Genomic DNA, 271,297 nt, shown 5'->3' on the forward strand with positions numbered 1-271,297 from the left:
TTGCATTCTATTAATACAGATTAGTTATTAGTTATAAATTTTGAGATATTACGTGAATTATATTTATAAAAAAAATATTAGTTTTTATTGAACCTTAACCTGATTTTAGTAAAAAATATGATATGTTTATTTAATTTAAATATAATTAATTAATATTTTTCAACTTTTAAAGAAAATTCTACATATCATTGTCATTATTTTTTAAAAAAAAACTTGCCTAAAATATAAATCACATAATATATGTTTTCTTCCCTTTAATCATTACAACGCAAATAAATACTATAAACGATTTTTTAATACACTTTTTTTTTATCGTTAAAATATATTAAAATTTTATTGTTATATTAATGTACATTCTCAAACATAAATCATTTAAATCAATCGGATTATGAGCCACGAAATAATATTCACAATGTTCTAATTTTTAATCTTGTTATCACCATTATAATTCCTACTAATAGAAAAGAATAAGTCCCTCACACATTAAGAAACTTTCTTTCGTGAAAAAGTACATATTGATACGCTAATAAACTTGCTTTGTGGGAGGAGTATCCACTTTGATGCATTTTTTTATATAAATTATACTTTTCATTTTTCTATTTTAATCAATTCACAAATTGAGTTTCTCTATTTTAAAATACAAAATTTTAATCATACTATTAATTTAATATTTATTAATAGTTAAATTTTGATGTTCAGTAACTTATCATCACTTAAATAATGTAATATGTAAAGATAAAAAACTAAAAAATAACATACAATAAAAATTAGTTCTATATATTTTAATAAATAATTGATATTTATTTTATTAATAAATATCATTTATATTTTTTTTATCTCTAAATATTATATTTAAAATACCACATCACTTAAATAAAAATAAACATTAAAATTTAATAACTAATAGAAGTCAATTTAAGGAGAGAAAAATAATTCAAAATCTTACTTCTTGACAAGTTTTTAGCAAACATTCAAAATTAAAAATGAATGAGAAATATAACAAAATAATTATAAAGTTTAGATTTTGATAAAGAAAAATAAAATCAATATAATTCTTTAATAACTAATCTTTTAATTTTTTCTTAACAAATAAAAATGAAATCCTATTTTAGTTAGAAAATGTACGACCACCACTAAAATAATTGACATGTATGAATTAAAAGACAAAATAATAAATATTAAATTATAAATAAAATAATTAATGATTAAAATTAAAATTTTATTATAAAATTCCTCTTATTGAATTATTATATTGTTCCAATTATAATCACTACAACCACCATAAACCACACTATCATTGTCACCATGTTGTGACAACAATAGTGGTGTCAGCCGATGAAAATAATGTATAATGACACAACACTAATAATAGTAGCAACATTGTCGCCAAAATCACCACCACCACTATTATTATTAACACTACCATCATCTACACAACTACCATTATTATCATTACTTACATCATTATCACCATGACTAACATTACTATCACCATGTAGTGACGACGACAATAATAATAATAGGGATGAAAATTGCTTGTCTCACACTCCATTTCTTGTTCCACCAATAAAATCTTATCACATCAGTTAAAAATGCATGTCTTTTACGTGCCTCTTTTTATTCCCTATTTTATTTCCATATCCCTCTTTTGCCGCGTTACAAAAGGCATGCCAGATCCCATCATCTTGTACCCAACCATTGTATTTGAGACACAGATGTGGTAGTTATGACCAATTATAGAAATGGCACTACCAATAATGATTGGTGGTGATAATAATTGACAACAAAAATACTAATAACATACGAGACAAACTCATAATTAAATTTTAATCTTAACTATTTCATATTTTTATCTATAATTTAAAGATTTCTCTCAACTCGGACGATCGGCTTGGTGGAGAATTTACTCGGTGAAATAGAGAAAATGTATATAAATAAGACATGCCGGGCGAAATAAAAACATATTTTTTTAAAAAGAAAAAATTAATGTCCCTGTATAGAAATTAAAATATTTAAATTTTTATTTTTTATAATTTCACTTATTCTAATATGAATTATTTGGTGAAATTTTATTAGTGTTTTCTTTTAAAATTATTAAAATATTTTTATTTATATTTTAAGCCTCAAAATTTTAAAATTAATAAGTGTCCTTTAACTTGAATAAAAAATTTTAATGATGCTCTTAATATTTTAATTTTTCAAAATTAAAATACAAACTTAATTGGTATTTGAATTTTTTATTTTTATTTTCTAAATTTTTAAAATATAACTTTGACATTATCAATTTAGAAAGTCTTTTACATTGTCATGATTTTTAACAAACTATAAAATCTTCACAAAAATAATTAAAAAGAATAAACAGTTGTCTTTGTTTCTTTTAGTTTATCGCTAAATAAAAACATGTTTTAGGTCCGTTGATAGAAATCCTATAAAATCAAATTTAAAATTATTTTTGTTTGTAAATAGAAGAATAGCTATTTTTATTTTTCATGAATAAAAGATAATAAAGATAATCAACCCAAAATCGACGGAAAAATATGAAGATATTACAAATGAGAAAGAGTGATTTCTGGACAATGTTAGAAATATAATTTAAAATGTTTATAATCTCATATGCATCATATGTCGATTAAAGTATCCCTATATAAAGGCAACAAATATGTTTAATGTTTATCATGTGCCGATCAAACTTCTTGTTAAATAAGAGCTACATAAACTTTTAAATTCAGGGACATGGAGAACTTTTTAGGATTCATATACCCCACATGTTCTCGTGATGAATAAAAAACTCATATCAATTAAACAACCACATTTTTCCGACATCAGGTAATAGATAACCTTAAAAAGTTTATAATCTCACATGCATCATATGCCGATCAAAGTATCCATACATAAAGGCAACCAAGACGTTTAATGTTTATCATAGACCAATCAAACTACTCATTAAATAAGGGGAACATAAATTTTTAAATTCAGGGACATTGACAACTTTTTAGGATTCATATACCCCACATGTTCTCGTGATGAATAAATGTTCATATCAATTAAACAACCACATTTTTCGACATCAGGTAAGAGATAAACTTAAAAATTTATAATCTCATATGCATCATATGTCGATGTAAGTATCCATACATAAAGGCAACCAAGATGTTTAAGGTTATCATAGACTGATCAATCTACTCATCAAATAAGGGTTACATAAATTTTTAAATTCAGGGACATGGACAACTTTTTAGCATTCATATACCCCACACGTTCTCCTGATGAACAAAAAAACTAATCAAACAACCACATTTTTTGACATCAGGTAAGAGATAACCTTAAAAAGTTTATAATCTTATATGCATCATATGTCGATCAAAGTATCCATACATAAAGGCAACCAATATGTTTAATGTTTATCATGTCCCGTTAAAACTACTCATTAAATCAGGGCTACAATAATTTTTAAATTCAGGGACATGAACAAGTTTTTAGGATTCATATACACCACACGTTCTCTTGATGAATAAAAAAATCATATTAATTAAACAACCACATTTTTCGACATCAGGTAAGAGATAACCATAAAAAGTTTATAATCTCATATGCATCATATGTCGACCAAAGTATCCATACATAAAGGCAACCAATATGTTTAATGTTTATCATGTGCCGATCAAACTACTCGTTAAATAAGGGCAACATAAATTTTTAAATTCAGGGACATGGACAACTTGTCAGGATTCATATACCCCAAATGTTCTCATGATGAATAAAAAACTCATCAATTAAACAACCACATTTTTCGACATCAGGTAAGGGATAACCTTGAAAATTTTATAATCTCATATGCATCATATGTCGATCAAAGTATCCATATAAAGGCAACCAATATGTTTAATGTTTATCATGTGCCGATCAAACTACTCGTTAAATAAGGGCAACATAAATTTTTAAATTCAAGGACATGGACAACTTGTCAGGATTCATATACCCCAAATGTTCTCGTGATGAATAAAAAACTCATCAATTAAACAATCACATTTTTCGACATCAGGTAAGAGATAACCTTAAAAAGTTTATAATCTCATATGCATCATATGCCGATCAAAGTATCCATACATAAAGGAAACCAAGATGTTTAAGGTTTATCATAGACTGATCAATCTACTCATTAAATAAGAGTTACATAAATTCTTAAATTTAGGGACATGGGCAACTTTTTAGGATTCATATACCCCACATGTTCTCGTGATGAACAAAAAACTCATCAATTAAACAACCACAATTTTCGACATCAGGTAAGAGATAACATTAGAAAGTTTATAATCTTATATGCATCATATGTCGATCAAAGTATCCATACATAAAGGCAACCAATATGTTTAATGTTTATCATGTGCCGTTAAAACTACTCATTAAATAAGGGCTACAATAATTTTTAAATTCAGGGACATAAACAACTTTTTAAGATTCATATACCCCACACGTTCTCTTGATGAATAAAAAAATCATATCAATTAAACAACCACATTTTTTGACATCAGGTAAGAGATAACCATAAAAAGTTTATAATCTCATATGCATCATATGTCGATCAAAGTATCCATACATAAAGGCAACCAATATGTTTAACGTTTATCATGTGCTGATCAAACTACTCGTTAAATAAGGGTAACATAAATTTTTAAATTCAGGGACATGGACAACTTGTCATGATTCATATACCCCAAATGTTCTCGTGATGAATAAAAAACTCATCAATTAAACAACCACGTTTTCGACATCAGGTAAGGGATAACCTTGAAAAGTTTATAATCTCATATGCATATGTCGATCAAAGTATCCATATAAAGGCAACCAATATGTTTAATTTTTATCATGTGCCGATCAAACTACTCGTTAAATAAGGGCAACATAAATTTTTAAATTCAGGGAGATGGACAACTTGTCAGGATTCATATACCCCAAATGTTCTCGTGATGAATAAAAAAACTCATCAATTAAACAACCACATTTTTCGACATCAGGTAATAGATAACCTTAAAAAGTTTATAATCTCATACGCATCATATGTCGATCAAAGTAAACATACATAAAGGAAACCAAGATGTTTAAGGTTTATCATAGACTAATCAATCTACTCATTAAATAAGGGCTACATAAATTCTTAAATTTAGGGACATGGACAACTTTTTAAGATTCATATACCCCACATGTTCTCGTGATGAGCAAAAAACACATCAATTAAACAACCACAATTTTCGACATCAGGTAAGAGATAATCTTAAAAAGTTTATAATCTCATATGCATCATATGTCGATTAAAGTATCCATACATAAAGGCAATCAAGATGTTTTGATGTTTATCATGTGCCGATCAAACTACTCATTAAATAAGGGCTACATAAATTTTTAAATTCAGGAACATGGAAAAATTCTTAGGACTCATATACCCCACATGTTCGCGTGATGAGTAAAAAACTCATCAATTAAACAACCACATTTTTCCACATCAGGTCAGAGATAACCTTAAAAAGTTTATAATCTCATATGCATCATATGTCGATCACAGTATCCATATAAAGGCAACCAACATGTTTAGTGTTTATCATGTGCCGATCAAACTACTCGTTAGATAAGGGTAACATAAATTTTTAAATTCAAGGACATGGACAACTTGTCAGGATTCATATACCCCAAATGTTCTCGTGATGAATAAAAAACTCATCAATTAAACAACCACATTTTTCGACATCAGGTAAGAGATAACCTTAAAAAGTTTATAATCTCATATGCATCATATGTCGATCAAAGTATCCATACATAAAGAAAACCAAGATATTTAAGGTTTATCATTAACTGATCAATCTACTCATTAAATAAGGGCTACATAAATTTTTAAATTTAGGGACATGGGAAACCTTTTAGGATTCATATACCCCACATGATCTCGTGATGAACAAAAAACTCATCAATTAAACAACCACATTTTTCGACATCAGGTAAGAGATAACCTTAAAAAGTTTATAATCTCATATGCATCATATGTCGACCAAAGTATCCATACATAAAGGCAATCAAGATGTTTAATGTTTATCATGTGCCGATCAAACTACTCATTAAATAAGGGCTACATAAATTTTTAAATTCAGGAACATGGAAAAATTCTTAGGATTCATATACCCCACATGTTCGCGTGATGAGTAAAAAACTCATCAATTAAACAACCACATTTTTCCTCATCAGGTCAGAGATAACCTTAAAAAGTTTATAATCTCATATGCATCTTATGTCGATCAAAGTATCCATACATAAAGGCAACCAAGATGTTTATAATTCTGGAATAAGGATAACTTTTTAGGGTTCACATTCCCAACCAAGTTTTTTTCTGAATTGAAGGACAATAACAACATTGAAATGTTCAAGTTGGCAAAATTTTTCTTTTAGTGGGTAAAAATTTATATCATTAAGGCAATGAAAACAATATTATACCATCTAAGTAAAATTGATCAAGGATTGACTCAAACATTCTAATTCAACTAAGGGTCATTAATAGTTAACAATAGCAAAATATCGCATTCTCAAAATTCAAAAATAGTAGCACCCACAAAAATAAACACGAACGCAAATATGACCACACACAAACAACCACACAGAGGGAGTGTCCAAGATACAACCACAAATAGATAAAGACACAAACAGACACACAAACAAACACAATTTGAAATAAAGCACACATACAAAAATGAGGACAAACATAGAGACAAAGATAAATCACACAAGGACAAATGAGCAAAACCTTAGGTTGTCTTATACGATGGTGTCTTATAGGCTAATTTGTTTCAAATAAATAATTAATTCAACTACTAAATTAACTTAATTCATTTTAGCAATCAACATATTTCATGCTTAGTATAGTTTATGGATTGACTTATCATTTTTATTTTATTTTTATTAAAAAATATACAAGTTAAGATGAATTTATATAAAAAGAAACATAAGTAATATATTAACCCATATCATTGTTCTAAAAAATTAATATTTTAGCAAAACTTAAAATAACCACATTTTCTATAAAATTATGATAAACACACCGATTAACAAAGAATATTCAATAACAAAAACTTAACCTTACCCAATCTTTGAAATATCATAAGTTATTTTATATTTGATTGTACTTATTGTACTTATTGTCAAGATGCAAGATCACACCCCAAGTCCCAACCCCTGAAATACTATATCTATATCTCACTTATAATTGGTTTTTCCTTTAGTCATGAGTAATGCAATCCTTTCTCTTTTAATTAAGTATTGTAATTGTACTAGATTTATTATTTATAAATATACTCATATCTCATATACAATTTGTTTCTCTTATAGTCAAGACTACACTATAAATATATAATAAAAAGACATATTGAATAAAGGATTTTGGACTATACGGAAAAGTCAACAAAGAAATCATACCTGTCTAGACTCTCAGAACCTCCTAAACCAACAATTAAATTGGAAGAACAGTGACCTCTGGATGATGTCTGAAATACACTTAAAAATGCTTAATTTAAGATGTATAAAATTATTATCCAACCATTTATTTGAGGTTTGCACAGGAAACAATCTGAACTAAATCTGAAAATAAAAAATAGAATACATTGCACATCATCAAAACACGTGCAACTTACTTTTTTTCAAAAAGGCTAAAAGAAATGAGCGTACCTGATCATAGAATATTTTATGGTTTAGTGTAACCCGAAGATGCTTCTCAAGAATATCTTGAACAACAAATTTCTCACCCTCATTTTGTAGCTTTTCTGCCAAAAGATAATAGCTATGTTTCGCCAAATCTCCATATGAGTTGCCAAATCTCTGGTAACAATCAGCCTCATTAAAACAAGTCTTTAGGTGTTATAAATCCATGTTTACCAGAAAATAATTTTTCTGTGTGTGCAACTGAAGAGAATAGCAAGTTGGTAATGTTACTATTAGAGATTAATGATTAATGAATGAGATTTTTTTGATAGCAATAGAGAGCGGTTTATAATTTAAGTAAATGTCATTGTTTATATCGAGGAAAATGATTATATATATATATATATATATATATTTGTTTGTGTATGTGTGTATGAATATATAGATTACACAAACAAGTGACATTATATATGTAACTTAATAAAAATTTCTCATGCCCAAAGAAATTTATTTGACAAGATAAATACAAGTTAATGGACCTACTGATATCATCATGCCATCTTTAAACTTGAGAGGGAATAGACCAAATAATAACACTTGCATAGTATTTGGTTAGAGGGGAGGGGAGAGAAATGTCAACAACATACATTGCATTGCGAGGAAGGGAAGACCATGATCAAATGATGCAACATCAATAAGATGGCTGCTCGAAATTCCTGAATATTGTCAACAGAAAATTCAAAATTAAAAAAGGAAAGAAAAATTTAAAAAAATGAGAAGTAGAAAAATACATGGGAAACTATTAAATATTGGCAAAAATATTTCAATATCTAAAATAATTGACCACTTAACTAGTTAAGATGCTCAACAAGTTGTTACTTACAACCAAGAACCGAGTTGATTAACCACTTAAGTGGTTAAGAGTCTAAGTTAACCAAAACAAAGAATATCTTGATCAAGAATTCTGTCTGAAATTTTACCAGAAACAAACATAAAGGAATACAAAAAATTAAATCTTGAAAACTAGAACCTGTCTTTCATGGCTAAATTGTTTCAAAAAAAAATTTATAATCTCATGTTGATCAATTAAAGCCCAATCACTAATATATAGACACATAATAGAAATACAGACAAAGCGCACACAAACATATAGGCATGAAACATACAAGAAAACAACAAGTCCCAGACACACCCACTCAGAGGGAGGGAAAGAGATATTAAAGATCTTATACTACTACTAGTCTCATAGACAATTGAAAAGGATTAGTAATGCAAGTGAAAAGTCACTAACATGGATAGGCACTAACACTTGTGATAAATTAGAAAAGTTGTGACCATTGAACAAAAAATAAAACTATATAAATTGACCTCAAAAGATTTATGAAACCAATACAAGAAAGAGATAGCATCAAGATTCGTGATTTTGCATTTCAAAAGTCTTACCTCTGAATGAAGCTCTTGCATTATTTCATACATGCTAAATAGTACATAAAAAATTTATGGGGATCTATTGCTTTTGCCAATTGTTTCTCCAAAACTGAGTAGCATTGAGACAATGTTTGTAGTCACCTTCGCAAAACACTGTTCACTACGTGAATCAAAGCCTTAAAATATTAGATCACAAACTTTTCTCTCGCCAGAAAAACAGTTCATGTATAATTAAATATTTGGAAAAATTAATAACACAATGACGAGAAAAAACATAACACCAATCCTACAATCATCTTACCGCTATGCGCATGAAATTAATCCAGTTTCCAATTTTGGGTTTCAAAATCCCCCATTGCAGCTTTTGAACATCATCTTGCTAGAGTCTCTCAACACCAAGCTTTTGGAAGCTCTTTTCCAATACAATTGAGCGGGTATCCCTACATAATTATAATAAAAATGCAATAGTAATGTTAATCATTGTTAGAAATGCGTATCACAAGAAAATTTTAGAGCACTATACCTAGGGGTGTCAAAACCATGTTGTATATTAAGCCACCACTGCAAAGTCTACAGAATTATGTTTCTCTAATGCAGTCCAATTTATTTTCAAGACCCACAAGCTCTTGACATGAATTAAACTGCATTATTAGAAGATGTTAGCAGTAACAAATAAAATTTTCACAATGCATGGGAAAAAGGAAGCACACATTCAACTATTACATAGGAAGCTGTTTTGGTTTAGCATTAAAGAATATATCATTTTCTTGAAAGATTGACCATCAATGGTTACTTGGTTTACGCAGGCTAATGAACTTTTTGTCAAGCATGCCAAAAGATGAACAACATATAAAGTATAAAAATACATACCTGTAAGATGATAATGACTGCTTAAACTCATCTTCTTCTTACTGCCAAAAAACTGAATGTTGCTTCTCAACTTATCAATTGCTTCAAGATAGTTTTCCAAGTCTTCACATGGCTTTTGTCGCTGCCCCTATAATAGATCAATGATAATAAATAAAAATGTAAAAACATTTATTCCATATATCTTATAAAAAAATGGAGAAAAGACATTTAGTTGTCATCTTGTAAATCAATTTTTTTAATTACAAGAGCATGAAGAAAATTTAAAGAGCTATCCATAACATATTACTATCCATAACATATTACGAAATTGCTTCCTTATTCTTTTGCATTTAAAAATAAATAAATATCTCTCATCACAAACACAATTACAAGCCACAATTCACATTTGTTAAAATTAAAAAAAGAAAAATCAACTCAAACAAAGACATTTGTTTCATTCTACCACTCCACGCACACATACTGATTACATCACTTTAATTTCTACCTTCCATTGTCACAAGGTAACCAAATTGAGAAATAGATAGAAAAACCTTAGCAAGTAACAAAGACAAACAAAAATTAGAAAGAAATGAAACGAGAAATTGATTTGAAAAGTAGAAAAGCAAAAACAATTCGTAACATTACTTTAATTCTACCTTCCATAAACACCACGTCACCAAAGTGAGGAATCGTAATATCCATTTCCATCAGTTGTTGCACCACACTAAAAGAACATCAAAACAAAAAGAAAAACCTAGTGCAAAACAAAGACAAAAAAGAATTAAAAAAAAATGAAACAAGAATAAAAAAGAAATCATACAAGAAATTGACATGAAATGCAAAGAAGCAAATGCAGTACTTTAATTTCTACCTTCTACTGGTACAATGTCACCGGCATGAGGAACCATAATATCCATATCCACTAGTTGTTGCACCTCACAAAAAGAACATCAAAACAACAAGAAAAATTCCAATACATAAAATCGCTTTTTGGATAGGGAAAAATGTTATGTATGTAAGCCAATTAGGCATAAAAAGAAAAGGAAGGAATAAAAGGGAACTTACACAAAGCTTGGTCTTGATCAAGTCTATGGGGAAAGTTGTGGTCTCAGCCACCATAGCTGAGAGTGATATAAGAAAAAAATTTGTGAGAGCAGTATCAACTCCTCCATGTTGATAGCCATTTCACAGGTGCATTCAAGAAAGACTTAACTCACCACAAGGCTGTTCAAGGAAACTAGGAACCACTGAAAGTTATGTGCCAAATGATATCTTTTGGCTGCAATAATCTCTTCAAATTGAGAAGTCTAACACTGATCAAAAACCCAACTGCCAACAAATTTTATTAGGAATATAGAGTTTATATACCTAATTCTTATTTGTCAAGTTTGTATGCTCTTGAATGAACAAAATATAAAAATAATACCATCTCTTTTTATGTTGATGAATAAAAAATATTATCTCCCTGAATTAAGGGACAATTATAACATACAAATTGAGTAAAGATAATTCATGGACATCTAAAACAACACTGCTGCTTGGCAAGAAATGCACACATAAACATAAACACAAGGACATCGATAAAGATACACACATATAGAACACATACACAAAGCAAACACAAACAGAGACAATGAACACACACAAACACAATCACAAAGAATGAGAGATACACACTCATAAAGACACGACTCACCTCCCATAAATGAGATAGAAGTGGTAGGACAATCGACTTTGAATAAGAATTGCCTAGAAAGCATGCCAAAAAATTCAGCATTATAGGAAGGGAATGGTACAATACCTACTTTTTCTCTTTGTTGAATACTTGCAAGGTCTTCGCTGCCAACATCATCAAGACCTAGCCTGTTATTTAAATAAAAGTTACTTGTCACACTTCTACCATTAGATGAATCATTGGACTAGATAGTGAAGACTTACTTGGGAAAGAAGGAAAATGTAATTGCTTCATCAACAATTAAATTGGAAGAAGAGTGACTTCTGAACAATGTCAAAACACAGATAAAAAATTTAATTAAGATTAATTTATTAACCTTCTTCAACTATTTATTTGCGGTATTGCACAGGAAATATTATGAACTAAATCTGAAGAAAAAAAAATTTCCAACATAATGCCCGAGAACTCAGTCCCAAAAATAAAAAATTATCATACACAGCACATCATCAAAATAAGTACAAAAGACTTCTTTTCAAAAACACTAAAAGAGAGGACCATACCTGATCATATGTCTTCCTAAATTCTTTTTGGCACTTTGATCTGTGACTACATATGGATGTTGCACCCTTTCTAATAGTGTGAGGTCAAGTTTGAAAGCATTTATGAGTAAATTATTGAAATGGTTAAAATTCAGAGTCAAAACAATAATAAAGTTTCAAAACAATCAATTTAATTAGATTATCTACTTAACCAAAAATCAAAGTGAAAAGTAGTAACGAATGTAATAAAAAAGGAACATAGTCAAGCAAAATCAAACAACCTTGTTGATTGGGGAGAAGCACACATATAAACATAGACACAAAGAAAAAGATAGAGATATAAGATAGAGATACACCAATAGAACACATACACGAAGACAAATACAAACACAACGCACACACACAAACATAGACACAAAGAAAACGAACACAAACACAAAGACGGAGAGAAACACACAAAGATGTATATAAAGACGCCAAACACAAAGGTAAACATAGACACAGAGCACGCACACAAACACAAATAGAGGCAAAGTGCACACAAACATAAACCCAAATGCACATATAGAGAAAGGCATGACATCACACAAGCACACATCAACTAAGTCACAGATAGACCCACATAGAAGGAGTGATAGAGATACAAACACATAAATAAAGGACATAAACAAAAAAACACATCTAAATACTTCAGACTCAGATAAATCACACAAAGACAAAGATAGGCATACACACATAGAGACAGCAACAAAAACACAATACATGCAAATAGACATAGACACAAACATAAACACCAAGAACACATATAAAATTGAGACAAGCATAGAGCACACACACAAACACCAATACAAGGCATAGATATGCAACCACTTTTTTCGACATCAAGGTTAGCAACATCCTTAAAAGGTTTTAAACTCCTATGTTTACCATATGATGATCAAACTACTCATTAAATAAGGGGTACATAAATTTTTAAATTCAGAGACATGGACAACTTTTTAGGATTCATATACCTCACATGTTATCGAGATGAATAAAAAAATCAAACCAATTATATCACCACATTTTTCGACATCAGGTAAGAGATAACCTTAAAAAGTTTATAATCTCATGCATCATATATCGATCAAAGTATCCATACACAAAGGCAACCAAGATATTTAATGTTTATCATGTGCCGATCAAACTACTCATTAAATAAGGGTTACATAAAATTTTTAAATTCAGGGACATAGACAACTTTTTAGGATTCAAATACCCCACATGTTCTCGAGATGAATAAAAAACTCATCAATTAAACAACCACATTTTTCGACATCAGGTAAGGGATAACCTTAAAAAGTTTATAATCTCATGCATCATATGTGGATCAAAGTATCCATACATAAAGGCAACCAAGATGGTTAAGGTTTATCATAAACTGATCAAACTACTCATTAAATAAGGGCTACAAAAATTTTTAAATTCAGGGACATAGACAACATTTTAGGATTCATATACCCCACATGTTCTCGTGATGAATAAAAAACTCATCAATTATATCACCACATTTTTCGACATCAGGTAAGAGATAACCTTAAAAAGTTTATAATCTCATGCATCATATGTCGATCAAAGTATCCACACATAAAGGCAACCAAGATATTTAATGTTTATCACGTGCCGATCAAACTACTCATTAAATAAGGGCTACATAAAATTTTTAAATTCAGGGACATGGACAACTTTTTAGGATTCAAATACCACACATGTTTTCGAGATGAATAAAAAACTCATATCAATTAAATAACCACATTTTTCGACATCAGGTAAGAGATAACGTTAAAAGGTTTATAATCTCATGCATCATATGTCGATCAAAGTATCCATACATAAAGGCAACCAGGATGTTTAAGGTTTTTCACAGACTGATCAAACTACTCATAAAATAAGGGCTACATAAACTTTTAAATTCAAGGACATGGATAACTTTTTAGGATTCATATACCCCACATGTTCTCGTGATGAATAAAAAACTCATCAATTAAACAACCACATTTTTCAACATCAAGTAAGAGATAACCTTAAAAAGTTTATAATCTCATATGCATCATATGTCGATCAAAGTATCCATACATAAAGGCAACCAAGATGTTCATTGTTTATGATGTGCAGATCAAATTACTCATTAAATAAGAGCTAGATAAATTTTTAAATTCAAGGACATGGACAACTTTTTAGGATTCAAATACCCCACATGTTCTCGAGATGAATAAAAAAATCATATCAATTAAACAACCACATTTTTCGACATCAGGTGAGAGATAACCTTAAAAAGGTTATAATCTCATATACATCATATGTCTATCAAAGTATCCATACATAAAGGCAACCAAGATATTTAATGTTTATCATCTGCCGATCCAACTACTCATTAAATAAGGGCTGTAACGACCCGGCTGGTCACTACACACTACACAGTACACCTGAAAACCGGACAGAAAGGAACAAGTGTATATATATAGTGTATAGAATATACATATATACATGACCCAAGTCTGACTAGATTCAAATGTACAAAATACATCAATCGCCACTACACCTAGTAGCTAAAACACCAAAACATCCACAAGAATTAAGCTCTATCTGCCAGCTGCAGACCTGCCGTAAGCCACCAACCTATCCCTGCTCTGCTCCCATGCGTAGTATGATCATCACAGTCCAAACCACATGGAAACAACAAGGGTAAGCTAGTGAAAAGAAACAACATACAAATATATAATTTAAGAATAGTAAACAGCTACCGCTATCAGAACATCAATTAGCAATAACAACCGTAAACAACAGTACACATCGATAAATAGTAGTAAACACACAATGCGTCGTCAAGCATATCAACTCAGAGATATCCTACCACAGCTCAGCCTTACGGCCTACAACAGCTCCTATCAACGTGGAGCACAGCACCGACTTAGCGGCTACAACAGCACCGACTTAGCGGCTATAACAGCACCACAATAGTGGCTAACAGCACCGACATAGTGGCTATAACAGCACCACAATAGTGGCTAAACACAACATACAACTCAACAATAAACAGCACAACAAAACAGCTCACAGCACAGCACAACACAACAAAATCAGCATACAGCACAACTAAGTAGTATTCAACACAGCTTACTACTCACAACTCGGCTCATCATTCTAGAGCACAACCATATTATAAATCAGCATTTAAAATCATCAATAACAGCCCAGCTCAGCATAGCGAGATACATCTATTACAGCTTAACATCATTTTTCAGCATTTACATCTAGTCAGTACAACATATTTATCAATTACATCTCAACTCAGCAATTACAACATAATTCAACAACTATCAGCATATAATTCAGCTCGACTCAAACAATAAAGTTTAGCATTAGCATCACATATCACAACTCAACGTTACATCATTAACAACATACCGCACAACACAACTTTTCATCACACGGCATTGGCAGCATTAATCAGCATAAACAACATTCAGCACAACTCAGCTTAATAGCACAGCGTATCGTCTTACAACACTTCTAAGCATCTTACAGCAATATACACCTAACACAGCTCAACATCCTCAAACAGCAATTTCAGCTAGTCATCACATCATATTCCTCAATTTCGGCTTAGTTCAGCATAAAACAATATTATCAGCAATTCAGCATATAACTTCACATCCTCATACGCGCCCGGCGCACTCATGGTCGCGCCTGGTGTGGCACAACCAGAGGGCTCCAGGGGCCATCACGCCCAGCGCAAGAGTGCTCGCGCCCGGCAAGACTTAGTCAGAGAGTCCAAGGCTCTCTCGCGCCTGGCGCAATACCCGATTGCGCCCAGCGTAGGCCAGGCAGAGACCTCCCTTGGTCTCGCGCCCAGCGTAAACCAAATTGCGCCCAGCGCCCTCGAGGCAGAGACTCCCAAGGAGTCTCACGCCCAGCGCGACAAGGGCCGTGCTCAGCGCAGCACATCAATATCATCATTCAGCTCAATAATCATTCATCATTAACAGCTTAAAACAACATGATCAACACATAATACGACCCAACCATCTTGTTTACAACTCATCTATCTTGTCAAATTACTCACCCAAACAACAAGAGTACAACTAAGCACCTAAACAACTTTCAACTTAACCAAATCACTGAAAGTGAAATGACAGCCTTCACATAAAACAGCGCATCAGGAGTTATACTACTCCTACCATACTCATCCTCATCTCATATGAAAGATAAGAAGATTTCTTACAACTCTCATGAATACACCAAGTCCTAATTCCTTCATCTACCTTGTTAAAAATTCTAAAAACTGCAACCGCTATAAGTAATGCTGGCAGCTTGACCCCTCTTCACTAAAACAACCATATCTGGAGTTATAAAACTCCTTTTTGGGTGATTCCAGCGCCATTGGAAAGATAACATCCAAGGCTACAACTTTGATGAAGACTATAAGGTCAAATTCTGAAAATCAAAGGCGCGCCAGGCTCATTAAAATCGAGCCCGGTGCAATTCTCAACCAGAGACCTACAGAGGTCTATTGCGCTCGGTGTGGTTCTCCATGCGCCCGGCACGATTCACCCAGAGATTTCCCATTTCAAACCGCGCCAAGCGCTAAGAACTGCGCCCGGCGCAAATTCAAACAGTAACTCTCTCCAGTTCAGAAAATTTCATCAAACATACACAAATCAAGTCATCCAACACATGCAATCCAACCAAGATACCACATTTTCATCCAGGAGTTCAAAGATAACATCTTTTCACACATGCATCCACAAATCAAATAAAAACCAAGAATTTTCTCAAAACCCCAAAGTCCCCAAAACTCAATATTTCACCCAATCAGTCAAGAATCCGACAATCTTTAACAACCCAATGAGTTCTCAAACCCATTTCAACCAAAACGCAGCAAGAAAACTAACTTCCCTTACCTCGGGCAAGGATTCCGAGCTTTCGGGAAGGAGAAATAGAGAAGAGAGTTGAAGAAGAGCTTGATCAACCGAAAGAGAAGAAGAGAAGGCTCCAAATACTCAGCTAGATGTCCACGATTACTCCGCATTACTACCTAGAGTCAACAGCAAGGAGAAGAACAAGAGAGTGAGTGAGAGTCTTAGAGTGGAGAGGAAGAAAGTGAGAAAGAAAGCCACGGGTCTCACAAGGGCTATATAAAATTTTTAAATTCAGGGATATAGACAACTTTTTAGGATTCAAATACCCCACATATTCTCGAGATGAATAAAAAACTCATCAATTAAACAACCACATTATTCGACATCAGGTAAGAGATAACCTTAAAAAGTTTATAATCTCATGCATCATATGTCGATCAAAGTATCCATACATAAAGGCAACCAAGATGTTTAAGGTTTATCATAGACTGATCAAACTACTCATTAAATAAGGGCTACATAAATTTTTAAATTCAGGGATATGGACAACTTTTTAGGATTCATATACCCCACATGTTCTCGTGATGAATAAAAAACTCATCAATTAAACAACCACATTTTTCGACATCAGGTAAGAGATAATCGTAAAATGTTTATAATCTCATGCATCATATGTTGATCAAAGTATCTATACATAAAGGCAACCAAGATGTTTAAGATTTATCATAAACTGATCAAACTACTCATTAAATAAGGGTTACATAAATTTTTAAATTCAGGGATATGGACAACTTTTTAGGATTCATATACCCCACATGTTCTCGCGATGAATAAAAAACTCATCAATTAAACAACCACATTTTTCGACATCAGGTAAGAGATAATCGTAAAATGTTTATAATCTCATGCATCATATGTAGATCAAAGTATCCATACATAAAGGCAACCAAGATGTTTAAGATTTATCATAAACTGATCAAACTACTCATTAAATAAGGGCTACATAAATTTTTAAATTCAGGGATATGGACAACTTTTTAGCATTCATTTACCCCACATGTTCTCGTGATGAATAAAAAACTCATCAATTAAACAACCACATTTTTCAACATCTGGTAAGAGATAACCTTAAAAAGTTTATAATCTCATGCATCATATGTCGATCAAAGTATCCATACATAAAGGCAACCAAGATGTTTAAGGTTTATCATAGACTGATCATACTACTCATAAAATAAGGGCTACATAAACTTTTAAATTCAGGAACATGCACAACTTTTTAGGATTCATATACCCCACGTGTTCTCGTGATGAATGAAAAACTCATCAATTAAACAACCACATTGTTCGACATCAGGTAACAGATAACCTTAAAAAGTTTATAATCTCATGTGCATCATATGTCAATCAATGTATCAATACATAAAGGCAACCAAAATGTTAATTGTTTATGATGTGCCGATCAAACTACTCATTAAATAAGGGCTACATAAATTTTTAAATTCAAGGACATGGACAACTTTTTAGATTCAAATACCCCACATGTTCTCGAGATGAATAAAAAAATCATATCAATTAAACAACCACATTTTTCGACATCAGGTGAGAGATAACCTTAAAAAAGTTATAATCTCATATGCATCATATGTCTATCAAAGTATCCATACATAAAGGCAACCAAGATATTTAATGTTTATCATCTGCCGATCAAACTACTCATTAAATAAGGGCTATTTAAAATTTTTAAATTCAGGGATATAGACAACTTTTTAGGATTCAAATACTCCACATGTTCTCGAGTTGAATAAAAAACTCATCAATTAAACAACCACATTGTTCGACATCAGGTAAGAGATAACCTTAAAAAGTTTATAATCTCATGCATCATATGTCGATCAAAGTATCCATACATAAAGGCAACCAAGATGTTTAAGGTTTATCATAGACTGATCAAACTACTCATTAAATAAGGGCTACATAAATTTTTAAATTCAGGGATATGGACAACTTTTTAGGATTCATATACCCCACATGTTCTCGAGATGAATAAAAAACTCATGAATTAAAAAACCATATTTTTCGACATCAAGTAAGAGATAACCTTAAAAAGTTTATAATTTCATGCATCATATGTCGTTCAAAGTATCCATACATAAAGACAACCAAGATGTGTAAGATTTATCATAGACTGATCAAACTACTCATAAAATAAGGGCTACCTAAACTTTTCAATTCAGGGACATGGACAACTTTTTAGAATTCATATACCCCACATGTTCTCGTGATGAATAAAATACTCATCAATTAAACAACCACTTTTGTTGACATCAGGTAAGAGATAACTTTAAAAGTTTATAATCTCATATACATATGTCGATCAAAGTATCCATACATAAAGGCAACCAAGATGTTAATTGTTTATGATGTGCTGATCAAATTACTCATTAAATAAGGGCTACATAAAATTTTAAATTCAAGGTCATGAACAACTTTTTAGGATTTAAATACCCCACATGTTCTCGAGATGAATAAAAAACTCATATCAATTAAACAATCACGTTTTTTGACATCAGGTGAGAGATAACCTTAAAAAAGTTATAATCTCATATAAATCATATGTCGATCAAAGTATCCATACATAAAGGCAACCAAGATATTTAATGTTTATTATCTGCCGATCAAACTACTCATTAAATAAGGGCTACATAAAAATTTTAAATTTAGAGACATGGACAACTTTTTAAGATTCAAATACCCCACATGTTCTCGAGATGAATAAAAAACTCATATCAATTAAACAACCACATTTTGTGACATCAGGTAAGAGATAACCTTAAAAAGTTTATAATATCATGCATCATATGTCAATCAAAGTATCCATACATAAAGGCAACCAAGATGTGTAAGGTTTATCATATGCTGATCAAACTACTCATAAAATAAAGGCTACATAAACTTTTAAATTCAGGGACATGGACAACTTTTTAAGATTCATATTCCCCACATGTTCTCGTGATGAATAAAAAACTCATCAATTAAACAACCACTTTTGTCGACATCAGGTAAGAGATAACCTGAAAAAGTTTATAATCTCATATGCATCATATGTCGATCAAAGTATCCATACATAAAGGCAACCAAGATGTTTAATGTTTATTATGTGTCAATCAAACTACTTATTAAAAAATGGCTACATAAATTTTTAAATTCAAGGACATTGACAAGTTTTTAGGATTCAAATACCCCACATGTTCTCGAGATGAATAAAAAACTCATCAATTAAACAACCACGTTTTTCGACATCAAGTGAGAGATAAACTTAAAAAGGTTATAATCTCATATGCATCATATGTCGATCAAAGTATCCATACATAAAGGCAACCAAGATATTTAATGTTTATCATGTGCCTATCAAACTACTCATTAAATAAGGGCTACATAAAATTTTTAAATTCAGGGACATGGACAACTTTTTAAAATTCATATACCCCACATGTTCTCGTGATGAATAAAAAACTCATTAATTAAACAAGCTCATTTTTCGACATCAGGCAAGAGATAATCTTAAAAAGTTTATAATCTCATATGCATCATATGTCGATCAAAGTATCCATACATAAAGGCAACCAAGATGTTTAATGTTTATTATGTGTCGATCAAACTACTCATTAAAAAAGGGCTACATAAATTTTTAAATTCAAGGACATTGACAAGTTTTTAGGATTCAAATACCCAACATGTTCTCGAGATGAATAAAAAATTCATATCAATTAAATTAAAGAGGCATGAAATTAGTGAAACCCGAATCCTTCTCACGAGCATATATGCAGCTCAATTCACTCTTTTCTAATAAAAGAAGAAATGAGAAGGAATATAGCACAAATAAGGATAAGATATTCCTATAAAAATGAGAGATTTTAAGAAGGCAAAAAAAAAAACCATTGAACCTGCCATCAGACAGTTAAACTAGTCAAGCAAAATACCAATAACTAATAGGAAACAATAATATATAATTGAGAACAGATTGGGTTCATCTCAACTCTGAAAGCTTGTCTGAAGGGAAGAGGATGAACAAGTCATTGAAAAGACCATTGCAACCATTATATGCTTATCCGATGTGGGATCTTAACACACAAACCTCAAGCAAACTAGACACCTCAAGGCTAAGTTAGCAAGATTGGAAATTTGTAAAAGTGATTAATAGTATAAGTGAATATACATACACATGCAATGCACAAGTACAAAATGTAGTTTGTAATAAACAATGCACAAGTACATTGCTTCCTTATACTCTAGCAATTAAAAATAAATGAATACCACTATCACAGACACAATCACAAACCACAATTCACATTTGTAAAAACATTAAAAAAAAAATCAACTAATTTTTCAACCTGTTCTGAATATGCTATATTCCAAATTCCTATATGAAATTTGATGCCAGAATATTATACCAATTCCTTGTTACATGCAATTGCCCTCAAGACTGCTAAAATTTCAGTCATATAATTGCAAACTTGTAACCGCGGCAGAAATACATTTGCCTTCTAGACAAATAAAGATCAGATCAGATAAAGAATTTTAAGAAAACTGAACATCAGATCTACAATAAAGATCCTGAAAAAAATTACCCACACACATATTAGAGAAGAGTACAACATTATCCTTCTTACAAAGGGAATGAAAACTGAACTTTAAGAAACAGTTTCTCTTAAATATAAATAAATAAAATAGAAGAATGGGATTGCACAATTCCCTCTTAGACATCATCATTTTATAATAAGGAAAATAAAACTCAAGTTCAAATAGTTGGAAATATTTGATTGGCTCAAGACAGATCTAATCATTCATTATTTTCTAGTTCTACCCTATATCCTAACTAAGACACAACATTTGGTATTTCGGGTTCATCAATAAAAATTAATTCTTTCCTTTAGATTCTAAACCAACTCTATCAATAAGATATCCCTTCAATAAAACTACAAAAGAAACACCTAGAAACTAAGTGACCAAACATGTAACATGGCATGTCAATCTCTCAGCATATCTAACAAAGAAATGCACTAAAATGTCCACGAGCAGAATAAATCAGAACTGTAAAATAAATTTTAAAAATCTTAACATCTAAGGTATGATAATAAATAATGACTAACAAATTTGTCATATCATCAATGAACACGGCAAAAAATGTTAGAAGATATGACTACGAAATTGGGATCAGACAACACTGAATTTACCCAAACACTGAACTTACTCAAAAAAATACCTCACATAGTTAATCACAGAGTGTTTCAAAGGATGGACAGTTCCATATGTTATGGCAGTATTTGTAGCATCTTTCTCGATTGTCACTTCAAATTCTTCAAAGGTCTCGTGAGCTCTTTGTGCAAGATGGTTTGTCAAACTAGTTGCAGCTTCTTTTATTCCATAGCAAGCTTTGCCTTTAAGAAGAGTTTCAATCTGCAAAATTTAAGGAAATTGTTTATTGCAAGATTATAATACTATGCAAAATGCCTTGTTCTTGTTTTATGAACGAAACAAAACAACTATCCAAACCTAATATGTATCATGATAGTAAACTATATAACATCTAGTGTGGTGACTAGTGTAAAGTGTAAACCTCTATCAATAAGTTGAAAGTAAAACACTGAGGCAGATGACACAAACACAGGCCCATTCTAATGACAGAATTATAATGCCTTAATTGAAATAAACACACTGTGGCACCTATTAGAGGTTTTTTTTTATATATATATATATTTACTAAACAGTTTTTCTCTTGAATTCTATAAATAATTTAAAAGTGGCAATAGTATGGTTCCAAACTTTTACTTAAGACTTGTAAAGAAAAAAATGTCCGTATATAAGAAATATCAAGAGTGTAGTCCCCTTTCATGGTAGTCACAATTTATCAAAGACAACCATAATAATAATGTTAAAACATAACAAGACCAAAGAATTGGAGTTCAGTGATCCAGACAAATTTCATGATTTTATGATAGAGCATTCTTTCTTAAAAGAATAATAATTAAATTAAAGGCCTTTTAATACTAGTAGTCTCATAGACAACTCAAAAGGAAACTACAAATAAATTAGTAATGCAAGTGAAAAGTCACTGACATGTATAGGCACTAAAACTTTTACGTGATAAATAAGAAAAGTCATGACCACTGAATATAAAATAAAACTTTACAAATTGACCTCTTAATATTTAGGAAACCAATACACAAAATAGATAGCATCAAGATTCGTGATTTTGCATTTCAGAGGGAGGGAGAGAGATACAAACACATAGAGATAAGACACATACAAACTTGTATCCAAAAACAGGCAGATAAAGCACACATACACAAATAAAGGCAAACACGGAGACCAAGATAAATCACACAAAGACAAAGACAAGGCATAGGCATAGATAGACACCAGCACAAACACATCACATGTAAAGAGACACACAGACAAACATAAACAGCAAGCATACACATAAACAAAGAGATGAAGACATAGCATACACAAACACAAATACAAGGCATAGATATGCACACACAAAGACATACAAGCAGGCACACTCATAAACATACAAAGACAAAGACAAACACACAGAACACACAAAGATAGAGCATAGACATAAACAAAAGAGATAGGGCACAGACTTACATACTTTAAAGATAATCAGAAAGAAAAAAGTGAGAAAGAATACAAAACATATCATGCTCTAGAGTCACAAACAACATGCACACATACATTTCAAAAACAATCAATGACAAAAAGGTGTAAAAGAAATAAAGAATGGGTTACAATTTGTTAGTACAACTAATAATGGGCTACTATCACAAAGACCAAAACCAAAAGCTTAGCTTATGAAAATCATGATCCAGCAGAAAAAAAAAATCAATTGGTGGGAAATTGAGCTTCTGCCGCAAGGAATATCAAAGTTACCAACAATTTTAAATATGTTTCAAATCATAAACCAGTTGTAAACTATAATCAATTTTAAAACTAAATTTTAATTATAATAGTTTTAAAAACAAGTTTGAAACGATAATCAAGTTAAAACTGATTTAAATTATAGACATTTTATCCCTCTTTTTACCTTGTTAACATTAAATGTAAGTATGCTGGTATAGTTATACCCACAGATAATACATTCACAGAACATAATATAAAATAATTATCATTATATATAAGAAATGAAAGAAATTGGAATAATAAATATGAACAAAACCTTAGGCAGTCTTGTAGGATGGCATCTTGCAATGCCACGGCTGCTTCGTCCTCTCGCATCTCTTCGACATGAAAAAAAGATTTTTGGATTCTTGCATCTGATTGAAATAAAGCGGAAAAACACAAAGTGAAGATAAAAACCGACTTCTCTAAAAAAAATACTTCAACAATGAAAATAAAAAATAAATAAAGAAAAAAAATATTTGAAATATGATTTTACCATATATTCCCAATTACACCAAAAGCTAGGAAGAGTGTATTTTATAAATGTGGTTAAAAAGCAACTCAACAAAGAAAAAATAAATAAGACATTCAAGAATTTCAACAAGAACGGCTTTTCTTGAATTTTGAGGAAAAAAAGAAATTTTCAATTTCAATCAAGAAGGGGTGCAGAATTGAATTGTTGAACAATGTTTTCTTAACTTTCCTTTGGCAGCCTTGGCAGAGGAAGAAGACAATGACTACAAGGGTCGTAGAGACAGAAGCGTTTACCTAACATAGGGGAGATTCTACTAGTACTTTTGCATGTCCTTTGGCTTCTTGAGTTTCGCTCTTGAACTATGAAGAGAGAAGAAGCAGAGGGCAGAGGACGCCACACAAGAGACCTCGGAAACAGATAGGAAAGCCTAAGAAAGCAGAGAGACAGTTAAGTGTTTTAGACAAGTGAATCCATTATATCGAAAGAGACTGCCAAAAAAGCCCACAACCATAAAAGTTCATGGATGAAAAAATTCATAAAGTCAAAAAGCCCACTAAACCGTATACGCTAGGGTAAGTCCATGGGCTAATTTTTTTAAATAAATAATAAATTCAACTATTAAAAATTAACTTAATTCATTTTAGTAATCAACTTACTTCACCCTTAGTTCATTATATGGACTAACTTATCATTTTTATTTTATTTTTATTAAAATATATAATTTAAGATAAATTCAATTTAAAAAAGAAGTAATATTTTAATCAATATTAATATTTTAATAAATCAATATTTCAACAAAAATTAAGATAACTACATTTTTTATAAAATTTTGATCAACACACCAATTAACAAAGAATAATCAATAACAAAAAACTTAATCTTACCCAATCTTTGACGATATCAAAAGTTATTTTATATTTGATTGCACTTGTTATACTTGTCATCAAGATGCAAAATCACACCCAAGTCCCAACACCTGAAAAACTACATAAACATGATCATCGCTAAGGCAATACACATTATTATGCTAACAAAATAAAAAATCCACAATTCAAAGAGAATTAAAAGAACTATGCATACAGCAGATTTGTATCCTTCTCCATCATTCTTCTTTCCATTCACTCTATCTCTAAAAATCATTTATCCACTTTTTGTTTTCTTTTGCTTTTTTGTACCAGAGAGGGCTCCAGAGTGAATCAAGTTTACCACCAAATAACACTCCTAAAAGCAGAATACCAATAACTAATGGGAAACAATATTATAATTGAGAACAGATTGGGTTCATCTCAACTCTGAAAGCTTGTCTGAAGGGAAGAGGATGACACAAGTCATTAAAAAGACCATCACAACCATTATATGCTTAACTGATGTGGGATCTTAACACAAACCTCAACCTGACTAGACACCTCAAGCCTAAGTTAGCAAGATTGGAAATTTGTAAATGTGATTAATAGTATAAGAACTGAATATACATACACATGCAATGCACAAGTACAAAATGTAGTTTGTAATAAACAATGCACAAGTATATTGCTTCCTTATACTCTAGCAATTAAAAATAAATAAATACCACTCATCACAGACAAAAAATCAACTAATTTTTCAACCTATTATGAGTATGCTATATTCAAAATTCCTATATGAAATTTGATGCCAGAATATTACACCAATTCCTTGTTACATGCAATTGCCCTCAAGACTGCTAAAATTTCAGTTATATAATTACAAACTTGTACCCGTGGCAGAAATACATTTGCCTTCTAGACTATATCAACTCAGTTGACTTTAACCCACATTCAACATCAATCCAACACTGGCACAGCTTCAACCTTTATATGTTGAAAAATGCAAAACTTCTGGAAACAAACTTCCAAACAAACCCTAAAAACTAAGGCAGAAAATTAAACGAACTATACAGAATCATTCACCATCTTATCACACAAAAAACCAACGATAACTCCTTTTTAGCTACCAAATAAAACCTGGTGAATTACAACAAGTGAGAGTGAGAAAAGAAACCAAACCACAGTAAAGGCATTAACCAATAACCACCAAATACCATCATGCTAAATTTAAAATACACATATCTTAAGTTATCAACAATTATTTTACCACTTTGTTTCACACATCTTTTTTCCTTCAAAAAATTCACCCAACATTCGGTCTAGATCTTTTGGTGTGTATTTGATGCACTTGTGAGGATTCTTTACACTCCCCACTAGAGGTCAATGACATACCAGGTTCCCAATTATGCACTTATTGCAAAATAGTAATAGATCATACAAAAACCACAAGGCATCAAAGGCAAAGATAAGCATATGTATTTCTGTTTCAAAGGCACCATTTCACATTCATGGATGCTAACCCACTACATAATAAATAGGAATGACATAAATTAAAATGAGAACCCACCAAAAATGTTTAACAAACGATCTATAGGCTGGCAACAAGATTTCAGCAACTGCAAGCCTGAGACTCCCAATTTGGTGTAAAGAACTGGGATTGTTTCCGATGGAGTTCCTCAAACATAACATCAAACCTGATAACATAATACATGTAGATGTGTCAAAACTAGTAAAGAAATTACTCATAAAAAAGCAATTGAAAGGCTATCTGTCTTTAACAATTTCTCTTGAAGCACCGCTACTGCTTCCAGTTCCACCATCACAGCCACCAGTACAACTACCACCACCTGATGAGCTAAGGCCCTGAATAGATAAGCACTGAAGAATCTTCCATGAAAAGAAACCAAATTAAAAAAAAAAAACAATAACAAATATTAATGTTAAGAAGAAATAGACTATTCGCATGAAACCAAACATAAGAAAAATTAAATCAATCTACTGGAATGCCTTTATAATAAAAAACAAAAGGGTAAAATATGTTTTTGTTCCTATTCCTAAGAAAATTTTTCAAGTTTGGCTTTGGCCCATCTAAAATTTTGTCCAATTTTAGTCCCACAAAATTGGAAATACACTTATTTATCTTCAAATTAGTTTAAATAAAGTCTTAAAACCATGTTTAAGCCCTACTTAAGTATTTGGAGGACTAAAGGTGATGAATTTTTAAATTTGGGGACTGGAATAGGACAAAAAAAACTTGAGGCGAAAAGCTAAGTTCGATAATTTTAGAGGGACTAAACATATTTTATCATTATCCAAGTGACATCCAAGAAAGCTGCAAGACATGTAATAATCAGTAAGGTCACTAGAACAAGACATTTGCCAAGTATTTCTTTTGTATTGATTTGCATGCTGCTGAACAATCCTCCCATATCATTGTACCCAGTCATCCCCTGGCAAATCCTTGGCATCAGACCTAGAATAGAAGAGGGTTCAGACGAAAAAAGACTTTAAACCACCAAAACATGCAATAAAATTGGGATTTAAAGAAATTCATAATCAAAAATGTCAAAAACATACATCCGAACCGATCTGACAATATAATGAATATTGTTCCTGAGAAAAAGGATGTGTCAATGCAGGGTCTTTATACTGCTTTAATTTTCCATCCAAATTTGTTTGCAAAGCTTCCATTATGCACACTGTTACAGATCCCAGCGAAGAATAATAATAAAAAAAATAGAAATATGATTTACCAATTACACAAAAGTTAGAAAGAATGTATTTTCTAAATGTGGTCAAAAAGATACTGAACAAAGAAAAAAATAAAATACACATTCAAGAATTTCAACAAGAACGACTTTTCTTGAGTTTTGAGGAAAAAAAAAACAATTCCAACTATAGAAACATCAAATAGCTTTTCAATTTCAATCAAGAAGCAGTGCAGCACTGAATTCTTGAACAATGTTTTTGGCAGAGAAGGAGTTTTGGCCGCCCTGGTAGTGCAAGGAGAAAATGACCACAACAGTCGCAGAGACAAAAGCGTTTACCTTGAAGAAGCGGAGAACAAAGGACGGAACGGAAGAGAACCCAGAAACTGATAGGAAAGCTTAAAAGCAGACAGATCAGTTATTGAGTCATGTGAATCCGGTTTACCACCAAACAGCACTCCTGAAAGTGAAATGCAATCAATATCCCTATCAAATACATTACAAAAAGAAAAATACCCGATTTTGAAAACAAGAACACGCAAGTTCAAGAAAGAACCAGCCGGTCTTGAAAACAAGAACATGAAAGTTCAAGAAAGAACTTGAACACAGACACAGGAATCAAAAGCAGAGTCTGAATTGCAGAAACAGAAGAAAAGGGGAAGAAGAGTCTAGACATTTAACCGAATATGAGGCATTGGCGTGTGGCAGTGCGAAGAAACAGAGAGACTCTAGACACTGGAAACGAATGAAGAGTGAGAGAAGAGAGTGACTCTTGACGGTGGAAATGAGAGAAGAAAGTGACACGAAACATTTATACAGAGAGACAGAAGAAACGGTAAACATTTATACAGAGAGACAGAAGAAACGGTCACGCGACACGGTGGAGAATTAGTGCTGTGAAAGAGAGAAAATGTATGTTTATAAATAAGACATGCCGGGTAGAATAAAGAAATATTTTTTTAAAAATAAAAAAGTAATGTCTCTGTATAGACATTAAAATATTAAAATATTTATTTTTATAATTTTATTTATTCTAAATGAATTATTTGGTGAAATTTTATTAATAAATTTTATTTGAAAATATTAAATATTTATTTAGTAATATTTTAATTCTCAAAATTTTTAAAATTAATAAATGTTCATCAACATGAATAAAAATAAAATATTTTTATGAATTCCTAATATTTTAATTTTTAAAAATAAAATACAAACTTAATTAGAATTTGAATCTTTCTTTTTAATTTTTGATTTTTTATCCTCTAAATTTTAAAAATATAACTTTGAAGCTACCAATTTAAAAAATTTCACTTAGTTTTGTTAAATTGTTTATGTTATACTTCTATTCAATATTCTCATTTTCAATTTATAATTTAGCACAATATATAATCTTTTATATTAATATTTTTTAAAAAAATAAATAATAATTAATTAAAAAGGACAAATAGTTATTTTTGTTTCTTTTTATTTTATCATTAAATTAAAAAATTTAAAACATATTTTAGTTATGTTCATGAAAATCGTATAAAATTAAATTTAAAATTAATTTTCGTTTGTAAATAGAAGAATACCTATTTTTATTTTTCATGAATAAAAGATGATAAAGCAACCCAAAATCGATGGAAAAATATGAAAATATTACAAATGAAAAAGAATGACCTCAATGTCTGAAATACAATTATAAATGCTTGATGTAAATTGTTTAAATTATTCTTCAACTACTTATGTAAGGTTTAGATAAGATTCAATCTGAACTAAATCTAAAAATAAAAAAAGTAGAATATATTGTACATCGTCAAAACACATTCAACTTCTTTTCAAAAAGGCTAAAACAAAAGATAATACATGATCATACAATACTTTATTATAAAATTTAAACCAAATATGTTTTTCAAGAACATCTTGATCAACAAACTTCTCATCCTCATTCCGTAGGATAATAGCCATCTTTGGAAATAACATTATATATGTAACTTATTGGAAATTTCTAATGCCCAAAGAATTTTATTTGAAAAGATAAATACAACTTAATACACCTAACGATATCATCATGTCATCATTAAACTTGAGAGGAGAATAGAGCAAAGGATAACACTTACATAGTATTTGGAATAGACCACAGGATAACACTTGCATAGCATTTGGTTACAGGCTTTGAGAATCTTAAATATTCAATGTGAGAATGCTGTATTAATGACCACGAGCTCTTTTGCCTTTGAACCAGAAGATCAAAACTGCGTAACTCCATTTATAAGTCATTTTTTCCGTTCTGCAATGTGCAATCCTGATCTTCTCATTTATATTTGTGGTTTATAGTCTAGGACAGTAATTGCCTAATAAAAACTGATTTATTTTATTCCTCTACTATTTAAAGTTTGTTATTATAAAAGATGAATAAGTTATTCATTGTGTTTATTTGTTTTCTTTTAAAAACTAGGTGGGGTAGATGTCTTGGAATTAAAGATAGAATCCTTCAAAGAAGGTTGTAATGATACATGGGTAAGAAATCAAGGAAGGATATGCCCACATCTTGAGGATCAACCTTTACCTCCACCTAGGAAGCAGAGAAGATTGACAGACACAGTGCTCACTAAAAGTCCTTGCCAGGCAAGACATTGTAATTACTATACTATTTTTTAGCATTTCAGCTCTTGTGAGTATTAGTTTGAATATATGTTATGATAGGCTGTTTAACATTTTTTAGTTGGCCTATGATTGGTGCGTGTGGTGCATTAAAATGGTCCCTTCATAAATTTGAGTAAAATGGGGAAAAATGTTTTACCTGATGCATGAGGCTTTACTAATGTATTTGGTTCAGTTTTTCGGTAGTACAGATACCAATAGGAACACGAATATGATATAATACAGCTAGCAGAATACAACTATTTAAAAGTACATGGCCAGCATTGATATAACAGAATTATCCATATCATATTAAGTCATTGCTTCCTAAATCTTTCACAAATACAATAAATTTGTAAATACCACTCATCCCAAACATAGTCGCAAATCACAATTCTCACTTGTAAAATTTAAAAATAACAAAGAAAAATCAATTAAAATAAAGACATTTGTCTACATCACTCTACACACACTCACCGATTATATAACCATTAACAACACATCATTTAATTTCCACCTCGATTATATAACCATTAACAACACATCATTTAATTTCCACCTCCTATCGACACAAGGTCACCAGAGCGAGGAAAACATCCATTTCCACAGGTATTTAAAAGTACATGCCCAACATTGATATAACAGAATTATCCATATCATATTATGTCATTGTTTCCTAAATCTTTAGGAAATAAAATAAATTTGTAAATATCATTCATCCCAAACATAGACGCAAATCACAATTCTCACTTGTAAAATTTAAAAAGGAAAAATCAATTAAAACAAAGACATTTATTTACATCACTCCAGCCACTCACCGATTACATCATCATTAACAACCCATCATTTAATTTCTACCTCCTATTGACGCAAGGTCACCAGAGCAAGGAACTGTAACATCCATTTCCCCAGGTTACTGCATCACACAAAAAGAACATCAAAACATACAAAGAAAAACCCTGGTGAGTAACCAAAACAAACAAGAAAATAAAAAAAATGAAATAATAATAGAAAGAAATGAAACAAGAAATTGCAAAGCAAAATCCAAATTCTAGAGACAAAAGAAAAGGAAAAAGAAGAATGATGACATTTAACGGAAGAGGAGACATTCATGCGTGCAGTTGCTATTGAAGAAATGGTGAGACTCTTAATAGTATAAAACCTCTGAACGAATGATGTGAAAGCAGACACACATGAAATAATTATAAATAGAGAGAAAGAAGGGTTGGAGACAATTATAATTTCTTGTGATTATTTTTATTCTTATAACTTTGTGTATTCTAATCTGCAATGGTGCAGTGGCTTTTACCTTCACAATCACAATCCTCTTCGAAAAAACTCAACACAAGCTTTCAAACACTACATGAGCACAGCATCAAGGCTGTTCCTCCTCCCATAATGCAGGTCTGGATCCATTGAGGCTTTGGAATAAATTAGTATAAACTAAAACAATATTAACTATTTTGAATTACAACATAAACCCTATCATGAGACTAGCTAGAGATTTAAAAGAGCATAACAAATGCAAATAAAATAAAATAAAAAAAGGACATTATTTTAGCATTAAAATAACCTTGGTTGCAACAAACTCACTGTCTCAAGCTTTCGCTTGTGCCTGTTCTTTAGATCAATTGCATTGATCTATCACCTAAAATTAAACAACAAATATACAACAAATTAGGATCATTATATATATATATATATAATATCACAAGCAAAATTGATAATGGAATTTTACATGAAGATAAGCATGCAACTTAAGTAACCTATTTCACTACTATTTAGAATAATACTACAGCAACAAACACAAAACCTGATACATGAAGAAAGAAAGAAACCCCTTCAAAACAAGAGTATGTCTTCAAAATTCTTTTTTGCACTTTAATCTGTGACTACATACACCCTTTCTAATAATGAGAGTTCAACTTTGAAAGATTTTCTGAGTGGATTACTGAAATGTTCAAAATTGAAATCCTCCTTATTCACAGGACCAAAGCTTCAACCTCAAGATAAATATGGAACCCATAAACAACCAAGCAACAAATTCAATATAGAAAGAAGATACACAAAGTTACAAAGAAAGAAAGAAAAATAAAACATATACTAAAACCCAAAGGTATTTTCTTTTCACCATCACTACCTACACCTCCTTTTTCGTTTTTCTTATCTATGCTCTTCATTTTATTTATCTTCCTACTCTCATCAAGGGGCAACATGTGAAGATCACGTCAAAAAGAAATGGACCACGGTATACCATTTGATTCACTTGTTCAATTAGAACTCGTCTAAAGTGAGTTATAAAGAACTGAAATATAATTTAAATCCCTCTTTAAAAATATACAGGGTCTCGAGTTTAAAAACCCATCCGAACTTGGAACAGAATCAACTGATAGTTAAACATGAAATCATGCTGAGTGTAGACCAATGAACTACATGACAGATTAGTCCATGATAATGTTGAAAAGTATTAGTTTTATAAAATAAAAGCTTGCCACTTTGATTTGCATGGAATATTGTACAAATTTTTAGCATTTTTCAGCTTGAAAAAAACTTCAAACCAAGTAGGCATCCCAAAGGATATTAAACCACTCCTTCAAGCCAATATTATAAAAGGCCAATAAAGGACTCAATCCTGTGTCAACGCCATCGAGATAAATTGTGTTTCATCCACAACATCGAGTGAACAAGCCAAGCTCTGATGCCACATATGAGAAATCAGTTAGATATTTTCCATCAACCTCCTCTGCCACCAATATTATACCTTACTTTATAAAGGTACACTTTTGCAAAGATTCAATATGGATATAGGAGAAAAGTTCTCCATCTTGTATGAATATATCAACTACAGATATTTTCCATCAACCTCCTCTGCCACCAATGCATCACTGCTCCCATAAATTCAAAAAAAGAAGATGCAGAAAATGTTGAGCAGAAACTTTAATGTGAACATTAAATCCAAAAAATATTATTGTGATGCACAAACACAGGTAGAGATAGAGCATAACTCACATACTTTAAAAATAATCAGAAAAGAAAAAATGTGTGCAAGAATACAAAAGATATCAAGTTTTCACTGATAGTGACAGTGACCCCCACAATTTTAACTTTTCATGGTCAAGGTCAATAGACGACATCTATAGCATATAGATTCCATTTAGGTTCAATAACCCTAAAAAAAATAGCATAACATCTCTTTTTCAAAATTCATCTCATAGTGACACCCAAATTTAATAAGGTATCTAGAATTTATATACCATATTTTTGTTCAACACGTTTGAGCATTCTTGAACAAACAACAACTAGACAAAAACATTCCATTTTCTCATGCTTAAAAAAATTCATTTGTTAGTCGAATTTGGGAGCAACTATATTGTACCATCTAACTAAAAATGATCATGGATCGACTCAAACATTCTAATTCAGCTTAGGGTCATTAACAATTAATAATAGCGAAACATCCCTTTCTCAAAATTCAATTTTATAGTAGCACCCACAAACATAAACAGAAACGCATATATAGACATAGAGGCATGACCACACACACAAGCAAACATGCACAAAAGTCACAGAAACACCCACGCAGAGAGTGAGAAAGATACAAGCACAAATTAGGGGTGTTCAAATTGCTAAACTAAACTAAACTAGAAGAAAACTAAACTAAACTATAATAAATAGTTCACTAAACTAAATTGAACTAGAATAAATATTGACTAAACTAAACTAAACTATTATATAGATTAGTGCACTATAGTTCTAGGAGTTTGAACTAAACTATAATATTAATTAAATTAAACTATTATTAATTATAAATTAAACTATTATTAATTATAAATTAAATTATTATTAATTATAAACTAAATTGAACTATATTAAAAAATAAATTTAAAATCAACATTTTTAAATTGAGCTACCAAATCATTGATATTAATTATAAATTAAATTTAAAACAATTTGAAATGCAAAACAAGTATTACATTGATAAAAGTCCTCATGATAGATCTTTCATTCATATTTTTTTTGAAAATCAATCAAATCTTAGTCTTTCAAATTTCCTCTAGAGAATTTCCTTTGATCATGTTGGTTACAATCTTGCATGTACAGTCCAAGGCTTCTTGATATTGAAATAGTTTGTAACCTAAAAAAAAATTATCACATTAATATGCAATATAGATTTAACTTGCTAAATAAATAGAGCACTATATGTTAGCTTCAAATAATTTTTTGCTAATAAATGCCTTTTCTACCACCTTCATGCAACTGTGTCTGGTACTTTTTTGTGTTATAACTTCCAAACACAAATCAAATAATTAATTTTTTCTTCATCATTTCTCTCCAATATATGATGGCAGGCAGTATTCTATGGCGGCACTTTATATTAATATTGATTAAAAAATAACATCCAAAAAAAATATAAGAAGCAAATCCTACTGAGATATGATATTTGGACCCAGCAAAGATAACGTGCAACAATGATTTTACTTCATTTTCTAATGTATCTCTCAGTTTCCTTTCTCAAAAAAGCAAAAAACAAAAATGCATCTCCCAATTTCAATCAATCTGCTAACTACTACTGTATAATTATTAGTTAGTGAGGCCAGGGTGTAAATGTGATTGAATTAATGTAAAGGATTTGAATTTAATTCATCAAACATTTGATAAAATTTATTTACTTTATTAAATAAATGAATTTAATAAATTTTATTTTTAATTTAATTCAATGTTACGTTAAATTCAAATTTTGTAAACCTGAAATTAATTTTTTTTATAAACAACAAATATTTTTCTACCGCTAAATTTTTTCATACTCTAAATCATACTTGTCCAAAAACAGAGTAGATAATGCCTGTTTTTGACTTTATTATTAACCCTGCTACTACACAATCACCCCTAAAAAATGCACCTTAATCAGCCTAAAGCTCCATACTTGAGTATGTCTTCACTTAAATTTCCAAATATTGCTAATTTAATTTCACATACAATACAACCAGTAACCACAAGTTTCTCTACTGTTAAAAGGCTCAATGAAGGTTTAACTGTATTTGTTTAGTTGATGAGAAGCTCTTGAAGTATCACAACTATCCCTCCCTCAAATCATTAATACACTCTCTAGACCCAACAAAATAACTTAAACTCCCCAACACCTCCCCCCTTTATACTACTGCACTAACTCAATCTGGTTAGACAAAGTTGCTTAGTAGAAAGACCTGATTCTTAATATATTGTGATTTAAACTTTCACAAATTTAATCAAAGTTAAACACAGCATCAAGTTCTACAAAGCAATCTAGGATGACCATAAGCAACGTTGGCCTTATCTATACCCTCAATTTTCCATCAACCATTAGCTGCAACATATTCCAGTGTAAATGTAACCTTGTCTAGTAGATACTGTCTCAACATTATACATATTCATCAGTGAGCAAAACAATTTCTTTCCCTGATGTTGCATTAGAGAAACCATCTGTCTACAACTATTGAGAATTGCTTCAAACATTTACAATTTCTAACACAACCCAAAAGGCAGAAATGAAAGAATAAGAATCTAGAGCACACAGGAAAGCTAATGAGAGAAGAATGAACTGTAGCATGTGCAAGCCCTTCGCCTGCAGCTTTTAACTTCTCCGGGTTAACATGGATAGCATACCGTTCATGACGCAATTCATTTCTATGAATGTGTTTGATGCTAGTTTATGAATGTGACCCTTTACTTCTAAACTAGACCATTGGATCACTCATAATGCAGGGAATTGAAGTCTAGCAAATTGCCTACAAATTATCAAACACATGGAGTGCAAGCAACAAAAATATTTCTTTACTTATACAACTCAAACCCAAATTGAACAGAAACACCCAATAGTTCAGTCAAAGTCAAATAACCCAGTAAAAGTGAAAAGTGAAGAGGAATTCGAGGACCCACCTGCGAGTTTGTCACACAATCAAGGGTGAAGAATGAAGAAGAATCGAAAGAAGTGAAGAAGAATCAGAAGAAGTGAAGAACCATCCTTGAGAAGTGAAGATTGAAGCAAAATTGGAAGACCCACCTACGTCTCCGCGAGTCCGATCGGCGAACGTTGTAGTCTGGTAACTCTCCGTGAATGTGTTTGGATTTAGTTTTCCGTGAATGTGTTTGGATTCAGTGCTTAGGATTTAGTATTCTTAATTTTAATAGTTTAACTTTATAAAGTACACTAAAAATAATAGTTTGGTTTAAATTATTAAAAAATAATTTAGTTTATTTTAATTTAGTTTAGTTATTTAAAAAGTTTAGTATTAAATAATTTTGTGGACACCCCCTAGATGCAGCTTATTTACACCATCCATCCTTGCAGACATGAGATAGAGATAGAGATAGAGGATAGACATACACACGAGATAGAGCACAAACTCACATACTTTGAAGGGAATGGTACAGTAGCTACTTTTCCTCTATGTTGAATACTTGCTAGGTCTTCGTTGCTTATTTCATCAAGATCTGTCCATTTATTTAAATCAAAGTTTCTTGTCACACTTCCACTGTTAGATGACCCATTAACTGGACATTGAAGACTTACTTGGTAAAGAAGGAATATGCAGTTGCTTCATCAACTTTAAATTAAGATCAAGTTCCACATTTATACTATCATGTGATCAAGATTTTAATAAACTACGCAAATCACCATCCTCAAAATTCCTTTCATCTGCCACATTTAAGTCAAAATCTAATGGAGGGAAACTTTGTTCGATACAAGTGACATGAACAAAAGGAATATCATTAGTAGTTGACCTTATTTGATACCATTAAAGCAGGTGACTTTTATAAATATCTACTTAGTTCTCCAAAATTGGTGAATCCTTTTAAACTAGTATACCCGTACATATTGCCTTCTCCACAGTGTTTTGTTTCCCATTATCCATGCCAATGTTGCACAAACCAATGCATGAAGTAAAGCCAACAAAATTCAACAGACTTATCACCTTCATTAGGCCTATTTCCATCACCAATTTTTCCCTTATGGACATGCTGCAGCTAATTCACCTAACACAAGCAAACTCAGATTGTACAAACCAACCAAGACAACCTATTTTGTCATCACCATTACCAAGATGAATAAGTTGTACCTTCACTGTGTAAAAGGTCAAACTTTTAAGATGTTAGGAAGTCAACACAATGACAAAATGCAGTGACAACTTTGGTCCTCCCAATTAGGTAACGATCCAACAAAGTCACAGACACACCCCACACAGAGTGAGTGAGATTCAAACATAGAGAGATAAAGCCAAAAAAAAAAAGCACTCATCTAAACACAAAGACAAGGATAAAGCACATACAGAAAAAGACAAACACAGAGAGAAAAATAAAGCACACCAAGACAATGAGAGACATACATAGAGAGAGAGACAAGCACAAACACATCACATGCAAAGAGACAAACATAAACACCGAGCACACACATAGAGACACAAATACACAAAGCCATATAAACACACACAAACAAAGACAAAGACACCAAGCACACATATAAATAGAACATAGCCATACACACAGAGATAGAGCCCAAACTCGCACACTTTAAAAGGAAGGAATAAAAGGGAACTTACACAAAGCTTGGTCTTGATCAAGTCTATGGGGAAAGTTGTGGTCTCCGCCACCATAGCTAAGAGTGATGTTCGAAAAACATTTGTGAGAGCAGTATCAACTCCTCCATGTTGATAGCCATTTCATCGGTGCATTCAAGAAAGACTTAACTCACCACAAGACTGTTCAAGGAAACTAGGAACCACTGAAAGTTATGTGCCAAATGATATCTTTTGGCTGCAATAATCTCTTCAAATTGAGAAGTCTAACACCGATCAAAAACCGAACTGCCAACAAATTTTATTAGGAATATAGAGTTTATATACCTAATTCTTATTTGACAAGTTTTTATGCTCTTGAATGAACAAAAATATAAAAAAAAAAATACCATCTCTTTTTATGTTGATGAATAAAAAATATTATCTCCTTGAATTAAGGGACAATTATAACATACAAATTGAGTAAAGATAATTCATGGACATCTAAAACAACACTGCTAATTGGCAAGGAATGCACACATAAACATAAACACAAGGACATTGATAGAGATACACACATAGAACACATACACAAAGCAAACACAAACATAGAGACAATGAACACACACAAACACAAGCACAAAGAATGAGAGATACACAAATAGAGACACGACTCACCTCCCATAAATGAGATAGAAGTGGCAGGACAATCAACGTTGAATAAGAATTGCTTGGAAACCATGCCAAAAAATTCAACATTATGGGATGGGAATGGTACAATACCTACTTTTCCTCTTTGTTGAATACTTGCAAGGTCTTCACTGCCAACATCATCAAGACCTAGCCTGTTATTTAAATAAAAGTTACTTGTCACACTTCTACCATTAGATGACTCATTGGACTAGATAGTGAAGACTTACTTGGTAAAGAAGGAATATGCAATTGCTTCATCAACAATTAAATTGGAAGAAAAGTGACTTCTGAACAATGTCAAAACACAGATAAAAAATTAAATTAAGATTAATTTATTAACCTTCTTCAACTATTTATTTGCGGTATTGCACAGGAGATATTATGAACTAAATCTGAAAAAGAAAAATTATTTCCAACATAATGCCCAAGAACTCAGTCCCAAAAATAAAAAATTATCATACACAACACATCATCAAAATAAGTACAAAAGACTTCTTTTCAAAAATACTAAAAGAGAGGACCATACCTGATCATATGTTTTCCCAAATTCTTTTTGGCACTTTGATCTGTGACTACATATGGATGTTGCACCCTTTCTAATAGTGTGAGGTCATGTTTGAAAGCATTTATGAGTGAATTATTGAAATGGTTAAAATTCAGAGTCAAAACAATAATAAAGTTTCAAAACAAACAATTTAATTAGATTATCTACTTAACCAAAAATCAAAGTGAAAAGTAGTAACGAATGTAGTATAAAAAGGAACATAGTCAAGCAAAATCAAACAACCTTGTTGATTGGGGAGAAGCACACATATAAACATAGACACAAGGACAAAGATAGAGATACACCTATATAACACATACACGAAGACAAATATAGATACAACGCACACACACAAACATAGACACAAAGACAAAGAACACAAACACAAACACCAAGACGGAGAGAAACACACAAAGTTAAACATAGACATAGAGCACGCACACAGACACAAATAGAGGCAAAGTGCACACAAACATAAACACAAATGCACATATACACAAAGGCATAACCACACATGAGCACACACCAACAAAGTCATAGACACACCCACATAGAAAGAGTGAGAGAGATACAAACACATAGATAAAGGACACAAACAAAAAAACACATCTAAATACTGAGACACCGATAAATCACACAAAGACAAAGATAGGCATACACACAGAGAGACATAAACAAAAACACATTACATGCAAATAGACACAGAGACAAACAAAAATACCAAGCACACATATAAAATTGAGACAAGTATAGAGCACATAGACAAACACCAATACAAGGCATACATATGCAACCACTTTTTTCGACATCAGGGTTAGGAACATCCTTAAAAGGTTTTATACTCCTATGTTTATCACATGTCGATCAAACTACTCATTACATAAGGGCTACATATATTTTTAAATTCAGGGACATAGACAACTTTTTAAGATTCAAATACCTCACATGTTATCGTGATGAATAAAAAACTCATATCAATTAAACAACCACATTTTTCAACATCAAGTAAGAGCTAACCTTAAAAAGTTTTCAATCTCATATGCATCATATGTCGATCAAAGTATCCGTACATAAAAGCAACCAAGATGTTTAAGGCTTATCATAGACTGATCAAACTACTCATTAAATAAGGGCTACATAAATTTTTAAGTTCAAGGAGATCGACAACATTTTAGGATTCATATACCCCACATGTTCTCGTGATGAATAAAAAAATCATATCAATTAAACAATCACATTTTTTGACATCAGATAAGAGATAACCTTAAAAAGTTTATAATCTCATATGCATCTTATGTCGATCAAAGTATCCATACATAAAGGTAACCAATATGTTTAATGTTTATCATGTGCCGATCAAACTACTCGTTAAATAAGGCCAACATAAATTTTTAAATTCAGGGACATGGACAAGTTGTCAGGATTCATATACCCCAAATGTTCTCGTGATGAATAAAAATCTCATCAATTAAACAACCACATTTTTTGACATCAGGTCAGAGATAACCTTAAAAAGTTTATAATCTCATATGCATCATATGTCAATCAAAGTATCCATACATAAAGATAACCAAGATGTTTAAGGTTTATGATAGACTAATTAAACTACTCATTAAATAAGGGCTACATAAATTTTTAAATTCAGGGACATTGACAACTTTTTAGGATTCATATACCTCACATGTTCTCGTCATGAACAAAAAACTCATCAATTAAGCAACCACATTTTTCGACATCAGGTAAGAGATAACCTTAAAATGTTTATCATCTCATATGCATCATATGTCGATTAAAGTATCCATACATAAAGGCAACAAATATATTTAATGTTTATCATTTGCTGATCAAACTTCTCGTTAAATAAGGGCTACGTAAACTTTTAAATTCAGGGACATGGAGAACTTTTTAGGATTCATATACCCCACATGTTCTCGTGATGAATAAAAAACAAATATCAATTAAACAACCACATTTTTCCGACATCAGGTAAGAGATAACCTTAAAAAGTTTATAATCTCACATGCATCATATGCCGATCAAAGTATCCATACATAAAAGCAACCAAGACGTTTAATGTTTATCATAGACTAATCAAACTACTCATTAAATAAGGGGTACATAAATTTTTAAAATCAAGGACATTGACAACTTTTTAGGATTCATATAGCCCACATGTTCTCGTGATGAATAAAAACTCATATCAATTAAACAACCACATTTTTCGACATCAAGTAAGAAATAACCTTAAAAAGTTTATACTCTCATATGCATCATATGTCGATCAAAGTATCCATACATAAAGGCAACCAAGATGTTTAAGGTTATCATAGACAGATCAATCTACCCATTAAATAAAGGTTACATAAATTTTTAAATTCAGGGACATGTGCAACTTTTTAGGATACATATATCCCACATGTTCTCGTGATGAACAAAAAATTAATCAATTAAACAACCACATTTTTCAACATCAGGTAAGAGATAACCTTAAAAAGTTTATAATCTCATATGCATCATATGTCGATCAAAGTATCCATACATAAAGGCAACCAATATGTTTAATGTTTATCATGTGCCGTTAAAACTACTCATTAAATAAGGGCTACAATAATTTTTAAATTCAGGGACATGAACAACTTTTTAGTATTCATATACTCCACATGTTCTCTTGAAGAATAAAAAAATCATATCAATTAAACAACCACATTTTTCGACATCAGGTAAGAGATAACCTTAAAAAGTTTATAATCTCATATGCATCATATGTCAATCAAAGTATCCATACATATAGGCAACCAATATGTTTAATGTTTATCATGTGCCAATCAAACTACTCATTAAATAAGGGCAATAGAAATTTTTAAATTTAGGGTCATGGATAACTTGTCAGGATTCATATACCCCAAATGTTCTCGTGATGAATAAAAAACCCATTAATTAAACAACCACATTTTTTGACACCAAGTCAGAGATAACCTTAAAAAGTTTATAATCTCATATGCATCATATGCCGATCAAAGTTTCCATACATAAAGGCAACCAAGATATTTAATGTTTATTATGTGCCGATCAAACTACTCATTAAGTAAGGGCTACATAAATTTTCAAATTCAGGGACATAGACAACTTTTTAGGATGCTTATACCCCACATGTTCTCGTGATGAATAAAAAACTCATCAATTATACAACCACATTTTTCGACATCAGGTAAGGGATAACCTTCAAAAGTTTATAATCTCATATGCATTATATGTGGATCAAAGTATCCATACATAAAGACAACCAAGATATTTAATGTTTATCATGTGCTGATCAAACTACTCATTAATAAGGGCTACATAAATTTTTAAATTCAGGGACATGGACAACTTTTTAGGATTCATATACCCCACATTTTTCGTGATGAATAAAAAACTCATTAATTAAACAACCACATTTTTCAACATCAGGTAAGAGATAACCTTAAAATGTTTATAATCTCGTATGCATCATATGTCGATCAAAGTATCCATATAAAGGCAACCAATATGTTTAATGTTTATCATTTGCCGATCAAACAACTCGTTAAATAAGGGCAACATAAATTTTTAAATTCAAGGACATGGTCAACTTATCAGGATTGATATACCCCAAATGTTCTCGTGATGAATAAAAAACTCATCAATTAAACAACCACATTTTTTGACATCAAGTAAGAGATAACCTTAAAAAGTTTATAATCTCATATGCATCATATGTCGATCAAAGTATCCATACATAAAGGAAAATATGATGTTTAAGGTTTATCATAGACAGATCAATCTACTCATTAAATAAGGGTTATATAAATTTTTTAAATTTAGGGACATGGACAACTTTTTAGGATTCATATACCTCACATGTTCTCGTGATGAACAAAAAACTAATCAACTAAACAATCACATTTTTCGACATCAGGTAAGAGATAACCTTAAAAAGTTTATAATCTCGTATGCATCATATGTCGATCAAAGTATCCATACATTAAGGCAACCAATATTTTAATGTTTATCAGGCGCCGTTAAAACTACTCAATAAATAAGGGCTACAATAATTTTAAAATTTAGGGACAGGAACAACTTTTTAGGATTCATATACCCCACATGTTCTCTTGATGAATAAAAAACTCATATCAATTAAACAACCACATTTTTCGACATCAGGTAAGAGATAACCTTAAAATGTTTATAATCTCATATGCATCATATGTCGATCAAAGTATCCATACATAAAGGCAACCAATATGTTTAATGTTTATCATGTGCCGATCAAACTACTCGTTAAATAAGGGCAACATAAATTTTTAAATTCAGGGACATGGACAACTTGTCAGGATTCATATACCCCACATGTTCTCGTAATGAACAAAAAACTAATCAACTAAACAATCACATTTTTCGACATCAGGTAAGAGATAACCTTAAAAAGTTTATAATCTCGTATGCATCATATGTCGATCAAAGTATCCATACATTAAGGCAACCAATATTTTAATGTTTATCAGGCGCCGTTAAAACTACTCAATAAATAAGGGCTACAATAATTTTAAAATTTAGGGACAGGAACAACTTTTTAGGATTCATATACCCCACATGTTCTCTTGATGAATAAAAAACTCATCAATTAAACAACCACATTTTTCGACATCAAGAAAGAGATAACCGTAAAAAGTTTATAATCTCATATGCATCATATGTCGATCAAAGTATCCATACATAAAGGAAACCTTGATGTTTAAGGTTTATCATAGACTGATCAATCTACTCATTAAATAAGGGTTACATAAATTTTTAAGTTTAGGGACATGGGCAACTTTTTAGGATTCATATACCCCACATGTTCTCATGATGAACAAAAAACTCATCAATTAAACAACCACATTTTTCGACATCGGGTAAGAGATAACCTTTAAATGTTTATAATCTCATATGCATCATATGTCGATCAAAGTATTCATATAAAGGCAACCAATATGTTTAATATTTATCATGTTCCGATCAAACTACTCGTTAAATAAGGGCAATATAAATTTTTAAATTCAGGGACATGGATAACTTGTCAGGATTCATATACCCCAAATGTTCTCGTGATGAATAAAAAACTCGTCAATTAAACAACCACATTTTTCGACATCAGGTAAGAGATAACCTTAAAAAGTTTATAATCTCATATGCATCATATGTCGATCAAAGTATCCATACATAAAGGCAATCAAGATGTTTAATGTTTATCATGTGCCGATCAAACTACTCATTAAATAAAGGCTACATAAATTTTTAAATTCAGGGACATGGACAAATTCTTAGGATTCATATACCCCACATGTTCGCGTGATGAGTAAAAGACTCATCAATTAAACAACCACATTTTTCCACATCAGGTCAGAGATAACCTTAAAAAGTTTATAATCTCATATGTATCATATGTCGATCAAAGTATCCATACATAAAGGAAACCAAGATGTTTAGAATACTGGAATAGGGATAACTTTTTAGGGTTCACATACCCAACCAAGTTTTTCTGAATTGAGGGACAATAACAACATTGAAATGTTCAAGTTGGCAAAATTTTTCTTTTAGTGGGTAAAAATTTATATCATTAAGGCAATGACAACAGTATCATTACATCTAAGTAAAATTGATCAAGGATTGACTCAAACATTCTAATTCAACTAAGGGTCATTAACAGTTAACAATAGAAAAATATCGCATTCTCAAAATTCAAATTTATAGTAGCACCCACAAAAATAAACACGAACGTAAATATGACCACACACAAAAAAGTCACACAAACAACCACAGAGAGGGAGTGACAAAGATACAACCACAAATAGATAAGGACACAAACAGACACACAAACAAACACAATTTGAAATAAAGCACACATACAAAAATGAGGACAAACATAGAGACAAAGATAAATCACACAAGGACAAATGAGCAAAAGCTTAGGCTGTCTTATACGATGGTGTCTTATAGGCTAATTTGTTTCAAATAAATAATTAATTCAACTACTAAATTAACTTATTTCATTTTAGCAATTAACATATTTCTTGCTTAGTATAGTTTATGGACTAACTTATCATTTTTATTTTATTTTTATTAAAAAATATACAAGTTAAGATGAATTTATATAAAAAGAAACATAAGTAATATATTAACCCATATTATTGTTCTAAAAAATTAATATTTTAGCAAAACTTAAGATAACCACATTTTCTATAAAATTATGATAAACACACCGATTAACAAAGAATAATCAATAACAAAAACTTAACCTTACCCAATCTTTGAGATATCAAAAGTTATTTTATATTTGATTGCACTTATTGTACTTATTGTCAAGATGCAAGATCACACCCCAAGTCCCAACCCCTGAAATACTATATCTATATCTCACTTATAATTGGTTTTTCCTTTAATCATGAGTAATGCAATCCTTTCTCTTTTAATTAAGTATTGTAATTGTACTAGATTTATTATTTATAAATATACTCACATCTCATCTACAATTTGTTTCTCTTATAGTCAAGACTACACTATGAATATATAATAAAAAGACATATTGAATAAAGGATTTTGGACTATACAGAAAAGACAACAAAGAAATCATACCTGTCTAGACTCTCTGAACCTCCTAAACCAACAATTAAATTGGAAGAACAGTGACCTCTGGATGATGTCTGAAATACACTTAAAAATGCTTAATTTAAGATGTATAAAATTATTATCCAACCATTTATTTGAGGTTTGCACAGCAAACAATCTGAACTAAATTTGAAAATAAAAAATAGAATACATTGCACATCATCAAAACACATGCAACTTACTTCTTTTCAAAAAGGCTAAAAGAAATGAGCGTACCTGATCATAGAATATTTTATGGTTTAGTGTAACCCGAAGATGCTTCTCAAGAATATCTTGAACAACAAACTTCTCACCCTCATTTTGTAGCTTTTCTGCCAAAAGATAATAGCTATGTTTCGCCAAGTCTCCATATGAGTTACCAAATCTCTGTAACAATCAGCCTCATTAAAACAAGTCTTTAGGTGTTATAAATCCATGTTTACCAGAAAATAATTTTTCTATGTGTGCAATTGAAGAGAGTAGCATGTTGGTAATGTTACTATTAGAGATTAATGATTAGTGAATGAGATTTTTTTGATAGCAATAGAGAGCGGTTTATAATTTAAGTAAATGTCATTGTTTATATCGAGGAAAATGATTTTATATATATATATATATTTGTTTGTGTGTGTGTATGAATATATAGATTACACAAACAAGTGACATTATATATGTAACTTGATAAAAATTTCTCATGCCCAAAGAAATTTATTTGACAAGATAAATAAAAGTTAATGGACGTACCGATATCATCATGCCATCTTTAAACTTGAGAGGGAATAGACCAAATAATAACACTTGCATAGTATTTGGTTAGAGGGGAGGGGAGAGAAATGTCAACAACATACATTGCATTGCGACGAAGGGAAGACTATGATCAAATGATGCAACATCAATAAGATGGCTGCTCGAAATTCCTGAATATTGTCAATAGAAAATTCAAAATTAAAAAAGGAAAGAAAAATTTAAAAAAATGAGAAGTAGAAAAATACAGGGGAAACTATTAAATATTGGCAAAAATATTTCAATATCTAAAATAATTGACCACTTAACTAGTTTAGATGCTCAACAAGTTGTTACTTACAACCAAGAAACGAGTTGATTAACCACTTAAGTGGGTAAGAGTTTAAGTTAACCAAAACAAAGAATATCTTGATCAAGAATTCTGCCTGAAATTTTACCAGAAACAAACATAAAGAATACATAAAATTAAATCTTGAAAACTAGAACCTGTCTTTCATGGCTAAATTGTTTCAAAAAAAATTATAATCTCATGTTGATCAATTAAAGCCAATCACTAATATATAGACATATAACAGAAATACAGACAAAGCGCACAGAAACATATAGGCATGAAACATACAAGAAAACAACAAGTCCCAGACACACCCACTCAGAGGGAGGGAAAGAGATATTAAAGATCTTTTACTACTACTAGTCTCATAGACAATTGAAAAGGATTAGTAATGCAAGTGAAAAGTCACTAACATGGATAGGCACTAACACTTGTGTGATAAATTAGAAAAGTTGTGACCATTGAACAGAAAATAAAACTATATAAATTGACCTCAAAAGATTTATGAAACCAATACAAGAAAGAGATAGCATCAAGATTCTTGATTTTTCATTTCAAAAGTCTTACCTCTGAATGAAGCTCTTGCATTATTTCATACATGCTAAATAATACATAAAAAATTTATGGGGATCTATTGCTTTTGCCAATTGTTTCTCCAAAACTGAGTAGCATTGAGACAATGTTTGTAGTCACCTTCGCAAAACACTGTTCACTACGTGAATCAAAGCCTTAAAATATCAGATCACAAACTTTTCTCTCGCCAGCAAAAAAGTTCATGTATAATTAAATATGTGGAAAAATTAATAACACAATGACGAGAAAAAACATAGCACCAATCCTACAATCATCTTACCACTATGCGCATGAAATTAATCCAGTTTCCAATTTTGGCTTTCAAAATCCCCTATTGCAGCTTTTGAACATCATCTTGCTAGAGTCTCTCAACACCAAGCTTTTGGAAACTCTTTTCCAATACAATTGAGCGGGTATCCCTACATAATTATAATAAAAATGCAATAGTAATGTTAATCATTGTTAGAAATGCGTATCACAAGCAAATTTTAGAGCACTATACCTAGGGGTGTCAAAACCATGTTGTATATTAAGCCACCACTGCAAAGTCTACAAAATTATGTTTCTCTAATGCAGTCCAATTTATTTTCAAGACCCACAAGCTCTTGACATGAATTAAACTGCATTATTAGAAGATGTTAGCAGTAACAAATAAAATTTTCACAATGCAGGGGAAAAAAGAAGCACACATTCAACTATTACATAGGAAGCTGTTTTGGTTTAGCATTAAAGAATATATCATTTTCTTGAAAGATTAACCATCAACGGTTACTTGGTTTACGCAGACTAATGAACTTTTTGTCAAGCATGCCAAAAACATGAACAACATAAAGTATAAAAATACATACCTGTAAGATGATAATGACTGCTTAAACTCATCTTCTTCTTACTGCCAAAAAACTAAATGTTGCTTCTCAACTTATCAATTGCTTCAAGATAGTTTTCCAAGTCTTCACATGGCTTTTGCCGCTGCCCGTATAATAGATCAATGATAATAAAAAAAATGTAAAAACATTTATTCCATATATCTTATAAAAAGAAATGGAGAAAAGACATTTAGTAGTCATCTTGTAAATCAATTTTTTTAATTACAAAAGCATGAAGAGAATTTAAAGAGTTATCCATAACATATTACTACCCATAACATATTACGACATTGCTTCCTTATTATTTTGCATTTAAAAATAAATAAATATCTCTCATCACAAACACAATTGCAAGCCACAATTCACATTTGTTAAAATTAAAAAAAAGAAAAATCAACTCAAATAAAGACATTTGTTTCATTTTACCACTCCACGCACACATACCGATTAAATCACTTTAATTTCTACCTTCCATTGGCACAAGGTGACCAAATTGAGAAATAGATAGAAAAACCTTAGCAAGTAACAAAGACAAACAAAAATTAGAAAGAAATGAAACGAGAAATTGATTTGAAAAGTAGATAAGCAAAAACAATTCGTAACATCACTTTAATTCTACCTTCCATAAACACAACGTCACCAAAGTGAGGAATCGTAATATCCATTTCCATTAGTTGTTGCACCACACTAAAATAACATCAAAACAAAATGAAAAACCTAGTACAAAACAAAGACAAAAAAGAATTAAAAAAAATGAAACAAGAATAAAAAAGAAATCATGCAAGAAATTGACATGAAATGCATAGAAGCAAATGCAGTTCATAACATCACTTTAATTTCTACCTTCCACTGGTACAATGTCACCAGCATGAGGAACCATAATATCCATATCCACTAGTTGTTGCACCTCACAAAAAGAACATCAAATCAACAAGAAAAATTCCAATACATAAAATCGCTTTTTGGATGAGGGAAAAATGTTATGTATGTGAGCCAATTAGGCATAAAAAGAAAAGGAAGGAATAAAAGGGAACTTACACAAAGCTTGGTCTTGATCAAGTCTATGGGGAAAGTTGTGGTCTCAGCCACCATAGCTAAGAGTGATATAAGAAAAACATTTGTGAGAGCAGTATCAACTCCTCCATGTTGATAGCCATTTCACAGGTGCATTCAAGAAAGACTTAACTCACCACAAGGCTGTTCAAGGAAACCAAGAACCACTGAAAGTTATGTGCCAAATGATATCTTTTGGCTACAATAATCTCTTCAAATTGTGAAGTCTAACACCGATCAAAAACCCAACTGCCAACAAATTTTATTAGGAATATAGAGTTTATATACCTAATTCTTATTTGTCAAGTTTGTATGCTCTTGAATGAACAAAATATAAAAATAATACCATCTCTTTTTATGTTGATTAAAAAATATTCTCTCCCTGAATTAAGGGACAATTATAACATACAAATTGAGTAAAGATAATTCATGGACATCTAAAACAACACTGCTGATTGGCAAGAAATGTACACATAAACATAAACACAAGGACATCGATAGAGATACACACATATAGAACACATACACAAAGAAAACACAAACATAAAGACAATGAACACACACAAACACAATCACAAAGAATGAGAGATACACACTCATAAAGACACGACTCACCTCCCATAAATGGGATAGAAGTGGTAGGACAATCGACTTTGAATAAGAATTGCCTGGAAAGCATGCCAAAAAATTCAGCATTATAGGAAGGGAATGGTACAATACCTACTTTTTCTCTTTGTTGAATACTTGCAAGGTCTTCACTGCCAACATCATCAAGACCTAGCCTGTTATTTAAATAAAAGTTACTTGTCACACTTCTACCATTAGATGACTCATTGGACTAGATAGTGAAGACTTACTTTGTAAAGAAGGAATATGCAATTGCTTCATCAACAATTAAATTGGAAGAAGAGTGACTTCTGAACAATGTCAAAACACAGATAAAAAATTTAATTAAGATTAATTTATTAACCTTCTTCAACTATTTATTTGCGGTATTGCACAGGAAATATTATGAACTAAATCTGAAAAAAAAATTATTTCCAACATAATGCCCAAGAACTCAGTCCCAAAAATAAAAAATTATCATACACAACATATCATCAAAATAAGTACAAAAGACTTCTTTTCAAAAACACTAAAAGAGAGGACCATACCTGATGATATGTCTTCCTAAATTCTTTTTGGCACTTTGATCTGTGACTACATATGGATGTTGCACCCTTTCTAATAGTGTGAGGTCAAGTTTGAAAGTATTTATGAGTAAATTATTGAAATGGTTAAAATTCAGAGTCAAAACAATAATAGTTTCAAAACAAACAATTTAATTAGATTATCTACTTAACCAAAAATCAAAGTGAAAAGTAGTAATGAATGTAGTAAAAAAGGAACATAGTCAAACAAAATCAAACAACCTTGTTGATTGGGGAGAAGCACACATAAACATAGACACAAAGAAAAAGATAGAGATATAAGATATAGATACACCAATAGAACACATACACGAAGACAAATACAGACACAACGCGCACACACAAACATAGAAACAAAGAAAAGAACACAAACACAAAGACGGAGACAAACACAAAGACGGAGAGAAACACACAAAGATGTATTCAAAGACACCAAACACAAAGATAAACATAGATATAGAGCACGCACACAGACACAAATAGAGGCAAAGTGCACAGAAATATAAACCCAAATGCACATATAGAGAAAGGCATCACATCACACAAGCACATACCAACTAAGTCACAGACAGACCCACATAGAAAGAGTGATAGAGATACAAACACATAAACAAAGGACATAAACAAAAAAACACATCTAAATACTTGAGACACAGATAAATCACACAAAGACAAAGATAGGCATACACACATAGAGACAACAACAAAAACACAATACATGCAAATAGACACAGAGACAAACATAAACAGCAAGCACACATAAAATTGAGACAACCATAGAGCACACACACAAATACCAATACAAGGCATAGATATGCAACCACTTTTTTCGACATCAAGGTTAGGAACATAAATTTTAAAGTTTATCATAGACTGATCAAACTACTCATTAAATAAGGGGTACATAAATTTTTAAATTCAGGGACATGGACAACTTTTTAGGATTCATATACCTCACATGTTCTCGTGATGAATAAAAAACTCAAATCAATTATATCACCACATTTTTCGACATCAGGTAAGAGATAAACTTAAAAAATTTATAATCTCATGCATCATATGTCGATCAAAGTATCCATACCAAAGGCAACCAAGATATTTAATGTTTATCATGTGCCGATCAAACAATTCATTAAATAAAGGTTACATAAAATTTTTAAATTCAGGGACATGGACTTTTTAGGATTCAAATACCCTAAATGTTCTCGAGATGAATAAAAAACTCATATCAATTAAGCAACCACATTTTTCAACATCAGGTAAGGGATAACCTTAAAAAGTTTATAATCTCATGCATCATATGTCGATCAAAGTATCCATACATAAAGGCAACCAAGATGTTTAAAGTTTATCATAGACTGATCAAACAACTCATTAAATAACGGCTACATAAATTTTTAAATTCAGGGACATGGACAACTTTTTAGGATTCATATACCCAATATGTTCTCGTGATAATTAAAAATCTCCTCAATTATATCACCACATTTTTCGACATCAGGTAAGAGATAACCTTAAAAAGTTTATAATCTCATGCATCATATATCGATCAAAGTATCCATACATAAAGGCAACCAAGATATTTAATGTTTATCATCTGCCGATCAAACTACTCATTGAATAAGGGTTACATAAAATTTTTAAATTCAGGGACATGGACAACTTTTTAAGATTCAAATACCCCACATGTTCTCGAGATGAATAAAAAACTCATCAATTAAATAGCCACATTTTTCAACAACAGGTAAGAGATAACCTTAAAGATTTATAATCTCAAGCATCATATGTCGATCAAAGTATCCATATATAAAGGCAACCAAAATGTTTAAGGTTTATCATAGACTGATCAAACTACTCATAAAATAAGGGCTACATAAACTTTTAAATTCAGGGACATGGACAACATTTTAGGATTCATATACCACACATGTTCTCGTGATGAATAAAAAACTCATCAATTAAATAACCACATTTTTCAACATCAGGTAAGAGATAACCTTAAAAAGTTTATAATCTCATATGCATCATATGTCAATCAAAGTATCCATACATAAAGGCAACCAAGATATTAATTATTTATGATGTGCCGATCAAATTACTCAATAAATACGAGTTACATAAATTTTTAAATTCAAAGACATTGACAGCTTTTTAGGATTCAAATACCCCACATGTTCTCGAGATGAATAAAAAACTCATATCAATTAAACAACCACATTTTCGACATCAGGTGAGATATAACCTTAAAAGGGTTATAATCACATATGCATCATATGTCGATTAAAGTATCCATTCATAAAGGCAACCAAGATATTTAATGTTTATCATGACCCGATCAAACTACTCATTAAATAAGGGCTACATAAAAATTTTAAATTCAGGGACATCGACAACTTTTTAAGATTCAAATGCCCCACATGTTCTCGAGATGAAAAAAAAACTCATATCAATTAAACAACCATATTTTTCGACATCAGGTGAGAGATAACCTTAAAAAGGTTATAATCTCATATGCATCATATGTCGATCAAAGTATCCATACATAAAGACAAACAAGATAATTAATGTTTATCATGTGCCGATCAAACTACTCGTTAAATAAGAGTTACATAAAATTTTTAAATTCAGGGACATGGACAACTTTTTAAGATTCAAATACCCCACATGTTTTCAAGATGAATAAAAAACTCATATCAATTAAACAACCACATTTTTCGACATCAGGTAAGAGATATCCTTAATAAGTGTATAATCTCATGCATCATATGTCGATCAAAGTATCCATACATAAAGGCAACCAAGATGTTTAAGGTTTGTCATAGATTGATCAAACTACTCATAAAATAAGGGCTACATAAACTTTTAAATTCAGGGACATGGACAAATTTTTAGAATTCATATACCCCACATGTTCTCGTGATGAATAAAAAACTCATCAATTAAACAACATTTTTCGACATCAGGTAAGAGATAACCTTAAAAAGTATATAATCTCATATGCATCATATGTCGATCAAAGTATCCATACATAAAAGCAACCAAGATGTTAATTATTTATGATGTACCGATCAAATTACTCATTAAATAAGGTTTACATAAATTTTTAAATTCAAGGACATGAACAACTTTTTAGGATTCAAATACCTCACATGTTCTCGAGATGAATAAAAAACTCATATCAATTAAACAACCACATTTTTCGACATCAGGAAAGAGATAACCTTAAAAAGGTTATAATCTCATATACATCATATGTCGATCAAAGTATCCATTTATAAAGACAACCAAGATATTTAATGTTTATCAAATGCCGATCAAACTACTCATTAAATAAGGATTACATAAAATTTTTAAATTCAGGGACATGGATAACTTTTTAGAATTTAAATACCCCACATGTTCTCGAGATGAATAAAAAACTCATATCAATTAAACAACCACATTTTTTGATATCAGATAAGAGATAACCGTAAAAAGTTTAGAATCTCAGGCATCATATGTCGATCAAAGTATCCACACATAAAGACAACCAAGATATTTAAGGTTTATCATAGACCGATCAAACTACTCATAAAATAAGGGCTACAGAAATTTTTAAATTCAAGGATATGAACAACTTTTTAGGATTCATATACCCCACATGTTCTCGTGATGAATAAAAAATTCAACAATTAAACAACCACATTTTTCGACATCAGGTAAGAAATAACCTTAAAAATTTCATAATCTCATGCATCATATGTCGATCAAAGTATCCATACATAAAGACAACCAAGATGTTTAAGGTTTATTATAGACTGATCAAACTACTCATAAAATAAGGGCTATATAAACTTTTAAATTCAGGGACATGGACAACTTTTTAGGATTCATATACTCCACATGTTCTCGTGATGAATAAAAAACTCATCAATTAAACAACCACATTTTTCGACATCAGGTAAGAGATAACCTTAAAAAGTTTATAATCTCATATGCATCATATGTCGATCAAATAGGTCGATCAAATTATCCATACGTAAAGGCAACCAAGATGTTAATTATTTATGATGTGCCGATAAGGCTACATAAATTTTTAAATTCAATGGATAACTTTCTAGGATTCAAATACCCCACATGTTCTCGAGATGAATAAAAAATTCATCAATTAAACAACCACATTTTTTGACATCAGGTGAAAGATAACCTTAAAATGGTTATAATCTCATGCATCATTTGTCGATCAAAGTATCCATACATAAAGGCAACCAAGATATTTAATGTTTATCATCTGCCAATCAAACTACTCATTAAATAAGGGCTACATAAAATTTTTAAATTCAGGAATATGGACAACTTTTTAGGATTTAAATACCACACATGTTAAATACCACACATGTTCTCGAGATGAATAAAAAACTCATCAATTAAACAACCACATTTTTCGACATCAGGTAAGAGATAACCTTAAAAAGTTTATAATCTCATATACATCATATGTCGATCAAAATATCCATACATAAAGGCAACCAAGATGTTAATTGTTTATGATGTGCCGATCAAATTACTCATTAAATAAGGGCTACATAAATTTTTGAATTCAAGCAAATGGACAACTTTTTAAGTTTCAAATACCCCACATATTCTCGAGATGAATAAAAAACTCATATCAATTAAACCACCACATTTTTTGACATCAGGTGAGAGATAACCTTAAAAAGGTTATAATCTCATATGAAATTTGATGCCAGAATATTAAACCAATTCCTTGTTACATGTAAAACTACAAAAGAAACACCTAGAAACTAAGTGACCAAACTTGTAACATGGCATGTCAATCTCTCAGCATATCTAACAAAGAAATGCACTAAAATGTCCATGAGCAGAATAAATCAGAACTGTAAAATAAATTTTAAAAATCTTAACATCTAAGGTATGATAATAAATAATGACTAACAAATTTGTCATATCATCAATGAACACGGCAAAAAATGTTAGAAGATATGACTATGAAATTGGGATCAGACAACACTGAATTTACCCAAACACTGAACTTACTCAAAAAATACCACACATAGTTAATCACAGAGTGTTTCAAAGGATGGACAGTTCCATATGTTACTGCAGTCTTTGTAGACTCTTTCTCGATTGCCACTTCAAATTCTTCAAAGGTCTCGTGAGCTCTTTGTGCAAGATGGTTTGTCAAACTAGTTGCAGCTTCTTTTATTCCAGAGCAAGCTTTGCCTTTAAGAAGAGTTTCAATCTGCAAAATTTAAGGAAATTGTTTATTGCAAGATTATAATACTATGCAAAATGCCTTGTTCTTGTTTTATGAACGAAACAAAACAACTACCCAAACCTAATATGTATATGATAGTAAACTATATAACATAGTGTGGTGACTAGTGTAAAGTGTAAACCTCTATCAATAAGTTGAAAGTAAAACAGTGGCAGATGACACTAACACAGGCCCATTCTAATGATAGAATTATAATGCCTTAATTGAAATAAACACTAACACAGGCCCATTCTAATGATAGAATTATAATGCCTTAATTGAAATAAACACACTGTGGCACCTATTAGAGGTTTTTTTTTTTTATATATATATTTACTAAACAGTTTTTCTCTTGAATTCTATAAATAATTTAAAAGTGGCAATAGCATGGTTCCAAACTTTTACTTAAGACTTGTAAAGAAAAAAATGTCCGTATATAAGAAATATCAAGAGTGTAGTCCCCTTTCATGGTAGTCACAATTTATCAAAGACAACCATAATAATAATGTTAAAACATAAGCCAGAGTACAAGACCAAAGAATTGGAGTTCAGTGATCGAGACAAATTTCATGACTTTATGATAGAGCATTCTTTCTTAAAAGAATAATAATTAAATTAAAGGCCTTTTACTACTAGTAGTCTCATAGACAACTCAAAAGGAAACTACAAATAAATTAGTAATGCAAGTGAAAAGTCACTGACATGTATAGGCACTAAAACTTTTACGTGATAAATAAGAAAAGTCATGACCACTGAATATAAAATAAAACTTTACAAATTGACCTCTTAATATTTAGGAAACCAATACACAAAATAGATAGCATCAAGATTCGTGATTTTGCATTTCAGAGGGAGGGAGAGAGATACAAACACATAGAGATAAGACACATACAAACTTGTATCCAAAAACAGGCAGATAAAGCACACATACACAAATAAAGGCAAACACGGAGACCAAGATAAATCACACAAAGACAAAGACAAGGCATAGGCATAGATAGACACCAGCACAAACACATCACGTGCAAAGAGACACACAGACAAACATACAGCAAGCATACACATAAACAAAGAGATGAAGACATAGCATACACAAACACAAATACAAGGCATAGATATGCACACACAAAGACATACAAGCAGGCACACTCATAAACATACAAAGACAAAGACAAACACACAGAACACACAAAGATAGAGCATAGACATAAACAAAAGAGATAGGGCACAGACTTACATACTTTAAAGATAATCAGAAAGAAAAAAGTGAGAAAGAATACAAAACATATCAACCTCTAGAGTCACAAACAACATGCACACATACACTTCAAAAACAATCAATGACAAAAAGGTGTAAAAGAAATAAAGAATGGGTTACAATTTGTTAGTACAACTAATAATGGGCTACTATCACAAAGACCAAAACCGAAAGCTTAGCTTATGAAAATCATGATCCAGCAGGAAAAAAAAATCAATTGGTGGGAAATTGAGCTTCTGCCGCAAGGAATATCAAAGTTACCAACAATTTTAAATATGTTTCAAATCATAAACCAGTTGTAAACTATAATCAATTTTAAAACTAAATTTTAATTATAATAGTTTTAAAAACAAGTTTGAAACGATAATCAAGTTAAAACTGATTTAAATTATAGACATTTTATCCCTCTTTTTACCTTGTTAATGTTAACATTAAATGTAAGTATGCTGGTATAGTTATACCCACAGATAATACATTCACAGAACATAATATAAAATAATTATCATTATATATAAGAAATGAAAGAAATTGGAATAATAAATATGAACAAAACCTTAGGCAGTCTTGTAGGATGGCATCTTGCAATGCCACGGCTGCTTCTTCCTCTCGCATCTCTTCGACATGACAAAAAGATTTTTGGATTCTTGCATCTGATTGAAATAAAGCAGAAAAACACAAAGTGAAGATAAAAACCGACTTCTCTAAAAAAAATACTTCAACAATGAAAATAAAAAATAAATAAAGAAAAAAAATATTTGAAATATGATTTTACCATATTTTCCCAATTACACCAAAAGCTAGGAAGAGTGTATTTTATAAATGTGGTTAAAAAGCAACTCAACAAAGAAAAAATAAATAAGACATTCAAGAATTTCAACAAGAACGGCTTTTCTTGAATTTTGAGGAAAAAAAGAAATTACAACTTTAGAAACATCGAATAGCTTTTCAATTTCAATCAAGAAGGGGTGCAGAATTGAATTGTTGAACAATGTTTTCTTAACTTTCCTTTGGCAGCCTTGGCAGAGGAAGAAGAAAATGACAACAAGGGTCGTAGAGACAGAAGCGTTTACCTAACATAGGGGAGATTCTACTAGTACTTTTGCATGTCCTTTGGCTTCTTGAGTTTCGCTCTTGAACTATGAAGAGAGAAGAAGCAGAGGGCAGAGGACGCTACACAAGAGAACTCGGAAACAGATAGGAAAGCCTAAGAAAGCAGAAAGACAGTTAAGTGTTTTAGACAAGTGATTCCATTATATCGAAAGAGACTGCCAAAAAAGCCCACAACCTTAAAATAAAAGTTCATGGATGAAAAAATTCATAAAGTCAAAAAGCCCACTAGGGTAAGTCCATGGGCTAATTTTTTTAAATAAATAATAAATTCAACTGTTAAAAATTAACTTAATTCACCCTTAGTTCATTATATGGACTAACTTATCATTTTTATTTTATTTTTATTAATATATATAATTTAAGATAAATTCAATTTAAAAAAGAAGTAATATTTTAATCAATATTAATATTTTAAAAAATCAATATTTCAACAAAAATTAAGATAACTACATTTTTTATAAAATTATGATCAACACACCAATTAACAAAGAATAATCAATAACAAAAAACTTAATCTTACCCAATCTTTGACGATATCAAAAGTTATTTTATATTTGATTGCACTTGTTATACTTGTTGTCAAGATGCAAAATCACACCCAAGTCCCAACACTTGAAAAACTACATAAACATGATCATCGCTAAGGCAATACACATTATGCTAACAAAATAAAAAATCCAAGAACTCTGCATACAGCAGATTTGTATCCTTCTCCATCATTCTTCTTTCCATTCACTCTATCTCTAAAAATCATTTATCCACTTTTCGTTTTCTTTTGCTTTTTTGTACCAGAGAGGGCTCCAGAGTGAATCCAGTTTACCACCAAATAACACTCCTAAAAGCGAAATAACGGGCATACAAATGCAGGCAAAACATTAGTGATCAAGTTGATATTAACCTTTGTCACATATGACCACATCATCTTTTTTTCTTATATGCAATCAATATCCCTGTCAAAATCATTAAATAAAAGAAAAACACCCAGGTCTTGAAAACAAGAAAATGCAAGTTCAAGAAAGAACCAAGACACAAACAGAGGAATCAAAAACAGCAATAAGGACAGCAAAGGAGTCTAGTCTCATTGCACTCCAAACAGAAGAAAACAAGAATCAGAAAAATTGAACAAGAATCGAGTTCGATTCAAAACCAGAGAAGCAAAAGCAATCCACAATCGTCTCTGAATTGAAGAGAAAAAAAAAAAAGAAAAAAAAAAAGAAACACAAAAGACATAGAAGGCATTGGATGTGGAGACATAAAGAAATTTCAGATTACAAAGAAAGAAAAGAGAAGGAAAAAAAAGGGCAAAAAAATTTGAACAGAAGTGATTAGGGGAGACAGGAACTCAGAGTGAGACAAATAAAGATCAAAAGAATATGAATAAGATTGGAGTGTGAGATTATAAATAAGCTGTCTCTGCCTTAAATTAAAAATTTCAAATAAAAAACATTTATGCCTAGTCTAATGTAGTTTACCTAATATCAATTATAAACATAGAAAGACAAAAAAAACATTAATTATACAATATGCTGTTAAAAAAATATTAGTTATATATAAGATTTTTATAATAATTTTGTTAAAAAGTTATACTCTAAAACAAGGATTGTGATCTGAATAAGAGAATTAATGTAACAACTCCTTGGGTTTTCAGTTCGACAATATCGGTTTCTTTTTTTTTTTTGTTGAGAAATGTGACCGGTAATCAAGAGTGTTACACGCAACAACATCAACCTCAATTATACATCAAGCATTCACCCAAAAACCTCTAGCAGCATCATAGAAGTCAGCAAGAGGCATGAAATTAGTGAAACCCCAATCAACTCTCACAAACTTTGAACTGATGCTATGATTTTGCAATATGCAACTCAATTAACTCTTTTATAATAAAAGAAGAAAAGAGAAGAAATACAACACAAATAAGGATAAATATTCCTTAAAGAATGAGAGATTTTAAGGAGGCAAAAAAAAAAAAAAACCTACCATTCAACCTGCCATCAGACAGCTAAACTACAATCAAGCAAAATGTCAATAACTAATGGGAAACTATTAAAATTGAGAACAGATTGGGTTCATCTCAACTCTGAAAGCTTGTCTGAAGGGAAAAGGATAACTCAAGTCATTAAAAAGACCATTGCAACCATTATATGCCTAAATAAAAAACACCCAGTCTTGAAAACAAGAACACACAAGTTCAAGAAAGAACCAGGACACAGACAGAGGAATCAAAAACAGCAATAAGGACAACAAAGGAGTCCAATCTCATTGCACTCCAAACATAAGAAAATAAGAATTAGAGATATTGGAAAAAGACTCGAGTTCAACTCAAAATCAAAATCAGAGAAGCGAAAGCATTCCACAATCATCTCTGAATTGAAGAGAAAACAAAAGAAAAGAAACACAAAAGACATAGGAGGCATTGGGTGCGGAGAAATAAAGAAATTTCAGATTACAAAGAAAAGAAAAGAAAAAAAGAAAACAAATTTGAACAGAAGTGAGAGGGGGAGACAAGCATTTAGAGAGGCAGACAAATAAAGCTCGAAAAAATATAAATAAATTGGAGTGAGTGAGATTATAAATAAGCTCGCCTCTGCCGATAAAAGACATTTATTCCTAGTCTAATCTAGTTTACCTAATTATCAATTATAAACAAAGAAAAAAAGCCAACATTAATTATACAATATGAATTTTTAAAAAAAAATAGCTATGTTGTATATCTTTATAATAATTTTGTTAAAAAGTTATATTCTAAGACAAGGATTGTGATAGTGTCTGAATAAGAGAATTCATGTAACAAGTAGTTGGTTTTTCAGTCTTACAATATCAGTTTCTTTTTTCGAGAAATGTGACCAGAAATAAAGAGTGTTACATGCAGCAACATCAACCTCAATTATACATCTATCATTCACCCATAAACCTCTAATAGGATCATCATAGAAGTCACCAAGAGGCATGAAATTGGTGAAACCCCAATCATTCTCACGAGCATTGAACTGATGCTATGATTCTGCAATATACAACTCAATTCACTCTTTTCTAATAAAAGAAGAAATGAGAAGGAATATAGCACAAATAAGGATAAGATATTCCTTAAAAAATGAGAGATTTTACGAAGGCAAAAAAAAAAAAAATCATTCAACCTGCCATCAGACAGTTAAACTAGTAAAGCAGAATACCAATAACTAATGGGAAACAATATTATAATTGAGAACAGATTGGGTTCATCTCAACTCTGAAAGCTTTGTCGGAAGGGAAGAGGATGACACAAGTCATTAAAAAGACCATCGCAACCATTATATGCTTAACCGATGTGGGATCTTAACACAAACCTCAACCTGACTAGACACCTCAAGCCTAAGTTAGCAAGATTGGAAATTTGTAAATGTGATTAATAGTATAAGAACTGAATATACATACACATGCAATGCACAAGTACAAAATGTAGTTTGTAATAAACAATGCACAAGTATATTGCTTCCTTATACTCTAGCAATTAAAAATAAATAAATACCACTCATCACAGACAAAAAATCAACTAATTTTTCAACCTATTATGAGTATGCTATATTCAAAATTCCTATATGAAATTTGATGCCAGAATATTACACCAATTCCTTGTTACATGCAATTGCTCTCAAGACTGCTAAAATTTCAGTTATATAATTACAAACTTGTACCCGTGGCAGAAATACATTTGCCTTCTAGACTATATCAACTCAGTTGACTTTAACCCACATTCAACATCAATCCAACACTGGCACAGCTTCAACCTTTATATGTTGAAAAATGCAAAACTTCTATAAACAAACTTCCAAACAAACCCTAAAAACTAAGGCAGAAAATCAAACGAACTATACAGAATCATTCACCATCTTATCACACAAAAAACCAACGATAACTCCTTTTTAGCTACCAAATAAAACCTGGTGAATTACAACAAGTGAGAGTGAGAAAAGAAACCAAACCACAGTAAAGGCATTAACCAATAACCACCAAATACCATCATGCTAAATTTAAAATACACATATCTTAAGTTATCAGCAATTATTTTACCCCTTTGTTTCACACATCTTTTTTTCTTCAAAAAATTCACCCAACATTCGGTCTAGATCTTTTGGTGTGTATTTGATGCACTTGTGAGGATTCTTTCCACTCCCCACTAGAGGTCAATGACATACTAGGTTCCCAATTATGCACTTATTGCAAAAAATAGTAATAGATCATACAAAAACCACAAGGCATCAAAGGCAAAGATAAGCATATGTATTTCTGTTACAAAGGCACCATTTCACATTCATGTATGCTAACCCACTACATAATAAATAGGAATGACATAAATTAAAATGAGAACCCACCAAAAATGTTTAACAAATGATCTATAGGCTGGCAACAAGATTTCAGCAACTGCAAGCCTGAGACTCCCAGTTTGGTGTAAAGAACTGGGATTGTTTCCGATGGAGTTCCTCAAACATACATCAAACCTGATAACATAATACATGTAGATGTGTCAAATCTAGTAAAGAAATTACTCATAAAAAAGCAATTGAAAGGCTATCTGTCTTTAACAATTTCTCTTGAAGCACCGCTACTGCTTCCAGTTCCACCATCACAGCCACCAGTACAACTACCGCCACCTGAGGAGCTAAGGCGCTGAATAGATAAGCACTGAAGAATCTGCCATGAAAAGAAACCAAATTAAAAAAAAAAAACAACAACTTTAACAAATATTAATGTTAAGAAGAAATAGAGCATTCGCATGAAACCAAACATAAGAATGTATTTTCTAAATGTGGTCAAAAAGATACTGAACAAAGAAAAAAATAAAATACACATTCAAGAATTTTAACAAGAACGAATTTTCTTGAGTTTTGAGGGGAAAAAAACAATTACAACTATAGAAACATCAAATAGCTTTTCAATTTCAATCAAGAAGCAGTGCAGCACTGAATTCTTGAACAATGTTTTTGGCAAAGAAGGAGTTTTGACCGCCCTGGTAGTGCAAGGAGAAAATGACCACAAGAGTCGCAGAGACAAAAGCGTTTACCTTAAAGAAGCGGAGAACAAAGGACGGAACGGAAGAGAACCCAGAAACTGATAGGAAAGCTTAAAAGCAGATCAGTTATTGAGTCATGTGAATCCAGTTTACCACCAAACAGCACTCCTGAAAGTGAAATAATGGGCACACAAAACATTAGTGATCGAGTGGATATTAACCTATGTCACATATGACCACATCACCTTTTCCCTTAAATGCAATCAATATCCCTATCAAATACATTACAAAAAGAAAAATACCCGATTTTGAAAACAAGAACACGCCAGTTCAAGAAACAACCAGCCGGTCTTGAAAACAAGAACATGCAAGTTCAAGAAAGAACTTGAACACAGACACAGGAATGAAAAGCAGAGTCTGAATTGCAGAAACAGAAGAAAAGGGAAAGAACAGTCTAGACATCTAACCGAAGATGAGGCATTGGCGTGTGGCAGTGCGAAGAAACAGAGAGACTCTAGACAGTGGAAACGAATGAAGAGTGAGAGAAGAGAGTGACTCTTGAGGGTGGAAATGAGAGAAGAAAGTGACACGAAACATTTATATAGAGAGACAGAAGAAACGGTCACGCGACACGGTAGAGAATTAGTGCTGTGAAAGAGAGAAAATGTATGTTTATAAATAAGACATGCGCGGGTAGAATAAAGAAATATTTTTTTAAAAATAAAAAAGTAATGTCTCTGTACAGACATTAAAATATTAAAATATTTATTTTTATAATTTTATTTATTCTAAATGAATTATTTGGTGAAATTTTATTTGAAAATATTAAAATATTTATTTAGTAATATTTTAATTCTCAAAATTTTTAAAATTAATAAATTTTCATCAACATGAATAAAAATAAAATATTTTTATGAATTCCTAATATTTTAATTTTTAAAAATAAAATACAAACTTAATTAGAATTTGAATCTTTCATTTTAATTTTTGATTTTTTATCCTCTAAATTTTAAAAATATAACTTTGAAACTACCAATTTAAAAAATTTCACTTAGTTTTGTTAAATTGTTTATGTTATACTTCTATTCAATATTCTCATTTTCAATTTATAATTTAGCACAATATACAATCTTTTATATTATCATTTTTTAAAAAAAATAAAATAAATAATAATTAATTAAAAAGGACAAATAGTTATTTTTGTTTCTTTTTATTTTATCACTAAATTAAAAAATTAAAAACATGTTTTAGTTATGTTCATGAAAATCGTATAAAATCAAATTTAAAATTAATTTTCGTTTGTAAATAGAAGAATACTTATTTTTATTTTCCATGAATAAAAGATAATAAAGCAACCCAAAATCGATGAAAAAATATGAAAATATTACAAATGAAAAAGAGTGACCTCAATGTCTGAAATACAATTATAAATGTTTGATGTAAATTGTTTAAATTATTCTTCAACTACTTATGTGAAGTTTAGATAGGATTCAATCTGAACTAAATCTAAAAATAAAATAAAAAAATAGAATATATTGTATATCATCAAAACACATTCAACTTCTTTAAAAAAGGCTAAAACAAAAGATAATACATGATCATACAATAATTTATTATAAAATTTAAACCAAATATGTTTTTCAAGAACATCTTGATCAACAAACTTCTCATCCTCATTCCATAGGATAATAGTCATCTTTGAAAATAACATTATATATGTAACTTATTGGAAATTTCTCATGCCCAAAGAATTTTATTTGAAAAGATAAATACAACTTAATATATCTAACGATATCATCATGTCATCATTAAACTTGAGAGGAGAATAGAGCAAATGATAACACTTACATAATATTTGTAATAGACCACAAGATAACACTTGCATAGCATTTGGTTAAAGGCTTTGAGAATCTTAAATATTCAATGTGAGAATGTTGTATTAATTACCACGAGCTCTTTTGCCTTTGAGCCAGAAGATCAAAACTGCGTAACTCCATTTATAAGTCATTTTTTCCGTTCTGCAATGTGCAATCCTGATCTTCTCATTTATATTTGTGGTTTATAGTCTAGGATAGTAATTGCCTAATAAAAACTGATTTATTTTATTCCTCTACTATTTAAAGTTTGTTATTATAAAAGATGAATAAGTTATTCATTGTGTTTATTTGTTTTCTTTTAAAAACTAGGTGGGGAAGATGACTTGGAATTAAAGATAGAATCCTTCAAAGAAGGTTGTAATGATACATGGGTAAGAAATCAAGGAAGGATGTGCCCACATCTTGAGGATCAACCTTTACCTCCACCTAGGAAGCAAAGAAGATTGACAGACACAGTGCTCACTAAAAGTCCTTGACAGGCAAGACATTGTAATTACTATACTATTTTTTAACATTTCAGCTCTCGTGAGTATTAGTTTGAATATATGTTATGATAGGCTGTTTAACATTTTTAGTTGGCCTATGATTGGTGCGTGTGGTGCATTAAAATGGTCCCTTCATAAATTTGAGTAAAATGGGGAAAAATGTTTTACCTGATGCATGAGGCTTTACTAATGTATTTGGTTCACGAATATGATATAATACAGCTAGTAGAATACAGCTATTTAAAAGTACATGGCGACCATTGATATAACAGAATTATCCATATCATATTAAGTCATTGCTTCCTAAATCTTTCACAAATACAATAAATTTGTAAATACCACTCATCCCAAACAAGGTCGCAAATCACAATTCTCACTTGTAAAATTTAAAAATAACAGAAAAATCAATTAAAATAAAGACATTTGTCTACATCACTCTACACACACTCACCGATTATATAACCATTAACAACACATCATTTAATTTCCAACTCGATTATATAACCATTAACAACACATCATTTAATTTCCACCTCCTATCGACACAAGGTCACCAGAGCGAGGAAAACATCCATTTCCACAGGTATTTAAAAGTACATGCCCAACATTGATATAACAGAATTATCCATATCATATTATGTCATTGTTTCCTAAATCTTTAGGAAATAAAATAAATTTGTAAATACCATTCATCCCAAACATAGTCGTAAATCACAATTCTCACTTGTAAAATTAAAAAAGGAAAAATCAATTAAAACAAAGACATTTATTTGCATCACTCCAGCCCGATTACATCATCATTAACAACCCATCATTTAATTTCTACCTCCTATTGACGCAAGGTCACCAGAGCAAGGAACTGATCCATTTCCACATGTTACTGCATCACACAAAAAGAACATCAAAACATACAAAGAAAAAACCTGGTGAGTAACCAAAACAAACAAGAAAATAAAAAAATGAAATAATAATAGAAAGAAATGAAACAAGAAATGGCAAAGCAAAATCTAAATTCTAGAGACAAAAGAAAACGAAAAAGAAGAATGATGACATTTAACGGAAGAGGAGACATTCATGCGTGCAGTTGCTATTGAAGAAATGGTGAGACTCTAGTATAAAACCTCTGAACGAATGATGTGAAAGCAGACACACATGAAACAATTATAAATAGAGAGAAAGAAGGGTTGGGGACAATTATAATTTCTTGTGATTATTTTTATTCTTATAACTTTGTGTATTCTAATCTGCAATGGTGCAGTGGCTTTTACCTTCACAATCACAATCCTCTTCGAAAAAACTCAACACAAGCTTTCAAACACTACATGAGCACAGCATCAAGGCTGTTCCTCCTCCCATAATTCAGGTCTGGATCCATTGAGGCTTTGGAATAAATTAGTATAAACTAAAACAATATTAACTATTTTGAATTACAACATAACCCTATCATGAGACTAGCTAGAGATTTAAAAGAGCATAACAAATGCAAATAAAATAAAATAAAATAAGGACATTATTTTAGCATTAAAATAACCTTGGTTGCAACAAACTCACTGTCTCAAGCTTTCGCTTGTGCATGTTCTTTAGATCAATTGCATTGATCTATCACCTAAAATTAAACAACAAATATACAACAAATTAGGATCATTATATATATATATATATATATAATATCACAAGCAAAATTGATAATGGAATTTTACATGAAGATAAGCATGCAACTTAAGTAACCTTTTTCACTACTATTTAGAATAATACTACAGCAACAAACACAAAACCTGATACTTGAAGAAAGAAAGAAACCCCTTCAAAACAAGAGTATGTCTTCAAAATTCTTTTTGACACTTTAATCTGTGACTACATACACCCTTTCTAATAATGAGAGTTCAACTTTGAAAGATTTTCTGAGTGGATTACTGAAATGTTCAAAATTGAAATCCTCCTTATTCACATGACCAAAGCTTCAACCTCAAGACAAATATGGAACCCATAAACAACCAGGCAACAAAATCAATATAGAAAGAAGATACACAAAATTACAAAGAATGAAAGAAAAATAAAACATATACTAAAACCCAAAGGTATTTTCTTTTCACCATCACTACCTACACCTCCTTTTTCGTTTTTCTTATCTATGCTCTTCATTTTATTTATCTTCCTACTCTCATCAAGGGGCAACATGTGAAGATCACGTCAAAAAGAAATGGACCACGGTATACCATTTGATTCACTTGTTCAATGTAGAACTCGTCTAAAGTGAGTTATAAAGAACTGAAATATAATTTAAATCCCTCTTTAAATTCAATTATATAGTAGCACCCACAAACATAAAACACAAATGCATTTATAGACATAGAGGCATGACCACACGCACAAGCAAACTCCCACAAAAGTCACAGAAACACCCACGCAGAGGGAGTGAGAGAGATGCAAGCACAGATAGATAAAGACACAAACAGACACAAAAACAAACAGTGACAAATAAAGCACACATACACAAATAAAGACAAACATAGAGACAACCCTAAATCAGACAAGGACAAATGAGCAAAACCTTAGACAGTCTTATACGATGGTAATGCCACTGCATCTTCTCGCGTCTGTTCCATATGACAAATAGATTTTCGGATTCTTGCATCCGATTGAAATAATGAGAAAAAACACAGAAGATAAAAGCCACTTCTCTAAAAGGAACTACTTCAACAACAAAATAATAAAAATATAAAGAAAAAAATCAAAATATGATTTACCAATTACACAAAAGTTAGAAAGAATGTAATTTCTAAATGTGGTTAAAATGCAACTGAACAAAGAAAAAAATAAAATACACATTCAAGAATTTCAACAAGAACGTCTTTTCTTGAGTTTTGAGGAAAGAAAACAATTACAACTATCGAAACATCGAATAGCTTTTCAATTTCAATCAAGAAGGAGTGCAGCATTGAATTGTTGAAAAATGTTTTCTTGACTTTCCTATGGCAGCCTTGGTAGTGCAAGGAGAAAATGACCACAAGGGTCCCAGAGACACAAGTGTTTCCCTTGCATAAGAGAGGTTATACTTTTATTTGTGCGTGTTCTTCAACTTCTGTAGTTATTCCGTTCTTGAAGAAGCGGAGAACAGAGGATGCAACTGAAGAGAACCCAGAAACTCTGACGAGTAACAAAAATCAAAGAAAAGCATATCCACGGGTTGCTGCACCACACAAAAAGAACAATCAAAGAAAAACTCACAAATAACAAAGACTCTTCGAAACAAAGACTTTTAAAAGCAGTCTGAATTGCAGAACCAGAAGAAAAGGAAAAGATGAGTCTTCACATCTAACCAACGTGTGGCAGTGCTATCGAAGAAACAGAAACTCTTCGAAACAGAGACTCAAGAGAGACTGACATTGGAAACGAATGAAGAGTGAGAGAAGAGAGTGACTCTTGACAAGGAAAACGAATGAAGAGTGAGAAGAGAGTGACAACATTTATATATAAAGAGCAAAGGGACGGAAAGCGGAATAAAAAAATAATTTTTTTAAAATAAAAATGTAATGTCCCTGTATAGATATTAAAATATTAACATTTATTTTTATAATTTTACTTATTCTAATATGAATTATTTGGTGAAATTTTTAACATTTATATTTTAAGTCTCAAATTTTTAAAATTAATAAGTATTCTTTAACTTAATAAAAATAAAATATTTTAATGATGCTCTTAATATTTCAATTTATTAAAATTCAAATTCAAATTTAATTGGAATTTAAATATTTTATTTTTATTTTTTATTTTTTTATTTTCTAAAATTTAAAAATATAACTTTGACGTTTCAATTTAGAAAGTTTCACTTTATTTTGTTAAATTGATTATGTTATGATTTTATTCAATATTTTTATTTTCGATTTATACTTTAGCACAACATATAATCTTTTACATTGTCATCATTTTTAACAAAAAATAAAAACTTCACAAAAATAATTAAAAGGATAAAAAGTTGTTTTTGATTCGTTTATTTTATTTAGGGATAAAAACATATTTTAGGTAGGTTGATGGAAATTCTATAAAATCAAATTTAAAATTAATTTTTGTTTGTAAATAGAAGAATACCTATTTTTATTTTCCATAAATAAAAGATAATAAAGATAACTGACTTCTGGACAATGTCTGAATTACAATTAAAAATGCTTAATGTATTGAATTATTCTTCAACTATTTATCCAAGGTTTGCACAGAAAATAACTTGAACTAAATCTGAAAATAAAAAGTAGAATATATTACACATCATCAAAACACATACAACTTACTTCTTTTCAAAAAGGCTAAAAGAAAAAATCGTACCTGATTATACAATACTTTATTATTTAGTAAGTTTAAACCAGAGATGCTTTTTAAGAACATCTTGATCAACAAACTTCTCATCCTCATTCCGTAGCCCTTCTGTCAAAAGATAATAGTCATCTTTGGCCAAATCTGCTTATGAATTACCAAATCTCCAACAACAATCAATCTAGCAAAACAACTCTTTAGGTGTTAAAATCTATATTTACCAAAAAATACTCTTACTCTATGTGTGCAACCGAAGAGAGTAGTGTGTTGGTAATGTTACTATTAGTAATTAATGATTAGCGAATAATATTTTTTTTTCCAACTTTAGTGAAGGGATTATAATTTAAATAAATGTGATTGTTTATACTTTATATCAAGGAAAATGATAATTATATATATATATATACACACATTTGTGTGTGTGAATATACAAATTACACAAACAAATAAATTATATATGTAACTTATTGAATATTTCTCATGTCCAAAGGAATTTATTTGAAAAGATAAATACAACTTAATAGACCTAACAATATCATCATATCATCATTAAACTTGAGAGGGAAATAGAGCATAAGATAACACTTGCATAGTATTTGGTTAGAGGCTTATGAGAATCTTAAATATTCAATGTGATAATGCTGTATTAAGTCATTTTTTCAATTCTGCAATATGCAATCATAATCTTTTCATTTATACTTATGGTTTATAGTCTGGGACAATAATTGACTAATAAAAAATGATTTATTTTATTTCTCTACTAATTTAAATTTTGTTATTATAAAAGATCAATAAACTATTCATTTTATTTTTTTGTTTTCTTGAAAAAAGTAGGCGGGAAAGATGACTTGGAATTAAATATAGAATCCATCAAAGGCTGTTGCGATACATGGGTGAGAAATCAAGGAAGGATGTTTCCACATCTTGAGGATCAACTTTTACCTCCACCTAGGAAGCAGAGAAGATTGAAGATTGACAGACGCAACGCTCACTAAAACTCCTTGCAAGGCAAGACATTGTAATTACTATACTATTTTTTAACATTTCAGCTATTGTGAGTATGATTAGTTTGAATATATGTTATGATAGGTCGTTTAACATTTTTTAGTTGGTCTATGACTGGTGTGTGTGGTGCATTAAAATGGTCGCTTCATATATTTGAGTAAAATGGGGAAAAATGTTTTACCTGATACATGATGCTTTATTAATTTATTTGGTTGTGTACAAGAAATCCTATGAATGTGCTAGTTTTTTGGTATTACTGATACCAATAGGAACACAAATAGGATATAATACAGCTAGAAGAATATAGCTAACTAAAAGAAGTACATGGCCAGCATTGATATAACAGAATTATTCATCATATTATGTCATTGCTTCCTAAATCTTTATCAAATAAAAAAAAATTGAAAATAACACTCATCCCAAACATAGTCGCAAATCACAATTATCACTTGTAAAATTAAAAAAAAAATCAATTAAAACAAAGACATTTGTTTACATCACTCCACACACTCACCGATTACATCACCATTAACAACCCATCATATAATATCTACCTCCTATCGACACAAGGTCACCGGAACAAGGAACTGTAACATCCATTTGCACCTGCTGCTGCACCACACAAAATGAACATCAAAACATATAAAGAAAAACTCTGGTGATTGACCAAAACAAACAAGAAAATAAACAAAAAATGAAACAATAATAACAAGAAATGAAACAAGAAATTGCAAAGCAGAATCTAACTTGTAGAGACGAAACAAATGGAGAAGTATAATGATGACATTTATCGGAAGAGGAGACATTCATGCGTACAGTTGCTATTGAAGAAATAGAGAGACTCTTGATAGTGTCAAAACCTGAACAAATGATGTGAAAGCAGAAGACACACATAGACACACATGAAACAATTATAAATAGAGAAAGTTGAAGAAATAGAGACTCTTGATAGTATCAAAACCTGAACAAATGATGTGAAAGCAGAAGACACACATGAAACAATTATAAATAGAGAAAGAAGAGTTGGAGACGGTGATCAAGGAAAATGCTAGCACGATAGAAGCAACTTTAAATTTGTTAAATGCAAAAGGGAAAACGTAAAAGACTTGTTTTGTTGAAGAATTTCTTTTGATTATTAGTAATTTAACACTATTAAATGTTTTGTTCATAAAATTTGGTAAAAATTGCAACTTAAGTAACCATCTATTCAAAGTTTTAAATATTAAAATATTTTTTATTCTTATAACTTTCTTTATTCTAATCTGGATTATTTGGTGAAATTATATTAATAATTGCTATTTAAAAAGAATACAAATATTTTTTTTTAATTAAATTCTCAAACTTTATAAAAATTAATAAATGTTCATTAAGAGGAATAAAAATAAGATATTTTTATGATGTTCCTAATAATTTAATTTTTAAAAAATAAAATAAAAACTAAATTAGAATTTAAATATCCTATTTCAGTTTATTTTTAATTTTTTATCCTCTAAATTTTAAAAATATAACTTTGGTATAACAAGTTTAAAAGGTTTCACTTTGTTTTGTTAAGAGTATTTCTGTTATGTTTCTATTCAATGTTCTCACTTTTAAAAATTGCATAAGTTCTGAGATTCATGCAGTAGACAATAGAGTTTTAAAATACTTGCCATAAAATGATTCTTCTCTTGTTGATTTATAATCAAAAATTGATGCATTCGATATATAATATGGTGACCTTCAAACAACTGCCGTATGGTGCCTTCAGTACCTGATACAAAAGAAAATCTATACACAAAACTCTCCTAAACAACACACATGTACAAAAATACAAGCATAAAAAAATGTAACATCACTGTTGGCAGTTTACCATAAAAGACAATGTACCTTCATTTTATCTTCTAACTTTTCACAAAGACCATTTTACCTTTATTATATGCCTAACCCATGTTAACACATAAACCTCAACCTAACTGGACACCTCAAGGCTGATATCTGCAAGATTGGAGATTTGTAAATGTGATTAATAGCATAAGAACTAAATAAACATAAACATGCAATGCCCAGGTACAAAATGTAGTTTGTTACAATCGATGGGATATTATTCCAACTCTTGAACAGAAGAAACTCAATTTATATCCAATCAGAATTTAGATCTCAGAACTATAATCTGATCTTATAACATGTACAGAAAATCAATTAAAAACAAAACTAGAGTTATTTTAAGAGCAGATAATAATAAATAAATAAATAAACCACTAAAGTCTCTACAAATTATAATTTGTTGCCTAAATGTAGACATATATAACAGAACTTTTATTCAGGAATTCTGATTCCATTAAAATACAGTAAATACATCACAACATTCTCACTCAAAAAATCTGCAGGTCCACATGCAAAGAATGAAAGAATCTTGAAATTCTAACTAGCTATTTCACCAATTAAACAACTCAACATTCAATCTAATGAAAAAATCTTGAAAAAATAATTACCCACTTTGTTAATCCAACAAGTCCATACAAAGTAGAGAAATAATCTTAAAAGTTTAAAATCAAATTACTCGCTTGATCAATAAGTCCACCCACATGACAGAAAACAATTTTGAGCTACTTAACAACATGCAATATCACACCCCACCCCAACCCAAGTCCCGACACTTAAAACACAACATGCAAGAACTCGAAGAGAGTTAAAAGAGCTATCCATAACATATCATGACAATATGACATTACTTCCTTGTTCTTTAGCAATTAAAAATAAATAAATACCTCTCATCAGACACAATCGCAAACCACAGTTCACATTTGTAAGAATTAAAAAAAGAAATATCAACTACCTTTTCAACCAGTAATGAGTATGCTATATTAAACATCCAAAGGAAAACTGTCTTTCATTAATATTTCACATGCAGTGAAAAATATGATATTATACCCAAAATAAAAATAATAATTAAATTTATAAATAAATGCTTATTAACTATTATTAGTGAAAAAGATAAAAGAGAATATCAATCAAGAAATTCCTTTTATTAATAGTATTATAGATATAAATATAGATTGATAAACATTAAGACCGGGCAAAACTTTGGCTAGTTTCGTCAACCAATCATTTTGGCACAAGTATTCCTATTCCAAGACAATTTGAGGAGTTTACACTCTTATATGGCTGTGGCTTCGAGAAATATAAATTAAAAAATCCTAAATGAAATTTTATGCCAGAATATTACACCAATTCCTTGTTACATGCAGTTGCCCTCAAGACTGCTAAAATCACAAACTAGTACCCGTGGCAGAAATACATTTCCCTTCAATACTATATATCAATTCCATTGACTTTAACCTATATTCAACATCAATCCAACACTGGCATAGCTTCAACCTTTATACATTGAAAAATGCAAAACTTCTATAAACGAGTTTCCAAACACACCCTAACAACTCAAGCAGCAAATCAAGCAAACTATACAAAATCATTCACCATCTTATCACACAAAAAACAAACTATAACTCCTTTTCAGCTACCAAATACAACCTGGTGAATTAGAACAAGTGAGATTGAGAAAAGAAACCAATGCAAAATAAAGGCATTAACCAATAACCGCCAAATACCATCACGCTAAATTTAAAATAGAACTATCTTAAGTTATCAGCAATTATTTTACCGCTTTGTTTCACTCATCTTTTTTCCTTCAAAAAATTTAACCAACATATGGTCTAGATCTTCTGTTGTGTATTTGATGTATTTCTGAGGATTCTTACCAGTCTCCACAAGAGGCCTGCGACACAGTAGGTTCCCAATTATGCACTTATTGCAAGGTACTAATAAATCATACAAAAACCACAAGGCATCAAAAGCAAACATAAGTAAATGTATTTTTGTTTCGAAGGGGAAAAAGACATCATTTCATATTCATGGATACAATTATTCCCCCACATATTAAATAGGAATGACATAAATTAAAATGAGAACCCACCCAAAACGATTGACAAACGATCTATAGGCTACCAACAAGACTTCAGCAACTGCAGGCCTGAGAGACACTAGCAGATGGATGTCAGAAGCTGTCCACTAAGATTATCTCTAATGGAGTTCCTCAAACATAACATTAAATTTCTTAAACCTGATAACACATTACATGTAGACGTGTCAAAACAAGTAAAGACATTACTCATAAAGAAGCAACTGAAAGGCTACCTGTCCTTAATGAAGCACCACTACTGCTTCCAGTTCCACCATCGCCGCCACCAGTATCACTCCTGCCACCTGATGGGCAAAGGCCCTGAATAGATAAGCACTGATGAATCTGCCGTGAAAAGAATAAAAATTAAAAAAAAAATAGACAACTTTAACAAATATTAACGTTTATAAGAAATAGAGCGTTCGCATCAAACAAAACATCAAGAAAAAACAAATCAATCTACTAGAACACCTTCATTATCAAAAACAAACGGGTAAAATCAGTTTTTGTTCCTATTCCCTCCAAAAAATTTCAAGTTCAGTTTTAGTCCTTCTAAAATTATCTTATTTTAGTCCCTGAAATTTTGGAATGCACAGTTTTTTTATCTTCAAAGTAGTTTAAATAGCTACTTAAAACCATTTTTGAGCATTACCAATGTACTTGGAGGAATAAAGTGATGCATTTCTAAATTTAGGGGACTGAAATAGGACGAAAAAATAATTAAAGAGAATAAAAGCGAATTTTGATCAATTTAGAGGGGCTAAACATATTTTACCATTATCCAAGTGACATCTAAGAAAGCTGTAAGACATGCACTAGAACAAGACCTTTGCCCAAGCATTTCTATTTTATTGATTTGCATGCTGCTGAACAACTCTCCTATGTCGTTGGCTTCAGACCTTGGCTTCAGTTATCCCCTAGCAAATCCTTGGCCTCAGACCAAGAACAGAAAAGGGTGAAGAGGAAAAAAGGCTTTCAAACACCAAAACATGTAAAAAAAATTGTGATTTAAAGAAATTCATAACCAAAATATATTTTGATAATTTTAAAGGGGCTAAACATGTTTTATTATTATCCAACTGACATCTAAGAAAGCTGCAAGACATGTAATGGTCAGCAAGGTCACTAGAACAAGACCTTTTCTTTTTTATTGATTTGCATGCTACTGAACAATCCTCCTATGTCGTTGGCTTCAGACCTTGGCTTCAGTCATCCCCAGGCAAATCCTTGGCCTCAGACCTAGAACAGAAGAGGGTTAAGAGGAAAAAAGACTTTCAACAACCAAAATATGCAAAAAAAAAAATTGTGATTTAAAGAAATTCATAACCAAAATATGTCGAATACATACCTCAAACCCCATCTTACAATATAATAAATATTGTTCATGAGAAAAACATGTGTTAATGCAGGGTCTTTATACTGCTCTGATTTTCCATCTAAATTGGTTTGCAAAGCATGCATTATTCACACAGTTACATATGCTAGCTGTGAAGAATCATCACCACTTTCAAATTCCAGAAAACGTTGCTTCAAGGTGGATTGATAGCTGCAAAGTTTATAGAATTTTGATCAGGTCAAATATGTGAACATCAGATCTACGATAAAGATCCTGAAAAAAATTACCCACACACATCAGAGAAGAGTATAGCATTATCCTTCTTACAAAAGTAATGAAAATTGAACTTTAAGAAACGGTTTCTCATAAATATAAAAAAATAAAATAGAATAATGGGATTGCTCAATTCCCTCATAGACATCATCATTTTATAATATGGAAAATAAAATTCAAGTTCAAAGAGTTGAAAATATTTGATTGGCTCAAGACAGACCTAATCACTCATTATTTTCTAGTTATACCCTATATCCTAAGGCTGCTACCACAATGGCACAACATTTGGTATTTCAGGTTCATCAATAAAAATTAATTCTTTCCTTTAGATTTTGAACCAATTCTATCAATAAGATATCCTTTCAATAAAACTACAAAAGAAACACCTAGAAACTAAGTGACCAAACATGTAACATGGCTCGTCAATCTCTCAGCAAATCTAACAAAGGAATGCACTAAAATGTCCATGAGCAGAATAAATCAGAACTGTAAAATAAATTTTAAAAATTTTGACATGTAAGGAATGATAATAAATAATGACCAACAAATTTGTCATCTCATCAATGAACATGGCAAAAAAGGTTAGAAGATATGGCTACGAAATTGGGATCAGACAACACAGAATTTACTCAAACACTGAACTTACTCAAAAAAAAATACATCACATAGTTAATCAGAGTGTGTCAAAGGATGGACAGTTCCATCTGTAACTGCAGTCTTTGTAGAATCTTTCTCGATTGTCACTTCAAATTCTTCAAAGGTCTCCTGGGCTCTTTGTGCAAGATGTTTTGTCAAACTAGTTGCAGCCTCTTTTATTCCAAAGCAAGCTTTGCCTTTAAGAAGAGTTTCAATCTGTATAATTTAAGGAAATTGTTCATTGCAAGATTATAACACTACTGCAAAATGACTTGTTCTTGTTTTATGAATGAAAGAAAACAACTACCCAAACCTAATATGTATCATGATAGTCAACTATATAACATCTAGTGTGGTGACTAGTGTAAAGTGTAAACCTCTATCAATAAGAAGTTGAAAGTAAACACTATGGCAGACGACACTAACACAGGCCCATTCTAATGACAGAATTATAATGCCTTAATTGAAATAAACTGGCTTCAATAAATGAGATGAAGCACCTATCAGAGGTTTTTTTTATATTTACTAAACAGTTTTTCTCTTGAATGCTATAAATAATTTAAAAGTGGCAATAGTATGATTCCAAACTTTTATGTAAGACTTTTAAAGAAAAAATGTCCGTATACATGAAATAACAAGAGTGTAGTCCCCTTTCATGGTAGTCACAATTTATCAAAAACAACCATAATAATGTTAAAACATAAGTCAGAGTACAAGACCAAAAACTTGGAGTTCGGTGATCGAGACAAATTTCATGATTTTATGATAGAGCATTCTATCTTAAAAGAATAATAATTAAATTAAAGGCCTTTTACTACTAGTAGTCTCATAGACAACTGAAAAGGAAACTACAAATAAATTAGTAATGCAAGTGAAAAGTCACTGACATGTATAGGCACTAAAACTTTTATCTGATAAATAAGAAAAGTCATGACCACTGAACATAAAATAAAACTTTACAAATTGACCTCTTAAGATTTATGAAACCAATACACAATAGAGATAGCATCAAGATTCATGATTTTGCATTTCAAAAGTCATACCTCTGAATGAAGCTCTTCATTATTTCATACACAATACATGTAGACGTGTCAAAACAAGTAAAGACATTACTCATAAAGAAGCAACTGAAAGGCTACCTGTCCTTAATGAAGCACCACTACTGCTTCCAGTTCCACCATTGACGCCACCAGTACCACTCCCAACACCTGATGAGCTAAGGCCCTGAATAGATAAGCAATGAAGAATCTGCCGAGAAAAGAATCAGAATTAAAAAAAATACACAAGTTTAACAAATATTAATGTTAAAACTATAAATAGAGCATTTCCATGAAACCAAACATCAGGAAAAATTAAACCAATCTAATAGAACACATTTATTATCAAAAAAAAAAAGGGTAAAATATGTTTTTGTTCCTATTCCTTCAAAAACATTTCTAGTCTAAAATTTTGTCCTATTTTAGTACCACAAATTTGGAAATGCAGTTTTTTATATCTTAAAAGTAGTTTAAATAGCATCTTAAAACAATTTTTAAGCGCTACCTAAGTACTTGGAGGACTAAAATTGATGAATTTTTAAATTTGGTGACTGGAATAGAACAAAAAAGAATCCAGACTAAAAGGAAATTTCGATAATTTTAGAGGGAATAAATATATGTTATCATTATCCAAGTGACCAGCGCTACCTAAGTACTTGGAGAACTAAAAGTGATAAATTTTTAAATTTGGCGACTGGAATAGAACAAAAAATAATCAAGACTAAAAGGAAATTTCGATAATTTTAGAAGGACTAAATATATATTATCATTATCCAAGTGACATAAAAGAAAGCTGCAACGAAATAATCAGTAAGGTCACTAGAAAAAGACTTTGCCCAAGTATTTCTTTTGTATTGATTTGAATGCTGCTGAACAATCCTCCCATGTCATTTGTACCCAGTCATACCTAAGCAAAACCTTGTCTTCAGACCTAGAATAGAAGAGAGTTCAGACGAAAAAAGACTTTGAACCACCAAAACATGCAATAAAATTGGGATTTAAAGAAATTGATAATCAAAAATGTCGAAAACATACCTCCAAACTAATCTGACAACATAATGAACATTGTTCATGAGAAAAAGATATGTCAATGCAGGGTCTTTATACTGCTTTGATCTTCTATCTAAATTTGTTTGCAAAGCTTCCATTATGTGCACTGTTACAGATCCTAGCAATGAAGAATCATCAACACTTTCAAATTCCTCAAAGAGTTGCTTCAAGGTGGATTGGAAGCTGCAAACTTTAAAGAATTCCGATCAGGTCAAATATGTGAAAAGTACACAAGCTTGAGCATTATCCTTCCTACAAACGAAAAGGAAACTGAACTTTAAGAAATAGTTTCACTTAAATATAAAAAATTAAATAGAAGCATGGTATTGTACAATTCCCTCAGACATCATCATTTTATAATAAAGGAGATAAAACTCAAGTTCAAATAGTTGGAAATCAATTCTTTTTAACTAGCACGAAGAGAGAGTTAAAACTATCCAAAACAAATTACGCGGTCATTTCCTTATTCTTTAGGAATTAAAACAAATCAATATCCTTCATCACAAACACAATCACAATCCACAATTCACGTTTGTAAAAAAAAAAAAAATCTGCTAAAATAAGGACATTTTATCAATCCACCACTCCACGCACACACTCACCAATAACATCACCATTACATGACTTTAATTTTTACCTTCATCGGCACATGGTCACTAGAGTGAGGAACAAAGAGAAAAACCCTAGCAAGCAACAAAGACAATCAAGAATTAAAAAAAAAAAAGAAACGAGAAATTGATTTGAAAAGTAGAGAAGCACAAACAGTTGATAACATCACTTTACTTTCTACCTTCTATCTGCACAACATCACCAGAAAGAAAAACCCTTGCCAATAACAAAGACAAACATGAATGAGAAACAAATGAAACAAGAATCTGAAATAAATGATACAAGAAATTGATTTGAAAGATAGAGAAGAAGCTGTGCATAACATCACTTTAATTTTTACCTTTTAAAGAAGGTCACCAGCGAGGAACGGTAAAATTCATGTCCACCGGTTTCTGCACCACACAACAAGAACAAGAATTAAAGAAATACTATCACGAATAACAAAAACAAAAAAGAACAAACAAGAACAAAAAAAACAGAGTCTGCAAGTGTTATCGAAGAAAGACTCTTGAAGAGAGATTCTTGGCAATGGAAATGAGAGAAGAGACTCTTCGAAGAGAAACTCTTACACGGGAAACGAATGAAGAGTAAGAGAAGAGAGTGACTCTTGAGAATGGAAATGATAACATCACTTTCCTTTCTACCTTCCATCTGCACAACGTCACCAGAAAGAAAAATCCTTGCCAATAACAAAGACAAACATGAATGAGAAATAAATGAAACAAGAATCTGAAATAAATGATACAAAAAATTGATTTGAAAGACAGAGAAGAACCGGTGCATAACATCACTTTAATTTCTACCTTTTAAAGAAGGTCACCAGCGAAGAACGGTAAAGTTCATGTCCACCGATTTCTGCAGCACACAAAAGGAACAAAAATCAAAGAAAAACTCTGACTAGTAACAAAGACAAACAAGAACAAGAAAAAAGAGTATGTAGAAACAGAAGAAAAGGGAAAGAAGAGTCTAGAAGACAAGTGCTATGGAAGAAAGACTCTTGAAGAGAGACTCTTGACACCGGAAACGAATGAAGAGTAAGAGAAGAGAGTGACTCTTCGAAGAGAAACTCTTACACCGGAAATGAATGAAGAGTAAGTGAAGAGAGTGACTCTTGAGAATGGAAATGAGAGAAGAGAGTCATATAATTATAAAGTGAGAGGAGAGAGTGACACATCACTTCCATCTGCACAACGTAATCAGATTGAGGAACTGTAATACCCATATCCACCGGTTTTTGCACCGCACAGAAAGAAAATGAGTAAGAGAAGAGAGTGACTCCTAAGAGTGATTCAGAAGAGAGTCAGACATATAGAGTCAAAGGAGAGAGTGACACAACATTTATATAGAGAGAAGAGACGTCACGACGCATTAAAGAATTTAAAGAATTTCACTTTTTTTAAAATTATTTATGTTATATTTCTATTAAATATTCTAATTTTCAATTTATAATTTATAATGATATATAATCTTTTATATTATCATGTTTTAAAATAAATAAATCTTCACAAAATTAATTAAAAAGGAAAAATAGGTTTTTTTATTTTTTTTATTTATCATTAAATAAAATAAGTAAAAAAAAAAACATAGAACACAAACATAGACACAAAGATAAAGAACACAAACACACAGAATACAAACACAAACACAAGACGGAGAGAAACACACAAAGATATATACAAACACACTAAACACAAAGTTAAACATAGACATAGAGCACGCACACAGACACAAATAGAGGCAAAGTGCACACAAACATAAACACAAATGCACATATACACAAAGGCATGACCACACATGAGCACACACCAACAAAGTCATAGACAGACCCACATAGAAAGAGCGAGAGAGATACAAACACATAGATAAAGGACACAAACAAAAAAACACATCTAAATACTGAGACACCGATAAATCACACAAAGGCAAAGATAGGCATACACACAGAGAGACATAAACAAAAACACATTACATGCAAATAGACACAGAGACAAACATAAATACCAAGCACACATATAAAACTGAGACAAGTATAGAGCACACAGACAAACACCACTACAAGGCATAGATATGCAACCACTTTTTTCGACATCAGGGTTAGGAACATCCTTAAAAGGTTTTATACTCCTATGTTTATCACATGCCGATCAAACTACTCATTACATAAGGGCTACATATATTTTTAAATTCAGGGACATAGACAACTTTTTAAGATTCATGTACCCCACATGTTATCGTGATGAATAAAAAACTCATATCAATTAAACAACCACATTTTTCAACATTAGGTAAGAGCTAACCTTAAAAAGTTTTCAATCTCATATGTATCATATGTCGATCAAAGTATCCGTACATAAAAGCAACCAAGATGTTTAAGGTTTATCATAGACTGATCAAACTACTCATTAAATAAGAGTTACATAAATTTTTCAATTCAGGGATATCGACAACTTTTTAAGATTCATATACCTCACACGTTCTCGTGATGAATAAAACACTCATATCAATTAAACAATCACATTTTTCGACATCAGGTAAAAGATAACCTTAAAAAGTTTATAATCTCATATGTATCATATGTCGATCAAAGTATCCATACATAAAGGCAACTAATATGTATAATGTTTATCATGTGACGATCAAACTACTCGTTAAATAAGGGCAACATAAATTTTTTAATTCAGGGACATGGACAACTTCTCAAGATTCATATACCCCAAATGTTCTCGTGATGAATAAAAAACTCATCAATTAAACAACCACATTTTTTAACACCAGGTCAGAGATAACCTTAAAAAGTTTATAATCTCATATGCATCATATGTCGATCAAAGTGTCCATACATAAAGGCAACCAAGATATTTAATGTTTATCATGTAGCGATCAAACTACTCATTAAATAAGGGCTACATAAATTTTTAAATTCAGGGACATAGACAACGTTTTAGGATTCATATACCTCACATGTTCTCGTGATGAATAACAACTCAAATCAATTAAACAACCACATTTTTCGACATCAGGTAAGAGATAACCTTAAAAAGTTTATAATTTCATATACATCATATGTCGATCAAAGTATCCATACATAAAGGTAACCAAGATGTTTAAGGTTTATGATAGACTGATTAAACTACTCATTAAATAAGGGCTACATAAATTTTTAAATTCAGGGACATTGACAACTTTTTAGGATTCAAATACTCCACATGTTCTCGTGATGAACAAAAAACTCATCAATTAAGTAACCACATTTTTCGACATCAGGTAAGAGATAACCTTAAAATGTTTATAATCTCATATGCATCATATGTCGATTAAAGTATCCCTACATAAAGGCAACAAATATGTTTAATGTATATCATGTGCCGATCAAACTTCTCGTTAAATAAGAGCTACATAAACTTTTAAATTCAGAGACATGGAGAACTATTTAGGATTCATATACCCCACATGTTCTCGTGATGAATAAAAAAACTCATATCAATTAAACAACCACATTTTTCTGACATCAAGTAAGAGATAACCTTAAAAATTTTATAATCTCACATGCATCATATGCCGATCAAAGTATCCATACATAAAGGCAACCAAGACGTTTAATGTTTGTCATAGACCAATCAAACTACTCATTAAATAAGGGGTACATAAATTTTTAAATTCAGGGACATTGACAACTTTTTAGGATTCATATACCCCACATGTTCTCGTGATGAATAAATGCTCATATCAATTAAACAACCACATTTTTCGACATCAGGTAAGAGATAAACTTAAAAATTTATAATCTCATATGCATCATATGTCGATGTAAGTATCCATACATAAAGGCAACCAAGATGTTTAAGGTTCTCATAGACTGATCAATCTACTCATTAAATAAGGGTTACATAAATTTTTAAATTCAGGGACATGGGCAACTTTTTAGTATTCATATACCCCACATGTTCTCCTGATGAACAGAAAACTAATCAATTAAACAACTACATTTTTCGCAATCAGGTAAGAGATAACCTTAAAAAGTTTATAATCTTATATGCATCATATGTCGATCAAATTATCCATACATAAAGGCAACCAATATGTTTAATGTTTATCATGTGCCGTTAAAACTACTCATTAAATAAAGGCTACAATAATTTTTAAATTCAGGGACATGAACAAGTTTTTAAGATTCATATACACCACACGTTCTCTTATGAATAAAAAAATCATATTAATTAAACAACCACATTTTTCGACATCAGGTCAGAGATAACCATAAAAAGTTTATAATCTCATATGCATCATATGTCGATCAAAGTATCCATACATAAAGGCAACCAATATGTTTAATGTTTATCATGTGCCGATCAAACTACTCGTTAAATAAGGGCAACAGAAATTTTTAAATTCAGGGACATGGACAACTTGTCAGGATTCATATACCCCAAATGTTCTCATGATGAATAAAAAAATCCGTCAATTAAACAACCACATTTTTCGACATCAGGTAAGAGATAACCTTGAAAAGTTTATAATCTCATATGCATCATATGTCGATCAAAGTATCCATATAAACGCAACCATGTTTAATGTTTATCATGTGCCGATCAAACTACTCTTTAAATAAGGGCAACATAAATTTTTAAATTCAGGGACATGGACAACTTGTCAGGATTCATATACCCCAAATGTTCTCATGATGAATAAAAAACTCATCAATTAAAGAACCACATTTTTCGACATCAGGTAAGAGATAACCTTAAAAAGTTTATAATCTCATATGCATCACATGTCGATCAAAGTATCCATACATAAAGGAAACCAAGATGTTTAAGGTTTATCATAGACTAATCAATCTACTCATTAAATAAGGGCTACATAAATTCTTAAATTTAGGGACATGGGCAACTTTTTAGGATTCATATACCCCACATGTTCTCGTGATGAACAAAAAACTCATCAATTAAACAACTACAATTTCTGACATCAGGTAAGAGATAACCTTAGAAAGTTTATAATCTTATATGCATCATATGTCGATCAAAGTATCCATACATAAAGGCAACCAATATGATTAATGTTTATCATGTGCCGTTAAAACTACTCATTAAATAAGGGCTACAATAATTTTTAAATTTAGGGACATAAACAACTTTTCAGGATTCATATACCCCACACGTTCTCTTGATGAATAAAAAAATCATATCAATTAAACAACCACGTTTCTCGACATCAGGTAAGAGATAACCATAAAAAGTTTATAATCTCATATGCATCATATGTCGATCAAAGTATCCATACATAAAGACAACCAATATGTTTAATGTTTATCATATGCCAATCAAACTACTCGTTAAATAAGGGCAACATAAAATTTTAAATTCAGGGACATGGACAACTTGTCAGGATTCATATACCCCAAATGTTCTCGTGATGAATAAAAAACTCATCAATTAAACAACCACATTTTTCGACATCAGGTAAGGGATAACCTTGAAAAGTTTATAATCTCATATGCATCATATGTCAATCAAAGTATCCATATAAAGGCAACCAATATGTTTAATTTTTATCATGTGCCGATCAAACTACTCGTTAAATAAGGGCAACATAAATTTTTAAATTCAGGGAGATGGACAACTTGTCAGGATTCATATACCCCAAATGTTCTCGTGATGAATAAAAAAACTCATCAATTAAACAACCACATTTTTCGACATCAGGTAATAGATAACCTTAAAAAGTTTATAATCTCATACTCATCATATGTCGATCAAAGTATCCATACATAAAGGAAACCAAGATGTTTAAGGTTTATCATAGACTAATCAATCTACTCATTATATAAGGGCTACATAAATTCTTAAATTTAGGGACATGGGCAACTTTTTAGAATTCATATACCCCACATGTTCTCGTGATGAACAAAAAACTCATCAATTAAACAACCATAATTTCCGACATCAAGTAAGAGATAACCTTAAAAAGTTTATAATCTCATATGCATCATATGTCGATCAAAGTATCCATACATAAAGGCAACCAATATGTTTAATGTTTATCATGTGTCGTTAAAACTACTCATTAAATAAGGGCTACAATAATTTTTAAATTCAGGAACATGAAAAACTTTTTAGAATTCATATACCCCAAATGTACTCTTGATGAATAAAATAATCATATCAATTAAACAACCACATTTTTCCACATCAAGTCAGAGATAACCTTAAAAAGTTTATAATCTCATATGCATCATATGTCGATCAAAGTATCCATACATAAAGGCAACCAAGATGTTTAGAATTCTGGAATAGGGATAACTTTTTAGGGTTCACATACCCAACCAAGTTTTTCTGAATTGAAGGACAATAACAACATTGAAATGTTCAAGTTGGCAAAATTTTTCTTTTAGTGGGTAAAAATTTATATCATTAAGGCAATGACAACAATATCATACCATCTAAGTAAAAGTGATCAAGGATTGACTCAAACATTCTTATTCAACTACGGGTCATTAACAGTTAACAATAGCAAAATATCGCATTCTCAAAATTCAAAAATAGTATCACCCACAAAAATAAACACGAACGCAAATATGACCACACACAAAAAAGTCACACAAACAACCACACAGAGGGAGTGTCCAAGATACAACCACAAATAGATAAAGACACAAACAGACACACAAACAAACACAATTTGAAATAAAACACACATACAAAAATGAGGACAAACATAGAGACAAAGATAAATCACACAAGGACAAATGAGTAAAACCTTAGGTTGTCTTATACGATGGTGTCTTATAGGCTAATTTGTTTCAAATAAATAATTAATTCAACTACTAAATTAACTTAATTCATTTTAGCAATCAACATATTTCATGCTTAGTATAGTTTATGGACTAACTTATCATTTTTATTTTATTTTTATTAAAAAATATACAAGTTAAGATGAATTTATATAAAAAGAAACATAAGTAATATATTAACCCATATTATTGTTCTAAAAAATTAATATTTTAGCAAAACTTAAGATAACCACATTTTCTATAAAATTATGATAAACACACCGATTAACAAAGAATAATCAATAACAAAAACTTAACCTTCCCAATCTTTGAGATATCAAAAGTTATTTTATATTTGATTGCACTTATTGTACATATTGTCAAGATGCAAGATCACACCCCAAGTCCCAACCCCTGAAATACTATATCTATATCTCACTTATAATTGGTTTTTCCTTTAGTCATGAGTAATGCAATCCTTTCTCTTTTAATTAAGTATTGTAATTGTACTAGATTTATTATTTATAAATATACTCATATCTCATATACAATTTGTTTCTCTTATAGTCAAGACTACACTATAAATATATAATAAAAAGACATATTGAATAAAGGATTTTGGACTATACGGAAAAGTCAACAATGAAATCATACCTGTCTAGACTCTCTAAACCTCCTAAACCAACAATTAAATTGGAAGAACAGTGACCTCTGGATAATGTCTGAAATACACTTAAAAATGTTTAATTTAAGATGTATAAAATTATTATCCAACCATTTATTTGAGGTTTGCACAGGAAACAATCTGAACTAAATTTGAAAATAAAAAATAGAATACATTGCACATCATCAAAACACGTGCAACTTACTTCTTTTCAAAAAGGCTAAAAGAAATGAGCGTACATGATCATAGAATATTTTATGGTTTAGTGTAACCCGAAGATGCTTCTCAAGAATATCTTGAACAACAAATTTCTCACCCTCATTTTGTAGCTTTTCTGCCAAAAGATAATAGCTATGTTTCGCCAAATCTCCATATGAGTTGCCAAATCTCTGGTAACAATCAACTTCATTAAAACAAGTCTTTAGGTGTTATAAATCCATGTTTACCAGAAAATAATTTCTGTGTGTGCAACTGAAGAGAATAGCAAGTTGGTAATGTTACTATTAGAGATTAATGATTAGTGAATGAGATTTTTTGATAGCAATAGAGACCGGTTTATAATTTAAGTCAATGTCATTGTTTATATCGAGGAAAATGATTATATATATATATTTGTTTGTGTATGTGTGTATGATTATATAGATTACACAAACAAGTGACATTATATATGTAACTTAATAAAAATTTCTCATGCCCAAAGAAATTTATTTGACAAGATAAATACAAGTTAATGGACCTACTGATATCATCATGCCATCTTTACACATGAGAGGGAATAAACCAAATAATAACACTTGCATAGTATTTGGTTAGAGGGGAGGGGAGAGAAATGTCAACAACATACATTGCATTGCGAGGAAGGGAAGACCATGATCAAATGATGCAACATCAATAAGATGGCTGCTCGAAATTCCTGAATATTGTCAACAGAAAATTCAAAATTAAAAAAGGAAAGAAAAATTTAAAAAAAATGAGAAGTAGAAAAATACACGGGAAACTATTAAATATTGGCAAAAATATTTCAATATCTAAAATAATTGACCACTTAACTAGTTAATATGCTCAACAAGTTGTTACTTACAACCAAGAACCGAGTTGATTAACCACTTAAGTGGTTAAGAGTCTAAGTTAACCGAAACAAAGAATATTTTGATCAAGAAATCTGCCTAAAATTTTACCAGAAACAAACATAAAGGAATACAAAAAATTAAATCTTGAAAACTAGAAGCTGTCTTTCATGGCTAAATTGTTTCAAAAAAAAATTATAATCTCATGTTGATCAATTAAAGCCCAATCACTAATATATAGACACATAATAGAAATACAGACAAAGCGCACACAAACATATAGGCATGAAACATACAAGAAAACAACAAGTCCCAGACACACCCACTTAGAGGGAGGGAAAGAGATATTAAAGATCTTTTACTACTACTAGTCTCATAGACAATTGAAAAGGATTAGTAATGCAAGTGAAAAGTCACTAACATGGATAGGCACTAACACTTGTGATAAATTAGAAAAGTTGTGACCATTGAACAGAAAATAAAACTATATAAATTGACCTCAAAAGATTTATGAAACCAATACAAGAAAGAGATAGCATCAAGATTCATGATTTTGCATTTCAAAAGTCTTACCTCTGAATGAAGCTCTTGCATTATTTCATACATGCTAAATAGTACATAAAAAATTTATGGGGATCTATTGCTTTTGCCAATTGTTTCTCCAAAACTGAGTAGCATTGAGACAATGTTTGTAGTCAGTCACCTTCGCAAAACACTGTTCACTACGTGAATCAAAGCCTTAAAATATCATATCACAAACTTTTCTCTCGCCAGCAAAACAGTTCATGTATAATTAAATATTTGGAAAATTAATAACACAATGACGAGAAAAAACATAACACCAATCCTACAATCATCTTACCGCTATGCGCATGAAATTAATCCAGTTTCCAATTTTGGCTTTCAAAATCCCCCATTGCAGCTTTTGAACATCATCTTGCTAGAGTCTCTCAACACCAAGCTTTTGGAAGCTCTTTTCCAATACAATTGAGCGGGTATCCCTACATAATTATAATAAAAATGCAATAGTAATGTTAATCATTGTTAGAAATGCGTATCACAAGCAAATTTTAAAGCACTATACCTAGGGGTGTCAAAACCATGTTGTATATTAAGCCACCACTACAAAGTCTACAGAATTATGTTTCTCTAATGCAGTCCAATTTATTTTCAAGACCCACAAGCTCTTGACATGAATTAAACTGCATTATTAGAAGATGTTAGCAGTAACAAATAAAATTTTCACAATGCAGGGGAAAAAGGAAGCACACATTCAACTATTACATAGGAAGTTGTTTTGGTTTAGCATTAAAGAATATATCATTTTCTTGAAAGATTGACCATCAACGGTTACTTGGTTTATGCAGGCTAATGAACTTTTTGTCAAGCATGCCAAAAGATGAACAACATATAAAGTATAAAAATACATACATGTAAGATGATAATGACTGCTTAAACTCATTTTCTTCTTACTGCCAAAAAACTGAATGTTGCTTCTCAACTTATCAATTGCTTCAAGATAGTTTTCCAAGTCTTCACATGGCTTTTGCCGCTGCCCCTATAATAGATCAATGATAATAAAAAAAAATGTAAAAACATTTATTCCTTATATCTTATAAAAAAATGGAGAAAAGACATTTAGTTGTCATCTTGTAAATCAATTTTTTTAATTACAAGAGCATGAAGAAAATTTAAAGAGCTATCCATAACATATTACTATCCATAACATATTACGAAATTGCTTCCTTATTCTTTTGCATTTAAAAATAAATAAATATCTCTCATCACAAACACAATTACAAGCCACAATTCACATTTTTTAAAATTAAAAAAAGAAAAATCAACTCAAACAAAGACATTTGTTTCATTCTACCACTCCACGCACACATACTGATTACATCACTTTAATTTCTACCTTCCATTGACACAAGGTAACCAAATTGAGAAATAGATAGAAAAACCTTAGCAAATAACAAAGACAAACAAAAATTAGAAAGAAATGAAACGAGAAATTGATTTGAAAAGTAGAGAAGCAAAAACAATTCGTAACTACTTTAATTCTACCTTCCATAAACACCACGTCACCAAAGTGAGGAATCGTAATATCCATTTCCATCAGTTGTTGCACCATACTAAAAGAACATCAAAACAAAAAGAAAAACCTAGTGCAAAACAAAGACAAAAAAGAATTAAAAAAAATGAAACAAGAATAAAAAAGAAATCATACAAGAAATTGACATGAAATGCAAAGAAGCAAATGCAGTACTTTAATTTCTACCTTCTACTAGTACAATGTCACCGGCATGAGGAACCATAATATCCATATCCACTAGTTGTTGCACCTCACAAAAAGAACATCAAAACAACAAGAAAAATTCCAATACATAAAATAGCTTTTTGGATGAGGGAAAAATGTTATGTATCTAAGCCAATTAGGCATAAAAAGAAAAGGAAGGCATAAAAGGGAACTTACACAAAGCTTGGTCTTGATCAAGTCTATGGGGAAAGTTGTGGTCTCAGCCACCATAGCTGAGAGTGATATAAGAAAAACATTTGTGAGAGCAGTATCAACTCCTCCATGTTGATAGCCATTTCACAGGTGCATTCAAGAAAGACTTAACTCACCCCAAGGTTGTTCAAGGAAACTAGGAACCACTGAAAGTTATGTGCCAAATGATATCTTTTGGCTGCAATAGTCTCTTCAAATTGAGAAGTCTAACACCGATCAAAAACCGAACTGCCAACAAATTTTATTAGGAATATAGAGTTTATATACCTAATTCTTATTTGTCAAGTTTGTATGCTCTTGAATGAACAAAATATAAAAATAATACCATATCTTTTTATGTTGATGAATAAAAAATATTATCTCCCTGAATTAAGGGACAATTATAACATACAAATTGAGTAAAGATAATTCATGGACATCTAAAACAACACTGCTGCTTGGCAAGAAATGCACACATAAACATAAACACAAGGACATCGATAGAGATACACACATATAGAACACATACACAAAGCAAACACAATCAGAGACAATGAACACACACAAACACAATCACAAAGAATGAGAGATACACACTCATAGAGACACGACTCACCTCCCATAAATGAGATAGAAGTGGTAGGACAATCGACTTTGAATAAGAATTGCCTGGAAAGCATGCCAAAAAATTCAGCATTATAAGAAGGGAATGGTACAATACCTACTTTTTCTCTTTGTTGAATACTTACAAGGTCTTCACTGCCAACATCATCAAGACCTAGCCTGTTATTTAAATAAAAGTTACTTGTCACACTTCTACCATTAGATGACTCATTGGACTAGATAGTGAAGACTTACTTGGAAAAGAAGGAATATGTAATTGCTTCATCAACAATTAAACTGGAAGAAGAGTGACTTCTGAACAATGTCAAAACACAGATAAAAAATTTAATTAAGATTAATTTATTAACCTTCTTCAACTATTTATTTGCGGTATTGCACAGGAAATATTATGAACTAAATCTGGAAAAAAATTATTTCCAACATAATGCCCAAGAACTCAGTCCCAAAAATAAAAAATTATCATACACAGCACATCATCAAAATAAGTACAAAAGACTTCTTTTCAAAAACACTAAAAGAGAGGACCATACCTGATCATATGTCTTCCTAAATTCTTTTTGGCACTTTGATTTGTGACTACGTACGGATGTTGCACCCTTTCTAATAGTGTGAGGTCAAGTTTGAAAGCATTTATGAGTAAATTATTGAAATGGTTAAAATTCAGAGTCAAAACAATAATAAAGTTTCAAAACAATCAATTTAATTAGATTATCTACTTAACCAAAAATCAAAGTGAAAAGTAGTAATGAATGTAGTAAAAAAGGAACATAGTCAAGCAAGATCAAACAACCTTGTTGATTGGGGAGAAGCACACATATAAACATAGACACAAAGAAAAAGATAGAGATATAAGATAGAGATACACCAATAGAACACATACACGAAGATAAATACAGACACAACATACACACACAAACATAGACACAAAGAAAAAGAACACAAACACAAAGACAGAGAGAAACACACAAAGATGTATATAAAGACGCCAAACACAAAGGTAAACATAGACACAGAGCACGCACACAGACACAAATAGAGGAAAAGTGCACACAAACATAAACCCAAATGCACATATAGAGAAAGGCATGACATCACACAAGCACACACCAACTAAGTCACAGACAGACCCACATAGAAAGAGTGATAGAGATACAAACACATAGATAAAGGACATAAACAAAAAAACACATCTAAATACTTCAGACTCAGATAAATCACACAAAGACAAAGATAAGCATACACACATAGAGACAGCAACAAAAACACAATACATGCAAATAGACACAGAGACAAACATAAACACCAAGCACACATATAAAACTGAGACAAGCATAGAGCACACACACAAACACCAATACAAGGCATAGATATGCAACCACTTTTTTCGACATCAAGGTTAGCAACATCCTTAAAAGGTTTTATACTCCTTTGTTTATCATATGATGATCAAACTACTCATTAAATAAGGGGTACATAAATTTTTAAATTCAGAGACATGGACAAATTTTTAGGATTCATATACCTCACATGTTCTCGAGATGAATAAAAAACTCAAATCAATTATATAACCACATCTTTCGACATCAGGTAAGAGATAACCTTAAAAAGTTTAAAATCTCATGCATCATATGTCGATCAAAGTATCCATACACAAAGGCAACCAAGATATTTAATGTTTATCATGTGCCAATAAAACTATTCATTAAATAAGGGTTACATAAAATTTTTAAATTCAAGGACATAGACAACTTTTTAGGATTCAAATACCCCACATGTGCTCGAGATGAATAAAAAACTCATATCAATTAAACAACCACATTTTTCGACATCAGGTAAGGGATAACCTTAAAAAGTTTATAATCTCATGCATCATATGTGGATCAAAGTATCCATACATAAAGGCAACCAAGATGTTTAAGGTTTATCATAGACTGATCAAACTACTCATTAAATAAAGTCTCCAAAATTTTTAAATTCAGGGACATAGACAAAATTTTAGGATTCATATACCCCACATGTTCTCGTGATGAATAAAAAACTCATCAATTATATCACCACATTTTTCGACATCAGGTAAGAGATAACCTTAAAAAGTTTATAATCTCATGCATCATATGTCGATCAAAGTATCCATACATAATGGCAACCAAGATATTTAATGTTTATCACGTGCCGATCAAACTACACATTAAATAAGGACTACATAAAAATTTTAAATTCAGGGACATGGGCAACTTTTTAGGATTCAAATACCACACATGTTTTCGAGATGAATAAAAAAATCATATCAATTAAATAACCACATTTTTCGACATCAGGTAAGAGATAACCTTAAAAGGTTTATAATCTCATGCATCATATGTCGATCACAGTATCCATACATAAAGGCAACTAAGATGTGTAAGATTTATCATAGACTGATCAAACTACTCATAAAATAAGGGCTACATAAACTTTTAAATTCAGGGACATGGATAACTTTTTAGGATTCATATACCCCACATGTTCTCGGGATGAATAAAAAACTCATCAATTAAACAACCACATTTTTCAACATCAGGTAAGAGATAACCTTAAAAAGATTATAATCTCAAATGCATCATATGTCGATCAAAGTATCCATACATAAAGGCAACCAAGATGTTAATTGTTTATGATGTGCTGATCAAATTACTCATTAAATAAGAGCTAGATAAATTTTTAAATTCAAGGACATGGACAACTTTTTAGGATTCAAATACCCCACATGTTCTCGAGATGAATAAAAAACTCATATCAATTAAACAACCACATTTTTCAACATCAGGTGAGAGATAACCTTAGAAAGGTTATAATCCCATATGCATCATATCTCGATCAAAGTATCCATACATAAAGGCAACCAAGATATTTAATGTTTATCATCTGCCGATCAAACTACTCATTAAATAAGGGCTATATAAAATTTTAAATTCAGGGATATAGACAACTTTTTAGGATTCAAATACCCCACATGTTCTCGAGATAAATAAAAAACTCATCAATTAAACAACCACATTATTCGACATCAGGTAAGAGATAACCTTAAAAAGTTTATAATCTCATGCATCATATGTCGATCAAAGTATCCATACATAAAGGCAACCAAGATGTTTAGGGTTTATCATAGATGATCAAACTACTCATTAAATAAGGGCTACATAAATTTTTAAATTCAGGGATATGGACAACTTTTTAGGATTCATATACATCACAAGTTCTCGTGATGAATAAAAAATTTATCAATTAAACAACCACATTTTTCAACATCAGGTAAGAGATAACCGTAAAATGTTTATAATCTAATGCATCATATGTCGATCATAGTATCCATACATAAAGGCAACCAAGATGTTTAAGATTTATCATAGACTGATCAAACTACTCATCAAATAAGGGCTACAGAAATTTTTAAATTCAGGGATATGGACAACTTTTTAGGATTCATATACCCCACATATTCTCGTGATGAATAAAAAACTAATCAATTAAACAACAATGTTTTTCGACATAAGGTAAGAGATAACCTTAAAAAGTTTATAATCTCATGCATCATATGTCGATCAAAGTATCCATACATAAAGGCAACCAAGATGTTTAAGGTTTATCATAAACAGATCATACTACTCATAAAATAAGGGCTACATAAACTTTTAAATTCAGGAACATGGACAACTTTTTAGGATTCATATACCCCACATGTTCTCGTGATGAATGAAAAACTCATCAATTAAACAATCATATTTTTCGACGTCAGGTAAGAGATAACCTTAAAAAGTTTATAATCTCATATGCATCATATGTCAATCAATGTATCAATACATAAAGGCAACCAAGATGTTAATTGTTTATGATGTACCGATCAAATTACTCATTAAATAAGGGCTACATAAATTTTTAAATTCAAGGACATGGACAACTTTTTAGGATTCAAATACCCCACATGTTCTCGAGATGAATAAAAAATTCATATCAATTAAACAACCACATTTTTCGACATCAGGTGAGAGATAACCTTAAAAAAGTTATAATCTCATATGCATCACATGTCGATCAAAGTATCCATACATAAATGCAACCAAGATATTTAATGTTTATCATCTGCCGATCAAACTACTAATTAAATAAGGGTTACCGAAAATTTTTAAATTCAGGGACAAGGACAACTTTTTAGGATTCAAATACCCCACATGTTCTCGACATGAATAAAAAACTCATATCAATTAAACAACCACATTTTTCGACATCAGGTAAGAGATATCCTTAAAAAGTTTATAATCTCATGCATCATATGTCGATCAAAGTATCCATACATAAAGGCAACCAAGATGTGTAAGATTTATCATAGACTGATCAAACTACTCATAAAATAAGGGCTACATAAACTTTTCAATTCAGGGACATGGATAACTTTTTAGAATTTATATATCCCACATGTTCTCGTGATGAATAAAAAACTCATCAATTAAACAATCACTTTTGTCGACATCAGGTAAGAGATAACTTTAAAAGTTTATAATCTCATATGCATCATATGTCGATCAAAGTATCCATACATAAAGGCAACCAAGATGTTAATTGTTTATGATGTACTGATCAAATTACTCATTAAATAAGGGCTACATAAAGTTTTAAATTCAAGGACATGGACAACTTTTTAGGATTCAAATAACCCACATGTTCTCGAGATGAATAAAAAACTCATCAATTAAACAACCACGTTTTTCGATATCAGGTGAGAGATAACCTTAAAAAGGTTATAATCTCATAGGCATCATATGTCGATCAAAGTATCCATACATAAAGGCAACCAAGATATTTAATGTTTATCATCTGCCGATCAAACTACTCATTAAATAAGGGCTACATAAAAATTTTAAATTCAGGGACATGGACAACTTTTTAAGATTCAAATACCCCACATGTTCTCGAGATGAATAAAAAACTCATATCAATTAAACAACCACATTTTTCGACATCAGGTAAGGGTTAACCATAAAAAGTTTATAATCTCATGCATCATATGTGGATCAAAGTATCCATACATAAAGGCAACCAAGATGTTTAAGGTTTATCATAGACTGATCAAACTACTCATTAAATAAGGGCTACAAAAAATTTTAAATTCAGGGACATAGACAAAATTTTAGGATTCATATACCCCACATGTTCTCGTGATGAATAAAAAACTCATCAATTATATCACCACATTTTTCGACATCAGGTAAGAGATAACCTTAAAAAGTTTATAATCTCATGCATCATATGTCGATCAAAGTATCCATACATAAAAGCAACCAAGATATTTAATGTTTATCACGTGCCGATCAAACTACACATTAAATAAGGACTACATAAAATTTTTAAATTCAAGGACATGGATAACTTCTTAGGATTCAAATACCACACATGTTTTCGAGATGAATAAAAAACTCATATCAATTAAATAACCACATTTTTCGACATCAGGTACGAGATAACCTTAAAAGGTTTATAATCTCATACATCATATGTCGATCACAGTATCCATACATAAAGGCAACCAGGATGTTTAAGGTTTTTCACAGACTGGTCAAACTACTCATAAAATAAGGACTACATAAACTTTTAAATTCAGGGACATGGATAACTTTTTAGGATTCATATACCCCACATGTTCTCGTGATGAAAAAAAAACTCATCAATTAAACAACCACATTTTTCAACATCAGGTAAAAGATAACCTTAAAAAGATTATAATCTCAAATGCATCATATGTCGATCAAAGTATACACACATAAAGGCAACCAAGATGTTAATTGTTTATGATGTGCTGATCAAATTACTCATTAAATAAGAGCTAGATAAATTTTTAAATTCAAGGACATGGACAACTTTTTAGGATTCAAATACCCCACATGTTCTCGAGATGAATAAAAAACTTATATCAATTAAACAACCACATTTTTCGACATCAGGTAAGAGATAGCCTTAAAAAGGTTATAATCCCATATGCATCATATGTCGATTAAAGTATTCATACATAAAGGCAATCAAGATATTTAATGTTTATCATCTGCCGATCAAACTACTCATTAAATAAGGGCTATATAAAATTTTTAAATTCAGGGATATAGACGACTTTTTAGGATTCAAATACCCCACATGTTCTCGAGATGAATAAAAAACTCATCAATTCAACAATCACATTATTCGACATCAGGTAAGAGATAACCTTAAAAAGTTTATAATCTCATGCATCATATGTCGATCAAAGTATCCATACATAAAGGCAACCAAGATGTTTAAGGTTTATCATAGACTGATCAAACTACTCATTAAATAAGGACTACATAAATTTTTAAATTCAGGGATATGGACAACTTTTTAGGATTCATATACACCACATGTTCTCGTGATGAATAAAAAACTTATCATTTAAACAACCACATTTTTGAACATCAGGTAAGAGATAACCGTAAAATGTTTATAATCTCATGCATCATATGTCGATCAATGTATCCAGATATAAAGGCAACCAAGATGTTTAAGATTTATCATAGACTGATCAAACTACTCATTAAATAAGGGCTACAGAAATTTTTAAATTCAGGGATATGGACAACTTTTTAGGATTCATATACCCCACATATTCTCGTGATGAATAAAAAACTCATCAATTAAACAACCACGTTTTTCGACATCAGGTAAGAGATAACCTTAAAAAGTTTATAATCTCATGCATCATATGTCGATCAAAATATCCATACATAAAGGAAACCAAGATGTTTAAGGTTTATCATAAACTGATCATACTACTCATAAAATAAGGGCTACATAAACTTTTAAATTCAGGAACATGGACAACTTTTTAGGATTCATATACCCCACATGTTCTCGTGATGAATGAAAAACTCATCAATTAAACAACCACATTTTTTGACATCAGGTAAGAGATAACCTTAAAAAGTTTATAATCTCTTATGCATCATATGTCAATCAATGTATCAATACATAAAGGCAACCAAGATGTTAATTGTTTATGATGTGCCGATCAAATTATTCATTAAATAAGGGTTACATAAATTTTTAAATTCAAGGAACTGGACAACTTTTTAGGATTCAAATACTCCACATGTTCTCGAGATGAATAAAAAATTCATATCAATTAAACAACCACATTTTTCGACATCAGGTGAGAGATAACCTTAAAAAAGTTATAATCTCATATGCATCATATGTCGATCAAAGTATCCATACGTAAATGCCCAAGATATTTAATGTTTATCATCTGCCGATCAAACTACTAATTAAATAAGGGCTAAGAAAATTTTTAAATTCAAGGACAAGGACAACTTTTTATGATTCAAATACCCCACATGTTCTCGAGATGAATAAAAAACTCATCAATTAAACAACCACATTTTTCGACATCAGGTAAGAGATAACCTTAAAAAGTTTATAATCTTATGCATCATATGTCGATCAAAGTATCCATACATAAAGGCAACCAAGATGTGTAAGATTTATCATAGACTGATCAAACTACTCATAAAATAAGGGCTACATAAACTTTTCAATTCAGGGACATGGACAACTTTTTAGAATTTATATATCCCACATGTTCTCGTGATGAATAAAAAACTCATCAATTAAACAACCACTTTTGTCGACATCAGGTAAGAGATAACTTTAAAACTTTATAATCTCATATGCATCATATGTCGATCAAAGTATCCATACATAAAGGCAACCAAGATGTTAATTGTTTATGATGTACTGATCAAATTACTCATTAAATAAGGGCTACATAAAGTTTTAAATTCAAGGACATGGATAACTTTTTAGGATTCAAATAACCCACATGTTCTCGAGATGAATAAAAAACTCATATCAATTAAACAACCACGCTTTTCGACATCAGGTGAGAGATAACCTTAAAAAGGTTATAATCTCATATGCATCATATGTCGATCAAAGTATCCATACATAAAGGCAACCAAGATATTTAATGTTTATCATCTGCCGATCAAACTACTCATTAAATAAGGGTTACATAAAAATTTTAAATTCAGGGACATTGACAACTTTTTAAGATTCAAATACCTCACATGTTCTCGAGATGAATAAAAAACTCATATCAATTAAACAACCACATTTTTCGACATCAGGTAAGGGATAACCTTAAAAAGTTTATAATCTCATGCATCATATGTGGATCAAAGTATCCATACATAAAGGCAACAAAGATGTTTAAGGTTTATCATAGGCTGATCAAACTACTCATTAAATAAGGGCTACAAAAAATTTTAAATTCAGGGACATTGACAACTTTTTAAGATTTATATACCTCACATGTTCTCGTGATGAATAAAAAACTCATTAATTAAACAACCATTTTTGTCGACATCAGGTAAGAGATAACCTGAAAAAGTTTATAATCTCATATGCATCATATGTCGATCAAAGTATCCATACATAAAGGCAACCAAGATGTGTAAGATTTATCATAGACTGATCAAACTACTCATAAAATAAGGGCTACATAAACTTTTCAATTCAGGGACATGGACAACTTTTTAGAATTTATATATCCCACATGTTCTCGTGATGAATAAAAAACTCATCAATTAAACAACCACTTTTGTCGACATCAAGTAAGAGATAACTTTAAAAGTTTATAATCTCATATGCATCATATGTCGATCAAAATATCCATACATAAAGGCAACCAAGATGTTAATTGTTTATGATGTACTGATCAAATTACTCATTAAATAAGGGCTACATAAACTTTTAAATTCAAGGACATGGATAACTTTTTAGGATTCAAATAACCCACATGTTCTCGAGATGAATAAAAAACTCATATCAATTAAACAACCACGCTTTTCGACATCAGGTGAGAGATAACCTTAAAAAGGTTATAATCTCATATGCATCATATGTCGATCAAAGTATCCATACATAAAGGCAACCAAGATATTTAATGTTTATCATCTGCCGATCAAACTACTCATTAAATAAGGGTTACATAAAAATTTTAAATTCAGGGACATTGACAACTTTTTAAGATTCAAATACCTCACATGTTCTCGAGATGAATAAAAAACTCATATCAATTAAACAACCACATTTTTCGACATCAGGTAAGGGATAACCTTAAAAAGTTTATAATCTCATGCATCATATGTGGATCAAAGTATCCATACATAAAGGCAACCAAGATGTTTAAGGTTTATCATAGGCTGATCAAACTACTCATTAAATAAGGGCTACAAAAAATTTTAAATTCAGGGACATGGACAACTTTTTAAGATTCATATACCCCACATGTTCTCGTGATGAATAAAAAACTCATCAATTAAACAACCATTTTTGTCGACATCAGGTAAGAGATAACCTGAAAAAGTTTATAATCTCATATGCATCATATGTCGATCAAAGTATCCATACATAAAGGCAACCAAGATGTTAATTGTTTATGATGTGCCGATCAAACTACTCATTAAATAAGGGTTACATAAAATTTTTAAATTCAGGGACATAGACAACTTTTTAGGATTCAAATACCCCACATGTTCTCGATATGAATAAAAAACTCATCAATTAAACAACCACGTTTTTCGACATCAGGTGAGAGATAACCTTAAAAAGGTTATAATCTCATATGCATCATATGTCGATCAAAGTATCCATACATAAAGGCAACCAAGATATTTAATGTTTATCATGTGCCGATCAAACTATTCATTAAATAAAGGCTACATAAAAGTTTTAAATTTTTAAATTCAGGGACATGGGCAACTTTTTAGGATTCATATACCCCACATGTTCTCGTGATGAATAAAAAACTCATCAATTAAACAAGCACATTTTTCGACATCAGGCAAGAGATAATCTTAAAACGTTTATAATCTCATGCATCATATGTCGATCAAAGTATCCATACATAAAGGCAACAAAGATGTTTAAGGTTTATCATAGGCTGATCAAACTACTCATTAAATAAGGGCTACAAAAAATTTTAAATTCAGGGACATTGACAACTTTTTAAGATTTATATACCTCACATGTTCTCGTGATGAATAAAAAACTCATTAATTAAACAACCATTTTTGTCGACATCAGGTAAGAGATAACCTGAAAAAGTTTATAATCTCATATGCATCATATGTCGATCAAAGTATCCATACATAAAGGCAACCAAGATGTGTAAGATTTATCATAGACTGATCAAACTACTCATAAAATAAGGGCTACATAAACTTTTCAATTCAGGGACATGGACAACTTTTTAGAATTTATATATCCCACATGTTCTCGTGATGAATAAAAAACTCATCAATTAAACAACCACTTTTGTCGACATCAAGTAAGAGATAACTTTAAAAGTTTATAATCTCATATGCATCATATGTCGATCAAAATATCCATACATAAAGGCAACCAAGATGTTAATTGTTTATGATGTACTGATCAAATTACTCATTAAATAAGGGCTACATAAACTTTTAAATTCAAGGACATGGATAACTTTTTAGGATTCAAATAACCCACATGTTCTCGAGATGAATAAAAAACTCATATCAATTAAACAACCACGCTTTTCGACATCAGGTGAGAGATAACCTTAAAAAGGTTATAATCTCATATGCATCATATGTCGATCAAAGTATCCATACATAAAGGCAACCAAGATATTTAATGTTTATCATCTGCCGATCAAACTACTCATTAAATAAGGGTTACATAAAAATTTTAAATTCAGGGACATTGACAACTTTTTAAGATTCAAATACCTCACATGTTCTCGAGATGAATAAAAAACTCATATCAATTAAACAACCACATTTTTCGACATCAGGTAAGGGATAACCTTAAAAAGTTTATAATCTCATGCATCATATGTGGATCAAAGTATCCATACATAAAGGCAACCAAGATGTTTAAGGTTTATCATAGGCTGATCAAACTACTCATTAAATAAGGGCTACAAAAAATTTTAAATTCAGGGACATGGACAACTTTTTAAGATTCATATACCCCACATGTTCTCGTGATGAATAAAAAACTCATCAATTAAACAACCATTTTTGTCGACATCAGGTAAGAGATAACCTGAAAAAGTTTATAATCTCATATGCATCATATGTCGATCAAAGTATCCATACATAAAGGCAACCAAGATGTTAATTGTTTATGATGTGCCGATCAAACTACTCATTAAATAAGGGTTACATAAAATTTTTAAATTCAGGGACATAGACAACTTTTTAGGATTCAAATACCCCACATGTTCTCGATATGAATAAAAAACTCATCAATTAAACAACCACGTTTTTCGACATCAGGTGAGAGATAACCTTAAAAAGGTTAATAATCTCATATGCATCATATGTCGATCAAAGTATCCATACATAAAGGCAACCAAGATATTTAATGTTTATCATGTGCCGATCAAACTATTCATTAAATAAAGGCTACATAAAAGTTTTAAATTTTTAAATTCAGGGACATGGGCAACTTTTTAGGATTCATATACCCCACATGTTCTCGTGATGAATAAAAAACTCATCAATTAAACAAGCACATTTTTCGACATCAGGCAAGAGATAATCTTAAAACGTTTATAATCTCATGCATCATATGTCGATCAAAGTATCCATACATAAAGGCAACCAAGATGTTCAATGTTTATCACGTGTCAATCAAACTACTCATTAAATAAGGACTACATGAATTTTTAAATTCAAGGACATTGACAAGTTTTTAGGATTCAAATACCCAACATGTTCTCGAGATGAATAAAAAATTTATATCAATTAAATTAAAGAGGCATGAAATTAGTGAAAACCCAATCCTTCTCACGAGCATATATGCAGCTCAATTCACTATTTTCTAATAAAAGAAGAAATGAGAAGGAATATAGCACAAATAAGGATAAGATATTCCTTTAAAAATGAGAGATTTTAAGAAGGCAAAAAAAAAAACCATTGAACCTGAGTTAAACTAGTCAAGCAAAATACCAATAACTAATAGGAAACAATAATATATAATTGAGAACAGATTGGGTTCATCTCAGCTCGGAAAGCTTGTCTGAAGGGAAGAGGATGAACAAGTCATTGAAAAGACCATTGCAACCATTATATGCTTATCCGATGTGGGATCTTAACACACAAACCTCAAGCAGACTAGACACCTCAAGGCTAAGTTAGCAAGATTGGAAATTTGTAAAAGTGATTAATAGTATAAGAAGTGAATATACATACACATGCAATGCACAAGTACAAAATGTAGTTTGTAATAAACAATGCACAAGTACATTGCTTCCTTATACTCTAGCAATTAAAAATAAATAAATACCACTATCACAGACACAATCACAAACCACAATTCACATTTGTAAAAACAAAAAAAAAAAAATCAACTAATTTTTCAACCTGTTCTGAATATGCTATATTCCAAATTCCTATATGAAATTTGATGTCAGAATATTATACCAATTCCTTGTTACATGCAATTGCCCTCAAGACGGCTAAAATTTCAGTCATATAATTGCAAACTTGTACCCGCGGCAGAAATACATTTGCCTTCTAGACAAATAAAGATCAGATCAGATAAAGAATTTTAAGAAAACTGAACATCAGATCTACAATAAAGATCGTGAAAAAAATTACCCACACACATATTAGAGAAGAGTACAGCATTATCCTTCTTACAAAGGGAATGAAAACTGAACTTTAAGAAATAGTTTCTCTTAAATATAAATAAATAAAATAGAAGAATGGGATTGCACAATTCCCTCTTAGACATCATCATTTTATAATAAGGAAAATAAAACTCAAGTTCAAATAGTTGGAAATATTTGATTGGCTCAAGACAGATCTAATCATTCATTATTTTCTAGTTCTACCCTATATCCTAACTAAGCCACAACATTTGGTATTTCGGGTTCATCAATAAAAATTAATTCTTTCCTTTAGATTCTAAACCAACTCTATCAATAAGATATCCCTTCAATAAAACTACAAAAGAAACACCTAGAAACTAAGTGACCAAACATGTAACATGGCATGTCAATCTCTCAGCATATCTAACAAAGAAATGCACTAAAATGTCCATGAGCAGAATAAATTAGAACTGTAAAATAAATTTTAAAAATCTTAACATCTAAGGTATGATAATAAATAATGACTAACAAATTTGTCATATCATCAATGAACACGGCAAAAAATGTTAGAAGATATGACTACAAAATTGGGATCAGACAACACTGAATTTACCCAAACACTGAACTTACTCAAAAAAATACCTCACATAGTTAATCAAGGAGTGTTTCAAAGGATGGACAGTTCCATATGTTACTGCAGCATTTGTAGCATCTTTCTCGATTGCCACTTCAAATTCTTCAAAGGTCTCGTGAGCTCTTTGTGCAAGATGGTTTGTCAAACTAGTTGCAGCTTCTTTTATTCCATAGCAAGCTTTGCCTTTAAGAAGAGTTTCAATCTGCAAAATTTAAGGAAATTGTTTATTGCAAGATTATAATACTATGAAAAATGCCTTGTTCTTGTTTTATGAACGAAACAAAACAACTATCCAAACCTAATATGTATCATGATAGTAAACTATATAACATCTAGTGTGGTGACTAGTGTAAAGTGTAAACCTCTATAAATAAGTTGAAAGTAAAACACTGAGGCAGATGACACTAACACAGGCCCATTCTAATGACAGAATTATAATGCCTTAATTGAAATAAACACACTGTGGCACCTATTAGAGGTTTTTTTTTTATATATATATATTTACTAAACAGTTTTTCTCTTGAATTCTATAAATAATTTAAAAGTGGCAATAGTATGGTTCCAAACTTTTACTTAAGACATGTAAAGAAAAAAATGTCCGTATATAAGAAATATCAAGAGTGTAGTCCCCTTTCATGGTAGTCACAATTTATCAAAGACAACCATAATAATAATGTTAAAACATAACAAGACCAAAGAATTGGAGTTCAGTGATCCAGACAAATTTCATGATTTTATGATAGAGCATTCTTTCTTAAAAGAATAATAATTAAATTAAAGGCCTTTTAATACTAGTAGTCTCATAGACAACTCAAAAGGAAACTACAAATAAATTAGTAATGCAAGTGAAAAGTCACTGACATGTATAGGCACTAAAACTTTTTCGTGATAAATAAGAAAAGTCATGACCACTGAATATAAAATAAAACTTTACAAATTGACCTCTTAATATTTAGGAAACCAATACACAAAATAGATAACATCAAGATTCGTGATTTTGCATTTCAGAGGGAGGGAGAGAGATACAAACACATAGAGATAAAGACACATACAAACTTGTATCCAAAAACAGGCAGATAAAGCACACATACACAAATAAAGGCAAACACGGAGACCAAGATAAATCACACAAAGACAAAGACAAGGCATAGGCATAGATAGACACCAGCACAAACACATCACATGTAAAGAGACACACAGACAAACATAAACAGCAAGCATACACATAAACAAAGAGATGAACACATAGCATACACAAACACAAATACAAGGCATAGATATGCACACACAAAGACATACAAGCAGGCACACTCATAAACATACAAAGACAAAGACAAACACACAGAACACACAAAGATAGAGCTAGACATAAACAAAAGAGATAGGGCACAGACTTGCATACTTTAAAGATAACCAGAAAGAAAAAAGTGAGAAAGAATACAAAACATATCATGCTCTAGAGTCACAAACAACATGCACACATACATTTCAAAAACAATCAATGACAAAAAGGTGTAAAAGAAATAAAGAATGGGTTACAATTTGTTAGTACAACTAATAATGGGCTACTATCACAAAGACCAAAACCGAAAGCTTAGCTTATGAAAATCATGATCCAGCAGGAAAAAAAAATCAATTGGTGGGAAATTGAGCTTCTGCCGCAAGGAATATCAAAGTTACCAACAATTTTAAATATGTTTCAAATCATAAACCAGTTGTAAACTATAATCAATTTTAAAACTAAATTTTAATTATAATAGTTTTAAAAACAAGTTTGAAACGATAATCAAGTTAAAACTGATTTAAATTATAGACATTTTATCCCTCTTTTTACCTTGTTAACATTAAATGTAAGTATGCTGGTATAGTTATACCCACAGATAATACATTCACAGAACATAATATAAAATAATTATCATTATATATAAGAAATGAAAGAAATTGGAATAATAAATATGAACAAAACCTTAGGCAGTCTTGTAGGATGGCATCTTGCAATGCCACGGCTGCTTCGTCCTCTCGCATCTCTTCGACATGAAAAAAAGATTTTTGGATTCTTGCATCTGATTGAAATAAAGCGGAAAAACACAAAGTGAAGATAAAAACCGACTTCTCTAAAAAAAATACTTCAACAATGAAAATAAAAAATAAATAAAGAAAAAAAATATTTGAAATATGATTTTACCATATTTTCCCAATTACACCAAAAGCTAGGAAGAGTGTATTTTATAAATGTGGTTAAAAAGCAACTCAACAAAGAAAAAATAAATAAGACATTCAAGAATTTCAACAAGAACGGCTTTTCTTGAATTTTGAGGAAAAAAAGAAATTTTCAATTTCAATCAAGAAGGGGTGCAGAATTGAATTGTTGAACAATGTTTTCTTAACTTTCCTTTGGCAGCCTTGGCAGAGGAAGAAGACAATGACTACAAGGGTTGTAGAGACAGAAGCTTTTACCTAACATAGGGGAGATTCTACTAGTACTTTTGCATGTCCTTTGGCTTCTTGAGTTTCGCTCTTGAACTATGAAGAGAGAAGAAGCAGAGGGCAGAGGACGCTACACAAGAGAACTCGGAAACAGATAGGAAAGCCTAAGAAAGCAGAGAGACAGTTAAGTGTTTTAGACAAGTGAATCCATTATATCGAAAGAGACTGCCAAAAAAGCCCACAACCATAAAAGTTCATGGATGAAAAAATTCATAAAGTCAAAAAGCCCACTAAACCGTAAAGGCTAGGGTAAGTCCATGGGCTAAATTTTTTAAATAAATAATAAATTCAACTATTAAAAATTAACTTAATTCATTTTAGTAATCAACTTACTTCACCCTTAGTTCATTATATGGACTAACTTATCATTTTTATTTTATTTTTATTAAAATATATAATTTAAGATAAATTCAATTTAAAAAAGAAGTAATATTTTAATCAATATTAATATTTTAAAAAATCAATATTTCAACAAAAATTAAGATAACTACATTTTTTATAAAATTATGATCAACACACCAATTAACAAAGAATAATCAATAACAAAAAACTTAATCTTACCCAATCTTTGACGATATCAAAAGTTATTTTATATTTGATTGCACTTGTTATACTTGTCATCAAGATGCAAAATCACACCCAAGTCCCAACACCTGAAAAACTACATAAACATGATCATCGCTAAGGCAATACACATTATTATGCTAACAAAATAAAAAATCCATAATTCAAAGAGAATTAAAAGAACTATGCATACAGCAGATTTGTATCCTTCTCCATCATTCTTCTTTCCATTCACTCTATCTCTAAAAATCATTTATCCACTTTTTGTTTTCTTTTGCTTTTTTGTACCAGAGAGGGCTCCAGAGTGAATCCAGTTTACCACCAAATAACACTCCTAAAAGCAGAATACCAATAACTAATGGGAAAATATTATAATTGAGAACAGATTGGGTTCATCTCAACTCTGAAAGCTTGTCTGAAGGGAAGAGGATGACACAAGTCATTAAAAAGACCATCACAACCATTATATGCTTAACTGAGGTGGGATCTTAACACAAACCTCAACCTGACTAGACACCTCTCAAGCCTAAGTTAGCAAGATTGGAAATTTGTAAATGTGATTAATAGTATAAGAACTGAATATACATACACATGCAATGCACAAGTACAAAATGTAGTTTGTAATAAACAATGCACAAGTATATTGCTTCCTTATACTCTAGCAATTAAAAATAAATAAATACCACTCATCAAAGACAAAAAATCAACCAATTTTTCAACCTATTATGAGTATGCTATATTCAAAATTCCTATATGAAATTTGATGCCAGAATATTACACCAATTCCTTCTTACATGCAATTGCCCTCAAGACTGCTAAAATTTCAGTTATATAATTACAAACTTGTACCCGTGGCAGAAATACATTTGCCTTCTAGACTATATCAACTCAGTTGACTTTAACCCACATTCAACATCAATCCAACACTGGCACAGCTTCAACCTTTATATGTTGAAAAATGCAAAACTTCTGTAAACAAACTTCCAAACAAACCCTAAAAACTAAGGCAGAAAATCAAACGAACTATACAGAATCATTCACCATCTTATCACACAAAAAACCAACGATAACTCCTTTTTAGCTACCAAATAAAACCTGGTGAATTACAACAAGTGAGAGTGAGAAAAGAAACCAAACCACAGTAAAGGCATTAACCAATAACCACCAAATACCATCATGCTAAATTTAAAATACACATATCTTAAGTTATCAACAATTATTTTACCACTTTGTTTCACACATCTTTTTTCCTTCAAAAAGTTCACCCAACATTCGGTCTAGATCTTTTGGTGTGTATTTGATGCACTTGTGAGGATTCTTTCCACTCCCCACTAGAGGTCAATGACATACCAGGTTCCCAATTATGCACTTATTGCAAAATAGTAATAGATCATACAAAAACCACAAGGCATCAAAGGCAAAGATAAGCATATGTATTTCTGTTTCAAAGGCACCATTTCACATTCATGGATGCTAACCCACTACATAATAAATAGGAATGACATAAATTAAAATGAGAACCCACCAAAAATGTTTAACAAACGATCTATAGGCTGGCAACAAGATTTCAGCAACTGCAAGCCTGAGAGTCCCAATTTGGTGTAAAGAACTGGGATTGTTTCCGATGGAGTTCCTCAAACATAACATCAAACCTGATAACATAATACATGTAGATGTGTCAAAACTAGTAAAGAAATTACTCATAAAAAAGCAATTGAAAGGCTATCTGTCTTTAACAATTTCTCTTGAAGCACCGCTACTGCTTCCAGTTCCACCATCTGATGAGCTAAGGCCCTGAATAGATAAGCACTGAAGAATCTTCCATGAAAAGAAACCAAATTAAAAAAAAAAACAACTTTAACAAATATTAATGTTAAGAAGAAATAGACTATTCGCATGAAACCAAACATAAGAAAAATTAAATCAATCTACTGGAATGCCTTTATAATAAAAAACAAAAGGGTAAAATATGTTTTTGTTCCTATTCCTAAGAAAATTTTTCAAGTTTGGCTTTGGCCCATCTAAAATTTTGTCAATTTTAGTCCCACAAAATTGGAAATACACTTATTTATCTTCAAATTAGTTTAAATAAAGTCTTAAAACCATGTTTAAGCCCTACTTAAGTATTTGGAGGACTAAAGGTGATGAATTTTTAAATTTGGGGTCTGGAATAGGACAAAAAAAACTTGAGACTAAAAGCTAAGTTCGATAATTTTAGAGGGACTAAACATATTTTATCATTATCCAAGTGACATCCAAGAAAGCTGCAAGACATGTAATAATCAGTAAGGTCACTAGAACAAGACATTTGCCCAAGTATTTCTTTTGTATTGATTTGCATGCTGCTGAACAATCCTCCCATGTCATTGTACCAGTCATCCCCTAGCAAATCCTTGGCATCAGACCTAGAATAGAAGAGGGTTCAGACGAAAAAAGACTTTAAACCACCAAAACATGCAATAAAATTGGGATTTAAAGAAATTCATAACCAAAAATGTCGAAAACATACATCCGAACCGATCTGACAATATAATGAATATTGTTCCTGAGAAAAAGGATATGTCAATGCAGGGTCTTAATACCGCTTTGATTTTCCATCCAAATTTGTTTGCAAAGCTTCCATTATGCACACTGTTACAGATCCCAGGAGTGAAGAATAATAATAAAAAAAAATAGAAATATGATTTACCAATTACACAAAAGTTAGAAAGAATGTATTTTCTAAATGTGGTCAAAAAGATACTGAACAAAGAAAAAAATAAAATACACATTCAAGAATTTCAACAAGAACGACTTTTCTTGAGTTTTGAGGGAAAAAAAACAATTACAACTATAGAAACATCAAATAGCTTTTCAATTTCAATCAAGAAGCAGTGCAGCACTGAATTCTTGAACAATGTTTTTGGCAAAGAAGGAGTTTTGGCCGCCCTGTTAGTGCAAGGAGAAAATGACCACAAGAGTCGCAGAGACAAAAGCGTTTACCTTGAAGAAGCGGAGAACAAAGGACGGAACGGAAGAGAACCCAGAAACTGATAGGAAAGCTTAAAAGCAGACAGATCAGTTATTGAGTCATGTGAATCCAGTTTGCCACCAAACAGCACTCCTGAAAGTGAAATAATGGGCACACAAAACATTAGTGATCGAGTGGATATTAACCTATGTCACATATGACCACATCATCTTTTCCCTTAAATGCAATCAATATCCCTATCAAATACATTACAAAAAGAAAAATACCCGATTTTGAAAACAAGAACACGCAAGTTCAAGAAAGAACCAGCCGGTCTTGAAAACAAGAACATGAAAGTTCAAGAAAGAACTTGAACACAGACACAGGAATCAAAAGCAGAGTCTGAATTGCAGAAACAGAAGAAAAGGGAAAGAAGAGTCTAGACATTTAACCGAATATGAGGCATTGGCGTGTGGCAGTGCGAAGAAACAGAGAGACTCTAGACACTGGAAACGAATGAAGAGTGAGAGAAGAGAGTGACTCTTGACGGTGGAAATGAGAAAAGAAAGTGACACGAAACATTTATACAGAGAGACAGAAGAAACGGTCACGCGACACGGTGGAGAATTAGTGCTGTGAAAGAGAGAAAATGTATGTTTATAAATAAGACATGCCGGGTAGAATAAAGAAATATTTTTTTAAAAATAAAAAAGTAATGTCTCTGTATAGACATTAAAATATTAAAATATTTATTTTTATAATTTTATTTATTCTAAATGAATTATTTGGTGAAATTTTATTAATAAATTTTATTTAAAAATATTAAATATTTATTTAGTAATATTTTAATTCTCAAAATTTTTAAAATTAATAAATGTTCATCAACATGAATAAAAATAAAATATTTTTATGAATTCCTAATATTTTAATTTTTAAAAATAAAATACAAACTTAATTAGAATTTGAATCTTTCATTTTAATTTTTGATTTTTTATCCTCTAAATTTTAAAAATATAACTTTGAAACTACCAATTTAAAAAATTTCACTTAGTTTTGTTAAATTGTTTATGTTATACTTCTATTCAATATTCTGATTTTCAATTTATAATTTAGCACAATATATAATCTTTTATATTATCATTTTTTTTAAAAAAAATAAATAATAATTAATTAAAAAGGAAAAATAGTTATTTTTGTTTCTTTTTATTTTATCACTAAATTAAAAAATTAAAAACATGTTTTAGTTATGTTCATAAAAATCGTATAAAATTAAATTTAAAATTAATTTTCGTTTGTAAATAGAAGAATACCTATTTTTATTTTCCATGAATAAAAGATGATAAAGCAACCCAAAATCGATGGAAAAATATGAAAATATTACAAATAAAAAAGAGTGACCTCAATGTCTGAAATACAATTACAAATGCTTGATGTAAATTGTTTAAATTATTCTTCAACTACTTATGTGAGGTTTAGATAGGATTCAATCTGAACTAAATCTAAAAATAAAAAAGTAGAATATATTGTACATCGTCAAAACACATTCAACTTCTTTTCAAAAAGGCTAAAACAAAAGATAATACATGATCATACAATACTTTATTATAAAATTTAAACCAAATATGTTTTTCAAGAACATCTTGATCAACAAACTTCTCATCCTCGTTCCGTAGGATAATAGCCATCTTTGGAAATAACATTATATATGTAACTTATTGGAAATTTCTCATGCCCAAAAAATTTTATTTGAAAAGATAAATACAACTTAATACACCTAAAGATATCATGTCATCATTAAACTTGAGAGGAAAATAGAGCAAAGGATAACACTTGCATAGTATTTGGAATAGACCACAGGATAACACTTGCATAGCATTTGGTTATAGGCTTTGAGAATCTTAAATATTCAATGTGAGAATGCTGTATTAATGACCACGAGCTCTTTTGCCTTTGAGCCAGAAGATCAAAACTGCGTAACTCCATTTATAAGTCATTTTTTCCGTTCTGCAATGTGCAATCCTGATCTTCTCATTTATATTTGTGGTTTATAGTCTAGGACAGTAATTGCCTAATAAAAACTGATTTATTTTATTCCTCTACTATTTAAAGTTTGTTATTATAAAAGATGAATAAGTTATTCATTGTGTTTATTTGTTTTCTTTTAAAAACTAGGTGGGGAAGATGTCTTGGAATCAAAGATAGAATCCTTCAAAGAAGGTTGTAATGATACATGGGTAAGAAATCAAGGAAGGATATGCCCACATCTTGAGGATCAACCTTTACCTCCAGCTAGGAAGCAGAGAAGATTGACAGACACAGTGCTCACTAAAAGTCCTTAGGCAAGACATTGTAATTACTATACTATTTTTTAGCATTTCAGCTCTTGTGAGTATTAGTTTGAATATATGTTATAATAGGCTGTTTAACATTTTTTAGTTGGCCTATGATTGGTGCGTGTGGTGCATTAAAATGGTCCCTTCATAAATTTGAGTAAAATGGGGAAAAATGTTTTACCTGATGCATGAAGCTTTACTAATGTATTTGGTTCAGTTTTTCGGTAGTACAGATACCAATAGGAACACGAATATGATATAATACAGCTAGCAGAATACAACTATTTAAAAGTACATGGCCAGCATTGATATAACAAAATTATCCATATCATATTAAGTCATTGCTTCCTAAATCTTTCACAAATACAATAAATTTGTAAATACCACTCATCCCAAACAGTCGCAAATCACAATTCTCACTTGTAAAATTTAAAAATAAAAAAGAGAAATCAATTAAAATAAAGACATTTGTCTACATCACTCTACACACACTCACCGATTATATAACCATTAACGACACATCATTTAATTTCCACCTCCTATCGACACAAGGTCACCAGAGTGAGGAACTGTAACATCCATTTCCACAGGTATTTAAAAGTACATGCCCAACATTGATATAACAGAATTATCCATATCATATTATGTCATTGTTTCCTAAATCTTTAGGAAATAAAATAAATTTGTAAATACCATTCATCCCAAACATAGTCGCAAATCACAAATCTCACTTGTAAAATTAAAAAAGGAAAAATCAATTAAAACAAAGACATTTATTTACATCACTCCAGCCACTCACCGATTACATCATCATTAACAACCCATCATTTAATTTCTACCTCCTATTGACGCAAGGTCACACCAGAACAAGGAACTGTAACATCCATTTCCACAGGTTACTGCATCACACAAAAAGAACATCAAAACATACAAAGAAAAACCCTGGTGAGTAACCAAAACAAACAAGAAAATAAAAAAAAAAAATGAAATAATAATAGAAAGAAATGAAACAAGAAATTGCAAAGCAAAATCTAAATTCTAGAGACAAAAGAAAAGGAAAAAGAAGAATGATGACATTTAACGGAAGAGGAGACATTCATGCGTGCAGTTGCTATTGAAGAAATGGTGAGACTCTTAATAGTATAAAACCTCTGAACGAATGATGTGAAAACAGACACACATGAAATAATTATAAATAGAGAGAAAGAAGGGTTGGAGACAATTATAATTTCTTGTGATTATTTTTATTCTTATAACTTTGTGTATTCTAATCTGCAATGGTGCAGTGGCTTTTACCTTCACAATCACAATCCTCTTCGAAAAAACTCAACACAAGCTTTCAAACACTACATGAGCACAGCATCAAGGCTGTTCCTCCTCCCATAATGCAGGTCTGGATCCATTGAGGCTTTGGAATAAATTAGTATAAACTAAAACAATATTAACTATTTTGAATTACAACATAAACCCTATCATGAGACTAGCTAGAGATTTAAAAGAGCATAACAAATGCAAATAAAATAAAATAAAAAAAGGACATTAGTTTAGCATTAAAATAACCTTGGTTACAACAAACTCACTGTCTCAAGCTTTCGCTTGTGCCTGTTCTTTAGATCAATTGCATTGATCTATCACCTAAAATTAAACAACAAATATACAACAAATTAGGATCATTATATATATATATATATATATATATAATATCACAAGCAAAATTGATAATGGAATTTTACATGAAGATAAGCATGCAACTTAAGTAACCTATTTCACTACTATTTAGAATAATACTACAGCAACAAACACAAAACCTGATACATGAAGAAAGAAAGAAACCCCTTCAAAACAAGAGTATGTCTTCAAAATTCTTTTTTGCACTTTAATCTGTGACTACATACACCCTTTCTAATAATGAGAGTTCAACTTTGAAAGATTTTCTGAGTGGATTACTGAAATGTTCAAAATTGAAATCCTCCTTATTCACAGGACCAAAGCTTCAACCTCAAGATAAATATGGAACCCATAAACAACCAAGCAACAAATTCAATATAGAAAGAAGATACACAAAATTACAAAGAAAGAAAGAAAAATAAAACATATACTAAAACCCAAAGGTATTTTCTTTTCACCTACACCTCCTTTTTCGTTTTTCTTATCTATGCTCTTCATTTTATTTATCTTCCTACTCTCATCAAGGGGCAACATGTGAAGATCACGTCAAAAAGAAATGGACCACGGTATACCATTTGATTCACTTGTTCAATTAGAACTCGTCTAAAGTGAGTTATAAAGAACTGAAATATAATTTAAATCCCTCTTTAAAAATATACAGGGTCTGATTTTAAAAACCCATCCGAACTTGTAACAGAATCAACTGATAGTTAAACATGAAATCATGCTGAGTGTAGACCAATGAACTACATGACAGATTAGTCCATGATAATGTTGAAAAGTATTAGTTTTATAAAATAAAAGCTTGCCACTTTGATTTGCATGGAATATTGTACAAATTTTTAGCATTTTTCAGCTTGAAAAAAACTTCAAACCAAGTAGGCATCCCAAAGGATATTAAACCACTCCTTCAAGCCAATATTATAAAAGGCCAATAAAGGACTCAATCCTGTGTCAACGCCATCGAGATAAATTGTGTTTCATCCACAACATCGAGTGAACAAGCCAAGCTCTGATGCCACATATGAGAAATCAGTTAGATATTTTCCATCAACCTCCTCTGCCACCAATATTATACCTTACTTTATAAAGGTACACTTTTGCAAAGATTCAATATGGATATAGGAGAAAAGTTCTCCATCTTGTATGAATATATCAACTACAGATATTTTCCATCAACCTCCTCTGCCACCAATGCATCACTGCTCCCATAAATTCAAAAAAAGAAGATGCAGAAAATGTTGAGCAGAAACTTTAATGTGAACATTAAATCCAAAAATATTATTGTGATGCACAAACACAGGTAGAGATAGAGCATAACTCACATACTTTAAAAATAATCAGAAAAGAAAAAATGTGTGCAAGAATACAAAAGATATCAAGTTTTCACTGATAGTGACAGTGACCCCCACAATTTTAACTTTTCATGGTCAAGGTCAATAGATGACATCTATAGCATATAGACTCCATTTAGGTTCAATAACCCTAAAAAAAATAGCATAACATCTCTTTTTCAAAATTCATCTCATAGTGACACCCAAATTTAATAAGGTATCTAGAATTTATATACCATATTTTTGTTCAACACGTTTGAGCATTCTTGAACAAACAACAACTAGACAAAAACATTCCATTTTCTCATGCTTAAAAAAATTCATTTGTTAGTCGAATTTGGGAGCAACTATATTGTACCATCTAACTAAAAATGATCATGGATCGACTCAAACATTCTAATTCAGCTTAGGGTCATTAACAATTAATAATAGCGAAACATCCCTTTCTCAAAATTCAATTTTATAGTAGCACCCACAAACATAAACAGAAACGCATATATAGACATAGAGGCATGACCACACACACAAGCAAACATGCACAAAAGTCACAGAAACACCCACGCAGAGAGTGAGAAAGATACAAGCACAAATAGATAAAGACACAACCTAAGCAGACAGTTCAGTTATTCCGCTCTTGAACTTTTAATTCTGGGGTTCTTTGACTTCTTTAGTTATTCTGCTCTTAAACTTTGAAGACAGAAGAAGCGGAGATTAGAGTAGGCAACTGAAGAGAACTCAGAAACTGATAGGAAAGCTTAAAAAGCAGACAGTTCAGTTATTGAGACATGTGAATCCATTATATCAAAAGAAACCATAACCTAAAAAGTCCATTGATGAAAAAATTCATAATATGAAAAAGGCCCCAAATCCCTACAAAAAAGTGAAATAATTTTTTCAAATAAATAATAAATTTAACTATAAAAAAAATATCTTAATTCATTTTAGAAATCAACATACTTCATGCTCAGTTCATTTTATGGACTAACTTATCATTTTTATTTTATTTTTATTAAAAAATATATAAATTAAGATAAATTTATTTTTTTAAAAAAAGTAATATTATAATCCATATTATTGTTTTAAAAAAATAATATTTTAGCAAAAATTAAGATAACCACATTTTTTATAAAATTAGGATAAACACACCAATTGACAAAGAATAATCAATAACAAAAACTTAACCTTACCCAATCTTTGAGGATATCAAAAGTTATTTTATATTTGATTGCAATTATTGTACTTTTTGTCAAGATGCAAGATCACACCCCAAGAGTCCCAACACCTGGAATACTACATAAACATGATCATTGCTTAGGCAATACACATTATGCTAACAAAATAAAAAATCCACGATTCAATGAAAATTGAAAGAACTATTCATACAACGGATATGTATCCTTTCCATCATTCTTCTTTTCATTCACTTTATCTCTAAAAATCATTTTATCCACTTTTTGTTTTCTTTTGCATTTTTGTACCGGAGAGGGCTCTAGAGTCAATCCGATTCACCACCAAACAGCACTCCTAAAAGTGAAATAATGGACACACAAATGCACCCAAAACATTAGTGATCCAGTTGATATTAACCTATGTCACATATGACCACATCATCTTTTTTCTTATATGCAATCAATATCCCTATCAATTACATTAAAAAAAGAAAAACACCCGGTATTGAAAACAAGAAAACGCAAGTTCAAGAAAGACGCAGGACACAGACACTGGAATCAAAAACAACAATAAGGACAGCAAAGGAGTCCAGTCTCATTGCACTCCAAACAGAAGAAAATAAGAATCAGACATATTGAAAAAAGAATCAAGTTCAATTCAAAATCAAAGAAACAAAAGCATTCCACAATCGTCCTTGAATTGAAGAGACAAGAAAAGAAAAGAAACACAAAAGACATAGGAGGCATTGGGTGTGGAGAAATAAAGAAATTTCAGATTACAAAGAAAAGAAAAAGAAAAAGAAAACAAATGAATTTGAACAGAAGTGAGAGGGGGAGACAGACACTCAATGAGGCAGACAAATAAAGCTCGAAAAATATAAATAAGATTGGAGTGAGTGAGATTATAAATAAGCTCGCCTCTGCCTTAAATTAAAAATTAAAAATAAAAAACATTTATGCCTAGTGTTATCTAGTTTACCTAATATCAATTATAAACAGAAAAAAAAAAAAGAAGCTAAGATTAATTATACAATATGCATTTAAAAAATGCAATAGTTATATTATAATGATTTTATAATAATTTTGTTAAAAGTTGTATTATAAAATAAGGATTGTGATAATGTCTGAATAAGAGAATTCATGTAACAATTCCTTGACTTTTCAGTCCGACAATATTAGTTTCTGTTTTCGAGAAATGTGACATAGAGCAACATCAACCTCAATTATACATCTATCATCTAAAAACCCTTTATCCACTTTTTGCTTTCTTAAGCTTCTTTTTTTTTTTTTGTATTGGAGAGGGTTCCAGAGTAAATCCAGTTTACCACCAAACAGCACTCTTGAAAGTGAAATAATGGGCACTCAAGAAAGAACCAGCCGGTCTTGAAAACAAGAACACGCAAGTTCAAGAAAGAACCAGAACACAGACACGGGAATCAAAAGCACAGTCTGAATCGCAGAAAAAGAAGAAAAGAGAAAAAAGAGTCTAGACATCTAACCGAAGATGAGTCATTGGCGTGTGGCAGTGCTATCGAAGAAACAGAGAGACTCCAGACACTGGAAACGAATGAAGAGTGAGAGAAGAGAGTGACTCTTGACAGTGGAAAAGAGAGAAGGGAGTTGCATTTACGGTAAGAGAATAGAATGACACAACATTTATATAGAGACAGAAGAAATGGTCACGCGACGAGGTGGAGAAATCGTTCTGTGAAAGAGAGAAAATGTATGTATATAAATAAGACATGCCATGCAGAATAAAGAAATATTTTTTAAAATAAAAAAGTAATGTCTTTGCATAGACATTAAAATATTAAAAAAAAATATTTTTATAATTTTATTTATTCTAAATGAATTATTTGGTGATATTTGTTAATAAATTTTATTTTATATATTAAAATATTTATTTATTTATATTTTGTTTCTCAAATGTTTTAAAATTAATAAATGTTCACTAACATGGATAAAAATAAAATATTTTTATTATGTTCCTAATATTTTAATTTTTAAAAATAAAATAAAAACTTAATTAGAATTTGAATCTTTCATTTTGATTTTTGATTTTTTATCCTCTAAATATTAAAAATATAACTTTGAAAAGATTTCACTTAGTTTTGTTAAATTGGTTATGTTATATTCTATTCAATATTCTCATTTTTTATTTATAATTTAGTACAATATATAATCTTTTATATTCTCATTTTTTAAAATAAATAAATAAAATTAATTAAAAACAAAACGACAAATAGTTATTTTTGTTTCATTTTATTTTATCACTAAATAAAAAATACTTAATGTAAGATGTATTAAATTATTATTCAACTATTTATTTGAGGGTTTGCACATGAAACAATTGGAACTAAATATGAAAATAAAAAATAGAATATATTCGCATCATCAAAACTCATACAACTTTTCGAAAAGGCGAAATTAAAATATACAATACTTTATTGTTTAGTTTAAATCAAAGGTATTTTTCAAGAACATCTTGATCAACAAAAAAGATAAATTCATTTTAAAAAAGAAATAATATTTTAACCAATACTAATGTTTTAAAAAAATTATATTTAACAAAAATACGATAACTACATATTCTATAAAATCATGATCAACACACTAATTAACAAAGAATAATAACAAAAGCTTAACATTACCCAATCTTTGAGGATATCAAAAGTTATTTTATATTTGAATGCACTTATTGTACTTCTTGTCGAGATGCAAAATCATACCCCAAGTCCCACCACCTGAAATGTTATATAAACATGATCATTGCTTAGGCAATACACATCATGCTAAGAAAGTAAAAAATCCACGATTCAAAGAGAATTAAAAGAACTATTCATACAACAGATTTGTATCCTTTCCATCATTCTTCTTTTCATTCACTTTATCTCTAAAAATCATTTTATCCACTTATTGTTTTCTTTTGCGTTGTTGTACCGGGAGGGCTCCAGAGTCAATCCGGTTAACCACCAAACAGCACTCCTGAAAGTGAAATAATGGGCCCACAAATGCACCCAAAACATTAGTGATTCAGTTGATATTAACCTATGTCACATATGACCAATCATCTTTTTTCTTATATGCAATCAATATCCCTATCAAATACATTAAAAATAAAAAATAAAAAATACCCGGTCTTGAAAACAAGAAAACACAAGTTCAAGAAAGAACCAGAACATAGACAGATGAATCAAAAATAGAAATAAGGACAGCAAAGCAGTCCAGTCTCAATGCACTCCAAACAGAAGAAAAGTAGAATCAGAGATATTGAAAAAAGAATCGAGTTCAATTCAAAATCAGAGAAGCAAAAGCATTCAACAATCGTCCTTGAATTGAAGAGACAAAAGAAAAGAAAAGAAACACATAAGGCATTGGAGGCATTGGGTGTGGAGAAATAAAGAAATTTCAGATTACATAGAAAAGAAAAAAGAAAAAAAAAGCAAACGAATTTGAACAGAAGTGAGAGGGGGAGACAGGCACTCAGTGAGGCAGAAAAATAAAGCCAAAAAAATATAAATAAGATTGGAGTGAGTGAGATTATAAATAAGCTTGCCTCTTCCTTAAATTAAAAATTAAAAATTAAAAACATTTATGCCTAGTCTTATCTAGTTTACCTAATATCAAATTATAAACAGAGAAAAAAAGCCAACATTAATTATACAATATGCATTTAAAAAAAACAAGCAGTTATTTTATAATGATTTTGTTAAAAAGTTGTATTCTAAAATAAGGATTGTGATAATGTCTGAATAAGAGAATTCATTGAACAACTCCTTGACTTTTTAGTCCGACAATATCAGTTTCTTTTTTCGAGAAATGTGACATACATGAAGATAAGCATGCAACTTAAGTAACCTATTTCACTACTATTTAGAATAATACTACAGCAACAAACACAAAACCTGATACTTGAAGAAAGAAAAAAACCCCTTCAAAACAAGAGTATGTGTCTTCAAAATTCTTTTTGGCACTTTAATATATGACTACATACACCCTTTCTAATAATGAGAGTTCAACTTTGAAAGATTTTCTGAGTGGATTACTGAAATGTTCAAAATTGAAATCCTCCTTATTCACAGGTCCAAAGCTTCAACCTCAAGACAAATATGGAACCCATAAACAACCAGGCAACAAATTCAATATAGAAAGAAGATACACAAAATTACAAAGAAAGAAAGAAAAATAAAACATATACTAAAATCCAAAGGTATTTTCTTTTCACCATCACTACCTACACCTCCTTTTTCGTTTTTCTTATCTATGCTCTTCATTTTATTTATCTTCCTACTCTCATCAAGGGGCAACATGTGAAGATCACGTCAAAAAGAAATGAACCATGGTATACCATTTGATTCACTTGTTCAATGTAGAACTCGTCTAAACTGAGTTATAAAGAACTGAAATATAATTTAAATCCCTCTTTAAAAATATACAGGGTCTCAATTTTAAAAACCCATCCTAACTTGGAACAGAATCAACTGATAGTTATACATGAAATCAAGCTCAGTGTAGACCAATGAACTACATGACAGATTAGTGCATGATAATGTTGAAAAATATTAGTTATCTAAAATAAAAGCATACCACTTTGATTTCGTGGAATATTGTACAATTTTTTTCAATTTAAAAACAACTGCAAACCAAAGAGGGAACCCAAAGGATATTAAACCACTCCTTGAAGCCAGAATTATAAAAGGTCAATAAGGGACTCAATCCTATTCCTATGTCAACCCCATCGAGACAAATAGTATTTCATCCACACCATCAAGTAGACAACCCAAGCTCTGATGCCACATAACAAATGAGAAATTAGTTCAATTAATTAAAACAAGTTATGCAGAAATATTAATTGGTACCTTGAAATATATCACTACATTCCCAGTTGCATCTTGCTTTACAAAGGTACACATTTGCAAAGATTCAATTAGGATATAAGAGAAAAGTTCTCCATCTTGTTTGAATATATCAACTACAGATGTTTCCCAACAACCTCCACTGTCACCAATGCATCGCCGCTCCCATAAATTCAAAAAAAAAAAAAAAAGATGCACAAAATGTTTGGCAGAAACTTTAATGTGAGCATCAAATCCAAAAATTTAATTGTGATACACAAACACAGGTAAAGATAGAGCATAACTCCAATACTTTAAAAATAATCAAAAAGAAAAACTGTGTGCAAGAATACAAAAGATATCAAGTTTTCAATGATAGTGGCCCCCACAATTTGAACTTTTCATGGTCAAGGTCAATCAAAGACATCTATAACATAAAGATTCCATTTAGATTCAATAAGGCTAAAAAATAGCATAACATCTCTTTTTCAAAATACATGTCATAGTGACACCCAAATTGAATCAGGTAACTAGAATTTATATACCCAATTTTCGTTCAACAAGTTGGGGCATTCTTGAACAAACAACAACTAGACAAAAACATCACATTTTCCGATGCTTAAAAAATTCATTTGTTAGTCAAATTTAGGGGCAACTATATCGTACCATCTAAGTAAAAATTGATCAAGGATCGACTCAAACATTCTAATTCAGCTAAGGGTCATTAACATTTAATAACAGCAAAACATCCCTTTCTCGAAATTCAATTATATAGTAGCACCCACAAACATAAACACGAATGCATTTATAGACATAGAGGCATGACCACACACACAAGCAAACTCCCACAAAAGTCACAGAAACACCCACGCAGAGGGAGTGAGAGAGATGCAAGCACAGATAGATAAAGACACAAACAGACACAAAAACAAACAGTGACAAATAAAGCACACATACAAAAATAAGGACAAACATAGAGACAACCCTAAATCAGACAAGGACAAATGAGCAAAACCTTAGGCAGTCTTATACGATGGTGACTTGTAATGCCACTGCTTCTTCCCACGTCTGTTCCATATGACAAATAGATTTTCGGATTCTTGCATCCGATTGAAATAATGGGAAAAAACACAGAAGATAAAAGCCACTTTTCTAAGAGGAACTACTTCAACAACAAAATAATAAAAATATAAAGAAAAAAATCAAAATATGATTTACCAATTACACAAAAGTTAGAAAGAATGTAATTTCTAAATGTGGTTAAAATGAACAAAGAAAAAAATAAAATACACATTCAAGAATTTCAACAAGAACGGCTTTTCTTGAGTTTTGAGGAAAGAAAACAATTACAACTATCAAAACATCGAATAGCTTTTCAATTTCAATCAAGAAGGAGTGCAGCATTGAATTGTTGAACAATGTTTTCTTGACTAGTTGACTTTCCTATGGCAGCCTTGGTAGTGCAAGGAGAAAATGACCACAAGGGTCCCAGAGACACAAGTGTTTACCTTGCATAAGAGAGATTATATTTGTATTTGTGCGTGTTCTTCAACTTCTGTAGTTGTTCCGTTCTTGAAGAGAACCCAGAAACTCTGACGAGTAACAAAAATCAAAGAAAAGCATATCCACGGGTTGCTGCACCACACAAAAAGAACAACAATCAAAGAAAAACTCACAAATAACAAAGACTCTTCGAAACAAAGACTTTGAAAAGCAGAGTCTGAATTGCAGAACCAGAAGAAAAGGAAAAGATGAGTCTTCACATCTAACCAACGTGTGGCAGTGCTATCAAAGAAACAGAAACTCTTCGAAACAGAGACTCTTGAAGAGAGACTCGTAACACTGGAAACGAATGAAGAGTGAGAGAAGAGAGTGACTCTTGACAAGGAAAACCAATGAAGAGTGAGAGAAGAGAGTGACAAAATTTATATATAAAGAGCAAAGGGACGGAAAGCGAAATAAAAAAAGAATTTTTTTTAAAATAAAAATGTAATGTCCCTGTATAGATATTAAAATATTAACATTTATTTTTATAATTTTACTTATTCTAATATGAATTATTTGGTGAAATTTTATTAGTGTTTTCTTTGAAAATATTAAATTATTTTATTTATTTATATTTTAAGTCTCAAATTTTTAAAATTAATAAGTATTCTTTAACTTGAATAAAAATAAAATATTTTAATTATGCTCTTAATATTTTAATTTTTTAAAATTAAAATACAAATTTAATTGGAATTTGAATATTTTATTTTTATTTTTTATTTTTAAAATTTTAAAAATATAACTTTGACGTTTCAATTTAGAAAGTTTCACTTTATTTTTTTAAATTGATTATGTTATGATTCTATTCAATGTTTTTATTTTCGTTTTATACTTTAGCACAACATATAATCTTTTATTTAGCACAACATATAATCTTTTACATTGTCATCATTTTTAACAAAAAATAAAAATTTCACAGAAATAATTAAAAGGATAAAAAGTTGTTTTTGATTCGTTTATTTTATCCCTAAATAAAAACATATTTTAGGTACGTTGATGGAAATTCTATAAAATCAAATTTAAAATTAATTTTCGTTTGTAAATAGAAGAATACTTATTTTTATTTTCCATGAATAAAAGATAATAAAGATAACTGACTTCTGGACAATGTCTGAATTACAATTAAAAATGCTTAATGTATTGAATTATTCTTCAACTATTTATCCAAGGTTTGCACAGAAAATAACCTGAACTAAATATGAAAATAATAAAATAGAATATATTACACATCATCAAAACACATACAACTTACTTATTTTCAAAAAGGCTAAAAGAAAAAACCATACCTGATTATACAATACTTTATTATTTAGTAAGTTTAAACCAAAGATGCTTTTTGAGAACATCTTAATCAACAAACTTCTCATCCTCATTTCGTAGCCCTTCTGTCAAAAGATAATAGCCATCTTTGGCCAAATCTGCTTATGAATTACCAAATCTCCGACAACAATCAATCCAGCAAAACAAGTCTTTAGGTGTTAATATCTATATTTACCAAAAAATACTTACTCTATGTGTGCAACCGAAGAGAGTAGTGTGTTGGTAATGTTACTATTAGTAATTAATGATTAGCGAATGGTATTTTTTTTTCCAGCTTTAGTGAACGGATTATAATTTAAATAAATGTGATTGTTTATTTTAAAGAAAATGATAATTATATATATATATATATACACACACACATTTGTGTGTGTGAATATACAAATTATACAAACAAATAAATTATATATGTAACTTACTAAAAATTTCTCATGTCCAAAGAAATTTATTTGAAAAGATAAATACAACTTAATAGACCTAACGATATAGAGCACAGGATAACACTTACATAGTATTTGGAATAGAGCACAAAATAACACTTGCATAGTATTTGGTTAGAGGCTTATGAGAATCTTAAATATTCAATGTGAGAATGCAGTATTAAGTCATTTTTTCAATTATGCAATATGCAATGATCTTTTCATTTATACGTCTGGGACAATAATTGACGAATAAAATTTTTTTATTTTATTTCTCTACTAATTTAAATTTTGTTATTATAAAAGATCAATAAACTATTCATTTTGTTTTTTTGTTTTCTTGAAAAAAGTAGGCAGGAAAGATGACTTGGAATTAAATATAGAATCCATCAAAGGCTGTAGTGATACATGGGTGAGAAATCAAGGAAGGATGTTTCCACATCTTGAGGATCAACTTTTACCTCCACCTAGGAAGCAGAGAAGATTGAAGATTAACAGACGCAGTGCTCACTAAAACTCCTTGCAAGGCAAGACATTGTAATTAGTATACTATTTTTTAACATTTCAGCTATTGTGAGTATGATTAGTTTGAATACATGTTATGATAGGCTGTTTAACATTTTTTAGTTGGTATATGACTGGTGTGTGTGGTGCATTAAAATGGTCGCTTCATATATTTGAGTAAAATGGGGAAAAATGTTTTACCTAATACATGATGCTTTATTAATTTATTTGGTTCTGTATACAAGAAATCCTATGAATGTGCTAGTTTTTTTGGTATTACTGATACCAATAGGAACACAAATAGGATATAATACAGCTAGAAGAATACAGCTAACTAAAAGAAGTACATGGCCAGCATTGATATAACAGAATTATTCATCATATTATGTCATTGCTTCCTAAATCTTTAGCAAATAAAAAAAATTGAAAATAACACTCATCCGAAACATAGTCACAAATCACAATTATCACTTGTAAAATTTAAAAAAAAAATCAATTAAAACAAAGACATTTGTTTACATCACTCCACACACTCACCGATTACATCACCATTAACAACCCATCATATAATATCTACCTCCTATCAACACAAGGTCACCAGAGCAAGGAACTGTAACATCCATTTGCACCTGCTGCTGCACCACACAAAATGAACATCAAAACATATAAAGAAAAACCCTGCTGATTAACCAAAACAAACAAGAAAATAAACAAAAAAATAAAACAATAATAAAAAGAAATGAAACAAGAAATTGCAAAGCAGAATCTAAATTGTAGAGACGAAACAAAAGGAAAAGTAGAATGATGACATTTATCGGAAGAGGAGACATTCATGCGTGTAGTTGCTATTGAAGAAATAGAGAGAGTATCAAAACCTGAACAAATGATGTGAAAGCAAAAGACACACATGAAACAATTATAAATAGAGAAAGAAGGGTTGGAGACGGTGATCAAGGAAAATGCTCGCGCGATAGAAGCAACTTTAAATTTGTTAAATGCAAAAGGGAAAACGTAAAAGACTTGTTTTGTTGAAGAATTTCTTTTGATTATTAGTAATTTAACACTATTAAATGTTTTGTTCATAAATTTGGTAAAAATTGCAACATAAGAAACCATCTATTCAAAGTTTTAAATATTAAAATATTTTTTATTCTTATAACTTTCTTTATTCTAATCTGGATTATTTGGTGAAATTTTATTAATAATTGCTATTTAAGAAGAATACAAATTTTTTTTATAATTAAATTCTCAAACTTTATAAAAATTAATAAATGTTCCTTAAGAGGAATAAAAATAAGATATTTTTATGATGTTCCTAATAATTTAATTTTTAAAAAATAAAATAAAAACTAAATTAGAATTTAAATATCCTATTTTAGTTTATTTTTAATTTTTTATCCTCTAAATTTTAAAAATATAACTTTGGTATAACAAGTTTAAAAGGTTTCACTTTGTTTTGTTAAGAGTATTTCTGTTATGTTTCTATTCAATGTTCTCACTTTTAAAAATTGCATAAGTTCTGAGATTCATGCGGTAGACAATAGAGTTCTAAAATACTTGCCATAAAATGATTCTTCTCTTTTTGATTTATAATCAAAAATTGATGCATTGGATATATAGTATGGTGACCTTCAAACAACAGTTTACCATAAAAAAACAATGTACCTTCATTTTATCTTCTAACTTTTCACAAAGACCATTTTACCTTCATTATATGCCTAACCTATGTGGGATGTTAACACATAAACCTCAACCTAACTGGACACCTCAAGGCTGATATCTGCAAGATTGGAGATTTGTAAATGTGATTAATAGCATAAGAACTAAATATACATAAACATGCAATCCCCAGGTACAAAATGTAGTTTGTAACAATCGATGAGATATTATTCCAACTCTTGAACAGAACAAACTCAATTTATATCCAATCAGAATTTAGATCTCAGAACTATAATCTGATCTTATAACATGTACAGAAAATCAATTAAAAACAAAACTAGATTTATTTCAAGAGCAGAGAATAATAAAAAATAAATAAATAAATAAACCACTAAAGTCTCTACAAATTATAATTTGTTGCCTAAATGTAGACATATATAACAGAACTTTTATTTAGGAATTCTGATTCCATTAAAATACAGTAAATACATCACAACATTCTCACTCAAAATCTGCAGGTCCACATGCAAAGAATGAAAGAATCTTGAAATTCTAACTAGCTATTTCACCAATTAAACAACTCAACATTCAATCTAATGAAAAAATCTTGAAAAAATTACCCACTTTGTCAATCCAACAAGTCCATACTCCATACAAAGTAGAGAAATAATCTTAAAAGTTTAAAATCAAATTACTCGCTTGATCAATCAAGTCCACCACCCACATGACAGAAAACAATTTTGAGCTACTTAACAACATGCAAGACCACACCCCACCCCAACCCAAGTCCCGACACTTAAAACACAACATGCAAGAACACGAAGAGAGTTAAAAGAGCTATCCATAACATATCATGACAATATGACATTACTTCCTTGTTCTTTAGCAATTAAAAATAAATAAATACCTCTCATCAGACACAATCGCAAACCACAGTTCACATTTGTAAGAATTAAAAAAAGAAATATCAACTACCTTTTCAACCAGTAATGAGTATGCTATATTAAACATCCAAAGGAAAACTGTCTTTCAATAATATTGCACATGCAGTGAAAAATATGATATTTATACCCAAAATAAAAATAATAATTCAATTTATAAATAAATGCTTATAAATGCTTGGATACAATTTATTAATGCTTATTAACTATTATTACTGAAAAAGATAAAAGAGAATATAAATTAAGAAATTCCTTTTATTAATAGTATTATAGATATAAATATAGATTGATAAACATTAAGACCAGGCAAAACTTTGGCTAGTTTCGTCAACCAATCATTTTGGCACAAGTATTCCTATTCTAAGACAATTTGACGAGTTTACACTCTTATATGGCTGTGGCTTCCAGAAATATAAATTAAAAAATCCTAAATGAAATTTGATGCCAGAATATTACACCAATTCCTTGTTACATGCAGTTGCCCTCAAGACTGCTAAAATCACAAACTAGTACCCGTGGCAGAAATACATTTCCCTTCAAGACTATATCAATTCCATTGACTTTAACCTACATTCAACATCAATCCAACACTGGCATAACTTCAACCTTTATACATTGAAAAATGCAAAACTTCTGTAAACGAGTTTAAACACACCCTAACAACTCAAGCAGCAAATCAAGCAAACTATACAAAACCATTCACCATCTTATCACACAAAAAACAAACTATAACTCCTTTTCAGCTACCAAATACAACCTGATGAATTAGAACAAGTGAGAGAGAGAAAAGAAACCAATGCAAAATAGAGGCATTAACCAATAACCGCCAAATACCATCATGCTAAATTTAAAATAGACCTATCTTAAGTTATCAGCAATTATTTTACCGCTTTGTTTCACTCATCTTTTTTCCTTCAAAAAATTTAACCAACATATGGTCTAGATATTCTATTGTGTATTTGATGTATTTCTGAGGATTCTTACCTGTCTCCACAAGAAGCCTGCGACACAGTAGGTTCCCAATTATGCACTTATTGCAAGGTACTAATAAATCATACAAAAACCACAAGGCATCAAAAGCAAACATAAGTAAATGTATTTTTGTTTCGAAGGGGAAAAAGACATCATTTCATATTCATGGATACAATTATTCCCCCACATATTAAATAGGAATGACAAATTAAAATGAGAACCCACCCAAAACGATTGACAAACGATCTATAGGCTACCAACAAGACTTCAGCAACTGCAGGCCTGAGAGACACTAGCAGATGGATGTCAGGAGCTGTCCACTGAGATTATCTCTAACGGAGTTCCTCAAACATAACATTCAATTTCTTAAACCTGAAAACACATTACATGTAGACGTGTCAAAACAAGTAAAGACATTACTCATAAAGAAGCAACTGAAAGGCTACCTGTCCTTAATGAAGAACCACTACTGCTTCCAGTTCCACCATCGCCGCCACCAGTATCACTCCTTCCACCTGATGGGCAAAGGCCCTGAATAGATAATCACTGATGAATCTGTCGAGAAAAGAATCAAAATTAAAAAAAAAAAAAAAAAAAAAAATAGACGACTTTAACACATATTAACGTTTAGAAGAAATAGATCATTTGCATCAAACCAAACATCAGGAAAAAAACAAATCAATCTACTAGAACACCTTCATTATCAAAAACAAACGGGTAAAATAAGTTTTTGTTCCTATTCCCTCCAAAAATTTTCTAGTTCAGTTTAAGTCCTTCTAAAATTATCTTATTTTAGTCCCTGAAATTTTGGAATGCAGAGTTTTTTTATCTTCAAACTAGTTTAAATAGCTACTTAAAACCATTTTTGAGCATTACCAATGTACTTGGAGGACTAAAAGTGATGCATTTCTAAATTTGGGGGACTGAAATAGGACGAAAAAATAATTAAAGAGACTAAAAGCGAATTTTGATCAATTTAGAGGGGCTAAACATATTTTACCATTATCCAAGTGACATCTAAGAAAGCTGTAAGACATGCACTAGAACAAGACCTTTGCCCAAGCATTTCTTTTTTATTGATTTGCATGCTGCTGAACAACTCTCCTATGTCGTTGGCTTCAGACCTTGGCTTCAGTTATCCCCTAGCAAATCCTTGGCCTCAGACCAAGAACAGAAGAGGGTGAAGAGGAAAAAAGACTTTCAAACACCAAAACATGTAAAAAAAATTGTGATTTAAAGAAATTCATAACCAAAATATATTTTGATAATTTTAGAGGGGCTAAACATATTTTACTATTATCCAAGTGACATCTAAGAAAGCTACAAGACATGTAATGGCACGTCAATCTCTCAGCAAATCTAACAAAGAAATGCACTAAAATGTCCATGAGCAGAATAAATCAGAACTGTAAAATAAATTTTAAAAATTTTGACATTTAAGGAATGATAATAAATAATGACCAACAAATTTGTCATCTCATCAATGTACACGGCAAAAAAAGGTTAGAAGATATGGCTACGAAATTGGGATCAGACAACACTGAATTTACTCAAACACTGAACTTACTCAAAAAAAAAAAATACCTCACATAGTTGATCACAGTGTGTCAAAGGATGGACAGTTCCATCTGTAACTGCAGTCTTTGTAGCATCTTTCTCGATTGTCACTTCAAATTCTTCAAAGGTCTCCTGGGCTCTTTGTGCAAGATGTTTTGTCAAACTAGTTGCAGCTTCTTTTATTCCAAAGCAAGCTTTGCCTTTAAGAAGAGTTTCAATCTGCAAAATTTAAGCAAATTGTTCATTGCAAGATTATAACACTACTGCAAAATGACTTGTTCTTGTTTTATGAATGAAACAAAACAACTACCCAAACCTAATATGTATCGTGATAGTCAACTATATAACATCTAGTGTGGTGACTAGTGTAAGGTGTAAACCTCTATCAATAAGAAGTTGAAAGTAAACACTGTGGCAGATGACACTAATGACAGAATTATAATGCCTTAATTGAAATAAACTGGCTTCAATAAATGAGATGAAGCACCTATCAGAGGTTTTTTTTATATTTACTAAACAGTTTTTCTCTTGAATGCTATAAATAATTTAAAAGTGGCAATAGTATGATTCCAAACTTTTATGTAAGACTTTTAAAGAAAAAATGTCCAATACATGAAATATCAAGAGTGTAGTCCCCTTTCATGGTAGTCACAATTTATCAAAGACAACCATAATAATGTTAAAACATAAGCCAGAGTACAAGACCAAAAACTTGGAGTTCGATGATCGAGACAAATTTCATGATTTTATTATAGAGCATTCTATCTTAAAAGAATAATAATTAAATTAAAGGCCTTTTACTACTAGTAGTCTCATAGACAACTGAAAAGGAAACTACAAATAAATTAGTAACACAAGTGAAAAGTCACTAACATGTATAGGCACTAAAACTTTTATTTTATGTGATAAATAAGAAAAGTCATGACCACTGAACATAAAATAAAACTTTACAAGTTGACCTCTTAAGATTTACGAAACCAATACACAATAGAGATAGCATCAAGATTCATGATTTTGCATTTCAAAAGCCATACCTCTGAATGAAGCTCTTCATTATTTCATACACAATACATGTAGACGTGTCAAAACAAGTAAAGACATTACTCATAAAGAAGCAACTGAAAGGCTACCTGTCCTTAATGAAGCACCACTACTGCTTCCAGTTCCACCATTGCCGCCACCAGTACCACTCCCAACACCTGATGAGCTAAGGCCCTGAATAGATAAGCAATGAAGAATCTGCCGAGAAAAGAATCAGAATTAAAAAAATACACAACTTTAAAAAATATTAATGTTAAAAATAAATAGAGCATTTCCATGAAACCAAACATCAGGAAAAATTAAACCAATCTAATAGAACATATTTATTATAAAAAAAAGAGGGTAAAATATGTTTTTGTTCCTATTCCTTCAAAAACATTTCTAGTTCAGTTTTAGTACTTCTAAAATTTTGTCCTATTTTAGTACCACAAATTTGGAAATGCAGTTTTTTATATCTTAAAAGTAGTTTAAATAGCATCTTAAAACAATTTTTAAGCGCTACCCAAGTACTTGGAGGACTAAAATTGATGAATTTTTAAATTTGGTGACTGGAATAGAACAAAAAAGAATCCAGACTAAAAGGAAATTTCGATAATTTTAGAGGGACTAAATATATGTTATCATTATCCAAGTGACCAGCGCTACCTAAGTACTTGGAGAACTAAAAGTGATAAATTTTTAAATTTGGCGACTGGAATAGAACAAAAAAAAAATCAAGACTAAAAGGAAATTTCGATAATTTTAGAGGGACTAAATATATGTTATCATTATCCAAGTGACATAAAAGAAAGCTGCAACGTAATAATCAGTAAGGTCACTAGAACAAGACTTTGCCCAAGTATTTCTTTTGTATTGATTTGAATGCTGCTGAACAATCCTCCCATGTCATTTGTACCCAGTCATACCTAAGCACAACCTTGTCTTCAGACCTAGAATAGAAGAGAGTTCAGACGAAAAAAGACTTTGAACCACCAAAACATGCAATAAAATTGGGATTTAAAGAAATTGATAATCAAAAATGTCGAAAACATGCCTCCAAACTAATCTGACAACATAATGAACATTGTTCATGAGAAAAAGATATGTCAATGCAGGGTCTTTATACTGCTTTGATCTTCTTCTAAATTTGTTTGCAAAGCTTCCATTATGTGCACTGTTACAGATCCTAGCAATGAAGAATCATCAACACTTTCAAATTCCTCAAAGAGTTGCTTCAAGGTCGATTGGAAGCTGCAAACTTTAAAGAATTCCGATCAGGTCAAATATGTGAAAAGTACACAAGCTTGAGCATTATCCTTCCTACAAACGAAATGAAAACTGAACTTTAAGAAATAGTTTCACTTAAATATAAAAAATTAAATAGAAGCATGGTATTGTACAATTCCCTCAGACATCATCATTTTATAATAAGGGAGATAAAACTCAAGTTCAAATAGTTGGAAATCAATTCTTTTTAACTAGCACGAAGAGAGAGTTAAAACTATCCAAAACAAATTACGAAGAGAGAGTTAAAACTATCCAAAACAAATTACGCCGTCATTTCCTTATTCTTTAGGAATTAAAACAAATCAATATCCTTCATCACAAACACAATCACAATCCACAATTCACGTTTGTAAAAAAAAAAAAAAAATCTGCTAAAATAAGGACATTTTATCAATCCACCACTCCACGCACACACTCACCAATAACATCACCATTACATGACTTTAATTTTTACCTTCATCGGCACATGGTCACTAGAGTGAGGAACAAAGAGAAAAACCCTAGCAAGCAACAAAGACAATCAAGAATTAAAAAAAAAAAGAAACGAGAAATTGATTTGAAAAGTAGAGAAGCACAAACAGTTGATAACATCACTTTACTTTCTACCTTCCATCTGCACAACATCACCAGAAAGAAAAACCCTTGCCAATAACAAAGACAAACATGAATGAGAAACAAATGAAACAAGAATCTGAAATAAATGATACAAGAAATTGATTTGAAAGATAGAGAAGAAGCTGTGCATAACATCACTTTAATTTTTACCTTTTAAAGAAGGTCACCAGCGAGGAACGGTAAAATTCATGTCCACCGGTTTCTGCACCACACAAAAAGAACAAGAATTAAAGAAATACTATCACGAATAACAAAAACAAAAAAGAACAAACAAGAACAAAAAAAAAAGAAAATGAATGAAGAGTAAGTGAAGAGAGTGACTCTTGAGAATGGAAATGAGAGAAGAGAGTCATATAATTATAAAGTGAGAGGAGAGAGTGACACATCACTTCCATCTGCACAACGTCATCAGATTGAAGAACTGTAATACCCATATCCACCGGTTTTTGCACCGCACAGAAAGAAAATGAGTGATTCAGAAGAGAGTCAGTCATATAGAGTTAAAGGAGAGAGTGACACAACATTTATATTGAGAGAAGAGACGTCACGACGCATTAAAGAATTTAAAGAATTTCACTTTTTTTTAAATTATTTATGTTATATTTCTATTAAATATTCTAATTATCAATTTATAATTTATAATGATATATAATCTTTTATATTATCATATTTTAAAATAAATAAATCTTCACAAAATTAATTAAAAAGGAAAAATAGATTTTTTTATTTTTTTATTTATCATTAAATAAAATAAGTAAAAAAAAACATAGAACACAAACATAAACACAAAGACAAAGAACACAAACACACAGAATACAAACACACAGAATACAAACACAAACACCAAAACGGAGAGAAACACACAAAGATATATACAAACACACTAAACACAAAGTTAAACATAGACATAGAGCACGCACACAGACACAAATAGAGGCAAAGTGCACACAAACATAAACACAAATGCACATATACACAAAGGCATGACCACACATGAGCACACACCAACAAAGTCATAGACAGACCCACATAGAAAGAGTGATAGAGATACAAACACATAGATAAAGGACACAAACAAAAAAACACATATAAATACTGAGACACTGATAAATCACACAGAGACAAAGATAGGCATACACATAGAGAGACATAAACAAAAACACATTACATGCAAATAGACACAGAGACAAACATAAAAACCAAGCACACATATAAAACTGAGACAAGTATAGAGCACACAGACAAACACCACTACAAGGCATAGATATGCAACCACTTTTTTCAACATTAGGGTTAGGAACATCCTTAAAAGGTTTTATACTCCTATGTTTATCACATGCCAATCAAACTACTCATTACATAAGGGCTACATATATTTTTAAATTCAGGGACATAGACAACTTTTTAAGATTCATATACCCCACATGTTATCGTGATGAATAAAAAACTCATATAAATTAAACAACCACATTTTTCAAAATCAGGTAAGAGCTAACCTTAAAAAGTTTTCAATCTCATATGTATCATATGTCGATCAAAGTATCCGTACATAAAAGCAACCAAGATGTTTAAGGTTTATCATAGACTGATCAAACTACTCATTAAATAAGAGTTACATAAATTTTTCAATTCAGGGACATCGACAACTTTTTAAGATTCATATACCCCACACGTTCTCGTGATGAATAAAACACTCATATCAATTAAACAATCACATTTTTCGACATCAGGTAAGAGATAACCTTAAAAAGTTTATAATCTCATATGCATCATATGTCGATCAAAGTATTCATACATAAAGGCAACTAATATGTTTATTGTTTATCATGTGCCGATCAAACTACTCGTTAAATAAGGGCAGCATAAATTTTTAAATTCAGGGACATGGACAACTTGTCAAGATTCATATACCCCAAATGTTCTCGTGATGAATAAAAAACTCATCAATTAAACAACCACATTTTTTAACATCAGGTCAGAGTAACCTTAAAAAGTTTATGATGGAAATCTAATCCCCAAGGATCCCTTTGGAAGAGGTAAGACCAAGAAGGGTGAAGGATAATCTAAGGAGTCTCCATTGTACATACTTGTATAGTTAATTTCTTGTACCTTGTATATAGTAGATACTTGTATAGGTGTATTTTTGCCTTTGTATTTGAGAGGCACTTTATTTCCTTTTAGTAACTATTGTATATTGTTTCTAGGGTAGGTTACTTGGGCACTTTGACTTCATTTAACCTAACCAAGAAATACACTCTTTTCTTAGTTTTCTAGTAGTAGGATTGGGAGTGGCATTAGCAAGCTAGAGAGTGCCATTAGCAAGTTAGAGAGTGTTACTAGCAATTTAGCCAAAAGGTGGTCCTAGGCTAAAATTTACATATTGGACTCATTTTACTCCTAATTTTTCATAGATTTGATTTAGCTAGGTTCCATTCACATTGGATGAACCTAACTAAACCAAATTATCAATTTCAAAACCGGTTGGAGTAAATTAAGTCCAAAGAGCCACCAACCTAGATGTGTTCACACTTGGCCGAATAGCTTGGTGCTTCTCAAGCTTGGAAGCTTGAAGCACAAGCTTCTCCTTAGCTAGCTTACCAAGCAAGCTAAGTGAGAAGCTTGCACTTCAAGCCTCTTGACCTTGGACGGATTAGCTAGACCTTACCATGGTTCCTAGTGAACCATGGTTAAGGCTAGCTTGCTCTCTAAGCTTCCTACTCCTATATTTTCGTTTTTCCTTCATTGTAAAACACTTTTGGATGTATTGAGATTTCATTTCTGAAATATTGTTCAGATTTCTCTCTTCTAAAAGTCCCTAAACCTCTTTGATATTCATCCAATTCTCTTATCCCTTCACTAAAAGAGTGTGGCGAGAATTGAAGAGGCTTATCTCTTCATCAAGGAGTAGCGCCTCTTGGGAGAGTTCTCCACCAAACCTTGGTGGTTCTAAGGCCTCCTACTCCATAGGAGACCTTAGCCAAGCTTAGAAAGGATCAAGGAGCCGAAGATCTAGGGAGGAACTTGAAGAGGATTCACATCAATCCGGATTCTCCAAACAAGTTTCCATCAGTTTATAATCTCATATGCATCATATATCGATCAAAGTGTCCATACATAAAGGCAACCAAGATATTTAATGTTTATCATGTGCCGATCAAACTACTCATTAAATAAGGGCTACATAAATTTTTAAATTCAGGGACATAGACAACTTTTTAGGATTCATATACCCCACATGTTCTCGTGATGAATTACAACTCATATCAATTAAACAACCACATTTTTCGACATCAGGTAAGAGATAACCTTAAAAAGTTTATAATTTCATATACATCATATGTCGATCAAAGTATCCATACATAAAGGTAACCAAGATGTTTAAGGTTTATGATAGACTGATTAAACTACTCATTAAATAAGGGCTACATAAATTTTTAAATTCAGGGACATTGACAACTTTTTAGGATTCAAATACTCCACATGTTCTCGTGATGAACAAAAAACTCATTAATTAAGCAACCACATTTTTGGACATCAGGTAAGAGATAACCTTAAAATGTTTATAATCTCATATGCATCATATGTCGATTAAAGTATCCCTACATAAAGGCAACAAATATGTTTAATGTTTATCATGTGCCGATCAATCTTCTCGTTAAATAAGAGCTACATAAACTTTTAAATTCAGGGTCATGGAGAACTATTTAGGATTCATATACCCCACATGTTCTCGTGATGAATAAAAAACTCATGTCAATTAAACAACCACATTTTTCTGACATCAGGTAAGAGATAACCTTAAAAAGTTTATAATCTCACATGCATCATATGCCGATCAAAGTATCCATACATAAAGGCAACCAAGACGTTTAATGTTTGTCATAGACCAATCAAACTACTCATTAAATAAGGGGTACATAAATTTTTAAATTCAGGGACATTGACAACTTTTTAAGATTCATATACCCCACATGTTCTCGTGATGAATAAATGCTCATATCAATTAAACAACCACATTTTTCGACATCAGGTAAGAGATAAACTTAAAAATTTATAATCTCATATGCATCATATGTCGATGTAAGTATCCATACATAAAGGCAACCAAGATGTTTAAGGTTCTCATAGACTGATCAATCTACTCATTAAATAAGGGTTACATAAATTTTTAAATTCAGGGACATGGGCAACTTTTTAGCATTCATATAGCCCACATGTTCTCCTGATGAACCAAAACCTAATTAATTAAACAACCACATTTTTCGATATCAGGTAAGAGATAACCTTAAAAAGTTTATAATCTTATATGCATCATATGTCGATCAAAGTATCCATACATAAAGGCAACCAATATGTTTAATGTTTATCATGTGTCGTTAAAACTACTCATTAAATAAGGGCTACAATAATTTTTAAATTCAGGGACATGAACAAGGTTTTAGGATTCATATACACCACACGTTCTCTTGATGAATAAAAAAATCATATTAATTAAACAACCACATTTTTCGACATCAGGTAAGAGATAAGCTTGAAAAGTTTATAATCTCATATGCATCATATGTCGATCAAAGTATTCATATAAAGGCAACCAATATGTTTAATGTTTATCATGTGCCGATCAAACTACTAGTTAAATAAGGGCAACATAAATTTTTAAATTCAGGGACATGGACAACTTGTCAGGATTCATATACCCCAAATGTTCTCGTGATGAATAAAAAACTCATCAATTAAACAACCACATTTTTCGACATCAGGTAAGAGATAACCTTAAAAAGTTTATAATCTCATATGCATCACATGTCGATCAAAGTATCCATACATAAAGGAAACCAAAATGTTTAAGGTTTATCATAGACTAATCAATCTACTCATTAAATAAGGGCTACATAAATTCCTAAATTTAGGGACATGGGCAACTTTTTAGGATTCATATACCCCACATGTTCTCGGGATGAATAAAAAAATCATATCAATTAAACAACCACATTTTTCGACATCAGGTAAGAGATAACCTTAAAAAGTTTATAATCTCATATGCATCATATGTCGATCAAAGTATCCATACATAAAGGCAACCAATATGTTTAATGTTTATCATGTGCCGATCAAAATACTCGTTAAATAAGGGCAACATAAACTTTTAAATTCAGGGACATGGATAACTTGTCAGGATTAATATACCCCAAATATTCTCGTGATGAATAAAATACACCTCAATTAAACAGCCCCTATTTTTGACATCAAGTCAGAGATAACCTTAAAAAGTTTATAATATCATAGGCATCATATGTCGATATACATAAAGGCAACCAAGATATTTAATATTTATCATGTGCCGATCAAACTACTCATTAAATAAGGGCTACATAAATTTTTAAATTCAGGGACATGGACAATTTTTTAGGATTCATATACCCCACATGTTCTCGCAATTAATAAAAAACTTATCAATTAAACAACCACATTTTTCGACATCAGGTTAGAGATAACCTTAAAATGTTTATAATCTGATATGCAGCATATGTCGATCAAAGTATCCATATAAAGGCAACCAATATGTTTAATGTTTATCATGTGGCGATCAAACTACTCGTTAAATAAGGGCAACATAAATTTTTAAATTCAGGGACATGGACAACTTGTCAGGATTCATATATCACAAATGTTCTCGTGATGAATAAAAAACTCACCAATTAAACAACCACATTTTTTCGATATCAGGTAAGGAATAACCTTGAAAAGTTTATAATCTCATATGTATCATATTTCGTTCAACGTATCCATATAAAGGCAACAATATGTTTAATGTTTATCATGTGCCGATCAAACTACTAGTTAAATAAGGGCAACATAAATTTTTAAATTCAAGCACATGGACAACTTGTCAAGATTCATATACCCCAAATGTTCTCGTGATGAACAAAAAAATCATCAATTAAACAACCACATTTTTCGACATCAGGTAAGAGATAACCTTAAAAAGTTTATAATCTCATATGCATCATATGTCGATCAAAGTATCCATACATAAAGGAGACCAAGATGTTTAAGGTTTATCATAGACTGATCAATCTACTCATTAAATAAGGGCTACTTAAATTTTTAAATTTAGGGACATGGGCAACTTTTTAGGATTCATATACCCCACAAGTTCTCGTGATGAACAACAAAGTCATCAATTAAACAACACATTTTTCGACATCAGGTAAGAGATAACCTTAAAAAGTTTATAATCTCATATGCATCATATGTCGATCGAAGTATCCATACATAAAGGCAACTAATTTATTTAATGTTTATCATGTGCCGTTAAAACTACTCATTAAATAAGGGCTACAATAATTTTTAAATTCAGGGACATGAACAACTTTTAGGATTCATATACCCCACATGTTCTCTTGATGAATAAAAAAATCATATCAATTAAACAACCACATTTTTCGTCATCAGGTAAGAGATAACTTTAAAAAGTTTATAATCTCATATGCATCATATGTCGATCAAAGTATCCATACATAAAGGCAACCAATATGTTTAATGTTTATCATGTGCCGATCAAACTACGCGTTAAATAAGGGCAATATAAATTTTTAAATTCAGGGACATGGATAAGTTGTCAGGATTAATATACCCCAAATGTTCTCGTGATGAAGAAAAAACTCGTCAATTAAACAACCACATTTTTTGACATCAAGTCAGAGATAACCTTAAAAAGTTTATAATATCATATGCATCATATGTCGATCAAAGTGTCCATACATAAAGGCAACCAAGATATTAAATGTTTAGCATGTGCCGATCAAACTACTCATTAAATAAGGGCTACATAAATTTTTAAATTCAGGGACATGGACAACTTTTTAAGACTCATATACCCCACATGTTCTCGTGATGAATAAAAAAATCATCAATTAAACAACCACATTTTTCGACATCAGGTAAGAGATAACCTTAAAAAGTTTATAATCTCATATGCATCATATGTCGATCAAAGTGTCCATACATAAAGGCAACCAAGATATTAAATGTTTAGCATGTGCCGATCAAGCTACTCATTAAATAAGAGCTACATAAATTTTTAAATTCAGGGACATGGACAACTTTTTATGATTCATATACCCCACATGTTCTCGTGATGAATAAAAAAATCGTCAATTAAACAACCACATTTTTCGCCATCAGGTAAGTGATAACCATAAAATGTTTATAATCTCATATGCATCATATGTCGATCAAAGTATCCATATAAAGGCAACCAATATGTTTAATGTTTATCATGTGGCGATCAAACTACTCGTTAAATAAAGGCAACATAAATTTTTAAATTCAAGGACATGGACAACTTGTCAGGATTCATATATCACAAATGTTCTCGTGATGAATAAAAAATTAATCAATTAAACAACCACATTTTTTCGATATCAGGTAAGGGATAACCTTGAAAAGCTTATAATCTCATATGTATCATATGTCGTTCAAAGTATCCATATAAAGGCAACAATATGTTTAATGTTTATCATGGGCCGATCAAACTACTCGTTAAATAAGGGCAATATAAATTTTTAAATTCAAGCACATGGACAACTTTTTATGATTCATATACCCCACATGTTCTCGTGATGAATAAAAAAATCATCAATTAAACAACCACATTTTTCGACATCAGGTAAGAGATAACCTTAAAAAGTTTATAATCTCATATGCATCATATGTCGATCAAGGTGTCCATACATAAAGGCAACCAAGATATTTAATGTTTATCATGTGCCGATCAAACTACTCATTAAATAAGGGCTACATAAATTTTTTAATTTAGGGACATTGACAACTTTTTAGGATTCATATATCCCACATGTTCTCGTGATGAATAAAAAACTCATCAATTAAACAATCACATTTTTCGACATCAGGTAAGGGATAACCTTGAAAAGTTTATAATCTCATATGCATCATATGTGGATCAAAGTATCAATACATAAAGGCAACCAAGATATTTAATGTTTATCATGTACCGATCAAACTACTCATTAAATAAGGGTTACATAAATTTTTTAAATTCAGGGACATAGACAACTTTTTAGGATTCATATACCCCACATGTTCTCGTGATGAATAAAAAACTCATCAATTAAACAACCACATTTATCGACATCAGGTAAGAGATAACCTTAAGATGTTTATAATCTCATATGCATCATATGTCGATCAAAGTATCCATATAAAGGCAACCAACATGTTTAGTGTTTATCATGTGCCGATCAAACTACTCGTTTGATAAGGGCAACATAAATTTTTAAATTCAAGGACATGGACAACTTGTCAGGATTCATATACCTCAAATGTTCTCGTAATGAATAAAAAACTCATCAATTAAACAACCACATTTTTCGACATCAGGTAAGAGATATCCTTAAAAAGTTTATAATCTCATATGCATCATATGTCGATCAAAGTATCCATACATAAAGGAAACCAAGATGTTTAAGGTTTATCATAGACTAATCAATCTACTTATTGAATAAGGGCTACATAAATTTTTAAATTTAGGGACATGGGAAACCTTTTAGGATTCATATACCCCACATGTTCTCGTGATGAACAAAAAACTCATCAATTAAACAACCACATTTTTCGACATCATGTAATAGATAACCTTAAAAAGTTTATAATCTCATATGCATCATATGACGACCAAAGTATCCATACATAAAGGCAATCAAGACGTTTAATGTTTATCATGTGTTGATCAAACTACTCATTAAATAAGAGCTACATAAATTTTTAAATTCAGGAACATGGAAAAATTCTTAGGATTCATATACCCCACATATTCGCGTGATGAGTAAAAAACTCATCAATTAAACAACCACATTTTTCCATATCAGGTCAGAGATAACCTTAAAAAGTTTATAATCTCATATGCATCATATGTCGATCAAGGTTTCCATACATAAAGGCAACCAAGATATTTAGAATTCTGGAATAGGGATAACTTTTTAGGGTTCACATACCCAACCAAGTTTTTCTGAATTGAAGGACAATAACAACATTGAAATGTTCAAGTTGGCAACATTTTTCTTTTACTCGGTAAAAATTTATATCATTAAGGCACTGACAACAATATCATACTATCTAAGTAAAATTGATCAAGGATTGACTCAAACATTCTTATTCAACTAAGGGTCATTAACAGTTAACAATAGCAAAATATCGCATTCTCAAAATTCAAAAATAGTATCACCCACAAAAATAAACACGAACGCAAATATGACCACACACAAAAAAGTCACACAAACAACCACATAGAGGGAGTGTCCAAGATACAACCACAAATAGATAAAGACACAAACAGACACACAAACAAACACAATTTGAAATAAAGCACACATACAAAAATGAGGACAAACGTAGAGACAAAGATAAATCACACAAGGACAAATGAGCAAAACCTTAGGTTGTCTTATACGATGGTGTCTTATAGGCTAATTTGTTTCAAATAAATAATTAATTCAACTACTAAATTAACTTAATTCATTTTAGCAATCAACATATTTCATGCTTAGTATAGTTTATGGACTAACTTATCATTTTTATTTTATTTTTATTAAAAAATATACAAGTTAAGATGAATTTATATAAAAAGAAACATAAGTAATATATTAACCCATATTATTGTTCTAAAAAATTAATACTTTAGCAAAACTTAAGATAACCACATTTTCTATAAAATTATGATAAACACACCGATTCACAAAGAATAATCAATAACAAAAACTTAACCTTACCCAATCTTTGAGATATCAAAAGTTATTTTATATTTGATTGCACTTATTGTACTTATTGTCAAGATGCAAGATCACACCCCAAGTCCCAACCCCTGAAATACTATATCAATATCTCACTTATAATTGGTTTTTCCTTTAGTCATGAGTAATGCAATCCTTTCTCTTTTAATTAAGTATTGTAATTGTACTAGATTTATTATTTATAAATATACTCATATCTCATATACAATTTTTTTCTCTTATAGTCAAGACTACACTATAAATATATAATAAAAAGACATATTGAATAAAGGATTTTGGACTATACAGAAAAGTCAACAATGAAATCATACCTGTCTAGACTCTCTGAACCTCCTAAACCAACAATTAAATTGGAAGAACAGTGACCTCTGGATGATGTCTGAAATACACTTAAAAATGCTTAATTTAAGATGTATAAAATTATTATCCAACCATTTATTTGAGGTTTGCACAGGAAACAATCTGAACTAAATATGAAAATAAAAAATAGAATACATTGCACATCATCAAAACACGTGCAACTTACTTCTTTTCAAAAAAGCTAAAAGAAATGAGCGTACCTGATCATAGAATATTTTATGGTTTAGTGTAACCCGAAGATGCTTCTCAAGAATATCTTGAACAACAAATTTCTCACCCTCATTTTGTAGCTTTTCTGCCAAAAGATAATAGCTATGTTTCGCCAAATCTCCATATGAGTTGCCAAATCTCTAGTAACAATCAGCCTTATTAAAACAAGTCTTTAGGTGTTATAAATCCATGTTTACCAGAAAATAATTTTTTTGTGTGTGCAACTGAAGAGAATAGCAAGTTGGTAATGTTACTATTAGAGATTAATGATTAGTGAATGAGATTTTTTTGATAGCAATAGAGAGCGGTTTATAATTTAAGTAAATGTCATTGTTTATATCGAGGAAAATGATTATATATATATTTGTTTGTGTATGTGTGTATGAATATATAGATTACACAAACAAGTGACATTATATATGTAACTTAATAAAAATTTCTCATGCCCAAAGAAATTTATTTGACAAGATAAATACAAGTTAATGGACCTACTGATATCATCATGACATCTTTAAACTTGAGAGGGAATAGACCAAATAATAACACTTGCATAGTATTTGGTTAGAGGAGAGGAGAGAGAAATGTCAACAACATACATTGCATTACGAGGAAGGGAAGACCATGATCAAATGATGCAACATCAATAAGATGGCTGCTCGAAATTCCTGAATATTGTCAACAGAAAATTCAAAATTAAAAAAGGAAAGAAAAATTTAAAAAAAAATGAGAAGTAGAAAAATACATGGGAAACTATTAAATATTGGCAAAAATATTTCAATATCTAAAATAATTGACCACTTAACAAGTTAATATGCTCAACAAGTTGTTACTTACAACCAAGAACCGAGTTGATTAACCACTTAAGTGGTTAAGAGTCTAAGTTGACCAAAACAAAGAATATCTTGATCAAAAATTCTGTCTGAAATTTTACCAGAAACAAACATAAAGGAATAAAAAAAATTAAATCTTGAAAACTAGAACCTGTCTTTCATGGCTAAATTGTTTCAAAAAAAATTTATAATCTCACGTTGATCAATTAAAGCCCAATCACTGATATATAGACACATAATAGAAATACAGACAAAGCGCACACAAACATATAGGCATGAAACATACAAGAAAACAACAAGTCCCAGACACACCCACTCAGAAGGAGGGAAAGAGATATTAAAGATCTTTTACTACTACTAGTCTCATAGACAATTGAAAAGGATTAGTAATGCAAGTGAAAAGTCACTAACATGGATAGGCACTAACACTTGTGATAAATTAGAAAAGTTGTGACCATTGAACAGAAAATAAAACTATATAAATTGACCTCAAAAGATTTATGAAACCAATACAAGAAAGAGATAGCATCAAGATTCGTGATTTTGCATTTCAAAAGTCTTACCTCTGAATGAAGCTCTTGCATTATTTCATACATGCTAAATAGTACATAAAAAATTTATGGGGATCTATTGCTTTTGCCAATTGTTTCTCCAAAATTGAGTAGCATTGAGACAATGTTTGTAGTCACCTTCGCAAAACACTGTTCACTACGTGAATCAAAGCCTTAAAATATCATATCACAAACTTTTCTCTCGCCAGCAAAACAGTTCATGTATAATTAAATATTTGGAAAAATTAATAACACAATGACGAGAAAAAACATAACACCAATCCTACAATCATCTTACCGCTATGCGCATGAAATTAATCCAGTTTCCAATTTTGGCTTTCAAAATCCCCCATTGCAGCTTTTGAACATCATCTTGCTAGAGTCTCTCAACACCAAGCTTTTGGAAGCTCTTTTCCAATACAATTGAGCGGGTATCCCTACATAATTATAATAAAAATGCAATAGTAATGTTAATCATTGTTAGAAATGCGTATCACAAGCAAATTTTAAAGCACTATACCTAGGGGTGTCAAAACCATGTTGTATATTAAGCCACCACTGCAAAGTCTACAGAATTATGTTTCTCTAATGCAGTCCAATTTATTTTCAAGACCCACAAGCTCTTGACATGAATTAAACTGCATTATTAGAAGATGTTAGCAGTAACAAATAAAATTTTCACAATGCAGGGGAAAAAGGAAGCACACATTCAACTATTACATAGGAAGCTGTTTTGGTTTAGCATTAAAGAATATATCATTTTCTTGAAAGATTGACCATCAACGGTTACTTGGTTTACGCAGGCTAATGAACTTTATGTCAAGCATGCCAAAAGATGAACAACATATAAAGTATAAAAATACATACCTGTAAGATGATAATGACTGCTTAAACTCATCTTCTTACTGCCAAAAAACTGAATGTTGCTTCTCAACTTATCAATTGCTTTAAGATAGTTTTCCAAGTCTTCACATGGCTTTTGCCGCTGCCCCTATAATAGATCAATGATAATAAAAAAAAATGTAAAAACATTTATTCCATATATCTTATAAAAAAAAATGGAGAAAAGACATTTAGTTGTCATCTTGTAAATCAATTTTTTTAATTACAAGAGCATGAAGAAAATTTAAAGAGCTATCCATAACATATTACTATCCATAACATATTACGAAATTGCTTCCTTATTCTTTTGCATTTAAAAATAAATAAATATCTCTCATCACAAACACAATTACAAGCCACAATTCACATTTTTTAAAATTAAAAAAAGAAAAATCAACTCAAACAAAGACATTTGTTTCATTCTACCACTCCACGCACACATACTGATTACATCACTTTAATTTCTACCTTCCATTGGCACAAGGTAACCAAATTGAGAAATAGATAGAAAAACCTTAGCAAGTAACAAAGACAAACAAAAATTAGAAAGAAATGAAACCAGAAATTGATTTGAAAAGTAGAGAAGCAAAAACAATTCGTAACATTACTTTAATTATACCTTCCATAAACACCACGTCACCAAAGTGAGGAATCGTAATATCCATTTCCATCAGTTGTTGCACCACACTAAAAGAACATCAAAACAAAAAGAAAAACCTAGTGCAAAACAAAGACAAAAAAGAATTAAAAAAAATGAAACAAGAATAAAAAAGAAATCATACAAGAAATTGACATGAAATGCAAAGAAGCAAATGCAGTACTTTAATTTCTACCTTCTACTGGTACAATGTCACCGGCATGAGGAACCATAATATCCATATCCACTAGTTGTTGCACCTCACAAAAAGAACATCAAAACAACAAGAAAAATTCCAATACATAAAATAGCTTTTTGGATGAGGGAAAAATGTTATGTATCTAAGCCAACTAGGCATAAAAAGAAAAGGAAGGAATAAAAGGGAACTTACACAAAGCTTGGTCTTGATCAAGTCTATGGGGAAAGTTGTGGTCTCAGCCACCATAGCTGAGAGTGATATAAGAAAAACATTTGTGAGAGCAGTATCAACTCCTCCATGTTGATAGCCATTTCACAGGTGCATTCAAGAAAGACTTAACTCACCACAAGGCTGTTCAAGGAAACTAGGAACCACTGAAAGTTATGTGCCAAATGATATCTTTTGGCTGCAATAATCTCTTCAAATTGAGAAGTCTAACACCGATCAAAAACCCAACTGCCAACAAATTTTATTAGGAATATAGAGTTTATATACCTAATTCTTATTTGTCAAGTTTGTATGCTCTTGAATGAACAAAATATAAAAATAATACCATCTCTTTTTATGTTGATGAATAAAAAATATTCTCTCCCTGAATTAAGGGACAATTATAACATACAAATTGAGTAAAGATAATTCATGGACATCTAAAACAACACTGCTGCTTGGCAAGAAATGCACACATAAACATAAACACAAGGACATCGATAGAGATACACACATATAGAACACATACACAAAGCAAACACAAATAGAGACAATGAACACACACAAACACAATCACAAAGAATGAGAGATACACACTCATAGAGACACGACTCACCTCCCATAAATGAGATAGAAGTGGTAGGACAATCGACTTTGAATAAGAATTGCTTGGAAAGCATGCCAAAAAATTCTACATTATAGGAAGGGAATGGTACAATACCTACTTTTTCTCTTTGTTGAATACTTGCAAGGTCTTCGCTGCCAACATCATCAAGACCTAGCCTGTTATTTAAATAAAAGTTACTTGTCACACTTCTACCATTAGATGACTCATTGGACTAGATAGTGAAGACTTACTTGGAAAAGAAGGAATATGTAATTGTTTCATCAACAATTAAATTGGAAGAAGAGTGACTTCTGAACAATGTCAAAACACAGAAAAAATTTAATTAAGATTAATTTATTAACCTTCTTCAACTATTTATTTGCGGTATTGCACAGGAAATATTATGAACTAAATCTGAAAAAAAATTATTTCCAACATAATGCCCAAGAACTCAGTCCTAAAAATAAAAAATTATCATACATAGCACATCATCAAAATAAGTACAAAAGACTTCTTTTCAAAAACACTAAAAGAGAGGACCATACCTGATCATATGTCTTCCTAAATTCTTTTTGGCACTTTGATCTGTGACTACATATGGATGTTGCACCCTTTCTAATAGTGTGAGGTCAAGTTTGAAAGCATTTATGAGTAAATTATTGAAATGGTTAAAATTCAGAGTCAAAACAATAATAAAGTTTCAAAACAATCAATTTAATTAGATTATCTACTTAACCAACAATCAAAGTGAAAAGTAGTAACGAATGTAGTAAAAAAGGAACATAGTCAAGCAAGATCAAACAACCTTGTTGATTGGGGAGAAGCACACATATAAACATAGACACAAAGGAAAAGATAGAGATATAAGATAGAGATACACCAATAGAACACATACACGAAGATAAATACAGACACAACGCACACCCACAAACATAGACACAAAGAAAAAGAACACAAACACAAAGACGGAGAGAAACACACAGATATGTATATAAAGACGCCAAACACAAAGGTAAACATAGACATAGAGCACGCACACAAACACAAATAGAGGCAAAGTGCACACAAACATAAACCCAAATGCACATATAGAGAAAGGCATGACATCACACAAGCACACACCAACTAAGTCACAGACAGACCCACATAGAAAGAGTGATAGAGATACAAACACATAGATAAAGGACATAAACAAAAAAACACATCTAAATACTTCAAACTCAGATAAATCACACAAAGACAAAGATAGGCATACACACATAAAGACAGCAACAAAAACACAATACATGCAAACAGACACAGAGACAAACATAAACACCAAGCACACATATAAAATTGAGACAAGCATAGAGCACACACACAAACACCAATACAAGGCATAGATATGCAACCACTTTTTTCGACATCAAGGTTACCAACATCCTTAAAAGGTTTTATACTCCTATGTTTATCATATGATGATCAAACTACTCATTAAATAAGGGATACATAAATTTTTAAATTCAGAGACATGGACAAATTTTAGGATTCACATACCTCACATGTTCTCGAGATGAATAAAAAAACTTAAATCAATTATATCACCACATTTTTCGACATCAAGTAAGAGATAACGTTAAAAAGTTTATAATTTCATGCATCATATGTCGATCAAAGTATCCATACACAAAGGCAACCAAGATATTTAATGTTTATCATGTGCTGATCAAACTACTCATTAAATAAGGGTTACATAAAATTTTTAAATTCAGGGACATAGACAACTTTTTAGGATTCAAATACCCCACATGTTCTCGATATGAATAAAAAACTCATACCAATTAAACAACCACATTTTTCGACATCAGGTAAGATATAACCTTAAAAAGTTTATAATCTCATGCATCATATGTGGATCAAAGTATCCATACATAAAGGCAACCAAGATGTTTAAGGTTTATCATAAACTGATCAAACTACTCATTAAATAAGAGCTACAAAAATTTTTAAATTCAGGACATAGACAACATTTTAGGATTCATATACTCCACATGTTCTCGTGATGAATAAAAAACTCATCAATTATATCACCGCATTTTTCGACATCAGGTAAGAGATAACCTTAAAAAGTTTATAATCTTATGCATCATATGTCGATCAAAGTATTCATACATAAAGGCAATCAAGATATTTAATGTTTATCACGTGCCGATCAAACTACTCATTATATAAGGGCTACATAAAATTTTTAAATTCAGGGACATGGACAACTTTTTAGGATTCAAATACCACACATGTTTTCGAGATGAATAAAAAACTCATATCAATTAAATAACCACATTTTTCGACATCAGGTAAGAGATAACCTTAAAAAGTTTATAATCTCATGCATCATATGTCGATCAAAATATCCATACATAAAGGCAACCAGGATGTTTAAGGTTTTTCACAGACTGATCAAACTACTCATAAAATAAGGGCTACATAAACTTTTAAATTCAGGGACATGGATAACTTTTTAGGATTCATATACCCCACATGTTCTCGTGATGAATAAAAAACTCATCAATTAAACAACCACATTTTTCAACATCAGGTAAGAGATAACCTTAAAAAGTTTATCATCTCATGCATCATATGTCGATCAAAGTATCCACACATAAAGGCAACCAAGATGTTAATTGTTTATGATGTGCTGATCAAATTACTCATTAAATAAGAGCTACATAAATTTTTAAATTCAAGGACATGGACAACTTTTTAGGAATCAAATACCCCACATGTTCTCGAGATGAATAACAAACTCATCAATTAAACAACCACATTTTTCGACATCAGGTGAGAGATAACCTTAAAAAGGTTATAATCTCATATGCATCATATGTCGATCAAAGTATCTATACATAAAGGCAACCAAGATATTTAATGTTTATCATCTGCCGATCAAACTACTCATTGAATACGGGCTATATAAAATTTTTAAATTCAGGGATATAGACAACTTTTTAGGATTCAAATACCCCACATGTTCTCGAGATGAATAACAAACTCATCAATTAAACAACCACATTTTTCGACATCAGGTGAGAGATAACCTTAAAAAGGTTATAATCTCATATGCATCATATGTCGATCAAAGTATCTATACATAAAGGCAACCAAGATATTTAATGTTTATCATCTGCCGATCAAACTACTCATTGAATACGGGCTATATAAAATTTTTAAATTCAGGGATATAGACAACTTTTTAGGATTCAAATACCCCACATGTTCTCGAGATGAATAAAAAACTCATCAATTAAACAACCACATTATTCGACATCAAGTAAGAGATAACCTTAAAAAGTTTATAATCTCATGCATCATATGTTGATCAAAGTATCCTTTCATAAAGGCAACCAAGATGTTTAAGGTTTATCATAAACTAATAAAACTACTTATTAAATCAGGGCTACATAAATTTTTAAATTCAGGGATATGGACAACTTTTTAGGATTCATATACCCCACGTGTTCTCGTGATGAATAAAAAACTCATCAATTAAACAACCACATTTTTCGACATCAAGTAAGAGATAACCGTAAAATGTTTATAATCTCATGCATTATATATCGATCAAAGTATCCATACATAAAGGCAACCAAGATGATTAATATTTATCATAGACTGATCAAACTACTCATTAAATAAGGACTACATAAATTTTTAAATTCAGGGATATGGACAACTTTTTAGGATTCATATACCCCACATGTTCCCGTGATGAATAAAAAACTCATCAATTAAACAACCACATTTTTCGACATCAGGTAAGACATAACCTTAAAAAGTTTATAATCTCAGGCATCATATGTCGATCAAAGTATCCATACATAAAGGCAACCAAGATGTTTAAGGTTTATCATAGACCGATCATTCAACTCATAAAATAAGGGCTACATAAACTTTTAAATTCAGGAACATGGACAACTTTTTAGGATTCATATACCCCACATGTTCTCGTGATGAATGAAAAACTCATCAATTAAACAATCATATTTTTCGACATCAGGTAAGAGATAACCTTAAAAAGTTTATAATCTCATATGCATCATATGTCAATCAATGTATCAATACATAAAGGCAACCAAGATGTTAATTGTTTATGATGTGTCGATCAAATTACTCATTAAATAAGGGCTACATAAAATTTTAAATTCAAGGACATGGACAACTTTTTAGGATTCAAATACCCCACATGTTCTCGAGATGAATAAAAAATTCATATCAATTTAACAACCACATTTTTCGACATCAGGTGAGAGATAACCTTAAAAAAGTTATAATCTCATATGCATCATATGTCGATCAAAGTATCCATACATAAATGCAACCAAAATATTTAATGTTTATCATCTGCCGATCAAAGTACTAATTAAATATAGCTACATAAAATTTTTAAATTCAGGAACATGGGCAACTTTTTAGGATTCAAATACCCCACATGTTCTCGAGATGAATAAAAAACTCATATCAATTAAACAACCACATTTTTTGACATCAGGTAAGAGATAACCTAGAAAAAGTTTATAATCTCATGCATCATATGTCGATCAAAGTATCCATATATAAAGGCAACTAAGATGAGTAAGATTTATCATAGACAGATCAAACTGCTCATAAAATGAGGGCTACATAAACTTTTCAATTCAGGGACATAGACAACTTTTTAGAATTCATATACCCCACATGTTCTCGTGACGAATAAAAAACTCATCAATTAAACAACCACTTTTGTTCAAGTAAGAAATAACTTTAAAAGTTTATAATCTCATATGCATCATATGTCGATCAAAATATCCATACATAAAGGCAACCAAGATGTTAATTGTTTATGATGTACTGATCAAATTACTCATTAAATAAGGGCTACATAAAGTTTTAAATTCAAGGACATGGACAACTTTTTAGGATTCAAATAACTCACATGTTCTCGAGATGAATAAAAAACTCATATCAATTAAACAACCACGTTTTTCGATATCAGGTGAGAGATAACCTTTAAAAGGTTATAATCTCATATGCGTCATATGTCAATCAAAGTATCCATACATAAAGACAGCCAAGATATTTAATGTTTGTCATCTGCCGATCAAACTACTCATTAAATAAAGGCTACATAAAAATTTTAAATTCAAGGACATGGACAACTTTTTAAGATTCAAATACCCCACATGTTCTCGGGATGAATAAAAAACACATATCAATTAAACAACCACATTTTTCGACATCAGGTAAGAGATAACCTTAAAAATTTTATAATCTCATGTATCATATGTCGATCAAAATATTCATACATAAAGGCAACCAAGATGTGTAAGGTTTATCATATACTGCTCAAACTACTCATAAAATAAAGGCTACATAAACTTTTAAATTCAGGGACATGAACAACTTTTTAAGATTCATATACCCCACATGTTCTCGTGATGAATAAAAAACTCATCAATTAAACAACCACTTTTGTCGACATCAGGTAAGAGATAACCTGAAAAAGTTTATAATCTCATATGCATCATATGTCGATCAAAGTATCCATACATAAAGGCAACCAAGATGCTAATTGTTTATGACGTGCCGATCAAATTTCTCATTAAATAAGGGCTACATAAATTTTTAAATTCAAGGACATTGACAACTTTTTAGGATTCAAATACCCCACATGTTCTCGAGATAAATAAAAAACTCATCAATTAAACAACCACGTTTTTCAACATCAAGTGAGAGATAACCTTAAAAAGGTTATAATCTCATATGCATCATATATCGATCAAAGTATCCATACATAAAGGCAACCAAGATATTTAATGTTTATCATGTGCCGATCAAACTACTCATTAAATAAAGGCTACATAAAATTTTTAAATTCAGGGAGATGGGCAACTTTTTAGAATTCATATACCCCACATGTTCTTGTGATGAATAAAAAACTCATCAATTAAACAAGCACATTTTTCGACATCAGGCAAGAGATAATCTTAAAAAGTTTATAATCTCATATGCATCATATGTCGATCAAAGTATCCATACATAAAGGCAATCAAGATGTTTAATGTTTATTATGTATCAATCAAACTACTCATTAAATAAAGGCTACATAAATTTTTAAATTCAAGGACATTGGCAAGTTTTTTGGATTCAAATACCCAACATGTTCTCGAGATGAATAAAAAATTCATATCAATTAAATTAAAGAGGCATGAAATTAGTGAAACCCCAATCCTTCTCACGAGCATATATGCAGCTCAATTCACTCTTTTCTAATAAAAGAAGAAATGAGAAGGAATATAGCACAAATTAGGATAAGATATTCCTTTAAAAATGAGAGATTTTAAGAAGGCAAAAAAAAAAACCATTGAACCTGCCATCAGACAGTTAAACTAGTCAAGCAAAATACCAATAACTAATAGGAAACAATAATATATAATTGAGAACAGATTGGGTTCATCTCAGCTCTGAAAGCTTGTCTGAAGGGAAGAGGATGAACAAGTCATTGAAAAGACCATTGCAACCATTATATGCTTATCCGATGTGGGATCTTAACACACAAACCTCAAGCAGACTAGACACCTCAAGGCTAAGTTAGCAAGATTGGAAATTTGTAAAAGTGATTAATAGTATAAGAAGTGAATATACATACACATGCAATGCACAAGTACAAAATGTAGTTTGTAATAAACAATGCACAAGTACATTGCTTCCTTATACTCTAGCAATTAAAAATAAATAAATACCACTATCACAGACACAATCACAAACCACAATTCACATTTGTAAAAACATTAAAAAAAAAATCAACTAATTTTTCAACCTGTTCTGAATATGCTATATTCCAAATTCCTATATGAAATTTGATGTCAGAATATTATACCAATTCCTTGTTACATGCAATTGCCGTCAAGACTGCTAAAATTTCAGTCATATAATTGCAAACTTATACCCGCGGCAGAAATACATTTGCCTTCTAGACAAATAAAGATCAGATCAGATAAAGAATTTTAAGAAAACTGAACATCAGATCTACAATAAAGATCCTGAAAAAAATTACCCACACACATATTAGAGAAGAGTACAGCATTATCCTTCTTACAAAGGGAATGAAAACTGAACTTTAAGAAACAGTTTCTCTTAAATATAAATAAATAAAATAGAAGAATGGGATTGCACAATTCCCTCTTAGACATCATCATTTTATAATAAGGAAAATAAAACTCAAGTTCAAATAGTTGGAAATATTTGATTGGCTCAAGACAGATCTAATCATTCATTATTTTCTAGTTCTACCCTATATCCTAACTAAGGCACAACATTTGGTATTTCGGGTTCATCAAAAAAAATTAATTCTTTCCTTTAGATTCTAAACCAACTCTATCAATAAGATATCCCTTCAATAAAACTACAAAAGAAACACCTAGAAACTAAGTGACCAAACATGTAACATGGCATGTCAATCTCTCAGCATATCTAACAAAGAAATGCACTAAAATGTCCATGAGCAGAATAAATCAGAACTGTAAAATAAATTTTAAAAATCTTAACATCTAAGGTATGATAATAAATAATGACTAACAAATTTGTCATATCATCAATGAACACGGCAAAAAATGTTAGAAGATATGACTACGAAATTGGGATCAGACAACACTGAATTTACCCAAACACTGAACTTACTCAAAAAAATACCTCACATAGTTAATCACAGAGTGTTTCAAAGGATGGACAGTTCCATATGTTACTGCAGCATTTGTAGCATCTTTCTCGATTGCCACTTCAAATTCTTCAAAGGTCTCGTGAGCTCTTTGTGCAAGATGGTTTGTCAAACTAGTTGCAGCTTCTTTTATTCCATAGCAAGCTTTGCCTTTAAGAAGAGTTTCAATCTGCAAAATTTAAGGAAATTGTTTATTGCAAGATTATAATACTATGCAAAATGCCTTGTTCTTGTTTTATGAACGAAACAAAACAACTATCCAAACCTAATATGTATCATGATAGTAAACTATATAACATCTAGTATGGTGACTAGTGTAAAGTGTAAACCTCTATCAATAAGTTGAAAGTAAAACACTGAGGCAGATGACACTAACACAGGCCCATTCTAATGACAGAATTATAATGCCTTAATTGAAATAAACACACTGTGGCACCTATTAGAGGTTTTTTTATATATATATATATATTTACTAAACAGTTTTTCTCTTGAATTCTATAAATAATTTAAAAGTGGCAATAGTATGGTTCCAAACTTTTACTTAAGACTTGTAAAGAAAAAAATGTCCGTATATAAGAAATATCAAGAGTGTAGTCCCCTTTCATGGTAGTCACAATTTATCAAAGACAACCATAATAATAATGTTAAAACATAACAAGACCAAAGAATTGGAGTTCAGAGATCCAGACAAATTTCATGATTTTATGATAGAGCATTCTTTCTTAAAAGAATAATAATTAAATTAAAGGCCTTTTAATACTAGTAGTCTCATAGACAACTCAAAAGGAAACTACAAATAAATTAGTAATGCAAGTGAAAAGTCACTGACATGTATAGGCACTAAAACTTTTTCGTGATAAATAAGAAAAGTCATGACCACTGAATATAAAATAAAACTTTACAAATTGACCTCTTAATATTTAGGAAACCAATACACAAAAGAGACACACAGACAAACATAAACAGCAAGCATACACATAAACAAAGAGATGAAGACATAGCATACACAAACACAAATACAAGGCATAGATATGCACACACAAAGACATACAAGCAGGCACACTCATAAACATACAAAGACAAAGACAAACACACAGAACACACAAAGATAGAGCATAGACATAAACAAAAGAGATAGGGCACAGACTTGCATACTTTAAAGATAACCAGAAAGAAAAAAGTGAGAAAGAATACAAAACATATCATGCTCTAGAGTCACAAACAACATGCACACATACATTTCAAAAACAATCAATGACAAAAAGGTGTAAAAGAAATAAAGAATGGGTTACAATTTGTTAGTACAACTAATAATGGGCTACTATCACAAAGACCAAAACCGAAAGCTTAGCTTATGAAAATCATGATCCAGCAGGAAAAAAAAATCAATTGGTGGGAAATTGAGCTTCTGCCGCAAGGAATATCAAAGTTACCAACAATTTTAAATATGTTTCAAATCATAAACCAGTTGTAAACTATAATCAATTTTAAAACTAAATTTTAATTATAATAGTTTTAAAAACAAGTTTGAAACGATAATCAAGTTAAAACTGATTTAAATTATAGACATTTTATCCCTCTTTTTACCTTGTTAACATTAAATGTAAGTATGCTGGTATAGTTATACCCACAGATAATACATTCACAGAACATAATATAAAATAATTATCATTATATATAAGAAATGAAAGAAATTGGAATAATAAATATGAACAAAACCTTAGGCAGTCTTGTAGGATGGCATCTTGCAATGCCACGGCTGCTTCGTCCTCTCGCATCTCTTCGACATGAAAAAAAGATTTTTGGATTCTTGCATCTGATTGAAATAAAGCGGAAAAACACAAAGTGAAGATAAAAACCGACTTCTCTAAAAAAAATACTTCAACAATGAAAATAAAAAATAAATAAAGAAAAAAAATATTTGAAATATGATTTTACCATATTTTCCCAATTACACCAAAAGCTAGGAAGAGTGTATTTTATAAATGTGGTTAAAAAGCAACTCAACAAAGAAAAAATAAATAAGACATTCAAGAATTTCAACAAGAACGGCTTTTCTTGAATTTTGAGGAAAAAAAGAAATTTTCAATTTCAATCAAGAAGGGGTGCAGAATTGAATTGTTGAACAATGTTTTCTTAACTTTCCTTTGGCAGCCTTGGCAGAGGAAGAAGACAATGACTACAAGGGTTGTAGAGACAGAAGCGTTTACCTAACATAGGGGAGATTCTACTAGTACTTTTGCATGTCCTTTGGCTTCTTGAGTTTCGCTCTTGAACTATGAAGAGAGAAGAAGCAGAGGGCAGAGGACGCTACACAAGAGAACTCGGAAACAGATAGGAAAGCCTAAGAAAGCAGAGAGACAGTTAAGTGTTTTAGACAAGTGAATCCATTATATCGAAAAGCCCACAACCATAAAAGTTCATGGATGAAAAAATTCATAAAGTCAAAAAGCCCACTAAACCGTAAAGGCTAGGGTAAGTCCATGGGCTAAATTTTTTAAATAAATAATAAATTCAACTATTAAAAATTAACTTAATTCATTTTAGTAATCAACTTACTTCACCCTTAGTTCATTATATGGACTAACTTATCATTTTTATTTTATTTTTATTAAAATATATAATTTAAGATAAATTCAATTTAAAAAAGAAGTAATATTTTAATCAATATTAATATTTTAAAAAATCAATATTTCAACAAAAATTAAGATAACTACATTTTTTATAAAATTATGATCAACACACCAATTAACAAAGAATAATCAATAACAAAAAACTTAATCTTACCCAATCTTTGACGATATCAAAAGTTATTTTATATTTGATTGCACTTGTTATACTTGTCATCAAGATGCAAAATCACACCCAAGTCCCAACACCTGAAAAACTACATAAACATGATCATCGCTAAGGCAATACACATTATTATGCTAACAAAATAAAAAATCCACAATTCAAAGAGAATTAAAAGAACTATGCATACAGCAGATTTGTATCCTTCTCCATCATTCTTCTTTCCATTCACTCTATCTCTAAAAATCATTTATCCACTTTTTGTTTTCTTTTGCTTTTTTGTACCAGAGAGGGCTCCAGAGTGAATCCAGTTTACCACCAAATAACACTCCTAAAAGCAGAATACCAATAACTAATGGGAAACAATATTATAATTGAGAACAGATTGGGTTCATCTCAACTCTGAAAGCTTGTCTGAAGGGAAGAGGATGACACAAGTCATTAAAAAGACCATCACAACCATTATATGCTTAACTGATGTGGGATCTTAACACAAACCTCAACCTGACTAGACACCTCAAGCCTAAGTTAGCAAGATTGGAAATTTGTAAATGTGATTAATAGTATAAGAACTGAATATACATACACATGCAATGCACAAGTACAAAATGTAGTTTGTAATAAACAATGCACAAGTATATTGCTTCCTTATACTCTAGCAATTAAAAATAAATAAATATCACTCATCACAGACAAAAAATCAACTAATTTTTCAACCTATTATGAGTATGCTATATTCAAAATTCCTATATGAAATTTGATGCCAGAATATTACACCAATTCCTTGTTACATGCAATTGCCCTCAAGACTGCTAAAATTTCAGTTATATAATTACAAACAACAGTTTACCATAAAAAAACAATGTACCTTCATTTTATCTTCTAACTTTTCACAAAGACCATTTTACCTTCATTATATGCCTAACCCATGTGGGATGTTAACACACAAACCTCAACCTAACTGGACACCTCAAGGCTGATATCTGCAAGATTGGAGATTTGTAAATGTGATTAATAGCATAAGAACTAAATATACATAAACATGCAATCCCCAGGTACAAAATGTAGTTTGTAACAATCGATGGGATATTATTCCAACTCTTGAACAGAACAAACTCAATTTATATCCAATCAGAATTTAGATCTCAGAACTATAATCTGATCTTATAACATGTACAGAAAATCAATTAAAAACAAAACTAGAGTTATTTTAAGAGCAGATAATAATAAAAAATAAATAAATAAATAAACCACTAAAGTCTCTACAAATTATAATTTGTTGCCTAAATGTAGACATATATAACAGAAGTTTTATTCAAGAATTCTGATTCCATTAAAATACAGTAAATACATCACAACATTCTCACTCAAAATCTGCAGGTCCACATGCAAAGAATGAAAGAATCTTGAAATTCTAACTAGCTATTTCACCAATTAAACAACTCAACATTCAATCTAATGAAAAAATCTTGAAAAAATTACCCACTTTGTCAATCCAACAAGTCCATACTCCATACAAAGTAGAGAAATAATCTTAAAAGTTTAAAATCAAATTACTCGCTTGATCAATCAAGTCCACCCACATGACAGAAAACAATTTTGAGCTACTTAACAACATGCAAGACCACACCCCACCCCAACCCAAGTCCCGACACTTAAAACACAACATGCAAGAACACGAAGAGAGTTAAAAGAGCTATCCATAACATATCATGACAATATGACATTACTTCCTTGTTCTTTAGCAATTAAAAATAAATAAATACCTCTCATCAGACACAATCACAAACCACAGTTCACATTTGTAAGAATTAAAAAAAGAAATATCAACTACCTTTTCAACCAGTAATGAGTATGCTATATTAAACATCCAAAGGAAAACTGTCTTTCATTAATATTGCACATGCAGTGAAAAATATGATATTATACCCAAAATAAAAATAATAATTCAATTTATAAATAAATGCTTATAAATGCTCAGATACAATTTATTAATGCTTATTAACTATTATTAGTGAAAAAGATAAAAGAGAATATAAATTAAGAAATTCCTTTTATTAATAGTATTATAGATATAAATATAGATTGATAAACATTAAGACCAGGCAAAACTTTGGCTAGTTTCGTCAACCAATCATTTTGGCACAAGTATTCCTATTCCAAGACAATTTGACGAGTTTACACTCTTATATGGCTGTGGCTTCCAGAAATATAAATTAAAAAATCCTAAATGAAATTTGATGCCAGAATATTACACCAATTCCTTGTTACATGCAGTTGCCCTCAAGACTGCTAAAATCACAAACTAGTACCCGTGGCAGAAATACATTTCCCTTCAATACTATATCAATTCCATTGACTTTAACCTACATTCAACATCAATCCAACACTGGCATAGCTTCAACCTTTATACATTGAAAAATGCAAAACTTCTATAAACGAGTTTCCAAACACACCCTAACAACTCAAGCAGCAAATCAAGCAAACTATACAAAATCATTCACCATCTTATCACACAAAAAACAAACTATAACTCCTTTTCAGCTACCAAATACAACCTGGTGAATTAGAACAAGTGAGATTGAGAAAAGAAACCAATGCAAAATAAAGGCATTAACCAATAACCGCCAAATACAATCACGCTAAATTTAAAATAGAACTATCTTAAGTTATCAGCAATTATTTTACCGCTTTGTTTCACTCATCTTTTTTCCTTCAAAAAATTTAACCAACATATGGTCTAGATCTTCTGTTGTGTATTTGATGTATTTCTGAGGATTCTTACCAGTCTCCACAAGAGGCCTGCGACACAGTAGGTTCCCAATTATGCACTTATTGCAAGGTACTAATAAATCATACAAAAACCACAAGGCATCAAAAGCAAACATAAGTAAATGTATTTTTGTTTCGAAGGGGAAAAAGACATCATTTCATATTCATGGATACAATTATTCCCCCACATATTAAATAGGAATGACATAAATTAAAATGAGAACCGACCCAAAACGATTGACAAACGATCTATAGGCTACCAACAAGACTTCAGCAACTGCAGGCCTGAGAGACACTAGCAGATGGATGTCAGAAGCTGTCCACTAAGATTATCTCTAATGGAGTTCCTCAAACATAACATTAAATTTCTTAAACCTGATAACACATTACATGTAGACGTGTCAAAACAAGTAAAGACATTACTCATAAAGAAGCAACTGAAAGGCTACCTGTCCTTAATGAAGCACCACTAATGCTTCCAGTTCCACCATCGCCGCCACCAGTATCACTCCTGCCACCTGATGGGCAAAGGCCCTGAATAGATAAGCACTGATGAATCTGCCGTGAAAAGAATAAAAATTAAAAAAAAAATAGACAACTTTAACAAATATTAACGTTTATAAGAAATAGAGCGTTCGCATCAAACAAAACATCAAGAAAAAACAAATCAATCTACTAGAACACCTTCATTATCAAAAACAAACGGGTAAAATCAGTTTTTGTTCCTATTCCCTCCAAAAATTTTCAAGTTCAGTTTTAGTCCTTCTAAAATTATCTTATTTTAGTCCCTGAAATTTTGGAATGCACAGTTTTTTTATCTTCAAAGTAGTTTAAATAGCTACTTAAAACCATTTTTGAGCTTTACCAATGTACTTGGAGGAATAAAGTGATGCATTTCTAAATTTAGGGGACTGAAATAGGACGAAAAAATAATTAAAGAGACTAAAAGCGAATTTTGATCAATTTAGAGGGGCTAAACATATTTTACCATTATCCAAGTGACATCTAAGAAAACTGTAAGACATGCACTAGAACAAGACCTTTGCCCAAGCATTTCTATTTTATTGATTTGCATGCTGCTGAACAACTCTCCTATGTCGTTGGCTTCAGACCTTGGCTTCAGTTATCCCCTAGCAAATCCTTGGCCTCAGACCAAGAACAGAAGAGGGTGAAGAGGAAAAAAGACTTTCAAACACCAAAACATGTAAAAAAAATTGTGATTTAAAGAAATTCATAACCAAAATATATTTTGATAATTTTAGAGGGGCTAAACATATTTTACTATTATCCAAGTGACATCTAAGAAAGCTACAAGACATGTAATGGCACGTCAATCTCTCAGCAAATCTAACAAAGAAATGCACTAAAATGTCCATGAGCAGAATAAATCAGAACGGTAAAATAAATTTTAAAAATTTTGACATTTAAGGAATGATAATAAATAATGACCAACAAATTTGTCATCTCATCAATGTACACGGCAAAAAAAGGTTAGAAGATATGGCTACGAAATTGGGATCAGACAACACTGAATTTACTCAAACACTGAACTTACTCAAAAAAAAAAATACCTCACATAGTTGATCACAGAGTGTGTCAAAGGATGGACAGTTCCATCTGTAACTGCAGTCTTTGTAGCATCTTTCTCGATTGTCACTTCAAATTCTTCAAAGGTCTCCTGGGCTCTTTGTGCAAGATGTTTTGTCAAACTAGTTGCAGCTTCTTTTATTCCAAAGCAAGCTTTGCCTTTAAGAAGAGTTTCAATCTGCAAAATTTAAGCAAATTGTTCATTGCAAGATTATAACACTACTGCAAAATGACTTGTTCTAGTTTTATGTATGAAACAAAACAACTACCCAAACCTAATATGTATCGTGATAGTCAACTATATAACATCTAGTGTGGTGACTAGTGTAAAGTGTAAACCTCTATCAATAAGAAGTTGAAAGTAAACACTGTGGCAGATGACACTAATGACAGAATTATAATGCTTTAATTGAAATAAACTGGCTTCAATAAATGAGATGAAGCACCTATCAGAGGTTTTTTTTATATTTACTAAACAGTTTTTCTCTTGAATGCTATAAATAATTTAAAAGTGGCAATAGTATGATTCCAAACTTTTATGTAAGACTTTTAAAGAAAAAATGTCCAATACATGAAATATCAAGAGTGTAGTCCCCTTTCATGGTAGTCACAATTTATCAAAGACAACCATAATAATGTTAAAACATAAGCCAGAGTACAAGACCAAAAACTTGGAGTTCGATGATCGAGACAAATTTCATGATTTTATTATAGAGCATTCTATCTTAAAAGAATAATAATTAAATTAAAGGCCTTTTACTACTAGTAGTCTCATAGACAACTGAAAAGGAAACTACAAATAAATTAGTAACACAAGTGAAAAGTCACTAACATGTATAGGCACTAAAACTTTTATTTTATGTGATAAATAAGAAAAGTCATGACCACTGAACATAAAATAAAACTTTACAAGTTGACCTCTTAAGATTTACGAAACCAATACACAATAGAGATAGCATCAAGATTCATGATTTTGCATTTCAAAAGCCATACCTCTGAATGAAGCTCTTCATTATTTCATACACAATACATGTAGACGTGTCAAAACAAGTAAAGACATTACTCATAAAGAAGCAACTGAATGGCTACCTGTCCTTAATGAAGCACCACTACTGCTTCCAGTTCCACCATTGCCGCCACCAGTACCACTCCCAACACCTGATGAGCTAAGGCCCTGAATAGATAAGCAATGAAGAATCTGCCGAGAAAAGAATCAGAATTAAAAAAATACACAACTTTAAAAAATATTAATGTTAAAAATAAATAGAGCATTTCCATGAAACCAAACATCAGGAAAAATTAAACCAATCTAATAGAACATATTTATTATAAAAAAAAAGAGGGTAAAATATGTTTTTGTTCCTATTCCTTCAAAAACATTTCTAGTTCAGTTTTAGTACTTCTAAAATTTTGTCCTATTTTAGTACCACAAATTTGGAAATGCAGTTTTTTATATCTTAAAAGTAGTTTAAATAGCATCTTAAAACAATTTTTAAGCGCTACCTAAGTACTTGGAGGACTAAAATTGATGAATTTTTAAATTTGGTGACTGGAATAAAACAAAAAAGAATCCAGACTAAAAGGAAATTTCGATAATTTTAGAGGGACTAAATATATGTTATCATTATCCAAGTGACCAGCGCTACCTAAGTACTTGGAGAACTAAAAGTGATAAATTTTTAAATTTGGCGACTGGAATAGAACAAAAAAAAAATCAAGACTAAAAGGAAATTTCGATAATTTTAGAGGGACTAAATATATGTTATCATTATCCAAGTGACATAAAAGAAAGCTGCAACGTAATAATCAGTAAGGTCACTAGAACAAGACTTTGCCCAAGTATTTCTTTTGTATTGATTTGAATGCTGCTGAACAATCCTCCCATGTCATTTGTACCCAGTCATACCTAAGCACAACCTTGTCTTCAGACCTAGAATAGAAGAGAGTTCAGACGAAAAAAGACTTTGAACCACCAAAACATGCAATAAAATTGGGATTTAAAGAAATTGATAATCAAAAATGTCGAAAACATGCCTCCAAACTAATCTGACAACATAATGAACATTGTTCATGAGAAAAAGATATGTCAATGCAGGGTCTTTATACTGCTTTGATCTTCTATCTAAATTTGTTTGCAAAGCTTCCATTATGTGCACTGTTACAGATCCTAGCAATGAAGAATCATCAACACTTTCAAATTCCTCAAAGAGTTGCTTCAAGGTCGATTGGAAGCTGCAAACTTTAAAGAATTCCGATCAGGTCAAATATGTGAAAAGTACACAAGCTTGAGCATTATCCTTCCTACAAACGAAATGAAAACTGAACTTTAAGAAATAGTTTCACTTAAATATAAAAAATTAAATAGCAGCATGGTATTGTACAATTCCCTCAGACATCATCATTTTATAATAAGGGAGATAAAACTCAAGTTCAAATAGTTGGAAATCAATTCTTTTTAACTAGCACGAAGAGAGAGTTAAAACTATCCAAAACAAATTACGAAGAGAGAGTTAAAACTATCCAAAACAAATTACGCGGTCATTTCCTTATTCTTTAGGATTTAAAACAAATCAATATCCTTCATGACAAACACAATCACAATCCACAATTCACGTTTGTAAAAAAAAATAAAAAATCTGCTAAAATAAGGACATTTTATCAATCCACCACTCCACGCACACACTCACCAATAACATCACCATTACATGACTTTAATTTTTACCTTCATCGGCACATGGTCACTAGAGTGAGGAACAAAGAGAAAAACCCTAGCAAGCAACAAAGACAATCAAGAATTAAAAAAAAAAGAAACGAGAAATTGATTTGAAAAGTAGAGAAGCACAAACAGTTGATAACATCACTTTACTTTCTACCTTCCATCTGCACAACATCACCAGAAAGAAAAACCCTTGCCAATAACAAAGACAAACATGAATGAGAAACAAATGAAACAAGAATCTGAAATAAATGATACAAGAAATTGATTTGAAAGATAGAGAAGAAGCTGTGCATAACATCACTTTAATTTTTACCTTTTAAAGAAGGTCACCAGCGAGGAACGGTAAAATTCATGTCCACCGGTTTCTGCACCACACAAAAAGAACAAGAATTAAAAGAAATACTATCACGAATAACAAAAACAAAAAAGAACAAACAAGAACAAAAAAAAAGAGTCTGCAAGTGTTATCGAAGAAAGACTCTTGAAGAGAGATTCTTGGCAATGGAAATGAGAGAAGAGACTCTTCGAAGAGAAACTCTTACACGGGAAACGAATGAAGAGTAAGAGAAGAGAGTGACTCTTGAGAATGGAAATGATAACATCACTTTCCTTTCTACCTTGCATCTGCACAAGGTCACCAGAAAGAAAAATCCTTGCCAATAACAAAGACAAACATGAATGAGAAATAAATGAAACAAGAATCTGAAATAAATGATACAAAAAATTGATTTGAAAGACAGAGAAGAACCGGTGCATAACATCACTTTAATTTCTACCTTTTAAAGAAGGTCACCAGCGAAGAACGGTAAAGTTCATGTCCACCGATTTCTGCAGCACACAAAAGGAACAAAAATCAAAGAAAAACTCTGACTAGTAACAAAGACAAACAAGAACAAGAAAAAAGAGTATGTAGAAACAGAAGAAAAGGGAAAGAAGAGTCTAGAAGACAAGTGCTATGGAAGAAAGACTCTTGAAGAGAGACTCTTGACACCGGAAACGAATGAAGAGTAAGAGAAGAGAGTGACTCTTCGAAGAGAAACTCTTACACTGGAAATGAATGAAGAGTAAGTGAAGAGAGTGACTCTTGAGAATGGAAATGAGAGAAGAGAGTCATATAATTATAAAGTGAGAGGAGAGAGTGACACATCACTTCCATCTGCACAACGTCATCAGATTGAGGAACGTAATACCCATATCCACCAAAAGAAAATGAGTAAAAGAAGAGTGACTCAGAAGAGAGTCATATAGAGAGAGAGGAGAGAGTCACACAACATTTATATAGAGAGAAGAGACGTCACGACGCATTAGATAATTTAAAGAACTTCACTTTTTTAAAAATTATTTATGTTATATTTCTATTAAATATTCTCATTTTCAATTTATAATTTATAATGATATATAATCTTTTATATTACCATATTTTAAATTAAATAAATCTTCACAAAATTAATTAAAAAGGACAAATAGGTATTTTTATTTTATTTTATTTTATCATTAAATAAAATAATTAAAAAAACACATTTTAAATATGTTGATGGAAATAGTATGAAATCAAATTTAAAATTAACTTTTGCTTGTAAATAAAAAAAAATATATTTTTATTTTACATGAATAAAAGAAAATAAGATAACCAAATTCAAAATAAAAAAATATAAAGATATTATAAATAAGAATATATATATATATATATATATATATATTATTATGATTGAATTTAATTAAATAGAAGACTTAAAAAGGTTAAAATCATTGTATTAAACATTGTATTATATTATTTATTGTTTATTGTTAGGTGATAGATGGATGTAGTTGATCTAAAGAGCATGCACAAGCGCAAGCTTGAGATACGGAGTTTGCTGCAACCAAGGTTTTTTTAATGTAAAAATAATCACCTGTTTTTTCTATTTTTTTTTGCATTTGTTATACTCTTTTTAATCTCTAGCTAGTCTCATGGATAGGGCTTATGTTGTAATACAAAATGGTTAATATTGTTTTTATTTATACTAATGGATTCAAAGGCCTCAATGGATTGAGATCTGCATTAGGAGCAGCCTTGATGTTGTGCTCATGTAGTGTCTGAGAGCTTGTGTTGAGTTCTTTGAAGACGATTGTGATTTTGAAGGTACAAGTCGTCGCACCATTGTAGATACAGATGTCAAAATCGGTCAGCCCGAGCGGTCTACCTTAACCCACTTTAAAAATGAGTCAACCCAACCCAATTCACTTTTGATTTTCTAAAAAAAAAATTGGCGCGACCCAGCCCACCACGGGTTGGTGGGTTATACGGGCCAGCCCACCAGCCCACCAAAAATTTTAAAAAAAATTATCAACAAAATTCAAAATTTTAAATTAATTATAAATTAACATAATAGTCATAAAATTAGCACCATTAATAATCATAAGTCATAATTCATCATACAAAATTAAATACAAATCATGATAAAAGTCCAAAATAAAAATTTTCAATATCCCATCATATAAAATTAATTGCAAATCATACTTAAATTTTATTGCAAAAAATAATTGGTGGATTGGTGGGCTACCCGGCCTATCACGGGTTCAGTCTGGGTAGGCTGGGTCAAAGTGGGCCGGGTTGAGATATACCCACCTACTATAAAACTTCAATTTTTTTTATCCGGCCTGGCCCGTTTTCAAGGTGGACTAGTTTGACCCACGAGCCTCAGTCCACTTTGACGGCTCTAATTGTAAATCCGAATGATATGTATGAGGTAATAGTTCTTATCATAGTTTGCAATAAAATTTATATTTTTTTTTCTTTATAACTTTTAAACTTGTATTCTTTTCAATTTTTATGGGATTTTTTTAACATTACTTTTAAGCTTTTGATAAACCTTGTTATACATATTTTATCTAAAACTATATATTCCTGGAAATTTTTTATAAATCTACTTTGATTTAACTTTTTTCAACTTCTAGCGCTTCTAAGCTGCTTTGACACAATTTTGATTCAACCTTTTCAACTTTCGTTGAAATATATTTTTTTTTTCCTACTTTTGACTTTTTATTATTTAAAAACTAAATATCCATAGATAATATTTGACTCATTTTTCGTGCAAGTTTATTACAAATTTCTTTGATAATTATATTTTCATTGAAATCTAACACTATTTAACTTTAAAATTTTTCAACTTCTTTTAAAATAATTCCTTTCTACATTGAACCTTTTATGATGAAAATATTTCTTTTATAGAAACTATTACCCAATTTTGATGTTGCCTTCTTACACACTTTTTCAAAAATTATGTTCACTAATTACTAATATTTGCTGATAAAAAAATTATATTTGAATAGAACTTTTAAACCAAATTATAAAAATCTTATTATATAACTATTTTTTTTTATGCCAGATAATATAATTAATGTTTTTTTTCTCTGTATATTATTAATATTAGTTAAAATAGATTAGAGTAGACATAAATAATTTTAATTTTTAATTTAAGGCGGAGGCCAACTTATTTATAATCTCACTCACTCCAATCTTTTGTCACAAAAATGGAAAGCGCTCTTGAGTGAATCCAGTTTACCACCAAACAACACTCCTGCAAGTGAAATAATGGGCTCACAAATGCATGGACAAAACATTAATGATCGAGTTTATACTTATTAAACTATGTTACAAATGACCACATCATTCTTTTTTCTTTTATGCAATCATTATCCTTATTAAAATCAATAAAAAAAAAGAAAAACACCCGGTCTTGAAAACGACACAGACAGTGGAATCAAAACAGCAATGAAGACAGCGAAGGAGTCCAGTCTCATTGCACTTTAAACAGAATAAAACAAGAATCAGAGAAATCGACAGAAGAAACATCAAATACACACCAAAAGATCTATAGACCGAATGTCGGGTGAATTTTTTGAAGAAAAAAAGATGAGTGAAATAATGCGTGAATTTTTTGAAGGAAAAAATATTGGTAAAACAAAGCGGTAAAATAATTGCTGATAACTTAAGATAGGTCTATTTTAAATTTAGCATGATGGTATTTGATGGATATTGGTTAATGCCTTTATTGTGGATTGGTTTCTTTTCTCACTATCACTTGTTGTAATTCACCAGGTTGTATTTGGTTGCTGCTAAGGAGTTATCGTTTGTTTTTTGTGTGATAAGATGGTGCATGTATCTCTATAGTTCGCTTGATTTGCTGACTGAGTTGTTAGAGTTTGTTTAGAAATTTGTTTACAGAAATGTTGCATTTTTCGATGTGTAAAGATTGAAGCTATGCTAGTGTTGGATTTACGTTGAATGTGAGTCAGATTAAATGGAATTGATATAGTCTACAAGGAAAATGTATTTCTGCCTGAGGTACAAGTTTGTGATTATATGAATAATGAAATTTTAGCAGTCTTGAGGCCAATTGCATGTAACAAGGAATTGGTGTAATATTCTGGCATCAAATTTCAGACAGGATTTTGTATTTCAATCTCTGGAACTCGCAGCCATATAAAAATGTAAACTTGTAAAATTGACTTGGTATAGGAATACTTGTATCAAAAGGATTCATCGAAGAAACTAGCCAAAGTTTTGCCGGGTCTTAAAAGGGTTTTTGTTACGGTAAGGACTTTGACCCGAGTAACATGACATAATGTTTATTAATCTATATTTTTATATCTATATCTATATTATTAATAAAAGGAATTTTTTCATTTCTATTCCTTTTTATCATTTTCATTTTACCCTTAATAATTATACATAACTTCTAATAACTATACAAATTACATGGGCAAATTTGTTAATTTTCTCTATTATAATGTAGGCATGTAGTGTCTTTTTTATTGCGTCTGAAACTCCATATTCTATAGTACCGAACACGCGAAAAAGTATAATTTTCTCCTTACCCGGCCTATTTTTGTATTATGTACACAAACAGAATTAGAAAAACATGTATAAGAAAAACAAAATTAACTCACAAAATGTCTCAAAAATTCTCCAGGAGGCTACAGTAGCGCACATCCAAAACCCCTAGTATTTCTCCTGTTTTCCCAACACATCACGCCATATGTGAATGGTTGAGAACCATGGCACCAGTGCTTCACCCTTGTCAATGATCCTATTGACCACCCTGTTAATCACCAGAAGCGAGGTATCACTGAAACAACTCCAACACAATGCAAAGCAATGAACCATAATTCTCAATTTCTTATCCACCCTAAACATAAAAGTAAACACCAGCAGGTAGAACTACTGCTGATCCAAGACTCACTCAAAAGCCTGCCTTCATTTCCCAAAGAAAGGCAAGCACTCTACTTGCCATCTACATCTTATAAATAGGCACCAACGAAGCTTGAGTTCAAAAAAGAACCCATCATGCTTAATTCTCAATAATTCAAGATCCATTTTCTTAAATAATTGCCAAGGCAAACCATGCCAACAATGTGAGGTTTGAAAAAAGAACAAAGCTATCATATTAATCAAACATAGTCCATTTATGATCATAGTCTACAACTTAATAGGCAGGAATTTGAGAAAAAAGGTTTCTAATTGGAAGCTTTTAAGAAATCACATATTCTTTAATTATCATTTTTATGTCACAAAAAGACAATAATCAAGAATTTAAAAGTTATTCTACCACGTGATAGCAAGAAGAAGGCATGGACATAGTCCCTTAAACTACAAGTCAATTTGCTTTTCAATTGGTGAAAAGATGAATTATCACAATAAAGTTTGAAAAAAATCACAACAATAACTAAAAAAGTAAAACTGTGTCACAAACAAGTCATGGAAACACAACCCCATAACAAGTGCAAGAAATCAAATCATTCATGCAGCACGAGATTTTAATTTCTTCAGGCGTTTGACAGAAGGAGAAACACCCTTAATTGCCTTCCTGGCCTTCTTCAGTTTTGGCTTTTTGGTAGGAAGAGGCATCTCCCTGATGGGACCCGGAGGCACACCCTTTTTCAGTGCACTTCCTCTGGGCGTTGCAGAGGGAGGCAATCTCAAACTCTGAGGAGGTAAAGGACTATGTGGCTTCCACACCAAGTTATTTTTCATCGAAAATCTTACCTTCTTTGCACTCTTCTCCCCACTCATTGCCACTGCACTCTCCTCACCATCCAAATCAGCAGAATCCTGAGACGCCTTCCCTTTCAAACTCTTCGTCCTCTTCCTCTTCTTAGACACATTTCCTGTATCAGATGGCGATTCACACGCACTCGCAATTCCATCATTCACACCCCCCTCCTCGGCAACCTTCTCAAATTGCCTCTGGAGATTCGCAATCACAGTTTCATCCAACAACACCGCCGCACCTTCATCATTCAAATTCGCACCATTCTCACTAGCTACATTTTCCTTGTCATTCGAATCCCTCGACACATCACCCTTGTTCTTCTTCTTCTTCTTCTTACTTTTGCTGCCACCATCAACAGAACCGTTAACATCCTTCTCGCACTTCTTCAACAACTCGCCATTACCATCAACCTCGGCAGGCCCCAACGGAACCAAGTCCGGCACTTCCTCATCATCAACAACATCAGGAACCGCGAAATCAAACCCGGACTTCGCCACATCCTTCTCAAGCTTCAAAAACTCGGAATGCAACGCAAACAGCACCTTCCTATTCCCCTGAACACACTCAGCAGAAGACGCCACCTCATACAACCTCCCAGAAAACCCCATGACCAACGCAACCGTCCCAAGAAGAAGAACATCATCACGCGAATCAACCTCTTCCCCAGCCTTCCTAAGCTCCAACAACCTCCTCCCCATCTTAAGCAAAAGATCAAACACCCCAGACTTGATCTTGGCCAACAAAACCTTATCATTGACCCTCCCCATGGCAGATAAAAAGGGCTTAAAAAGCAGGTGGAGAACCTGAGTGTTGAGCGGGAGAAAAGCGCGAAGCTCCTCGAGAAAGACGGTGGCAATGTGGTAATTAACGCCGTTGCCGTGGGTGTTAATATCGTGGGAGGAGAAAGTCCCCTGGTCGAGAAGGTGGAGAAGGTGTGGGTCCCAGGAGTGGGTTTTGAGGAGGGAGAAGAACTTAGCGAGGAAGGTGCGGATGAGGAGGTAGAACTTGTCGAGGCGGAGGGCGTCGATACCGGACCATTCGCGGCGCATGGTGAGGAGGAAGGTGGAGAAGTACTGAAGGGAGAGGGGGCGGTGGAGGGAGAGGAGGAGGGAGGAGAGGCGGTCGACGAGGTCGTGCTGGGCGAGGGGCTTGTCGGAGTGCCACATGCAGTAGAAGAGGCCCTTCCAGAGCTTCTTGGCGTCGTCCTCGGGGAGGGGCTCCGCCTGCAAGGGGAGCCACGATTTGAGGACGAGGCGGAGGGATTTCTCGCGTGTGGCCTTGTTGCAGCATGCTAGCTGCTTGATGAGGGCACCACCCTCCATTCGAGAACGGGAACGGGAGAAGGAAACCCTAGATGAAGACTGATTCAATTCTGGACACCTTCTTTTAACAAAACCCTAACGGGTCTCACTCTGGGTCTGGGTTATTGGATTTTACCCGTTCCCTCTCAATCTTCTACTTTATACTTCCCAATCAAGTCCACACAGTCCTGTTCTTATTAAAAATAAATTTGAATAATAAAAGTGTGTTAGTGTTATGATTAATTTTTAAATTTTTAGATTTTTAGTATAATAAATATATTAATTAATTATCTACTTTTTAAAAGAAAAACAAATATTATTTTAATAAAAGACTTTTTATTTTTTTTTTATATTTAAAAAAAGAAAGAAGAGAACAATAGAGGTTATATAAGACATAATAAGATTAGATGAGTAATAAAATTCATAATATTTTTTTACTAATAATTATAGATATTATATTATAAAGATTATAAATTAAAAAAATATATGCACCAAAGTATAAAATAACATTATACTATTATTTAATTACAAACCACTGCATATAATAAGTTTGTTAACTTATTAAAAAATAAATATTTCGAAAGTTATATAAACTATATTTTTTTATTGCTAATAGTGTAATAATTTTTACATTCAAATTGTGATTGTTTTCTATTTTGGTCTTTTTCTATTTTGAAGTAACGTTTATTGGTAGTGAAACACCTGGTGCTTTTTGGTTAAAATAATCTTGGATAAAAAAATTATCTAAATATATTTAGATAATTGTCACAAATGAGATTTGAATATCTATATAAAATTTTAAATATAGTGGAATACTGGATAATTATTTGATAGATCAGAGATGACATAATAAACTATATCCAAATATATTCACGAATAAAAACCACCATAAGTTGTAAATAAATAATTAAATAATAAAGTAAATATAGATAATAAAATATTTGTATCGATTTTAAAATATTAAAAATACTTTTAATTACTATATATAAAATAAATTGATTTTTATTATAAAATATATGTCAAAGTGTTTCGGTACCATATGGTTTCATACGGCGCGCTAAGGTATTTTAACCACCCACTCAACCATCTCGTGAGTTTATAATTAAACTAATAAAGAGAAAAATAATTATAAATATCAAATTTATTACAATAAAAATGCTTTATGTATACCAATAAATGAATTAGCGTTAGATGAATTACTTTTTATGCAAATAAAATAGGCTAAATTGTTTTTTTTAATTCACAATTTTATCCTTCTATTTTAAAATAATGACGATTAATTATCATATTTTTAAAAATATAAAATTTTGATTTTCATGGATATTTATTATTTGTTAATCATTATTTTTTTATATTATTTAATAAATTGTCACCATTTAAATGATGTGACATATATAAAAAAAATAAAAACTAATCTTAAAAAAATTGTTCATATATATTTTAACGAGTGATTGATATTTATTTTATTAATAAATTTTTTTTAAACTTTTTTATTTCCAAGTATCATATTATTAAATGTCGCATTCCTTAAATATAAATAAATACATTTCAATTTAATAGGAGAATTAAAATTTTGTATTTTTTTAAATTAAAATGACAAAAGGCTTATATTTTAAAATAAATAAACTAAAATTACATATTAACAAAAATAAAATGACCAAAAATACAATTTAGTCAATAAAAATATAAATAGAGACACAAAGTACATTAATCTCGCTAATAAATGACAATAAAAATATGATTACATAATCTTGAAATTATTCTTACTCTATATATAAAAATCATAATAGTTATCTAGAAAATATTTTTAAGAGTTATTTTTTAATGAAATCAATTTTATAAAATTTTCTTAAATCACTTTTGACCTATCTCTTATGTTTTATTTCTAATTTATATTTTAATATTTTTAAAATAAATTATTAATTGTTACAAATATTCTCATGTCATAATATAAAGTGTTCATAAATCAAAACTATAATTTGATTGATAAAAAAAAACATGTATTTATTATAATTTTAATCACTTTAGTATGTATATAAATTAGAATAATTCACTCTATAGAAAACATACTCCTCATTTTTTATGAGTTCATGAAAGAACAAGTTTTACTTTCTTTTAAAAATGATAAAATAAGTCACGACTTGTAGGTCAACCCACTAGTCCATAAAAAATTGGTGGTCTTACTAACTAACCTAGTCTGTCAAGTTAACAAACCAAATGACATGTCAGAGCAAATTGATCCACCAACTCACCTAAATTTTATTTATTACTTTTAATATTAAGTTTAATTAAATCACATCATATTTATTATGTTTGTAATATGTGATTTGTTGTACATTTGATTTATTTTATTATTATTTTTTTTGCAATAAATTTTTTAAAAGAACTATTAATATTATAATAATATACCTATTTTTTTATGCATCAAATTTTATATTTAGTATGCGTTAAATCAAATCAAATTTTATATTTATTTTATTATTTAGATACATTAATTTATATGAATCATTTAAATATTAAAAACAAATATACGAAAAGAAGTATTTAAAATAAATATATAAACTTCTCGTCTTGAAGTGGAGGCTCATATTTCACTAGTAACGACATTGTTTACTGGTTTCGCTGTAATCTCATGCGCAAGCATGGAGTTTATTTTGCTATATGTGGCTGGTTTATTTGGAGAGCCAAAACTGAGGAAGTTTTCAATGACGAGGTGGTCTCTTTGCTTCATTATTAATTTATTACCAATCAGATTTTATTTGATTTACTTACTTCTGTATTTTCAACGACATTAAGTACAGGTAAGGTCAAAGGTGAACTCCTCCAGTCCTCCTTACGTTTTGAAATTGAACATAGTTGGTAGCTCCTTGGACAACCATTCTGGTTTTGGAGGGGTGATTTGTGATTGAGACTGACTCGCATATGGCCTTTGGCTTGATAATGAATAATGAAAACACTTATCATCTTTATTTTTCTCAATTACAGAAAATTCGTGAGTTTATGTGCTTTACATGGAATGTCAAGTTACAATTAAGATAAAGAATGTTAAAATAACTTGAATATAAAGGTTTGGAAAAATAAATTAACTCGATAATATAAGAGTAAAGTAAGAATTAATGAGTTATAATATATCACATGTCAAATATAAATTTAGCCTGTATGCCCCAAATTTTCAAATTACAGCAATGTAAGTAATATTTACGTGTTAAGACATTCCTAACACCTTTTCCTTGTGCGGGGAATTACTGTTGTTGCTTTTGCTATGAGGAGCATGTCTTGATACAGCTTGCTTCCATATAAGATTAACATATTCCGGATGATCGACAAAAGGATTACGATTATGCTGATAAAATTTGCATATCCTTTCATTTCTCAGTTTTTCTTCCCTCGAAGGCGGATCAACTTCATTCCATTTTAATAAAGTGGAAAGAAGTCCCATCTCCCTGTTTTCTGCAGTAAAAATATAGTATTATTTTCATTAAGGTGACATCAGCTTCAACTGAAACAAAAGTAATAAAAGCTGGAGTGCATTAATTAGGTTGCAAAATCATGAGAATCAATTCAGAAGTTATTTTCTACAACTCTACTTAATACTCCTGCCGTATGATGGCATTAGTAAATCAAAACCAATGAAAAAAGTTTTATGCAGTTGCAGTGTTCAAAAGAATAACAAACTAAACATCAGAGCAATCCTTAGTCTTAAGCTCATTTCATGTCCACTTTTACATTGCAGAGTAATACAATATTCAAAATTAAACCTTTAAAAGTGTTAATAATATACCATAAAAATATTGTCATGAAGAATCAATTATTTAAAGTGTTAATAATATACCATAAAAATATTGTCATGAAGAATCAATTATTTAGATGCAGAGTAATGCAATAATCAAAATTAAACCTTTAAATGAAAAGTGTTTTAAAATGTACCATAAAACAATTGTCATGAAGAATCAATTATTTAGATGCCAGGCTTAAAAGATTCGTGCATCTATGAGACTACGACTAAACATGTGCGTTATATGATAAAATTACTGTTAGAAGAAATATATAACATCAAGTTATAAAATTAATCGTTCCATAAAAGCAAGATAATTTGATCAACACGTGTAAGGCGTGTATATTCCCCCTTGGGGTTTGCGTTCAAAATCCAAATAGGAGTGTTGAATGAGAACATCAATAATTCAAGTGTTAAACCTACCAACGTTTGGGGCATCCGAGAGGCGAAGGCCTGGACTTCCCCCTGGTTGTTGGAACCCATAACAGACTGCCATGTACATTAATGCCCTTGCTATATCGCCTCTAACCTGAGGTTAGTTTAAGTTCAACAAATATATATGGAGGTAACATCTCAAACAACGATTGAACAAAAACTAAATTAATTGTCCATGAGAAGAAACATCAGAGCTAATTATAAATAGATGGAGTACAGTACTGAGACTTTCAGTTTCACCATCTATCCTGATTCCTTTAACAGCTGTTACTGGTTTGTAGTGTACAAGTTACTAGTGAAAATCAGCTAAAACCCTAAATTAAAACAATTTGAATACAAACTTAAGGTCATAAGCTTAGTCCAGATTCTAGAGTAAAATGCTCCACCCCAGTCCAATACACCTTTAACCAAAATAACCCTCAGGTGACATAATTATAACAGCAATCCTTAATGGCTAAATCCTAAAATTTGGACACATAACCATACTCATACTCATAAGTCATAACCACAATCTTGACTAATTACATTACACCTGTCCTAAACTTCAAATTCATAAAATAACTTATGATAATTTCAAATAACCTTTAAGAACTTCTCCATATTTTGCCTCTCAAAGAAATGACTTGACTTGAAAATCATTAAAAATCTCCCAACTTAACAGTGGGCAGGAGAACCCAAATTATAAATTAACATATGACAGAACTACTAAGCCAGATATGAGATATCCATCAAATTTCAAGCATGATTACCAATCAGTTATAAGGCTTTGAAAATTATAATTAAAAACAAAAACAAATGACAAAAAAGAAGACCTGCATAGGTGGTGCCCACCTCTCCTTGTCTGCTTCAGTGTCCAAAGCAGCTTCTTTGTTAGCTGGCCTCAAACATTTGGTTGAGCTAGTAACACATTCACCATAGTACTTGTTCCCCCTTGATGAATTGACTGAGATATACTTGTAACATGAACTGAAATTGCAAACTTTACTAGTCAAATGTCGAGCAGTTGTTTTTCTTACCATTTACATCAGCAGGGCGAATGTTGTGTAAATCAGTCAAAGATGGACCATTAGTCAGTCCATAAGAACGAGGCCATAGATGCTCCCCTGTAAAAAAAGTATATAAATAAGTGAATCTCTCACTCTCGGTGTGGGTCCCATAAACTTAACCTTAATCCTGCTACAATACAAGATACCCTAGGCAAAATATAAAAGTCTCTCTTCCATCCCATTATATGATTAACCTTCTTTATTATATCTACATTCATTCTGGTTCATGGACTGTCATTGAACTAGTGTTTGAAACAAGTTTCATAAACAGTTGGGCAGTACATAAGACTTGAAAGGTTAAGCACAAATTTTTGCAGATTTGGAATGACCTAACGAGATTAAATACAGTATGTTTCCTTACTAAATACACATTGCATTTTCTCCCTATAGTTACAAATATGAACAGACAACGCGCATACTACAAAAAGGTGGAAAAAAAAATTGAAAAATCATATGATAATTAAGTCTAGTGAGAAACTAACATCCAAATCATGGAAAGTCCAACAAATTCATTAGTTGACTTGACTCACTATTCCATCCCTGCGGTTTTCCTGATAACCTTTTGGGGACAACTCTCAAGGAGTATATTTCAACTCTGCACAATGCATACATATCACAATCATTAGATATATATATAAGCTAATATGATCAAAAGCACGGCAAGTTCATACATTCCTGATGAAGCTTGTGGATTATCAACATCAGCAGCATCAAGAACCTTGAGGGCATCCCACACCTGTTAACTACACAAACATTTCAGGTTGTACTAGATTTAAATCAAAATTGATGAAGCTTGAAGCATGCATATTTAAACCACGTATGACCTCTCTGTAGGACAAGGAACGATGTGGGGCAATGATGCTATTCAATTGTCTCTTGAGTGCTTCGCCTCTTAATCTTAAATTCTTCACGGGAGAATAGTAATTGCTAATATTCTCACAAGCATAAGTAGAAGGAGTTGGATAATCAGATGCTGCAGCTACGAGACTGAGAGATAGCAAGTAAAAGGAGATAATTCTAGAAAGCCGTCTCCATGAGAAATCAAAACATGTTAGCCACATTCGTTCCCTCAAAGCCCTAAAAAATGGGAATAGCACTTAGCTTCTCAAATAACAACCACAACACAAATTATTTTATCTAGATAATTAAGGAAGACGAAAACAAAAAGCTTCTATATCCGTTTAGTTATGAACTAATTTTCATGTGAATAGAAACATGGATCATAGGGCGACACTTACGACGTAAAAGGAGGCACATGCCTCTCATCGATGTTACTAGAAATCGAAGTCGGCGGTTTTTGACGGCTTGCATGGGCGGCACAACCGCGGCAGCGCGGCGGCGATGTTGGTCTTGCGCGTAGGTGAAGTTGGAGTGTTGCGATTCCCGGCGAGTGCGAGCGGCATGAAAAGAATGGGGTTGGCATCAGCTCATTTGTGCCTAACCTCATATTTGCAACGAATGAATAAGCCACTGCATTATCTGCAATACAATAGAGGTGAGTTTTCTTTTTCTAATTTCTATGGTGAAAATGCATTTCAGAATGCACCACCATTTTGGTTTAAAAGAATCAAACTGGTTGGGCAGGGACAGATATAGAAAAAGATGACAAATAAATTATTCATCTAATAGATTATGTGATTTCACAAGAAAAGAAAAATAAACAGAAATGTTAAGTATACTTACATGTTTAAAAATAAGAAGAAAAATAATAAAATCTTATAAACCAAATAAATTTATTATAAGAATAAAATAAAAATAACTAGATCAAATTATTATTATCATAAAAACTTATATATAGTTTTAAAAAAATTTATGGCATGTTTATATATGTTCAAGGTATATATTTTTACTTATTCTCATATCTACATGTCGAAATCAAATCTTATATATTTAAATAATAACACATAAATTATATGAAAATATTTTTTGGAGCTTTTTTAAACAAAAATATTTTTTTAAAAATTCTTTTTTTATAAAAAAAATTGTAGAGATTATTTAATTTTTTTATATAATTTAATTTTTATTTATCATATTGATTTATAAATTAAAATTTAATATTTTAAAATAAATTATTAATAATTTTAAAATAATCTTACATTATAATATAGATTATTTATTGTATATAAAAATGTATTTATATATCTAAAAATATTTAGTTATACAAATTTTAAATATAAATTATATATAATAAAATATAATATATATATATATATATAATTTATTATATATTATATTTATATGTAAAAAAATATATTTATACATTACAAAATTAAAATATTAGTATACATAAAAGCAAGTCGCAGTTACTTCAGAGTGAATTGCGCCAAGGTTCTTCAACGCCCACCCAAACGCGTTATTACTTAAGTAAACACTAAACAATTAAAATAAAAAAAAATTGTTTTTTAATTATATTAATATAGATTATAATTTGACTATTTCAAAATATGATATATCATAAATAATAATTAAAAAGATTAAATATGTAGAAAAATTTAAAAACAACTTTGCATGGTTTATTTAAAATAATAATAAAAATCTAATTTGAGGAATAAATTATCATTAACTTTTTTATTAGTATAAGTTATCATTATCGATATATATAACAGAGAGAAATAGATATTTAATGTCTCTCTATTTCTTATAAAAATATATATAATAATAAAGATAATATAATAGGTGTTATTATAAGAGAGTGAGAAATTTGTATGGAAATTTTGTGAGAAACTTATGGTGGAGTAGAAAAAGAGAAAAATGAAATTAAATAAAAGAAAATAATGAAAAAATGTTATAGAGATAAAATTGTTCAAAAGTTTTTTTTTTTTTTATAAGCAAAAGAATTAGATTAAAAGGAGTACAAGGGGTACTCCAACCCATTACAGAAGATTTCAAAACCTAATAAAAAATTACGAAATACACAAACGTGGGCTAAAATACCAATTAGAGTAACTAAAAGAACAACCAGGGACAAAACTTTTAATCCACTTCCATGACCGCATTTTAATATTGTCCAACACTTCCTTGCAATCCATTACACCTTGCTGGAAAATTATACCATTCCGATGAAGCCATAGTGACCAAATTACAGACACCCAGACCACTTTAAAACACTGCTTGGATTTTTTATAAATACCAAGATTCGTCCAATATAGATAGAGAGAAGTTAGGGAATTTGGAAGGACCACCTCTACCTCCAACCAATTGGCTACAGATAACCAAATATTAAAAGCCATTGGGCACAATAGAAAGAGATGAATAGGGTCTTCTATAAATAAAGAGCAAAGAGAGCAAAGGTTATTTTCCACCTCCACACCACGAACTTGTAACAATGATTTGCAAGGGAATGCATTCATGAATACCTGCCAACAGAACATCAAGCACTTGATCGGAGCCTTGCATTTCCAAAGACTTTTTGTGACTAGAATAAAATCTAAAGAATATGAAAGTTCTCCACCCATCGAGTGTTGCAGCCAAGAGTACGCACTTTTCACTGAAAATACACCATCTTTATCACAAATCCATCTCCATTGATCTTGTTTAGAAGAGAAAATTTGAATTTCCTGGAGCATTTCTATTAATGTATTCACACTTCCTTCTTCATGGACAAAAGTTTCTCTTCTCCATTTAACCTGCCACAGCCATGTAGATCCCTCCCAATTACCATTATGACCCACCATTGACAACGGATCAAAAGCAAAGGAGTACAAACGAGGAAAGACATCCAACAAACGTAAACCACCTATCCACTTATCCTCCCAAAATCTGGTTGAAGACCCATCACCAATACAACGTTCAATCTTTTCATCCAACCAATAATTTCCTTGTTGGAGCACCCAAACTATATCCTTCCACCACCAAGAATCCCTCTTATCCACATTTGGAGTCTTAGGAAAGGACTCAATGCACCCATACCTACCTTGAAGAACCTTAGCCCATATCGTTCTTGGAGAGATCATACACCTCCACACCCACTTCCCCAATAGTGCCCAATTGAACAATCTGACATCCTTGATTCCTAGTCCACCCTTATCTTTTGACTTACATACCGTTTCCCATTTTACCCAAGGTATCTTTGATCCATCTTTGACACCTCTCCATAAGAAGTCACGTTGGATGGCCACAATTTCCTTAATCACCGAGTTCGGAGCTTTAAAGAATGACAAAAAATGGATGGGCATTGCGTTCAAAACTGCATTAATTAAGGTTACCCTCCCCCCAATTGACAAATACCTATGCTTCCAAGAGGATAGTCGTTTACGTAAGCCATCCAATATCGGTCTCCAAGTAGCCAACTTCCTAGGGTTTGCTCCAAGAGGTAATCCCAAATGCTTAAACGGTAGTTGACCCAACTTACAATGCAAAAAAGAAGCCGCCAACTCAGTAAAATCTTCCCCGGAGTGAACTTAAAAGTATATAAAAAGTTGTGTATACTTAAAGGGGTATCTCCTTTGTTACTAATATAAAAAATATAAGTATATAAAAATTAATTAAATTACTTAAAAGTGTAATTTTTCTTAGAGTTGTTTTACTGAATAATTTACAAATTATATTGAATTTTAATTATTTAATCATTAAATTGATATATTTTAATAAATATATCAATGTTATAAGATTTAAAAATTATTTAATACATTATTTTATTGATTTAAAAATTCAAACTGGTGTATATTCAAAATATATATTATATATTAATTTTAATATATATATATATATATATATATATATTTGAATTGATATTTAAAAATAAATAAAAGTATTTTTTATAACAAAATGATTTCGTATTATATATGAAATATCTTTTAATTTTATATCTGTATCAGTACATTAATAACAATTTAAACTTACCTAAAAACTATACAAATTCAAAATAAATTTATATATTAAATAATTTAAAATATAAAAGAAAATTTTGAAACATTTTATTATAATTTATTTAAAACAATAATCAATGTCATAAATTCAATAATAGATTATTAATTTATTACTACGTATTATTTATTTACACACATATATATATATATATATATATATATATATATATATATAATCTTTTAATGTATTTAAAATAATAAGGAATCAAAAGTCGTATTATTGAAGTTTGATTTCTTATGTACCAAGACTTAAACATGTACCAAAATTTGAATTATAACTTAAACACAAACTTGTGATTAAATTTACTATTTTATCTCATACATAGTGATTTTATTAAAATGAGTTATATCTCTTTTTTAGAAAAAACAAATTAAGAGTGTGATTTAAGGGATAAATTATAATTATCCTTTTACTGTATTCTTATTCTTATTCTTATTACTATTTACATACAAAAGTCATACACGCATATTAATCGAATTTTGTATTATATTAATATATATTTGACTTGTTATTTTTTAAAAGTGTTTTCAAATAAATATTAATTAAATAATAAAATTGGTTTCGTATTATATAAGAAATATATTCTTTATTTATATATTTGTATAAGTGTTACTTTATTTACATTAAATGCTATATTAAAATTTTATCTCAAAGCTTGAAAAATTAAAATTAATTTTTGCGTTAAAGATTTTTTAATTTATTTAAAATAATAATAAACTTGAAAAATTAAAAGATATATTATTATTATTCTTTAATTATTATTATTAAAGAAAGAGTGTATTTAATAAAAACGTATCTTATTATAATATTTTTTCAATCTCACGTCAAGTGTTGTATTTGAAAAAAATAAGTTTCAAAGTGTCATATTAATTTTTTAATGTAATATTAATTATCTCTCTTTTATTTATATCCCTTCGTAATATTTTTAAAAAATATTCTGTATTGCATCGTTTTTAACAAATTAAACTAATCATTAGGTTGAATTTGTAAAATAATTTATTTTCTTTTATCTATTTATTAATTTTTTAATGATCCGTATAAAATAATTTAAGATAACATTTATAATTAAATAAGATGAGTAAATGGAAGAATAAAATAATAATTTTTAGAGTATAGATAAAAATAAGTAATAATTGAAATTAAAACTCAGTTATAAACACTTACTCGTATTATATTATGAACTTGTGTATATTATCATAATAATATAATATATATTTGAAGAAAAATTTTAGTAATATTGTTTTTATTATTAGATAATTTATTGAAATTTTTTGCATACCATTTAGTGACACTCTTTCCTCTCTTGATTTGTTAGTAAGATCCACTAAAAATTGTGATTTACGACTAATAATAAAGTAAGTATTAGTAAGATAATAGTACAGTATTGCTAATATTTTTTCTGTATTTAAATTATCAATAATAATAATTGATTCAAGTGAAATAAAACTCAGATTTTTTAAGCAAAGTGTTAATTAAAATACTTGTAATATGTGATTAATACTTATTAAAAGTGGTTAATCTACTTAATGGGATTGATGAGTATTATTGTATTGATAACATATCTTTTAACACATTGTTTTAATACACTTACTTTTATTGGTTAAAACTATAAAATCATAAATAAAAAAAATAGTCATTAAATATAATATAAAATTCACTAAATTTTATGTTTTTCAACAAAATTTAACCAGTTAAAAAAATGTATTAAAAATGTGCTCTTAATATTTCTTAATAGATAACACTTATTCTGTAGAATAGATGATTTAAGGGTATAATTTTAAGAGATATAATTGATTTATTTTTTAACATACACTCTTAATATTATAAATAGGCACAATCACTTATTATACTATTATATATCACATGCATTAGATCTCATCCAGTGTTATATAACTACAGAGATGTTCGTTGTTCCTCTGTTTATCTCAATTAAAATTCGAATTAAACCGAAGTAGTTTAAATTAATTGGTTTTAAATATTATTTTTCCCTAAATTTGAACCAACAAATTGAAATCAACCCGAACCGAAAATCTCGTGTAAATGTGGACCGTTTAGGAGTCGAGGTCGAACCACTATTTATTACATGGCGATATCATTCACAGAAAAAGTGGGAAGAGTAGACACAACACAAGACATAGAAAACCACATCATAGTATTGGCAGTGAAACCAATACGAGACGCTTGGCACCTCCGTCAACCAACGCGTTACGGTTTTGATGCTTCCTTTTTTTTCCTACTTAAATGTCCTATCTACGCACACAAGTTTGATTCACATGTCCTAGTCTCATTCTATACCTCGTCTCTGTTGGCGCAACTTCGCTTCACGCATGGATTGGTGGCATAAGATCAAGAAAACTTGGTCTGCACTCGTCACCCGTATCAAGCTTCGCAAATCTAGTGGGTCCACTCTTCCTCACCTTCTATCCTTTCTTTATTTTTATTTAACATCATAGCCATTGTTTTCATGTAATTTAATAAATTGTTATTATTTTCCTTTCGGGGGGTCAAGTTGGTCGTGCTGCGGAAAGCCCCAACAATTGTGACGGAATTAGTGATGGGATGTTGAAGCTTCGAGATGATGTGCAAATGTGTGGGTCCAAAGATGTTGAGGTGATGTGGAACATGTTGAGCTTAAGTCTACAACATGAGCAAATGGAAGCAACAACAGCCTCCAATGAAGCTAAATTTCGCAAGCGTAGTTGCAAGCAAAGATCAGTTTTGAAGGGTTTCGTTTTGGAGCAACCATAACAGCCAATAAATTAAATGGTAAATTTTTGCTGTGAAATGTGAATGTGAATGTGATTGTCTCCTACATGTATAATAATAATGACATAGTCAATGTAATAAATTAATTATGAAAATAGTAATATAAGTTAATGTTGAGTTCCTTTGCACCGCCCATAATTGTTGTTTTGGTACGTTATATGATAAAGGTAATTGTTCTTTTTGTCCCTGTACGCGCAAATAAGGAAAAGAAAAGATGCATCTCCCATGAACCTCGAAAGATACTTGGGCACACAGTATTTCGTTTCGACTTTTCTTTATTAACAGAAATAAAAATGGCTTTATATTATCCTATTAGGCATTTCATTCATGTATCCCTCTCCCAAACTTTCAACTTCGAAAAGTTATAGACATTTCATTCATGTTAGAAAAATTATAATCATAAATGAAAAGTTTTTATCGTTCCAACTTTGAAATACACACTATAATATACTTTTACAAATATATGATATTTTTTTATCTATGTAACAAAATATAAAATAACTTGAAAATTTTGTAAGAATTTATAAATTTAATCTATTTAATAAAAGTTTTTAATTTAATGATTAAATTATTAAAATTTAATATATACTGTGAACTATAAAGAGAAATAATTATATTTTTAGAGTAACGTGATTCACATCCTAATAATAATAATGATATTATTATTATTATGTGATATGATAAAAATTGGAAAAAAGAAACGATATTTAAGGGATATGATATGCGTTAGATTAATGCCATTAATAATTAAAAAATATAAGTAATAATAAATTTCAAATCGTCAAAGATAATGCTATAAAATATTTAGCAACGATTAGGGAGGGAAAGGAAGTAATTATATAAACTTTATCCCAGATTTTCAGGGGTAGCTGAATTTAACAAGGTTTGAACAAAAAAAAAAGTCAAAGAAAGGAAGCGTTGCATTGGCAACACCGCAACAGGACTCGACGAGCACATGTAATGACATTAGTAGTAGTAAGTCAGATTACTTTCGTACAACTTGAACTAGGAATTTGCCACTTACCATAGAGGCAAGTCTTTTGCCGAAATGCCATTTTAAAATGCTTTATTAAAATAAAATTTCACTTAAAGCATCCACTAACTCACTAGTTTCAATTCTTTGCACACAACTCCCAAAGCAACATGCCGAGCCAAGCAATTGTTACCAAAATTTACTCATTGAGATAATTAATTTAAAAAAGAAAAAAGCAAAGATAATATATTAATTGGCTTGGTTAAGTGATAAAGCAAAATAACATTAACTAATGTAATTAAGGATCAATTCTTGCTAATCACCATTTTAACATGTTTTACTAAAATAAAATTTTACTTGGTGCCTACCAATCCACCAACCTCAACTCCTTGCACAAAAGAAACTAGAATATAAAAAATAAAGTAGCTAATACAAGACAAGCTTTATTAGTACAAAAAAAAGTACAAAAGTGAATTGCATATGAGAATATGGTCATTCTAGAAGGAAAAAAAGGTTAGGTTGGTGGGTGTTGACATTTAGTTAAATTGCATTCTAATGTTTCCTTTGTTATCCAATATGTGTTTTCTCAAGTTGTTTCTTTGATAACCATTTGTTGCAAGAACCATTTTTCACACAAAAAACTTGAATGATAACACTCATTAATTTCTCATTTTTAATTAATATTAAATGACAATCTTAAGTGAAATCCACAAATGTTTATTGTTTTTAGTATCATGTTCACAATTTAGGCTAATGGGCCGGTTCTTATCTATTGTGGTCCATAATGAGTAAATGGGGGAAGCTAAAGGATATTGGGCCTAAGGAGTGAAGTTTGGCGGCGCTGAGAAGAGAGGATTTGGCATTGCAGAGTGTAAGAGGGGAAGTTGAAATCAGCGATGGCGTACATGAGCATGGGAGAAGCGCACAGAAGGATCACGGAGTTTCTGAATCGCTTCTCCGACGCCGTTTCATCCCAAGACGGACCTTCCTTCAAGTCCCTCTTCGCTCTCTCTTCCAATTCCCCATTCCTTCTCTCTCTCGCCGACGCTCTCAACCTCTTCCAAGACGCCACCAGACTCATCAACCAATCCGATAACTATTCTCACTTCGCCGACATCCTCCTTCCTCTCTTCCGATCCATCCAAAACTACAGACAGGGCAACTTGCTCGAAGCATACAACGCTTTCGAAAAAACCGCCAAGTAATTCCACTCTTTCTCCCTTTCTTCTTCTTCTTCTTGTTATTTCAATTCACTACAATTCCTTAAAACGGTGGAGTTCAGTGCGTTTATCCAGGAGTTTCGCAATTGGGAATCCGCTTGGGCTCTCGAAACTTTGTACGTCATTGTTTACGATATTAGGGTTCTCGCCGAGAAGGTATTATTTATTATCTATCATGTTCAGCTAATTTCTTTTTATTTTCCCCCCTCTCTGGAAGTTTGGCTTGACTCTGTTTTTTTCTTTTCGATTTTAGGCTGATAGAGAATTGGCTTCGAATGGGAAATCTCCGGAGAAGTTGAAAGGCGCTGGTTCTGTCCTTATGAAAGTTTTTGGCACCCTTGCGGTATGTCAATATTTCGATTCAGTTTAATTTGAAATCTAATTATGCATTTTGAATTTAGTTTTTTTTTTTTTTTTTTCCAATGGCGACAAGACAAGGTTGGAACCAATCTGAAAACCAATTTATGGTATTAAACACACAGGATGATTTTAGCTAGCTTTAGTACTTTACTTCTACTCTTCTATCTAATTTTGCTGGTTTTTATACATATTTCCACAAAAAATGTCCTAATGCATTTTCTTCCCCTCTCGAACTGGATGGAAGAAATGACTGGATTAAAACTGACCGAACACCTGAGATTTAGCAGTTGAGGACCTCCAAATTAAACATTAAAAATATTTTATTATAATTTTCTCTCTTTACGGTCTAAAATTTGGCCATTTTTGAACCTAATTGTTTTTCTAGGACTTGCAGGACAAATTGTTTCTGTGTCTACCTATTCTTCTACATACTTTGGATGAAAGAAAAATTTCTAATTATATGAATCCTTTAAAAAAAAAACTGTCCATGCTTTGTGTTTTCATTGTGCAACATATATTTCTATGCTGCTGACTGCGATAAGTTAAATGTGGAGTTTGGCTTACAGAGGTACTCAACTGACTTGTAACTGTATTCTAGGGGAAAGGCTCTAAGCGTGTTGGAGCGTTATATGTAACTTGTCAGTTATTCAAGATTTACTTTAAGGTATTTGTTGCTGCTTTTACTTCTGTTGTTGGTGATTCATACTTTCATAGTGCTCTATTTATGATCTCATTTGTTGATATGCAATGACACTTTTCAGAACTTGTAGATTGGAGTTAATCATTTGTATGACTTGTTTATTGGAATCAGAGAATGTTGGTTACTGCCTAGGACAGAGATAAAAATGACATTTGTGGTTGAAAATTTAAATTAGAATTTGATTTTTATTCTGTTAATGTCTTGCAGCTTGGCACAGTTCACCTTTGCCGCAGTGTAATAAGAAGCATTGAAACTGCACGGATATTTGATTTTGAGGAATTTCCCAAAAGAGACAAGGTTAGAGTTGGATTAATTTATACAAGTTTATGTCTGTTAGTTTAAGGATTTTTATCCTGTCAACAAATTAGAAATCACTTTTGGTATGACTTTCAAAGTAATTATTATGAATGTCAATAACTTTACTGTATACAGTAATCTATGATTGGGTGATACTGAAAAAATCATCTCTCTGTCAATGTATTTTAATTAAACTCTGCTTATATACATATAATATCTAGGTAATTTATCTTTATGCCATGTTTCAGGTCACTTACATGTACTATACTGGTCGTCTCGAAGTTTTCAATGAAAATTTTCCTTCTGTAAGTGATCTATATTTCTTTTATTTCAATTGATGATCTGCTTGTGTTCTGTGTTCAGACATATTTTGTAATGCATGCTAATTTTATAATTTTCTGTTGATGGCTGTGCTAATTTTATATTTTATAATTTTATAATTTTCCTATGTGGTTGCAAGCAAAAGTGAATAGAAGTGTTGTTTTTTGTTATGAAGTTTATTATAATTATTACTATTATTTTTGAAGGATATTACTCCAGTCTAGTATAATTCATTCAAAGAAAAAAGGGACAAAATCGTGAAGTAACCACATTATCACTATTTTCAAATTATTTACTTTCGGACAATTGAAAATAAATTTTTCGATAATTAAATAAAATATATCAACAGCTAAGAACTACGATAAACACATTTTCTTTCATAAACTCAAAATTTAAACAAATATGGCATGCTTGTATGTTGGTTGTTGTTGTTACTATCTCATGGGTGGTTCATCTGAATCATGTCCTATTTTACCTGAATTGTACCTATCCAGCCGTGCAACATTGAAGAATATTGAAAATATTCCTTAAGATTTTATAAAATCATTTATACAGTTTATATTTCTTACTTGACAGGCTGATTATAAATTATCATATGCTCTGAATCATTGCAACCCTCAAAGTGAAGCCAATATAAGGTTTGGTTCAGGTGTGCCAACAGTGTACATTGCATTTGCATGAAATGGGTTATTAGTAGGTTGTGTATATATTTTACTTGCAATTATACATGCACCGTAAACATGCTTATATATATATATATATTTTTATTTTATTTTTTTCTTTTCTTTTCTTTTTTGTTGGAGATGGGTAAGACTCGGCTTTAAAATTGCTTAGTGCTTCTTTTATATAGTTTATTAACTCAAACCTTTTCATATATTTATCTGTTAAATACTCTTGTTGGATCTAAGCCAATAAAAGAAATATCTATGAGTAAGATAAATGAGGTTGAAAAGCTTTGATTAAGAAAATTTATCAATTGTTCATCTCATTGTTAAAGGAAAGTAAGAAAAGAAAGCCATTTATATTATCTTTAAACGAGTATAAAGGTTTATGACTTATTGTTTTTGTTTGACATAGGATGATTCTTAAACATCTAATTCCAGTGAAGCTTTCAATAGGCATATTACCTAAACATAGTCTCCTGGAGAAGTACAATCTACTTGAGGTATCTTGGGTGCTTTATTGAGGATTTTTACTAATCCTTATTTTTCTCTTTGTTACTACGAATGTTTCTCGTCTTATATTTTTATTACTAAACTTTTCAGATCCACTAGGTGCCAACTCTGTTATGTTTCCTTGTAAACCATAACATAGTTTACTTAGCTAATTGACTAGGCTGGCTGGTGAGCTTGTTCAGACAAGTCAGAACAAAATAAATTAACATGTATTATGATTCAAGTGTCGGTTTGCAGGTCATATACCCATCAACTTCTTGATGAGAACTCTTCTTTTTTCAAGAAAAAAACTTTGAATAACCACACTATAATACTACTTCCATTCCTCTATATAAGATTGAATTACCTACTTGCCTAAGATTAAGAAAAATAGTTAATTTAGTTGATAACAATGAATTTGTTTTATTTATATATATTTTTTTAAAACTACTGTATTATTACTTCTCTTTTCTAATTTATATTCATATCTTCTAACCAATTAGAATATATGTCCTATACTATTTATCTCTCCTAATTAATACTCATATCTGTCCTAACCAAGTAGAGTGCATGCTCTTTAAATAATTTATAATTAATGCATTTTCTCAAATTAAGAGAACACACTTTAATTAAAGGTATTTTAGTTTAAAAATAATTAATATATGAGATAATATGAATTAAATCTTATATAAAGGAACAAACGATTGTTCTGAATCGGGTCTTATAAATAAGAATGAAAGTAATAAAATAATTAATATTCAAAATGTGGCCACTGTGGGACAGATGATGGTTATCATGTTTATGCTTCTACCACAATCAGTAATGATATATACTCATCTTTTAGAATCTCATGACTCCTATTTTAAGTATGGTTGTCTTTCTAGGAAATTTGGATATTTTATTCGAAGGAAAATTTTCAATAAATAAACCCTTCACATTAACCAACGGGATGAATATGTAGTATAATTTTCTTAAGAAAGTATTCGTTAGATTTATTGCCTTTGGTAGTTGGCATTTACAGTATTTACATCTTTATGTGCCTTAGAAATGCTAATAATCTGTTTTACTTTTGGACAGTATAGTAATATTGTACAAGCTCTAAGAAGGGGTGATCTTCGACTTCTTCGGGGTGCTCTCCAAGATCACGAGGACAGGTAAAGTTGCCAATCATTGTTCCATGATGAGGAATTGTTGTTGTTCCTAAATTCAATATAGGGGGCATAATTAGATTCACTTGTTTTTTTATAGGTTCTTGAGATCAGGTGTATATCTTGTCCTTGAAAAGTTAGAACTCCAAGTATACCAGAGATTAGTAAAGAAGATGTAAGTATCCAGTATCACCTTGCACCCTACTATTCCAAAGTATATTAGGATTGATAAATGACTTGGCTATTTACTGAAATCACTAGTTTCATATTATTTTTTGGTTGCGACATGGCAGTTACAACATTCAAAGGCAGAAGGACCCAAGCAAAGCTCATCAGGTGAAGTTGGAAGTTATTGTTAAAGCAATGAAATGGCTTGAAATTGATATGGACGTGGATGAGGTAATTTCTTTAATTTTCCTCGTTCTCTACTACCAATTTGTTTGTGTCTTTGAAAAATAAATGGAATGAGGATATTGCTGTTTCTGATGCATTTTTTAATTGATATATGATGCTTTTGCAGGTAGAGTGTATAATGGCCATACTGATTTATAAGAATCTTATGAAAGGTTACTTTGCCCACAAAAGCAAAGTGGTTGTATTGAGCAAGACCGACCCTTTCCCCAAGTTAAATGGAAAACCTGTCGGTTCTTAGGGACAGCGTCATTCATGATACTGAAATTTAGAGGGGCAAAGGAAAGCATGGTAATGACTGGATGATTTTGTGACAGTTTTTTCAGCCGTGAGTTTATTGTGTAGAATGTTTGAGAGTTCTCCCGAACACGTGGTCTTCAAAATATCACAGCACTGCTTCGGTTTTAAAGCAAGCTACATTATCTTGTTTAGACGATGCTAACTCTTGCAAATTGGGTAGTAGTTTAGGTTCCACTTGTGTTGTATGCCGCAAAGATGCTACCATTGGAAATAACCTGTTGAAGATACTGACCTCATTGCAATAACCTGATTCTTTTAGGCTGTGGCTACGGATCCAAGGCTATGTTGGACATACAATTGTGAATTGTGAATTTGCGATGTATGTGTATCTTGTGTTTTTGCTTTCGACTCTACATTAACATTCTTGTTTATCGGTACCAGCCTTTTTTATTTGTCTAAATAATTTCCCTGTTTCTTATTAGTTTGATAAATTATTTAGAAGTGTATTTTTGTGAATTTGTTTTTCTTATTCCTATAGTCTCTAGAATTCATTGTCCAGCTGTTGCAGTTGTATGTGTTACATGCCACTTGATATGATATTCACATTGCCTAATATATATTTTTTACGTCCAAGATCAGGATCAGATATTTTATCAAACGATAAGTAGTCATGATTCTAATGGTCCAATGAAAAAGGTGTACCATAACCTTGTTATAATTGATCGACAATATTTTTCCAATATTGTTTTGGCAGTCTTCGTATAACCTTAGGCCACTATCCGATAGGTCTTACACTTGTTTGACACAATTTAATAGCTTAACCTTGTTCTAGTGGGAGGTAAAAGTTAAAATAGATGAGTGTAAGTTAGATCATTTTATTGAAAATTTGCATTCGTAAAGGAGACATCTAAGAAAATAACCAACTTAGGATTTAGAGAACGAATATTGTCAACAGTAGCTGGATAGTACTGGTGAACATTGCTTGTGATTACAATCCTTGTCATTTTAGGATTTGGTACTTTTTCAAATTCTTGTCTAATCTGCTTGTCAATTGTCATTTACATTTTTCTTCAATCTATAAACTGCATCAATTTAGATTCCTCCAAGGCTGGAAACCTGTTATTTAAAAAAAAATTACAAAAATTTAGGGAAAGGAAACGATGTCTCTCTAATTTAAAATAGAAGTAAGTCACATAACTCAAAACACTAAATTTTATTTTATTTGACCTTTTAGAGTTCTCATAAGACTTTACTAGCATAAAGTTTCCTGAAGTCACTAAAAATTTTGCTCATTTCTAACATTATTGAGGGAAAATACTAACAACACCGACAAACTTTTTTCCCCTTATTGGGATGAATTAAATAGTAAATTTAACCAAACAATATTTTTCTATAACAAGTCATCCCATAAACGAACAATTTATCTGTTGTTATGCGAAACACTCGAACAGTTTTATGCAAGCAAATTTTGTATATGCTCTACTCAGTCAAATATACCAAAGCTTGAAAGGAGAGGGAAACCAAAAATATAAAAGATAAAACTAAAAAAGTGAAGAGTTCATGTTTTGAATGAGTATTTGATTTAAAGATTTTCAACATATCATTGATTCGTTGTCTAGTACTTATAGGGTGTCATTCTTTATCTATCATTTTATTCATAAAAGAAAAAAAATTTATATCCTTTATCAATTATGAAACCCTAATATTCATTGATGAGCGATAAATAAACAAAAGTTAGATTGAGACAAATTTTGTAGAGCATTTATTTATTCTTAGCTTTAGCTTTAAATTAGACTCTCCTCCCCATCCCTTTTCAAAGAATATATAACTATAAATTTTTAAAAAAATAATTATGCATTATTTAGTTTGATTTTTTTTTGTTTCATTTTTCAAAAGTTTGTATACGAAACAGTTAAAACTTTATATATGTTTTCTCTTCTATCTATATAAACTTCAAAAAAAAAAAATTCTCAACATTATGCAAATAACAGTTATTAGTAACATTTATTTGCATAAGCTGGATGAATGCTTAAGGCATACAAAATGTGCTACTAGAGTATGAACTTCTAACTAAAATAGATGCACATATCAGTGTGATAATGTCATTTGGAAATCAGTGATGCCACATGAATTGTTAGCTATAATGCATTTAAAAATTCCTTTTTAGATGGATTTACAAGTTGGTTGCAGGATAAGATAATGAAACAGAACAGGAGACTTCCCGAAACGTGTATCCCATGTTGCAAGCAAATTCAAGAGGATCTGTAGAACTCCATTGCATGTACTAATCAGAAAATGTGATTTCATTTGCTGTACGTAGACGGCTGAACAATCTGATTATAACCTAGAAATTGTTGTAACTAGATATAAAAAAGACAGTAGAATTTCAAGTCAATCTTACAAATAAATATTTCCCTTGTCACTGATTTTGTTCTCTCTCTTTTTCCATTGGAAAATTACAAGAATTTACCATATTTGTTACATTTGGCATTTTATGGTCATGCAGCGGGGGAATAGGGGTAAATTCAAAAGATCCAATGATCCATGCATTCTTGGGCCAATAAATGAATAGAGAAGGAAAACCATGTGGTGATTGACAAGCTTTGATACTCAAATTACTGCTACATGACAATTAGTACTTGAGATCAAGATGGTCCCTGGCATTGCAGAGAGAACATTGAATAGGATAAGAACGTATATGGTGGCCAAATAATATAGAGAAAGATGAGATAAACCCTCAACTCTAGATTCCGATTTTGGATGGGTGCTCAAGCAAAAGCTAGCATAACCTACCTAAAGTCCTGTACAGTGTTGGAAAGACAACAATGAGGAATCTTCAGCTGTAGATGGATAGATTTCCAAATTGAGCCTAATTTCTAAGTGTATTTTGCTCAATTGGTCACGATAATTCAAAAATAGACGAGACCTGATGATAGATTGTTAAAAGCACAATTACTGTTAAAACGATAAAATAAGGCAGTTGTACTGCTATAGGGCACTGTTGACAAACCATAAGCTATTTGGATCAAATCCAAATACTGAATAGAGAAGGAAACGATTTTATCGTTACCCATAAACATAGATAGTTATTGTCTTATTCACATGACATTTCAACATGTCATCCTCATTTCATCTTAGTGCAAAACCCTCATGCTTAGTGCATGACCAACTTTTGACCAAGTCCAAGCGCCACAAGGCCAATTATGCTTAACTCGTGAGAAGTATGATTATTAACTCATTAGAACGTTGCTGCTGGACCAAGTCAAGTGCCAGCACATTGTCCAAGGCACTGATTAATTCTTACCACCGTGAGCTACAATGGAGACAGTGCCATGCCAGCCATAAACATGTTTATTTATTTTCAACAACATATTTCTGGATTTAATGGACTGCAGTTGTTTATGGACCGCAAGCAAAATGTGTCATATATAATTGAACATCACTCATTCAGCAGTAAGAGTATTGGGATAACTGCAGGAGGTGCATCATCTACGGATATGGGTATAAACTCAAGTAGCACCAGTACATTTGGGACCATAAACACAACCTGAAGCAAGTAGTCTCAAAACGACATTTCGGTTCTGCACCCCAGCCCACTTGGAGGACATCAGTGATTTACTGTTTTCATGTGACAACTTTGTCACAAACAACACAGATGGAGTACATAACCATATGTATGGCAGGATTCTGCTGCTCATATCACTATCATCTCTTATGTCTTCTTTTGCATATGTGTCCGTGTTCCCCACATTGCATAGAATTTACTCGTTAGAGTAGTAGCTGGCTAGTAATTCATTCATACAGATACAAAACCAATGCATATATCACATGTTAAGAGAAAGAATACAATTATTGACAATTGGAGACCCAGTAGTGGGGCATAATGGTTCTCCTTTTCAATTAAAGTTGTTGTTGTCACACCAACTCAATAATATTCTTGCATAATATCCTGTGATCCATGTAAATGAGACTAATGCTACAGTTAACCCAATTGCTAAGCTGGTATGCATACCTAACTTCCATTAGGTGAAGTTTGTCAGGATGCCTGTTTCTCTAAAATTCCTGGAAATGCGATGCTATTAACCCATTACTATCCAGCAAAAAATGAAGTTCAGATGAGATGAGCTTGTCAAATTCAAAGCCTATCAGTTGGGTTGAAAGTTGAAACTATTTAATCTGTCAGTGATATGGTTATGTTAGACCACAAGAGTGGATGTTAAAACTTTGGTATTGACTTTGCACGCAGGAAATGTTTAAGAATGGCCTTTTCTTCATCAACTTGTTTTTTCTCTTCAAGGTTCTTAGGTTTCACTTTCCTTTTCTCTTCCAGCATCCACTTGAAAATTTCACGTTGTTGTTCTTCAGGGATAGGAGCCTGTATTTGCACAGGTGTTGTGACAGGCACAAAGAAATCATCATAATATGAATCAATTGAACTTGTGATGGGTTCAGGAGGAACTTCAACAATATCTTTGCCCTTATGTGATTTTTTTTCTGTTCTTCTATTAATCACCATTGAATCTCTTCGTTTTGCTCTTGCAAATAGATAAGCTGCAATCAAATATAAATCATGGTGGAAAAGACACAGTAAATACTGATCAGTATATTTCAAACATTCTTCTAAACCAGAGGCAAAAGCCATTGGCTGTATACATCCAAAAAAATTTCCTAGTATCAAAAAGTTAGAGAGGATATGAGAAGTTGAAGACCAACAAATAAATGATATTTTACCAACCATGCAGCATCATGTGATTTGTACAAGGATAACTATGAATACTATCTGTCAAATTGATCATTTTCATATCCTAAAGTCATTATATTTCTCTTTAGGGTATTGAATCATCAAAATTTGGTGTTGACAGCTATGCATTAAAATAGCAATCCATATTAATCGAGTGGCCAATGACTTCAAATGGCACTATTATCAAAAATAGAAATTCCATCAGACAGCAATATGCTAAGGTACTATTTACAAAAGGTATCCATACTAAACTGTAATTTTCTCACACTTTCATCAATATAACCAAGAACCAAAAAGAAAAAAATGGGGCAGTCCCACTCATTTTTAGACATACATTTAAATACAAACATCTCACAACCCGCTGATCCAATGTTAAGTATTATTTGAAGTTTCTTTCTGAACATGACAGTTGTACTCAACTGGCAGAAAAATCATGTTAGACAACTCCAAATAAATCGTACCAGTTCTCCAATCACAACACCCACTCGAAGTTACATATGTGTTCTTTACCAATAAAAGGGACTAAAATCCAAAATCCACAAGTAATGATGACCATCGAGATAAGCTAATTATTTCCCTTGAATCCTCCCTCCCATGCTCCCAAACACCCAAATAAAGAAACACTCCTGGTGTTACATTCACGCCTTAACATCAATGATAAGAACAAACACAATCGGCAGCGTTTCCATAACAAATAAGGTTGAACTTATGATAACTCAAAGAAAACTTACACATGTATTTCTGCGCATATTAAAGTAGTTCATCAAGCATGTCTTTATCAGAATACAAATAATCACTCAAATTGCTCTCTATAGCAATTAAGCCAATCAACAAACCACCTTAATCAAAGGAGAGAAGTCTTTTGAATTGTTTGAATGTTATTATCCTATACTTTCCTAATTCCTATGGTGCTAGCTATTTTGTTCAGAGACCACAAGTATTATTAAAGAAGGCAATCCTGATCAAGCAGGATAAGAACATTGTCATCAACAAAACTTTCTTTTAAAGTATTTAACACATCCAGGGACATGATTAATTCACGTGCTGGGCAATGTGGCTCTAGCTAAATGATAGAATACAAATGCATGTAAAGTGCACGTGCCATGAGGGCATTTTGTTTGAAAGAAAAGCCGAGGAAGTTAAGTTAGTTGTGTTAGGCAATATATCAAACACATGAAAGGCAGACGCTGAAGAGCGCAATGTGGCCCACGAAAGCAAAAACTAGCAACAACCCATTATTGATACTAAATAAAGTAAGAAAAGGAAGCATTAAAAAAAAAGAAGAAGAAGAAAAGGGACCTCCAAACGCAAGATTAGAAAGCAACAGAAGGCGCCAAATGAACTTGCAGCGTTTCATGAGCAAATCAGTTGGAGGCAGAGGTGGGGGAGCTTCACCATTCGTCATTTTGATCACTGACTCTTCACTTTGTGATTCGTGCTACCAAACAAACCTGAGATGGTCACGTTCTACTTCTTGATCTTCACACTTCACGAGTCACCCTTTTCCTTTGTTTCTTTTCCCAAAATTAACTGTTGTTAAAGTTTGACTTTTTATTCAGGACCCATTGTGCTACATAACACAACGGACATTAATTCATGGAATAGCCCATCATACGGCCCAATCATCATTCGTCCATATTTCCAATTTTACCGGAATCAATCACGCGCTATCCAATATAAAATGGGAAAAAAAAAACTATCAACCAAATCAAGATGAAAAACACCTTTCTGTAAAAGTATAAAATTGGTTTATTTTCTTAAAATAACTTACTTTAAAACAAGTGTTGGTTTAATGGATTCGATTCTTTTAAGTAAAATTTCAACTTTGATTGTGTGTATGAAAATAACGTGATTACAATGAGAATCTACTAAATATAGTTAATTAGATCTTCCAATAAAATAAGTTTTCATCAAAGTTAATAAATATTTTATACTAATAACATAATATAGTTAAAAATAATAATTTTTTAAAATGAAAATTAATATTGTTAGATAAAGAAAAGGAAAGAATATTTTTTTTATACAAAGGTGACGGGTTTGTAAAACGGTTCCTATATCTAGGTGATACATTTTGGAGACATGATATATTAATTTTAGTTGTCTCAAAATAATATTTTGTGTTATCAGTTAAACAATAGGAATGTGAAAATTAGTTGAATCTAGTAGGTCGATTCATTTCACCTGCTAATTCGCCAATTTAACGTGTCACTGAATGAGTTGGATTGTGATTTTTCTAAAATATTTTTATGTATTATTTCATTAAATACTAATTCCAGTTCTAAACATAAGAAAAAATTATTGAGATAAAAAATAATAATCAATATGATTATTTTTAATTAATTTTAGCATAAATTTAAGTTTTATTCAAAATATACTATTTATTTTGACGACTATTATATTTAATATTAGTTAGGATAAAAAATATATATCTTGTTGAAAATATTTTATGAACTATGAATAGATTTTGTATATAGATTTTATGTTTTTGTTATTTTGCATTGTATTTATTTAGTTCATGATGATAAATTTTAGAAAAGATTTGTGTTAAGATAATTTAGTTAGATTATATATATATATATATATACTGAAATAGGATGATATAATTATGATTTGTGATATTATTATTGTAAGATAGGTTCGAGTCAACCTATCTTGTTAGTTTATTCAATTGTCAACTGATTTTGTTATAAGAGAATAGTTGATTGATGTGTCTCGTCATTTATAATAATTTAAGTAAAGTACTAGATAAGGAAAATTGTACCATCCTAGGTCCATGGCTAACTTATCTCTTAGGCTTATAGCCGGCCTTCTTCTTAAGCTCATGGCCAATCGACTAATAACTATTGTACTTTTATAGGCTTATGGCTGACCGATCATGTTTTACAACTGACCTACTCATAAGAGGTCACTAACTAAGTTGTTATTCTAGTTATAATGATTCAATTGAAATAATGGATAAAATATATAAAAATCACTAATTTTATAAGATAAGTATACTCGAGATAAGTGGAACTTAAGGATCATGTATGTGATAGAAAAACGTTGAGGTTACAATCACGAGACAAGTTAAAAAATTAGGGTCACAAAGTCCTACTACTATGTTAAAAAGGAGTCTCTTCACAGGGAGACATGTATTCATTCTAGAAACAGAAAAGAGAAAAGAAAGAAATGAATTATGAAGTGCTTCGGTGACGAGATCATCTTTATGGCCAAAACATTCTAGTTGAAACTAAGAGACAAAAGTGACCTCTGCCTCTTCTTCAAGTACCAATGTTCTACTCATAAGTTTGTTGGTAGTGTGAGGATCACTGCGTTTAAAGTATTGTGTTTGTTTTTAATGAATATCGGAACAAGTCCCCATAGTCGAGACTAAGGGGCAAGAGTGTCGTAGGGTCCTCCTTCAAAACGTTAATGTTTTGACCATAAACTCACTAACATCGTTAGGATCATCTCGTTTGACGTATTGACGACTTTAACACTCATTAGATCATTATAGTTTTGTTCTTGAAAAGATCCCTCAACAGATTAAGGAGAAAAATTATTTATAAATTACTCTTAGTCTCAATTCTTAAGTGGCGTGCAACTTTTAGGTATAGAAAAATAATTATGTTTATGTTTGAATGGTTATTTATTTTTATTTATTTGATCGATAATATGACTTATCACTCATCTATTTTTATAATTATTTTAATAATTTTTATGGATCATTATACATTAACTCACAAATTACTAAAATCAATTTAGATAGGCTAAATCAACTCAACTCATTTTTTTTAAGATTAAAGATGAATTGAGTTAGTTGAGTTATTAAGATGTATTTATTTATTTTTATATATCTATAAAAAAAATCATTCATATATACAAAATAAAAAGAAAAAAGTTATATACTAACAATATAAAGTAATTTTATAATGTCATCCAAATATAAATCACATATAATGCGCTTGTCAACTATTGTAATTTGGAATTTTTTGTATTATTATAGATGGAGTATATGATTTAACCAATATTGTTCGTATTTTTTTTTATATTATACATATATATATATATATATATATATTTTTTTTTTTATTTATGTTATTATTTAAGTAATGTAACTTAAGCATGTAACTTACATTTTTTATGACTTCATTATCTACAATTTTGAGATAAAATTGTGTTTAATTATTTATAATTTTTTTCAAAACAATTTTTTTCATTGAATATCTTATGACTGGAATTGATTCATTTTTGTTTAATATTGAGTTAGTTTGGCTCGAGTTAAAAAAATAATAATAAAAAACCGAACAATTTATACCCTAACTCGATCAAAACCGAGTAAGAATCAAATAAGTATCCTCGGTTCAGATTCACTTCTCATGGCGATAGATCACCATTTTTATAAACACACTTATACATGCACATGACTACTTTTATACAGAAATTTCAAACAATCCATGTTTTATCATTCGTTGTCCGAGTTCAGTCTCGTTCATGGCAGGGAGGATATAGAAAAGGCACTCTAGTTTCGAATTTGTTGTGGCAGTTTTGTCTCGAACTAAAATCGGCATCTTAACTGAACCACAATTATGGCCACCATGCTTGCATGCTCTTTCTGTCACTGAAGAGTCAAGGCTATGTGCTAATACAGTTAGTTACTATGCAGTATTATATATGAAGCAAAGTCCAAATCAACAGGACATCCCACAAAGAGGGCCTCCCAGGAAACACAAAGCTGCATTCCGGACATGAATCATCACTTTCATGATTGAGAATCTCATCAGGTCAATGCGGAATAATTAATAACTTTTTGAGTGAGCTGTGGGAAAAGGTCGAATAAAGGAGCCCAATGAACATGGGAAAGAAAGAAAAAAAGTAGTCATGTTGCTTTCTCATCTGCTACACCTTAACATTCCACTTAACTTCACTAACCGGGTCGATCTAACACTCATTAGTTATTATGGTTGTTCCTAATCAATGTCCTTAAAGTTCTGATTAAGAAATCAGTATTTTTTTTATTTATTAAAAGGTGTATAGGCATAATCTTCCGTAAAATTTCATTCTTCTTTTGATTTCTTAATTAAAAATATTGGTTAGCATTTTCATTATTATAGATAACTCCATTGTTAACATATATTGAATCTAGCTATAAGCTTAATTACTCCAAGAGCATGCATTCAAAATGAATATTATCATATTGATAGTTCTTTTAATTAGCTTGTGCTGACTATGATTGGTTCCTGGCTATATATTAAGAAAATTACATTGAGTTCAGTAATTTATCTAACACGAGAAATAAATGAAAAACTAGATTAATAGCATAGTAAGCAATGATATATGTTCACCATATATAAAACCCTTGTAAATTTTATTGAACTAGTTGGGATAAAGAGAAATCCATCAAGAAGAGACCCACACTTTTTGGTCGTCAACTTGTTCAAATCAAACATTACACATAAGATCACTCACAACCTAACTAACTGCATTACATCCTCTTCTGGCACTCGCACATGCATATAGCACAAACCATTGATCTAACCAAAACTAGTCGTAAGACAACAATACAAGAAACCTAATTAACGATAGCTAGCTATGAAATTAAACTTCATCCATGAACAAGGCCATAAGATAGAGCCATGAGAAGGATCGCAGCCTCCTTCTCGTCCTGAGGGAAAACTTGATGCATAGCCAAGTTCTTTCTCAAGCGTAGCGTCAAATCCTCAAAGCCAAACTTGCTTCTACTTTGAGATGGCTTTGCTCCAAGCTTGCGCTTCTTTTTCATCTGTGGGGCACCCTCAATTCTTGACTTCTTCTCTTTCTTCTGCAACTTGTTTCCCTTCACAGATTTCTCAGCTTCCACAAGAACTGTTCCATTTCCCGCTGCTGCTGCTGCCGCCGCCATGGCACGTCTTGCCTTCCTTTGTCGAATCCCACAAGCGTTGCAAAGTGACTGCCACACAAATTACATAAATTTAATTTCAACATAATAATAACTACAGATATTCCTGTTAATTTTACTTTGAGCATGTTTAGATACATGCTAAAAAGTGTTTCTTTATTAAAAAAAGATTTTATCTTTGATAGAAAAATTTTCAAAAACTCTTTCTAAACTTTAATTCGAAAAGACTTTTATTGAGCTTTGACAAGTTAAAAGTAAAGTTATTGATTTGTTTTTGTTGTGTACTGTGTGACTTAAAAAAAAGAATTGTAGAGCTTTGGTAATTAGTACGGAAACTGTTGAGTACGAATCCATTATAGGGATTTGTGTTTTATAAGATAAGGTTTATGTACCTTGGGGCCTCTTGGTCCACTCCTCCAGAGAGGGGTCTTGGTGGTGTGGCAGTCAGCGCAAACCCTAACTGTGTTATTACCATGGTTTGAGTAGTTGTTGCTGCTGCTATTATCAGTTCCAAGCGGTGACAATGGTTGCTTTTGATCTTCAAACTTGTGCCTAGTGTTGTCTGCAACACATGCGTCAGTTTGATCCGACACCACCATCTTCCGCGTCATTCTCATCTTTGAAGACATCCAGTTCATCGAACCATCCTCAGCAACTGCTTCAAGATTTTCATTCCTCTCTTCTTTCTTCCAAACTGTCACCTTCTGCTCACTTTCTGCCACCGACTGATCCCGTGATCCGCTAGGAGGGATAATCTTCTCAGCCTATATAATAAAGATCGCACGATCAAAAATCAAAACAAGAAGATATATACATAATAATATATTACAGTGATCATAAAGATTATGATCAAGGGTATATGTATGTATATGTCATGTCACCTCTTCATGATCGCTTGGTATTTTCTTTTCTGTTGGTTGCCAATAGTATGATCGAGCTTCTTGATCTTGATCTGGCGGGTTGAAGAGAATAGGGTAGGATGATGATAGAGAAGAAAAGGAAGAGGATGCGTGATGATTTGGACTGAGGAGTTCGTGGTTCTGATCTTCGTTAAGATCCAGAGGCATAACAGAAGATACTGAATGGCGATAGGCTGGAATCATGATGGACGCACACACATAAAAACACACAGACAGAGACAAATTAATTCAGCAAGGTACAGAGAGAAGTGGGAGAGAAAGGGGTGAGTGCAATATGCAAAAACTGAAACAGTCTTCCTTTTGTCCAATACAAAGGTGGAAGAGGATTGAGAGGGAGAAAAGAAATGGCCAACGTACACTTCCTATATACTCATGTGAATGGGAAGCGGCGGAGATAACTTTATATCATCATATATATACTTGACTTTATACCATCGTCATTTATACACTTCAAAGTTAATAAGATTTTTCTTTTCTTATTATACCTGACCCTAAATTAACTAATGTCAATCAATAACTTGAGTCTCCACTCTTTCGAATGCAAAAATGTTTATAAATTAAAAGGATATTTACTTATCTCGAACTTTTAATGAAGATTAGTCTTTTATTATTCGAAGTTAGTAATGAATAAAAAAAATAATGTAAAATTTATTTAACTTAACTGATAATTTAATTTTTGTTTAAGGTAATCTTACTTATTCAAATAAGATTTTTTGTATTCTTACAGTAGATATGTATCAAAATAAATATATATCAATTCATTATAAATTTTTTGTTTTTTTTAATTATATTGTTAATATATAGGTAACGTTTATAATATATATATATATATATATATATATATATATATATATAAGTGTGTAATTTTGTTGTTTCAGAAATTCAATATTTAACAAAATATTGATATGACACCTCTATTAATTTCATTGCCACATAATACATTTATAGTGATAGGAAATTATACTATAGTGTTTTTATTGCAAGACATTCTACTATGCTATTAAGATAATTATTTTGTTGTATCAGATGCAATAATGAATTAAGATTGCACAGTCAAAATAATAATGAAACAAATTCACAAAAAAGATACTAAGTTCGTTAAATGACGAGAATAACAAAACTAAAAGTACAATTAAGTTTAATAAAAAAAATTAGAAAATTTATATTTCTAAAGATTTAATTTCTTAGCATATTTTTCCCTTTATTTTTTAATCGCATAGTAGAAGACTAATATGTAATATCTTAATGAATGTACTGATTAAATTTCTTGAAGTATTAAACGGAGGTTAGTTCCCATAATTGATATATGATCTGATTAGAGTTGTGTCTTAGAGGAGTAAGTGTAAAATGAAAAGAATATAAAGAAGCAAGTGAAACTAGCTAGCGGTTTGTAAGAAATTAAAAGCCATCGCTATAAGACGTTCACGTGATTTCATGACAGCTAAAAGAGACAAAGTTAAAAAGACAAAAAGAAATGGAGTGTGTGGAATGCTACGAGGCTGACCCCATACGTATGACAAAACCTTATCTGCAGACAGTTTTTACAGCTGCATTAATATTTACTAACCGTGGAGTCATGGTTGAATATTGAAACTTTAGGGTTTGGAATAAGTTGAGTGAAATTTTAAGATGAGCAGCTATACTTGTTGTGCATTGCCAAAAAGCATTGAATGCTGCTGCAGGCAAATGGACAGGTCCCAACTCAGAATGAGAATATTTTTGGGGAGACGCCACACCCAATTTTAAATTTCCTAATCTCCCAATATAGATACCTCCTTTGTCTCATAATTGATAGAGAATAACGAACGTAAATCATCAACCATGGCTATTGGCTAGCAAGCTAATGACAGAAACAGATTACGCGACTTTAAAAATCAAAGTTATCACCACTTTCTCTATTTTTTCCTTTTATTTTTTTTGAAGTGTCCTAAAATGGTACAAAATAAATAAAATATAAAATACAATAATTAAAAATAAAAAATATATATTTTTCAGGCTTAAATATTTTTTGTTCATGTAGTTATCAATTTTTCTGTTTTTGGTCCCTAATTTTTTTTTCTTAATATAGCTTTTTTATTGTTTATACATGACATGTCAAACTCAAAATGGCTATAATTTACTTGAAATGGTGACTATTTAACGAACACATCGTGCAAAAATAGTATAAATAAATAAATAACGACAGAGACAAAAAAAATTACAGAAAAAATTATAGGGACAAAAAATGAAAAACAAGAATATTATAAAAGAAATTAAGCTTGGAAAATAAAATTCTCTTTATTTGTATATTTTATATTTTTCTAGAGTGTTTTATTTATTTTGTAACATTTTAAGACATTTGACAAAATCTGAAAGAAAAATATTGATCTAATGATTAACAATGGATCAAAGAAAGTTACGGGGACTTTAATTCTCCAAAGTCATTGAATCTATTTTCACTAATGATTACGGAAAAAGTATCTATAGAGAGTAGACAATACATTCATATTATACAAGTAATTATCCTGCATATAATTGTACAAATATTTTTTAATTTAAGTAAAAAAATATATATACCTCTCTTTTTGGTTTCTCAAATGTATCTTCTTTTGACAATTCTGTTTGAGACATAATCAGATTCGAACCTACATTCGCCATGCTGTTGGGACTAGCCCTCTTTTGCTAGACATAACTTGATTGTTAGAAAAAAGAGCTTTAGTCAATGGAAAAAAAAAAATTGTGTTTAATTTTAATAGTTCAAAATTGTAAATGTAAATTGATAAGTTGTTAGTACGAGAAAATTGAATGAAGTTCATCTTTTAAGAAAAATTTTGGATTCATGTTTTCTTAATATATATATATATATATATATATATATATATAAAATAAATAGATGAGAAAACCCCATTAAAATGATTTATTGATAGGTACTTCATTTCAATAAAATAATGATAAAAAATTGTAAAGATGGAGAGAAAGATGTTAATTATATGTATATCATTTACTTTTTTTTCTTCTAATTAAGTGAAGGATGCATTTATCGGCCTTCAAATGGGTTCGCTTATGACTTAGATTTAGCAGAAAATTAATAAAATAAAAAAATAGTTTTAAAGTATAAGCAACCAATATTTGAGATAAAAATAAATGTTAACATAAGTTGATATTTGAGAATTTAAAACCTTAACTTAAAATAAAGAAGTCATATCATATATAAAGAAAAGGTTTTAAACTAATAATAATTTTATAAATTCAAAATATAAAAATAAATGCTAAATAATGATAAGTTAGTAGCAAACGAGTAATATTAGTCAGTAAATTTTAGTTTTTGTACACGAGTGATATTAGTTAGTAGCACACGTGAGATATTTTCACAAAATATATATAAAAAATGAAATTGACTAGATTTTTTTTCTTTCTGTCTCGTGTCAACAGACAACCAATGAGATTGCTCTATTAAATTAAAAGGCATCTAACTTTCTTATCTCAAGGCTCGAATACTTAATTAGAGGTATATTTTGATTACCCAGCTGTTAAATTATATAATTTTATATTATATTAAATTTTTTTAAAATTTATTAAAAAAATTAAGTCTAATATCAACTAGCTAAAAATAAAATAATTAAAGAATATATAAATGGAAGACAACTTTCACCTTATAAAGAATTTTGTAAGGTTGAGTTTGACACGTAATCCACATTCTAAGATGGTGTTATAGTTATATAGATCCACTCTAAATGAGTCACTCATTATTGATACACACCAAACAATGGTGTTGGGCATGAGAGGTGTATTAAGAAAAACTTTAAGTTTTGCCTATTTTAAATCATTAAAAAAAGTTGTCCACCATTTATTCACATATCAAATCTAATAATAAAAATTCAAATCTCACGTTAACTAAAGATAAAATAATTAAATAATATATAAGTGGGAGATAATTCTCATCTTATAATTAAGATAATTAAATAATATATAAGTGGGATACAACTCTCACCTTATAAATTAATTTTGTAAAAATAAATTAGATTAATAATTCACATTCTAAGAAAATTAAATAACAATACAGAAATAAACTATTTGAGTCAAATAACCATACATCATTAGTGAAAATTAAAACTGCTACATTAATCTTTTGATCTTGATCTTTCATATTTAGTTTTATATGTTAGATTTATAATTCTCAATACGTTAAAGATAAAAAGTGTTCTCACTTTATCTTTCCTTGTTTTTAATTTAAAATATGCACTCTTATCCTAATAAAAAATGAATGAGTTGAGTTTTAGCATATGTTTGATATATATAAGATTAATTTATAAATTGGCTGAAAGCTAGCATGTAAATAACAACTTACAAATTCTAAGTTAGGATAGGAGATGAATAGCTAGAAACCTATTAGTTATTAACTGATCAAATTATTGAAAGTGTTATGTAAAGTTAATTAATAAGCTATTTTATTAATGTGAAATTACATATTTACTTATTTGATAACGGAAGTGAGAGCATAACATGTATAAAAAATGCTTTTAAAACTAAAAAAGATTAAAAAAAATCTAGTAATAAATTAATGAGGATAAAAAGAAAAATAGAAAAAATCTAAAAACATGCATTATAAATTATTTTGATTAGCTTGTAGAAGTACGTTATAAGCTCTTAAAAGTTTTTCCATCAAACAAGTTTATTATTGATTCAAACTAACTTATAAGATAGTTAAAAAAGCTTATAAACTCCTCAAATATCTTGGTTAAATATTCTTAATAAGCCTCAACTTTCAACATAAATGAATCTCTTAAATTGATAGATAACTATGAATGTATCTTTTGATAATATTGACTAAATTATACTTTTAATTTTTTATAATATCTGATTTTTGATCCTCAAATTTTTAATTTTGCAATTTTGTAGACTCCTAAATTTATAAATTTAATTTTTTTATTAAATATTCATTCGTTGATTATTAATTATAAATATAACGTTGTTCATACTGAAACATTTATTTTATGTTCTATGATCACAATATTTGATAGAAAAGATTCGAAAATAATTTTCAATTATTTCAAGAATGACAAAGAGAAAAAAATTGTAAAAGCTCTTTCTTTTAATAATTAAATAGACTCTCATATATTGTATATTTATTTTTTAAGAATATATATATATATATATATATATATATATATATATATTAAAATAAGAAGAAGAAAAAATATCAACAAATTATTAGTTCCAATGACATCAGATCCCCTTAATTAAATATTAAGATTAAAAGATGATCATTCAAATTCTTTAATAAAGATTAATCATCAGTTAAGTTAATAAATACTTCATATCAAATTACTAATATAAAATGGTTAAGAAAATGTAGTAGAAAGAGAAATGTTATTTATTTTATTTTTTTCATCATTATTATTAATTAAAACATTGGAAGTGTCATTGCCAGTATGTAATTTAATTGAAACAAAATTATCTTAATTTTAAATTTGAGAATTAATCATGAAATTACATTTGATATTTAGAATAGAAAATTTTGTTGTTTATGATAATTATTTTACTCGATTCCAACAAAATTAAGATTGTATCTTTAAGAAGATGGTAGAACTCTAACGATATTAATAACTTATGGATGGCAGTCCTTCTATTCATCAACTACTAAACCTAACGGCAAAAATATCTGAGAGCAAAGTTAAAAATAGAGCCATACATAACATAACTTAAACCCACTGCACAACATTCCGTCGGAAACATCACCTCGTGTGAACATAAGAGAGTTATTTGTACTAAATAAGTTAAAAAGAAGAATATATTTTGTTGAGATGGAAATAATAATAATTGTAATTTTTCCGATGAGGAAGTAGGCTACGTATGCGAGTTGTAAATCACTCCTGTACACGTTTGATGCTAGTGTCGATGCTGTCGATGACAGGGACTTCATTAGAAATTATCATGTATTTGCTGTCTGTAATACAGAGTAAGTCCAAAATTATGGTACTTTTCAAAATTGGCAAGGGGGCCATCGATTTTGAGCTACATGACACTTTCTTTTCTCTCAAATGGCCCCTAGATCTGACTCTGTTATTATGATGATGGCTGCACAATTTTCATGGGCACGGGTAAGGCTAAGGTGAAATTATAAATTCAAGATTTCATAACACTCTTCTATGGGAACCTATACTAACTAACCAGCCACTCATAAATTATTTTGCATAAATTCTAATTGAGTGGTCCTGGTTATGTGGGACGATATATAACGATTGCGATCATATTCTAATCATTTCTAGCAAGGAAACTCATCATGTATACACAAGAATTACCCGAGTCCAAAGGGAATATATATGATTCGTATACCGTATGGTGGCTGACTAAGCCGAATACCCGAGTTCGTGGCCGACTAGGTCGAATACTCGAGTTCATGGCCGACTAGGCCGAATACCCGAGTTCGTGGACGACCAGGTCGAATACTCGAGCCCACCGACCACTCACAATCTAAACAGAACGTGTCGGTGTGTTCGGCCAAGTCACGGATTTACGCTAGGATAATTATGAAGAGGTTAATTTATGTAATGCACCGGATTAGCCCCCTAATTTCCCGGGGCCCAGTCCTTAATCGCGGTCCAATAAGAATCACTATAAATAGGACCCCAGTGAGGTACGTAACTAACTTTCAACTACCACATTTATTACGCCGAGCACTTACTTGAGCATTGGAGTGTCTTTGCAGGCACATCCCCCCTCACATCGGACTACCCGGATAGAAACGAGAAGACCAAGATCCAGGATCAGACCCGCTACAACAAGGATAAGTGAAGTGTGTATCCTAACACAAGAACAATTCGTAAGTGAGAAATTTGGTACAAGACAAAAATATAATGTATTCTAAGAAGAATAAAGAGGCTATATAACTAAATATATACACTTGATTTGATTCGTTTGTGATGACACTTTAGAGGTTAGAATTGAAGATTTAATTACAAGCTTTTTGGTGGGTTGTGGACCGTGGTCCTCGACAATTCCTAATAACAGAAAGTTTATAAGTTTTTTTTTTATTTTATTTTTTTTACTTTTGGCTATATATGGTAGGGCTAGGGCATCAATTATCTAGTTTCGTGAATTCCTGTACCGTACGGTGGTAAAATGCAATGTCAAAGATGTTGGAAAATTTGGCCATCCTTGTGAGCCAATGTACTTTTGTCGCGGTTACCAACTCATGCTGTTCACTTTGATCTAGCTAGTTAACTGAATAAAGTATTTATTACGTGTTTGGAATCACGTTCTATACTACCATATAATTATGATGGGTTGAACTCAAAAACTAGATCGAATAATATTTAGATATTTTTACCTGTGCATGTGTTTGAGAGATGGGACACAGCTTCAAACACACATACTTAATTTCATTTAAAAAAATTAAATAAAAAAAGTTTAAGTAATTAAGTTAAGGAACGTAAACTTACCAAAGATGGAATGCATTTTTACGGTCGAAAGGTATTTCAGATAATTCATCAAAAATTTGAACTCAAATATGAGTATTATCATTACTAACATTTTAAAAGGATTTTCCTTATAAATTAAAGGAAATCAACTTGTGAAGTTAAATTACCTTAACTTCAAATAAGTAGAGATGAATTAGAATTAATCAGACGACTTGTGTATTTTTAAATTTTTTTTTTTTTTGACTTTTTATCTTATACTTGTGGACATAAAAAAAACCCTATATTTTTTACCAACTATAAAATGATCAAGCTTCTGTATTATGATTTGTGTAGATCAGAATTTTAAGGTAGGCGTGCAGTTCATAATAATCCAATAACAAACAAAACATAGCAGCAACAACTCTAGGGCACATTAGATTTGCTTTCCTAACACTCCATATGTATGTTGGTACTATTGCGTAAACGCAAACATTTAAGATGTCTTGTAAATACAGACCACAGGAAAGATTTTTCTTTGTTTGGGACAATGGATGACACGTAGCAGGTTGAATAACAGAAATGGGTGATAAAAATATATTATGGTCCAGGATAAAAGTAACCAGATTCCGTGACTAACATTCATGAAAGGGTTATTACAAATTAGTAGTAGGCATCAAGGTTTGGCTTTTGTGCCCCGCCACCTACCGCGGCGACCACAGACATGATAGCGATAGAGATCTCCATGCTCATCATAATGCCAACACTATTCATCATCCCACACCTCATGCTATCACAAGCTTCTGCTGTAACAAAAGCCCATTCTTAATCTTAGACTCTTAAGACCCAAAATCAAAACAAGGCCCATTCACTAACACTTCTACTGGGCCTTTGTTCTCATATCACATTGGAAGCAAAACTTTAACGTTCATATATAGCAGTCTATATATCTTACTTGTTGACTCTAACAAATTTTTCTCCTGACATAAAGGGCCCAGAGGTTGTTAACTGATCTAGAGGATTATTTCCCAAGTTTAGGTTAATTACAAGCTATATTATAGGGCTATATTATATATGCAAGACATGTGAAATATGTAATGTAACGTAACTCCGTTACCCATTATTGAAGAAAAATGTGTGGAGCCGTGGAAACAGATGAGCAATGCAAAAGACAGCTAAGTTAGTTTAGGATGTGCCCAATCACAGTGTTTGCTGGTTGGGTTATGATTGATTAATTTATGAATGAATCAGATTCAGTTCCCACCCACGATTAGACAAGCAAACCTATCTAGTATGCTTCTCTTTAATTTTATATGCAATCCTCTCCATTTCTTTATTAAAGCATATATAATTAACTTTGGCATTACTCCATTATAACTCGTATAAGTAAAGGAAATTACTTCTTTGAAGAGTGAATCTTTCATGATCCAGTAACAAAGCAAGAACGACACTTGTCAATAAAGAAAACCCTATAATGACTCCCGGTGTTAGTGATTGATCCAAGAAAAATCAAATGCAATTTGTAGTTAGAGACACGAGAGTACAGAAAATAAAAAAGAAAAGTAAAAAATATAAATAAGATAAAATAAAATAGAGGATGGATCTCAACTAATGAAGCAACGTTGATGAATCAGTAATTATCGAGTCTACGAGACAGCCTAACTAAAAGAAATGAAGTTGGTTTTGGTTTTCAAATCTTCAACGCTTACCTAATAAAGTATGGTTAGGAAGTCAATGATTCATAAATCAAATTGTATGGGCAGTATCCCAAATTAATGCAGTGTCACTATACAATTATGGGGTACATGATCAAACAAATTAATGTTATTAAAAATAAGCAATATTCGATTCCATTATTATCAATAATGTATTTGTGAATTTTAATTGTTTTCACTGTTTATTGGAATTGGAACGCAAAACTATAACACGATCAAGGTAGGAAATTTATCGGTGGAAAGCCTTTTTTCTTCTTTGACGAAATTAATTTCTTTGTTTGACAAAATGAGATGAATTCATTTTCTTTTGTTGACGACAATTTGATAGCTGAAGTTGGTGACAGGTGCAGACAGCCGATCCATTAAGGTTTTGTTGAAAGGATTGGTTTTTTTCATTTCTAGACTTCATCATAATTCGTCACCTCATTCACTTTCAATTATAATTGCTTAGATTTCCCTTGTTTTCTACTTTGTCAATTATATATATCCAAATAAACAAAATATTTAAATACTTTTTTACTTTTATATGAATAAGTTAATTTTCTCCAAAAATTTACAAATTAAGTTACATGTAAATTAATTTTAACTATATGTAACACCTAGAAGATTGAGCATCAAGTGATGGCGTATTGGTGTGAAAAGCAAACCACTCTCATCTGATTCTGAGTGCTTGATCAATTTTAGGGACACGTGCTTCGTGGTGTTTCCATTTCTCTTTTTGGTACAAATTCATATTAGTTACTACAAACTAAAACTTCAACTCGAAGGCGTTAGAAAATTAGATTTGATTATCATTATCCCATGATGCTGTCCGTTCATGCATCCTTGTCTCGCATGGATCGATAACAGACTGTAATTGACGTTTAATTAATTCTTTGCTTGATACTGGGGAAATTTTAAGATTAATAATTAAGAGTAGGTTCCACTACCAAAAGATGGTGTGACAATGATCTTCATTATCTAATACAATTCTACTGTTTTTGTGGCTATCAAGTTAAGTGTTATTGGACGAAAAGGAAGTTACTTGAATAGCATTATGATTTAAGTTTTGTGACAATGATTTATTGCATTTTTTCATTCAGTACGGAAGGGTTACAAAATAGGACATGCGAAAGAGATAAAGCGTAGACGAGGTGAGTTATATGGTGGGTCAATTTGGTGATGCACATAAATGAGAAAACCAACCTCCAATATTTGGGGCTGATTGATGGGGCCCCCTCCTTCCCCCGTGAAATGTATGTTTGGGCTTAAAGTTTATGAACTTTATTTTAGATCAATTTTCATTTATAAAAAAAAAATTATAATTAAAAGCAAGTCTAAAAAATTTGATTAACGTTTGAAAATATTTATTTAAATTTTTTTATTATATATATATATATATATTAAATAATACATCAATTACATCTACTCAAGCGCATGATTTGAAAAATTCACCATAAAAAATTGAATAATACAACTAACATTTCATAGTTTGACTCTCTAATTGAAACATTAATACCAAAGAATAATTGAATCAGCATTAATTTGCCAGAATGTGGCTGCGTTCACAAGTATTAGTACAGACCATGTGCCGTAACTTATTAGATTATATTTGTTTTCAAGCAACCTGTGAATTCATTATGACAAGTTTGTAATCATTGCAAAAATTCACGATTATTGTTACAACTATTATAATTTTATTATTGTAAACAAAAATAATCATTTGAATTTTTTTATTTATTAATTCTTATTATTGAAACAGTTTTGTTGACATGTGCAACATACATAGTTATATTTATTTTATATAAATAAACTTTATAATAAATTAATATTCTATTATTCAAATGTAGTTTAAATATAATTTTTAGTATTATATAAAATGAGTTAGTTTTAATTTTGGTCTCTCTGTAAATTTTTTTTTTTGTATCGATCTACTAGATCCTTATATTTCATAACTCAACAACTAATAATAAAAATATACATCTAATTATTTAGGATTAACATGTAAGTAGTATCTGATTATTCATGTAATAAATAAATAAATATATATATATATATATATATATATATATATATATGTGTGTGTGTATGTAAAATTTTGTTAATAATTGAAATAATATAATAATTATACAAATGTGTGTGTATATATGTATATGTATACAATAATTCAATATTGAAAGTATAACCCTAGGTTGTCGATCAAGCAACGATTACAAAAGGAATGCTACACAAAAGGGTAGTACAAAATAACACCATCATTCTTTAGCATGACTCTCAAAATGTACTCCTCCTTTAGTCTAATCTTACTCTACTCTGATATTAAATATGATCATCACAAGGAAATATGTAAGATGTACCTGTCTAAGGACACTCCTTTTCTTCTGGGTGAGAGGGGACCGAATAAGAGCTCCAACGATATCTCCAAGGGATGGGGGAGGTACCTGCAAAGGGTACTCCAACGCTCAAGTCAGTATATGCACGAATATCTAGGGTAAAAATGAACAGTGACATACCTCGTTATGTGTGACCTATTTATAGTGTCTGACGTGGGCCTGAGCATTGTGGGCTTTTTCAGGTGTTTACTAAATTAGGTAATACGATGTTAATTACTTACTTACTAACTTAACCATGCGCTTACCTGCTAATCATGATTAATAACCGCTCTTCACCTATCGGTACGGTATTTCGCCGATCCGATAGGTAAAGGATGGGGCGCTATTATTAATCGGGTTGATCAACAGTTGTCTAGCTATCCTGTCCTACGGGGGACTCTCCGGCTCGGTCTTATGCCGAGCCGTTAGTAGCATTCGTCCCGGACGTTGGTTGGACCGATGTTTTCGACATCATGGCGTAGGTGTCTGACAGAACGGCACGTGTTGGTCAACGTGACCGATAGGGACCTTCCGGTACACAAGCCCCCCAGCCTTGAGGAGGGAAGCGACGCAAAGGGTTAACTGTTCCGATTGGGATACGATGAAAGATTCAGGAATGTGAGGGGTTATGATTAAAGTACCTCTCTGGTGCGTAGCTGACAAGCATTAATTTCTCTGGTGCATAACTGACAGACATTAATTACGCGTGAGGGGCTACAACTGCTGATGGGATGTCAAGGGTTGCCATCATTGTGCGTGGAATAGCGCGTGCTAGGGTTCGCATTAAGTGTGGAACGCCAAAGGTTGTGTCCGTTGGGCTTAGGTGGAGCATACGAGGGGTTGCGTATTGAGGATCGTTGGATTAAATGGATCCAACGGTTTCCTAAGGCTGCGACGTTTGAATGTGCAACCTGCGGGGTCTATAAATAGGCATGAAGAGGGGGCTCCACATACGTGCACACTCATTATCTCCGGATCCGAATTAGTAAATCAGCGTTCGAGTGCTCGTCGAAAGAAGATCTGAAATTTAGCATTCAGGTACGTAATGGCAAATTTAAATATTGTTCATGTCGACTCCTCCGGTGACGAAGGGGAATCAAGGCGGAGAATATCTCCGGTCCGGGACGCTGCCTCAGCTTCGGCCTCTAATGGAGATCGCACCGAGTCCTTTTCTGGATCTGAGCGGGCCCAGAGCGTTAGTGGAAGTGGCTCCGCCTCGGCTATAGGTTCTGATGACCGTCCAAGTGGGGGTGGGGGTTCATCAAGAAGCTTTCCTCCCGTATCGACGCCTGGATTTTCATGGGTACACGGGGAAGTTGGTAGTGTGTACTCCCGGTATACGACCAAGAAATCACTTGTTAACTTCGTATCGGCAATGAAATTTTTAAATTTTCCCGAAGACGAGGAGCCGTCTGCTATCTTTTTCCAGCCATGCCGAGGTGATGGGGTTCCTAATCCGGATTTTGTTTATCTAGACCAGGGGTCAGAGGAAACAAGACTACGACCGAGACGCGTGCAGGTGTGAATCAACCGGCTCCACGACCGAGCGGAGCAGGGCAACCCTCCAATCCCAAGAAAGGGGGCAAGGGTTCCTCTCGGCAGCCCGAAAAAAAGAAAGCCTACTGAAGGGAGGGTTGTGGAGGAGAGCCGCCAAGCCAAGCAGCAGCGGCTAGCCAATCCCAATGCCCCGGAGAGCTTGGTTGGACCAAACTTCTTGGCCAGTAATGTGAACGCGCAGGATTTCCTAAGCCAAGACTTGACTTCTGAGGCTGGGCAGGCAGCTCTGGGCCGGATGAGTTCGGCGCAGAAGTGGAACTTCTTCTGTGAGTTCCAAGTTCGGGCTGTGGCTTTGGCTCAAAGCATCGTCATGGAACCGAATGGGGAGGCTGATGGACTTCGCCGTCAACTAGCTGAGCAGGAGAAGTCGCTGCGAGAGACGCTGACGGCGTTGACCGATGCTCAGACGTCTAACGGCAAGTTCCAGGCCGAGGTTGACCGCCGAGGGCGTGCGGTTGACGATCTCACCTTAAAGGTCCAGCGCTTGGAGACGTCTTTGAAAAATGAAACTGAGAAGGCTACCCTGCTTCAAAAGGAACTGGAGGCCGAGAAAATATCTTTTGGTTCCTTCAGGGAGAAGGCTCGCGACAAGCTCCTGTCCCAGCATGAGGCTGGCTTTGCCCAAGCTGCTCGGCAAGCTAGCTACTTTGGTGACTTCCCCCCTGACTTTCAACTGGATATGACGAAGGACTTCTTTCAGGGGAAGTTGGTGGACTTAAGCTCGATCCCGCCGGATCAAGAGGCCGATGCTGAGGCCCCAGAGCGGCCCGCCAGGCCGAATGAGGAGGAGACGGCTTACGAGGAGCCCGCTGCCGAGGATGATGCGAACCAGGGAGAGCCTGAGGTCGTGTCTTAAAATTTTTATTTTGTAATGCTGGGCCGATAGCGCCCCCCCCCCCCTTGCATGTACTTCTAGGCCTTTTAGGGCCTTTTGAATGAAATTTAAATTCTCGCAATATTTGGGTAATTCTGTTAAATTCGTAACCGAAAGACTTCTCGGGAGGGAAGACTTATAATTATTTATTTAAGCCACGTCCTTGGCCGAGAGACTTCTCGGGAGGGAAGACTTATAATTATTTATTTAAGCCACGTCCTTGGCCGAGAGACTTCTCGGGAGGGAAGACTTATAATTATTTATTTAAGCCACGTCCTTGGCCGAGAGACTTCTCGGGAGGGAAGACTTATAATTATTTATTTAAGTCGCGTCCTTGGCCGAGAGACTTCTCGGGAGGGAAGACTTGTAATTTATTTAAGCCACGTCCTTGGCCGAGAGACTTCTCGGGAGGGAAGACTTATAATTAGATTTAAGCCACATCCTTGGCCGAGAGACTTCTCGGGAGGGAAGACTTGTAATTAGATTTAAGCCACATCCTTGGCCGAGAGACTTCTCGGGAGGGAAGACTTGTAATTAGATTTAAGCCACATCCTTGGCCGAGAGACTTCTCGGGAGGGAAGACTTGTAATTAGATTTAAGCCACATCCTTGGCCGAGAGACTTCTCGGGAGGGAAGACTTGAAGAAATAAGTGGAGATAATTAAGAGGGAGATGTATCTTCATTGATAAGAAGGTGCCTCGTTAAAAACCTTGCTAATCAAAAACCTCTTTTCACATTTTTACAAGAGGGAAAAAGATCAGTCAAGGAAAAGAGTGCACCGCGATACAATTACATAGTTCGAGTATTACAAATTCGAATTTAACTGTAGTATGTCTTTAGGTGGGTAGAATTCCATGTTCTTGGAATAACCTTGCCGGACAGCTCTTCTAGCTTGTAGGCCCCATTGTGGAGTGCATGTCGTATCCGGAATGGTCCATCCCAATTGGCCGAGAGCTTTCCTTCAGAAGAGTTTCGCCTGGCTGCCCCCGTTGCACGCCACACAAGGTCGCCCTCGTGAAAAGTTCTTGGCTTTAGATTGGAATTAAAGCGCCGAGTCATTCGCTGTTTGCATGCCTCGGCCACCACCTGTGCCTTGTCCCGCACTTCCTCGAGGACATCGAGTTCGGCTCGGAGTGCGTCGTCGTTAGATTCCTCCTGAAAGCTTTGTCGCCGGAAAGATGGTTCTCCAACCTCAACCGGAATCATCGCATCAGTGCCATATGTGAGGCGGAAGGGTGTTTCTCTATTAGTGGATTGTGGTGTACACCGGTACGCCCAGAGAACCTCTGGCAATTCTTCGGCCCACACTCCTTTTGCCGAGCCGAGTCTTCTTTTTAATTCAGTCAGGATAACCTTGTTGGCTGCTTCGGCTTGGCCGTTTGACTGAGGGTGCTCCACCGATGTAAATCTGTGCCGAATGCCAAGGTTTTCGAGGAATGAGTTGAACTTTTTGTCTGTAAATTGTAAGCCGTTATCGGAGATGATGGCATATGGGATGCCAAAACGGGTGATGATGTTCTTCCATACAAACTTTTGGACGTTAGCAGCGGAGATGCAGGCGAGCGGCTCGGCCTCAATCCACTTTGTGAAGTAATCTACTGCCACGAGGAGGAACTTAACCTGTCCCTTTGCCACGGGGAACGGGCCAAGTACGTCAATGCCCCATAAGGCAAACGGCCATGGAGAGCTGATGCTGTGCAGCTCGGTGGCGGAGGCATGGATGAGGTTTCCATGTCGCTGACATTGTATGCAACGTTTGACGAACTCAGCGCAATCCCCTTTCAGAGTTGGCCAATAATAACCGGCTCGTGACACTTTTGCAGCTAGGGTACGGCCTCCGGAATGGGACCCACAGATACCTTCATGAACTTCCCGCATCACATAATCCGCCTGCGAGTTATCAATGCACTTGAGCAACGGAGTGGAGAATCCTCGCCTGTAGAGGTCGTTAGCCACTATGGAGTACCGAGCGGCCTGAGTGCGAAGCTTTTTTGCCTCCTTCGGATCGGTGGGCAACTCTTGTTGGAGGATGTAGTTCCGAATAGGAGTCATCCAGTTCGGTGTGTCAATATCGGCCGCCATGCACTCGATCGCCACACTTGGGGCAGGGATTTCTAGGTGAATGGTTGTTCTCAGCTGTCCTGGTTTTCGACTACTAGCAAGCCGAGCCAACTGATCGGCTCGTTCATTGGTGCTCCTGGGAACGTGTCGGATTTGCACGTCAGTGAACTCCTCTTTGAGCTTCTGGAAGAGGTGGTAATACTGCAACAAATTAGCATCCTTAATTTGAAAATTGTCGTTGACCTGTTCGGCCACGATCTTTGAATCGGTACAGCATACGACCCTTGTCACACCCATCTCGGCTGCTAGTCTCATACCGGCCAGGAGTGCTTCGTACTCGGCTTGGTTATTTGATGCCCGAAAACCGAACCGGAGTGACTGTTCGACCGTGATGCCCGAAGGGCTGGCTAGAATTATTCCCGCTCCGCTTCCCTGCGCATTGGATGAGCCGTCGACATGCATTGTCCACGGCTCGTCGTGAAAACTACCTGCTGGGGTAAGCTCATTGACGAAGTCGGCCAAATGCTGTGATTTGATGGGTCCTCTCGGCTCGAACGATATGTCAAACTCTGAGAGTTCGACAGACCAGGCCATCATCCTGCCCGCGATTTCCGGTTTACGAAGAACTTTCGCAATCGGGCAGTCGGTTCGGACAACCACCCTATGACTCTGGAAGTATTGTCTGAGCCTGCGAGCCGTGTAGACGAGCGCTAGAGCTACCTTTTCAATTAACTGGTAACGCTTCTCGGCTTCTTGCAGTGTTCGACTGGTGAAATATATCGGCCTTTGATCCCTCTGTTCCTGTATTAAAACAGCACTAACTGAATGTCCCGACACGGCAAGGTAAATGACCATGTCGGAGCCGGCAGTAGGTTTGGACAGTACGGGAGGTGAACTTAGGCGATGCTTAAACTGTTGGAACGCTTCTTCACATTCATGAGTCCATGTAAATTGCTTTGCTTTCTTCAGCAGGGCGAGGATAGGTTGAGATATCTCGGCAAGCCGAGGAAGGAACCGTGAAAGCGAAGTTAGCCGCCCTGCCAACTTTTGTACATCTTTGAGAGTGGTGGGACTCTTCATCTCCAGTATGGCTTGGCATTTGTCTGGGTTTGCCTCGATGCCCCGGCTAGACAACATGAATCCCAAGAATTTTCCACCTGATACGCCGAACACACATTTTTCGGGGTTCAGCCTCATTTGGTGTTGTCTGAGCGCTTGGAATACCTCGGCCAGGTGGCGTACGTGGGCAGAAACTTCATCAGATTTGACGACCATGTCATCAACATACACTTCGAGGCACTGACCAATTTGACTCTGGAAAATTTTATTCATCAGACGCTGATATGTGGCACCGGCGTTTTTCAGACCGAACGGCATTACACGGTAGCAATAGTTGGCTGTCTCGGTGATGAATGCTGTTTTGTCTTCATCGTGAGGGTGCATGCAAATTTGGTTATACCCCGAATACGCGTCTAAGAAGGATAGGAAACGGTGGCCAGACGCCCCATCTACGAGACGATCAATATTGGGCAACGGGTAGGCGTCTTTCGGGCAAGCTTTATTCAAGTTTGTGTAATCGGTACACATACGCCATTTCCCGTTCGGCTTTCGGACCATGACCACATTAGCCAACCACGTCGTGTAGTGGATCTCCCGTATAAACTGTGCTTCTAACAATTTGGCTACCTCAGCATCGATTGCCGCCTTCTTCTCCTCTCCGGTCTTCCGACGCCGCTGGGCGATCGGCCTTGCCTCCCTACTAATTGAGAGCTTATGGCACAAAAACTCTGGATCGATACCCGGCATATCGGAGGGGTGCCATGCAAATAGATCTCGGTTATCAAGTATTACTTGTCCGATGGCTGCTTTCTCTTGTTCCGTCAGAACAGTTCCCAAATAAGTCAGTTGGGTATCAAGGGTTCCAACTTGGAGTGGTTGTCTCTCTTCAATAGGCTCGACCCTTTCGTCGTGCCCGATTCGGGGGTCGAGTTCTATGGAGGACTGTTGGGTTACCGAGTGGACTTTCTGTGGCTCTTTGATCGTTTCGTCTCGCACTTTCGGTAGCCGCAAGCTGGCAAAGTAGCATTCGCGTGCAGTTTTTTGATCGGCGTGCACCGTGATAACCCGTCCTGACTGTGCCGGAAACTTCATAGCTAAATGAGGAGTAGACACGATTGCTCCGAGCCGATTCAAGGATGGCCGACCGAGCAGAATGTTATAGGAGGTGCTCGCATGAACGACCACGTATTTAACCGAGATGTCTCGGTATTCCGCCCCTTCGAACCCAAATCGTGTTGATAACTTGATAAATCCTTTTGTCTTGACTCGTTCACCAGAGAATCCCACCAAAGGTTCATCGTAAGGGACCAGTTCGGACTCTGGAATTCCCAACTGCTTGAACGTATTCCAATATAGTATGTCCGCTGAACTTCCTTGATCAACCAATGTCTTACGGACGATGCAATTGTGAATTTCAACGCTGATCACCATCGGATCGTCCTGATCTGGGTCGATTCCCTTGAAGTCGGCCTCTGTGAAGGTAATGGTTGGCAAACGGCAACGGTTTGTTTCCACGGCGTGCACGTGTCGGACAGCTCGCAGGTGTCTTCGTTGTGCCGACGAAGATGAGCCCCCGCCAGCAAATCCGCCAGCAATGGTGTTAATAACTCGCCGTGGCTGTGTTGCTTGTTGTTCTTCATGCCTATCCCGTGACCGACTGCGCTCTCTATACGAGCGCGTTTCTGCTCTGCGGTGTTCGGAATGGTCACGTCTCTGTGATTGTTCGCCGTATCGGGGCCGGTCGGGACGGTTCACAAAACCTTGCAACTGTCCTTGCTTGATTAAATCTTCAATTTTGTCTTTCAAGGCTGAACATTCGTCAGTTGAATGCCCACGATTGCGGTGAAATCTGCAGGATTTGGTTGTGTCGGCTCGGGGAGGGGTCGATGCTCTCTTCGGGATAGTCAGCACTTCCGAAGCCAATGCTTGCTCTAGTACTGCTGACCGACTGGTGTTCAGTGGTGTGTACTGTGTATACTTCGGACCACGGGGTGGCCGCTCGCGGGGTACGAGTTCCTTTGGACGACCGCGAAAATTGTTTTCTATTGGCTTTTCTGTCTTGCTCACCACTTCTGCTCTGGCCTGGTTGCGAAACTCTGCTAGTTCTTCCATCTGCATATACTTGTCGGCCCTGCGCCGAAGGTCATCCATGTTTGCCGGTGGCTTTTTACAAATACTGTTGGCAAAGGGACCCGGCTTCAACGCGGTGGTTAGATGGTGTAAGGCGACGGCTGGGTTGAGGTCCCTGATCTCTAATGCCGCCTTGTTGAATCGGCTCATGAACGTCCGGAGAGACTCCTTTTTCTCCTGGCGGATGGTGACTAGTGATAGAGAAGTTAACTGGTGTGGTCGGCTTGTAGCGAACTGGATGGTAAACTGAGAGGCTAAGGTGCCGAATGAGTCGATCGAATTGGCCGGGAGCCGAGTGAACCAGCTCAACGCTCGTCCTTTTAGCGACGTCGGGAAAATTCGGCACAGGGCGGCGTCATCAGTGGTGCTTAATGTGACCTGAGTCAAGAACACGTCAACATGTTCATCTGGATCGGTGGTTCCGTCGTACTTGTCGAGAGACAAGGACTTCCAGTTGTCAAGGAGGGCGGACTGCATGATATTGGGTGTAAAGGGATGTCGGTGTGATCCTGCCGGCATGGGCTGTATTGGTCGGCTGGCCGAGGCGTGGGCGGCAGGGGCAACAGAAGTGTAAGGGACCGAGGTGTGCTGGCCATGCGAATGGAACGACCCTTGAGTGTGGGTTGTCTCGGAGGGCTTCCATGTAGGATCGCGGTATTGGTTTTTGAGGGTGGCATTTTCTGCCCGTAGCGCAGCCATTTCGGCCGCATCTCTCTCCTGCTGTTGCTTCATAGCGGCCATATCCTCTTTCATCTGTCGCATCATACTGTTCAAGTTTGTCTCTTCTGTTGTCTCGGCTCCTGACTGATGCTCGTCCTCGGACTGGTGTTCTTCAACGTTATTCTTTCTCGTCTTCACCATTCTTTCAATAATAATCTCGGAATAGCTCTCGGTTCGGCCCCACGGTGGGCGCCAAAATGTACCTGTCTAAGGACACTCCTTTTCTTCTGGGTGAGAGGGGACCGAATAAGAGCTCCAACGATATCTCCAAGGGATGGGGGAGGTACCTGCAAAGGGTACTCCAACGCTCAAGTCAGTATATGCACGAATATCTAGGGTAAAAATGAACAGTGACATACCTCGTTATGTGTGACCTATTTATAGTGCCTGACTTGGGCCTGAGCATTGTGGGCTTTTTCAGGTGTTTACTAAATTAGGTAATACGATGTTAATTACTTACTTACTAACTTAACCATGCGCTTACCTGCTAATCATGATTAATAACCGCTCTTCACCTATCGGTACGGTATTTCGCCGATCCGATAGGTAAAGGATGGGGCGCTATTATTAATCGGGTTGATCAACAGTTGTCTAGCTATCCTGTCCTACGGGGGACTCTCCGGCTCGGTCTTATGCCGAGCCGTTAGCAGCATTCGTCCCGGACGTTGGCTGGACCGATGTTTCCGACATCATGGCGTAGGTGTCTGACAGAACGGCACGTGTTGGTCAACGTGACCGATAGGGACCTTCCGGTACATAAGAGTAAACTAGAATTTCAAAACAAATAACATGATATAAAAGTATTAACTAGTTATATACAACAACTTAAACAACAATAAGAACATGCATCGACATTTATCCACTCTCAACCCAACTACACAACACATGTTTTCAACTCACAACATAATCGTACAATTATCACCATTTCAATATGGCATATGAACAACACGACACAATTTCAACTTGAGCATCACAACAACACTGCAACTTATCCACGTAATAACATAGCATATATATGCACACATAACTCAACAACTCAATCACATATGCATAATATAACAATTATATATGTCATCACGTATTTAACTAAGATATATCTTATAATATAGGTGAGTAATTTAAGTAGTTTGACCCTACTAACAATTGTAAATAACTCTTAAGATGGTCACTTGACATTTTAATAAACAAACAAATTGTTAAAAATGATTACATCATAATAGAGATTAAAAATAATAATTCTAAATTTTAGAAAGAAAAAAAATTACATAGACTAAAACCAAATCTTACTCATTAAAAAAAACATTTAAATTATAATATTAAAAAATGTATTACTTGCATACTAACAAGTTATATGATCTTATAATTTGTAGCTTTGTTTAGATGTGGGTTTATTTACCCGGCTTATTAAATTTACAAGTTACATGGATTGAAACTCACAAATTATTGAATTAATTCGTAAATCAGTTATTTTTCCTTAAATGTAAATTATTATATTATTATTTAACGTTTATTATTTTTTAAATATGAATTATTGTTTAATGATATGTTTGTTATGTTTTTTTTGGTTAATTTTAGAAAAAAATTCCAGTTATTAATATTAGTTTTCAAAATTTTAAACTTATTAAATAATTTTTTAATTATCTAATTTTTTTTAGCACTTTTGAGTTTTTTTTATAATTTTTTTATTATTCATCCCAAGGGCAAGGACCGATCTACTAGCCTTCGAGCTAAGTGAGCCATGTGTGGAGTAGACCATATAAAAGGAAGCCTAATTAGTTCAAGCAAATGCTACAACGTGCCTTCAATTATTAAACGTATCTCATTTTACTTTTTTTTCCCCTTCTATTTTTTTATTTACTCGCTTTCTTCCTTCTTTGAAAGGTATTAATTCTTTTTTAATATTATTTAATCACAATTCTACCTTACAATCGTATCGTTCAAGATTGATTCAGTAGATTCTCGATATTTTGCACTGAAGTTTTTATGTATTTACGTATTTTTATCCCTTCTGAAATTAATTTCCAGAGCTCAAAGATAACTATTTTAAAAATTATTTTCTAAAACTTTCATGTTACAATAAAATTGTCATATAATAATATATATTTTATAGTGATATAATACATGTCACTAAACATTAATTTTACTCACACACTAAATATAGTATATATTGATATATTGTTAAAAAATGTAAATATAGGGTATAGTAATACAAAACATATGTATTTAAATTTCATTCAAAATTAATATTAAAATTGTGTGTAACTATATGTTAAATATATATATATATATATATATATATATTACATATATAGTGATACTTTTTATGTGTCATTATATGTAACTTTCTCATAGTATCAATAAAAAATAAAAAATATTTTTCAAAATTTATTTTTATTTATTATCCTCGATTTATAGTTATAAACGTTTATCCTTTTTGGGGTTAGAAGAAGAAGAGATTGAGAGAAGAAAAATAAAAGTAAAAAAGAGAAAATAATTGATATATTATGTGATATGAAAAAAAATTATATAAAAAAATAAAGATGGAAATGATTTGTATAAATGAAATATATACTTATAAGAACTCAGGTCTAAGTCAAAACATGCACAATTTTCTCATTGTTTATTATGTACTTACTGCATGCTGCTAAGAATGTCCTATTATCCTATACAATAGTTGTATAAAAGTGTTATGGAATGAACTAGGATGAGTTTATTCTTACCTTTATGGATTTGACCTGAATTTTTAATATATTTATTTATTTGAATTCAAATTCGATTTAATTAAATTTTGAAGTATATGTTGTGTATGTATATATGGTTAAAAAAAAAGAAATTAAAGAAGTCTATAATTATAGTTAAGATATATTTTATAAATATATTTTAAGATAAATAATATTAATATAAATATAATGTTGGGTTTTATAAATATTATTTAATAAGTCATGATATTATATTTTAATATGTAATATTATTTTTAAAAAACAATTTTTAAAGGATTGTTAAACTTTGGAATGAGTTTGCCGGCCTAACGTATGTATACACACTCATCTTCAAAATATATCAAATTTGATTTTCAAATTTAGAATCATCAAAATTAACTTCATATCCTCACTGCTCCGTACAACAAAGACTACGAAAGTACATTAGTACATTGTGAACAATCTACCTATCAAGACGGAGTAATATTTTGTACAATAAATATATATGACCCATAAAAAATATTTTATATAATTTAAGGTATTACATAAAAAGAAAATCGTCGCAGCTTAATTTACCAAACAACTTACGGAAATTAAAAACATTTCAAATTTTATATGTAGGAAAGAAAAAAGGAATATGAATAAGAAGTTGAAGGAAGATGGAAATGAAAGATATTTGACTTTGACCCGGTAAAAAAGAGAGAAAAATAATATATTTAAATCAAATTATTAAGAAGGAAAAGAACATTTAGCATAAAGACCGAGTAAATTAACCCATACGAAATATTAGTAGGTCCGTGAAAGTAACATTTTGTAAATGTATATCAATTTTTAATTATTAATTTTGAGATATTTCATAGATTTATGCACTTAAAATAATACGAATTATTGCAGATCATGCTAAACAGACTGAGGAACCCTTATTTGTGTAGTTTTATTATACTAAATTATGCCTAAATTATGATAAACTTTTATTCAATAATCGTTTAATAGAAAAATAAATAAATTTGAATTAAAGAAAAATAAAAGTTAAAATTATTATTGTATTTTCTCTTGTTTAAACATTGGTTAAAATACATTTTTATCTTTATAGTTTCACTTATTTTACTATTTAGTTATTATGGTTTAAAATTAGTTCTTATACTTATTTTTAAAAAAAATTTAGTCCTTATAAGTTAAAGATAGATATTTTAATTTCTATATTTGTAATTTTATAATTTTTTTAGTTTTTGTTGTTAATTTATTTTGTAACATTATTTCTTTAGTGTGAAAAAAGTATTAATTTAAGTTTGTGCGTCTAATATTAAATTTATTTTACTAAATTTTTTTTGAATTAAGTCTTTCAATGTTTCATGTTTCTTTAGTATCGTCGTAAACAATACACACTATTAAAATACTTTTTTTTTATTTTGATGAAATTAAAAACATCTATCAATAGATAATATTACAAATAAATAACAATAAGAATTAAAAGAATTATAAAACTGTAAATAGAGAGACTAAAGAAAATTACCTTAAACTATTAAGACTATAAAAGATTAAAAAAGATATGTATAAAAAATTAAATATTATTTTAAGTTATAAAAATTAAAAGATAAAATAAGTAAAAATATAAGAAAAAAATATTTTAATCTTAGACATATTTTATGGGTAATGATTTTCTAATTTAAGATGCAAATTAGAATATATATATATATATATATATATATATATATTATTTTTTCTTATTAAGAAAAGTTTACATATGTTGTAGCTCTACGTTAGGCTTTGTTTGGATTTGAGGATGGAAAAGGAGGAGTGAAAAATGAGGGATTTGAAGGGAAAGTGAGTGGAAAGTGAAGTTGTTTGGATTAAGGGAAAGTGAGTGGAAAGTGTAGATAAAGTTTGTGAAAGTTTGTGAGTAAATTGATTGATGTGATAGATAAAAATAAATTTTTTAATTGATAATTGTGTAAGATTACTATTTTGCCCTTTGGTTAAAAAAAGGTTTTTAATTATTATAATTAAAAGATAAATATATAAATTTTAACTAAAAAATTATAAAATATTAATTTAAAAATATTTTAATTTAAATATTTGCTTTAAATTTAATGATAGATAAAAATAAAAAATTTAATAGATGAATATATAATTTACACTTTTACCGTTGGATTAAAAATGAGTATAATATTATTTATTGTAAATAATAATAATTACAATAAATTTATATTAATAGGTATAATTTATTAAAAAAATAATAAATAATGATAAGAATAATAATAAATATTAGAAAAATGATAAGAATCATAATAAATAATAATGATACTAATTATAATAAATAATAATAATATTAATAAAAATGAAAATAATAATATTTATAATAATAAATAATAATAACAAAATATATTATGATAATTATATTTTACAAAATTTGATACCCAGAACGGGCCGTTCTCAGACCAGAACGGGCCGTTCTGGGGTTACAAATTAACCCACAACGTCCATCTATGAAACGGCCCGTTCCAAAACTGGAACGACCTGTTTCCCAAAGTGGAACGGCCCGTTCTGAGTTCGCATTTTGCACATAAAATTCATTTTTGGAACGGGCCGTTCTGGGTTCCACTGGAAGCGAAAATATCCCAGCATAATCGATTATGCTTGGCCACATAATCGATTATGGCCTTGCATAATCGATTATGCTCAGCCATAATCGATTATAATCGATTATGTGGCCAACCATAATCAATTATGGCATTGCATAATCGATTATGCTCAGCCATAATCGATTAAGCAAGGCCATAATCGATTATGTGGCCAATCATAATCGATTATGCTTCTTTCGTATAATCGATTATGCATGCATGGGACAGGGGCATTTCTGGGTTTTTACAAATTCTACGTGGCTTTCTTCTCCTTTCTTCGCTTTTGTGCGAGGACGCGAACCACGCTTTTCCCCTTTATTCTTTGTCTTTTCATCGTCACAAATCACCGAAAATAAACAATAATTTTCTTCTCCTTTCCTTGCTCGTGAACAGTAAATCCCTGGAAAAAACAGTACCTTAGTGTCTTGTATAATGAAAGATGAGTTGATTGCTCGATGGTACAATTTGGGTGAGGAACGTGGCATGTTATGAGTGGTTTGTAAGAATGAAAAGAATCGAAATGGAAAATGGAAAGTGGTTGTAGACAAAGGACTTTACCTGATTTGGGGCGCGGCAACTTGGCTTTGGATCCAATATTCGAATTAAGAATATAATACAATTTACCACCTACTACTCTATCCCTACCTATTTTTCTTCTCTGCCTCGACACCTCGTACCATTTTGCACTCTGTTTCGCGTCAAATAAATAAATATGATACACGAAAACACAAAATATATAAATAAGTCAAAGAAAATAAATTAAAAGAAAGGTAAATTTTAAGAATGTTTTTGGTATGAAAAAATAGAAAAAAAAAATCAAATATTTTATTTAATTAAAAATAATCAATTATTAGTTTTGAAAATCGACTATTTGTTACATTGCCTGCTGGAAATTTGAAAAGCCATGGTTGAAAATGATAGTTTTTAAAATCGATTATTTTTAGTTATAAGCACGTGAGATAATCGATAACTAAAAAAATAATTAATTATTAATATCATATTAAATTTATATTATATACAATTAAATTTTATAATAAATAATATATGCAAAATACATATTTTATTTGAATATGGAAATTATATGTAAAATTTGTAAAAACAGATATTTTAAAATATAAATTATATTTTAGATTTATGATAAATCATTTATATTATAATATAAAATTATTTTTATTTTGATAATTTATTTAAAAATATTTAAATTTAAATTATAAATAAATATGATAAATAAAATTAAATTAGATAAAAATTTATTTGAATGTTTAAAAATTCTCTCATATTAAAGAAAAATGTCTAAAAATATTATTATTAAAAAATGTTGGGATACAAACAAGTTTCACATTGATAAAATAAGAGAAAAAATAATAACTTATATAGCACACATATACTTCAATGATAAATAGGTCTTTTGGGTAATGACCAAAAGTAAAATCGTGAGGGTTTAGACCCAAAACGGACAATATCTCATCATTGTGGAATATGTTTGTGTAATAATTTTTATAAATATAATCTTCATAAAATATTCCCTCAAACAAATACCATAAAATAATCCTCGTATCAGAGCCGCAATGTTGGATGTGATAACAAATACCATACTTCAGTGTTAGAGAGGTCTTTTGGGTAATGACCAAAAGTAAAACCGTGAGAGTTTAGGCCCAAAGCGAACAATATCTCATCATTGTGGAATATGCTTGTTTAATAACCTTATAAATATAATCTTCATAAAATATTCTCTCAAACAAATATCATAAAATAAGAGAAACACATATTTCAATGTTAAGAGAAGCACAAAGTGGACAATATCTTATCATTGCGGAGTATGCTTGTGTAATAACCTTATAAAAATAACCTTCATAAAATATCATCTCAGACAAATATCATAAAATAATCCCAACAAAAGAAGCCCCTAAAATCCTAAAAAAAAGTACGATATATCTAATTATATTTAACATATAAGAATGCATTTTGATTGAAAAATGTGTTCTGCTATTTATTTATATCTCCTCCTCTGTTTTCACTATATCAAATGCAATTCATTTTTCTTTATTTTATTTTCTCTTTCCTCATGTTTCTATTCCACTGCTCTTACAATAAAATAAAAAGAAAATTTCTATCTTACATTTTAACTAATTCACACCCATTAAGAAAGTGCTATAAAAAATAGAAAGTTATTAATTAATTTATTTAATAACATTAAATTTATTAATAATTTGTGTTATTTCTCCAAAATTATTTGGATTTATCATCTCATTCCTTTCACTTAATTACTTTCTTCTATTTAATTAATGTGTGTAAGTCACATTATTCAATTTTCATAAGAGAGAATAAATTTATCTTATTAATACAATATTTATTGTAAAATAATTGAAGATATTTTAGTAAAAAATTTAATGCAAGGCAAATTTAAAGATTTCTTATAAAATGAACCAAAAAAAATTAAAAAAATTTGCATTAGATATAGGGACAAAATGAGTATAAATATGAAAATATAATGTAATGAGAAGTTGGAATATATATATATATATATATATATATATATATATATATATGTATATATTTATAAACATAGTCTATATTGACGAAAATTAATCTTAAGAATATTAAGTTGACCATGTATTCTATAACAAGTTTTATAATCACTGAGATATAGAAGTGTCAAAGTGAGTCAAATTCAGTGTATCAACTCGACTTATTAGTATGTTAGGAAAAAAATAAATTGTATCAATTTTTGTTAAATTCTAATTTAACTCACTTAACCTATGAAGCAAACTAGTTTGAATTAAAGTGAGTCAAGTTGACCTGTTTAACCCATTACGATTAAAAATAAAAAAAAATATATGTTTATGTTTTATGTAGTTGTTATTTAAAATTTTGATTGATATTTTCTTTTGTATTTACATTTGAATTAGTGATAGACTTGATTTATTGATAAAATAAATTGTAACTTTTTATTTATTTTTTTATCAAAAACAAGAACATGTTATTATTATTATTATTATTTTATTTTTTTATTAAAAAATTTGTTAAAAATTTGATGAGTTAATCCTCTTAACTCAAACCCACGGTGAGTTAAATCAAGTTAAAATTTTACTAACTCACCCAAAATCGTAATAAACCAATTCATATGAAATTATGAACTAGGTTGGCTCCTTTAACACTATGAAAAGGCTTGATTATTAACAATATTTATGTATCATTATTTTTTTTCAAAGAAATCGAATAGTGCTCAAACATATTAATTTTTTCTTAAAGTTGATTGGGTATTCACTTTCACTAGCCAACTTAATATAAAGGATTGATCGAACATATTATTAAGCTTAAATTTTAAAGCAAGACTTTTTAATATTTAATAATACTATAATTTTTTTAATAAAGAATAGAGATATGTTAAAGATAAATCTTGAAAATATTATATAATATATCTTTTAAACATGAATTTTTAAGAATACAAAAGATGACTTTTGAGTTATAAACTTTCGAAAAAATTCTATAAATATTAATATCAAATAATTTTTTTAAAGGAATTTAAGGCAAGAATTTTACTAGTCTCATATTTGGATAACCTTAATTATGTTCTACCTCAAAGTATAAGAGATAAGACTTAAATACAGTTCTTTAATTATAATTAATGTTATTTTTAATTAGAATTATAATTTTATTTCAATAATATATATTAATATATAGTAATATATTTTATATTAAATATAAATATATATATTATGGAAAATTGGAGAATGATATCAATTATATCTATAAAAAAAATACTTTATCAAAGTTTTGCCAAGGTGTCTCGAACAAAATATCTTATTCAAAGAATTTATTTAGTTACAGATTTGATGTAACACTTCACCAGAATAATATACTCTCCCAGCATTGCTTCCCTCCGTGTAATGGGTGGAACCTAAAAAAGAGCATGATATTTATTTTTGTCACAAGATCCACGAGAATAATAACCGGATTGGATTCAAAGTAGTTTAAAATAGCGTACGTGCTGCGTGGAATCTCCCTTTATGAGCAAGATGAGCAACATGTTGCAGTGAAAAGTGTCACGAACTAGTTCGCTTTTTATAGCACTTAAACAACTCTATCTTTTACTCTTAAATGAAGAAGCATTTCCCAAACCCCAAAGCAAAGGCTCAAAATATATTGTTTTTCTAGTTCCTTGTGTGAAATGCTTTAATTATGGTCGTCAAAATTTTAGCACACTCTCTCTTTTATTTTTTCGGTTGACCATATTTATTAGTGAAGCAACTGTTCAAGATCATTATGGCAGAAAAACATATTTTTTTTTTATCTAATACAACTGTCTATCTATTACTTAGAATTCGAGATAAGTAATTAAGTTGAGAGGTTGTTTTTAACACTTTCTCGATTACTAAGTACACTTACACATGTTTTCATATTAGTAAGATATTATCTGTTTTGTATTTAGTCTTTACAATTTTATTTTTAGATATCACTCAAAAAAATCTCTCTATCAATAAAAATAATTATATATATATAAACATATATAAACACATGTTCATACTCTTAATTGAATGATATAAGATTTTATTTACGTCCCAACACATGCATAACAATTGTGTCCAAAATTATGATGGATTTATAAAGCCTTGGTTGTGGGGTCAGTGGTCAGTGCCATGCAAGGAAGGAAGGGGAAAATGGGTCCCAGTCCTAGACTTGAAGGTGTAGTAGCTTTGGATTTTCAAATGTATATAAAGCAGTTGCAGCCTTTTCATTAACCCATCAAAACCACGCAACTCAACTACCATGGTTACACATTAAAGTCTTTGCGTGCCATCTCTTTTCAATCTCAAAAAGGCATTGTGAAGAAACAAACACCGAAGCGCGTTTCTCTTGTTCCCTTCTTCTCTTTTGGAGTTTTTGTTTTTTAAATGTGTGAAGGATTAGGATAAGGACACTGGACACTAATGGGTTCACGGGTTCTAATGGAGAATTTGCCAAGGGGGAATTTTTATACCCTGCTGTTATTTTTGTGTGTTTGTGCAGTCACGGTCACAGCCTCTGTGACTTATGATCACAAAGCCATTGTTGTTAATGGTCAGAGAAGAATTTTGTTTTCTGGCTCCATCCACTACCCAAGAAGCACACCTCAGGTTAGTTTTTAATTTTTTTTATTCACTGAAAAGTTTTCAGTTTTCATCTCTCTGGTGTTCACTCTGATACTGAAAGGCTTTATGTTTCTCAGATGTGGCCAGACCTTATTCAAAAGGCCAAAGATGGAGGCTTAGATGTTATCCAAACCTATGTGTTTTGGAATGGACACGAGCCTTCTCCTGGAAAGGTAATGCAAAGTGTTTTTTTTTTTTTCACTTGTCAAAAAGATGAATACTAATAGAAAGCTTACTCTTTTTTTTTTTTTTATTGTGAAATTTGGGGAATTAAAAATTCAGTATTATTTCGAGGATAGGTACGACTTGGTTAAATTCATCAAGCTGGTGCAGCAAGCTGGCCTTTATGTTCATCTTCGCATTGGTCCCTATATATGTGCTGAGTGGAACTTTGGGTAAGGAAATGATTTTTATAATTCTGTTTAATATATTCAGAGGATAATTTTTTATGAATAAGGACAACAATGTTTAGCCAATGTTTAAAGGCCTTTTTCTTTTGTTTGATAATTAATATTCAGGGGATTTCCTGTTTGGCTCAAGTATGTTCCGGGTATTGCTTTCAGAACAGACAATGAACCTTTCAAGGTTTGAATTTTCAATTTTGGTCACAGTTATTATTGTTTAATTTTAATTATGAAATTATGTTAATTTTCTAAGCAATTTCCCTATGTTTGTAATGATGTAGGCGGCAATGCAAAAATTTACTGAGAAGATTGTCAGCATGATGAAGGCGGAGAAATTGTTCCAGACGCAGGGAGGTCCAATAATTATGTCACAGGCAAGGAAATGGGGTTTACTTTAAAAAGATATTTATTCGTATTATTGCTTTCAGTTTTGCATTTGGTCGTGCTATTTTTCTTTCTTTGCCTAGAAAGTTTTAGTTAGGCCAACCAATTACAATAATGATCATTAATTATATTATTTTGGCCCCCAAATTGAATGTGACAGATAGAAAACGAATTTGGACCAGTAGAGTGGGAAATTGGTGCTCCTGGAAAAGCTTATACCAAATGGGCTGCTCAAATGGCTGTGGGTTTAGATACTGGTGTCCCCTGGATTATGTGCAAGCAAGAAGATGCTCCTGATCCTGTTGTAAGCACCTTTTGCTCAAACAATTTTTTTTTTTACCAAAAAAGAAAAAAATTGCCGAAGAATTCTTATCTTGTTAGAATAAATGTATGTGTCTCTGTCCCACCTATGTTGTTCTGTTTGTTTATTTTAGGTACATTTTTCATTTGGTTGTTTTGTTGGGTTAGGTTGTTGCTTTTACTATTTATATTTTGATGTGGCTTCATTGGCCCATTTGGCCTTTTTTCTCTTTACTTCTGGGTTGTTCAATCTCATCCAACCCTTTTTGTTTTTCTCATTGCAAATTGATTCTACTCCCTTGCATTGCATCTTTCTCTCTCTTATGTGTGTTTACACTGTGCAATAGATTGACACCTGCAATGGATTCTACTGCGAAAACTTTACTCCCAACGAGAAATACAAACCCAAGATGTGGACAGAGAATTGGACTGGATGGTATGTTCTGCTAATAAATGACAATAATGGCTGATCTGGATCCTGTATTTAGTTTTATGTTTCAATTTTCATGTTCTGTAGGTACACCGAGTTTGGTGGTGCTGTCCCTCGTAGACCTGCAGAAGACTTGGCTTTCTCAGTTGCCAGATTCGTACAGAATGGTGGTTCATTTGTTAATTATTATATGGTAGGTTGGACATTGCATTTATGATTTGTCAATAAATACTTCCCACCTTTTTATTTACTACACTATACATATTCATGTTGTGGAAACTTTGGTTTAAGTCTAAATTTATCTTTTTGGATCCAGTACCATGGAGGAACTAACTTTGAAAGGACATCCGGTGGCCCCTTCATTGCCACCAGCTACGACTATGATGCTCCAATTGATGAATACGGTATGCAAAGTATATATAGTTAAATTTGTTAACATGCTTGGGACAATGACACTATACTTAAATCTCTTATATTCATATAGATTTTTTTTATTACTTGCTTATAATGATGCTAATGGGCAAGATTAATCATTATGGTTTAGCAAACTGTACATATTTACTTTAGGCACCAGAGTGGTAGAGTGGAGTTGGGTGAGTCATATTTTCACATTAGTCTGAAGCTTGTTTAACTATATCTCAGGACTTCTAAATGAACCAAAATGGGGGCATTTGAGAGATTTGCATAAAGCAATAAAGCTATGTGAGCCAGCTTTAGTGTCTGTAGATCCTACAGTGTCATGGCCTGGAAATAACCTTGAGGTAAAGTCCCAAAGCTGGGTTATGACTTGTGAAGATACTAAACAGGCTTCTTCTTGAAATTTTATTTTCTTATTTTTTTTTTTAATATTATCTTAGGTACACGTGTTCAAGACTTCTGGTGCTTGTGCTGCATTCCTTGCAAATTATGACACCAAATCTTCTGCAACAGTTACGTTTGGAAATGGAAAATATGACCTACCACCTTGGTCTATCAGCATCCTTCCTGACTGCAAAACTGCAGTTTTCAACACTGCAAGGGTAAGAAAATGCTTCTTGCCATGCTGATTGTACTGAAATTATTTACGCAGAAATGAATCTGCCACTAACATCTGTCTTGCACAAACCGAAAAGTTCAACATTTGTGCTGTTCTTCAAGGATAAAAAAACATTCAATAGTATTTTTAGCAAAAGTCCTTTGATTTTATATCGAGATTTTTTTCTTCAAGTATGAACATTCATGTTATCAATTTTATATATACAGCTTGGTGCTCAAAGCTCCCTGATGAAGATGACTGCTGTAAACAGTGCATTTGATTGGCAGTCATACAATGAAGAGCCTGCATCGTCCAATGAAGATGATTCCTTGACAGCATATGCACTCTGGGAGCAGATTAATATCACTAGAGATTCTACCGATTATTTGTGGTATATGACAGAGTAAGTATCTTTCAAGTTTCAACTGATCTTGTCTTTGTCTTCTAAAAGACTACTAATTCGAATGCTCATCTTCTTGAGACTTACTGTCTATATCCTTTCTCCATCTGATAAATATTAGTGTCTCTTTTTCAGTGTCAACATTGATGCAAATGAAGGTTTTATAAAGAATGGACAATCTCCTGTTCTTACTGTAATGTCAGCAGGCCATGCTTTGCATGTTTTCATTAATGGTCTACTTTCAGGTGCATAAGATTGATGATCTTCTTTCGGTCTAGTGTTTTGTTATAATAGTCTCCTCCTTCTTATCCATTTCTTGTGTAAATGCAGGTACCGTGTACGGTGGGTTGGACTTTCCTAAATTAACATTTAGTGACAGTGTTAAGTTGAGGGTGGGCAATAACAAGATTTCGTTACTTAGTATTGCCGTGGGTCTCCCGGTTAGTTCTCTCCATTTCTAATATCTATGTGATTTCTATAACATCTTTTATTTTCAGGTTTATATTTTCATTTTTAATCTTATCACAATTCTCAATTAATGGCAGAATGTGGGGGTGCACTTTGAGACATGGAATGCTGGGGTGTTGGGTCCAGTCACACTTAAGGGTCTAAATGAGGGGACTAGAGACTTGGCTAAACAGAAATGGTCTTACAAGGTTTGTTATCTAGCATTGCTTTGCATGGTAGTAACATTGAAAGGTTTTCTCACAATTATATTTATGTATAACCCAAAACATAAGAGATTACTCATTTGCACTTCGCTGGGCAGATTGGTCTCAAGGGAGAAGCCTTAAACCTTAACACTGTGAGTGGTAGTACCTCCGTTGAATGGGTGCAGGGATCATTGTTGGCTAAAAAACAACCTTTGACATGGTACAAGGTAAGATTGAATTTTCAACTAATATTGTATTTATGTCACTATGATCACCGAAATCTGAATTTATTGACTCATTTTATGCTGTAATGTCATTAGACAACTTTTAGCACACCAGCAGGCAATGATCCACTGGCTCTAGACATGATTAGCATGGGAAAGGGTCAAGTTTGGATAAATGGTCGGAGCATTGGACGCCATTGGCCTGGATATATAGCACACGGTGGTTGTGGAGATTGTTATTATGCTGGAACTTACACTGATAAAAAATGCCGGACAAGTTGTGGAGAACCCTCCCAGAGATGGTAACAGTTAACACAACTTATTTTACAATAGTGAGTAGTGTAACTTGAATGTTATCATCATGATTCATGAAAAACTATTGTTGGCATTGGACAGGTACCATATTCCTCGGTCGTGGCTGAACCCAAGTGGGAACTATCTGGTTGTGTTTGAAGAATGGGGAGGTGACCCTACTGGAATATCTTTGGTGCAAAGAGAAACAGAAAGTGTGTGTGCTGATATATATGAAGGGCAACCAACTCTGAAGAACAGGGAGATGCTAGAGTCTGGCAAAGTTAATAGACCAAAGGCTCACTTGTGGTGTCCACCTGGGCAAAAGATCTCACAGATTAAATTTGCTAGTTATGGATTGCCACTGGGAGCGTGTGGAAACTTTAGAGAGGGAAACTGTCATGCTCATAAATCATATGATGCTCCGCAAAAGGTATTCAGCAGCTATACCCTTTTATAATTTAGATATCTTCTGATGCATGCTGCTGCTGCTGCTGTTTCAGTCAGACAATTTCGCTCAGTTCCCTTGGAAGCCAACTTTGACTTACTGTCATTGGATTTTCTAATGATTTACAAACTACCATTGTCATAAATACTTGATTGATACCACAGTATGTGGATCAGCTGGTACTCGATTGTTTCGGTTTAATCAGCAGTCTCAAATTCGAGTTTTGGATATGCTATTGTATTAAATACTCAGAGGGAGAGTTTTGGTGTTTAAGTAATCCTACACAGTTTGAACATAATTGCCTCTAAGTGATAATACTTGTGGTTTAAACTAACAAAAATAAAGATGTTCTGTATAGCTGGAACCCCTTCTCTCACACTTCTTGTTTTATCTGCTCATTAAGCTCGTGACATCTACAAAAAGGAATTTCCGGATAAATCATTTGGTTCTGAATGATTATATCCCTTCTGATTAGCTTTAACATGTTATGCTAACTCTTCTCTTGCTTTTTATGTATTGTCTTTTTCTTCTGCTGCTTATTGTCCATGTAGTTTTATTATTATTGTTATTTTTATTTGTAGAACTGCATCGGCAAGCAATCTTGCTTGGTGACTGTAGCTCCTGAAGTTTTTGGTGGGGACCCATGTCCGGGAATTGCAAAGAAGCTCTCACTTGAGGCACTATGCAGCTAGGATCATGTGATGCAACAATAAATATGGAGCAGATTTATTAGGTTTAGTATAGATAGTAGTTGAAGTCCAATAACAATACCCCTCACTTTGTGTAGTTGAATTCCACACATACAGAATGCAAAGGCTCAATCATGCACCGGCTACAAATGTAGATAAAAGAAATTGGCTGCAAATGTTGTACATAATCAGACTATTCCGCTGATTATTACTCCATAGTTCATACACTACGGGGCTTTTAATAATGGAACATTGAGCCCCTCACGCTCATTTTTTCCTATAAAAGCATAGTTAAAGGTGTCACACTACTACACCATTATTCCACCAGAAGACAATGGCTTCATTTTTATGTAAGAACAAATTCAAAGTAATAAATAGTTGATTCCAAGTGGCATTTGAAATATTTACCTTACTCCACCGTTTTGTTCTTAATATTAGATTTTTGTTAAAAGGAGTTGTGTGCACGTGTCTAAAAATCTTAATTGGAGAATCGAAGTTGAATTATCTTGTAGATGTATTTGATCAAGTATCTACAAGCCCAAACCAAACCTGCTAAGGATAATTATGTGAGGACATACTTTCTTTCAAGTTTCATCTATATATCTAGGCCCATAATAATATGAATTCCAAACTGTTTTCTAAGTTCGAGATTCTGTTAATCTAGGCCAATAATTATCTTCACAATCTTGATGAAATCTGTTAAGATGGACTTTGACTTATTGCTTTTGTTACCACAGCTTTAACATGATAATTGATTTTTGAAAATACTATTTTGATACAAAGTACAAACAGAGGCAAGGCCCGGGAAAAAAGAAATAGGCTAAGGTAAGAAACCCTTATTCAACCTTCCATAAGACGAGGTTGTAAAAAAACATCAGGTGAGGTCTTCGTCAACAACTTCCTTTTTTTAGAGTTTAGGGTTTAAAATTCAAAACAATAAAACAATATAAAATAATATTTTAATACAATAATAGTCTAAAATTTAAAATAATATAAAATAATTTTATAAAAATAAAATAAACATAATAAAATATATAATAATAATAATAAAGAAATAAATAATTTAATAATAAAATATTAAAGTAATTTTATAAAAAGTGAAAAAATATATTTTTTTTTGTTACAGCAAGTGAAGAATATTATTAAAAACTAGGTATATTTATGCACGGGTATAATAATTTTAATTAATGGAGAGTGCAATGACGGCGTCCAAGTGTCCAACACATTTTTTTTTTTTTTTTTGGGTAAACGACACATGAATTTAATAATGTTGATAATTATTACTTTTTAAATATTAAACTTACTAATTAAAAGTGAAAAATGCAAAAGAAACGCCGTTGCCGGGGATCGAACCCGGGTCACCCGCGTGACAGGCGGGAATACTCACCACTATACTACAACGACTAGATGTTAGCTACCCGAAACTTAATTTATTTAATTTTAAGTAAAAGTATTCTTCTCTTCAATGGCGGTTATTGGAATCAGGCACCTGCTTCGGAAGTTCTCACTAGGTGATTTATTTAGGGTGAAATATGTCAGATGGGTTTAGGCTTTGTATCATTGGTTCTTCTCAAATCCTAACTTTAATGAAGTTAAAAAAAAAAATATTGGCAACTGAAACTAGCTTAATGGTGGTCTTCATGTGAATGTGATGAACCAGGTTGTTGAAGGTATGGAGGTGATCTAACCTTGTATATAATAGAAAACTTATAGAGATAAATTTAATGGAGGAAGTTAATTTTTCTGCAAACATTAAACTACATATTATATCTCTTTTAGAAAAGACACTCGTATTTGATATTTTGGCAATATAAAAAAATGCTAAATTGATGGTGAATCAATCAAGCAATTGGAGAATTATGTGACCTCCACAACTTATCTAACTTTACCTCTTGTACTTACTTGAAAAAAGAAAATTACCTTTAGTTGTATAAAGTTCAATTTTAACAATTAGTCAAGGCCCACCTTCCACTAAACTTTAGACATAGAAAAAGAAGATGAAAAAAGAAAATTATAGTTTAGTATATACTAAGTAGTTGTCTAATCATGATTGGATTATTACTCATCAAATTAAAAGAACAAATTTCAAAATGATGGTCATTCTTACTTTCCTGGTTGGAAGAAGTGTGTAAAAAAGAGAGAGAAACAAATAAAATGAAATTAAAAATAAAAGTTTTTTAATTAAAAAAAGAAGAAGATATAATTGATTATATATCTAGAAGTAGGGAGACGCATAATCATAGTTTTAAAAAAAATAATGATATAGACTAGTAATCCGTGCTCGTTGCATTCTCATAAACATAATAATGGTATCTTGGTCGAAAGAAAATAGTAAATATGATATATATTTAAATGTGTATAATTGGAAGGTGTGTTAATATTTATTGATCTTAAATGTAAATGTATATTTGTTATTTATTATTAGTGGCGACTTGAATATAGCTTATACCGGTAATTAAAGTGAGATATTTTTTACTGTTTTTTTTTTGTTATCTTTTGGTATATATTCATATAAAATTCATTATGAAGATGATGAGGTTGAATATAAAGTTTAGACCTTATATTAAGTGTGCTCTGATAGAATAAAATATCATGACAATAACTGAGAATTTATGTTTCCGGTTAATTATTCAAGTAAGAACTTATTTCTATTAGTTGAATTGGTATAAGATTTTAATTATTATTTTATTGTAATTACTCCTTGAACATATTTTTTGCTTATTGTTAGTTTTATTCGTAATCCGGTACTTCTACCCACACGAAAGTATCTTATTCAATAGAGTTATTTGGAATTTTTTTTTTATAATTATTTAATTATATTTATAATAAAATATGAGATAGAGAGTATTGTTAACATAGATTAATCTTTAGTATATAATAATAATTTTTTCATGTGAATTTTATACTTACTTTTAATTTAAAAATATAATAATTTAAAATTAATGTAATTAATTTTTTATGATATTTTTACATATCATTACAGTTTTTTTTCATATTAATGTGTCACTAAATATATGATTACATAAACAATAGAAATTTAATTAATTTTATAAAATCTGTATATAGAAATATGTAAGAGAAAGTTTTAGAGAAAAATAGTTGCTCCAAAAGTTATTCTTTTAATATATACTATAAAATCTTATATATTAATGCAATTAATATTTATAACATCATTATAATTTTTTATATTCATGTGTTATTATAATATATAATTACATAAATAATAAAAATTTAATTTAATTTAATTTTATAAAATTTGTAAATAAAGATATGTCATGGGAAAGTTTTGGAGGGAAATAGTTGCTCTTGAAATTATTCTCTTTATATACACTATACTATATATGTTTTTATTTAAATTTTGGAATGAAATAATGCATTTTTGTTTTTTTAAAAATAAATTAACATCTATCTTTTTTTTTAAAACAACCCATCAAACCAATCAAATCAATTCATTAGTAATTGATTTAATTTAATTTGAATATATTTTATAAATCTAATCCAAACTAAATCAATCAAAATTAATTAGTTTGGTTTTTATTTTATCCCAAATCTGAATTAATCTAAATCCGAATTAATCTGATTAACAGTCCTGTATCCTTTTCGCATGCATATCTTTTTGTTTTCCCTTTCCTTCTTGTTTAAAAAACCAAAAAGCGTTTGTTTATGTTTAGCAAAAAGTAAGAAAGGAGTTGGAAAAATAGAAAACACTTTCTTCTAAATAAGTTTTCTTTGGATTAAAAAAAAACAATTGAGAAAAAAATTAGTATGTGGATCTAATGCAGAAAGTTTTGTCTCCACAGCTGACTAAAAATTAAGAAAAAAACAAGTTTTTTTTTTTTTTTTCCCTCTTCTACTTTTTCCTCACTTAATTTAAACATTTAAAAAATTATTTTCTATTTGATCTCATTCCCTTTTTTTTTTTTTTTTTTTTTTTTAATTTCCAAGCAAAACATTAATAGATTGTAACAAAATTCTCATTTTTCTTTATTTATATTCATTCAATTTTATTTCTTTTAGGAAAAATAGCTTTATCCATTCAAATAATACAATCTTTAATTTATCTAACTCAAAATATTTTTTTTCTCGACAATCTCTCGAAACAAAGTAAAGCAAGTATCACCGAGTTTGGTTGATTTGCTTTGCATAAAATATCCAATACTAGCTCCAACGTTGGTAGGGCACAATGTTGGATTATGTTTGTAGAAAATTCTTGTGAGTTAAACCTTACAGAAAACATACGCGAGTCATTGCATAAAAAAAAAAAAAAGTAAAAGCAGACATGATTGAGATGGAATAAATGGTCATTATAATTCTAAAAAGAGAGAGAGATTAATTGGAACTGCTCTAATTTAACAAAATCAATTATATTATATTTTCTATGATATTTATATTTATAGTAAATTACGCCTTTTTTTTTTCTAGTGAGAAATATGAATATTACATTATCATTTTTGATGTTAAAAATTATGGTCCCTTTATTTACTAAAATTTAATATATAACACTTTACCTATTTTTAAAATTTTTTGTTAAAATTTTGTTAACTTCTTTTAAAAAGAAATATTATCAATATAATTTATATAATTAATAATTTTTTTAAGAAAGAGTAAATTCTTTTATGTATAATTTTACTTGATAAACTTAGGTAATAATAATAATGAATTCTGGTCTAATTCTTATTCAATTTCTCAAAAGTAGGTCCGCTGTGTTATTATACCTTACCTACGGATGGCCGTTTGGTTGAAAGGATGATTTTTTTTTAACTCTCATAAAAAAGTGCATTGGGCGATGCTTTATTCCCGATTGCGGCGAACTAAAGTTAAAACATAAAAGAGTTTCAATTATTGTTCCATGTAAAAACTCTGATCTGACTCAAACAAACGAGTTCTTTGCAGTTTCATATCAATGGAAAGGGTATTAAAATTACTTTGTATTCAAAACAGAGTTGACAGGCCATATTTTGTTTCAACCTGGAAAGAACCGGGTTTACCGGATCCTGTCCACTGGGGGACGATCATATCATGGATGTAGTTTCTAAAGCATCAGATTCTGAATTCAAGTAAAAGGACACCTAGTAGTTTGTTTCAATGATTTTACATGATATCAAACAAAAAGAAACTACAACCTATAGATGAAAAGAGTAATATGGGGATATTTTGGCTTCACTCTACACCTCAATGTCCTCATCTCACTTTTCATCTAATTATATTTTTTGGCAATCACTAACTAATTTCCCAAAGGAGAAAAATAAGAATAATATCATAGAAATTAATGATAACATATATGAAAGGGTAAAATACAAGTTGTTATTATATTATATATCTTAACACAATGAATAATGTTGAAGAAGCCTATTGGCTTCCCTAAGACCACTAAAGTAAGCTCCATGAGTTGTGGAATAATAGGTCCTGTGGGTTGCTTCCCCTGCAAACAAAATTTGAAGTTGTGGTGAAGCACAAGAGTGGCTACTGCTGCCACTTTTTGGCAATGGCTCAGCCATTGTATCAAAATCATCACCACTTGATCCAACTGTCACATGACTGTATGACCCTAAAAACAATGGATCTGTTCCCCATTGGCTCTTCAACACTTTGCTGAATTTCACCTCATATTTATGAGAGTCCACATTTCCATTGCAAAACACAAGTGAATGAGATAGGAAGCATGAAATTGTGTCTGAAACCCCTTCAATGATCTCTTCATCTTTGAGTGACTCTAGTGCCAGTGCTTCTTCCCCAGCAAACCAACCTAGGAGGACACTAGAATGGTTGTAGATTGGACAAAGGGATGCTGTCTTTTTCATCCACCAGGGTATTTTCTTGTGCCCTAACTCGGAGTGAGGTGAATGAAAAACCATATGCAAAAAGGGGAACCCTTTGGAAATTTCATCTCTTTTTTCATGTTGAGGGCTCAATTGCATAAACAACTTGTTAACAACACCAAAACCAAGCCTTGAAATAGCCTCAACCTTGAAAGTAGGTAAAGGGGGATGGAACATTAACATACCCGAATCATCACCACGAATTGCAGCTTTCAACACTCCCAGTGAAACTGTGACAATGACATGATCCGCAGACATAGTAGAGCTATCACAGAAATGTAGCATCACAGGCCTGGAACAGGTTCCATTTTCCATATTCATAGGCTCGTGTCCCTCTGGCTGCCATTCAATTCTTGTGACTCTTCTACCCAACTGAACTAAACCAGGTGGTAGCAATGATGCTAAATGTTCCATTATGCTCACGTAGCCTTTAGCAATTGTGATTTCTTCACCCGGAAACACTTGGTATTCACTTTCTGCACCATAATCCAAAGCGAACAAGTCAGCAGCAGATGTATGAGTCCTCAGTGTGTTCTCATGCATTGCAAAGATTGCTTCATCGAGTAACTTCTTGTTCCATTTTCCAAACCCTTTGAGCTCCTCTTCCTCTTTTGATGAGCCACAATAAGCACCAAGGCCTTGTTTAAGAAAAGAGCCAATACTAAGGTTTCCACAATCACCTTTGGTGGTTATTGTTGTTGACATGTTCCCTTGAAAATGATCAATGAGATTGTTGAAAAGCTTCTTGATGGGGTGAAGAAAGGAAGGGTCTAGCACAAAGCCATCTTCAGCAATTGTGGTGGCTTCATTTCCATTCCCATCCATCCACTCCCAAGGCTTGTGAGACTCAAGTGCATGGATTTGTTGGGCTATTTTGTGAATTGGGCTACCTTCAATTCCATGGATCCATGTAGCACCCATCTCAATCATGTCACCACCAAACTCTGACGTCTTGATTCTTCCACCAATCCTGTTTCCACCTTCCACAACACACACCTCAAACAAGTCTTTTGAGGCAGCCACACTGTGAAGCTTGTTGGCAGCAGTAAGGCCTGCCATTCCTGCTCCAATTATCACAATTCGTGGCTTCTTCACCACCATTGCTGTCACACCAATGAAACAACGTTTGAGGGAGGAAAAGAAATAGTATTACACAAGAGTGGTATGAGCTATGAAGGTGAGATTTGAGTAACTGAGGATGAATTTATAATTCAGCTTTGTGGTGCGTCACTGATCCAGCATCACATTATTTTTTGTTATTTTGTTAAGATTCAAATGTATATGTGTGTTTTCCCTTTAGAAAAATGTTAAGAGACCAAAGTGAATTGGAAGTGACATACTATGTTTCAAAATCAATGTTTTAAAAAGAGTTACGTAATAATTTAATTATGTGACTTTATTCAGTTGCCTTTTCTTAGTGATCTCTTTCCGCACACTAAAATTTATTAGCCCCTAAATCTAGTAAAGACAGAGGTCTACTTTTGCTTTATGTCCCTAAGAGTTTCAGTTGGAAATTGTTACTTGTGTTGTTTCTACAACGTGGTACTATAGTTTCTAGTGAGTAATAATTGAAAGACAGAGAGGTAGTACTGAGCGCTGTGGCCAGGTTTCCTTTACAGCGTGGAAAACTAACAAAACAAAACAAATTGTAAGGACAAAAGGATAAATCGATACGCCAACCTTAACATGTAGTGGGAAGTGGGAACCCATCGTTAACAACAACCACTTCATTATTTCATACATTTTTTTTTTTTTTAATGTTGGATAGCACTAATCTCACTCTCAATATCATGACTATTGTTTCGCACATGTCAAATATTAAACATGAGTTCCCATTAAATATCCTTCCAAAATATGTGAATGTAATTTATTCAATTTATTTGATACATTTTTTTTTCTATCTTTTTTCCTTCCATTCCCTTCTGTAAACGAAACGTAGAATACGTATCAAATCTGTATTTTAAGTTAGATTCATCAAAACAAAATATAAATGATTATCTCTCTTTATCTAACAATTCTAGTTATATGCCAACATAAATATCACAATTTTTTTTATTAGTAAAAAAGAATATAATAAGGACAACAACGTTCGGGCCTTTTGGCCTGAATAAATAAATAAATTTAAATATTTTCATAAATAAATTATTTAAAAAAAATTTATCGAATTAAATTATTTTGGCCACGTGAACATTTATAAGCAAAATGTCAATAGGAGTGATGACTTTATTTTACAAGGAAAACGTTAGTATAATTGACGTTTTCAGTTGAAAGAAAATTTGTTCAGAAAACGTCAATATTATTAACATTTTCAGTTGTAACAAAAAATTGTACTGAAAATGCAAGATTCCTGACATTTGTTGAACAAATTTTCCTTCAACTAAAAACGTCAATTATACTAACATTTTTCTTGTAAAATAAAGCCATCACTCTTGTTGACGTTTTGCTCGTAAATGTCTTAAACGTGGCTAAAATAATTTATTTATAAAAATATTTAATTATTTATTTATTTATTTAGGCCAAAAGGCCACAGGATTCGAAACTAAAACATTGTGTATATTATCTCACTCATATCATAATTCTTCTCTATATATAAATTATAATATTTTTATTTAATGAGTAAATACTTTTAAGAATTTTTCAATGAACATATTTTTAATTATTTGTTTAACCATAGTATTTTTAATGATTTTTTTAATCTCTTATTTACTATATCATGATAAAAATTATTTATCATAAATATAAAATATAATTTATATAATAAAAATATTTATTTATTACTATATAATACAGAGATTTGATTCATGATATATAACAAACATACAAGGCTGATCCGAGTATAAGGTCAATGAGACCCTTGCTTTGAGTCTCTTAAAAAAAATTATTTTACATTAATATGTTTATATAATTTTTTTCAAGGACTATAACTTAAAAAGTCACTTTTAATATTTTTCAAAACTCACTCTTAAAGGTGTATCTTTAAAAAAAAAATACAAATATAATTACTTTTTTTTTTCAAGGGTTATATCTAAAATATTTTGATTTTTATTAAAAAATATTATTATTAATTTTAAAAAAGTGTCAGATTTGTTTTAGACCTCTTGGACAGGTCACACAACATATATCCTAAATTGTTGCACTTCTTTTAGAAACAGGCCTCTCTTGATCATTTAACCTTAAACAAATTATATATAAGAAAGTATAATTATTGATGTTGTTATAAACTAGAAAAATAATTTTAAAATAAATATAATAATATCAACTTTGTTTCTATTTAAAGATTTACAGAAAGCAATAAACACTATGAATTTTTTTTTTTACATTTCCAATATAAATCTATAAAAATATAAAGCAAACTTAGATATAATTATCAGTAAAACTATAAAAAAAATATTTCTTACCACAAATCATTATTCATTCAAAGTTCTGTAATTATTATTTAAGCCTAAAATTTTTTCCTACTTTAGATTGCAATACTATCTCCCATAAATTTTTACTTATCAAAAATAAAAATTCTTTCAATCAAACTGTATACAAGTATATGAGTATGAACAAACTAATATCTATCAGCGAAACCCAACTGAGGTATATTTGTTTTAGATTTTAGTAGAATTTATTTTGAAACAATTAAATTTAAAATAGATATTTTATAGTTTATAATGATATTTTAAAGTGAATTAATAAAATTTAATTTTAACTAATTACTAAAATATTTTTTAGAATATATTTTGAATCTTATTTTTGGAATTCATTTCCATGAGAAAAAATTATAGATTCAAAATGTGATCAACCAACTTAACTCTGCACAATTAATAAGTCATTGATCTAAGTGAAAGTAAGATTTTGAATTTATTAAATCTTGAAGATTAAAAAATTATAATTAAAAAAAATTCTTCGTAAAGATTAATATTCATATCAATAAAGTTGATGAACAAGAAACTCCAACACAGCTGCATGAACTATATTATTTTAGCGTGAACTAGTTTTCGGATATTAAAATTAACAAACAGGCATCAATAATATAAACTAAAAAAGCTAAGTAAATTTACAGCTAATGAGTTTCCGTAATTAGTGTCCAGCGACATATAAAAAATTAGAACCAATCAGATATCGAAGAATAGTCATTGAAAACAGTGACATGCATAATATAATTTGCTTTAATATCTTTTATAAGCGCAGTCAATCTTTTCAGCAATAGCTCCTTGATAGTAAGGCATCATTATCTTAATCTGATAGTAATTAACTTGAGGTAATGTATCGTTATCACAATTACTCACTTGTCAGTAACATAGTTCCTTCTTATAAGTGGAGAAAATTAAACAAATAAAAAAAATTAGTGAATTGTTAGAAAATTTATATTATAAAAAATAAAGCAAATTTTTACAATATTACTTTCCAAGATTTACATAATAAGATGTCTAAATTCGTGTATTCAAAACTAAAACATTTTAAAACCTCACGAATAATATTTAGAAGAACAAAGTATTAATTAAGGAAGATATAATTTGTCATATATATCCCAAAACTCACTCTTTACTTATATAGTGTATAAACATTCACTTCATTAACAAATAATTAAAAACAAATTTTAATACTAACGATAATTGAATAATTAATATACTAACATTAATAATGATATTATCATATAACATCATATTAATATCGTGTACTATCATGAATCATAATTTGAATTTTCGTTAAAATGTGTATACATCATTGTCCACATAATACATGTGGGAACGAAAACATAATCAAACAATTTTGGACTTTGCTTGAGATATTAAACTTGGTTATACTGAAAAATAAATAAGTAAATTGAATGAGTGAATCTGTTTGTTATAGATTGGTGGTTAGGGGTGTTCATGGATCGGTTTTTTTTGAAAAAACCGATCCAAACCGAACTGAACCGTTTTATAAAAGTGGATCGGTTAACCGATCCATTTTTTTTATAAAGTGGAGCGGTTTGGTTCTTTAAAATATGGATCGGTTTTTATGAAATTGGATCGGTTCGATGCGGTGCAGTTATTCACTTTTTTTACTCATATATGGATCGTTTTTTTAGAAAATCAAACCGAACCGAACTGATTTATTTTGTAAAAATGGATCGGATAACTGAACCGGTTTTAAAAAGTGGTTCGGTTCGAATTTTTTTCAATATGAATCGGATCGGTTATGAATCAGTTCGGATCAATTTGGATTTTTTGCACACCCCTATTAGTGGTGCAAAGATGATTGAGAGGTGTGTGACTGAAGTCTTTATAATGTATTTGGTTGATTTGCATGTTATACTTTTGGTGAGCAATAGAGAGATGATAGAGACGGTGTCTCAGCTCAATTTAAGAGAGAGTGATTCATCTAAGAATGGTGTTGGAATCTTTACAAATGAGGTAAAGGATTGAGATCTATATTTGTCGGGGGTGTCACTTTGAAGCGCCACTTTTGACTCCATTCTCCACCATAAAGCTAATTTTGCACTAGTTCAACCTCCACAATAAAACCTTTAAGCTATTTCCTTTTTTAATAAATCAACTTAATCATGGGAGGACAAAGTTGCCAAACACAATTTAGATAAATGATTTCACATGTCAAAAAGTTTAACAAAAACCTTAAACAACGTTGATAGAATTAGGGATATTCATTCAATTGAATTGTTTAATTATATTCAACTAAGTTAATTTAATTTAATATTTTAAAAATAGTTAAATCAAACCATGTCAAACTATCTACCCAAATAAAAAACTAGACAAACTAAAATGTAAATCCTTTTATAAAAAAATCAACTAAATTCTATGTTTTTGCTCATGTTAAAAAAAAAAAAACTCGTCGAAATTATGTGAGACGTAGCGTGATCAAGAGATCATCACATTTATTTATGGAAAATGCTTTCTAATTGTCTTAGAGCAATTTTGACCTTTTAAAAGAATGTGATATATATTATATCTTTTTAATGTGTGAAGGAGAGTGATGCCTATCAAACTTTATAAAAAATATCTAAAAACTTTTTGGTCCCGACTTGGGCTCTGTTGATCTCATGGTAGTTGTGCAATGAAATAAAATAAGTTAGTTATAATAGTTGGTCTAATAAGTCAATTGATCAATAAGTTTGAGGTAACTTAAATATTATATTTGCTTTAAGTATTCGACTATACTTTGGGATTAGCTCCATTGAATGGGATTATTTGCAACCATACCTAAACTTCATTTCAATCATCTTAATTAAATAATCTACCACACCCTATGTGTTGAGTCTAAAATTGCAACCATCATCAAACCTTACCACAGTCATTTAATTTAAACAATTTATTTACAACAAAATATAAATCGATTGTTAATGATTGTTAGAAGTTGAGATTTTTCTAGATACTTTAAGAAAATATTAAATATTTATGTTTGTTTCATTTTTTTATTATCTTAATTGCTAGTGATGTGGTTAGGTGAATTAAGTGTTAATCCTTATTTCAAGGGATTTTTTTGTTGCTTGGCTATATGGTTAGGTCACACCTCCTTGACCTATATTGGTGTAATGTAATTTTAGTTAATAGAGTGAAAGAGTAATGAAATAATGTGACCACTTTTCTTCCTCTTTCTTTGAAGCATCAAAACAGAAACTTTACTTTTTTATTAAAGTTTTCTGTTCTAGTTTTTAACAATGATCATATATAAAATTATCTTATACTTTTTTTTCTTCTGTGAAAACAGAATAACGTAATCATAGAATAAAATTTGACGTACAAATAACATTAAACTTTATAAATATATAATTATTTAATATTTAAATTAACAAATTTTCATTTAAAATGTTGACTTGTATAGTTTTAATCTCTCCACTAATTACTTTTTGGATTCGTCCATGGTCTAGGTTTAGGGTTAACCGTAAAATGTTCTATATGAAGCTTCATATTGTTGCGAGTGTGATTCAAGAATTATTGTTTAGTTGTTCTATTCTAACTTTATTGCCGATAAACGTCCTACATTCCTGTTATGCGATTTCCTTAAAAAGAGAATCGAACAATCAATTCTATCAAGATCAAATCTGTCGAACATTGTCAAGTAGGCATGGCAACGGGGCGGGGCGGGCGGATTTTACGTTCCCCGCTCCCGCCCCCGCAAATTTAAACCGGCCCCATCCCCACCCCTGATACCTACTGGAGATAAAATCTAGGTCCCCATCCCCGCTCCCGGCGGGGTTCGGGTTTCCCCGCCTCGCCCCCGCTCCTATTTTTTTTCTTCTTTTTTTCTTTTAAATAAATATGAACAATTTAAAAAAATAAAAAAAAAAAGTAAAATAATATAAATTTTCATATAAATATTTATAATTTTGATTTATATATATATATATAAATAATTTTTAATTATATTATTAAACGGGGCGGAGGTGGGTATGGGGGTGGGGGTGGGGCAGGGGCGGGGTGGGTATTAACATCTCCGCCCTCACTCCCGCTCCCGATTTTATCAATCGGGAAAAATCCGAACCCGAACCTGAACCCGATAAACACAGGTTTTCTCCATCTAAATTAAGGCGGATTCGAGCAGGTACCCACAGAGACGAGTTAGATTGCCATGCCTAGATTGCCATGCCTATTGTCAAGTACACATGACACATCACAGTTAAGCAAGACCATCAAGGCATCAATAAATGAAAGGCACTAATTTTATCGTTGATTTCTTTTTCAGGTTGACAAACTTATGAAGTATCAAATCATGTGATTAATTTAATTCTTCATAAAAAAAATTATAATTTTTATTTCACCGTGATAGATAAAGAAATATTTAGTGTCTTTTTCTATTCATAATATCTAAATTTGAAACTTGACTTCTTGAATTTGATTTGAAAATTTACTTGAAAAATATGAATTCATTTTTCAATCAGACTAACGACCGATTAATATAATTATAAGTTTATAAAAACATATAACTGACAATATTTTTTTATTTTCTTAATCTTTTATTAAAAAAAATTTCAAAAAAGAAGAAGAAAAAGCATATCTGATATGTTAAAACTAAAAAAAAAAAATCAATGTTTTTTCATCTAATAAACCAGAAGATTAATAAGAATATGTTGTAAAAAAAATAGAAGTATTCTATTATACATCTGGTGCATATACTAATGAAATAAAAAAAAATTTTTTACCATAAAGATATGTATTATATTAGCAAAATAAAGATATGTATTATCATTTCATACTTATTTTTATAAAATAATTAGAAATACATTAGAAAGTGGCTATAAAAAATACTTAAAAAAATATATTCAATGTTTCTTTACTTATATACAACTGATACATAAGATATAAAATCGATAATATGAGAAGTCTTATTCCATATTAATCGTTACCTGGTGGTATAAATGCGGAAGTTTAAGCCCCCTCCCTCTTACTTTATTCAGGTTGATCATGTTCGTCCAAGTTCATCAAATCAACAAAGACTCGGTCGAATCTTCCATAAGAATCTTAAAATATCCATGATACCAAACACCACCTTATGATTTTAAATATAAATTTAACTATTTCCTTCCCTGTGTCTGATATAAGATTTTTAAACACCGATGAGAAAATAAAAAATCAGAATTTGTGGCAAAAATACCAGAGAGGGGAGAGGCATTTATTGGTTGATTATGTTTTGTTATGGAACACAGCATTTTCACACCCAATATGTACAGGTTCGAGAGAAAATTTTTGCTGGACCCAAAAAAAGAAGCAAGTTTTGGACCGGATCCATGAGAGTGTATAGTTTGAACACAAACAAAATAATAATTTTTGAATGCAACAACATAATAGAAAATTAGAGGGTCGTGTAGAGTTCATTTATCCTGATTTAGTCACAACGCATGTGATACGTTTAATCCCCAACTCCAAGTATCTGCTTAAGATTTGTTTCATTTCACAACGAATATTTACTTAAAAGAACTCCAACAAACCTTTCTCTATCTTTAGCCAGGTTAGAATGTTAGTAGCTTCTTTTTCTTAGGAATAACAAGTCTCCCACTATCCCCACTCGAAATAGACAAATTTATAAACAAAAAATATAAAAAAACAAAGTTTACTGAATGCTACCTGTTTTTCTTTCCTTTCCACTAAAAAGAGAATGTTCTTATATTTGTTTGAACAATAATAATATTTCAACTCTCTGAAAATTGATCCTCTCTAGTCTCTTGCCCCTCCAGCAAGGAAAAATATAGAGAAAAGAGACAGAATAAATACCTGTGATATTCAAGTTGAGCGGGAGGGAGAAAACAATCAGGTGGGAAAAATACATGATACCATCGGGTGGAAGGGATAAATACGATGGTGAAAATAATAGTGATAAACCATAAACCACCTATTGATGGTGAATTATAGTGATACACCATATACCGGTTCACCCTGGTATTTGTCTAGTTGAAGAGAAAAAGAGGAAATAATAGAAAGATAAAGATGAAGAGAGTAACCGCTGGAAAGGATCCTGATCCCAAAATGAAACAAGAATTGGTCAGTTCAATCTAAGGAAAACCTTCTCATGCTATGAACAAGAATTGCTTTGGTTAAATATTGTTTTCTCTTTTCCTTTGGCGTTCGATAGTTTGGTATGAAAATGGAAGGAAGATGGATGAAGTAGAAAAATTACACTTGCACTATTTGTTGAGGAAAATCATGAAGAGGTAAAAAAAACTTAGACGGAATCCACCAGAAGAAATTCTCTCAGATGAAATGAAAATGGGAAAGATAAGAAAATTTATCGAAATGACAATTTTTTAAAGCCTGAATGCACGCAAAATCACCCAACCAAGATTGAGAGGCCCCAAATAACGTTGCGTATACTGTCAACCATGATGTTCAGGGCATTCAGCATATAGAAATATACCCCAGAATCAAACTGTAAAACTATATCAGATATCACAATCTTCTGGAGCATTACACACAACCAACATTGTTATTAATAGATTAAGAACATAACTTTAGTCAGATATCAAACTAAAATGTCCAAAGAAATTTTTTCATTTAAGCTATTTGCTTAGCAAAATTTTCATCGAATTCAATGTTTAATTAGACATAAACGCCACAAGCAAGTAGGAGGAACAAGGATCCAAAACCCTGTTAAGAAGATAGACACATAAGCATAAGTTTACCGTATCAAACCAGTTTCATGTCAAAAAATAACTGAAGAAAGGAAACATGAAAAATACATACCAAGAACACTGACGCCACTGCTCCAGTTATCAGCTCCTGAGCAAGTGAACGACTTTTCCTAGAAGAGGTTGCTTCATAACTGCAAATAATACATCCATTTATTTAATGTATAAAGAGGAATATAGATGCACTGATGGCAGTTAGTGTGACATGAACATTCATAGTTCATGAAACTTCACCTAACAGAAGGGGATACCCCTGATATCCTTTTAAGTTTTGAAACATCATTAAACACCACAAAAAATATACGACAGTCCAAGCTGAACACACACCTACGACTTATCACTAAAAGCAGATAGGTCACAAAATCAATAATAGCTACGACCTATCACTAATATGTCACAAAATCAACAATAACATTCAGCTCCAGGGTCACATTTCACATATATAACCCTGACTCAACTACAAAAGTTCTTTGCTTAACCACAATCACCTTTGTCTCACGAGATTACACAAAGCCAGACAACAGTGGACAATAAACCCACCCATTTTGACAACTATCTATATATGTTTGAACAAGATATGACACAGACACAACTCCTATTTTGAAGTGTCAACACTTCATTGTGCATTAGTTGGCTAACAAGAAGGGCAAAAAAGGGGCCAATTCAGTTGAAGTGATGCATATGAAAACACCCTAAAGTAGAAGACATTTTTGCTTGAAATATAAACATAACAGCATCCTGAACAGAATCCCTACAGTACTACCCTTGGAATAGAAGGTTCTTCTGCAAACACTCTTGTCCATGATTTTAAAAATCAGTCCACAACCATGAGTTGTGGTTGCATGGTTAAGGTAATTGGAGTCCCTGCGATTGCAATTGTGGTCACATCGGCTGCCTCTGTTTGCAATTTCTCACAGCATCAAGGATCACAACAAATACAGAACCGAATGCAACCACAACTTAAAACCTTGGCCTTGTCCAAGCTTAATGAACTACATCCCACATTAGATTTCGCTCTACAATTGCGAAATCAAAGATCGACCCTCTTTTGGTACTCAGGAACAACAAAAATCAGCATTCGAGCAGTGAGAAAAATGATAAATGAAATGGAGCGTGAGTGAAACCCCTAAGATTGATAGAATTTGCAGGCAAATTAAATCGAAATGGAAGAAGGAACTGACATGAAGAAAGAGGCGGTTAAGAGGAGGCCGATGACGAGAGTGAGGACGGAGAGTGCAGGGTACCACGCATCGGGGACCGGACTCGTTATTGCTTTTGGAGCCTTCCACAACAAATCAAAATCACAAAATTCAAATCCAAATCCAAATCCAAATCCGAATTGAAAACACACAACCAAAATGAAATTGAAATACCATTACAGAATGCAGAGATTGCAACACCGGATCTTCAACTGCTAAGCAAAGTGCAGAGTGCAAATGCAAACCCCTCTCTTCGCTGACTCGCAAATCAGAATCCAGACTCTATATTTCAACGTCAGCGGCTTTCAGCGCACCTTACACTTGCAACAAGCCCAACTTCTTAGGCCCAAACCCTCTTAACACTGCTCCAATGAGTTTTTTTCACAAGGTAATGAAAATCACCTTAGAAAAAAAAAATATAAAGCAAAATATTTCAATTATTTTATTTTTGGACCTGTAACGGCTATCTCTCATCTACTACCCCGAATGATTTTTTAATACAACAGGAATCAAATATGGGGTTTTCAATTATTTGATTATCTTGTGTTTTTATGCATCATGAACTCAAATTTTAAAAGTTCTTATTGTATGATTGTGATTATGAGTGACTTTTAATTTTTTATTTTATACAATAACAAAAATGTGATTTGAATTACCTCATGTAAAATACTTGATCCTCCATTTCTATAAGAAAAAGTGATATTTTATAATAAAAATTAAATCAATGTCTATCTTCTACAAAAGAAAAATAAAATCATCTCTCCTTTATTAAAAAAAATTATGCTGTCACTAAATCCTTCCCTCCACACGATTTATCTAGAATAATTGTTTATCCTGTGTTTATTTTTTTATTTTTTTAAATACTAACAGGTTACTTGGTACTTAATCCTCCTTTGTTAAATGGACTTAGTGACTTTAAACTTTTTACTCTAACATAAATATTATTACATAAGTTCAATATATTTTATTTTATTGCAGAAGATTATTGAAATATAAATAAAATCTCACATTATTAAAAATATAAAAAAAAATGAATTTATAAAACATATATACTCTATTATTATGAATCCTTTTTGGAATGATCAAACAGTCATCTTATTAATTGTATATTTTAGAAAAAAGGCCTATGGGAGTCATTGTTATCCATTAGTCATTAAGGTGTATTCTCAAAATACTCATATCTATAGTTGTGGCAAAAGAAGCATGATATGTTTGATAAAATATTTTTTTATATTTTTTAATAAATTTACGAGAGTTTAGACTCCAAGAGACAGTATCATTCCTAATATCTTAGCAAGAATTTCTGATGCACATCAAGATATCATTCTCCTCTTGAAAAAATATATCCCATAAAACAAGATACAAAAACAACTCAGTAAGGATAACGGATTTTGTGTAGCCTTCACTGCTGTTTATTTTTTTGTGCTGACGTGCATTTTTACATGAAGCCATTACTCTTTTTCACCCTAGGACTAACTTGAAACAGTGTGTAAGGCAATTCGTTGATACAGTATACAAAATTTGTTCGTGGAAGAGTTTTTGTTTTTTCTGTTTTTTTGTACTAGGATTCAGGACTTGTTCATTAGTTCAAAGCAGATTGCCTTCATCGATTAATACTAAATCGTAGTCTGTGTTTGCGTGTAAGCTTTGAATCGATAAGCTTGTGGGTCAGCTTTCATATGTAATAACTTCTTGTCCCTTCTTGGATATCGCTTTTGTCCCCTCTACTTTCTCGCACCATGTCATTGTTGTTGAACTTGCACACATCTGATACCAGACCTATAAGCAAACGATCACTTCTGTAAAATTAGAATTGCACCATCCTATCTCACCAAAAAAAAACTTAAATACAAGTGGTGTATTGAGAAGCATGGCACTATCTACAACATGCTTTCATTACCAAGTTAAGCCTAATAAGGCTCTCAAGCCGTGGAGTGAATGCCTATTGCAAAGTTAGGATTATGAACTGCATATTAACAAATCCAGCAAAAAAATGCAATTTCTTCATGGGAATATGATCATAACTTTAACATTGTTCCATGTTCACTGCCACTGCCACTAGAAAGACTTCTAATTATCTGCCACAACTTTTGGCTTCTTCCGGTTCTCAGAGGACCTGAATAAGAGTTTCTTCTAAATGATCCAGACTCCACCCTGCCAAATCTTGCTGATGAACTGAACAGTTCTGATGCTGCCAAGCCTCTTTCAATGTCAACTCCAGAATCAAAGTTAGTAGGGGAGAATTGGCTTTGGAAATTATCTGGTGGCTGACCAGAAACAGTGCTGATTCCTAGATCTAAATCAACAGATAAATCTTCCTGGCTAGAACTTCTTGAGCCTGTTTCTTCTTTTGCTTCATCACATTCATTACATACAAGTTTTAAAGCCTGCACAACCTCACCCATGAAAGGACGGTTTGATACCTCCGGTTGCACACACATTGAAGCAATGGCTGCAACTTTAGCCACACTGTCGAAAGGCACATCAGCTCCAAGAGATGGATCTATCATTGCATCCAATCCTTCTTTACTTGTGAGAAGTGGACGAGCCCAAGCGACAAGATTCTCTTGTCCAGGAGATTGTGACATGTCTATAGGTTTTCTTCCAGTCAAAAGCTCTAGAAGTACAACACCATAGCTGTAAACATCACTCTTGACAAGAAGATGGCCAGTCATCGCATACTCCGGAGCCACGTAACTAAATCAAATTTTCCAATATCAAAAAATATATATATCAGCAAATGCATGATACTGAAAATCAACCGGAAAAAGAATAGGTTTCAATCAAGTGCAGATATAAACATGGATTTAAATTCAACAGACGAATGAAAGGAAGAAAACTTCATACCCAAAAGTTCCCATGACGCGTGTTGATATGTGTTTATTCTCCTCATCTGTTGCTGTTCGAGCCAAGCCAAAATCAGATACTTTAGGTGTAAAATCACCTTCCAACAATATGTTGCTAGACTTGAAGTCCCTATGTATAACACGGGGACTTGAATCTTCGTGCAGGTAAGCTAGACCACGAGCTGCACCAAGAGCTATCTTCATCAGGGCACCCCAATCAAGTGGGCTGTTTTCCCTATCAACCCCTTTCAGAAGACAATAGTAGAAAATATAAACATCATCTTGAAGAACTAAACAACTTGCATGCTACCTCAAGGATGAAGTATGCAAATAAGAAGCAGATTTAAGTACCATGTAAATGGGATTCCACGCTTCCATTTGGAATGAGTTCATAAACCAAGCAGCGGAAGCTGTCTTCAGTACATATACCAACTAACTTGACCAAATTTCTATGGTGAAGACGACTAAGCATTTCAACTTCAGCTAAGAATTCACGATCGCCATGATGGTCCTCCCTCTTTAGAACTTTCACTGCCACTTCCATCCCATCTTCAAGGATACCGCTGTACACGCGCCCAAAACCGCCTTCTCCAAGTATTCTTGAAACATGAAAATTATCAGTAGCTTTCACAATGTCATTCATACCGAAAGTCTTAGCAAATCCTGTATAAGCAGCAATGCTAGATCGAAATGATGTGGAAACTGAACCAACTCCCCCACTTCTAAGTGATCCAGCAGTGCCTATGAAATTCATGTCTTGTAAGCAAAAGGACCCCAAAATGATAAAAACAATCAATTTGTATGTCATAATTATCATGTGATAAGGAAACATTCAAAAGTAAAGGTCTAGAATAATCTTATTTCAAAATACTATTTTATTCAGATCCTTGAAATTCCATTATTCTTTTTCAGTGAAAAATCCTGCCGTGTCTTCCTACCTCAACAGTTAATTTGTAATACATAAATACAATGTCATTTTTAATCATAAAACACTAGGACAATAAACTAACATGGAAAATTCCAGTATCTAGTTCACTTGGTCCTTAGAATATCAGTTGTATTACCTGGTTCTTTTGTGAGAGAAGGTGGCAAAAGCTGCCGTGGGGTTGATACTGGCTGATTAACATGATCTCTGAACTTGATCATGAACCAGGCAGCAGAAGCACATAAAACAACTGCTAAAGAAACTGTAACAGCTATGATGGCAATTATGCCTCTACTAAGTCCACCTTTATGATGTTTCTTCTGTATGTCAACCCCAAAGGGCTTTATTTTCCCTCCATTACTGCCATTAGTGGAATATGGACCACCATCGAAGATGTTAAGGCTTGAAGGACGTAAAGGAGGAGAAGGAGGTAAACCTACATACAAAGAATTAGGACCACATAAAATTTCTCATTAAGAGACAGACACAAGGGGCTAGACAAGAAATTGAAATTTTTATATACCTGGATAAGTCACATATAACACGTCATAGTCTCCAAAGTAGAAAGCTTTTATAAGAACCTTTTTGTGCCAAAATCTGTCAGAAGTCAAAAAGGCTGTAGTATTATCAAACTCTCCCCCAAGTGGCACCAAATCAATAAGGACAACAGTTTTCTCAGGTTGTTGGTCTGCTGCATTTGCTCCCATAATGCGAACTTGACTTTGTTTCATGAAAACCCCAGTGGCAATTTCAGAAGCTAGTTCTGAAACCAAAGGGAAGAAGGTATAGAGAGAAACACTAAGGCGAAGACCAATGCGCATGGGCCAGACGCATCTGCAAGGTTCTCCAGGCGGAGAATTTGTATAAGGTTCTGTGCACACTGTTGATAAACAATCTGAAAAATGTATAATTCAGCAATGTTGAACAAGGCTGCTAACTGAATGAGAAGTGGAGGTGACAGCTATGATATTAAGCATAGAAAGAACTAACCTTCATTAGGAGGTGGGGGTGGCAGTGCTTGAACTTGAGGCAGTATTGGCATCTTGGGTCTCTTTGAAGAAGACTCAGATGGAGGTACTTTAAGAGGAAAAATGGTACATAATAACAAAAACAAAGAATAAGACATTCTAATAAGTAGATGATAATGAAGGGACAAGATTTTCTAAGTTATTTTAATGAAGTAATAAATATGGAATTTCTGTAATCCAGAAAAAAGATGGAGCTTCAGCCTTTCATACTTCTGGTTGGGGGAGGTGCAAATTTGATTGATGGAGAATTAGCAGGTGAAACTTGGTCCATGTGTGAATGAATAGGGGAAGACAATGGGGAAACTGAAGTACCTATCGAGCAACAAAAAAAAAAAGAGTAATTAGAAATGCCCTTTGTTTACTTCTCATACTCATTGAATAAACATATAAAAAGATTTATAATACTTATAGAGGAACTTGAGTTCATTGGTGGTGGAGCATGATGTCTTTGTCCACTTGATGGTGGCAATAAGGGAGGAATTGCTTCTCCTGCATCAAAAGTGAAAAATAAAATTTGGCTATATATTCCATTGTAGCAAAGAACTTCATTTTTTGGCACAATTTTAATAAGTCATGTATATAGCAAACCTTCGTGTTTTGAAGTGGGAGGAGAAATCATATATGATGATGCAGAGAAGGGCTGGTAGTTATCTCACCTGTACGAGGATGCTTATAAAATGAGGTCGAAGGTGACATCATAGGAGAATGATATTCTTTATTGGAAGGAGATTTAGGAGGTGAAATCAATGGCTCGGGAGCATGATGTAATTGCCACGCGTTTTGTGCTGCGGGAGCTATAGGATACAAACAATGGTTTGGTAAGTGGTAACTACATTCACAATAACATTCCAATAAGATGTCAATTTTATATTGTTTTGCCAATTTTTAAGTTTGAACTCTATTATTTGGGTAATCTTTCTATAGCTCATGCTCTAGGATCAATGTGAATTCTTTAGATGAAATTTTGCAACTATTGCTATAGAAAAAGCGTATTGTGGCAGGAAGTGTATTAAAAAATAACTTTTGATATAGAAGTAGTGTGAGCCTACCTTGAGCATGGGAGTGTATTACAGCTGGAAATGGCTTTGGATTTCTGGACAAAGGGGCAACAACTGGTGCTCCACCTTTCTTCCAATTGATGCTTCTCAAAGGAGTGGGAGAGGCAACTGGTGCCGTACCACATGTTTTGTGTTAATCAAGTGTCAATGAATTGAAGTATGATTGAATTATACAATTTGAAGATAACTAAAGCAGATATACATGTTTAGCACTCTAAACTGATAGCTACAAGAGAACATTTGATTATTAAGAACAAAATTGGAAAGTAAAATATGACCCAAAAAAAATGGTTTTTCATTATCAAGTTACTAGCAGAAAATTAAATGCCGACAGTTGGAATTAAACAGCTAAGACATCTTAATAGTAACATTATTTCCTGCATGCGCAGTAGCAAATTTTTTGTCAACTTGCATGCAAACTTCATAAAGAAACAGTGTTAAACAGTAACATGGTCATGATTTTATTATTTCTTTATGCAAGGAGTAAGGATTATGCAAGTTAGAGAAACATTACATATTTGTCATGATTGCCATTTTTTTAATCTCAATTTGAATGTAAAAGTACCTGAATACACATTTCTCGATTGCACATTATTAAGTGATAATGGGAAGGATAGATACAATCACTATAGTTTTTGGATTATCAATAGTAATAGTAATTCAAACAGGCAGCAAAATATACTTGAGTTTTACATTTCAAACTTTCATTATTGTAAGTGAATTGTGGAGAGAGTATAAACGTCAAAATGAAGATGCTGAAGGATTTAACTTTAACAGCATAATGCAATTGTAAAATATTTTAAGACAAATGACAAAAAGAGGGGTAAGTTCATAGAACAACATCCTTTCTCATAATATCCACCTGGTAACTTTGATGGACCAGTGGTGGTTTATACGGAAATGCACTTGGAGATGATGTAACTGGAGATTGTAGAAAAACTAAGAGAGACGAGTAACACTAAAATTGTGGGTGATCGTAGCAACTCACTGTGATTTTTATTGAATAAGAGATGGCCTTTAAATAGCCATTGTACAACGTACTGAATTAACAAGAAGATAATAAAATATCTTATCAAATCAAAACTTACCAAAAAACTATCTTATCTAATCTGAAACCAAATAACTCAAAATCAAATAATTCCAGATAACTAAATCGGATATCCCGGATATCTTGGATATCTCGAATATCTCGGATATCTCGGATATCTCTAGAAATTTAAGATTATCCAACAAAACTCCCCCATAATCTTAAATTTCTCCTTCTTCTTTCATTTCGATGCTTCTTCCACCAGAGCGCGATACTCCTCTGTGTACCATGGCCCCGCGAGCCATGCAACGTCCAGCACCCCCTGCGTCGAGGTGGCCGATGCCTCTTTTGGGACACAAAAATACCCGTTGCTCTTTGGTCCACCTTTAAACCCAGAAAGTACTTCATGATGTCCAAATCGGTCATCACAAACTCCCTCTTCACTTCTTTAAACTCCTCAACTAGCTCAGCTTTACTTCCCATCTCACTCTTCTCAATTGATCCGATCTCCTCATCCGTTGCTTTCTTCCATCTTTCATCAAGTACCACCTCTTCAGATTTTATGTCTTCTGTTCTTGTCAATAGACATACTACATGTAACTCGTCAGTGGAGTTGTAGATGTCTTGCAAGCTCCGAGTTCTAAGTTGCTCAGGTTCATCATCTTCCTCGGAATGCTCATTGGTCCTATCCGAGCTTCTCCCTATTATCTCCGAGTTCTCCCTTTCAGAGTTCGAGCTCCCCGAGGTCGTTTCCGAGTTACTCCAACTCCACTCACTTTCCTCATCTACTTGGACATCTCGGCTTACCAGAATTTTACCTGTAACAGGGTTATACAATTTGTAGGCTTTTGCCTTTTCATACCCGATCAAAATGTACTTCTTGCTCCTATCATCAAGCTTCGTTCTGAGCTGAGCTGGAACATGACCGTAAGCAAGGCTTCCAAAGATCCTGAAGTGACGTATACTCGGTTTTTGTCCACTCCATGCTTCTTGAGGTGTCACATCATCCAATTTTGAATGTGGGCACCTGTTCTGTATATATATAGCACACTGTACTGCCTCTGCCCAAAACTTCTCAGGCATATTCTTCCCTTTAAGCATGGTTCGGACCATTTCAAGAATAGTACGATTCTTTCTTTCAGCTACTCCATTTTGTTGTGGTGAATATGGAGCTGTGAGAAGACGCTTTATACCTTGCTCTTCACAGTATTCCATAAACTCTGCCGATGTGAATTCTCCACCTCTGTCCGACCTCAAAGCTTTAATTTGCTTGTTAGTCTCTTTCTCCACCATGACTTTAAACTTCTTAAAAGCTTCAAATGCCTTTGATTTTTCTTGCAAAAAATATACCCAGGTCTTTCGAGAGAAATCATCTATGAAAGAGATGAAATATTTCTTACCACTGAAAGATGCTGGAGAGATTGGTCCACACAAGTCAGTGTGTATCAGCCCAAGTTGCTCCTTCGCTTTGTGCTCGGACGAGCTCGGAAAACTTGTCCTTGTATGCTTTCCAAGTACACACGCTTCACAAAACTTCTTGTCAAACTCAACACCACGTAGTCCATGCACCAACTCCTTCCTTGATAGCTCGGCCAAGCCTCCAAAGTTTAAATGCCCAAAACGAAAATGCCACATCATGGCTTCATCCTTCACGTCCAGCTTCAAGCACTTATTTTGAAGGATGTTCAGCTCCAGTTTATACATCCTATTCTTTTTCATCTCCACTCGGGCTATCAAACGATCATGCTTGTCCTTCAAATAAAGCACTCGATCCTTCATCAGAACCGAGTTTCCTTTCTCCATCATCTGCCCCATGCTTAAGATGTTATTCTTAAGCTCGGGAACGTAGTAGACATTCCTTATTTCTCCAACTCGTCCATCCTTCTGCATAAACTTGATGGTTCCACGCCCTTTTACCGCCACCTTGGAATCATCCCCAAATGACACGAATCCAGCCTTTACCTTGATGAGTTCGTTGAAGAAACTTTCTTCTCCACACATATGATTGCTCGCTCCAGTGTCCAAATACCAGACCGAGTTGTTTAGGCAACTTGAATCAAGCTCGGCTTCTGACTTCTCATATGAGCTTGGAGGCTCAATTGTTGATCTCTCGACGCAACTCAAGTTTAGCTGGACCTCGGAGGCAGAACTCGGACGTAGCTTGGTCTCCGAGCTCTGCGTCATCATCAAAATTCCTGCTTCCTCGTCCTCTTCTTCTGTGAGAAGATTCTTCCCTTTTTCTTCACTTCGGCTTTTAGCTCGGCAATACTTTGCTATGTGACCGTATTTGCCACAGTTGTAGCAATTTGCCGATCTGCATTCCTTTGCGTAGTGGCCGAGTTTGCCACACTTATAACATTCCACCTCGGACCTCGGCTGACTTCCTTGGCTACGATCACCTCGTCCTTGTCCACCTCCATGGTCACCTCGTCCTCGACCTCGTCCTTGATCACCTCCATGATCACCTCGTCCTTTGCCTCGTCCTCCATGATCACCTCGTCCTTGTCCTCCTGATCTTCGGCCCTGAGTGTTCCGAGTTTCATTCAAATCAAGTTGCGCCTGTAATGCTTGATCAAGAGTATTCTTCATCTTCCTCCTCCTTTGTTCGTGGGCTTCGAGTGACCCAGCGAGCTCTTCCACTGAGAGAACTGACAAGTCCTTTGACTCCTCAATTACGCATGCAATACTCTCGAAATCATCTGTTAATGATCTCAAGATTTTCTCCACAATTCTACTTGCTGGCATTGGCTCCCCATTCCTTCCTAGTTGGTTAGCCACCTTCTCCACCCGAGTTATGTACTCGGATACTTGTTCCTTATCCTCCATCTTCAAACTCTCAAACTCTCCTCGGAGAGTTTGAAGTCGGATCTGTCTGACACGGTGGTTACCTCTGTGCGCAACCTCTAAGATCTTCCATGCTTCCTTTGAAGATGCAGCGTTTGCAATCTTCTCGAAACCTGACTCATCCACGGCATTGTACAAAAATACAAAGCCGATTTGTCCTTCACTCGTGTCTTTTCCAATGTGGCAATCTGAGCCACAGATTGGTCTTCGTCCTCCTCGGGTTCTTGGAACCCCTTCTCCACTATGTCCCATAGACTTTGGGAACCCAACAGGGTCTTCATTTGTAAACACCAATTATCATAATTGGTTTTCTTTGACAGTTGTGGTACGGTCATTCCATTCACAACCTTTGCCATTACTCTCTCTTTCTTCTTTCTTCCCCCTTCACAGGCGCACACTGCTTTCCTCTCACACTCGGCACTCAGAGCATATAGCTCTGATACCAATTTGTAGAAAAACTAAGAGAGACGAGTAACACTAAAATTGTGGGTGATCGTAGCAACTCACTGTGATTTTTATTGAATAAGAGATGGCCTTTAAATAGCCATTGTACAACGTACTGAATTAACAAGAAGATAATAAAATATCTTATCAAATCAAAACTTACCAAAAAACTATCTTATCTAATCTGAAACCAAATAACTCAAAATCAAATAATTCCAGATAACTAAATCGGATATCCCGGATATCTTGGATATCTCGAATATCTCGGATATCTCGGATATCTCTAGAAATTTAAGATTATCCAACAGAGATGCATGAATTCAACAAACAAATAATGAGAAAATTGATAACTTAGATGTAAATTTAAACTTTATCTTGCCCTCTTTCATAAAAAAAAATTATTAAATTTTACCAGGTAATATGGATGGAGTTGTTGTTGGGACAATAGGGTGGGCCTCTGGTGGGTTATTTTCCACTTTCCTTGGTGGGGATGCAACAGATTCTGTACTTCAATGAAAAAGAGAAGTTAAGAACCATATAGTTGAATTTCAAAGATGAATTATTAAGGCTGTTACCTACCCGGTGAAACTGGCTCAGAAGTGTGACCTTTATTTGTAATGCTTTTATGAACATTAGGCGGAATGCTTCCATGCTGTGTTGGTTCTCTGTCCATTGTTTTTAATTTGTGAGTTGTGGGAGGTATAGCAACTGAGGCTGTCCCAAAATAATACAATAGAAAATAAGATTTAGGATCAAAACCAGTTGGAACTGGGTAATAAAGAAGAAAACTTAAAATAAATAAATAAAAATCATCTAGTAGAAACCTGGTTGAGCAGGCTCCAAGTTGTGACCCATACTTGCATTCCTTTGGTGAACAATTGGTGCCAAAACTCCATGTTCTGGAGGCTGGCTGACAGGTGATTCTTTTGTCAAATTAACTGCTATAGGGGCTGTTCAAAATTCAATAGAAGAACATCTTGTGGCTTAGTACTGCTGGAGATGTTGAAACTTAAAAGGAATTTTTATAACTATCTAGCTAGTAAGCATTAGGTGACAGGAGGCAACTCAGTCATGTACCTGGAGCAGTTGGTGTGGAGACAGGAGGCCTAACAGAAGGTACTTTCATCTGAGGTGGACTTGTATTTACAGATGGTGGCTTGTTCCCTTGAACTGCTGATGGTGAGGGAACAACCTCATATGGTGGTGATAATGCTATACTGCTTGGACTTGGAGATTTGAATGGTTCAATGTCTTTAATCTTCTGAGGGGTTGGAGCAGCTGTTGGAGGTGGGAATGTCTTTGGAGGCTGAAGAAATGGCCCTGGATCATTAAAATCTAATATTTTGTTAAGAAGATCACAAGATTATTTAAATGGATCAAAAGAACGAGATTACTACCATTTGGCATTGTTGGAGAGCTAGGTGAAAGATACACATGTAAGCTAGCTGGAGATGAGGATATGACAAACCCTGAAAGAAGGTAAAATAAGTATTGAATACCAGTGGGAAGTGGAAACTAATAGGGATGGAGAATTCTTAAATTAAAACATGATGGCCATTTTGAACAAGATTGTGATACCATCTCCATCTGGTGGTACGTTTGGTGCTTTGCTTCCCTCTCCGTGGTAAATAGGACCAAGTGTTCCTACTCTAGGAGGAATGACAGGAAAAAATGCTGGAGATGGAGATATAATGGACCCTTAAAAATGATATTATCAGTTGGATTACCAAAATTTCATGAAAAAAAAATATCAGCAAGCTCAAAAATCAAAAATCAAAATTGTCAAAGAAGATGACTGATTAATCAAGCAAGCATGTGGACTCATTTCAACATTAGTTTAATCATTTTGGAATCTTGATATTTATTGTCTTCTGGTTGTTTTGAAGTGTCTGGTTCCGGATAATCAAATATGAAATAAATTTAAAAGATCTTTGTTCAATTCATGAAAAACAAGAACAATTGCGAGAATTCTTCTACATCTAAAAATTTCAAGACTTCATGCCATCAGATTCTTAAGGAATGCACTAGCCTCCAACGATGGCTAATTAAGAAAGGCAAAAAATACCCTTGCTAGAAGAACCTCCATGTCTTAAAACGATTATAGGAATACAACCATAAACCAATAAAATGTCGAAGCAGCTATGCGAATGCTTTGCATAATAAAGCAATTTTTCCCTAGACAAGAAGTCATTACTCTCTAAAAAAACAAATCAGTAATTCATTTCCACTTCAGCGGCTAAGAAATTATGAACCTTACATAAAAAGCGTGGTTAAAAATATTATAGTCGATCACATTGTTCCAAGTTACCATTGTCTTTGGTTCTAAACTTCTGGTAGCATGTCATCTCTCAAGAACAAGAATATAGGGAGAGACTATGGTTTCAGAACCCAGCGGTAGCTTGTTTTATCTTCAATATGTGCTAACTAAAAGTAGATTTTGTAAGCAATGAAGAAGACGTCTAGTGTTCAATTTGATTGCAAAATTGAGCATAGATGTTTAGGTTCTCTGTGCTAGCTACATTATTATTATAACAACATTGTAAAATGGAAGAGTTTGAACCAGATCAAATACCTATATCTTAACCAGGAGTTATTATATTTTTGTTTTCTGGCACAATCTCTGACAGACTTTGGAAAGGTTTACAAAGGATTAACTTCAACTTGGAATTCTAAAGATTAAGCAAGCACCTACCGTTGGATTCTTGGGCTGTCACAGCAAAGCCAGTGATGTAGAGCTTCAGCAGCTGCAGCATCAAAGCCAAAGCCACCATTCCAATCTCCAAGTACAACCTCAGGATAAATTACAGGTTTTGAAGAAGTTGGTAACTTGAAGCAAGAACAAAAGGATGTTAGATTGAAGAAGTGGCCCACATAGTAACACCAAAGCAATGAGCGGACAGTTTATGGAACAAGCCAGAACTGTTTTTTGTGAAAAGGACAATTGTTTCTTGAAAACCATACTTCTGGCATTGGCAGAGTTTGGAAATTTCCATGGGCGCAGAGGTAAAAGTTGAACAACACTTTTTAACCTTACTTAAACAAAGTTAACAGTGATCCAAGGGAGAACAATAGTCAATAAAACAAGTGAATTCACACTAAGAAATCTCACAAAAAAAATAATGAAGTAGCAAACCCCTTATTCTTTGGGAGAGCAACTATATTGGGGCAGAGAGACTACCACGAATAAAATAACCTTGTAACATATATACATATTTTACTAATCTCAGTGAGATAATTAGATTAAGGTGGTGTCTCAGTGGAGGATTATTTATTAACAAATTTTCGTTGCTTCTTGCTTCAATTCAATGGAGACCTTATTCTGACACATCATTAGTCACCCCACATGTTGTTCTCAGGTTTTTAATGGTTAATGTGAATTCTGTGATACATAATAAATTATTATGGAAGAAGTTAAGGACAAGTTTTAAATTAGAGATAGATATATTAGTGGGAAAATGAGATGATACGCTAATATGTCTCTATTAAGATGAAGATTTGAATAAAACGGTTTAGCATTAAGAAGTGACTAACGACAATTTTTGTGTGAATACAATGTCTACACGCACAACTAAATGAAAAATTAAGATGTATTATAATCACAATAAAAAAAATGTGTTAAAGTTATTTTACGTTTTAATCAGCATAATTGTTATATTCATTCATTAATTGTTCCATCGTTAATCACATCTCACCCGTTTGAAACATGGAAAAAAAAAATTGAAAATTGTATGAGTGGAAGTGGGTGAGAAGAATCTATCACTCCTTTGTGAGACAAATGAAAAATGTGGCGCCCGTGACACTCTTTACAATGGGCAGAAAGCAAACTAAAGATTTGTTTTATCAGTTTAGAAATTATCAAAATCAGAGATTTATGAGGAATTAG

At 31.6% G+C, this 271,297-nt stretch overlaps 14 protein-coding genes, 2 long non-coding RNA genes and 1 other non-coding gene across 64 annotated transcripts; 3 read left to right on the top strand and 14 right to left on the bottom strand.

Annotated features, from left to right (window-relative positions):
* Positions 1 to 66,524: 66,524 nt before the first annotated feature.
* Positions 66,525 to 81,317, bottom strand: LOC109794131 (exocyst complex component EXO70A1). 21 transcript variants are annotated; one of them, XM_083075730.1, is made up of 23 exons: positions 81,074 to 81,317; positions 80,804 to 80,855; positions 80,570 to 80,679; positions 80,341 to 80,392; positions 80,182 to 80,216; positions 80,029 to 80,074; positions 79,377 to 79,643; positions 79,173 to 79,272; positions 78,444 to 78,552; positions 77,315 to 77,520; positions 76,408 to 76,605; positions 75,835 to 76,298; positions 75,296 to 75,404; positions 74,860 to 74,876; positions 73,029 to 73,096; positions 72,772 to 72,872; positions 71,870 to 71,982; positions 71,637 to 71,734; positions 70,130 to 70,228; positions 68,361 to 68,999; positions 67,341 to 67,415; positions 67,078 to 67,174; positions 66,525 to 66,689 (listed from the first exon to the last, which is right to left on the bottom strand). In XM_083075730.1, the coding sequence occupies exons 12-15, from the start codon at positions 75,919 to 75,921 to the stop codon at positions 73,052 to 73,054; spliced, it is 258 nt and encodes an 85-aa protein (XP_082931856.1). In that variant the 5' UTR covers positions 75,922 to 76,298; positions 76,408 to 76,605; positions 77,315 to 77,520; positions 78,444 to 78,552; positions 79,173 to 79,272; positions 79,377 to 79,643; positions 80,029 to 80,074; positions 80,182 to 80,216; positions 80,341 to 80,392; positions 80,570 to 80,679; positions 80,804 to 80,855; positions 81,074 to 81,317; the 3' UTR covers positions 66,525 to 66,689; positions 67,078 to 67,174; positions 67,341 to 67,415; positions 68,361 to 68,999; positions 70,130 to 70,228; positions 71,637 to 71,734; positions 71,870 to 71,982; positions 72,772 to 72,872; positions 73,029 to 73,051. The 21 variants fall into 21 exon arrangements, with proteins under 21 accessions (XP_082931856.1, XP_082931857.1, XP_082931855.1 ...); XM_083075731.1 differs by lacking the exon at positions 71,870 to 71,982; XM_083075729.1 differs by having other exon boundaries at positions 71,870 to 72,872.
* Positions 81,318 to 86,508: 5,191 nt separating this feature from the next.
* Positions 86,509 to 90,766, bottom strand: LOC145958433 (uncharacterized). The gene is made up of 7 exons (XR_014434229.1): positions 90,568 to 90,766; positions 89,935 to 90,061; positions 89,588 to 89,705; positions 89,366 to 89,504; positions 89,077 to 89,170; positions 88,281 to 88,349; positions 86,509 to 87,825 (listed from the first exon to the last, which is right to left on the bottom strand). It is a non-coding gene; the product is annotated as an uncharacterized LOC145958433 (long non-coding RNA).
* Positions 90,767 to 96,826: 6,060 nt separating this feature from the next.
* On the bottom strand, positions 96,827 to 112,307 carry LOC109809772 (uncharacterized). The gene is made up of 8 exons (XM_083075718.1): positions 111,373 to 112,307; positions 110,953 to 111,073; positions 110,480 to 110,601; positions 109,496 to 110,375; positions 107,968 to 108,067; positions 107,377 to 107,510; positions 106,886 to 106,982; positions 96,827 to 105,121 (listed from the first exon to the last, which is right to left on the bottom strand). Exons 1-4 carry the CDS (start codon positions 111,500 to 111,502, stop codon positions 110,353 to 110,355), a joined length of 396 nt encoding a protein of 131 aa, XP_082931844.1. The 5' UTR covers positions 111,503 to 112,307; the 3' UTR covers positions 96,827 to 105,121; positions 106,886 to 106,982; positions 107,377 to 107,510; positions 107,968 to 108,067; positions 109,496 to 110,352.
* A 1,566-nt stretch (positions 112,308 to 113,873) lies between these two features.
* LOC109793490 (exocyst complex component EXO70A1) lies at positions 113,874 to 134,607 on the bottom strand. 9 transcript variants are annotated; one of them, XM_083075741.1, is made up of 22 exons: positions 134,249 to 134,598; positions 134,090 to 134,124; positions 133,938 to 133,983; positions 133,251 to 133,382; positions 133,047 to 133,146; positions 132,307 to 132,415; positions 131,204 to 131,395; positions 130,620 to 130,777; positions 130,066 to 130,174; positions 129,845 to 129,991; positions 129,632 to 129,691; positions 127,713 to 127,827; positions 126,585 to 126,682; positions 123,994 to 126,053; positions 123,768 to 123,894; positions 120,270 to 120,409; positions 120,076 to 120,168; positions 117,443 to 117,779; positions 116,000 to 116,942; positions 114,814 to 114,888; positions 114,550 to 114,646; positions 113,874 to 114,152 (listed from the first exon to the last, which is right to left on the bottom strand). In XM_083075741.1, the coding sequence occupies exons 4-7, from the start codon at positions 133,286 to 133,288 to the stop codon at positions 131,391 to 131,393; spliced, it is 252 nt and encodes an 83-aa protein (XP_082931867.1). In that variant the 5' UTR covers positions 133,289 to 133,382; positions 133,938 to 133,983; positions 134,090 to 134,124; positions 134,249 to 134,598; the 3' UTR covers positions 113,874 to 114,152; positions 114,550 to 114,646; positions 114,814 to 114,888; positions 116,000 to 116,942; positions 117,443 to 117,779; positions 120,076 to 120,168; positions 120,270 to 120,409; positions 123,768 to 123,894; positions 123,994 to 126,053; positions 126,585 to 126,682; positions 127,713 to 127,827; positions 129,632 to 129,691; positions 129,845 to 129,991; positions 130,066 to 130,174; positions 130,620 to 130,777; positions 131,204 to 131,390. The 9 variants fall into 9 exon arrangements, 2 of the variants coding, with proteins under 2 accessions (XP_082931867.1, XP_082931866.1); XM_083075740.1 differs by having other exon boundaries at positions 133,251 to 133,516; XR_014434222.1 differs by lacking the exons at positions 113,874 to 114,152; positions 114,550 to 114,646; positions 114,814 to 114,888 and having other exon boundaries at positions 115,706 to 116,123; positions 116,862 to 116,942; positions 133,251 to 133,516; positions 134,249 to 134,607.
* A 21,326-nt stretch (positions 134,608 to 155,933) lies between these two features.
* On the bottom strand, positions 155,934 to 167,187 carry LOC109790462 (exocyst complex component EXO70A1-like). 11 transcript variants are annotated; one of them, XM_083075743.1, is made up of 18 exons: positions 167,040 to 167,187; positions 166,770 to 166,821; positions 166,536 to 166,645; positions 166,307 to 166,358; positions 166,148 to 166,182; positions 165,997 to 166,042; positions 165,309 to 165,506; positions 165,105 to 165,204; positions 164,364 to 164,472; positions 163,259 to 163,452; positions 162,137 to 162,245; positions 161,916 to 162,062; positions 161,604 to 161,717; positions 159,784 to 159,898; positions 158,910 to 159,246; positions 158,333 to 158,466; positions 157,842 to 157,938; positions 155,934 to 156,291 (listed from the first exon to the last, which is right to left on the bottom strand). In XM_083075743.1, the coding sequence occupies exons 7-10, from the start codon at positions 165,419 to 165,421 to the stop codon at positions 163,448 to 163,450; spliced, it is 327 nt and encodes a 108-aa protein (XP_082931869.1). In that variant the 5' UTR covers positions 165,422 to 165,506; positions 165,997 to 166,042; positions 166,148 to 166,182; positions 166,307 to 166,358; positions 166,536 to 166,645; positions 166,770 to 166,821; positions 167,040 to 167,187; the 3' UTR covers positions 155,934 to 156,291; positions 157,842 to 157,938; positions 158,333 to 158,466; positions 158,910 to 159,246; positions 159,784 to 159,898; positions 161,604 to 161,717; positions 161,916 to 162,062; positions 162,137 to 162,245; positions 163,259 to 163,447. The 11 variants fall into 11 exon arrangements, with proteins under 11 accessions (XP_082931869.1, XP_082931870.1, XP_082931868.1 ...); XM_083075744.1 differs by having other exon boundaries at positions 165,309 to 165,513; XM_083075742.1 differs by having other exon boundaries at positions 165,309 to 165,575.
* A 3,646-nt stretch (positions 167,188 to 170,833) lies between these two features.
* Positions 170,834 to 173,451, bottom strand: LOC109790471 (ribosomal RNA processing-like protein). 2 transcript variants are annotated; one of them, XM_029269669.2, is made up of 2 exons: positions 172,022 to 173,451; positions 170,834 to 171,077 (listed from the first exon to the last, which is right to left on the bottom strand). In XM_029269669.2, exons 1-2 carry the CDS (start codon positions 173,348 to 173,350, stop codon positions 171,066 to 171,068), a joined length of 1,341 nt encoding a protein of 446 aa, XP_029125502.1. In that variant the 5' UTR covers positions 173,351 to 173,451; the 3' UTR covers positions 170,834 to 171,065. The 2 variants fall into 2 exon arrangements, with proteins under 2 accessions (XP_029125502.1, XP_020205215.1); XM_020349626.3 differs by lacking the exon at positions 170,834 to 171,077 and having other exon boundaries at positions 171,614 to 173,450.
* A 2,946-nt stretch (positions 173,452 to 176,397) lies between these two features.
* LOC109790461 (uncharacterized) lies at positions 176,398 to 180,175 on the bottom strand. Of its 2 annotated transcripts, XM_020349616.3 has the most exons (8): positions 179,824 to 180,160; positions 179,410 to 179,662; positions 179,257 to 179,321; positions 179,116 to 179,180; positions 178,556 to 178,642; positions 178,352 to 178,482; positions 177,528 to 177,633; positions 176,398 to 176,779 (listed from the first exon to the last, which is right to left on the bottom strand). In XM_020349616.3, the coding sequence occupies exons 1-8, from the start codon at positions 180,030 to 180,032 to the stop codon at positions 176,535 to 176,537; spliced, it is 1,161 nt and encodes a 386-aa protein (XP_020205205.1). In that variant the 5' UTR covers positions 180,033 to 180,160; the 3' UTR covers positions 176,398 to 176,534. The 2 variants fall into 2 exon arrangements, with proteins under 2 accessions (XP_020205205.1, XP_029125506.1); XM_029269673.2 differs by lacking the exon at positions 176,398 to 176,779 and having other exon boundaries at positions 178,371 to 178,482; positions 179,824 to 180,175.
* A 1,594-nt stretch (positions 180,176 to 181,769) lies between these two features.
* Positions 181,770 to 182,760, bottom strand: LOC145958154 (putative mitochondrial protein AtMg00310). The gene is made up of 2 exons (XM_083074639.1): positions 181,942 to 182,760; positions 181,770 to 181,787 (listed from the first exon to the last, which is right to left on the bottom strand). The coding sequence occupies exons 1-2, from the start codon at positions 182,758 to 182,760 to the stop codon at positions 181,770 to 181,772; spliced, it is 837 nt and encodes a 278-aa protein (XP_082930765.1).
* A 2,808-nt stretch (positions 182,761 to 185,568) lies between these two features.
* Positions 185,569 to 186,340, top strand: LOC145957780 (uncharacterized). Its single transcript, XR_014433776.1, has 2 exons — positions 185,569 to 185,851; positions 185,964 to 186,340. It is a non-coding gene; the product is annotated as an uncharacterized LOC145957780 (long non-coding RNA).
* Positions 186,341 to 187,992: 1,652 nt separating this feature from the next.
* Positions 187,993 to 193,560, top strand: EER5 (proteasome family protein). Its single transcript, XM_029269671.2, has 12 exons — positions 187,993 to 188,394; positions 188,476 to 188,569; positions 188,667 to 188,756; positions 189,372 to 189,437; positions 189,681 to 189,770; positions 190,019 to 190,075; positions 190,668 to 190,729; positions 191,169 to 191,256; positions 192,323 to 192,399; positions 192,494 to 192,568; positions 192,687 to 192,792; positions 192,914 to 193,560. Exons 1-12 carry the CDS (start codon positions 188,090 to 188,092, stop codon positions 193,043 to 193,045), a joined length of 1,242 nt encoding a protein of 413 aa, XP_029125504.1. The 5' UTR covers positions 187,993 to 188,089; the 3' UTR covers positions 193,046 to 193,560.
* Positions 193,561 to 196,083: 2,523 nt separating this feature from the next.
* Positions 196,084 to 199,410, bottom strand: LOC109790473 (uncharacterized). Its single transcript, XM_020349628.3, has 2 exons — positions 199,085 to 199,410; positions 196,084 to 197,595 (listed from the first exon to the last, which is right to left on the bottom strand). Exons 1-2 carry the CDS (start codon positions 199,188 to 199,190, stop codon positions 197,261 to 197,263), a joined length of 441 nt encoding a protein of 146 aa, XP_020205217.1. The 5' UTR covers positions 199,191 to 199,410; the 3' UTR covers positions 196,084 to 197,260.
* A 3,703-nt stretch (positions 199,411 to 203,113) lies between these two features.
* LOC109790472 (GATA transcription factor 21) lies at positions 203,114 to 204,978 on the bottom strand. Its single transcript, XM_020349627.3, has 3 exons — positions 204,545 to 204,978; positions 204,056 to 204,427; positions 203,114 to 203,714 (listed from the first exon to the last, which is right to left on the bottom strand). Exons 1-3 carry the CDS (start codon positions 204,764 to 204,766, stop codon positions 203,370 to 203,372), a joined length of 939 nt encoding a protein of 312 aa, XP_020205216.1. The 5' UTR covers positions 204,767 to 204,978; the 3' UTR covers positions 203,114 to 203,369.
* Positions 204,979 to 234,397: 29,419 nt separating this feature from the next.
* LOC109790463 (beta-galactosidase) lies at positions 234,398 to 240,517 on the top strand. Of its 2 annotated transcripts, XM_020349618.3 has the most exons (19): positions 234,398 to 234,863; positions 234,956 to 235,051; positions 235,161 to 235,273; positions 235,397 to 235,463; positions 235,564 to 235,656; positions 235,827 to 235,970; positions 236,314 to 236,402; positions 236,484 to 236,589; positions 236,713 to 236,800; positions 237,039 to 237,157; positions 237,254 to 237,415; positions 237,639 to 237,814; positions 237,947 to 238,056; positions 238,142 to 238,251; positions 238,357 to 238,467; positions 238,581 to 238,691; positions 238,785 to 238,990; positions 239,085 to 239,412; positions 240,009 to 240,517. In XM_020349618.3, the coding sequence occupies exons 1-19, from the start codon at positions 234,678 to 234,680 to the stop codon at positions 240,117 to 240,119; spliced, it is 2,526 nt and encodes an 841-aa protein (XP_020205207.1). In that variant the 5' UTR covers positions 234,398 to 234,677; the 3' UTR covers positions 240,120 to 240,517. The 2 variants fall into 2 exon arrangements, with proteins under 2 accessions (XP_020205207.1, XP_029125503.1); XM_029269670.2 differs by lacking the exon at positions 234,398 to 234,863 and having other exon boundaries at positions 235,178 to 235,273.
* A 931-nt stretch (positions 240,518 to 241,448) lies between these two features.
* TRNAD-GUC (transfer RNA aspartic acid (anticodon GUC)) lies at positions 241,449 to 241,520 on the bottom strand. The gene has a single exon. It is a non-coding gene; the product is annotated as a tRNA-Asp (tRNA).
* Positions 241,521 to 245,373: 3,853 nt separating this feature from the next.
* On the bottom strand, positions 245,374 to 247,440 carry LOC109790464 (putative polyamine oxidase 5). Its single transcript, XM_029269672.2, has one exon. It carries the CDS (start codon positions 247,034 to 247,036, stop codon positions 245,438 to 245,440), a length of 1,599 nt encoding a protein of 532 aa, XP_029125505.2. The 5' UTR covers positions 247,037 to 247,440; the 3' UTR covers positions 245,374 to 245,437.
* Positions 247,441 to 255,779: 8,339 nt separating this feature from the next.
* Positions 255,780 to 257,575, bottom strand: LOC109809217 (uncharacterized). The gene is made up of 4 exons (XM_020372466.3): positions 257,417 to 257,575; positions 257,225 to 257,325; positions 256,099 to 256,177; positions 255,780 to 256,002 (listed from the first exon to the last, which is right to left on the bottom strand). The coding sequence occupies exons 1-4, from the start codon at positions 257,417 to 257,419 to the stop codon at positions 255,955 to 255,957; spliced, it is 231 nt and encodes a 76-aa protein (XP_020228055.1). The 5' UTR covers positions 257,420 to 257,575; the 3' UTR covers positions 255,780 to 255,954.
* A 1,027-nt stretch (positions 257,576 to 258,602) lies between these two features.
* Positions 258,603 to 270,612, bottom strand: LOC109808351 (receptor-like serine/threonine-protein kinase ALE2). 7 transcript variants are annotated; one of them, XM_083075757.1, is made up of 17 exons: positions 270,107 to 270,612; positions 268,993 to 269,112; positions 268,812 to 268,883; positions 268,492 to 268,749; positions 268,239 to 268,364; positions 267,994 to 268,128; positions 267,827 to 267,916; positions 263,091 to 263,207; positions 262,698 to 262,835; positions 262,447 to 262,530; positions 262,252 to 262,353; positions 262,004 to 262,090; positions 261,537 to 261,908; positions 261,153 to 261,449; positions 260,440 to 260,844; positions 260,090 to 260,270; positions 258,603 to 259,939 (listed from the first exon to the last, which is right to left on the bottom strand). In XM_083075757.1, the coding sequence occupies exons 1-17, from the start codon at positions 270,183 to 270,185 to the stop codon at positions 259,261 to 259,263; spliced, it is 3,342 nt and encodes a 1,113-aa protein (XP_082931883.1). In that variant the 5' UTR covers positions 270,186 to 270,612; the 3' UTR covers positions 258,603 to 259,260. The 7 variants fall into 7 exon arrangements, with proteins under 7 accessions (XP_082931883.1, XP_082931882.1, XP_082931879.1 ...); XM_083075756.1 differs by having other exon boundaries at positions 260,090 to 260,333; positions 268,993 to 269,088; positions 270,107 to 270,608; XM_083075753.1 differs by having other exon boundaries at positions 260,090 to 260,333; positions 270,107 to 270,607.
* Positions 270,613 to 271,297: the final 685 nt, after the last annotated feature.

Source organism: Cajanus cajan, chromosome 5, assembly GCF_000230855.2.
Source record: "Cajanus cajan strain Asha chromosome 5, NIPB_CcT2T_4, whole genome shotgun sequence".
In the NCBI taxonomy this organism is placed as follows: Eukaryota; Viridiplantae; Streptophyta; class Magnoliopsida; order Fabales; family Fabaceae; genus Cajanus; species Cajanus cajan.

Excerpts from the sequence above, each read along its gene's own strand:
- LOC109794131 (XM_083075723.1), bottom strand. The coding sequence starts at position 79,489 with ATGGAAGCTTTGCAAACAAATTTAGATAGAAGATCAAAGCAGTATAAA. Across the intron at positions 79,273-79,376 it reads GTTGTCAGATTAGTTTGGAG|GTCTGAAGACAAGGTTTTGC; the intron begins GTATGTTTTCGA and ends CTTCTATTCTAG. Across the intron at positions 78,553-79,172 it reads AAAAGAAATACTTGGGCAAA|ATTCTTCATTGCTTATCTAT; the intron begins GTCTTTTTCTAG and ends TTTTCTCGGCAG.
- LOC109809772 (XM_083075718.1), bottom strand. The coding sequence starts at position 111,502 with ATGTTTCGTGTCACTTTCTTTTCTCATTTCCACCGTCAAGAGTCACTC. Across the intron at positions 110,602-110,952 it reads TTGTTCTCCGCTTCTTCAAG|TGTGCATAATGGAAGCTTTG; the intron begins GTAAACGCTTTT and ends GATCTGTAACAG. Across the intron at positions 110,376-110,479 it reads ATTGTCAGATCGGTTCGGAT|GTCTGATGCCAAGGATTTGC; the intron begins GTATGTTTTCGA and ends CTTCTATTCTAG.
- LOC109793490 (XM_083075741.1), bottom strand. The coding sequence starts at position 133,288 with ATGAACAATGTTCATTATGTTGTCAGATTAGTTTGGAG. Across the intron at positions 133,147-133,250 it reads GTTGTCAGATTAGTTTGGAG|GTCTGAAGACAAGGTTGTGC; the intron begins GCATGTTTTCGA and ends CTTCTATTCTAG. Across the intron at positions 132,416-133,046 it reads AAAAGAAATACTTGGGCAAA|ATTCTTCATTGCTTATCTAT; the intron begins GTCTTGTTCTAG and ends TTTTCTCGGCAG.
- LOC109790462 (XM_083075743.1), bottom strand. The coding sequence starts at position 165,421 with ATGGAAGCTTTGCAAACAAATTTAGATAGAAGATCAAAGCAGTATAAA. Across the intron at positions 165,205-165,308 it reads GTTGTCAGATTAGTTTGGAG|GTCTGAAGACAAGGTTGTGC; the intron begins GCATGTTTTCGA and ends CTTCTATTCTAG. Across the intron at positions 164,473-165,104 it reads AAAAGAAATACTTGGGCAAA|ATTCTTCATTGCTTATCTAT; the intron begins GTCTTGTTCTAG and ends TTTTCTCGGCAG.
- LOC109790471 (XM_020349626.3), bottom strand. The coding sequence starts at position 173,350 with ATGGAGGGTGGTGCCCTCATCAAGCAGCTAGCATGCTGCAACAAGGCC.
- LOC109790461 (XM_020349616.3), bottom strand. The coding sequence starts at position 180,032 with ATGAGGTTAGGCACAAATGAGCTGATGCCAACCCCATTCTTTTCATGC. Across the intron at positions 179,663-179,823 it reads CATGTGCCTCCTTTTACGTC|GGCTTTGAGGGAACGAATGT; the intron begins GTAAGTGTCGCC and ends CCCATTTTTTAG. Across the intron at positions 179,181-179,256 it reads CCACAAGCTTCATCAGGAAT|AGTTGAAATATACTCCTTGA; the intron begins GTATGAACTTGC and ends TGCATTGTGCAG.
- LOC145958154 (XM_083074639.1), bottom strand. The coding sequence starts at position 182,760 with ATGCCCATCCATTTTTTGTCATTCTTTAAAGCTCCGAACTCGGTGATT.
- EER5 (XM_029269671.2), top strand. The coding sequence starts at position 188,090 with ATGGCGTACATGAGCATGGGAGAAGCGCACAGAAGGATCACGGAGTTT. Across the intron at positions 188,757-189,371 it reads AAGTTTTTGGCACCCTTGCG|GGGAAAGGCTCTAAGCGTGT; the intron begins GTATGTCAATAT and ends ACTGTATTCTAG. Across the intron at positions 192,793-192,913 it reads TTGATATGGACGTGGATGAG|GTAGAGTGTATAATGGCCAT; the intron begins GTAATTTCTTTA and ends ATGCTTTTGCAG.
- LOC109790473 (XM_020349628.3), bottom strand. The coding sequence starts at position 199,190 with ATGACGAATGGTGAAGCTCCCCCACCTCTGCCTCCAACTGATTTGCTC. Across the intron at positions 197,596-199,084 it reads TTCTAATCTTGCGTTTGGAG|CTTATCTATTTGCAAGAGCA; the intron begins GTCCCTTTTCTT and ends ATTTGATTGCAG.
- LOC109790472 (XM_020349627.3), bottom strand. The coding sequence starts at position 204,766 with ATGATTCCAGCCTATCGCCATTCAGTATCTTCTGTTATGCCTCTGGAT. Across the intron at positions 204,428-204,544 it reads TACCAAGCGATCATGAAGAG|GCTGAGAAGATTATCCCTCC; the intron begins GTGACATGACAT and ends TTTATTATATAG. Across the intron at positions 203,715-204,055 it reads GTGGACCAAGAGGCCCCAAG|TCACTTTGCAACGCTTGTGG; the intron begins GTACATAAACCT and ends TTTGTGTGGCAG.
- LOC109790463 (XM_020349618.3), top strand. The coding sequence starts at position 234,678 with ATGGGTTCACGGGTTCTAATGGAGAATTTGCCAAGGGGGAATTTTTAT. Across the intron at positions 235,052-235,160 it reads ACGAGCCTTCTCCTGGAAAG|TATTATTTCGAGGATAGGTA; the intron begins GTAATGCAAAGT and ends TTAAAAATTCAG. Across the intron at positions 236,801-237,038 it reads TGCTCCAATTGATGAATACG|GACTTCTAAATGAACCAAAA; the intron begins GTATGCAAAGTA and ends ACTATATCTCAG.
- LOC109790464 (XM_029269672.2), bottom strand. The coding sequence starts at position 247,036 with ATGGTGGTGAAGAAGCCACGAATTGTGATAATTGGAGCAGGAATGGCA.
- LOC109809217 (XM_020372466.3), bottom strand. Across the intron at positions 256,178-257,224 it reads TTAACCGCCTCTTTCTTCAT|TTATGAAGCAACCTCTTCTA; the intron begins GTCAGTTCCTTC and ends TATTATTTGCAG. Across the intron at positions 256,003-256,098 it reads CAGTGGCGTCAGTGTTCTTG|GGTTTTGGATCCTTGTTCCT; the intron begins GTATGTATTTTT and ends TCTTCTTAACAG.
- LOC109808351 (XM_083075753.1), bottom strand. The coding sequence starts at position 270,185 with ATGGTGGCTTTGGCTTTGATGCTGCAGCTGCTGAAGCTCTACATCACT. Across the intron at positions 263,208-267,826 it reads AACTCCATCCATATTACCTG|TTGCCTCTCCCACTCCTTTG; the intron begins GTAAAATTTAAT and ends GTACGGCACCAG. Across the intron at positions 261,909-262,003 it reads ACCCCCACCTCCTAATGAAG|ATTGTTTATCAACAGTGTGC; the intron begins GTTAGTTCTTTC and ends TACATTTTTCAG.